Here is a 212705-nt window from a genome sequence, read left to right on the forward strand (position 1 = left end):
TACAGTGAGGTGAAGAGCATGAATATGAATTACAGATAGTTATGCTTAAACAGAAGCTAGAGATGTAAAAATGGTAGCATTGCTGAAAAACAAAAGAGAAAACATGAAGTGGAAATGAGGTTGCAAGATTTAGAAGTTACGTAGGTACAAGGTAAGGAGCATAGTACATAGTACAGATAATACTGTAAGTGTAGACAAGGGTCCTAACATTTTGCATTTTCAGGAAGGTGATGATATTAATGTTTATTTTAAAACATTTGAAAAGATTGCAATAGCACATCATTGGCTCATTTATCTGGTAAAGCACAAGCTGCATTTTTCAATATGAGTGATCTTGCAGTTGACAGCAGAGCAAATTAAAAAGTGTAAGGTGGGGTGTTTATTGAATGGGGTGCCAGAATGGAGAATCTGTTGGAGCATTGGTTTAAAGCAGCAGAATATGACAGTATGGAGACAATGATAGATCTGTTGTTAAGGGAGCAAATCATAGAGAATTCACCTTATGAATTGAAGATATGGATTCGTGAAAGGAAACCTCAACAAAAAGGTGAGGTCATTAAATTAGCTGAGCAGTATATTACTGTTCATGGTAAACCTAAAGTAGATAAGTCAATGGCATCAAATGGAAAATTTAGAAGTTGATAATTTAATTTTGTTCAACAATCTAATAAGAATAGTCAAGCTGGTCATAATACTACAACATGTCCTATAAATCTTAAGCCTAGACCAAATAGTAGACCAGGAAAGGGTAGTAAAGTATTTTATTGTGCAGGTGAATCAAAGGAAACAAGTGTTCATATGGTAATTGTATAGATGTACATAGATGCAAGGAACTGCTGAATGGACAATCAGTGATAGTTGTACTCAGACATTGATAAAGTCAAAGTTTGTATCGAAACGTGCATACTTGTTGGGACAGTATGTGTGTGTTAGACTTGCAGATAGTAGTACAAGGCAAGTACCTATGGCAAGAGTGCAATTGAATTGTAATTTTTATAGAGAAAAACTGGATGTAGGTGTTTTAGATACCTGAAAATGTAGTGAGGGTAATGAGGTAATACATAAGTAGTTTTATTCACTATATTGGTAATGATTTAAAAAAGGGTTCCCATCCAATGGACTACAAAATACTTCATTTGATTATCACAATGTAATAATTTAATTCCTATTCAAGAACAGATATCATTAAGCTACATTCAGTAGTATTGACATCATTTTTTTCAACAAGGATAAGAACCATGTCACTGCAACATTCAAAAACGATAAACAAGTTTGATGAAAGGTCATATGTATAACAATATATATGCACACTCACTCAGCTTGCATTCGTACATTTTATAAATTACCATTATTCTTAGAATCAGTAAAAATGACAAAGACATACAAATGATTGCTCTAGAATGATACAAATTTAGTGCAATTTTAGACACCAGTTGACCATCTCAATATTGAATCTGAACATCGATATTGTATGTGTAAAGCTTGTCAGAAATACCACTTGTTGAAAACAAAATTTCTGCCAGTTTGCCATTTGTAATCAGCTCCTAAAAGCAACATGCATCAAGGTGCCGTGATATTCAATGCACATTATACACACAAAGTTTGATCAACTAATCTTATAATGCAGGGCCAAAACACTGTTCTGGAGAAAGAAATCAGAAAATGAAAGTGATGCACGTCCAGGTACTATAATGTCAATGCATGTAACCAAGTTTGAATGTCTGTCCACATATAAACAAGACCTGCTCATACAAAGACATTCAATTGAACTTCATCTAATTGGGGACTAAAAATGGCCGAAAAATAGCCACAAACAGTACCTAATACTGTTACAACTTCATTTAAAATTACAGTTGTGGGAGTACAGGTAAACAGCGAGCACCATTTGGTGAGCAAAATGTTGCCTATAAATCAGATAAAGAATCTTTGTCAGAAAATGGTGAGCAAAAATCCCAGAAACATAATCCATCAGTCAGTAGGTACGGAAATAAATGTTCCAGTATGTTGGAAAAGAGGAAAAAAACAATCACTGCTGGATAAATGTGTAAGTGAAAATATTCCCCCTTATTTAAAAATTTTGAAAGGAAACGTTTGACAAAAATTCTTAATTATTATCTAATTTGGTCCTCAAAATTTTGCTCACCAAATCGTTTTTATCACTGATAAAATCTCTAGTCATGACATTCAAGTCTGATTGAGAGATCAGTACCCTGTAGTTTTACAAATCAACTTGATTTTGTCTTTATTCCATATGCTTGCATGTGATTACAAGGTCCTTGATTTGAGAGACCTCCAATAATGAGGAAACGATTTTTAAAGACAATAGAAGCACATGAACACTGTGCAACAGAAGTTGCTTCTACTTTCTCCCATTGATTGGTGGTTAAGTCAAATTCTTCAACTTCAGTCAACGCATTGCCCTGATTACCTGAAAGAATACATGAACAAGTTGTTGTCAATGGAATAGTCCCCATACCTGTGTTCGGTTAAATTTGAGGACTCAAAACAGACAAGAATGTGCAATAAATTTCATCAAAATAACTGCATGATGTGAACCAAGGAAACCTGGCTTTTAACTCGGACATGGTGCCACTCATGGTTAATTTGCTAAAAGGTGGACAGTCATAAAAATTATTCGATACAGCCAGTTCAAATGAGATAAAATCCCACACTCCGGAGATTGTATTTGTTTACACGAGCTGAGATCATTTGTATTACACAAGCTACAAGAAGTAGTTCCAGTATTCATTTAATTTTTTTTAAAACCTGATAATTTTCTAAATTGTTTTTGGCCTGTGTTTAAACAGTAAGCAGTTTGAAAGTCACTGGTTTCTGACTATGTCTGACAGAAACTAATTCAGCAGTCCACAGGTAAGTGGCAATCATTAGTAATATGGGACCACAAACTCTATCATATTAGTGGTCTAATGCCAAATAAAATGAGGTTATTAAGACGATACCTCAAAGTATGCACTCAGACAGTACGCCGCCACATAGGCTGACGCACAGCTGTACTGTCTTCGTAATAACATTATTATACATCTTTTCATTCCAAGGATACATCATGGGAAAGCCGAAATCCAAAAAGTTTAGAAGAGAATCATCAAACTTCTTTGCGTGGAGTCCGGTCAAACCCTGGTGGCAGCCATGTTTGTTTTTATTATTAGAAGACGCTTACGTGCGTAATCATTTCCTTATATGGTAGGATGAAAATACCCTGTAAAATACCGCAAATTACCCAATGACTAAAATATTAACTCACTCATTCCAACAGCTGCTATTACTTTTCCATTCATGTAAGCTGCAGAAAAGTCGCCTCGCTTCGTAATCATTGGGGTATTAACGGCCCATTCACCTAGGGGAAAAACAATGTAATGTTAGGGCCAATCATTATTATACTGTTTTTGCTCTTGTTTTTGAAAGCAGCTTTTTCAATTGCTTTCATTTTTGGTGTTCCATAGGCTAAACTAATTCAGTTTGTTCCTGTTCAGGGCATTTTTAAAAAACACTTGTCAGATTGATTTGGTGACCCGTACATTGAAATGCCCACACCAAATTTTTTTCAAATTTGATATACTTTTAGCTATTTGATATAACAAAGGTAAATATGTACATACATGTAGAACATTAATTATGTTTAAAATTAATAGTAATCATTGTTCACTTTTCACAATAAATTTTTCAAGAACAAAAAGAATTTTAAAATTATAGCTATTTGCATTGCTTTTATGTCTAGTGGTTTACTCACTCAGATTTATTTCTTCTCTTTTGTAATGGTTAATACAATAAATAGGTGATTTTATCTTCAACTGCGAGATCTCTTGTAATGTGTGAAAGACTGCCACAAAAATAACTATTTGATTTTTAATTTGAATTTCTTTTTTTCATAGCTCAAAGTCAAAAGGCTGATCTTTGAAAGGGAAATATTGATATAGATGCCCTTACTTCATCGAATGTGTACAGCAAATTATTAAGCGTGGAAATACCCTCCAAAATACTTTCATGTTTGACGCCACTACGATGGTATGGTCTTTGTCCTGTTTTTACATTCGATTTCATGCATAACGTGTGATCTCCCAATGAACGGAAATGGTCTATTACGATAATTTGAATTGAAGCAATAAATAAATGCATACCCTTTTCAATGTCATAAGATTCCATGACATCAGAAAAACGATCATTTACATCACGACTCTGGGGATTTTCGTGAAGTCCACCAAGGCTAAAGAAATGTGTATCCGAAGAGGCATAACAGGGAAATACTCGTTTACTAGGAATATCAGGAAGTTTGACCCACTTCCTGTCATCTACTGACAAGCCTAAATCAAGCATTTCAAAGGCAGGAGTTGCTTTTTTGCCATGTCTTCCACCTAAAATAAAAAGAAAATATTAATCACAAAAATCAACTGACCTGTACCACAGTCGTGTGTTTACTAAGTTTATAATACGTCAGTTTCAGTTTGTATGTTGGTAAAGGGGAAGCATTAAGTCCAGATCTGGCAGTTTTTAAACATAAGTTAATTCAAGTAAAAATTTCAATTGCATATTGTGTTTAAAAAATTTGAAAAGTAAACATCTTTATTGTTAGTTTATTGTTTATTTGGTTTATTAGTCTGTGTACATAAGTATATATTTAGAATGTTTTAAAATAAGACAGACATAGGCACATAGATGTACACACACCTCTACCTTAACGCACAGACATGTAACCACATATGCTCCCATAATTCAATTTTCACACAGGACTAACATTAGTATGATTTTTTAGAAGGTAAGTTATTCAGTGAGAAAACCCACTGAAAATATTGTCGTTTTTAATACTAGACACCAAAAAGTCCCTTGTACATGCATGATATCATTTCTCTTGTTTTCACCACATGTCACAAGCAATATTTTGAATTATTGAGATTTATCACTGTGTAATCAGATCAAAAACACATTATCTACATTACCATAGTGTTACATCACATACTGCTAAATGTTTTTTTATTGTACACAATGCCTGAGGGTTGTCCGGAGCTTCCAGTTCCATATTTTCTGATAACTACAGATTGTAATAACAATGGTTGGCACTTTGGCAAGATCATGGGTGTATTTTAAAAATTATTATTCACTCACTCCAAAAAACATGAGTGACGCTGTCCGCCCGACGGGAAAAATAAACAAAAACAGTTTCCCACATTTCTCCGGGCGGCCAAAAGTAATTGAAACGATATCGAAATAAACTAGTTCTAAATAGTATACTTGGCGAGTTAAATTCTGATCCAATAACTATAAGCAAACACTCAAAGCTCAATACACAAATTGTTTCTAATTTAAAAATATAACAAAGATAAAAACGATGCGAGATAATAATGTTCGCATAAATTCAAGATGCGATAGGATCATTGTGCGAGATCTTGAATTTGTAGTCTTGCGATAGTAGCAGCAGTTCTACGCGGACGTGATGTTATTAGCAACATGCTGTGGCGATGTTCCGACATCGGAGATATTACCTGTAAAACAGTACTCCATAATGCTCTTCGTCACATACCTGGCATCCTCTGGTCTGTCATACAACACCATCAAATTATATCTCACAGCCACAATGAAATTACTCATCGAAACAGCTCACAAAGACTTGTCCAACTGGACTAATTTACACCGGACACTCCATAAATAAAACGGCAACACAGTGGACCGATTCATAATCGTCTCCCTGTCACCATTAGCATTCTACGAACATTAAAAAATGCTCTCCGCTATTCGCATTCACTCCTACCAGTTGATCAACTCATGATATGGTCTGCGTTTACAATTGCATTCTTTGGTTTCCTCCATGTGAATTAATTCACTGCTCAATCACCGACCAACTTCAATGAAGCTACAACAATGGTTCGTTCCGATATCCACTTTGACCAATCACTCAACAGTCTCAACATCACCATAAAATCGTCGAAGACTGACCCATTCTGACGTGGGCAAAATATCATCATCGTAGCCTCAGGATCATTTGTCTGCGCCGTGCGAGCTTACCTACGTTACACCTCCGTTGCTTTGCACCCAACACAATCTCCAGCCTTTCAATTCACGGATGGGTCATTTTTAACAAGACAAAGGATTATACATGAACTGCAACGTCTCCTCGCACAAGCAGGTTTCCACAATACCAGTCAATACACCAGTCACAGCTTTTGGAGTGGGGCTGCTACCACCGCTGCTGCTGCAGGGATCCCAGACTGGCTAATTAAATGCCTAGGACGATGGCAAAGTGATGCATATCAAGTCTACATCAAGACTCCTATAGCAACACCACAGGAAGTACCACGGACTATAGCAAAACATTCCAGCAAGTAACATCCAGGCTTCCCGTTGACAATATTATACTTTTATTACAGACTATAGCATTGTTGAATCACATATGAACTCCCTTACGAAAATATCTCGTTGAACTATCATGTACAACACTTGATTTGATAACATTGTAATTTGCTATTTGTGTATTTCTACCCGTAACCAATCGCTGCATTATTAGTCCAGTTTGAATTTGTCAATTTCATTCATTGCCTCGTACTGACTGAAGCACGCCCATTCATCTGACAATAGTTTATCAATTTTGCCTTTGTACTTTTATTATCACTTAGTATTTAGCTGCCAGCAGGCTTTAGGCCAGGTATTTCATCTGCACCGATTCAACTTAGGACAATTAGATTAATAAGAATTTTGCATGACTCATTTGTCATTACACTGTGCCCAACTTATTTTTCACCCGTAATTTTGGGGCTGTCACTGCAGCATGCACAATTTTTCTTGGGTACCACGGTGTCCTTGCCACAGTGCTAGTGGATGTTGAGACTAGTACCCTGGCAACAGCACTTACGACGCCCACTGCCAGGGTTGCCATAGTGACCACTCACACTCAGATACCACGTTGTCCATATCATGATGTAACTCAAATGATCAAGGTGCATCAGGGGAGGGACCGCTATGACACCTGCACGTGCGGGGTGAGACCCCTCTTTCCTTTCATCGGCAATCAAGTCTCTTGTGTCATTACTTTATTTACCACTCCTCATTGTTCACAGCCCAGCAATGTTAAACCATGATATTTTCTCATAGGTTGACGTCTGCAGACATGAGTGATTACTGCCACCAGGAATCACAAGTGTATGCTGACACCAACTTAAGAGAAAAACCTTATTATTATACATCTTTTCCTTCCAAGGATACATCATGGGAATGCCGAAATCCAAAAGTTTAGAACAAAATCAGCGAAATTCTTTGTGGGGAGTCCGTTCAAACCCTGATGGCAGCCATGTTTGTTTTTATTATTAGAGGACGCTTATGCACGTAATCATTCCATATTTGGTATTCCCATTTCCTTATATGGTAGGGTGAAAATACCCCGTAAAATAGCGCAAAATTACGACACTCTGTAACTTATAGTGCTACGGTGACAGATGTATAATAGTAAGTACTGTAAAATCTGTATTAGAAACCGCGGCTTCTATTAAAATGGTACAACCCAATAGAGGGGGTGCGGCTTCTATTAGAGCATCTACACATATGAGAAATGATGATTTTTTGGTTCCCAATTGTTTAAAAAGAATGGGTGCGACTTCTATTAGGGATGCGGCTTCTAATACAGATTTTACGGTAATATTTTTATGATTCAGTGTACAATAAATATGATTTTAGTTTATATGCGCCTGGAACTGTGATTGAAATATGGTATGCTTGTGCTTTACTTACCTAAGACATACAACTTTTTATTAATCAGGTATGATGATGTGGCGTATCTGGGAGTCAGAAGGTCTGGTAGTTCATGCCATACATTTTCCTTGATGTCTAAAACTGTGACTTTGGATGATGGATCAGTGTTTTTTTTCATTCCTCCGATAACTATGATGTTATTCTCTGTTAACAGAATATATTCAATTTTAAATACTGCGCATTCCTATGCAGCATTTTATCATCAGGTGACGAAAACTGACCGAGGCTTTACAACGATGGTGACTTGTATACTCACCAAACACAACAGCTGATACTCCCATTACCTCTTCATAAAGAGGTTTCAGTAATGACCAAGTCTTTGATTTTACGTTATACATTTCAACTCTATTAACCGGTAACTGGTCATGCCCTACACCCCCGATAGCGACAATACAACCATCTACAGCAACAACTGCAGGTCCTGCCCTCGGTGTGGGCATATTTGCCAGTCGCCTCCATTTATTTTTCTTAGGATCATAAGATTCCAGAGAGTCAATAGGCTTGCCAAGGCTGTCACATCCTCCCACAACATACAGGATTCCATCAACCTCAACAGGGGCACTGTAAACACGTTTCGTTGGCATGGCAGCCAATTTCTCCCAATGTCCAGCACATCCTCCTTTATTGCTAGCCATATTACTAATGCTGTGTATTCAATGCGCACTACTGATTAAGTGTTCCCATCAATTGGTTACGGCTATGGTGCACCTGTAACAGATTAAAAAACAATTTTACATTTCACAGTTATATGCAACATGTGCAGAACATGGTATGTTTATTGTTTTGAATTTCCAGTGCAAAGTATATGAATGATCTAATGTTCTTTAATTTGTTTTTCTCAATATTCCACATTTCAAATAATGAGTGATTAGTAATTTTAAATTCCAAAAGTCAAAAGTTTTGAATGTAAATTTGAAAATGATTAAAGAACAGGGCATGGTTACCTGAACCTTTCTGATTTTACTCATTGAATAAAGTTAACAGAGAAATTCCACAAATTATTTTCAGGAATAAATTATTATAATACCATCATATAAGGTAGTACCCGGTCATCATAACATATTTGCAAATAGTGTTAGTGTTATGTCACTATTGTACAGTATGAGAAAAGTATTAATTATTGTGGCTCTAAGACATATAGATAAACTAGAAAAAATTCAAAGAACACTGACCGTAAAATCTAGGCAAAAATTCCAGAGTATTTTGAGAAGACCCATGAAAAAATAAGAAGATAACAATGCAGCTGTAGGAAATGCAGCATTGTTTGGTGACAATGTACAAGATTTAACCGTATATACTGGCTGGCATTTCACAGACAACCAGGAACGAATAAACAGAATTTGCAACCATCTTTCAGTACTAGCTACCCACATCTCATTTAAAGTGTAATGTTATAACTTTGTATCTACTTTCACTTAAACATATCATTAATTGCACAGGTGTATCCACACCGCATATCAATGAGATTACATGAGTTAATTAGTTTTAGACCAATTTTGTCAAATAGTTGACAGAATGTCATAAGTAGTCATGATCAACATATAAGCCATAAAGGTTTAAGCATAGATGATGCAACAATTAATAGTTTTGAGTATTTTATCTGTAATATTTATTTATATCTCAACATAATTATTACTATTACAGTGAAAAGCGTAACCTCATTTTGAATAAATGGGTGGTTACAATTGCTACGTCATGTGAAGTCATGTGAAGCTATTCTGAGCTTAGACAATGGTGAGCTTTATTGTCCAATCACTAATATCTGAATTTGAATAATAATAATAATAATAATAATAACTTTATTACACTGCTATGCCATCAGAGGGCGCAGTATGGTGAATAAAATACAAATCATAAAAAATACAGTAGCTAAACTATAAGATAAAATTAAAAGATAAAAAATTTGAATGAAAGGTGATGAACAGTATTTACATTTTTTTTATAAATGTTTATAAACTAAGGTACAGTCTTCTGCCTTTCACTGTAATGTATATTTCAATTGACATTATTTCAAACTACTTTTTACATTACGATTATTAAAACTCATGAACTCCTGAATAATTTTGTATATGACAATGAATTAATTACATAGTTGCATTTAACATACTAGTAACTCATCGCAGAAATCAATACACCTGTTTTATCTGTGAACAATCACGGCCATGCCGTAATCCTCTAGAATAAACAACATTATATATTACCGAGCACACCTTTTATTCCTTTGAGTGTGCTGCACCAATGAAAACTTGATTGAACCCACTGACACACGCTGTGTCTTTGTAAGGTATGCCTTATCGAAGATCGAATTACAAATAATTTCGTTGCATGGACACGTCCGAGCCAAACAGTGAAGGCGTGGCGTAGCAGCCAATACATGTAGTCCATATTGCGTATCATACGACACCATCTATGACTTTGAACATTTTCGATGTCCAACATCAGTTACACGACTCGTGGTGATATTGTAAACATGACAGGTGCAGGCACGTCTCTCAGACACACAAAATGGCACAGCCCTTGTTTGAACAGCGTTTTAAAAATCAACGCGTCCAAACGATTACCCAAAAGAAACAAAGTTGCTCTGATACAACGGGAAATAACGAGGATGAAAAAGGATAACCAAAATTAATGTTCATGGAGTGCTAACGTTTTTGTCAAACAAGTACACCGACTTTATTAGCATACATACCTCTTCTCATGAGTTGATGTAATTGGTAGTGTAAGTTTGTTATTAAAACTCGCCTGTTTGTTTGTGCGAGGTTTACATCTCCAATAATCATCCTTTGTCACCGCTAGAGGGCGGCTGAACCAGTTGCGTATACTACCGCAGTCTGATTAAAATAATATCCTAGTTTGCGCTTTATTATTTTTTGAATATTTGTATAAATATTTATTTTCATTATACATTTTCTCTTACTTTATTTTATTTTAATTTATTGTTTATTTGCCCATTCCTTGAACTCGCCTATTTGACAAATGTTGACCAAACTATCTAAATTAAGGTAGATATGCAGTTTATTTGTGAATTTCAATCAAAAACATTTTTTTTTTCGTTTGTTATATTGATTTTTATCTAAAGAACATTCTATGAAAATTTGTCCAATGAATTCTTATTGGAACACCGTTAAAATTGCTGGTTATTTTCTGGTTCTGGTGATGCCTACGGTATCAGTACTTACAAACACATTATTTGAAAAATGAAAAATATCACAAAATATGGAGCAAATATAACATGGAATCTTGTGATTGTTCATCTAAAGAAGGAACGTAGTGTTGACGGGCATTTATATTTCAGCCAAGGTTAAAATTACAAATGCTGGCGTTCTTCAATTATACGAGGACACCAAGGTCGACGTGGTTTGAGTATTTGGTTGGCGGAAATGTAGCAAAGTAACAGCGATACTCGTTTACTCACTAGTGGTATCTGAGTAGACTCAATAATGTATGTGCAATAACAAGAAAGCAATTGTGTTACTATATTACTATAAAACAGTTATGCCTATTTCTGAGAAAAATACCGTGACGAAACCCAGATTACAAGCTCTGTTATGCTGGACTGTGGTGATGCAATTTTCCGTAATGTTAGATGTGAGAAATGATCTCAAACTGATTCCAGCTAAAATAAAGTATTTCACAGTACTTTGATTGCTGATTGTTGTGTGGTTACCACACTGGTGAATAAAATTGAATACATGTTGCATACATTTATTAATACATTTTACACTTATAGTAGTACATGTTCCATATTAATCTCAAGGTCTTTTTTTAAAATAAGGCGCAAATTGCAAGAAATTTACAACTAATATAGCAATATACAGTGTGTATCTAAGCAAAAAATGCCAAGAAAAATTTATCATACAAGCCAAAACTAACTACATATCTAAGTAACAGACCTTGGAGAGTATAGTACTTACTAGTTCTCATAATCGGCAGTTCAAATATCGTCATTTTTGCATTTATTTTTATGTCTACATTTTATATTTATCTTACCCGAATTTTCACATGCAATTTGAAAATTATACATGACAAAAAGACAAAAATAAAAAGATAAAAATTAGGCTCAACAAATGTCACATAGAAGAACATTTAAAACTAATACCGGTAATATACACCTAAATCAGTTTTCATTACGCCTCGAAAAAAATAATTCATGTTGACCAGCAACTATTTTCTTATTTTTTCTGTGTCTGGATCTATGTGCTATTTTTATAAATTCCATTATACAATATATAACATTATTTTTTATATATTAAATATTTCAAGTAATATTGATGTTGATCACAATTATGTCTATAATATTATTGCCTAGTATTTGCTGATATCCTGCTGGGAAATTTTACACAGAGTATACTACATTTTGTCATGACTTAGTAATAAATGGTACGAGTTTTATGAATAGGTATGTCCTTCATTTGCTGGCGATGTGATTGTGCATAGTCCCATAGATAAAAATCAACTATGATAGCATTCAATATAGCGTCTTTCTGTAATGGATCCTTTTTTGCCAGTAGCTTTAATTTTTCCAGAATGAGCTGTGAAAAAAAAGTATGCTAATGAGATGTACTGGTATATCCCACATGTAAATCTTCAGTATTTTTTCTTTCACATACAGTCTAGTCTAGTCTAGTCTTGGTGACAAAAAGGAAAGTCTGGTATTTAATGACAGAAAGGAGAATATGGTACTTTGTTACAGAGAGGAGAGTCTGGTACCCAGTACTCGGTTACAAAAAGAAGAATCTGGTACTTCGTGATAGAGAGAGGAATCTGGTACTAGGTGACAGAAAAGGATGGGGGAAAAAGAGAAAAAAACATAGGGGTACTTGGTAAAAGAGAAGAGGATATAGTACTTGCAAGATGAAAGGATAAAAGGTAGAGTCTGATACTTTGGATCAGAGTGCTTTCAGTCTTCTATGCATCAAACATGACAGAATTATAAAATAATTCTTACCTCAACAGCCCAGATAGAACAACCTCTGATCTCTACTTCTTGTCTCTCACCAGAAGATATCAATGTATTGGATTTTAGTTTCTCCATGAGATGAGAGGAGTACTCAAATATTCCAAAATACACCATTGACTGTGGAACTCTGAAAAACAAAGCGCTAATATACAAATTACTGTAATACATACAATTCAAATAGGAGTTATATGTTTATGTCTCATTGTTAACTTGCCTATTTTTTTCTTAGGTTTACATGCATGTCTGGGGTGACGCCCCAGTTTTTGTAATAATTGATTATTCCCTTATGATCAGCAAGGAAATGAATTCATTTCCTGTACTTATTTCTATGTTAACAAATGCATATCACCTTTATAAACTGCAGAAACAAAAAAATTGTGCCCTCGAGTGCTGGCACCTCGACCACCTGAATTCCCTTGGGCAAGTAACAAATCTTAATAATGCCTCACCCTTTTTATCCTTTCCTAAGGATTTTATGCGTCTAATAAAATATATATGTGTTATTAAAAGCCATATCTCATTGTTAGATCTAACACTTGAAGTAATTAACATACACATATAACATGTATGTAAATGTGTCGAAATGGGCTTAGTGCGAGTGGCTAGTGCTAGTAGCACTAATCCAAAAAAGTACTAGATCTACCTTAGTAGAAATATCGAGAAATGGTAGTGTTATTTCTGATATCTCATGTGTGTATTGTATGGCGGGATTAAAGTTGTTAACAAAGTCAATGAACTGTAATAACTCATCCCGACTGCTAGACATGGCACCAAAGCCATCATCAATGTACCTGACATAAAATTCAGGTTTAGTGCCTTGAAAGGACGAAAAAATTAACTCCTCTTGATATGACATGAATAAACATGCATAGCTCGGACCAAAACAACTGCCCATAGCCACACCTCGTTTCTGTATATAATGTTTACCATTAAAAGAAAAGCAATTCCCGTTCAAAACTAATTCCGCTAAGCGCACCAACACAAACGTAGGAGGATCCTTAACTGTCCTTTTATTCAGAAAATGCTGTAAAGCCAACAGTCCATCAGTGTGCGGGATAGATGTATAAAGGGATTTTACATCCATAGAAAACAAAAATCTGGGTTTATCCGGTGTGAAACGAAATAACTCTAGTTTCCTAAGTGCATCATTAGTATCCTGAACATACGTAGGCTGTGACGCAACAATTGGTCTCAACATTGAATCCAAGTATCGAGCTATGTGCTCAGTCGGACAATTACATGCTGAGACAATGGGTCTACCAGGGTTGTTTACCTTGTGAATCTTAGGTAATAGATAAAAGACTGATGTCCGTGGTCTGCGCACTATAAGATTTTTGGTTTGTGTTGGTACGCTCTTTTGGCTTGGATTTTGATGGGAAAATGGCATGATTTTTTTTAAATAAAAAAATAGTTGTTTTCAAAGATGAACTTAGCATAAGAATAATAATTTAACATTGTTTACAGTGATAACAGCTCTTTGTCCAAACGGAGCTTACGCTAGTCACAATAAACACGCTCTTGAATAAAAACTTAAATAGACTTAAATAGGAACGATTGAAATGTTCGATAAATTACGACAAAATGTTTTTAAAAAAATAAATTTAAAAACTGCCGAAAAATCGCCCTGGACGATTTCTTGATCCCATTTTTTTTAACGCGACCATACACTGGGTTTGTTTAGCTGTGAAGGGTTAAAATACGTATTTCACAACCGGAAATTCAACAGACGAACTTGTTACTTGACATGTTTTAATTATTAACAACTGTAACAAGAACAAGATTTCGAGAGTCTACAACAAAAAATCCTAAGGGCTCCTAAAAAATATTTTTGCAGAGAAAGTGTCTGGACATATATAATATGGTCACGTTAAAAAATCAAAAAATCGGCGAGGTTGTATAATATTCCGTTAGTTCCTCCATGATACAATGTAACAACAGGATTGCGTGAAAATGTATATGCCCATTCACAGGTCGCAGTACACACAAAATCCACCAAGCTTTACAGGGACCCGGGACTTAGACTAAAATTATACCAATTTTTTATTTAGTTCACATATGGCATCATAATTTCATTTTCGAAGATCTATTTTCATTACGTGTGGCGCCGACCAGAAATAAAACGGCACATCAGCGTTTTAAAAAAAAATCAACGCTGAATTCCACCATTTACATAACGTTTCCATTCGCCAAAGTTGAAAACACAAACTTCCTTACAATACCATTTCATACAGTATATCTATTCACAATTTGTAAAAATTTCGAAGTTCGACCTGCAGTTTCACTGTTTCAGCTAGTTTCCCGGCCGATCGCGTTGTTCCAACGGTCTATTACGACAAACGTGGACAATGACATTCTCAATGTTCCCACTGTAGCACATTTCCAATGAATGAAAGATACAACAATTTTACGTAAATATTAATTTATTTTCAGAGAATTACGGGATGTCTTGACGTCGTTGACAACGCGATATCAATGCCACTCGCACTATGTACATTTTAGCACTAGATCTAGTGCCGTTTTAGCACTAGATCTAGTGCCATTTTAGCACTAGATCTAGTAGTTTTTCGGATTAGTGCTACTAGCACTAACCACTCGCACTATGTCCATTTCGACACATTTACATACCTCCATATAATGCAGATATTACATAGATGTTTATTTCACAATGCTTATATACAATAAGTGTAAAATCTATATAGAACCATTTAAAGGAGTACCTTACCTGTAATCAGCAAACATGGTTAAACAGTCAATATCATGAAAATGACCAAGACCTTGGCCTTCAAAACAGGACCAGATATCAGCAATAACAATTTGGGCACGTTTGTAGAGTGATACTGACAAAAGACAAATTATTTAATTAATAGTCTAAAAACACTTATTATAGTGATTCCCTACCACCATATTGAATGAGGAGTATGTTTTTTCCCAGCCACTGATGAGCACATGTGATCAAGTGTTAAACAAAAACTCTAAATTCAATATGGCACCATTTATTTTTATTATTATAATATACCACTAGTATGTCATAGGTATTTACTTCTAATCAGAGCTTCATTTAGATTCAAAAATCAAATGATATGTGGTGCAGAATGCAGTAGCCCTGGAACATGTATTACACTTCGGTAAGACATTGAGTGCAAGTCCAAACAAAATTTGTTTCTGGTCGGTGTGTGTCATTTTCAAGGGCCCAACTCGATAGCTATTTTTATTTGAAACAAAGAAAAAAACAGTGCCTAGTGCTGGTGGTACAATAACTTATTCAAGCACATACAAATTGACTTTCTTGATATTTCATATCGTTTTTTGAAGAAACAATCATTGGCCTAAACAGAAATTGATGTATGCATTGCTTCATGTGAAGTGCTTTATTGCTGTTTGTTTCCACTGTCCTGCATTTATTTTATGTCACAAACCTAGACACATCGGAAATGAAATGAAAGTTTTTTTTTCATTTTAAAATTTAAAATCAAAATGTTATTCAGATTCAGGGCCTATGGAACAAAGTAATCCTATTAAGACTAAATAATGGGCAATGGCATGTTGAAATATGAAAAGTATGGGACTTCATAAGTGTTAACAAAATGACATTAAAAAAAACAAGACTTACCAGTTTTACCTTCATAGGTTGCAATATCTTGGTAAGACCTAAATGTACTTGTTACCAATTGTAATAACTTCAATGCACTGTTTTGACATGCTGCGATACAGTTAGCAAATGAACCATCAAAATTCTGTGAGGGAAATACAGTGAAAATAATAGAATTTCACCTTTAATTTAATGTTCTTTTTTGACATTGGTGATAAATAACATGGGCCATTTTTCTTGCAGAATTATCCATTTACGGAGCTTTTAAGCAATTTCTGTGCTGAATATATTTTTTTAATTTGAATAATGAATCCTGAAACTGTAGATCTTATTCCAGACACTTTGACTCAAAAAGGGGACCACATTTTGCGCCACATATTTACAACTTTTCCAGTATACCTACAACATAGCCCTGACCCCATCCACTCTGAAGAATTCATAAGCATCCATGGAAAAGTATGCAGACCTTAAAGAAAAATACACTGTCACTATGTAAAATGTTATTTTGAACAATATATATTTGAGTCATACATGTATTCAGTCTAGCCAAGTCATTATATTCTATTCGGAAACTTGTTGTCCCTCTAATACAAAGTTCCAGGTTGATGCAGACATGTTCCAATAGAAGTGGTACGCCCACCTTACTACCAGCAGACAACAAGCCATTTACACAGTGGTCAACACCAGAACACACACTTACAATCACACAACAGCATGCATTCAATCACAGTCCTTGTAAATTTTTTGTCTACTCACTTCAACAAGTATTTTACCAGCTTCATGGAGGTTACTAAGTCTTTCCTCCAGTAATGGCATTGTACATTTGGTGTTGCTTCTCAATACTTTCTCCAGTTGTTCCATTGTTATTGTTTTATAGAATGATGGTGAGGTAATTGGAATGCCTTCCTGAAAGCAGAGAATACAATCCACTGTCATTATCTATACAGATACAATTCACCCAGAAAGAAATGTCTTTGCTTAAAGAAGATTTTTACACATATATTTTCCATTCTTGACTGTATACTCACATCTAATGCCCTATTGACTGCCGCACACAGTGACCAGTAACCAGTATACACTTGGTCTTTATAACTGACGTTAAAATAGTTTTCATCACTGTCAGTCCAAAATGAGAAGTTTAAAGTGTCCACAAAAAATATCCTGTTGAAGGAGACAGTCATAGACATTTTTTAATTCACAATATCATGCAGTTAATTTTTACCAGACTATGGCTATTTTTGTCCCAATTTTCTGAAGGAAAAACGCAGACTATAAACAGGACTATTTTGTGAATTTGTGATGAAAAGAGGGAACTGATGGTGAAAAAGTTAATAATAAGTGTTTTTAATTAAGTAATGCTCATATTGCATGAAAGTTATATTATGCAGAGTTTTAATACACGAAGAGACCAGAAACTATAATAAACTGTACGCCAGTACAGGCTAGGCATACAGTTTATTATACTTCCTGGGCTCCCTGTGGTTAATACAGTGAATTATACATTGTTTTTCAACTAAGTGTCTACCCATGAGCCTTTGCATGCATTGTCATCGTCACTTAGGACTCAATTCTTGCGTATGTGCATGTGATGACCCTTCTGCTTTAAAAAGGGTGAAAAAAGCAGTTGCCACGTCCTCTACCAATATACAAACAATAAACAATTATAAGAACATCGATACAAAACAACCCCACAACAGAAGCAAAGCAATCATACATATACTTACCAATCAATGGCTTTGTTGTCCATTGACTTTGGATGGAGCTCATGGCTTTTCCAATTTTTCCCTGTGAATTTGCCACTCTTCACACTTTCAAAAATCTAGAAAAGTTAAAATAAGTTTTGAATTTGAAAGACGTACTGAATTCTTGTTGATTACAGTAATTAATTAAAGTATCAAAAGCTATTGTTAAAACAAAACAGAACTCGTCTTTTACAAAGTGGTTTTATTTTATCATTGGTGGGTGGGCAGGTGGTGTGGTAGGGGGCTAGTGACTTATGATGGAATACTTGTACCCATGTTTGAGAACAACAATTTTGTAGAAGCATGTTAAGCAATTATTTTTCTTGCTAAAATTTGGTACCTTTTTTCAAATATGCAAATATATCAATGGCAATTCGTCAAAACAGTGTTCAGGAATTTCAAGTATGAAATTCACCTAGTGTTATTTTGGGTACCGGTGATAGAATTATGAAATACACGACTTTAAGACTTAACAGCACTTTAAAGGGCAGTAGTCGCACCACGCATGTGCCAGATATATGGGTCTCATATAAACAAAGATGGCAACTTTGACTGTTGCAGTACAAACTGAGACAAGCTTTAATCAGGTATTTTCTAGGTGTTTGGAAGGTATCAAAGGAGTCGCGGGCAATAATTAGTGAAGTCACACCCAGGTCAATCCTCATACTTGTGATTTACATTAGAAGAGCGCATTGGATTGTGGAAAAATTAATGTTTATAAACAAAAATGTTGCTCATGCACAGCACGACGACCACTGTCCCTTAAACTTTTAAACAAATCAGTCAGTTAAAAGAAGCTATTTTGGACTGTAAAAACACGTTGAAATAACAGTAGCTATGATTCTGAACATTTATTTGTTTAAATATAGCCACATACATAAACTCTTAATGAAATATTGTTTCAGACACAATTGTAATATCACATGACATGTGTCTAGTAGTCATCATTTCATTGAAATGGCTCTTGTGATGCGTAAACATGATGCATTATGGGAAATGACACATAAAATATATTATGAGGTCGTCAGAGAAAGACTTTATAAAATAGTAAGTTAATTGTTTTCAAATTGTTCATGTTTGTATTGATTGACATTAGTTAGTACAAGGTAAATGGTATTATAAATAATAGTAATGATGATTATGGTACATGTAAATTTAAATCACTAACTTGATAGAGGATAGTTATATTAGAAAGATGTTGTAAAAGAACTGATGTATAGTAGCCAGGATGGGTGAACTACCAGACTTTTCTGCCCAAATTTTTCTGCACTTTTTTCATATGAACCCTAATTTTGGGGCCAACAGACAAAATGTTGCTATTTTTTTCTGAAGGAAAATGCAGACTATAAACTATTTGGTGAATTTGTGATGAAAAGAGGGAACTGATGGTGAAATAGTTAATAATAAGTGTTTTTAACTTAATCAGTGATGCTTAAAATGCATGCAGAGTCTTAATACACAAAGAGACCAGAAACTATAATAAACTGTATGCAAATACAGTCACATTAAATACATTGTGAGGTCGTCAGAGAGAGACTTAGCCCTTCAAGATGGCAATATTTTTCACCTAGGACCCCTGGTAATATGTAAACTTGTACCGTAATTCCTGAGATTTGTGTGAGAAAACTGAATTTCAATCGATGGCTTCCTCCAGAGACCTGGATGTAACCCAGTGGCCATCTTTTTGACATATGACAATATAGCGTATATGCTAAGCCAACAGTGTCCATAATTTGGCTATGACCATTACCGGATTCTGTCGTAAATTCGCCCATCCAAAAAATCGCCCTGGGCGGTTTCAAGGCTGGTGGGCCTTTATTTGGGGTTCATATTTTCAAAAAATTATCATCAAATATTTTTAGGGGGCTTATATTTTCATTGAAAAATCCACCTATGTCAAATTTCAACACGGCAGTTGGACCACCCAAAACGAAAGAAACTAAAATTGTATACATTTTTTTCTAGCTGGATTAATAAGTAGACCGTGCATCATTTTACAAAAAAATCTCATTAACGAACCTTGTGCACCAAATACAATTATTTTGTTTCATTTTATTAGTAACAAAAGTATATTATAAAAGAACTTTGAAAAAACAACAAACACAACTGCATTGCGTAGTAGCGAATGATTGTGGTAGTGCAATCCGGTCATGCTGCGTTTTACAATTGTTGAATTACCTAGTAATGATTATAAAAACGTGCAAAAAATAAATTCGTTGAATTGTTATGAAATGCAAATAAATTACCTGACCTGACAGGTCAAATCGATAATTAACCAATGTAAACGATGGATGATGCCAACGTGTTCAAATTACCATAATACATCTGAATATGTTAATGTTATTGAACCCAGCATGGAAGAGATTTGCCAATGTTGTTGTACGATCTTTTGGCTTGGATTTTGATAGCAAAGCGGCATGATTTGTTTTTAAATAAAAAAAATAGTTGTTTTCAAAAGATAAACTGAGCATTTAAAGAATAATTTAACATTATTTACAGCGAAACGAAACGAAGCTAACCCATTCACGCAAGTTGCAATAAATAAGTCAATGACTACGGCAAAACTTTTAGGCATCAGAAAAGATTGAAATAACACCTTAAAAAACTGCCGAAAAATTGCCCTGGGCGGTTTCTTGGTCCCAATTTATATTTGTATATTTTACCATGTATTCCTCCAAATTGCCCCCGCCCCCTCAATCAAAATTGTGACTTCTGAGCAATTTACCATTGGCTCCTATGGTAAAATGGCACTTCATATGTCAAAATGTTGTTGAGTTAGTAAAACAGATCACAAATAAAATTTTATTTCAGCACTATTTAGATGGTATTAAAAATAGAAATCACAGATTGGCATGAAGTGAATTCAGAATTGCCTTCCATTTCCTACCAGTTAGAATGGGTCAGTATAGGAGTATAGAACAGTCTAAATGATGATAATCTCCTTGATTTCAATGTGGTACAAGTGTGAGGATGAAAAATTCTATGCTTTATTTTGTAAGAGTGTATTAATATAATTCCAGCAGTAATATATATATACATAAATTCCAGACTACCAGCTTATTTCCATGGAGGATTTATAGCATCTAGGCGAATTTTATTTTTCAAATGTTAGATTTATTTTAGTTTGTTGTTACATTTCTGTATTTTTGTGTCTTTTTTTACAAATGAATTATCAACTGTGTATTATGTAAGTTTCAAATAAAACGGCATATTCTATCCCTCTTTTATGTACATGTCTATCTAAGGCCAGACTTTTTTAGTCCCTGTTCGGACGAAGTCCGAAAACGGGGACTTATAATTCGGTCTCCGTACGTCCATCCGTCTGTGCGTCCATGCGTCCGTCCGGAGTCATATCTCAGAAACCCTTGGACTGATTCCGTTCATTCTTTGCATGTGCCTAGTACTTTATGTGGGACATATGCACATGCAGTGGTTTAGCGATTTGATTCAAAATGGCCGACTGGCAGCCATCTTGTTTTTTGGACATGCTTTGACAGTTTTCATTCAAACTTGGTACATAGATTAAACATGTTAGGATACATGTTCATGACGATTTATTTCACAATTGGATCAAAGATAGTCGACTGGTTGCCATCTTGTTTTTTGAAAATGCTGTATTTTGAACATGCTTTGTCAGTTTTCATTCAAATTTAGTACATAGATCATACATGTTAGGATACATGTCCCCGACTATATGTGAGTTCTTGAGTGTGTCCGTCCGTTCGTGTGTCCGTCCGTTCGTCTCTTAGTCTGTCCAGAGTCATATTTCAGAATCTTGTGGACCGATTCCGTTCATTCTTTGCATGTGCCTAGTACCTTATGTGGGACATATGTACATGCAGTGGTTTGGCAATTTGATTCAAAATGGCCGACTGGCAGCCATCTTGTTTTTTGAAAATGTTGTATTTTGGACATGCTTTGTCAGTTGTCATTCAAATTTAGTACATAGATCATACATGTTAGGATACATGTCCATGACAATTTATTTCGCAATTGGATCAGAGATGGTTGACTGGCAGGCATTTTTGTTTTTTTGTTTTTTATGCGGTATCTTGGACGTGCTCTGCCAGTTTTCATTCAAATTTGGCATATACATGTACTTTATACATGTTAGGATGCATGTCCATGACAACTTGTTTCAAAATCTGGTCAAGGATGGCCGATTGACAGCCTTTTCAGCGAAAATTAATTCCAGCGAAAATAAAGTATTCCACAGTATATTTCCACAATTTATGTACAATTTTCATTTGTATTTATTGGCACATACATTATAAATATCAGTGTGTTTCATAATCAGATCAAAGATGGCCGAATAACGGCTGTTTTTATTTTTGGCCATATTACTACTACACGGAACACGTGTTTTCATGTAAATAAACAATCTGTTGTATACGCCACTTGGAACTTAATTTTCAAGGACACGCTCGCGACAACCCCTTCACTTTAATATGACGAGCACAAAGAGAACTTAATTTAACAGGGACTGTGTCATTTCAATTTCAATGACTTGTTTATTCCTTGTTTCGCGAGTTTTTATAAGGCAATTTTTTTGAGAAGGGCGAAAAAAATTAATTCTTTTTTTCCCATTAGATTTGTGTGATTCTCAAAGAATTGTAAGTGAGATCAGTCATCGGAGAGAAGAAATGAAATAAAATTTTATTCCATGTATAACCTTGTTTCTCATCTGCACGAGACTTCGGTACTTTGATCATGACACTCTCACGAAAATGCAACTTGGATTTGTTATGCGGCGGGTGGTAAAAAAATGAAGATAAAAATAACATTTTTTTAGCATTTTTTTGCGCTTACAAGTCGGCGGGCGCGAGAAACTACGCTGAAATAAAATTATATTTTTATTTCATTTTCGGCTCCTGTTCATTCGGTGGGTTCGCGAAACAAGGAATAATAAAAGTCTGGCTTAAAAGATAGGAAATTCGGATGGTCAATAATATTTGCTTTTTATTATATAATCATTACATTTAAAAAATATAATGCACTTACGGAGTGAAAAAAACAAACTAAAAGATGATGAATTATGTCCAAATTAATAATTTATGTAGCGTTTTTTACCCCCCCAAAAAACGGTCTTTGTATGTATGTACTATTGTAGTGCTCTGAGAAAGACAACCATTTGTCATTTGTGTATCGTACTTGCACCATCGTCTCTCAGCATCACAAACAAACGGAAAACATTTCTTCTGTCTCACTTTCTGTGATTTATTTAGATCATTCCGACTAAATGACACTGCTAATCGCATTCATTCATTTCTTTCTTCAAAATACCTTATAAGTTTTTGTTTTTTAAACCATTGTATCGCATATATGAAAGGCATGTAATATACCAATTAAATTCAAGATTTTCAGATTAATTTCTTAAATTTCATTTTCGGAATAAAATTTTTTTCTTCTAATGATTGCCATACTCACAATAGCTGCAGTTTTCTCTATTCCATCTCTCTTAATCTTGACATCTATACTATTGTCAGCAATAAATTTCCCAGATTCCCTCGGTGTAAGTATTTCTGACATGGTTTCCAGGCTCTTCTTTGTATTTCTGCAGAAATGCATGTTCGCCAAAGTGGTCATAAAAAAATAGTATAAATATATTATTATTATTGAAAATGCTGCCACAGAACTTGTTTTTTTTTTTTTTTATTGTGCTAAAATTAGTACTGCGGTACATTTTTAAAAATTCCACTGTCCATTTTTAACGGCTGTGTGATGTAAAACAGTGCAATGGGAGGAATGGACGAACGACTGAAGTATGCTACGTTGTTATTAAAGGGTCAACCATTTAAACGTGAGTGTGACCGGAACATTTGTTTATGTGTATTATCTGTACATTGTTATCTTTCATTTTATTACAAGTGCGGTGTTCATTGCGCCGCGTCCTGTTCTATATGGAACTCATAGCGATGTACACAACGCGTGTAAAATACATTGTTTGTTTACATGAAATTCGAACAAATTTGCATATACGGTGGTTGGAGCAGCTGAGCCACGGATCATAACAATAAACCGGACATCGCACATGCCTGTGTTTACTTGGCAAGTTTTCGGAATCTAAGTTTAAGAAAGTGTGTATGATTTCCGGGGTCTCAGTTGATATGTTAATTAGCCTGTCTTCTGATTGAGGTAGCCACTATTGAATATATATCTGCTACTGTATGTTTGCACAACAAATAGGTGGCTAACAACAGCATAATAAACCAACGAATGTCAAGTTATAATAAAATATTTACCTTGACAATGGTTGCAGAGTTTCGTAAAACCACGCCGGTGCACGTGTGAAGCTGTCTTGAGAATGCTAATGTCCCTAGTCTGGGCAATTTTAAATTATTTGTGAAAAATGCGAAAACGTTAAATTATAAACGTACCCACAACATATATCTTAATATATGTATAGGAGTATATGAATATATTTGCGGTCTATTAGCTCACATATACGTTACGTTTTAGAGCATAGGAGTACTCAAACTGCTCACTTCTTACAAAACTAAGGGGTCACCAGCGATGGCGCCCTCTGTCGACAAAGAGAAGAAGAATTAGGCACCGAGATGGCTCGTTTAGTTCCTTCTTCTGTCCTGTCTTCAGTGCCTCCAACCAGTAAACATACGCTATTTATGCGAGGTTTCGGAGGAAATGTGACCAGTGAAGATATCAGGTATATATTTGTTTTAATGAAAATAAGTGAATGTGTGCTGTGTGATTGCGTTCGGCGTTCCACAGCTGCCGAATGACAGAACTAATAAGTCTTAGTAAATAGTCACATTCACGCATATGCCTTTCTGTGAAATCTGCAAAGAGCGCGTGGTGTGTCGCGTTTTTTTAGTGATCTTCATGGTGTATGACATGAAAGTTAAACTATGAGATTGTTTTCGGATCAAATAGAGTGTCCTCCGTCATTATATGTATATATATATAACACTTTGTTTTTTTGGCGTCTTGCATAATAGCTGCCAAAAATAAAAACTCCCTATCCAAATCTTTATAATTTAGCAATTTGAGTGTTATCGCCTGTTAGCTATTGTCACCTTTATTGAGATTTATCACTTTACAGCTCGATTTATACTAGGGCTTCAGTAGTTGTTTGATCATAGAATATACCTTGGACTTTGGTATATCGGCTATAGACGGACACTGTTGATTCATATCGTAAAACACACTCGGGGTCATGAGGTTATTTAAGCCTGCGGCAAGATACACTAAGTTTGCTGCTACCAGACTGTACATACATACATACATACATACATACATACATACATACATACATACATACATACATACATACAGAATAATAACTATATTGACATTAATCATTTTTGAATTGAACAAATTCTAATTAAACTACATAATGAAAGTAAAAGATCCTTTAAAACAATACTAGCAGGAATACTGGAACAAGACAAATTATTTTTTAAATTTATTCTCAATACTCAGGAAGGCATTCAAAAATTCAAGCTGTAAACAAGGTCACAGGGGTGAAATTATTTACAATGTGACTAAACATTAAATAATTTTCAAGCGTTATTGCGCTTGGTACATACGTACTACAAACCTGTTACTGGTTTTCAAGATGATTTTTTAGAAATTTATTTTCTTTCTCTGTAAGTATTATGCTGAAAGTCTTATATGATTTGTTTTTGTATTTTGTGATCTTGTGAATATATATGCTGCGACAACAACGTTATTATATTGCTAAGAATTAGAGTTTTTTCAAATCAAAAATGTTCTCACTTCTAGGAAAAAGTAGACTGGGGTATAACAAAACACAATGAATTTCTTTTTGCTATAAAACTAAATAAAATATCCTGTAATTTTACATGTACAGACTTTTATTTTTGGATCAATTTTATTTAATGATTTGTTTTATGTAAATAAGCCAAAAATTTGTTATTTATAAATACAATTGGCTTTACATCATACCACCATTGTTTAAATTTCAAATTTCATGTACTTTCTGCTGCGAAGTGAATAACTAGAACCTAGTTGGATAAAAAAATACATCATGAGAAGTAGCTTATTTTTTTTTTGCTATGTAGGTAAAGAAGGATTATGTAACAGCATTGACCTGCAACTAAAAAAGATATAAAGAATTGATTGAAGTGCATCTTGAGTAGAAGTGCCTGTAACCAATAATTGCATTTGTTGAATGCAAAATAATTGAAATTTAACTTATTTTCTCAATAGAAACACATCTGTAATTTCCATTAGCCTATGTGCTTCTAGTAGAACAAATTCAGTATTTTTGTCCCCTACATGTATAATCATTGTTTTCTTTCTATGTTTTTCTTATAGAAATTTTTTTGAGAGAGAAACAAAGAGTCGTGTCACGTTTGATTTCTGTAAAACTAATGTTGATAGAACAAAGCTGTATGTTGCTGTGCGCTTTAAATCGAGAGAAATAGCTCGTGAAGTATTGAGTCGGTGAGTAGAAACTTTTTTAATTGGATAAAAGTGGAAACTTTTTTTAGAGCGAAAATTTATGCAAGTTTATGTCATTAAAAAACATTGAGTCTAACAAGAATTTGTTCTCTGACTACACTATGTGACAGTCTGATGCGGTGGAAAACTGCAGCAGCCAGTATCAACATTTATGCTGTAAGGTTATTAACAAAACACCAGAATTTATGTGTAAGTGAATTCTATAGTGAAGGTATTGTCCGAGATGTGTAGCGTCAAAGATAATGCTGAAACATACGATGCACAAAGACATAGATTCTGGTGAATATTCAGCTTTTGCTTCCGGAGTTTGTCACCAGGTACTGTCAGGATTAGAATATGGCCACATTAACAGATCTCATTTACAACTGCTTTTTCATTCATGTTCAAGGTCATGTCATTTGTCAGTCAGCAAATTTTACAGTCTGAATCGTCCAACATAATGATTCCAAGATGAAAGAACTCCGCAAATGTAGGAGAATGTAATTTATATTTTTTTCATTTTCTAGATATTCAAATTTTCATCAGTATTATGTAGTCTGCCATCTTGATTCTCCTGCAAAGAATTGTGGGTAAAGTGTGACATCATATCCACTGTTGTTAAAAATTGAAATAAATACTTTTATGTGAAAAACACTGATACGAATTAGTTCAATGTGCATATAACTCATGTATGTAACTATAAACACAAAAATGAATAGTTCTGTTGCCATAACAACTATTTATAGCATGTTTGGTACCGGTACATGTATGCTACAATGTTCTGAACTTTCAACGAATTTGAAGTTTAATTTAGTTTAGTTTACAGTGTCATTTTCTCAATTTTTCACAACAGTGGTAATGATATCACTCTTTGCCCATAATCCTTTGCTTTAAGAATCAAGATGGCGGCCTACATAAACTGATAAAAAGTTGAATATCTAGTGAATGAAAAGTGATATAAAAAAACTGTAAATTGCATTTTCTTACATTTGCCAAGCTTTTTCATCTAGGAGAATTATGTTTCAGTCTTGTCTTTTCCTTTAATATTAAAGAGCATTAAAATTGATGTCACAATCCTATTTTGAGATTGTTCAATTTGAATTATAACATCCATTTTGATTTATAGAAATATATATTTATAAGACATTTATAAAGACCACAGCTTTATATTCTTTACTTATGGAGTTCACAATTAACCAAAATTGCTATGAATTTTATGATGCAGCAGTGATTTTAAGTAAAAATTTGCATATAAAGTAAACAAACAGGAGTGCATTGATGATTGTACATTACTTAATTTTGTACGCGGGATGTAAATACACAGCTGTTAGCCAATTCAGAAACCATCGACTGTAGTTATTTTTCAAATTTCACATTTAGTAATTGCTTATGCTTAAAATAAGAAATCATCACAAAAGTTGACACCACTAATGAACCAACCAGTACAACATGCAGTGAACGCTGTGATAACACGTTCAGATCGAAAATAAGGAAGCAGGTTGTATCATTCATTTTTGCATTAAATAGATGAATAACTTGTTGTAAAATTCCCAAAATTGGGGCCCTGGAGATGGGATTTCTAGAACTAGTTAGCGTAAAGTAGACATTTGCATTTAAAAGGCATACCTGCAACAAATTTATGTATAAAAACAAGATAAGCCTGACTATTTTGGTACCCTGTGTACTAGATTTAGACTACCATATTGCTTTATTAGTAGCGAATACGCTTGCATAAATGGCAGAGATGTGTGTTTGGGATAAATACATCTTATTTTAATGATCCAGCATACATTGAATGCAATTATAGGTTTATGTTTACAGCTATCAGGGATCCTCTTCTATCAGTGCACATAGTTTACTTTTTATCAGGAATGTACTTGTTTATGTTGAAAGAAAAAATTAAAAACCCTATATTTTATTAAAACATTTGTACATAAATTTTATGAACTTAAAAAAGTGTACATCTGTCACCGTAACGCCATAAGTTACAGCATGCGGTAATTTTGCGGTATTTCATGGGGTGTTTTCATCCCATCATATTAGGAAATACGAATTTCAAATAGCGTCCTCTAATAATAAAAACAAACATGGCTGCCACCAAGGTTTGACAGGACTCCACACAAAAGAGTTCGCTGATTCTGTTCTAAACATTATGGATTTCGGTATTCCCATGGTGTATTCTTAGAAGGAAAAGATGTATACATGTAATAATAAGGTTATTATGAGGATACCTCAAAGTATGCACTCAGACAGTACACCGTTGTATCGAACTCCACTGCACGTCAGCCGATACTCCCGTTGTACTGGCTTCGTGCATACTTTGAGGTATCCTCGTAATAACCTCACATTACCGGTAATATTGCATTTCATACTATATTTCATTTTTTAATAGCTTTGATTATACAACAGTGCTGGGTTCAACACTGAAGATGAGTTGGTTCCGAGATCTTCGTATTGTAAGAGTACCAAAAGGTAAATGCACAAGGATACCACTAAGTGATGTTTACTGACATATTGTGAAAGATATTACACATATTGTGCTGTCCTCATATAACCCTATTTTAATAGATAATTCTCATCCAATTCAGAATACAAAATTAACGCCTGTCCACATATCCCAGACAGGCAGATTTTAGCTGGAAAATTGTCTGTCTCTGTGAATAGATCACGAAAAATATTAAGTTTTCTAACTAAGTGAGGTAGTCCCATGTTGCTAATATCCCCCCAAAAATGTCCTTCATGGTTCATAAGACTTTTGAAATGAATATGCCAAGAATGATCGTTTTTTTCCAGATAATGTCGTAATGTACCGGTACCTTGCTAGAGACAGGTAAATCATCCATCAATTGGGGTCGGCACTTTTATTTTTCAAACTGTCCAATGGACAGGCAGCTTGAATTTTTAATTTCAATTCCTGCGATCACTATGTACAATGTACCTGTTAAGCCATCTTTGGAAAATCAACATTCCTTCTTAGTCCCCGTTCACGGGGACTTATAATTCGGTCTCCGCCCGTCCGTCTGTGCTGAGTCATATCTCAGAATTCCTTGGACCGATTTCGTTCATTCATTGCATGTGCCTAGTACTTTATGTGGGACATATGTACATGCAGTGGTTTAGCGATTCGATTCAAAATGGTTGTCTGGCAGCCATCTTGTTATTTAAAAATGTTGTATTTTGGACATGGTACATAGATTATACATGTTAGGATACAAGTCCATGACGATATATTTCGCAATTGGATCAAAGATGGTCGACTGGCAGGCATCTTGTTTTTTTTTTTATGCGGTATGTTGGACGTGCTCTGTCAGTTTTTATTCAAATTTGGCACATACATGTACATATACTTTATACATGTTAGGATGCATGTCCATGACAATTTGTTTCAAAATCTGGTCAAGGATGGCCGATTGACAGCCATCTGACTTTTTGGCCTTACTACTATATTTCCACAATTTATTTACCATTTTCATTTGTATTTGACACATACATCATACATATCAGTGTGTTTCATAATCTGATCAAAGATAGCCAAATAACGGCTGTTTTTATTTTTGGCCATATTACTACTACACGGAACACGTGTTTTGATGTAAATAAACAATCTGTTGTATACGCCACTTGGAACTCCAGTTTCAAGGACACGCTCGCGACAACCCCTCCGCTTTAATATGACGAGCACAAAGAGAACTTTCAGAAATTTAACAGGGACTATGTCATTTTCAATGACTTGTTTGTATTGTACTACATTGCATTAAGTGGCTCAAGAATAGTTGTCATGGTGATGTAGGAAATGTTTGAAGTAATATGAGGTTGATAATTGCTATAAAGTATTAGACCATTAATTAATTCACCAACCAAGGTCCTCAACCTCGTTTGATTCAACATTGCAGGTCGCACTCCGCCCCGGAAGCTCTATGACAGTCGAAGTATTCATCGTCTTCGAGCATCTGCAAATCCATTCTTGAGAAAAAGAGCGGTAAGTCACTAGATGCCTGTTTGAGGACAGGTTCTCCATAAAAACCATTATTCAGTGAGCCATTTTGCTACGTAATCTTAAATAATGATGCCATTTTTATTTCCTTTTGATGTGGAAAAAAGTGAACTAATTTGCCTCTCAAGGAGTATGCATAATATTTTTTTTTCAATCATGGTAATCTTGGAAATCAACAATTTTTATTTTCTCGGGGAACAAATTTTGAATTGTTACAACCATAGACCATTCTAATTGTTGTTCAAACTTGCCATGCAGTTTAGTTCAGCAAATGATTTTCCTGCCATGATCAAGCTGGCTTTCATATAGTCATGGTCATTTATGAACGATTGTTAGTTATTAAAAATACATTTAATAAAATACACAAAACTACCAGTACACTGAATTTGAAAAATGAAAATTTCTTGTTGGTAAAACAGCATGCAACGATTGCTGCAAATAATCACATGTCATGATGACATCATGAAGATTACTTGATAACTTCAATTCTCTAATTTTAGTCAATATTTTTGTCATTTTTGGTAAAAATTGTGATTGTGCGGCAACTCAGTGGATCTCTGTCAGATTTGTTGATTTTGTGACAATAAATTTAGTGAAACTGCTTTCATTTGCAATTTTTGATTACTTATTAAAAACAACTAGCTAGATTTCTTTGATATTGTATGTAGGTCTAATTGTGATTTCAATAATTTGGCTGACGGATAACCAGTTTACATGTAAAAACATTAAATCATAATTTTTTTGGTGGCCTGATCTGTTTCGCAGTAATGACATGCACACATGCACAGATTTTGATCATACGCATTGGGTTACAGGTATTTGTTACTTTTTGTTCTGTAATTTAAACAAATATAGCCATTTTGTATTTTATGGTGTCCATACAAGTTTCTTTTCATTTTTGATTTGATTCAAAATGGCCGACTGATAGTCAAGTTTGTTTCATATACATCATTTTGTGGACATACTTAGTAAAGTTGTCTTTACTCACTGGGTTATGGATAAGAATGACACCTGCTTGGCTTTTATAGGGTTCAGAAGGTAGACCATTCCTTGTTTGTCTACTTGCTAGTTAATTTACTGAAAAAAAATTAAAATATATATTTTTATTATTGAATAGATCTCTCCGAGAAGGGTATATTCCTTGAGGGATAGTCATCGATTTAGGAGTCCATCTGAGGACAGAGTAAGGAAAAAAAGTGATCGTCGCAGCAGCAGTAGACATTCCTTGAGTCCAAAACAAAAGGCAAGTTATAAATGCATTACTGAGATTTTAATGTGTTTTAATGATCAGTAATGCAAATTTTGTACTTCTTCAGATTAATTAAATAATCATGTGATATGTGCTGATATGTTGGATTCATAGACAACTATGCCTTTTTCTTCAAAATTAGTCGACCACTTTCTGAAAAATATACTTCATGAGGTATTGAGATTTAGTTTTTTATCCTAACCATATTTTTCTGACACTATGACTGATTTTTTAATGAACGCAAGATGCATATCGGTTCGCTAATCCGTGCCATTTCTTTTTAGTTTTAACAAATTTCTATTGCGTCTTCAAATTTCAAATGCTAGATATTGTGACTGTCAATGACAATGACTTGTAATATTTATTTTAGAGCTCTCAGGAACATCTACCATTGGAATCAAAACACAGATCAGTAAGTTGTATCTTTTATGTCTGATTGGCGAGTTTTGGGTTTGACTATGAAAAAACATTTTCAGGTTTAAACAGGGTTCAAACTCAATCCGGGAAATATGATTATGAAAAAATGCATAATTTTTATGGGCCTATTGTATACAGTCCCACAGCCAAATAAATACTGAGTCGTTTCAGAAAGACTAAAAATATTAGGTTTTTGATCGGCATGTGAACAACAAAAAAAGTGGGTCAATTTTTTTTCCCCTTTATATTGTATTGTCACTGCACATCATCCTATGTTGACAATTGATGAAATCACTGAATGCATGCAGAAATTTCCAGTCCATGATCTAAAGATGAGCTTTATTACAATATCAAAATTTGATGTGAAGTGTTTTCCATTGAAAAGCATGGCAGACATGCCATGTCAATAACGCTGTGTAACATTTATGATTGGTATGTGATGTCTGTGCATATGAGCAAACATTGAATATTGGATGAACAGTTAAAAATAAAGGTCATCAAAGAGCTGAAATATTACATATGCTCGACTAATCCTATCAATACAAGTAAATACATTTAATGAAGTAGGCCAGGTCTTTCGGAGAAACCCGGGCGAAAACAAATGTTATATTATAAATGAAACTAAAAATATGCTTCATGAATTATGTCTCAGCCGACCATATGTTATGTTACCAATATGACAGCAAAATATTATGGATTCTTTATACGTGTGAGGATTAATTACTTGCAGTCAGACAAAGACTTAACTCTGTGAATTCATAGTCATAGTCAACATTACCTGGTTTGTCATAATCAGGTCTGTTGATCAGTGAACCTGAAGTATTTTTCGACATTTATTTTTTAATTTTGATGAATATTGTGTGATATGATATTAAAGCGGGGGAGTCGTCACATGCGCATACGTCAGATGGTCATAGAGTGTCATTGTTTACAAACAAGCGTCTACCGATGAGCCTTTGCAATTTTAGCGTGTGTTGTTATCGTCGCTTGGGACTCAACTCCCGGTGACAACCCTTCTGTTTTAATGATTCATAAGACACATTTGCTAGTGCGTTTTCTTGTCTATTAAAACATCACCTGCTTAGAGCCTCTATGGAAATGATTGGGAAAATGTTGCAGTGAGAGATGTGTTAATTTAAATGCACTGCAAGTTGACAATATCCTTGTGGATGCTGTTGGAAGTGTTTTTGTTCATGGTTTTATATATGATAATTATCGGCAACGTGTTTGAAATATTTAATACAATAAAGGCATTCATACATTGGACTTCCACGTGTTTACCCTTGGCATGACAAACGAAAATTCAAAGCTGAGTGCTCCTGAGCCCCACCAAGTGGAAAAAGTATGCCACAATGCACACAGGACACTGGGTGTGTTGTTATGCCTGTGCCCCAACCATGAGCTGTGTTTATATTTTGAATTGCTCATATAAGATGTAAGTACAGGTAATGACCTTCCAGAAACATAAGCTACGTTCTCACACGTCTAATCTGCTGAATTGTCTGCTCGCGTTCTCACTTAGTAAAAACACAGGTGTTTAAGAATTAAATGCTGGCCTTCCACCTAATATTTTGTGTAGTCCATCCCAAAATGGCATAGTTTTCTCTACCGCTTCTGTTGTTGTGCTCAATCACTTCTCTGTACTTTATACATAAAGTTTTGTTCGTCCGTTGACATTGTGATGATGTCTTGTCCAACCCCTTTTCAGCCGCTTTCTCTGCAATCACAGCATATACTCTAGCATCCCTAGACGTTCCATCCATCATTCTTTGAATATTAGATTCTCTCCATACAGATATCTGTAGTCTTGTTTCTCGTCTGACCAGTTCGACATTCCACCTGTAAACTCTGATACCATCTTGTGAGATGACAAGCATAAATAATTTGGCAATAGAGGGCGTTTGGCCGTCATATTGTGTTCACACGGCACATTGCGTTGCGCAAGAGCCGGTGTGACAACAGCGTTTAGGATCTGGTCCACACCCCTTTTACGACGTTGTCAAAAACGCCAACGCCACAACAGTGTATTCTGTTCACACACGCATTTTAACAACGTTCTCAAATAAAAGGCGTTGTGACAACAGCTCATTTCGTCCAGTCAGAACACCACTATAGAATTCAAACAGCAATGTTTCTTGAAATAGCTCTCTAATCTGAAAGGCATATATATCACCATGGTTTTATTGTTTTCATTATTTGCAGTCTTCTTATTCTGAAGATCAACCTGGCACTGACAAATCACATTCTCCATCCCGACGAAGCCACAGTCATAGCCATAGCCACAGTCATAGTAGTCACAGTCGTAGTCGTAGTAGAACTCCTGAGCATAAGCGATCACACTCGCCATCTCCACGAATTGTAATTAGAACCCATCGAAGTGTCAGTGATAAAAAGATTCCTTACAGTTCCAGTATCTATGGAAAAGTTGCAACGTTCAAGGATCTCAAGTCTGAGCATTCCAATCATTATTATTCAGACGGATTGAACTACGGAAAAGATAATACTTCTTATAATAAAGATTACAGAAAAGACAGATCGTCAAGTCCTTATAAAAGTCATACATACAGACCAAGCAGTTCTAACGGTGCTACTGCTTCCTCACCCGAGGATTATGGCTCTACCACTTCCAGAAATAGATACGAGTCAAAGTTTGCGCAGCCTGCCCTTGACTTGTCTCATAAATATGTGAATGGGGATAGCAGAGGCAGTTTTCTTGGAAGCACAGACTGGTCAACGGAACAGTTAAATGCATTGAAACAAAGGAAAGATGAAATTGAACGGGTTAGTATGCACATATAAGAGAGTGGTTGTTATTACTTTCTCTTTTACCTATTTATTAGGGTCATTTTTCAGACCTTGATTTTAATTTAGCTGCTTCCCTCAAGATACAATGTCAGCAATTGGGCTGGCCAACTATAAAAGTTCTTTCCAAGTCAGCATGGTTTGTTCATCTCTGATGCAATCATTGTTATTAGCTATTATCATTGCCGCTACGGTTTAAGTCATTTCATCGTTCTATATGTGCATGGATGGAAGGACACCAAATGTTGTTTATTGGTCTCTACTTGTGCATACTGGTTGTTTCCTACTGGTAAACTCCATCCAATACTGGTCACACTGTAAGGTTGTATAACATTGATTGGTTTACATTCATTGAATAAAATGAAGATGGTACCAAGATAACCAAGAGCTGCATTCCTGTTTGACTTAATGGAAGTATATTATGGTATATTTGTAATCAATTTCTTTGTACATCCCAGGCTTATCGTCAAGACTGTGAAACTTTCGCAACTGTCGTCAAGATGTTAATAAGGTGAGTTTCTACCAAGTACTTTAGAAATGTTTCTGAATTGTATCTTCTCTGAAACGGCTGGTCCATGAGTTTTGTATTCCTTATTCATTATATAGAGATTCTGTTACCATTGAAATCCTCTTCTTAAATATCGTGGCGACAAAACAAGGTCGAACACCTTGAAAAGTGGTGGTAATTCTGACCTAGAAATGCCATGAATATTAAAACTCCTCTATGTATAATAGTACTGTCTGTTAATATGTTTGTGGTATGAGTTAATATGTGTGTGGAATGAGTTAATATGTGTGTGGAATGAGTTAATATGTATGTGGGATGAGTTTAAATTTTTGTGGGATGAGTTACAATGTGTGTGGGATGAGTTACAATGTGTGTGGGATGGGTTAATATGTGTGTGGGATGAGTTAATATGTGTGTGGAGTGGGTTAATATGTGTGTGGAATGAGTTAATATGTGTGTGGAATGAGTTAATGTGTGTGTGGGCTGAGTTAATATGTGTGTGGGATGAGTTTAAATTTGTGTGTGATGAGTTACAATGTGTGCGGGATGAGTTACAATGTGTGTGGACTGGGTTACAATGTGTGCGGGACAGGTTAAAATGTGTGTGGAATGAGTTACAATGTGTGTGGGAAGAGTTAATATGTGTGTGGAAAGAGTTAATGTGTGTGTGTGTGGAAAGAGTTAATATGTGTGTGGGATGAGTTAGAATGTGTGTGAGATGAGTTACAATGTGTGCGGAATGAGTTACAATGTGTGTGGGCTGGGTTACAATGTGTGTGGGATAGGTTAAAATGTGTGTGGAATGAGTTCTAATGTGTGTGGGATGGGTTAAGATGTGTGTGTGGGATGAGTTTAAATTTGTGTGGGGTGAGTTACAATGTGTGCGGAATGAGTTACAATGTGTGTGGGCTGGGTTACAATGTGTGTGGGATAGGTTAAAATGTGTGCGGAATGAGTTACAATGTGTGTGGGCTGGGTTACAATGTGTGTGGGATAGGTTAAAATGTGTGTGGAATGAGTTCTAATGTGTGTGGAATGAGTTACAATGTGTGTGGAATGAGTTACTATGTGTGTGGAATGAGTTACTATGTGTGTGGAATGAGTTACTATGTGTGCGGAATGAGTTACTATGTGTGCGGAATGAGTTACAATGTGCGGAATGAATTACAAAGTGTGTGGAATGAGTTACAAAGTGTGTGGAATGAGTTACAATGTGCGGAATGAGTTACAATGTGCGGGATGAATTACAAAGTGTGTGGAATGAGTTACAAAGTGTGTGGAATGAGTTACAATGTGCGCGGAATGAGTTACAATGTTTGCGGAATGAGTTACAAAGTGTGTGGAATGAGTTACAATGTGTGTGGAATGAGTTACAATGTGTGCAGAATGTGTTACAATGTGTGTAGGATGATTTACAATGTGTGTAGGATGAGTTACAATGTGTGTGTGGGATGAGTTACAATGTGTGTGTGGGATGAGTTAAAATGTGTGCGGAATGAGTTACAATGTTTGCGGAATGAGTTACAATGTGTGTGGGATGAGTTACAATGTGTGTGTGGGATGAGTTAAAATGTGTGCGGAATGAGTTACAATGTTTGCGGAATGAGTTACAATGTGTGCGGAATGAGTTACAATGTGTGCGGAATAAGTTACAATGTGTGTGGGATGAGTTACAATGTGTGTGTGGGATGAGTTACAGTGTGTGCGGAATGAGTTACAATGTGTGCGGAATGAGTTGCAATGTGTGCGGAATGAGTTACTATGTGTGCGGAATGAGTTACTATGTGTGCGGAATGAGTTACTATGTGTGCGGAATGAGTTACTATGTGTGTGGAATGAGTTACAATGTGTGCGGGATGAGTTACAATGTGTGCGGGATGAGTTACAATGTGTGTGGAATGAGTTACAATGTGTGTGGAATGAGTTACAATGTGTGCGGAATGAGTTACAATGTGTGTGGGATAGGTTAAAATGTGTGTGGGATAGGTTAAAATGTGTGTGGAATGAGTTACTATGTGTGTGGAATGAGTTACAATGTGTGTGGATTGAGTTACAATGTGTGCAGAATGAGTTACAATATGTGTGGAATGAGTTACAATATTTGCGGAATGAGTTACAATTATGTGTGTGGAATGAGTTACAATTATGTGTGTGGAATGAGTTACAATGTGTGCGGAATGAGTTACAATGTGTGTAGAATGAGTTACAATGTGTGCGGAATGAGTTACAAAGTGTGTGGAATGAGTTACAATGTGTGTGGAATGAGTTACAATGTGTGTGGAATGAGTTACAATGTGTGGGGAATGAGTTACAATATGTGTGGAATGAGTTACAATGTGTGCGGAATGAGTTACAATGTGTGCGGAAAGAGTTACAATGTGTGTGGAATGAGTTACAGTGTGTGTGGGATGAGTTAAAATGTGTGCGGAATGAGTTAAAATGTGTGCGGAATGAGTTACAATGTTTGCGGAATGAGTTACAATGTGTGCGGAATGAGTTACAATGTGTGTGGGATGAGTTACAATGTGTGTGTGGGATGAGTTAAAATGTGTGCAGAATGTGTTACAATGTGTGTAGGATGATTTACAATGTGTGTAGGATGAGTTACAATGTGTGTGTGGGATGAGTTACAATGTGTGTGTGGGATGAGTTAAAATGTGTGCGGAATGAGTTACAATGTTTGCGGAATGAGTTACAATGTGTGTGGGATGAGTTACAATGTGTGTGTGGGATGAGTTAAAATGTGTGCGGAATGAGTTACAATGTTTGCGGAATGAGTTACAATGTGTGCGGAATGAGTTACAATGTGTGCGGAATAAGTTACAATGTGTGTGGGATGAGTTACAATGTGTGTGTGGGATGAGTTACAGTGTGTGCGGAATGAGTTACAATGTGTGCGGAATGAGTTGCAATGTGTGCGGAATGAGTTACAATGTGTGCGGAATGAGTTACAATGTGTGTGGAATGAGTTACTATGTGTGCGGAATGAGTTACTATGTGTGCGGAATGAGTTACAATGTGCGGAATGAATTACAAAGTGTGTGGAATGAGTTACAAAGTGTGTGGAATGAGTTACAATGTGCGGAATGAGTTACAATGTGCGGAATGAATTACAAAGTGTGTGGAATGAGTTACAATGTGCGCGGAATGAGTTACAATGTTTGCGGAATGAGTTACAAAGTGTGTGGAATGAGTTACAATGTGTGTGGAATGAGTTACAATGTGTGCAGAATGTGTTACAATGTGTGTAGGATGATTTACAATGTGTGTAGGATGAGTTACAATGTGTGTGTGGGATGAGTTACAATGTGTGTGTGGGATGAGTTAAAATGTGTGCGGAATGAGTTACAATGTTTGCGGAATGAGTTACAATGTGTGTGGGATGAGTTACAATGTGTGTGTGGGATGAGTTAAAATGTGTGCGGAATGAGTTACAATGTTTGCGGAATGAGTTACAATGTGTGCGGAATGAGTTACAATGTGTGCGGAATAAGTTACAATGTGTGTGGGATGAGTTACAATGTGTGTGTGGGATGAGTTACAGTGTGTGCGGAATGAGTTACAATGTGTGCGGAATGAGTTGCAATGTGTGCGGAATGAGTTACAATGTGTGCGGAATGAGTTACAATGTGTGTGGAATGAGTTACAATGTGTGCGGAATGAGTTACTATGTGTGCGGAATGAGTTACTATGTGTGCGGAATGAGTTACTATGTGTGCGGAATGAGTTACTATGTGTGTGGAATGAGTTACAATGTGTGCGGGATGAGTTACAATGTGTGCGGGATGAGTTACAATGTGTGTGGAATGAGTTACAATGTGTGTGGAATGAGTTACAATGTGTGCGGAATGAGTTACAATGTGTGTGGGATAGGTTAAAATGTGTGTGGGATAGGTTAAAATGTGTGTGGAATGAGTTACTATGTGTGTGGAATGAGTTACAATGTGTGTGGATTGAGTTACAATGTGTGCAGAATGAGTTACAATATGTGTGGAATGAGTTACAATATTTGCGGAATGAGTTACAATTATGTGTGTGGAATGAGTTACAATTATGTGTGTGGAATGAGTTACAATGTGTGCGGAATGAGTTACAATGTGTGTAGAATGAGTTACAATGTGTGCGGAATGAGTTACAAAGTGTGTGGAATGAGTTACAATGTGTGTGGAATGAGTTACAATGTGTGTGGAATGAGTTACAATGTGTGGGGAATGAGTTACAATATGTGTGGAATGAGTTACAATGTGTGCGGAATGAGTTACAATGTGTGCGGAAAGAGTTACAATGTGTGTGGAATGAGTTACAGTGTGTGTGGGATGAGTTAAAATGTGTGCGGAATGAGTTAAAATGTGTGCGGAATGAGTTACAATGTTTGCGGAATGAGTTACAATGTGTGCGGAATGAGTTACAATGTGTGTGGGATGAGTTACAATGTGTGTGTGGGATGAGTTAAAATGTGTGCGGGATGAGTTACAATGTGTGCGGAATGAGTTACTATGTGTGCGGAATGAGTTACTATGTGTGCGGAATGAGTTACTATGTGTGCGGAATGAGTTACTATGTGTGCGGAATGAGTTACTATGTGTGCGGAATGAGTTACTATGTGTGCGGAATGAGTTACTATGTGTGCGGAATGAGTTACAGTGTGTGCGGAATGAGTTACAGTGTGTGCGGAATGAGTTACAATGTGTGGGGAATGAGTTACAATATGTGTGGAATGAGTTACAATGTGTGCGGAATGAGTTACAATGTGTGCGGAAAGAGTTACAGTGTGTGTGGAATGAGTTACAATATGTGTGGAATGAGTTACAATGTGTGCGGAATGAGTTACAATGTGTGCGGAAAGAGTTACAGTGTGTGTGGAATGAGTTACAGTGTGTGTGGAATGAGTTACAGTGTGTGTGGAATGAGTTACAGTGTGTGTGGGATGAGTTAAAATGTGTGCGGAATGAGTTACAATGTGTGCGGAATGAGTTACAATGTTTGCGGAATGAGTTACAATGTGTGCGGAATGAGTTACAATGTGTGTGGGATGAGTTACAATGTGTGTGTGGGATGAGTTACAATGTGTGGGGAATGAGTTACAATATGTGTGGAATGAGTTACAATGTGTGCGGAATGAGTTACAATGTGTGCGGAAAGAGTTACAATGTGTGTGGAATGAGTTACAGTGTGTGTGGGATGAGTTAAAATGTGTGCGGAATGAGTTAAAATGTGTGCGGAATGAGTTACAATGTTTGCGGAATGAGTTACAATGTGTGCGGAATGAGTTACAATGTGTGTGGGATGAGTTACAATGTGTGTGTGGGATGAGTTAAAATGTGTGCGGGATGAGTTACAATGTGTGCGGAATGAGTTACTATGTGTGCGGAATGAGTTACTATGTGTGCGGAATGAGTTACTATGTGTGCGGAATGAGTTACTATGTGTGCGGAATGAGTTACTATGTGTGCGGAATGAGTTACTATGTGTGCGGAATGAGTTACTATGTGTGCGGAATGAGTTACTATGTGTGCGGAATGAGTTACTATGTGTGCGGAATGAGTTACAATGTGTGTGGAATGAGTTACAATGTGTGGGGAATGAGTTACAATATGTGTGGAATGAGTTACAATGTGTGCGGAAAGAGTTACTATGTGTGCGGAATGAGTTACTATGTGTGCGGAATGAGTTACTATGTGTGCGGAATGAGTTACTATGTGTGCGGAATGAGTTACTATGTGTGCGGAATGAGTTACTATGTGTGCGGAATGAGTTACTATGTGTGCGGAATGAGTTACAATGTGTGCGGAATGAGTTACAATGTGTGCGGAATGAGTTACAATGTGTGCGGAATGAGTTACTATGTGTGCGGAATGAGTTACTATGTGTGCGGAATGAGTTACTATGTGTGCGGAATGAGTTACTATGTGTGCGGAATGAGTTACTATGTGTGCGGAATGAGTTACTATGTGTGCGGAATGAGTTACTATGTGTGCGGAATGAGTTACTATGTGTGCGGAATGAGTTACTATGTGTGCGGAATGAGTTACTATGTGTGCGGAATGAGTTACAATGTGTGCGGAATGAGTTACAATGTGTGGGGAATGAGTTACAATGTGTGTGGAATGAGTTACAATGTGTGCGGAATGAGTTACAATGTGTGCGGAATGAGTTACAATGTGTGCGGAATGAGTTACAATGTGTGCGGAATGAGTTACAATGTGTTTGGAATGAGTTACAATGTGTGTGGAATGAGTTACAATGTGTGTGGAATGAGTTACAATGTGTGCGGAATGAGTTACAATGTGTGCGGAATGAGTTACAATGTGTGCGGAATGAGTTACAATGTGTGCGGAATGAGTTACAATGTGTGCGGAATGAGTTACAATGTGTGCGGAATGAGTTACAATGTGTGCGGAATGAGTTACAATGTGTGCGGAATGAGTTACAATGTGTGTGGAATGAGTTACAATGTGTGTGGAATGAGTTACAATGTGTGCGGAATGAGTTACAATGTGTGCGGAATGAGTTACAATGTGTGCGAAATGAGTTACAATGTGTGCGAAATGAGTTACAATGTGTGTGGGATGAGTTACAATGTGTGTGTGGGATGAGTTACAATGTGTGTGTGGGATGAGTTAAAATGTGTGCGGAATGAGTTACAATGTGTTTGGAATGAGTTACAATGTGTTTGGAATGAGTTACAATGTGTTTGGAATGAGTTACAATGTGTGTGGAATGAGTTACAATGTGTGTGGAATGAGTTACAATGTGTGCGGAATGAGTTACAATGTGTGCGGGATGAGTTACAAGGTGTACTGGATAGGTTACAATGTGTGCGGAATGAGTTACAATGTGTGTGGAATGAGTTACAATGTGTGTGGAATGAGTTACAATGTGTGTGGAGTGAGTTGCAATGTGTGTGGAATGAGTTACAATGTGTGCGGAATGAGTTACAATGTGTGCGGAATGAGTTACAATGTGTGCGGAATGAGTTACAATGTGTGCGGAATGAGTTACTATGTGTGCGGAATGAGTTACTATGTGTGCGGAATGAGTTACTATGTGTGCGGAATGAGTTACTATGTGTGCGGAATGAGTTACTATGTGTGCGGAATGAGTTACTATGTGTGCGGAATGAGTTACTATGTGTGCGGAATGAGTTACTATGTGTGCGGAATGAGTTACTATGTGTGCGGAATGAGTTACTATGTGTGCGGAATGAGTTACTATGTGTGCGGAATGAGTTACTATGTGTGCGGAATGAGTTACTATGTGTGCGGAATGAGTTACTATGTGTGCGGAATGAGTTACTATGTGTGCGGAATGAGTTACAATGTGTGCGGAATGAGTTACAATGTGTGGGGAATGAGTTACAATGTGTGTGGAATGAGTTACAATGTGTGCGGAATGAGTTACAATGTGTGCGGAATGAGTTACAATGTGTGCGGAATGAGTTACAATGTGTTTGGAATGAGTTACAATGTGTGTGGAATGAGTTACAATGTGTGTGGAATGAGTTACAATGTGTGCGGAATGAGTTACAATGTGTGCGGAATGAGTTACAATGTGTGCGGAATGAGTTACAATGTGTGCGGAATGAGTTACAATGTGTGCGGAATGAGTTACAATGTGTGCGGAATGAGTTACAATGTGTGCGGAATGAGTTACAATGTGTGCGGAATGAGTTACAATGTGTGCGGAATGAGTTACAATGTGTGCGAAATGAGTTACAATGTGTGCGGAATGAGTTACAATGTGTGCGGAATGAGTTACAATGTGTGCGAAATGAGTTACAATGTGTGCGAAATGAGTTACAATGTGTGTGGGATGAGTTACAATGTGTGTGTGGGATGAGTTACAATGTGTGTGTGGGATGAGTTAAAATGTGTGCGGAATGAGTTACAATGTGTTTGGAATGAGTTACAATGTGTGTGGGATGAGTTACAATGTGTGTGTGGAATGAGTTAAAATGTGTGCGGAATGAGTTACAATGTGTTTGGAATGAGTTACAATGTGTTTGGAATGAGTTACAATGTGTTTGGAATGAGTTACAATGTGTTTGGAATGAGTTACAATGTGTGTGGAATGAGTTACAATGTGTGTGGAATGAGTTACAATGTGTGCGGAATGAGTTACAATGTGTGCGGGATGAGTTACAAGGTGTGCTGGATAGGTTACAATGTGTGCGGAATGAGTTACAATGTGTGTGGAATGAGTTACAATGTGTGTGGAATGAGTTACAATGTGTGTGGAGTGAGTTGCAATGTGTGTGGAATGAGTTACAATGTGTGTGGAATGAGTTACAATGTGTGTGGAATGAGTTACAATGTGTGTGGAATGAGTTACAATGTGTGCGGCATGAGTTACAATGTGTGCGGGATGAGTTACAATGTGTGTGCGGGATGAGTTACTATGTGTGCGGGATGAGTTACTATGTGTGCGGAATGAGTTACTATGTGTGCGGAATGAGTTACTATGTGTGCGGAATGAGTTACTATGTGTGCGGAATGAGTTACAATGTGTGCGGAATGAGTTACAATGTGTGCGGAATGAGTTACAATGTGTGCGGAATGAGTTACTATGTGTGCGGAATGAGTTACTATGTGTGCGGAATGAGTTACTATGTATGCGGAATGAGTTACTATGTGTGCGGAATGAGTTACTATGTGTGCGGAATGAGTTACTATGTGTGCGGAATGAGTTACAATGTGTGCGGAATGAGTTACAATGTGTGCGGAATGAGTTACAGTGTGTGCGGAATGAGTTACAGTGTGTGCGGGATGAGTTACAGTGTGTGCGGAATGAGTTACAGTGTGTGCGGAATGAGTTACAGTGTGTGCGGAATGAGTTACAGTGTGTGCGGAATGAGTTACAATGTGTGCGGAATGAGTTACAATGTGTGTGGGATAGGTTAAAATGTGTGTGGGATAGGTTAAAATGTGTGTGGGATAGGTTAAAATGTGTGTGGGATAGGTTAAAATGTGTGTGGGATAGGTTAAAATGTGTGTGGAATGAGTTACTATGTGTGCGGAATGAGTTACAATGTGTGCGGAATGAGTTACAATGTGTGCGGAATGAGTTACTATGTGTGCGGAATGAGTTACTATGTGTGCGGAATGAGTTACTATGTGTGCGGAATGAGTTACTATGTGTGCGGAATGAGTTACTATGTGTGCGGAATGAGTTACTATGTGTGCGGAATGAGTTACTATGTGTGCGGAATGAGTTACAATGTGTGCGGAATGAGTTACAATGTGTGCGGAATGAGTTACAATGTGTGCGGAATGAGTTACAGTGTGTGCGGGATGAGTTACAGTGTGTGCGGAATGAGTTACAGTGTGTGCGGAATGAGTTACAGTGTGTGCGGAATGAGTTACAGTGTGTGCGGAATGAGTTACAGTGTGTGCGGAATGAGTTACAGTGTGTGCGGAATGAGTTACAATGTGTGCGGAATGAGTTACAATGTGTGTGGGATAGGTTACAATGTGTGTGGGATAGGTTACAATGTGTGTGGGATAGGTTAAAATGTGTGTGGGATAGGTTAAAATGTGTGTGGGATAGGTTAAAATGTGTGTGGGATAGGTTAAAATGTGTGTGGGATAGGTTAAAATGTGTGTGGAATGAGTTACTATGTGTGCGGAATGAGTTACTATGTGTGCGGAATGAGTTACAATGTGTGTGGAATGAGTTACAATGTGTGTGGAATGAGTTAACGTGTGTGTGGATTGAGTTAACGTGTGTGTGGATTGAGTTAACATGTGTGTGGATTGAGTTAACATGTGTGTGGATTGAGTTAACATGTGTGTGGAGTGAGTTAACATGTGTGTGGAGTGAGTTAACATGTGTGTGGAGTGAGTTAACATGTGTGTGGAGTGAGTTAACATGTGTGTGGAGTGAGTTAACTTGTGTGTGGAATGAGTTAACTTGTGTGTGGAATGAGTTAACTTGTGTGTGGAATGAGTTACAATGTATGTGGAATGAGTTCAACATTCATTGAAAGTAACTTTGGGAGCCTATATGTTCTTTTAATACTCATCAAAATCAACATGTATACATTTTTGCAAATGATCAGAAAATAAATGCTCAAAACATTAGTTTCCTGCTTCCAGTGTCACTCATTGATCAAAGGACGCAATCGTTGAGGCTTACAGATGTCTCAAAGGGGTGGATTTGAGGGACCAGATGCTGTCATATTACATGTATAGTCTTGGAAGAGCATCACTACGTTGACGTTGACTCAGTAAAGCTGTTTTGAATCCGTATTTCAACTGGGCCTCTGTTAACCACATGCTCAATGACAGTAACTATAGTGTTCTCTTGCTGACTCTGAATATTGCAGTATTTGAGTCTTGCATTCACACAATTTTACAATATATCTAGGCTTTAACAATCACTGCACCATTTTGTAAGGTGGTATGGCTGCCCCATGGCCATTGATCACTGCTGTTCACAAGGCAGGAAAACAGGCTGGCTTTTTTCATTTGTGGCAGCCCTTGTTTACACACACTGGTATCAACAGAATTGTGGAAGTACAAATGATTGCATAATGCAGCACTTGTGTAATATGAATCCTTAATTGTATGATGTCCTCTCCCAAGGCTATAATTGACAATCAATAAAACAGCATGCTCCAAAACAGTGATTATCAATACCTTCATATTTGAGCTGAAAAGCAGCGATACTGTAATACTGTCTTGTTTTTTTAGTTGAAATCTGTTCATATTAATAACATGATTTCCATAGTAATTAGCAAATTCAAGATATATTTCAAGAAGCACTTGCATAATCTGAGTCTCTGGCAAGTGAAGTAGGCCATCATTTGGTTTTAAAATAGGCTTCACAAACAGTCAAATTTATAACACAAGAAAATAAAGTTATATGTGATTTACAGATTAACAATTTTTGCATAAAAGTCACAACCATTTCTTGGTTATGCCTGGGCCAATTGAAAACAGAATTGTCAAAATAAAATAAACCAAAACAACTTGTTTTATTTTTGGTATCAGCACTCACTTGTGCAAACAGTACCCCCTGTATAATCTGGTGAGTTTTATACATATAGGTAACAACACTACACAGAATTGTTGTGGAATTCAAAAAAAAATACTACCCGGTAGTTAGAGGCAAAATACACGAATAGAATTACTCTTGAAAAATAGCTTACATGAAAACAAAAATTAAAATGTGTATTAAATCACTTGCAGCCAACTAATCCCAGCAGCCATATGTGATGTTATTTATTACCCAGAATGCACTATTCCCCTATGCATCTTGAATGCTAAACTGTACAGCACCAACGGCGATAGATGGCGGTTGTCCCCTCATTGAGGTAGGGCAAAAGGTCATCATGCAGTTTGCCTTTTTTATGCTGTTTCTTGAAACAATAGTGAATATATAAATGGTTGACTACTCTTCTGTTATGTCCTGGAAAGAACACTGCAAACCTTTTCACGCAATTTCATAAACAATGACAACCATTTAGCTGCATGTTGGTGGGCAAGTGTTGACAGTCTTAGTAGAAACCTTTTGAAACCTTTTGTGGAGAATATACAAGAATGATCTTATTATTAGGAGGTGCCATTTTAAATTACACTTAACTTGCAGAACATGTTTCATTTTTTTTGTAAACACAATTAATTTTTGACCTTTTTAACTTAGTTTATTGCAATTAATAGTATCTCAACAACCATAGTTTTTGACTCCCGTGTGCGAAGCACAAAAGGGAGTCTTTGCAGTTACCCTGTATGTATGTATGTATGTATGTATGTATGTATGTATGTATGTATGTATGTATGTATGTCACTTTTTTTGTTCCACCGTTATCTCAAGAACCACTAATCAAATTTTCGTGAAACTTGGTACATAGATGCTCTGGGATGATGTGCAGAGTTGATTAGGTTTTGGTAAAAATCTATGAATATTAATTACCTAATTTAAATGATAATTAACTGATTTCAAGCTGCTCCATGACTGTTCCACTGATATTTGAAGAACCACTCATTGGATTTTGATGAAACTTGGCACATGGATGCTCTGAACTAATGCGCAGATTTGATTATTTTTGGGTAAAAATCTGTTAATATTATTAATTACCTAATTTACATAATGATTACTGTAGAATACTTTATTTTCGCTTGGAATTTATTTTCGCTATTTTCGCTGAAGGGATGATTCAGTGAAAATAAAATCCAGCGAATATACTTTTTTTCCTATGTTTCACATTAAATATATCAAAAATCAGTGAAAATAAATTCCATACAAAACGCCCTAAAAGCCTTTTCAGCGAAAATTAATTCCAGCGAAAATAAAGTATTCCACAGTAATCAATTTTTGGCTTTTCCACTGATATCTCAAGTACTAATCATAACATGTCAATAAAACTTGGGACATAGATGTCATATGACACTGCACAGACCTGATAGTTTTTAGGGTAATATCAGTACATATTAATTACCTAATTTGCATAATTAATTAATTTTCAGCTTTTGATATTTCAAGTAGTAATGATCATGTCAATGAAACTTGGTACATAGTTACTTGAGGACTGTGCAGAGACCTAATTAGTTTTTGGATAAATATTTGTGCATATTAATCACCTTATTAGCATAATTAGTTAATTTTCAGCTTTTCACCTGATATCTCAAGTACTAATCATCACATTTCATTGAGACTTGTTACATTGATATTCTAGGACTGCAGAGACCTGATTAATTTTGGGATAAATAATTGTGCCTATTAATTACCTAATTTGCATAATTAGTTAATTTTTTGCTGTTCTATGGCTGTTGCACTGATGTCTAAAAGCCACTCATTGGATTTCAATGAAACTTTTAAAGAGTACCCATCACATTTCAATGAACCTAGGACTATACACCATATTAGTTTTTGGTAAATATTTATGCTTCTTAATCACCTAATTAATATAATTAATTAATACTGATATCTCAAGTATTGATCATCACATTTGAATAAAACTTGGTACATAAGTGCTCTAGGACAATAGACAGCCTGATTAATTTTGGGTTAAAATCTGTTCATATTAATTCTCTAATTAGCATAATAATTAATATTATTTTGGTTCTAATCACATTTCAATGAAACTTTACATTGTGCAGACCTTATTAGTTTTACACTTAAATCTGTTCATATTAGTTACCTAATTTGCATAATTAGTTTTCTGCGTTTCCATCAACATCTCAAGTTCAAATAATTTTGAATTAATTTTGAATGTGTCTCCAATACTCTCAGCACACGGGAGTTCTTTCTAAGCTTTCTTTGATTTTTTTTTTTTTTAGCTCTGCTGTCGACTTTGTCGAACAGAGCTTATCATATGAGTGATTGTCTGTTGTTGTCGTGCAGTGTCCATCGTCATGCGTGTCAACTTTTTACTTTTTTGACTTCTTGTTGAAAACTGTTGAAGTCCAGTTGTTTTGAGCTACCTCAGCAGACAGGCTGCTAGTCTAATGATATCTTCAATTCTTTAATTGAATTGTGCATCAGCTGACAGGCTGCTAGTCTAATGATATCTTCAATTCTTTAATTGAATTGTGCATCAGCAGACAGGCTGCTACTCTAATGATATCTTCAATTCTTTAATTGAATTGTGCATCAGCAGACAGGCTGCTACTCTAATGATATCTTCAATTCTTTAATTGAATTGTGCATCAGCTGACAGGCTGCTAGTCTAATGATATCTTCAATTCTTTAATTGAATTGTGCATCAGCTGACAGGCTGCTAGTCTAATGATATCTTCAATTCTTTAATTGAATTGTGCATCAGCTGACAGGCTGCTAGTCTAATGATATCTTCAATTCTTTAATTGAATTGTGCATCAGCTGACAGGCTGCTAGTCTAATGATATCTTCAATTCTTTAATTGAATTGTGCATCAGCTGAGAGGCTGCATGTGTGTTGACAACTTTAATTAACTTGATGATCACACATTCACATTTGTGTCACCTTGTACACATTTTTCTAGGCACTTCTGGTTTCTCCTGCATGTAGTGAAACTTTCAGATATTGCAGCCCCAGTTTTACTGTACTTGCACCTGTGACCCAAAATTACACATTTTTATGCAAAGATCCAAACCCTTGTATACAAGAAGAAAAAAACGAATAATAATTATATATTCATCAAGAACAGAATTTTTCAAAAACAAAACAGTCTAAAAACAATTTTCTAGGGTGACCAGCATTTTCAAATTGTGATTGGTTGTGTTGCTTTTGGTTTCTAATTATTTCATACTATTTTGTTTATGCAGTAAAGATCCTGGTCTTGAAGAGAGGGTACAGTACTCATTGGAGAGAAATCTAAAGGAGATTGGCCAGAAATGTGTGGAAGAACTCAAAGACAGCATTGAGAGAGTCAGATCCAAGAAAAGAAAAGTCTAATTACAAACATGCTGTTTATACTCAAGATATATACTCAAGAATTTAATACTGAAGAATAAATATTAGTAAACAATGGATTTCCTGCAGCTAAATCACAGGGAACATGGTGACTCGCTGTCCTTCAATTAGCAAGTAATTGTTGATGGCTGCTTGCTTGCACAATGTTGATCCACTGTAATGTGAAGTAGAAATAGGATTCCAATCGAATCATGATAATGTTCAAGGATATAAAACAAGCTTCTCCAAAATGCGATGCTATACGATTCGATGCTATACGATGTGATGTGATGTGATGCTATACGATGTGATGCAATGCCATGCTCATTTATTGTATATTTATCAAAAGAAAATTGGAATTCAAAAATGCTAGAAAGGTCTGTGGTAAGATGTCCTCCTGAATTGAACATGTTAATTTTAATGAACAGATTCTTCAATCAGTTCTCCCGACGAATAAATTGGACTGAAAAAGATTAGAATAATGAAGATTCTGATGTTATTACAAGAATAACTGCCAAATCCATGATGTGCTTCAAATCACATGTCTGCGTTTTATGGCTCCTAGATTGTACCCCAGTCACAAATAAACACTACTTAATAATAACACCTACAAGCTTGTCACATAAATTATACTTTAAAAAATGCACCTGTCAAATTGATACTGGGTGTTGATTTTATGATTCAAGTACAAAGTACTCCACCAACACAGGAATGTGAATTGATTATCAACGTAGCGACCCTGTCACCCTGTCACCCTGCTATGCATGTTGCAATTCAGATAAGCAATGGGAGTACCATATTAGCATTATCTAGATTATTTTACCTACGTTTTATTTTTCCTGAAAATGTGTTTGTGTGTTTAAAATTCCAGACAAAAACAAAAGAATTTATATATATATACAATGACCCTCAAAATGCAGTTTAATGCATTCTGAATTAGGGTACTTATTTTTGAATACAGATACTTCAATATGTATACATTTGCTAATGGTTTTAATAAGTGCACTGATTAAATGCACGTCCCTGTCGAGCTTTTACAGGTAAGAACTGACAATCGTATGTACATTCCACATAATCCGGAGAAATTAGAGCAAAATGAGTGGTTTCAAATTGTTATGATTTTTTTTCAATTGATGGCCAAACGCAATTTATATGAGGCCGTAAAATGTAAATAGTTTTTTCTAATTACAACTGGCACCATGGGAAGTGCTGAAACTTGAATAATGCAACTAAAGTTGAACAAAATTTGAACTTGCTTTGACACCTGTTTTATTGGTAAACCCACACTTTCGAGTGAGAGTTTTATACTTTAACCGTAAAATAAATGATAAAATTGAAAGATCCGTTGCTTTTGCGGTGCACATTGCTGAACGTATGTTAATTTACATATATATAAATAATGTATGCTTATGAATAATTCAATGCATACCACTCAACATTGAAATAATAATCCCCCCCCCAGTCAGAATACTCGTCGTTATATGCTCTTCCTGCTGTGGTTAATGTTGTGGGTTCCAACCACTTTCTTGGCCAGATAGTTTAAGAATAGCAATCCCCTCGTCAACTCTAGACTTCGCACATTGACTAAAGCTCCTTTTAACAAAGGGGCAAGGTCTGATTAACAATAGCGGTTTATAAAATGCATGCCATAGTTAACTGTAGAAATTCAACTTAACATAGGAATACAACTGTAGAAATTACACTCTGTATATGATTACCAGTGAGATCAGTAGCATAAAGACGAGACAGTGGATTTACAGAACAATGGATCACATGACCAAGAGTGGTGTAAGTGACATTAAAGGGAAAGTCCAGGCTAACAACATAATACTCCCAGAGCTAGGCAAATGCAAGAACATGCAATTTACAGTTTTTTATATCACTTTTTATTCTCTAGATATTCAATGAAAATTTATGAATATCTAGAGAATGAAAAACGTTTTTCAAAAAAATGTAAATTGTATTCTCTTACATTTGTGGATCTTTCTCTTGAGGGGTCATTATGTTGTTTAGATTGATGTTTCCTTTAATATGATGCACAGATGGTGACGTTGTGCTTAGAGAGAATACTGGTTTTGACCATATTCCCAATTGTATGAGTAATCTTTACTTTCATGATCAGATCAAAACAATCTAAACTTGTCTAGAATTTCACAAATGAAAATAAACGTCACATAAAATATTATTTGTATTCAAACATAATGTTCAATGTTGTTAACTCCATTTTCCTATTCCATCCGTGATGGATATCTATGCAGTTTTATCTTATCATAGATGAAGGGAGAAATATACAAGGGGGACAATATCTGTTCATGTCATTGTTGACTATGTCATAAAACATTTTTCTTCTGGTTACAATAACTCAGTTTTTTATGAATATCTAGAGAATGAAAAACGTTTTTCAAAAAAATGTAAATTGTATTCTCTTACATTTGTGGATCTTTCTCTTGAGGGGTCATTATGTTGTTTAGATTGATGTTTCCTTTAATATGATGCACAGATGGTGACGTTGTGCTTAGAGAGAATACTGGTTTTGACCATATTCCCAATTGTATGAGTAATCTTTACTTTCATGATCAGATCAAAACAATCTAAACTTGTCTAGAATTTCACAAATGAAAATAAACGTCACATAAAATATTATTTGTATTCAAACATAATGTTCAATGTTGTTAACTCCATTTTCCTATTCCATCCGTGATGGATATCTATGCAGTTTTATCTTATCATAGATGAAGGGAGAAATATACAAGGGGGATAATATCTGTTCATGTCATTGTTGACTATGTCATAAAACATTTTTCTTCTGGTTACAATAACTCAGTTTTTTTGACTAGTAAGTATTCAAGATGAGGGTTAACATTTGGCTAGAATAAGACATTTATACTGCTGATATTGAAAAAGATATTCGCAAAGATAGTGTAGTAAACTGATATGTTTTCACTATGTTTAAATCATTTTTGCTTCCAAAAGTGACAAGTACACTTGTTTTTGTTCACTTTTAGTCAGAATTTTCTGAGCAAAATCGTGTTTAGATGTATTATTGCATTGTTTCATCCAATGAGAAGATTGTACCAGACAGCAAGTGCATCGATAGTTTGCATTTATTTATATCTGGATTCTTAATGGACAAGGTTGTGATAGTTTCACTATGTTCTTACTACACCCCATGTATTCATGAAGCTTACTGCACACTGTCATTTAGTGACTGAATTGCTTGTGTATTCAAAACACCAACACTAGATGAAAATCCTTAGATCAGGAAGCACACTTGCTCAATAAAGTCATCTTCTCATTGGACCATTAGTCTCTAGGGTTGATGGTCTGTGGACCAATAGAAAGAATAACCACTGGCTGTGAAGCTTCAGGCTGGCGTCGTGGTACGAATCGAGCCCTCTGATTGGGTGCCGTCATGGTACGAATCAAGCCCTCTGATTGGGTGCCGTCGTGGTACGAATCAAGCCCTCTGATTGGGTGCATGACAGAAAAATGAAACAGGAGTGTAATCCTCACTGCTCACCCCATTTCAACATTTTGTCTGATGTCGTGGCGTCACTCCTCATGTAGACTAATCCTATCATGAGAAATTGATTACAATAGCAGTCACCTCCTGTACAAAAAAGTGCTACACTATTTAAAATGGAAAAAGGTGTTGCTTGCACTTTATTCTTGGTTCTGCCATGGATTTACCAATCAAGTTGGCATTTGTTGAAGTGTAGGATTGAACATAATCAATATTGTTATTCAACTTACAGTTCCATCAGTAGGATGGTGTGTGGTGGTCTTGTGCCCACTTGTTGCTAGGCAGCCATCTTTGAAATTACCGGAGCTTGAGACCACTATAAATAGATCTCCGGGGTGTTATGGGAGTCAAAGCATATATGCATGTCACAGAATGTTCTATGTTGCCAAGATGTGCACCATTACCATATTTCAACCATTGTTTTTCACCGGTTTTAGTTGACAGGTGATGAAAATGTTGAATGTTTGCTCCCGAACATAAGGCAGAATTTAATATGTTGATGAGAACCTGTCAACAAACAAGGTGCGATCTGATTGGCCTTACTGTGCTGGTTGGGTAACCAAATCAGATACAACCTTGTAAGTTGCTTCAATTTGACTTTGTTGGTAATCTGAAAATACCACTATGCCTTTTCCATGTTGCTTAAAATTACAAACCAATCATACAGATTTTAGTATGTAGTTTATCACTAAACAGTTTAAATTTTTTTGAATTTTATAGAAATTTTAAAATGTTTGTAAAATATAACTTCAAATTGTATATTTTTTTGTTTAAATTTTTTGATATTAGCCATTTAATATCTAGTCAAGTGCATTTTCAATTTTTTTTATCCATATTCAAACTGGAAACATTTGATACAGCCACTTGGGTTTGTTATTGTCAGTTTGAAGAAAGTTGAAGATTCATATCTGGTGAATTTTGATTTTGTTTCCTACAAATGAGACAATGACGCCCACATCTTTGTGGGAATGTACTTCACAGAGGCTAGTACCAATTACATGCAATTATACGGTACTATTATAAGTACAGAAATATGTAAGAAAATATCAGTCATTGAATAAATAATCCACCTGAACTAGTTTACCGAGTTGATGTTTTTTTTTTCAACTTCATCACACTGAAGATGTTTCAGCACAATAGTAGTGGTTGGTTTCTGACCGTGTAAAAATTATCCATGATTTCAAGTCCAAAATCACAAAAATGAATGTACAGCATTTAATCAAGTTTCTAAAAGTATACACCAAACAAACTCCTTAAATGATAGATTTCAACACTGATAATACCTTTTCAGATAATGACAAGCAGTTGAATAATTAACACAAATGTGTCCACAATCCTAGAGCAAATATGTAAAGTGAGTAAAATAACAAACCTGTACTACCATAGATTACTTCACATTTTGCCTACAGGTATAATGGAAATTACTGTAAAATACTTAATCTTAGCTGGAATTAATTTTCGCTGAAAGTCTTTTTTGGGCGTTTTGTATGGAATTTATTTTCAGTTTTTTGACGAGCTGAATGTAAAATATAGGGAAAAAGGTATATTCGCTGGATTTTATTTTCACAGATTTTATATTTTACAGTAATGATGAATTAACAATAGATCAGATGTCTATATTCTTGTTTAAGCATCGTAGAGCTACTGTTTCTGCAATGACATTTTCTTTTGTCGAGCCATCAGTTGCAACATGCTAAGACAATCTAAAACTTCATCACATGTGGCAAATGATCAACATTTTTTAAACAAGACCACACATAGTTGGTCAATGAGGGCGCTCTTAACAGACATGATATTCTCGCTGGTTCAAATGAAAGTACAAGTAATGTTTGACACAGAGGGAGCTGTTTATAACAAGCAAATTTCAAATCGAGGATTTTCTTTTATTATCGTTCAGTTTCTGTAGCAGGAATTAAACTGTTTATATTTTTGTTTTGAGTGTGATACAGTTTCACTGGGACAGTCACTACCCATATTCTGATATTCAGCATCAGAAATTATAGACGGACACAAACATAATTTATAAAATTTTACTGATTCTTATTAAACATAACTTACAAATTGTCGGGTACTAGTTATGTAATTTTATACAGTATTTTTTCAGTATTCAAGACACTTACTACAGAAGTTTGCCTATCAATAAAAACTTGAACAAAAAAATCTCCACAGCCATACACTAGAGAAATCTCTCTTGTATATATGGGAATCAAAATATAATTTATATATTTGTTATACGTTATAGAAGTCCCAATCTTATTGGCTGAACATTTTTCTATTTTACCTTTACAACTCACATGTGCTAATTTCATACAAATATATTTCAAGGTAGTATGAGAAAGCTAGTTTATTCACATTGTATTAATTAGTAAATTATATTTGTACATTCTAGTCCATTTTGTACATGATAACAAAACACCCCCACCCCTCACCCTCCTGCAGGTGACCTAGTCACTTTTTTTGTCTGGCCATACAAATGCATTTGTACAGGTAGGAAGGTGAATGAATTTAAGATGTTAGACAGGCTACCAATTGTAGACTTAACACATGCTGATGGTGTATCATAATAATAATGAACTCTCAGTAGTAGCATATTCCCATCTGATATGGCATTGTTAGTACAGTACATTGTATTAGATACAGATGTATACATGCACAATTCACTACTTAATATATAAACAATTTTTTAAAATAGAATTGATTCACTTCTTCTTTTTATGTTTCTTCTTCCTGCTGAAGTGAGAGATTTCAGAATCTTCCGTTTTAACCACCTGTTAATTGAGCAAACAAATAATGACCTGAAATTAGATTTCATTGATAGACATAGTGAAGAGATAATGTAACTTATTGTTAAATCTGTAGATTCACTCCCATAAACCCTGTTTTGACCTGTATGCAGATTGAAAAGCATTAACAGTCTATCAAGGATTTGGGTGAATAAAACTATGACTACACAATTATGGGATATAATATGTAAATTAACTTATTCAATAGCTCCAGCCAATCACAGTTCTTTTATGTAATCAAGATAGGATTACACATGTAATTTCCTGTTCAGAAACAATATATGGTGGCCAATCAGCATCGTCATCATCAAAAACTGACAAAATTATTCTGCATGCAAGATTTCCACAGGGTAGCGATAAAAAAATTAAGTCTGTTTTGATGAGATCAAAAACAATGATCATATACATGTGTAGACAATAAATGCAATGATTTGTGGTATAAATTACCTCATCACATGATAATTTTATGTTAATGAAGAAATAACTGTTGTCTGCCATAATATCCTCTGATTAAATAAACAGCAGAATAAAGATGGAAATACCAGATAAATGTTTTCAAACCAATTATGGAGGGACTGTGGGCCAGTAATTATTTCCAAATTCCAGTTATCTTGTGATACTGAATACATTAACCATGTACGGTTACTGTGATGGTTCACATGTACTGAGTCTTCTCTGGCAGAACTCCATTGTCCCAACTATATGAGATTGAATGATAAGCAGATTACATAAGAGTGGGCTGCTTTTCTCTGATTTTAGATGGATTTAAATTTCCACATTACCTTGGCAGAAACATTACTGTCACTGTCATCTGTTTCTTTGTGTTTTCTCCTTTTCTTTCCATGCTCAGTTTTAACTTTAATGTTTGTATATTCAATTGATTTCTCAATTTCTGCATTTCCTGATTCAGCTGTCATCACTTCTTGTTTGTTTGAGACAATTTCTTTCATCTCTACTGATGGAGAAAAACTGTCTACATTTGATGATGGTACGTTACTTTCCAGCTGATATTTTTCACTTTTTCTTTTCTTTTTTTTCTTTTTCCTTTCTCTAGCAGTTTTATCCACTTCAGTTGTGTTTCCAGCTACTGGAATGGATTGACCTAGTCGTTTATTTCTGTCAGGGCCTGCAAATATGAAAGTAGACCACTATATTTATTTTCTATCGATGACAATGCTACCAGTGACAATGGAAAACTTTTTTTTCTAATTTGCCAATAATTTTTTTTTTTTGATGGCTATTTCAGATACATGTACATTGCCATAAAGCTGGAACCATTACAAAGTGAACTGAATGAACGATGTATATAGAAGACACTTAATTCTTTTACTAGTGTGTAACACTCAAAATAATCATTCCCCACTTCTGCAGTACTGTCAAATATCAAGTACTGAGACCATCTTTTGGCCATCGCCATCTCAATGGATTTCAATGTTGTGTACACCTAGTTAGTTTTGTTGTTGTTGAAATCTGTGCCATATTCATTATCTAATCTGCATGAACAGATTTTAAATTTGTTGTAGTTGATTTCATTTAAATTTCTTACATGTCTGCTTTTGGATTAGTTTCTTAATAATTTATCTGTTTCTATTAATTACGTACCAAATCTGCTTATAATTATGAACCAATAAGAATCATTTTTTGGATAATAATCTCTAAAATTTGCTGCATACATGAAATACACATGTACTCAAATGAATTCCTATTAATTGACAAAATAATAATCTCAGTTTAAGAATGTCTAGGTATTATTATTATTGTTTTTTATTGATTATTTTATTTTGCATACTTAATTGAATTTATGATTTAATTTGGTTAAACAATATTTGATAAAATAATTTCTCTAATACAAAGTTTGCATGCAAATGTGAATGAGAATAGTGTGTTTATGAACAAATAAGTCATATTTTAGTGATCCAGTATACAATACATGTTATAGTGCATGTTGCACTATATATTTATTATACATGATTAGTCTTCAAACTTTTCTTTTCATACCTTCAGCACAAAGGAGCACTTTCTAAGCTTTTTCTGATTAGCACTAAAATTTTGTCCATCTTGAATTGAATTGCTATATGTGTCGCATACGACTTATTTACCACTTCCGTGTCACTGAGAATGTTCTAGAACCGTACTGTGTCTGGGTGGAATATTCTAGATTTTTTTTAGAAACTGGTTGAATAGGTAATAGAACACTGTAGGAAACAGTAGAAGGTAACGGAACATTCTAGAAATTTGTAGTAAGTTCCAGACTCGTTATGTATGCTGATGTAATGGTCTATTTATAGACAGTGGGGGTATATATAGGGGAGTTGTTCAGCACTGAGTTCAGATCGGAGATCTCGTCGAATTGTATTGGAGTTTAAGTATCTAGTTATTGGAGTAGTGGAGTTTTAACGCGTTATTGTATTTGTATTGTATTTGCAGAGTATAATAATACCAGTACCAGTTGAAACCTCATCTGTTGGCTCCGTGTTCGTATTTTATCATCGCCGCCAGGGAAGTCTTTCTGTTACTGTTGCCATTTTGGTATTTGAACCATCACACCTGTACTATACCAATTATGGTAATATTACGTAGCGTGTGACAATGTGCATATGAGTGACATTAAGGTACATGTAATATGTAATCAAAACTTACCACAACCGAATGGTGTGTATCTAACTTTCAGTCCTTCTGGTAGTTGAGTATACATGGGTACTGCTGGTGATGGTATGTCTACTGGTGGCTGTTTCACAGATTGTAAAATAGACATTTGTCCTTTGATAGGAAGAGCTACCAGAAAAAAAAATGGAGAAAATCTATCAAAGATATGGATACAGAAGCATTAACATTCAGTAATCTTGTGAGATATTGCTCTGGAACAGCATTAATTAAATCAAAATGGCTGCCAGTCAGCCATTTCAGAATCGAACTGAAAAACAAAATGAAATGCATCACCAGCCTATAACGTCTATTGTATGTACCAAGTTTGAACAAAATCCATCCATAAGAGATTGAGATCTGGTTTAGCACAAAAATGACCACCATTCGGCCATTTGGAATCAGATTATCAAACCAGTACATCATGTATGACTAATGTATAATGAATATATAAATCATAATCATAATCAGTCAAAGCATGTCAGAACTGCATTCATTAAAACAAAATGGCCACTTGTCGGCCATTTTGAATCCTAACTGGCTGGCATCAAGGTCCAGAGTGACAGAAATGCTTGATTTTGATGATTTTTCAGCACAAAAATGGCCACCATTCGGCCAACTTGAATCAGATTGAAACAAATTGATGTGCATATGTTAATATTATGTATGATGTATGTGTGAAGTTTGAATGTAATCAGTTGAGGCATATCTAAAATACAGGTTCGGACACTGAGGCCAATCCATAAGTACCTGTTTTCGGACTGCGTCTGATCGGGGACTAATTATAGTATGTCTTAAACTCAGTAGAGAGGGGGTGTTACCTGGAACAAGTGTTGAGGTCTTCTTTGAAGGCAGAAGAAGGTTCAGATTCTTGCACTGTCAAGAAATAGAAATACAGCTAGGAAATAACTAATTGTTGTTATTGTTAATAAAAGTGTATTTAACATGATTTGTGTTCAAAGGTTGTACATGCACATTTGAGAACACAGCATGTTGTAATTGTATCATGATCAGAGATTATTAAGTGGTTTGGACTAAGTCTGAAAGAAGGCACACTTTGTCTGTAAAATCTGGTAAATCACGGGATGTTGTCATACACCTGGCTGTTAGTTAATAGTACAATACCTTGGATTGGTTGCCAGTTACTGCCTGTACTTCATAGTCTATAGCACTGTCTGGATCATTGGCAATCTTTTGTGTACCATTTAATACAACGGTTTGTCCACTCAACTGTGCTGGATTAAACTAAAAATAAATCAAAATTTTTTACATATTTTAGCGGCTAACATTTTTCATTCAATTGAATATTGTAATTTCTGAAAAAAATGAAACACTTATATGTTGATTGAGACATGATTCACCGAAATCAATGAAATGTACCTCTCTCATAATATCGGTAGTAGTTTTCAACTTTACACATTCACACACAAGTAACAAAGATGGCTGCCTGGCAAAATTTGACAGTGATAATAGGTCATAGATAACCGCATTTTAATCTTATCAAATATATAAATGCAACCACAGAATTTTGTCAGGAACAATGGCATTGTCAAATCTCATAAATAGAAATCTGGGCAGTATAAGTAAACATCAAGAAAAAACTGTCATACATGAAAATGTAGAAAATAAATACAGTGTTTGAAATTGGCCAAAAAAAAAACATGCCAGACACCAGGACTGGTAATTTGCCTGCACTTGTAAAAAGTTGTCAGTCCTATGTTTTTTTTCTTGGAACATGTTGAACATCAATAGAAGATGTTACATTCCTTTTCAATTTATTTCATTTATAATCGTATCAATTGCTGTATGAGAAATGCAAGAAAATTAAACAAAATGTATGTACTTGCATCCTCACACGTCAGAACATAGTCGCTGGTTTGCATCCAGTGGTGCATTTTGCCGATGCCAAACCCCCATAAAAATTCTAACCATTTTGAGACATGCATAGCAAACCACTCAACACTCAACACAAAGTTGCTGGTTCACTTTCTAAAACATCATGGTGGTGACAGTACATCATGTACATGCATAGTACTTACATTATAGGGTGCCTTTATCAACCAGACTTCGTTATTGTCATTATTGATGTCTTCAATGCATACTGACGGATTAACTTTATGTAAAACCTGCACAAAGTCTTCAGGACAGCCATATCTGAAAGCAGTACAAACCATTACAATTGTGAGTTAACTGAACTGAATTTCATAATTTCTATAGTTTCTTTGTTAATTAAGAATCCAAGGTTTTTTAATTGCACATATGTACCGCAGGTCTGGCCAAAAACATGCAGTGTCCTTGTCACATTGCTTATGAACCACAGAAGTCACATACATTCTGCATCCTGACTGTTTATGTTTCCCAATAGCCGATCAAAATAAATTTGTTTCTTGCAACAATGTAAATGAAAATAGGATAGGCAGGTATAATTTTGCATAACATTGTTCCAAATATAGCAGTATAATGTCAATGTACCAACTCCTTTTTTGTCTCTTGTTTGTAACAGGATGGTGTGTGATGAAACCGATCATACTCACCTATTTTAAGGAATGCTTTAAAAATAAATAATTACCTTAGCTTGTCTTCTGTTTGTTGTTCAATCATATGATCCATCTTGAGACACTAGTTAGCTAACTGAATTAGCAACAAATACATTAATCACGGAGGTGAACAAAATGACTAAGTCAAGTAAAATGTCATTGCAATGACTGTTAAAATGATTAAATAATAACACAAAAAGATTGAAAAATTCTATTCTATTTTATTCTATTCTATTCTATTCTATTCTATTCGTTTCGTTTCGTTTCGTATCGTATCGTAGTCCCTCTATATCTGATAGAGGGACTGTGTGTAAACAAAATGTTCTGGATACATACACCCCTCATTTCAAATAGTCGACTCTATAATCGGTTTCTTTGCTCACCGTTTACAAGTTTTCCTTATCAAATTTTAGCCTGAACTGTTTTGCTAACCACTTACATGTATTATTCAACATCGACCGTACTGTATAGTTCCGGTATTACAATGCCGTAATATTGGTAGTGAATGTGTTTTAAAAGCTGTTCTCCAAAGGACTGATAGAAAAAAAGATAAAAACGCCATCGCTGTACAGAAAACACTCACTTATACTTACATTACAATGAAACAAATCATTTGTCAGTGATGTACACTCTGGTTAGCACTATCGATGGCCGCGTGGGTTTTATATCAGGTGTTCAAATTCAACCTTTGAACTTTGACCTGACTGTAAAATGTTTGAAGATAGCACGCAATAGAAGCTAAAACACAAAAGTAGCCGACAGCAACTTGGGTGGTCGTATTATAATGCATACTACAGTTAAATATAATGCATATCTCGAGATAGGATTATTATTCCACGTGCCCTCTTAATATAGAGAGGGACAATGGAATTATAATAAAAAAACTAACCAGTCTAATCTAGAATCAAAAATCTGAAAAATAAATGAATAAAATATAATTGTTCTGTTTAGTAAAATAGCATACACCGACCCGAAGATCATACTATACTATATTTTTAGTATATTTAACAGAACAAAAATAGACGAAAACAAAATCCAGGCTGCAATAATTAGTATAGTATTAAACACGGAAAATAAATACTAAAGCGTTGACCAATAAAAAGTCAGAGGGGGAAAGGTGCAAATTATAAGTTTATTTCCGTTTTAGATGTTGCTGTGATTTTTTTTGCCTCTCTCTTTCAAGTATGTGCGGGAATTTTAAAAATAAATATTTGTTTTTGTTTTCAAAATACACTATGATCGCCCAGCCTTTCTAATGGTTAACTCATAAAACACATAATAACATTAACTACATACGTTCAGGAACATCCACGAACAAGAAATGTACATATATACATATGTCATTGTCCCAAATTAGTAAACAAATACAAACAAATGGTACATAAATTTTAGTTTTAAGACCAAACGTAAACAAAAAGAAGACATTCCAAAGCAATCACCTTTACTCTGTGTTGCGTTGCGTTGCGTTGTGTTGTGTTGTGTTGTGTTGTGAAACACAAGCGCCAGTCGATATAACAATTATATATTACTTTAAATTCGTTATTTTATGATTACAGTAAAATGAGATTCCAAAATGACGACATTACATGGTGATAACACAATCTTTCGAACCATTGACAACAAAGTTAGCTAGCTGTATCTTTAGCGACATGACGATTCCAAAAAAGTGTAAATGCAGAATCAAATCTGGGAATTTGAATTACTAATAGAATATTTATAATTTATTTTTTACGAAGAAAAAAACATGATATTATAATGAAACATTTCAACTATGATCTGGGAATAGTTTTAAGCGTGAACAGAAAGTATAAAGAAGCACCGAAAAGCCTTAAAAGAAAAAGACAACTGGAGTCAGAATACCATTACTTAATTCCGTTCGAGTAATCAGCACCTCAAAATAATAGAAAGAGGGATATATACTTGGCTAAAAACACAAATAGGTAATATGTGAGCGATGCATTGTGAATGAGAATGAAAACGAAATCAGCTTGTTAGCATCATGTCATTTTCCCCCTTTTTATTCCCAGTATTAGTGACTTGTCAACTGAACATAAATGTGTAATGATCAAAAACATCTCTTATTTAGACTTCTAAATAGAAAAAATGAAACCACCCCATCCCCACGATTATGGTTAATATTTTCGCCCGCCCATTTGTACCGGAAAAATATGTGAAAGGCGTCGCCAATTTACTAGTACAATGTATATTTAACAAAGCGTGATTAGAGGTACAATTTAAGACCTTTTTTCAACTTATCGAGTGCCTAAATTTTACCTGAGTGGTCCCGGTGACTGAGGTCACAACGGGGTCACAAACCGGGAAATACCGTATGTCTCTCAGGCACACGTCGTTGCGCGCCGTCATATATACTCGCCCACCTAGCCTGAAATTTGGAGTAGAAATTTTACATCTACTAGCGTGTAAGTTGAGGCATACATCGTTTAACGATTTTTTTTTAAATAATACAATATATAAGACCCAGAATTATAGCTAGGGGGTTGACCACTGGAAACTCAAGGGACGTGCCAGAATTAAAAATCAAAGAACGAACTCCCGTGTGCTGAGAGTATTGGAGACGTATTAAACATTAATTAGCCCTCCAAACAAGAAGCTTGGTAACTAATATTTGTCTGCTATTTGAGATCTACAACATGAAAACATGGTCTACATTTTTGAAGTTTATAATACTTTAAAAAAATACATTTTGATTTTACATCTGTGGTTTTCAGTCTAATTTATTTCAAAACACCTTTGCCACAAGTTTGAATTTAAATATTTTTTGTTGTAATACCAGAAATTGCTAATACTGATTAGATAATCAATATGCATGTTTTTCATTATTGATTTAACCAAATTACAATGCAATGTGCTGATTATGCAATTAGTATGCTCGAATTTCAATCAAAAACTAATGCATTGTCGGTTCCCAGGCACTTATATACCAAGTCTTAGTATTTAAATGGAATAATTGTTTTTTTGAATTATTATGCAAACTAAGCAATTATCGTAGATTTCAAGATAAACTGTGTCAGTTGTTTTGACAAATCTAATTTCATATTTATTGTTCTTATTGATCATTCCTCCTTATAAGGTTGGCAAGTGAGAACGTATTGACATCGGACACACCGTGCTAGCACGGTTATGTATGCAAGTCGATAAAAAGAGACAGCAGACTAGGAGGGATATGCCGAAACTACATGCATGGGAGACACCAAATAAATGAATAATTGCCCGTAAAATGTAAGGATTTCCATATTGAAATTAATCTTCATTTGTTTTTAACAATTGTTAATATTTAAATTAGTGGATATTTCTATAATTGTGAATTTGTTTGAGAGAATAATTTTGAATTATATTTATGTCTTTATTACGGACTTCTATAGTGCATAGATGTTTAACTTCCCATTTCCACATTAATTTGTTTAAAGCGGGGAACGAATATATTGTATGAAACAGGCCAAAATTTTCACTTTCAGGCCGTAAGTTTCAAGAGTTTAAATTTTATAGAAAGTATGTTAAATTCTTTAAAACTAAAAATTAGTATTTCAGCTGATTAAAAGCAACACGAGCCTTTATCTGTGAATCAAATTTTAATTAGAATGGAACTTCACTAGCATATATTCTATTATTTAAATAAATGGTTGGTACGTCATACGTCTATTTCGACAATAACATGTGTGCCATCTAATTCATAATATATCCGAGTCATTTTCTTCGTTTTGAAGGCCCCATCAAACCTTTCAAACAGAGAACGAAAGTAATATTTTAAGATTTTAGTTTCTAAGTAGCAATAAACGTGTCATTCATTTCCAGTTAACTCGCACGGATAACACCGATGTGGTTCCATGAGATCCGATCTATGCATACTACTAGTATTAGACGTTGCTTCCCTTGCTTTCTTACTCCTTCTGGTTATTAAAAACAGCGCTGTAAGTGCTTAAATAGTGTTCGCTAATTTTGTCTGTTCACTTGCTAGTGTTCGTTTACTTCACATAAGTAATCGGTGCCGTTTCCGGTCATGGTTTTACTCATGTATGAGTTTTTCGAAGTTATCACATTTCACTTTTAATGTATGTTATTCTTGAACAACATGCAGATACGGAGATATATCACAAGTTTTGGAAGTTCGATAGATCACCTCGCTGAAAATACCACACTCCAGTCAAGTTGCGTGACGCACTGACGGTCTACGTAAAAATATACGTCTGCTATCTATAGCTGTACATAATATTGATTTGCCAATATAGCTCGATATATTATATACGATAGTAGCTTCCATGATGTATATACAGTGAGTTAATTTTATTCAAACTTCATTGATAACATCTGGAATGTACGTATACAAATGTATATTTCAGGAATGTTTGGTGTCGTTCTGTGGCGTCCAGTTTTGGACTACATGCAAGTCGCAGTTGTCGGACGAAGTTGCAAAGAGTGACATCCCCGACTGCTTCTGTCAGTGCATATACCAGTGTTAACAGATTATTCTGTACAAATTTGAGATATAAGGTAAGTGAATATAAAAATTCATCGTAATAATATATGGTCTCATTCATTGACTTTCTTCTTTGATCACAAAACTAGATGTCCAGGATCGGGGAGGGGGGTGTTGGATGAAAAATGTGTCTTATTAACATAAATTAATAATTCATGAGAAATGATTTTTTTCTAAAACAGAACTAAAATACACTACGATACAGTGAATTCAGCAAAGGCACATACTTTTTAAATGATTTAAGATAATTTTTCCCTAAATATAAAGCAAGTAGTGATGGATTTTGTGCAACTTGTGTCATTTACTGCAGTTTTTAATATTTGTTTGTAAATAACTAAGTACTGTAAAATCATTTATTTTCACTATTTTGATGTTTAGAGCATATTCACTATCTTTTAATTTCACAAATTTGTCAAGGAAACAACAAGTTTTATTGTTATTTTACATGTTCACATAGATTTAATTTAGGGACGACGTCAAAAGATCGATGTCGGATAAGTTTTTTTTCAAACCCCCCCCTACCCCCCCACTGAAACTTAATTGATAAATATTGGTCATGGCGTCAGACTACATTCACCATTAAATACAAATTGATAATCGGACAGTAGTATTTCATAGCAGTTGGTTGTCGGGTGGGTGTAAAAAGATTTTACAAATGCACCTCATTTGACGCACAGATTTACACTCGAACCAAACCATTTTTCTGTTGTTTTTTTTCCTTTTTTGGTTATTTCTGTCCATGATTGGATAGAAAAAAAAACGAACTACAAATACTCCAAGATCTTTTTGACTTCATTAAAAAATAAAATCGTCTTGTAGGATGGAAACTTTTTGAGGTCAAAAACCCCCACCCCCAAACTAAAGGATATAAGTTTTTTATCCGACATCGATCTTTTGACGTCGTTCCTTAGCGGATTCTACTTATCAGCTTATCTACTTATTAATGCATTTACAGTAAATTTTTATAACATGATTTTTCATGAGAGCAAGCATGCAGGTTTTATCTTTAATATGATTCATCAAAGTTACCTAATTAAAATCATCCTGTGAGTTTTTAAACATAATAAAGAGTTCTTGCTACTTAAGCTTTCTTCAATAAATCAATAATGATAAGTACTTATTATTAGTTATTTTATACTTGCAGAGAGATAATAATGTCATACTAATAGGATGTCCTGGCTCAGGCAAGACAACTGTTGGCAAGATTCTATCAACACACTTGGCAATGTCAGTACTTGATTTTGATAATGATATTTTAGAACCATATTGGGAAATGGCCGTAGGAGACAAGGTATGACTAATTTTAATTATTTCAAACAACACTCGGGATAAATCTATCTATAAGATGAGGTATGTACGGGTGTCTCAGAAGCGTACACAGGGTACATAGAAGCCACAGCCCTGACGTGTGCATGATGATCTACATGTACGTTCTGAGGGCACACAAGACAATTTCTCAGTAAGATACACTAGTGACTTTTGGAACACCCATAAATAAATGTCAAATGACAACTTAAATTTTGAATGTGGTCTTTAAATATTAAAATCCATGAACCAAATTCACCACATACAGCCTAGAACCAATTTCATCACACACAGCCTAGAACAGAATTCAATACACACAGCCTAGAACAGAATTCAATACACACAGCCTAGAACCAAATTCATCAAATACAGCCTAGAACCGAATTGATCACATACAGCCTAGAACCGAATTCATCAGTCACAGCTGAGAACCGAATTCATCACATATAGCCTAGAACCGAATTCGTCAAACACAGCCTAGAACCAAATTCATCACACACAGCCTAAAATCAAATTCATCACATACAGCCTGGAACTGAATTCATCACATATAGCCTAGAACCGAATTCATCACACACAGCCTAGAACCTAATTTATCACATATAGCCTAAAACCGAATTCGTCAAACACAGCCTAGAACCAAATTCATCACATACAGCCTAAAACCAAATTCATCACACACAGCCTAAAATCGAATTCATCACATACAGCCTGGAACTGAATTCATCACATATAGCCTAGAACCGAATTCATCACACACAGCCTAGAACCTAATTCATCACACACAGCCTAGAACCGAATTCATCACACACAGCCTAGAACCTAATTCATCAAACACAGCCTAGAACCTAATTTATCACATATAGCCTAAAACCGAATTCGTCAAACACAGCCTAGAACCAAATTCATCACATACAGCCTAAAACCAAATTCATCACACACAGCCTAAAATCGAATTTATCACACACAGCCTAGAACCTAATTCATCACACACAGCCTAGAACCTAATTTATCACACACAGCCTAGAACCGAATTCATCACACACAGCCTAGAACCTAATTCATCACACACAGCCTAGAACCTAATTCATCACACACAGCCTAGAACCTAATTCATCACACACAGCCTAGAACCTAATTCATCACACACAGCCTTGAACCGAATTCATCACACACAGCCTAGAACCGAATTCATCACACACAGCCTAGAACCTAATTCATCACACACAGCCTAGAACCTAATTCATCACACACAGCCTTGAACCTAATTCATCACACACAGCCTAGAACCGAATTCATCACACACAGCCTAGAACCTAATTTATCACATGTAGCCTAGAACCGAATTCGTCAAACACAGCCTAGAACCAAATTCATCACATACAGCCTAAAACCAAATTCATCACACACAGCCTAAAATTGAATTCATCACATACAGCCTGGAACCGAATTCATCACATATAGCCTAGAACCTAATTCATCACACACAGCCTAGAACCTAATTCATCACACACAGCCTAGAACCGAATTCATCACACACAGCCTAGAACCTAATTCATCACACACAGCCTAGAACCGAATTTATCACACACAGCCTAGAACCGAATTTATCACACACAGCCTTGAACCTAATTTATCACACACAGCCTTGAACCTAATTCATCACACACAGCCTTGAACCGAATTCATCACACACAGCCTAGAACCGAATTCATCACACACAGCCTAGAACCGAATTCATCACACACAGCCTAGAACCTAATTTATCACACACAGCCTAGAACCTAATTCATCACACACAGCCTTGAACCGAATTCATCACACACAGCCTAGAACTGAATTCATCACACACAGCCTAGAACCGAATTCATCACACACAGCGTAGAACCTAATTCATCACACACAGCCTAGGCTTTCATTTGCCCACTAATATATATGCTTACCATTTTATTATTAGCTTTCACAAGTTGGCGCAGACAAGTTTCTTCAACTTGAAGGTGATGTCTTGCTACAATTTCAACAACAGAACCATATTATTTCATTAAGTGGATCCAACCCTCTGCACCACACCGCCATGAAACATATTTCAAATTCAGGAATTGTAGTTTTCCTTGATGTGCATATTAATGATATAATAGCGAGGATGGCAGAAATGAAAGTGGATCGGATCGTCGGACAGGGAAAAGGGGTCCACATGGAAGATATATTAAAGTATCGGTTGCAGTTTTATGAAAAGTGGTATGATCTACGTGTAATTTGTGCGAGAAAAGACAGCCCTGAAATTGTCGCTGAAAAAATCATGAAAGGATTGAAGCGTTATCACACTATGAGAAATCATATATCAACTCGGAGCAGTTCTAGTAAATCAGCGACTGTGAACACTGAAGAAGGTCATAAGAATTTTTTGCAGGTAGTCAGAGAAGGTTTAGCTAGCGATGGTGGACTTTACATTCCCCAGACCAACATCCCATATTTACATGCAGATCAGTGGAGTCGTTTGATTGGCTGCTCTTATCAGGAGAAAGCGTTGCGGATTTTAGAGCAGTGGATTCATCCGGAAGATGTTCATCCACAGAAACTGAGATCAATGATCGATAAGGGTTACAAAATGGATAATTTTAATTGTCAGAATGTCATTCCATTGGTTCATCTGCGGAATAATCAATATCTGTTAGAACTGTTTCATGGACCGACTGCATCTTTCAAAGATGCAGCCCTGCAACTCATGCCACAGTTTTTCACAGAAGCTGTTAAGCGGTGTGATAATAACGCAAGGTAGGAGCACTCATCAGTCTGTAATTTAGTTGAAAGATTGATAGAGGTGCGAGACTTGTTCCTTTTTTCACTGCAGTTTTTTGTTACTCATTATTTTCTTAGGTATTTAGTACTGGTGGCAACATCCGGTGATACTGGTAGCGCTGTCTTGGATGGTTTCAGCAAGTACTCCGGTAAATAAATGTTAAGTCTGGTACAGATTCCAGATGGAAGACTAATGAACTGACATTGTGACCTGCCTTTAAAATCAAATAATTTTTGCAGTTTGTGTTTCAATGTTGCAACTTTGTGGTTTGTAATTACTTCTTCAGTGGTTGTCTTCTATATGGCCTTCTGTTGTTGTACTTTGACCATGGAGGACACAGTTTTAATGCTATGAGGTTATTACGAGGATACCGAAAAGTACACACGATGACAGTACAGTGACAGTATCAATCGACATGCAGCGAAGGTTGATGCGACGACGTACACTCTGAGTGAATACTTTGCAATATCCTCGTAATAACATTATTATTATACATCTTTTCCTCCAATGATACATCATGGGAATGTCGAAATCCAAAAAGTTTAGAACAGAATCAGCAAACTTCTTTTGTGTGGAGTCCGGTCAAACCCTGGTGGCAGCCATGTTTGTTTTTATTATTAGAGGATGCTTACGCGAGTAATCATTCCAATTCGCATTTCCTAATATGGTAGGATGAAAATACCCTGTAAAATACCGCAAAATTACGGCACGCTGTAACTTATGGCGTTACGGTGACAGATGTATAATAATAGTATGTAATATAATGTAACAACTGTTAATGTAATTTTGACATTCATAGAATCATTCCAAATCAATCTTTGTCACTATTCACAAAATAAAACCCATCTAATTTTTTCCGCATTTTTATCAAAAATGGGAGGGGGCTTGATGAAATTATTATTACACTGCAAATAATTTCGTGAAAAATATAAATACAAAATAATAGTATGAAATAATTGTTTGGAGATAAACTCCCTAAAAAAGTTTTGATGTTAAAAGATTATTATCTTATAAAAAAAATGAGTAGTTATCAGAATTATAATAATTCTCGACAGTCGTAAGAACCCATCGTATAATTACATCCAAATTTCACCATATGAAATCAAATAGAAGTTTGAGATATTATAAGAACTTTGCACTATAATAATAATAATAATAATAATATGTTTTATTGCACAATAATGAAATAACGAATCAAAATTTTCATGTGTTTTGTGCAAATATTTTTATCTGAATTTTGTGGACAACAGCATCAAATCAAATCATATTATGATCTTTGAGGAAATCTGATCATTTAAAGGTTTAATATCTCAAACCCCCCAATTGCAACCATCTCCATAGAAGGGGTTTAATGATTAACTATATAAAACAATAATTTTATTGAGAGAATATAATTAACATAACATGCTAGCTAAAAATGGGAAAATGTTTTACAGTAACTACAAATCAAATATTTGATTTACAATTCAGGTGACTCTGGCACTTTAGTGATGGTGCTATTTCCTGAAAATGGCGTTAGTTTAGTACAGAAAACACAGATGAGAGCTACACTCGGTGATAATGTACATGTTGTTGGTAAGTTAATTCACTCATACAGCCAATCTGCATTGTCTTAAAGGGCCTTAACAAATCTAGTACACTAACCAACACTTCAGATTGATTGACAAGTCTGTTATGTGTAGATTTTTTAAAGTTTCATGATCATAGACAGGCATTTAGTCTACATTAAACAATAACGATTTTACAAAACTGAAAAGAATGATTTGTATAATTTTTAAAGCAAATAGTAAACAACATCATCACATGTAGTGTTGAAAATCTCCCAAAATGAAAGTGATTCAAATAAACTGACATTGGCAATATTGGAAAAAGTTGACCAGGCTGAGTACTGTAAAATTGGTATTAGAAGCTGCAGCTTCTATTAAAATAGTACAATACAACAGAAGGGATACGGCTTCTATTAGAGCACCTACACATATGAGAAATGGTGAATTTTTGGTTCTCAATTGTTCAAAAAGAATGGGTGCGGCTTCTTTCAGGGATGCGGCTTTTAATGCAGATTTTACGGTACTTACTCTAAATGTACAAGTCCACCATTTCAAATGATTTTGCTAAGCTAAGGCTTGCTTATTTTGGTACCATATTAAATAAAGTAGTTTGAAATTATTTACAATTATAACATTCCTTGTAAGTTGTCAAAATAAAAAGAATATTACATTCGTGTGTGACCCCTATGTGACTCCATGCCTTTATAAAAATCCTACGTGCAGTGTGCAACCAATGAACCAATAAAGAGAGATTGTTAGGACAAGTAGTTGTAGTCACTTCCATGTTTGTGAAAGCTTGTGATGTTACTGATGAATATTATTATCTGCAGTGTCATCCACTTAGAAAATTTACATATAAACATAAATGTAAAAAGTTTAATGTATTGCATAAAAACAAAGTTTATGATATTAAAATGAATGAACTAATGAACGTAAAAAAAAAAACTATTGACTCAAGAAATAGGAGAGGAGATGGATGCATTGAATTGATGGAAGAAATACAGAATATCTGCAGTACCGTTTTGTATTCATTGCTACATTGATTTATTTTTAATTTATGCATAATTTTGTTCACAGGAATTAAAGGTGATTTTGATTTCTGCCAGACATCTATTAAGAGTATTTTTAACAACATTGAATTGTGCAATCAACTGTTAGACCAGTACAACATAAAACTGAGTGCTGCTAACTCCATCAACTGGGGAAGGCTCCTTCCACAGGTAATGTCAAATGTAATAAGTTAACTGATAGACAAATAATGGTCAAGATAAAAGTGCATTGACCAAAACATCTGAAAAGCAAGTTTTTATGAAAATCATATTAAAATAAACCCCAAAAAATTAAATACATAGTCTGTAAATATAATATGTAATTAGTATGTGGTAGTAAGTTTAATCTTCCTTATATAATGGTGCAATTTTTTAGTTATGTGTGTTCTCACAATCTTATGTTCTGCTTATACTTTTACCAGTTTCATATGGTAGCAAAGAAGAGCCATTGAAACTATGTAGATATTTTGAATAGTTACCTAGGACAATGACTACCAAATATATCATATTTATCAGGCAACTATTAAAAATAGATTGACATTTTGGGCAATAGCCCTTTCTTCAGTAGCAAATGAAAAGAAGAAGGGCCATGAAGAGCCTAATATGTTCAGCTGTTTTGGATAGTTACATAGGACAACACTGAATGAAACCAAATAAAAATTTTAGATATGGTGGGAACTTTGCACTATAATAACCGAATTATATTACCGAATATAGTCTACTAAATATCATATTTATCAGGCTTAGCAGCTACTATATATTTTCTACTCTATTGTTTAGGTAGTATATCATGCTTCTGCTTATCTGAATCTTGTTAATGATGACATCATCAAAATGAGTGATCCCATAGATCTGTGTATTCCTACTGGTAACTTCGGTAACATGTTAGCTGCTGTTTATGCAAAGGTAAGAAAACAATTAAGTTAAAAGTGAGTTGAGATATGTACCTGATAAGTGTTTACAACTTTTCGAGTTGTGTCTCCATTAGTCATAGTCTGAAATGGGGACTTATGTTTTGGGTTTAGTGTGTCTGTTTGTGCGTCTGTCAGACATAATTTTTCTGCCAATTTTATTTAAACTAAATATGAACAACATGATGATGTTTTGTTGTGTAATTTGATTCAAAATTTGACCATTTTTGTTTTAATGAATGCTGTTTTAGATTCCTATCTCAAATATATATGCCTTGTTTATCATTATACATGTGTACACTCTGATATGAACTTGTACTGCAAGCATACAGGAACTGTGTAATGTCATAACTTGTACTGCAAGCATACAGGAACTGTGTAATGTCATAACTTGTACTGCAAGCATACAGGAACTGTGTAATGTCATAACTTGTACTGCAAGCATACAGGAACTGTGTAATGTCATAACTTGTACTGCAAGCATACAGGAACTGTGTAATGTCATAACTTGTACTGCAAGCATACAGGAACTGTGTAATGGCATAACTTGTACTGCAAGCATACAGGAACTGTGTTATGTCATAACTTGTACTGCAAGCATACAGGAACTGTGTAATGTCATAACTTGTACTGCAAGCATACAGGAACTGTGTAATGTCATAACTTGTACTGCAAGCATACAGGAACTGTGTAATGTTATAACTTGTACTGCAAGCATACAGGAACTGTGTAATGTCATAACTTGTACTGCAAGCATACAGGAACTGTGTAATGTCATAACTTGTACTGCAAGCATACAGGAACTGTGTAATGTCATAACTTGTACTGCAAGCATACAGGAACTGTGTAATGTCATAACTTGTACTGCAAGCATACAGGAACTGTGTAATGTTATAACTTGTACTGCAAGCATACAGGAACTGTGTAATGTCATAACTTGTACTGCAAGCATACAGGAACTGTGTAATGTCATAACTTGTACTGCAAGCATACAGGAACTGTGTAATGTCATAACTTGTACTGCAAGCATACAGGAACTGTGTAATGTCATAACTTGTACTGCAAGCATACAGGAACTGTGTAATGTCATAACTTGTACTGCAAGCATACAGGAACTGTGTAATGTCATAACTTGTACTGCAAGCATACAGGAACTGTGTAATGTTATAACTTGTACTGCAAGCATACAGGAACTGTGTAATGTCATAACTTGTACTGCAAGCATACAGGAACTGTGTAATGTCATAACTTGTACTGCAAGCATACAGGAACTGTGTAATGTCATAACTTGTACTGCAAGCATACAGGAACTGTGTAATGTCATAACTTGTACTGCAAGCATACAGGAACTGTGTAATGTCATAACTTGTACTGCAAGCATACAGGAACTGTGTAATGTCATAACTTGTACTGCAAGCATACAGGAACTGTGTAATGTCATAACTTGTACTGCAAGCATACAGGAACTGTGTAATGTCATAACTTGTTGAATCATAATTACTACATTCACCCATATACTTACTAAGGTACACCCAATTGATAATATGGTATTTCCTCTCATTATATCACCAACTAATTACTGTATTGTATTCTGTATTCATTAGAAACACCTGATTGAATAAATCCATGATCTATGTGCTAATGAATTTTTCATGAGGGTGGGGTTGCATGGGGATAAATGAATGTCTGCTTTAACTTATATGTTCAGTCCCTCAGTGATCAGTGACCATATATCAGATAAACCACTTTTATGTCCATAAATTATGTATTGTCATTAATTACTCAATGGCAGGCTATGGGAATACCAATTCGAAGACTGATATGTGCTTCAAATAGTAACAATGTCCTGACTGATTTCTTCAAAACTGGTGTGTATGATTTAAGATCAAGAAATTTACAAACTTCAATGTCTCCAGCCATTGATATACTGAAGTCTTCTAACTTAGAAAGGTTAGTGAAATATTTACAAACCTCAACGTCCCCGGCTATATATACACTTGAATAATTTTACCTGCAGGTATGCGAAAAATTTAATGGCTTTTAATTCAACAATGACCTTGTCAGTCGAATTGTTAGCTGTTTAATTTGTGGTTTCTGTTTTTCTCTGTAAGTAATTTATAAATAAGCTATTCAGCCATTTCTTTTACGATACATGTATGAAATGTATGAGACATATGATTTTCTAATTTTTCTTTTATTAGCAAATATTTAAACTTCTTACATGGTTATTTATTTAAATCCACAAAAAAAAGATCTTATAGAAAAAAACAATTTTTTTTTTAGTACAGCAATATAATGTACTGTAGAATACTTTATTTTTGTTTGGAATTCATTTTAGCTATTTTCGCTGAAGAAATAATTAAGTGAAAATAAAATCCAGCAAATATAACTTTTGTTTTTTTTACATTCAACTCGTGAAAAATCAGTGAAAATAAAATCCAAACAAAACAACCAAAAAGTCTTTACAGTATGAAAGTATGTTCAGTTTACATCTGTTTATGCAATGCATAAGTAACTCTGTTCACAGATTTCTCTATTTCATCACCGATGGCGATGGTGATACAGTGAGGAGTTATTATGCACAACTGGAAACAAAAAAATATTTTACAGTTTCAAAGGAGGTAAGAATGTCATCTTTCATTTGTGAAGACAGTTGTTGATACAGAATTGAACAAATTATTCACTATATTTGCTGTATTAGTAATGCATCCACTTACGTTAATAGAGCAGGCGCGGTACACGTAGTTAAAAAATAAAATGAATTCTATATCTAGCTTCAGGAAATAATCCAAAACTTATTTCTAAACTATTTTCCAGACATTTGCACTAGATTACTAGTCTGTAACAAAACCATTTGACCTAAGTATATTATTAGTCCCGGTTCGGACGAAGTCCGAAAACGAGGACTATTATCTCGGACACCCATTGACAGATTTCATTCAAACTTTACATGAAGACAATACATAATGTCTTACATATGCGCATCAAGTTACTTTATGATTGGAGAAAAATGGCTGACTGGCAGCCATTTTGGATGTAAAATTTGCTATTTCTGATACCTAAACATGTCCGCAGCAGTTTCTCGGAGATGACTGGGCCGATTTGGATCAAACTTGGTATGATGATCATACATATTTGGTTATAGGTGCACATCATACTTTTTCTGTGATTCAAACAAATATGGCCATTTTGTTTTTCATGGTACCCATGCTACTTTCTCTTGAATGCCATGAACGTTTCTGTTTAAATTTTATACAAAGATAGTATACAAGGAATAAATGTGCACCAATGTTATTTTTGCGATTCAATTCAATATGGCCGGCCAATGACCAATTTTCATGTAAAAGTGTGAAATCGTAGTTTTTACATGTCCGAAGCTGTTTCTCAGAGATGACTAGGCAGATTTGGTTCAAAGTTGGTATGGTGATCATACAATATTGGGTTATAGGTGCATGTCATATTTTTTTTGTGATTGGAACAAATATGGCCGACTGGTGGCCATTTTGTTTTTCATGGTACACATGCTACTTTCTTTTGAATGCAATGAACGTTTCTCTTTAAATTTTGTACAAAGATAGTATACCAATAGATTCATCAACATGAACATTATTTTTGTAATTTGATTCAATATGACTGCCCAATGTCCAATTCTCGTGTAAAAGCACTAAATCATAATTTTCCACAAATCCATCTCCTATTAATGGTTTCAATCAAATCTCAATGACTTCATCAGCATCAAATTGATATGTCAGATCACAAAATTTGAGACGGGGACTGTGTCATTAACAATGACTTGTTGAGATATTTATTCATTGGAATACTCTAACTCGTTATACAAAATGGCACTTTCATATGGATGCACTGTGGACTGTTATACTTATAGTTAGATCTACAATTTAGGCTCTATTAAATGACAGATTTCCTTCCATATTTTTGTTAGATTCTTAACAAAATTCAGTCTGAATTTATTGCTGATTGGTGTAATGAAGAAGAGTGTGCCACTACTATTAGTAGTGTCTTCAAGGAAGAAGGTAAGGGTCTTTACATGTATGGTTTTATGGGATGGTGTTATGTTTATGACGTACAGCATTTACAAATAAAGTGTCACAAAATTGAAAGTATGTTCCAAGTTTAACCAAGGTAAATGAAATCACTGGTTGCTGGAGAATTTCTCATAGTTGCTGTGCACTAAAATGTCTTCTGAATACTCTGTATACTCACTACCATGTTGTTAAATCCACTAAAAAGCTGTCATCTTATGAACCACAACAAGCAGTGGCTCTGGCCAATTGGTCAAGAAAGATGATAACTTGTCTTGCCTTGGCCTCAGGAACATACAACTTCAAATGATCGGTTTGCATGTGAAGGTAAACCTTACACAAATTTGTAGTAGTATTTCAGTTAAATGTTACAAACTATAAAATATCAGCTGTACTATTAAGAGGCATAATCTCTAAAATGGTCAAAAGAAACATGATGCCCTCTCTTGTCAGCAGAGGGAGCCATATATCTTCTGGTATAAGGTGTATACAAAAATTTATAGAGAGAGGGATTTTATCCATTGAATAAAACCCTGATTTGTGTAGTAAGGGAAAACCTTACACAATTTTTTTTCTGATAGTATTATGGTTGAATTATTAAACAATAAGACCAGTGACCTTTGGCATATCTGCATGATATTTACTTGTATTATTTTTTGACTAAGGTTATTTGATGGATCCACACACTGCAGTTGGTAAAACAGTTGCAGATAGGCACAATAATGAAGATTGTCCAATGGTTATTGCATCAACTGCCCATTATGCCAAGTTTGCTACCGAAGTGTTACAGTGCATAGGATTGGATACACCCTCCGATGACCCCATTAGATTATTCAAACAGCTAGCAGCTCTTAATCCTCGACCAGGAATGCATCAAGAACTGAATAATGCTTTGCACAAACCAGTTCACCACAGTGGTGTAATTGATGGCAACTTGAATGATGTTGTATCTGAAATTATCAGATTTATTAAAATAATTTCTTAAAATGATATTGTATATGTACAATGAACATACCAGTTGAATAAAATTATCTAACAATGTTAGATCTGTAATTTCTATATTGATAAATTCCACAAATATAATAAGCTGGTATATCAAATTGGTGACTTCCTTTATTGTTCCTGTGTTGTCATACCTGGCATTATTGCTTTGCCAGCGTCCTAGTGAGATGCATTGTCGTACATGGGGAAGATTACACAGGGGACCAATCAAACTCTACCAATGTCCTAGTGAGATGCATTGTTGTGCATGGGGAAGATTACACAGGGGACCAATGAAACTCTACCAATGTCGTAGTGAGATGCATTGTCGTACATTGGGAAGATTACACAATGGACCAATGAAACTCTACCAATGTCCTAGTGAGATACATTGTCGTACATGGGGAAGATTACACAGGGGACCAATCGAACTCTACCAATGTCCTTGTGAGATGCATTGTGGTACATGGGGAAGATTACACAGGGATCCAATCAAACTCTACCAATGTCCTAGTGAGATACATTGTTGTACATGAGGAAGATTACACAGGGATCCAATCAAACTCTACCAATGTTCTAGTGAGATGCATTGTCGTACATGAGGAAGATTACACAGGGGACCAATCAAACTCTACCAATGTCCTAGTGAGATACATTGTTGTACATGGGGAAGATTACACAGGGATCCAATCAAACTCAACCAATGTCCTAGTGAGATGCATTGTTGTACATGGGGAAGATTACACAGGGATCCAATCAAACTCTACCAATGTCCTTGTGAGATATATTGTCGTACATGGGGAAGATTACACAGGGATCCTATCAAACTCTACCAATGTCCTAGTGAGATACATTGTCATACATGGGGAAGATTACACAGGGATCCAATCAAACTCTACCAATGTCCTAGTGAGATGCATTGTGGTACATGGAGAAGATTACACAGGGATCCAATCAAACTCTACCAATATCCTTGTGAGATATATTGTCGTACATGGGGAAGATTACACAGGGATCCAATCAAACTCTACCAATGTCCTAGTGAGATACATTGTCGTACATGGGGAAGATTACACAGGGGACCAATCGAACTCTACCAATGTCCTTGTGAGATATATTGTCGTACATGGGGAAGATTACACAGGGATCCAATCAAACTCTACCAATGTCCTAGTGAGATACATTGTGGTACATGGGGAAGATTACACAGGGACCCAATCAAACTCTACCAATGTCCTAGTGAGATGCATTGTCGTACATGGGAAGATTACACAGGGATCCAATCAAACTCTACCAATGTCCTTGTGAGATATATTGTCGTACATGGGGAAGATTACACAGGGATCCAATCAAACTCTACCAATGTCCTAGTGAGATACATTGTTGTACATGGGGAAGATTACACAGGGATCCAATCAAACTCTACCAATGTCCGAGTAAGATGCATTGTCGTACATGGGCCAAGATTACATGTACACAGGGAACCGATCCAATTCCATAGATGTCAAACACAATTTGCCAATGCGTGACAAAAAAAAAAACAATCCAATTTTTAACCTACAGAATAAACAATAGTTACTTCTAATATAAATGAAACAGCCAGACAAACATATTAATCTGTTCAAAGGTTATATTGCTTTTATTTCTGATTATGCAACACTTTCACACATTTCAAAAAATATATATATATATATTTTGTGTTTTAGTTGGAATTTGGATATTAGTAGTCACAGGATTTCAATATGCTATTAAAATTAGAGATATTTTGCATTTGATACAACCAAGTAAACACAAATTTGGTCATAAATCTCGCATAATAATGTGCAAACCAAATTTAGAAATATGTAGTCAACAATGGAAGTTTACAAGTATTTGAAATATTTGCAAAGAAAGAAAGAAAAAACACACATTTGAAAAGAAATCACATAATACACTGTTAAAAGGTTCACACTTGTTACCTTCAATAATATATACATGTATTTAATATTCTTGAGTATGTATGTGTTAAAGCTTTGAAATTACTGATATAATACACCTGGTTACAACATCCAACCACAATTAAAATTCCTAAAGTTAATTAATATTTAATTAATTACATGGAACTCATGCTCATCAAGGATTGTTTTTGCATCTACTGCGTTAGTGACCACCTCAATATAATAACCACCTGCCTATAGTGACCACTAGAAGGCAGTCCCAAGGCATAACATGAGCAATCAGTACAATAACTGCCTATCCTAAGTGACCACACTTTCAGCAATACTTTTTGTGGAGACCAAAATAATAATTAGCATTTTGTGTATTGAACAATTTTCAATTATTCTAATCAAATTCTTATTTGATTTTGATTAACTCAAATAAATGTGTTTTTGTTGCAACAGTACCATCTCATTATTATCTGGATTGTATTATGTCAAATGTATGAGTTGGCAATCCATAAACAAATAATCCAACCTCTATATAAAGACCATATTAATGACGTTTTTTGGGTGGTTGTTATACACAGCTTTGACTCTAATTCAAAATAAATGTCTTTCCTGGATAAAGTAAAAGTAATTTTGTTGATGCAGAAACTTTATTTCAATTGATGCAAGTAGTATCTATATATCAAAATCATGGGTGTCAAAACGTAGTACTGGTACCACATAACATACATGTAGACTGGCGCAGTCGGGGCGATTAATTTGTTTTTGTAGTTTAAATAAAATAAAAAAATCGCGAAATGGAGGTGTTAGGGTGAAATCACCCTGACTGGTTTATTCTGCAGGAAATTCATTGCTATTAAATATTCATGAATTGCACGTATTATAATGAGGTGGGCGCGGAAATACGTGCATAATAAGGTCAACATGGTAAAGGTCACACTGCAGACCAAACAAGGCGGCACGTTGAAATTAGAGTTTGTCGTAGTTGTCGTAAATAGGCTTAGAATGTAGCATAGAAACTGTAAAACGTAGGTTTTAATGTAGTTTCTAGTCGTAGAATTAAAAAAAAATTCGGCTGACGTATTCTCGGTCAGAGGTCAGTTGAAGACGCTGAGATTGGCTTAGATGATTGTCAACTAGAACGCTCATTAACATATTTACCCGTTGAAAAATCGACAGGGCCATGCAGAATAAACCAGTCGGGGTGATTTCGCAGTTACAGGGGATCACACCTTCATTTCGCGAATTTTGTTTATTTTATTTAAATTACAAAAATTAATCGCCCCGACTGCGCCAGTCTACACATAACACTGCATTGGAGTAAAGTCAGTGTAGTACCTTAATAAAATTGGTTATATTCAATAGTAAGCTGGAGGAAATTTCCAACCTCGAGATAATACAAAAACAAAACATTTACATACTGTAAAGTTGTCTTAATATTTCAACCAAGGAGCATACAAAATAAGGATGTAGTTACAAATCCACAAAGATGGTGGTAAGTAATTTCCAATCATGGATCTGTATACTTTTACTGTTGAATTTCACAATCAATAATAACACCTAGCATAACATAAACATGCTAAAAAAAAAACTGTTTGCAATGATCTAAATAGCATTGCTGGATATTTATATGAACACACAAAAAAAGTTGAATACTGTTAAAGAAATAATATTTATCCGTGTGCATAGTTATAGTATCATACAAGTCTATATACAAATGTAGTATCATAGACTTGTTTTATTTTTTTTTAGAAAAGTTTTTATTTTTTGTTTTATTTTTTAGATTGTAGTTTTTTTTAAATTTCTTTCTGTAAGACCCTTTTTATCCTTTCCTAAGGATTTTATGCGTCTAATAAAAAAATATCAAATATCAATATGTAGCACCATATATATAATAATTTTCTCGTGGGTAGGAATGTGTTGTCTTTTTACATTGGGTTTCCTCCAGATTTAATCCAAAGCTTGTGTTCTTTCTTATGACGATCAGTCCAGTCTTTTACTGTTATATGAAGAAGATAGTGGGGGTCTCTGTTAATACATGTTTTATAGGGTACACATAAACTGCAACCAGTACAATAAAAACCAAAATGTCCACACATTTTAAATCACAGAATTAAAGAGGCCATGGATTATAAAAATATCAGCACAGTAAACAATATATTTGTTTAAGGGGGTGGGGTGGGAGTGTCCAAGGTGATATCAGTTACTGTGCACAGTGCAGTGACTTCTTTTTAACACTGTCCTATTTTTGTTTAGAGAAGTAGGGGGGAGGTTTAAATGTTAAACAAAGATTATGCTTGCTGTCACATCCACTAATGCTTCTAAACAGATCTTTTTTTCATAACAAATGGCTTTATATACACGTAATACACGTCCATTAAATGATTACAAGTCAAGCCTGCTTCAGAACCCAAAAATCCTAAACTGTTATTGAAATATATTAAAGGTACAATATCTTATCTGTAGAGTAAAACTTAAATACTCACCTTGGCAAATCCGACTACAATAGTATCTTGGTTGCTTCACATTTTGCTCTCTGCATCTATAATGTAATTCATATCATAGAGTCATGAAGATCTATAAACTAGATTTACGAATGATAGGAGTGTTGGAATTAGTTCCATAATCAAACTTGGTGACATTCCAATACAAAGTTACTGGTAATTTGTATTTTTCTTGACTCAAAATTACTGTACACAGTTGTTATGCAAAATGAGCCAATTGTCTTTATCAGCATTAAAATGAGAAGCTTTTTGGCTGATATAGCTCCGCTGTTTCAGATGCATAATGAGAAAGAAAAATCAATCAGTCTAGCCATCTTGAAAATAACAAGAATATCGGTATTCACTACAATGTGGAAGTTTTAGTTATCAACACTAAATGAATTAATTTGATAGACGAAGGAATCATATCAATCTGGAAATGATCCATTAAGGGCACCTAACATATAAAATATCAGAACAACCAGATTGGTGGTTTTCAAAAAGACATCAGAAATTATCAAAAAGAAAATCAACAAATCTGCAAGATGAACCCAAATCCAAGCCGTTTTTAATAGGAAAATAGCATTTTTACTAAAATTGACAGGAATATTAACTAGAATTAGAGAATATGGGTATCGTCAGATAAGGAACATATCTGACCCAAAGCGCAATCATATAAAATATCAAAGCAATTGGAATAGCCATTTTCAAAGATGTCCTAACAAAAGCGTTGAAGATATTGTCACAAAATGAATAAATTTAACTAAAGTGCTTACATATAAAATATCAAAGCACTTGGAATAAACATTTTTAAGAAGTTGAAAAGTTAGCAATTTGAAGATATTGACATGAAATGAACAAACTAGAGAACAATTAATGAAATGAATTATTAAAGAGAAGTTCACCAGAGGTACCGGTATATATTAAATATCAAAGCAATTGGAGACCACAATCACTTTTTTCAAAATAAGAGGAGAATATCACCATGAAATGACAAAATCTGAGCGAGGTTCACCTGAGGTAACTATATAATAAATATCAAAACAATCAGACTTTTCAAGAAAAAGTTGAAAATATCCCTTTCAGCAAAAATATTCATCACAATTAGAGAATGGATATCTGCATGAAATGAGTCAATCTGAGAGAGGGGCTACCCGAGGTAAATATATACATTTTTTCAAACAAATCGGATTTGTACTTTTCAGGAAGAAGTCGAAAATAGAAAAAGTTGATGTGGACACAGACAAAAAAATTAGTAATATGATAATATATTATCTACCGGTAATAATTATATTCTATTTGTTAATGAAACTACTATCTTCCTTACTTTTGGCACTTCTTGTAGTTTTTCAAGTAAGCTTCAACAGTACCACAACCAGAACACTTTTTCAATTTACTGTTGTTAACAGTAGTCGTGTCAGCACCAGTATCTTTTTTAGCACCACCTGCCCTTCTCCTTTCAATCTCTTCGTCCTCTCGTCTCATTTCTTCTTCAATCTTTCTAATTTCCGCACGTTTACTCATCATTGCATTCAACTCCTCGTCAGTTTCATCTGGTGGCACATTACCTTTCATTCTTGGCCCACAGATTTTTACTCCACTTTCTATGAGCTTGGACACACCGTCTGTGCTGAGGCCACCTAGTACGAAAAAATATGAACTGTAAAATAACTTTTCTTCTTTTTTCACACAAGTAAATGTATTACACAACACAACACAGCAAGTGAATAGGGCTTTACTCATTCAAGCTGCCAAACAAAAACAAGATATCTGGACCAGCCTATATAACAAGCAGACATAGCCAAACATATGATTGCTTTAATTGACATGCAAGAAATGACTGAAAGTGCCTAATCAGGTTAATTTGAATATTAAAACATGTATTTGAGTTTGCTGAACAATTAAAATCTTGAGTGTCACTTAAAAACATTATTAGATTATGACCTCACTTAGCTAGAGAACATTTATTTTGCTTTGTTTTCTATATTTTATTTGGATCTTTTTGAAAGAATTTTACTACTGATTGCATCCACACACTTCTCATAGTGAACATTCAATGAAAAGTGCCATACCTTCACAGGATTCTACTCAAAAGAGCCAATCTAATGTGGCAAAAAAACATAAAATCCCATGAATTTGGGAGTTACATGCCACACGTGGCAGACTGATTCAGAATGTCTCAAAGTACACCATCAATGGCAATAATCAGTCAAGGTTTGGACAATGAATTTTTCCGTTTCCTGACATTGCAATAAGACATGGAAACAATTACAATTAAGTATTGTTGAGCCAATGAGACAAAATAGTTATTGGATGAAAGTCATCACACAAAGACTGCCACTTGCGTTTGATGTGTTATTTTGTACTCGTATATCATGTACTTTAAGAGATCTTTAAGGTAGAATGCTGCGCATGCATTTTGGATGTACCGGTATACATTTTAGCATACCGGTATATTTTAGTGACAATATTTTTTGTCAAAATTTGTCAAATGTATGTGGTTTTCAATCAATCTGTGCATTTCAAGTGATCTGATATCTGGTGGACTGATGTGGATATCTAATGTTTACTTAGATTGCTAATCTGGTGGAATCAGTGGAAGGCTTGGTCTATCCCACAGTATTTTTAAGGCATAATTTAAATAACATGTAATAAACTATGAATAAAAACTGAAGCATGATAACGATAAATTGATGAAATGTCATTATGTACAAATACTGCACCCCCCTCACACACACACATTTTCTTCACTTGGCTAAAATTTAACAATGAGCATCACATAATCCTGAATGAACAATGATAACCCTACACCAATGACTTCATTATTTTAAATGAAATAAAATATATCTCTTGAACTTATTTACTAGGCCTCTACCCATTATACTCACTGTTCTACAGATTACAGATGGGTTCCAGCAAAGGAATCTATATATTGAGAAGTACATTCAATTTAAAACGAAATGTACAAACTGTAATAACATGCAACTAAAATCTTAGATTTGTTATATAACTGTGTCTTAAGATATGTGGTGTATAATCTTGAGTAACTTCAGTACATATATTTGCATAGAGGTTTAAAGCATGCCACTATACATTGTACACATATAATTAATGAATCTGGTTCGCAAATGCCATTTCTAGGTGCATTACAAGTGAGTGTGTTTTGGTTCTATATAACGTACATGTAGCAGAGGTGAGCAGGTGAATGATTATTGAAGTGAAGCAAGCCCAGTTATTATTATCCACCAACTAATAGAAAACTGCCACTACACACCAAAGCAGGAATAGGATAGGATGAGTAGCAATGCATTATGGGAGGATCAGCATTAGGCACAAACTGTTCAGTACCTGTCCTTTGTGCCTCCTCTTTTAGTTTGTGCAGTTGTTTCATAACGTCATTCATGGTGCCATTTTTCTCTTCATCTTCAGTGAACACACAGACCAGGTAAGGACGACTGTTTATTTCCTCTTCACTCCGTTGGACTTCCTTATCGAACCATTTGGCGAAATCGCGAGCCTCCACCCGAATTGGTTCGAATGAGCCATCATGCTTTAGATGTGAACCGGTAGCTTCCAATTTTTCCCTCCAGTTTGAGTCGGTAAATATACCCTCCCCTGATTTATCTGAAAGCACCCCGCTTGAACGTTGTACAACCAGATTTTTAATAGCTTTCCCTTTGAGGTTAGATGTTTTGCCCCGTGTGGCTACACTATCCACAATCTCTTTGACTCGTCCAGCTACAGGATCATCAGTCTCTACTTCATTGTTTTCATTTACTCCAGTCTCCTCTTTGTTGTTTTCATCAACTCCAGGTTCCACTTTTTTGTTTTCATTTACTTCTGGCTCTACACGTACTTTGCTTTTTTTAACTACTTCAGGCTCTACTTTGCTTTTTTCATCTACTCCAGGCTTCTTATTCGCTTGCATAGTTGAACCTTTACTAGTAAAATAGTTTTCTGGAATTTTTGTTTTTGATTGAAATATAAGAGTGGGAAGTTTTGTAGGATATGATGATGACGATAATGATGTCCTTTCCATTAGAAGTCTTCTTAGCATCTCCTTCTCTATTTCCTCATCATCTTTGTCTTTGCTGTTCTCTGATGTTTTCAAATTCTGACCTTTTGAAATATCCTTTCCATATTTATTCTTGAATTTATCACTCTGCTCTCTCTTCATTTTCAGATCCTTTTTCTTTTTATCCAATGCATCTTCGTCAACCTTTTCTCCATCTAGCCTCTTTGCATTTTGTGATAAAATTTCCTGTTCTAGATCTTCAATTTCCTTTTCAATTTGTTTTATCAACCTTTTTCTAAAAACTGATGCATCTTCTTGCTCTCGACAACAAGGACAAAGCTCTGGATCAGGATGCATGTGGTTGCGTTGCCCTTTTCCAATAGTATTTATCAAAGCATCTTCATATTCTGGATCTCCAGGACGGACAACTCTCACTGTTGCTGCACCAAATTTCTTGAATGTTTCACTAACGGCTCGCTCTAGTCTCGGCATGAAATCCTCTTCCTGCTGATCAATGGTAGTACCTCTACATAAACGCAGATCATCACTACAACCCCCATCCATGCGAATTGCAATTTCAGGTACATCTACATCAAGTCCATTCTCTCTGTCTTCTAAAGCTTTTTGAGCTGCGTCTACAGAAGAACAGCAAATAGTTAATATATCACCACCAATAATTAACTAATTTGATTGATTTATTTGAGAGAGCTACAATACAATAATCAAACAAGCCATGCATGGCACAGTCCCCGTTAGTTATCAAATTTGAGATATATAGTTATGTTTATAGTAATATAGCTGGAATATAACCATGTCAGGAATATGATTTTTTTAACATTAAAATGATTGACATTTGTATCTGATCCTCAAACAAGTACTTGTCCATATTGAGAGATATTGCTCTGGAACAGCATTCAAAATCAGCCATTTTGAATACATGTACCCCGGTATATATATATATAACATGATGTATAACGAATATATAAAATTTGAATATAATCAGTCAAAGTATTTAAAGTATGGCTCTAGAAGCCCAATCATTAAAACAAAATGGCCGCCAGTCAGCTATTTTGAATCCAATCTGAAAATAAAATGACATGCATCAGGAACCTGCAATGTCTAACGTGTGTTATAAGTTTGAACAAAATCCATCCATAAATGCAAGAAATGCTTGATATTCGAGGATTTTTTTAGCACAAAAATAGCACATTTTGAAAAAGATCATCAAACCAATATATCCGTATATCTGTGACATGATGTATAATGAATATTAAAACTTTGAACATAATCAGACAAAACAAGTCAGACATATGGGTCTGGAAACCCATTCATTAAAACAAAATGGCCACCAGACAGCCATTTTGAATCTGATCTGAAAAATAAAATGACATGCATCAGGAACCCGTAATGTCTAATGTATGTATCAAGTTTGAACGAAATCCATCCATAAATGCCAGAAATGCTTGATATTTGATGATTTTTTTAGTACAAAAATGACAACCATTCGACCATTTTGAATAGAATCGTCAAACTAATACATCTATGACATGATGTATAATGAATATTTAAAATTTGAACATAATCAGTCAAAACAATATATTGGAGATATGGCACAAGAACCACATTGATTAATACAAAATGGCCGCCAGTCGGCCATTTTGAATGTTATCTGAAAAACAAAATTATTTGCATCAAGGTCCCATAATGTCTAATGTATATACCAAGTTTGAGCAAAATCCATCTGTAAACAGCCGAGAAATGGTTGCTTTTTATGATTTTTTAGCACAAAAATGGCCGCCATTCAGCCATCTTGAATCAGATCGTAAAACAAAATGATGTGCATCAAGGTCCTATAATGTCCAACGTATATACAAGGTTTGAACAAAATCCATCTGTAAACAACCGGGAAATGCTCGATTTTGATGATTTTTAGCACAAAAATGGCCGCCATTCGGCCATCTTGAATCAGATCATGAAACAAATTGACGTGCATATGTATGATATCATGTATGATGTATGTGTGAAGTTTGATTGTGATTGGTCCAGGCATTTCTAAGATACAGGTCCGGACGCACGCACAGACGCACGCACGGAGGTCAAAACATAAGTCCCCGTTTTCGGACTGCGTCCGAACGGGGACTAATAAACAGAACACTGATACCAATACATCAACATGTATATTCTATTCTACTGTAAAACCATTTATTTTCACAATTTTGATGTTTTGAGCATATTCACTGTTTTTAATGTTCACAAATTTATCAGAAAAATATTGTTTTCTATTGTTATTTTTGCATGTTCACATGGTTTTTAATTTGGTGGCTTTCACTTATCAAATTTTTGACTTTTCACACTCAAAATATGATGTGAATCTTAACAAAATAAGCATCAAATTATGAAATAATATGTCCTACTTTAACTGAATCAGGCAATATATTCGTGAGAAATCAACAAGAACATGAATAAACAAGCAGCCTATCGGCTGAGATAGCTCCGCTGTTAGCAATGCACATTTCAATTAAAAAACTGAAGACATCATTAGAAAATGAACAATATGTATATTTTAAAAGCAATCGAAAATATCACTTTCTACCAAAAATGACAAAAATATTCACCAAAATTAGAGAATTGAAGATATCACGAAATGAACAAATCTCAGAAAGGTCTACATGTAGTATCTATATATGTAATATCAAAACAATTGAACTATTGGTTTTTAACAAGAAGTCGAAAATATCATCTTTTACCAAAAATTACAAAAATATTCACCAAAATTAGAGAATTGAAGATATCATCACAAAATGAACAAATCTGAGAGAGGTCCACATGTAGTACCTATATATGTAATATCAAAGCAATCGGACTTGCGGTTTTTAACAAGAAGTCGAAAATATCACTTTTTACCAAAAATGACAAAAATATTCACCAAAATTAGAGAATTGAAGATATCAACATGAAATGAACAAACCTAAGAGAGGTCTACCCAAGGTACATATACACCCTATCCAACAAATGGCCCTGGATACTTAATCAGAATTTAGCAATTTTGAGGACCAAAATGGCTACAAAATGATGATGAAAATTGATGTAAATATGCAAGTCATCAAACATGCTCTGTGAGTTGAGATTGAATGTGATCAGTCAAAACATGACAGGAAAATGGCTGCGGAACCCAGATAGTCCTCGATCAAAACAGGGATTAATTATAATCAGCTAATGTGGTTGACAATAACTGATGTCAAATCAACATTTACAAATATATAATACTATATAGCAATATTTTATAAAACTAAATACCAATCTGGGTTTTTAAGTTATCCTCTTCTTTCTTGGATCCTAACATTGTATACTCTTTCTTTTCAGATTTCATGCTTTCTCGCATCAAAGCGTTTATTTCTTTTTGTATTGCCTTTCTTTTTGCCTCTTTTTCCTCCTCTTCTCTACGCTTTATTTCTAATATATCCTCATCTTCTGATTTGGCCCACCATTTATAAAATTCCTCAACATGTCGTCGTTTCATGTATAAATCCTCTTCTGGTGTGTATACACCTTCTTTTAAATCTGAAATGAAATCAGTTTTTTACTGCCCATATGAATTATTGGTAAGAATTAACCTAAAACTAATATCTGAAACCGTATGGACCAAAATGGTTATAAAATTTAATGACAATTTCACAAAATGTAAAAATATTTTTTGAATGGCAAAAATATCTGGTAGTCAAAGGGTTAATACTAGGGAACTATGTAATGCTTTACTGTTTGTTGTTGTTTTTTGCGGGGCGGAGGTGGGTGGGTGGGTGTGGTATACTACTACTACTATATCATAGGTTGTGTTGTATAGACGTCCAGTTATACATCATGTATGAACAACACAAGCACCAAAAGAAGTAATAGTATAATGACAGGTCTTTTCAAAAGGAGAATGCTTTTACAGACATTTGATCCTAATGTAGTTTTCCTCAAAAAAGTAATAATTTATTTGCTATACATGTGTGTACCAATATGTACTAGCATGGAATTGTACACAACAAACCTTGTATTATATTTAGTAAGACCTACAAATATGCTACTTACGTAAGTTTTTTTTCTTCAATTTCCTCTGCTCTTCAACCTCCTTTTTAATTTTAACGTCCTGGACAGCTGCAGCCAATTCTATTTCTCGTTTTTTCTTGGCTTGTTTCAAGTACTCCTCTAATGTCATTTCAGATGACTCAACCTTTTCAGATTGCTCCTTTTGCTCCTTTTCATTACTACTATCTTCATTTTCTTCAGTAATTTTTCTTTTCATCTTTTGTTTGCTTTTCTTCTTATTGACATTTCCATTGCTGCTATTGCCATCACTGGGCGGTGTTGAATCGCCATTGCGCGTTGGTGAATTGTCTTTGTCTTTAGGTCTTGCGCCGAGCTTAGTATATTTCTGATCCTCCTCTGCATTCTCTCTACCCTCCCGCTTAGTCGTTCCGACACAAAGAGATATGCCACTGTCATTTGGTGACTCAAAATTAATCTTTTGTTGCTGAGTTACAACCACCTTATGTTTTTTCTTTTTTTTGACCCGCTTTGCACTTTTCCCCCCCTCAGGCTTTGTATCACGCCACCACGGCTCAGTAGCTCTACTGAGATCAATCAGCGTGCCATCCCCTTTGGGATCAACATACTGACTTATTTTCCCCTCAGAATCCATTCTCTTCTCATACAAATTACGCTTATACTCATCAAGATCTTTAAAAGTGTCAGCCCCCATTTCCCTTCGTTTATTTTGCTCATATAAAAATGTCAGAATTAATTTCTCCTCTTCTTTGTCTGAAATGACCCTATATGATTGGTTAGGACTAGCTAAATGCATTAACTCAGCAACGGTATTACTTTTTTGATCTTTTTTTGACCACTTGGGTCGAAGGTCCTCTTCTGTCGGTGGTGTGTAATAGTCTTCACCAGGAGACATGATATTCGCATCTAACCAAGCCCGTAAACAATTACATATAGAACCACCAAAACATAAATATAGAGGAAGTAATAAATAAACCTGAAAAAAAAAAAGATTTATTAATGATAATTTTCAAGGGGAATACAACAAGCAAGATGGAATCAGAGTGGTTTATAAACTGGAAACAAATATGATGACAAGAGAAATTGCATTACGGCACTTGAGACCATTAATTTTTTTTTCCGTTTACACTCGTTCGTTAAAGTCCAAGAAAGTGTTCAACATAAATATGATGTTGCTGGCATAAGATTTCAGGCAAAATGGACGTTAATTCAACACGTTTGATCAAATCACAAAATAACATAACATACAACATTACCTATGAGTATAATACTTCTGTACAGACTTTAAACTGAATCAGGGAAATGGACATGGAAATGAACATGAATAAAAATAAAATGGCCACTAGTCAGCCATTTTTGTTAAAATCTTTTTTTTGTGCACCTGTAACCAAAACTGCATGATTCTGATTATAGGTTGAATGAAATGGTCCTGTTCATCTATGAGAATTGGAAATAGAATTAACCCAATTTGATGACCTAAATGACCACCAGTCAAATGGTAAATAACCTAATTAATATGCACAAATTTATACCCAAATCAGATCTAGTGTTAGTAGCAGCGTATCTAGAAGCATACCAACTTGAATCCAGCAAGAGGCTTTTGAGATATCATTCAGATATCAGTGGAACAAAGTTTAAAATAGCTACACATACTGACAGACAGACATCAGTGCAATATTACCGTAACTCCTATTTTAAGGCGAGTCCACTCCAAGGCATACAATTACTTATATGAATGACTAGTCAGGGAAGAATGTATCTCAAGAGAAGCCATGAGACATGGAAATTGTGCATAACATGCCAAGCCCCCTGTATGCAGTGATGTACATAAAAGCTGATACACGTACTCGGTTACAAAAACCAGCTATACATTCAATATGACTGGCAACCGATATGTGCAATAGCATCTACAATAAATAAATTGTAAAACCAGCTATTTTCTGGTTCTTCGATCGGTATTCCACACAGTGTACAGTGGTGCGCGTCTTAGCAACGTACAATGCTCTGTAACATACATATGTAGCTCCGTCCGAGAATAAACAATTATATAGTACAGAACGTGCAGCAAAAAGAGCATACCTTTATATATGATGTCTTTTCTTTAGGATCACCGAAAAACCTACGAAAAACATCTCTTGTGTCTTTATGATAAAATGGATCTTTTGCTGAAAGAAAAGTACAAACATTTTAGAATTTAAAATCTATGAAAGTAGATGCATTCCTAGTATAGGGGATCACCATCTATTACTTGTTCATAGAGTTGGTTGACACAAGCGACATCATTGGTTAGTATTATCAATAAACTGCAGTTGAAGATGAGTAAATAATACATACTATGATGCTACGAGTATCAACCAACTCCAAGCATCAACACAACAGAAAAATCATTAATTCACTCACAAATCATATGCTAATTATGGTAATTAGGTGTGACAGACATGCAACATAGGCGGTGCACTTGCAGCTATGGTTGCCATCAGTCTTCAAAATGAGGCGAGAAATATTACCATTATTAGCAATATTTTTTTTCAAAATAAAATCATTATTACGAGTTAGTGCATCATGCGAGTAATTGTACTCATCCAGTTTGAAATTTGCATATTGCAGCAATAAATACAGTACTGATGCATGGTTTGGTTTTTCTCTCTTTTGCGTACTGTTCAAGCACACACAGACTGATGAAATTTATCATACATATCTCTCTGCATATCTAATAGTGATATTTCACACTAGACATCACCACCATGAACAGGTCAAAGTTGAACATCGTTTGGCATACCACACTGCACAGCGTGGTGCCAGGTGGTATTTGTGATTTGAAAAAATTATAAGTAATAAAACCCCAGAGGCATTGCCCCTGTCAAAATATATGTGTCAAGTTTGGCGACAATCAGTCTAGGCATGTCAGAGAACAGCATCATAAAAAACAAATCAAAGAAAGCTTAGAAAGAACTCTCGTGTGCTGAGAGTATTGAAGACACATTAAAAATTAATTCAAAATTACTTGTACATGAGATATTGATGGAAAAGCTGACAACTAATTATGTAATTCAGGTAACTAATATGAACAGAACAGAACAAAAAAATTATGAATTATCATGCTAATTAGAGAATTAATATTAATCAAAATTAATCAGGCCTGTCTATTGTCCTAGAGCATTTATGTACCAAATTTTATTCAAATGTGATGATCAGTAATTGAGATATTAGTGTTAATTAATTATGTTAATTAGGTGATTAATAAGCATAAATACTTACCAAAAACTAATTGGGTTTCTGCATAGTTCTCTTTAAAAGTTTCATTAAAATCCAATTTGTGGTTTTTTATATATCAGTGGAACATTATGCAAATTAGGTAATTAATATCCAATTAAAACTAATCAGGTGTCTGCATAATTCTAGAAGATCTATGTAGCAAGTCTCATTGAAATATGATGATTACTACTTGATATATCAAAAGCAGAAAATTAATTAATTATGCAAATTAGGTAATTAATATGTACTCATATTACCCTAAAAACTATCAGGTCTGTGCAGTGTCCAATGACATCTATGTACCAAATTTTATTGAAATGTGATGATTACTAGTTGAAATACCAAAAGCTGAAAATTAATTAATTATGTAAATTAGCTAATTAATATACATGTATACTGATATTACCCTAAAAACTATCAGGTCTGTGCAGTGTCCTATGACATCTATGTACCAAATTTCATTGAAATGTGATTACTACTTGAAATATCAAAAGCTGAATATTAATTAATTATGCAATATGCTAGTTAATATATACTGATATTACCTTAAAAACTATCTAGTCTGTGCAGTGTCCTATGACATCTATGTACCAAATTTCATTGAAATGTGATGATTACTACTTGAAATATCAAAAGCTGAAAATGAATTAATTATGCTAATTAGGTAATTAATATGTACTGATATTACCCGAAAAACTATCAGGTCTGTGCAGTGTCTTATGACATATATGTCCCAAGTGTCATTGAAATGTGATGATTACTACTTGAAATATTAAAAGCTGAAAATTAATTAATTATGCAAATTAGCTAATTAATATATACTGATATTACCCTAAAAACTATCTGGTTTGTGCAGTGTTCTATGACATCTATGTACCAAGTTTTATTGAAATGTGATGATTAGTACTTGAGATATCAGTGGAAAAGCCGAAAATTTATTAATCATTATGCAAATTAGGTAATTAATATTGCACAGATTTTTACCCAAAACTAATCAAATCTGCGCATTAGTTTGGAGCATCTGTGTGCCAAGTTTCATCAAAATCCAATGAGTGGTTCTTTAGATATCAGTGGAACAGTCATGGAACAGCTAAAAATCAGCTAATTATCATGCAAATTAGGTAATTAATATGCATGGATTTTTACCAAAACCTAATCAAATCTGCGCATTGGCCCAGAGCATCTATGCACCAAGTTTCATAAAAAATCAATGTATGGTTCTTGAGATATCAGTGGAACAGACGAACACACACACACATACACACACACACACACACAGACACACTAACTGCAAAGACTCCCTTTTTGTGCTTCGCACACGGGAGTCAAAAAGGCCACTATTCAGCTGTTTTGAATCTGATCTGAGAAACAAAATAACATGCATCAAGTTTTGATAAGTTTGAATTATGTACTAAATTGAATGAAATCTGTCCCTGCATGACCAAGATAAGACCCTGCATGATCGATCAGTTCTGAAATGGCAGAAATATTTTATTTGAATGCGTTTTTATGTACACATACCAGTAAACATAATCATTCACAACCGTTTGAAAATACTGTATTCAAATTAGCAAGACAATGTACTTACAATAAGAACTAGACTCCAGACCTCCAAGACTATGTTTATTTTGTGCTAATATAGCTGTATCTAAAACAAGACTTTTAGCTGTATTTACTTTTCCTGAAAAAAAATAAAAAATACATGTTTGCATGTCAACACTGGCATTTCCCATTGTATTTTATCACACTGTGTCAAACCCAGCAAATTATCGACTCTTACCTTTAACAAATTCATGTTTTAAAAATTCAAACGCATCATCAATAAACACTTCATACTGTTCACTCTAAAATACAAAATAGAAAACTCATTTAATTGAAATGTTAAAATAGTATGTATATGCATTATGATTAAATAATGGACCACATATGCAATCTCAATACTGACGATTCAACTGCAGTGTTAAAAATTTTAAAAAATGATATTAATAAATCATATGTATCAAACAGGCATTTGAGTGAGATTTAATGGAAAACAAAATCAATATTGATCATAAGCATTTCACAGGAACATTTTTATGTGTTAAATGAATTTGTTTCACTTTACCTAGTTAAGCAGAAAACCTACACATTAATCTAGGACAAGAAAACATGGTGTACTTATTTTAATACAGATCAATTCAAATCGGTTAACCTACCTTAACAGGGAATTCTTTGAGAACACCATAATTAATTGAAAACCCTCTAAGACACAAAATAAATCTTTCCCAAAATATTCGACCCTGTATAAATAAATCAAAAACAGAGATATATGAACATATACAAGTGGCAATATTACAATAATCAAAACGAATTTACTATAGTTGCTATCAGTATATGGGAAATCTGTTTTGAATACAAACAAGCAGCCTCTCGGCTGAGATAGCTCCGCTGTTAGCAATGCACATTTCAATTAAAGAACAGAAGATATCATTAGAAAATGAACAATATGTATAGTATCAAAACAATCAGACTTGCGGTTTTCAACAAGAAGTGGAAAATATCACTTTTTACCAAAAATTACAAAAATATTCACCAAAATTAGAGAATTAAAGATATCATTACAAAATAAACAAATCTGAGAGAGGTCCACATGTAGTACCTATATATGTAATATCAAAGCAATTGGACTTGCGGTTTTCAACAAGAAGTCGAAAATATCACTTTTTAGCAAAAATGACAAAAATATTCACCAAAATTAGAGAATTGAAGATATCATCATGAAATGAACAAATCTGAGAGAGGTCTACCCAAGGTACATATACACCAAGTATCAAAGCATTCAAGCTTGTAGTTTTCAAGAAGAAGTTGAAAGAGTAAAACATTGACACGGCAGCGTTCTCCCCAGGAATTCAAACCACCGTGACGACATAATTTGCATATCATTTGCATAATAATAGAAATTGACAAAAGCACATTTACACCCACACAATAAACAACATATATTTAAAAAACAAAGTGGCAGATATTTATTTGCTTCACACAGTGTTATAAACACTTTTATTTTGGGCACTTTTGTAATATTAATGAGCTCCGTCACAGTGCAAATATATTTTTTTTTGGAGTCAAAATATTACGTTTCACAATTTAGAAGAGTTTGAATTTAAAAATTTAACATTCTCGAAATGCAAATGCTGCAGACTAAAAAGAAACAAATAAATTGTAAAAAGTTAAATGAAACTAATTTGAAACCTTTGAGCCAGGATTATGTTCACGACTTTCATGATCTTATTTACTACAAAATTCTCCTTCAAAAAATCGACCACGTAATCATTTGGTGGATTGCTGGTTATTATTCCGACCAACAGCTTCTACAACGAACAAATAACACTTCCAAACGATCATCAAAATTACGACGTGACATAACTTACTTTGCGATGTTATACACCGGTTATACCAATAATTCCTCTTACTTGGTTATGATGCCATGAAAAAATTAAATACTTCTTTTTTTATATGAGAAAAACATAAAATTTGAACTAGTTTTATCGGGAGAAGTTATTTTTGATCACTCGATCACTTCGATGAAAAACACAGACCCGCCATGATAGTTATGACGCATTAGTTGACCGACATGTGTCCTTTGACCCGGTGGGTCAAAAACGCCATTTAACGAATCAGAATGCCGCATGGTAATGCCGGTAGAACCCGAAGTTTTCCGAATGATAGTGATCATAAAAATTACATTACGGAAGTAAAGCGATGTCGTAGCACGATGTGTTGGTATGAATTTCAGATGAAAACTGCATGATGGTTTTCGAAAGAGGTGATTAGAAATTTTTAAAAGGTAAAAGAAGTCTTGAAAGAAGGGTTTTTACATGATTCACGATGATAACAGTTCAAATGTATTTTACCCAATCACACAAGTAACACGTTGTTTTTTCTTGAGTAGCGTAAACTGATCGTGAACTCCGCTTTGCCCATGTTACATGAGGTGGAATTGATTTTGAAAGAATTTTAGCTTTCAATCAAAAGACTGCGTCTATCATCAGAAAGTAGTAACTTACAAACAAAGAGGTGCTAATTTTACAAAATTGACTTGTATTGTTCAATCGCGGTCTATTGTTTACAAATTATTGTCCACGACTGGCAGGATGCGTGTCAGTCGGTACGTAAGTATAATAACAATATGGCAATAGTCCTGGTCGGAAGCGTTTCCGTGGTGGTCGCTAATTTTGAGTGCCGGTCGGGCCGACCAGCGTGACGAGATCCCCAATGAAAAAAGCACTGTGACGGTCTTGCTAATCACCGTGGTGGTGTCAGACCGGTGTGGTGGCAAATCGAAGCACTGTGGCGGGACCGCCACGCTGTTTACATCCTGGGGAGAACACTGCACGGACGACGACGATGGACAATCACTCATATGATAAGCTCCGCTCGACAAAGTCGACAGTGGAGCTAAAAAAGAAACCAAGTTGATAATTTTCTGATTCTTTCAAAACAATGAAATAATTCTAAATGTTCTCAGTCAACTCACTGGGATTATCTTAAATCTAAGAAATTCAGTGTGGCATAAAAAATCTTGTGTATACAAACAGCTCTGTTGAGCTGGGAATTCCTATTCCTTAAAAATATTTGCTAAATGGAAATTGATTTTGTGAAGAACATGCCATTGTTGAAATACATATGTGTATTTACAGCAACTGGAAATCTAAGCTACATTACAATAGAGTACCCTCGGTACACAAATTGACTGACTTACTTGATCTTCCCACATTCGTTTGAATGTCTCTGTGTGTTTTTTGAAAAAATAATACTCAGAACCGCCTATCTCAGTAGCAAACAGACCAATGTCATGAGCGTTTAGTTTAATCTTCCTCATTTTGGACAGCCAGTAGGATGAAGCCAATACCTTACAGGATTAAAGAAAGAAAAGCTAGTTTAGTTTAATAGTTTAATGTACATAGCCAGGGAAGTACATGGTATATATATGTGCTACATTGTCATGTATCAAACACATTTTTTTAAGGACACATCATCAACTGATAATCTCCATAGATAGCTGAAATGAATGAAAAACAATATCAGATGGTTTTGTGTCATGGATGTTCAATACAGTTTGCATACAGGCTCTGCAAGTTCAAATATAGGCTTGATTGAGGGCAAATATGAAGCTAATTTATTTTAGTTTATATCTCAAATATATTTTTTTCTTCACGGATCTATTTTCTCATATGTATAAAGATTTATTTCAAAAAATGTTCAAATATTAGAAAAAATTAAATATGGCAGATAATAAAATGAGCAACTTCAAAGTTTTGAATTGTGGGTAGAAAAGAGCCGCAAATAACTGATAAATTGTAAAGTCTGTTTTAGCATTCCAGAAAGTTTTGTTGCTAGCTAGATTCGTTTAAGTGGCCAAATGGTGACCTACATATCTTTTTAAAATGCCATTCATTAAAGGTAATCACCATGGCTACCAAATTATAGTTTTCATCACAAGTTTGACACATGCATCAAATATTAAATTCCTTCAATTAAATGTATACATTTACCGGTATATTATTTCAACACAATTATAGTTACTGTAAAATAATTTATTTTCACTTGGAATTAATTTTCACTATTTTTGCTGAAGGAATGATTCAGTGAAAATAAAATCCAGTGAATATACCTTTTTTCCTATATTTTACATTCAACTCATCCAAATCGTCTTTTCAGCGAAAATTAATTCCAGCTAAAATAAAAAAATTTACAGCAACTAGCCTAATCAATATGTTATAAAACATGTACATAGCCAAAGTCCACCTTTATGCATGGGCAAAAAGTCTGGGACTGGATCAGATAAGTTCACTGAAAGTTCTGAGGCAGAAACTTTCTACATTCCTGATCCTGAGGCAATAATGAATTCACAATAGTTTTCATGCCATGCTACTACTAGTACTGTATATAGTCAAGTTAATTTGTTGTGAGACAGTCTACAACAAGCAGCCTATCGGCTGAGATAGCTCCGCTGTTAGCAATGCACATTTCAATTAAAGAACTGAAGACATCATTAGAAAATGAACAATATGAATAGTATCAAAGCAATCGGACTTACAGTTTTTAACAAGAAGTCGAAAATATCACTTTTTACCAAAAATGACAAAAATATTCACCAAAATTAGAGAATTAAAGATATCATTACAAAATGAACAAATCTGAGAGAGGTCCACATGTAGTACCTATATATGTAATATCAAAGCAACCGGACTTACAGTTTTCAACAAGAAGTATCACTTTTTACCAAAAATGACAAAAATATTCACCAAAATTAGAGAACTGAAGATATCATCACAAAATGAACAAATCTGCGAAAGGTCTACATGTAGTATCTATATATGTAATATCAAAGCAATTGATCTATTGGTTTTTAACAAGAAGTCGAAAATATCACTTTTTACCAAAAATTACAAAAATATTCACCAAAATTAGAGAATTGAAGATATCATTACAAAATGAACAAATCTGAGAGAGGTCCACATGTAGTACCTATATATGTAATATCAAAGCAATCGGACTTGCGGTTTTTAACAAGAAGTCGAAAATATCACTTTTTACCAAAAATGACAAAAATATTCACCAAAATTAGAGAATTAAAGATATCATTACAAAATGAACAAATCTGAGAGAGGTCCACATGTAGTACCTATATATGTAATATCAAAGCATTTGCACTTGCGGTTTTTAACAAGAAGTCGAAAATATCACTTTTTACCAAAAATGACAAAAATATTCACCAACATTAGAGAATTGAAGATATCAACATGAAATGAACAAACCTAAGAGAGGTCTACCCAAGGTACATATACACCAAGTATCAAAGCATTCAGGCTTGTAGTTTTCAAGAAGAAGTCGAAAAAGTAAAACATTGACACGGCAGCGTTCTCCCCAGGAATTCAAACCACCGTGACGACATAATTTGCATATCATTTGCATAATAATAGAAATTGACAAAAGCACATTTACACCCACACAATAAACAACATATATTTAAAAAACAAAGTGGCAGACGGACGACGACGACGGACGACGACGGACAATCACTCATATGATAAGCTCCGCTCGACAAAGTCGACAGCGGAGCTAAAAAATGAATGTACATGCACGAGAATTTCACACCTTTCAGAGATTCCAACAAGGAAGTAAATGTTAATGAAATGCTTGAATTAACTGGAGACTGGTTATGGATTAACTTTGAACACCACTTTGTTTTTCTTTTTGTTTATGGAATATAATTTTGCTCAAGATAACATGTTTGATATTCCATAATGTGGATATTCTTAGGGAAATGTTGTACTGCCTTTAGGGTTCAAAGGTTGTGATTTCTTTGGCAACGCAAAAATCCATAGAATGTTTTAATGTACGTGAGTAACTAACTATGGAATAATAAAATAAAATGAAAAGAAAGCTTCAAAATAACATGAAAATGTTTGGTAATCCAGAACCTCAAAGGATAATGTATCGAGGCAGGATGTAGGCAGGGCAATATAAGGCTTGATCCGGGAATGAGAAACGATTCCCTTTGGTAAGCTCCGAGAGACAACATTCAACATGATACAGACTGGCACGCAAGAGCACACATTTTTCCTTACTTTACCTAACATGCATGTAAGATTCGAAATCTACTGTATGGATGAATATACCGACTACAACCCACCTGGTGCTTAGAAGATTCAGTATGACAATAAACAAGAAGAAACTTGATTATTTACAAAAGTACAGAAGACAGCCCTGTTGATCACGTGACAATGACACACTTGTATATTCGTAAACTTGTGTTCGTGAAATATATAATTATATCAATCAACCAAAAATGTATTAGAAATTGTTTTGTTATCCAACACCAATTTTTTGGAGAGTAGATTTATCGACCTCATGAATTGAACGTCCGATTCGCGATTTTTTTAAAACCATCCAGCGTGTTGGAAAGCACTGTCTACAACTACTACAATGCGTCATCTGCTTTTCCCAAAAATGTGTCATGCTTGACGTTTTGCGTTTGCTGACATTTTCCATAGGATTCTTCTGTCTACTGTGGGCGTTCAATCTTTTTCTCATTGTTCACGTTTGGGACGAGATTTACATAATCACCAGAGTTTTTGACTATATAGGAAGAAATCGAGTCGAGGTCGTGCTTGAATAATTGATGCTCCGTAAGTTTGTATTGTCATTTTGGACTTTTGGTTTTACTGTGTCAGCTAGGTAGGCCTGAGCAGTGAAGTGTTTTTTTTTCACCTGCCTGACCAGAGTAATCTTGTGTTAATACCTCAACCACTGAGATTGAGATGATCCCGTAGAATAAAATGATGAACACATCTGAAAAATATTATTGTTGGGTAAATCCATTGTGATTATTGTAATTTTCGAATATACTATAAAATGACTAATTTTCACTGAGTTTAAATTTCGCTGATTTACCATTTCAGGCATATTCAGTGGGTTTTAAATTCACGGTTTCATCACTTAGATAATGTGTTCTATACTAAGTTTTATATATTCCCTGGGTTTAAATTTAGCGCATTTTGCAGTCAGCGAAATAAGCAAAATTAAAATCCAGTGAATAATTAATCTTTTTACAGTATATTATATCTAGCGTGATCTAGGTATACTACACCAAGGATCTTTATATCTAGATGGAATGGGGGGGGGTCTCAGTTTTGACCACAGTTGCATTAATTTATTCAGTACCTATTAATTATAATTTTGCCTGAAAAATCAGTGGTGTTAACTTAGTTTTACCGTGGATGTGTTCCCCATTCATGTAAATTAATTTAATGTATAGTGCAATGAATAATTTCACCCATTCCCAAAGGCGATACCAGCATTCCCCAGTCTTGGGGGGGGGGGGGGAAATGTTTTCATTTCAGCAATTAATTTTTAGCTTCACATTGAGAACTATAACGTGACAGATAACGACTGAATAGCGAGCATAGTGAAATCATGCGTAAGCATACAACATTGTTTATCTACATGAATAGTGGATATCAAGATGTATTATACTTTCATACCGGTAATATGAGGTTATTAGAAGGATACCTCAAAGTATGCACGAAGACAGTAGAGCGGAAGTATCTACTGATGCGCAGCGGAGATCCATGCTTCGGCGTACAGTCTGAGTGCATACTTTGAGGTATCCTCATAATAACCTAACCTTATTATTATTATACATCTTTTCCTTCCAAGAATACATCATGGGAATGCCGAAATCCAACAAGTTGCGAACAGAATTAGCGAACTTCATTGTGTGGAGTCTGGTTAAACCCTGGTGGCAGTCATGTTTGTTTTTACTATTCCTAGAGGGCGCTTACGCGCATAATCATTCCATATTTGGAATTCGCATTTTCTTATATGGTAGGATGAAAATACACCGTAAAATACCGCAAAATTACGACTTGCTGTAACTTATGGTGTTACAGTGAAAGATGTATAATAATAATAATTATATTAACACAAAGCAACCCCTAGAAAAGATGAAAATTTTAGTTACAGTTACAGTTGAATTAAGGTAGAGATGCAGTTTATTTGTGAATTTCAATCAAAAATAGTTTTTTTCGTTTTTTATATAGATTTTTATCTAAAGAACATTCTGTGAAAATTAGACCAATGAATTCTTATTGGAACACCGTTAAAATTGCTGTTTATTTTCTGGTTAAAAATAAAAAACACTCACACGTGGCAATGTTTATGTCCAATTGCCTAATTTGCATGAGTAACCAAATAACAGGACCTTTGATTGACAATATGCAAATCGAGATTGTACGGGTCATAGTTCATTCAATTCACGCATCATTCAGGAATGATTGAAATGTCCGAAAATGACGCCAAAATACACCTTAAAAGTCCTATTTTTTTTCTAAATCCCATCCCGAATTTACGGCAGAATCTGGTCCCTCAAATAAGGGACACGTGAGCTTTGATTCTAATCGCATATATTGCACTGGGTCGGGGAGATACAAACTTTCGTGTATCTTTTGTCTAATGGGTACCTGTACTTCGATCATTCGCAAGTTTTGCTAGGTAGTGCGAGACAGCTTTGTTTGCAACCGGACGAACTCAGTTTAATTCAATGAAGCAAGCAACTGACAATGCTAAAATAAATTGCAGAGGTACGCTAAAATTAATTGAAAACAAGCAAATAATTTCAATGAAAAATAAATCACAGAGAGGTAACTTGATACATTAACAACTCTTTTGACGCGCTGACCGCTTCTCCGCGTCTGATGTTTTGTTTTCCTTGTCATAATACTTACTGATTGATGATTTTGTTTTGATTTTTGAGTTTTTTAGCCTGCAACTCGGCCACGACCTTTGCTTTTTCCGTGAAAAATGGGGAAGTTTACGTCAATTTGACGGAGATTCCATTTTTTTAAAACTAACACACTGTTTAGCACTCTGATTTTTTTCATTTGCTGATTTCTATTCGGAAAAATTCAACCGCTCGAAAATGCACCTTAATTTTGCACTTTTAAAACATGTCAGATTTCCAACACTAATTATTTAATCCAACACAAATTATTTAAAACCGGTCGAAATTTTTGAACTTTTACGTTGCAGGCGACCGTCGCCGGTAGTACAACAGCATGTTTTGTACGTACGTCCGTGCGCTGATTGTCTGCGACTGTCTTAGAAAATCCCTGAATAAGGCGTTACCAAAATCGTAAAAAAATAAAAAAATGCCTTCTTAAAAAACGAACAGAATTCAAATATTTCTTTTAACAAATATGTTGCAGTGGGAAAAATGGGATTGGAAACGCTGAACAAAACTTCTGTGCCTCGCGTTTCGATTCTAGGATTACGCGATTTGTCATTATTGTGCGTTCGCTTCCTGGAGTTGGTTCTCAATACTACATAACAATTATCGAGGATAAATAATTTAATATCCCACTTTGTACTCTTCACGGTAAACCATAGGCTCTGAAATACTCGTAGATTTTTTATTGAAAATACATCGAAGAGAAGCCATGATGTTTTGATCGTGATAAAAGGTCACCTTCCTAGGACCGCCTCCTGTTTAATAATTCATGAGATGACGTCATATTTACTGGGCATTGACACGTGTTTTTACCGACCCCATCAAAACACTGGTATGAATGACGTGTTTCTGATTTATATATTCAAGAGCAGTTGTTCTGGTCCAACAATTTTACATAAAATGTCTATGTCTATACGTTAACTTTCAATTTCAATAGTCTAGAAAGTATGACAAAGTATGACAAAGCAGTAATTCCCGGTTTAACGCGCAAATATGCAAATTAGCCTTTTTCTCGTCTTCTATTTTTGGTGAATTCTTGGGTTTTAAATTAAAATAGCTGATAGACGCTTTGGCCATTTGCCTCGAAAATTTCACACATTATTGACAAGGTGTTCCCCCTTCAAAATGCGTCCAGACAGTTTATTACGGCGAGTGGAACAAAAATAACAAGTCCGCAATTAACATGGATATATAAATTATGCAAAAATGGAAAAGAGTGAACTTTGAGGTCATGCTGTGCGACTTTGAAAGCCGTTAGAGAGATGAGTGGACGCATTTGAATTAGTAGTATACCAAAGTATCCAGTGATGTAATTTTACCCACAAACGGACTTGAAGTTTTTAAGCTAATTTTTTTTAAACCACTTTTGTCCAAAAAAGCATATTTTTGACCCAAAATCAAAAACGCATTCTGGATATTTAAAATAAAGACAAGTTTTACAAAGTTTGTATAATAAGCTTTCAGAAAATATATAACATGTTGGATATATAATACCATCTTCATTGTCTAATTACTCAATTAAAAAGCAAGCCGAATAAACTGCATCTCTACCTTAACTTGAAAAAAATAAAAAAAGTAGAGGGCGAGTTTCATTCAAATTTATTCTACACAAACAGTGGAACTTAAATTGAAATTCAGCGACTGCGTCTTTGACCAAACATGTATGATGTAACACTGCGTATTCACTTGGGTGTTGTGTAGCTGTGAGACATTTTAATAAATAGTATGATCTAATTAATGAATTGATTATAAACATAGACCTTAGGGCAGATCATTGATACAAGGTGCTATGTACCAGTAGCCAATGTACATACAACAGCAACAGTGTAGGTGGGAGGTGTACCGGTAGTTGATTTGAGCTTTATAAACTGAAAATTGAAACCTGATGGTATTCTCTTGTTAAATTACCTTCAGTGACATGACTACATGTACTTTGTAAGCTACATTAATAGTATTTGGTTTATCACAGTTTTGACTGGATTAATTGATTGTCTAATTCTGGACACTTTTCTGGTATTCTAGTGTATATTCAGACCACTAAACCATGTACCTCCTGCTGTTAAACAAAGCATATCAGATGTTGATCGCATGATTTGGTGCTGCGCTGTCTGCCAGTTTTAGTTACAAATGCATTACATGATGCGTACTATTATTAGTTGACATTTCCCCTGCTGTGTTTTGGCGATAACTATGAGTTTACATTTACATATACATGTACTTCTTTTTGGCATACTTTTTAGGTGCTATAATACAAAAATATGATGAGAACAGGGAGTCCTATGCGGCTTGGCCATGCAGAAAGTCCAGTTGTTGAGAAGACCTTGGATAGAAGATTTTCCACTAAGAATGCAAGACTAGCTCTGTCTTGGGGTATTGTCAATTTCTTGGTTGCAGCAATTTGCTATATTGAGTTGTAAGTGTTTTTTAATGGTTATGTTTTATCCTAGATTTTAGAGTTGTTTGTTTTTAACTGTACATTACCCTGTACTTAACCTTGTCCTAATCCATTCTCTCTAGAACGTTTGGTTCGATTGCCAGATTTTTCGAGATAGATCATCCAGCTATTTGGTATATAGAATTGTTCTTGGCAACTTTGTTTACTTTAAATGCTGTAGTGGACTTTGCTAGATATCTTGGACCTACCACAGGACTCACTCAACAACCAATAGCACTATCCCCTCAACAGAGAAGATTACTTGGTGTTGGTCCCAATGGTGAGAGCTATTTTATGTATGCAATATTGTATATCCAAGAAAATTGAAATCATCAGTCTATGCACTGAGGTTGTATAAAAACTGCTGCTCATCCCTGTCACTGAACTTCTTACACTATTAGCTACAAAAACTGTCAAGTTCTTCTAACATTTGTGTTATGTGATTTGGTAGTGTGAATTATGTTGCAGATCTAGTGAAACTGTCGTTTATTTATTTATTTATTCATTTAAATTATAATCAACTTTGTCATTCAAACTTTAAGATTAGTTTACAAGTATTTAAAACATTCAGTGATTTGAAGTTACAAGTTTCTAAATGTTTGTTATTTCAGCTGTGGGATTCAGGACAAGTCCATCATCATCACATCCATGTACACCACCATCAACTAGTAAAGTAACATCATTACCAAGTTCTATGACAGTGACTACAACCAGTCCCATGGCATCTCCAGCTTACTCATCATTGTACAGTACGCCTAGTGTATCTTTTCTCAACCCATCAGGCTATTCTGGTTCTTATCCAAGTACACCGTACCTCACACATTCAGCATCTTATTCCACTACACCACAACATTCCTCATTCACTTCAGTATCAAGGGTGAGTTGTATTCTGGCTTTGATAACATTTTTGTTCTGTGCTTTTTTAAAAGTTGATTGCCATTTATGAACCCCCTATATCAACGACTCTTACACGAAAAGACCACACACACTCCCTGATCAGTATGTTTCACTAGATAGAGCTGCTTTTACTTTTCATTAAAATCTACTTGCTATTATTTATTCAGATTGACTAATTATTAGTCCCCGTTCGGACGCAGTCCGAAAACGGGGACTTATGTTTTGCCCTGTGTGCGTCCGTCCGTCCGTGATCACCTGTATCTCGAACATGCATGGACCGATTAAGTTCAAACTTCACTCATACATCACACATTATATGGGACATATGCACATGCATTTTTTTCATGATCTCATTAACGATAGCCAAATGGCGGCCGCTTTAAGGCCGAAAATGCATTGAAATCGCACATTTTCACCATTCCGGACCCGGATCTCAGTTATGCATGGACGGATTTCATTCAAATTTGGTACATACATTAAACATAATAGGACCTTGATGCACGTCATTTTTTTTTTCGGATCAAGTTCGAAATAGCCGACTGGCGGCCATTTTGTTTTAAAGAATTCAGTTCTGGATCCGTATCCGAGACATGTCTGGATTGATCAAGTTCAAACTTCACACACACAAGGTACATCATGTCACAAATACGTATGTGCATTTGTTTCATGATCTCATTAACGATAGCCAAATGGGGGCCGCTTTAAGGCCAAAAATGCATTGAAATCGCACATTTTCACCATTCCGGACCCGTATCTCAGTTATGCATGGACGGATTTTGTTCAAATTTGGTACATACATTAAACATAATAGGACCTTGATGCACGTCTTTTTTTTTCGGATCAAGTTCGAAATGGCCGACTGGCGGCCATTTTGTTAAAGAATTCAGTTCTGGATCCGTATCCAAGACATGTCTGGATTGATCAAGTTCAAACTTCACACACACATGGTACATCATGTCACAAATAGATATGTGCATTTGTTTCATGATCTGCTTAACAATAGCGGAATGATGGCCATTTTAAGGCCGAAAATGCATCAAAATCACGTATTTTCACAATTCCAGAACCGGATCTCAGTCATGCATGGATGGATTTTGTTCAGATTTAGCACAATGTGTTGTACATATGCAGGTGCATTTCGGTCATGATCTGCTTTGAATGTATATGTCACTGACTCAAATATGAACGGAACGGGGACGTGTCATTGACAATGACTTGTTTAATTTATTCTTGCCTCGCAGCCCACAAGTGGCAGCCCTCGTACATCTTCCACTGGTATCAATTTTTCACCTTTATTTCGAGACAGTCCAAGTACTTCATCACTAAGACCAAGACACCAGTCTTCTCCTGGTGTCAGCTCACCTGGTAAGTATCACTTTATTACTAGTTGTTGACCTACCAAGAGAATCACATTAACTATAAGAATCTATAATAAAAAGGTTTCAAACAGACAAAATGACCAACAATGACTGCATTTAGAAACCTATTCAGATGAACATTTTGTAGTTGCATTTTAGTTAGTTCTGTTTAAAATAACTTGTTTTGGACTACCATGTTTTATTTTACAGACGAGAGAATCACAGACATGACGTCTCTCAACTCCTACCTAAAGAACTATGATGAGAAAGAACAGTGGAACCACTTAGCAAGTGGCGATACCTCTCCAGGTAGCAGCCCATCATATTGGAGTTATAACAGATCAGCTTCTGACTACACTCCAGTCTTGAGAAAGTACCAGTATCAAATTGCAAGCCGCTCACCTAAGTCACAGTCTTCCAGGAATGACGATGATCCTGATTACCCAGCTACCTTTGCAGCAAATGAATCCTGGGCAAAGTTGGGAGTTGTTAGGGATGCGGTAGAAGAATGGATTGAAAATCTACGAAAGGTATATTTTTTATCTGTATTTTTGTTTGTATACATGTAGTTTTTGTATCAAAGAAAGCAGTTACGGATCTGTATAACTGACATGTATTGACTGATCAAGTTTAAGCGTTACACGTGTATCATATTGGACATATGTACGTGCATTTATTTCATGATGTGTATCAATATGCCTGAATTGACAATAAAGGCCAAAACCTGAATCTCAGTTATGTTCAATCCTGGTACATACGTAATGAGACAATGATGCACTTTATTTTTCGTATTGGGTTCCAAATGGTTGACTGGTGGCCATTTTGTTTCAATGAATACAGTTCATCGGAGCCATATCTTGTATATGCCTGGAACAAGCGAGTTTAATCTTCACACATACATTTCACACACCGGGTCATTAATGTACATTGGTACCTTGCATTTATAACACAAATTCAGACTATGTCATTGACAATGACATGTTTTTTATATACCATCCATATCGAACATTGTACAAGGATGTTGATTGACATAAAAAATAATCATTAATCTTTGTCTTTGTTGAATATGAAAGTTTGCTCAGCGAGCACGAGGTGAGGGATGGGATGGGATGAACAAATAAATGGCATCTCTCAGGTTATTCAGATTAATGTCTCAGTTGGCCAGGCCTTCGTATTTTCCATAGCCTGTGTGTCAGTTAGCTGTTTTGCAATTTAGGTAGCAAATTTGATTTCCCATCTTGGAAATCTGCAGTTCTATGTGCATGTGCCACACCGGTAATGTGATCTAAACCCCAACTACTGTACATAGAGCATGCACACTTGTTATTATACTGTTTTTTTTTTTAGTGGATTGCTCAGACAGTGCTGAAAAACCTGATGAAAGAAATTGAAGAAATCAATACTAAGCTACGACAAATGGGTTCTGCTGAATTACAGATTGGCGGTATAACATATAATAATTTATCCATACAAATAACATCAATCATTTCATATGACATTATACTGATTATAATTTATACTTTCTGTATTAATGCACCTGTTGTCATACTCTGGACTCTATACCCTGTTAATTGACTTAATTTCACTGACAATTGTGTATAGTATACATGTACATGTATGGATTAAATACTTGTGTCTTTGATATGCAGAAGTCGGCATCACATCATTACGTCAGATATCGCAAAGCAAGTGTCACTTAATACCATCGTTGCCAAAAGTGTTATCATACTTAGATGTCAGTGCAAATCAAGAATACTTAATACAGAGACTTGCAGGCAAGTATTGAAGTCAAATTCTGCTCCAGTTTACTTTAATGAGTGGCTGCATAGCTAGCCAATTGTGCCTCATGTAATCGCATGTGATTTTACTACACCACACCCATGAAGATCTGTTGGTTAGAATATAGTTTTACTCTTATGTGTTTTTGTAGAATTATCTCAGGGAGGTTGTATGAGTGATTTTCGATGGAATGGAGGTGGTGATTACCGTGGTAGAAAATGGGATCATGATCTACCAACAGATTGTGTGGTAAGTGTATGCACAAGAGCTATTGAAAGGTGCTCCCTCTGTGTGGGTGAACAAATTTAAAATGAAATAATGGTCATATAATGCATTGTTAGCTATAACAGTGGAAAATAACTTGTGAGCCCCAATCTTTTTAAAATATCAGTCATATTTGACGAGAGCCCTCTCGTGACCAAGTAGTAGATGAGTGTTGACTGTAGAGGGTGTCTTCAACTAGCGAGGTCATGTCTGTTTTTTAGCAAGTCAAAAACATTGTTTGCATTATTTTCTGCGTTAAAGCTTTTCGGTTACTGCTGCCGTTGGCATTACACATTCATGTTGGATCTGATGTGTGTATTGCTATTTATTTAGATTCTACAGCATCTACTATGTACTTATCTGGATTCACAGTTACCTCCACATCCAAAGTACCCAGATGGTAAAACCTTTACTAACCAGTATTTTATGAAGACTCCAGATAAACCAGGTTTGTTTTTACTCTAAAAGTGACGTGTAATTGCGTAGTAAATTCAGTATCACATCAAAGTATTCTACAAATAATATGAGGTTATTACGAGAATACCTCAAAGTATGTACGAAGACCGTACAGCTGGAGTATTAACCAATGCGCAGTGGAGGTCAATGCGTGGCGTACTGTCTGAGTGCATACTCTGAGTGTATTCTCCTAATAACCTTATTATTATACATCTTTTCCTTCCAAGGATACACCATAGGAATGCCAAAATCCAAAATGTTTAGAACAGAATCAGTGAACTTCTTTGTGTGGAGTCCGGTCAAACCCCTAGTGGCAGCAATGTTTGTTTTTAATATTAGAGGATGTTTATGTGCGTAATTATTCCATATTTGGAATTGCATTTCCTTGCATGGTAGGATGAAAATATCCTGCAAAATTACGCCACGCTGTAACTTGCGGTGTTATGATGACAGATGTATAATAATGTAAACTAAGCATGGCCCAGCTGCATTTGTACTAACATATAGTTAATCAAATCACATTTTTTTGCAATTTTATTCTGAAATTCAAGTATTACCCTTTAAGAAATCTAATAAAATTTAATAACAGTTAAAATTAAATGGTGTAAATTCACGGAGAATGACCACATCAGTTGAAGGACAAGCTCTTTACCATTGTGTTACCCACATTACATTGCTGACCATCATTTGTGTATGCAGAAAGCATTCCCAAAAAATATGAACATGGGAGTCACAAACTGGACTCTATAAATGATACTAGATAATTCAAAAACAGGTTCACATAGTGCTGACCACTAGTAAGATATTATCTATCTAACCTTGGAAATATTAATATGAAAGGAAAGTTTTAATAGTGGCACTGTATTTTTTATATCCTTAGATTTAAAGAAAAAAGACAACATTTTGATTTTTCAGTCCAAAATCAACCCACCCCATTACAAAGTCATTATAGGTGATGATACTTGGGATGTACCTAAGGTATGTAAACCATTCTCAACATTCTGCTGTGTCGTTCTGATTTACAACTTTCAAAGTCAACTTTCGTATTGACCTGTGGACTACTCTATAGAGATCGTTACTTGGTATGTAAAACATGGATGGACCTCTGTTAGATTTGTTCATTTCATGATGATATCTTCAATTATTTCTGGCGAATATTTTTGTCAACTTTGTATATTGACCTGTGGACCACTCTGGTCATCGACTTAACTTGTGATTTATATTTTTTCTCTTCACAGGGTCGTAGCAACATGTTTCAAGCTATTCTACTTTTCTTCCATCATATTAAAACAAAAGAACATGGAATGTTAGGGTAAGTTGCTAATTCTAGGCCCAATGTTGATAATTGAAAGTTGCCATTTTGAATATTCTGTTCCTGAGCTCCAGTCCAAATAGACCAATTTCCAGTCCAATTTCTCAAGATCCCATGTTATGCATGAAATGGAATGTAAAAACATGACAAATAAAGGTCATAGTATCGCAGTGGAGTCTGAATATTGCATGAAAATTCACAAACGCAGAAGTTTTCTTGTTTGATATTTGTCAATTTTGATGTAGGTATCCCAATGCCATGTCCCCCTCCGAAAGATCGTTATTTTAAGACTGAACTATAAAAAAAAAAATTAAACGTTAAAATCAAATTGAATACCTCAAAGTATGCACAAAAACAGAACAACGGAAGTATCGACCGACTGTGTACTGTCTGAGTGCATACTTAGATATATCCTTGTAATAACCTTATTATTATACATCTTTTCCTTCCAAGGATACATCATGGGGAATACCAAAATCAAAAGTGTTTAGAACAGAATCAGCGAACTTCTTTGTATGGAGTCCGGTCAAATCCTGGTGGCAGCAATGTTTGTTTTTATTATTAAAGGACGCTTACGCGCGCAATCATTCCATATTTGGAATTCGCATTGCCTAATATGGTAGGATGAAAATACCCCGTAAAATACCGCAAAATTACGAGCCACTGTAACTTATGGCGTTACGGTAACAGATGTATAATACTGAAAAATGACTATTTTTCACTGGGTTTAAATTTCACTGATTTACCATTTCAGGCATATTTAGTGATTTTTAAATTCACAGTTTTATCATTTAAATGACTATCTATGCTCAATTTTCCAGTCAGCGAAATAAGCAAAATTAAAACCCAGTGAATTTTTAACCCTTTTACAGTATTATAAGTTGTTTCACCCAGAAAATATATATTTGTGTGTAATTGATTTTTATGTTTTATTTTCAGGCGAGTAAATCTGTCCTCATCTGGGGTTAATATATTATGGATACTTGATAGTTAACTGTTACTTCATGAAATATGCTCTGAAATATACTTTCCGCGTAATATTTGAAAGAAAAGCAGTATCCTAGCTACATGTATGAGGAGGCGGCGGTTGTCATCACAAAGTTACATGCATGTGATTTGTCACTTCATATTTCCCCCCTAATTTCAGCTCCGAAGTTGATAATGGAATTTGATAATACATGTACCGGTAATACAAATAAGTTTCTGTGAAAGAGAGGTTACATGAATTTTTTCTCTCTGACCAGTGTTCACTCTGATCAGTCATTGACTGCAAAGATTCATATTTAGTCAACGCAGCTTTGTAACCAATATTCTTTATTATCAATAAAACACAAAATAAAAATATTTTGGAATATTTTTTCCATCGTAGTCATGTGTCAATCCTCCCGAAAAATCTGATGTACATATTTCAGCACCCTGTGGGCTTTTGCTATTACCAAAACTTTACATAAAATAATTAAAATGTTATATATATTCAAAATTGCTGATTTTGTTTTAATTAATGCTGTTCCAGAGCAATCTCTCTGAATATGGACAAGTACTCGTTTGACGATCAGGTACAAAGGTTAAACAATCATCATAATCATATTCCAAGACTATATCTTAAATTCGATAGCTAACGGGGACTGTGCCGCACATGTCTGTTTGGGCAAAGTTGCACACACACACACACACACACTTTGCTTCCAGCAACAATATATCCATAGTTCTGTCAAACACTAACTCATAATTTGATATGCAAAACTTTAATAGTTTCTTTACTGCAATATAGAAATTCTTTGAAAAATGGTATGCACAACAACTTTATGAGCAAATTATATAATACATAATATTTTATAGAAATCTGAATAAAGTAATATCTTTTGTCAAAAATGTAATCACCAAATCTTTAAGTTTATTTTCCATTTTTAAGTACTCATTTGCAGTTTCAGTATCATATGGTACTATTAGACCTGTTAATGGCAAGTTGAAATGTTCTTCAGGTTTGCATGAATACAAATCTGTTAAAGTTAAAACATGGCAAATCTTTAGTGTTAATAATGCAATTCTGATATTCCTGAAATGTGTAAGGAAATTATTCACAAAATTACTGTTTCAATAAATACAAGTACAGGCAGAAAAAAAGTAGTCAATAAAATGCAATCTCAGTTTTAATAGCTACACCATGTAGGAATGATTATTTTATTAGAATCCTTTGACATATGGTGTTGATCAAAAGGTTTTTGCTAATAATTTAAATTTACTGACAATATATCCCAAGATTCTATTGATTTTTCTTGTCACTGAGTAAATAGTGCTTGGGATATTTAGACCAAAATCACAAAATGCAATTTTTATGATCTATGATGCATATATATTACAGCCACTGGGTGCGGTAAAATTACACAATACCCAGGTTAATTGTGTGCAGTGACATTTAACTTTTTACGTTGACCACATAAAAAAAAAGAATTTCAATCACCTTAACTACGGAATTTGATGCAAGGTCCATTTAACTTTATATGGGAAAAGTTTTCAACAAAATGCAGAAGACAACAAAACTTTAATGTATGGAATGTTACTACTATTTGAATACTTTTGGGTGCTGGTTCAAATAAATAAAACAACTTGACAGTGTGTAGCATTGAAAAAAAAATAAATGCACTGCAGCACTCTATACAACACAAATTAATTTCTCATAATTACACAATGTCATTACCTACACACATTATTCTTCTGACTTTCTTTTTGCTATTTCTAGTACCTTGATCTCTCTGTTTTCTGCTTTACACATGACTACAGAATATTAAAGTCTGGACGGCAATATCACATCTACTAGTATATGATACAATTATAGTTTGTATTCTGATAATAAATCACTAAAATTTCTTCATCTCTAAATATGACAAAGACAAATATGATCAATATAAGTTTTGAATGTGCAAGGATTTTCTTGACATAAAAAAATAGAAACACACATGAACACATCTCTGCATTTTGGAGAGTTTCATCAAACTCAAAGCACCAGTACTTATATAGGCAGTATATAGTGTCCAAGAAAATTTTCATTACCGGTATTTTGAATATATCGTGCGACAATAACATGATTTAGAAACATTTGTAATGTGTGCTATCAGAGGTACATTACTTGGGGTTTGCAACTACGGTGACATGATACCAAAATCCCGTTTCAATCTCGCTCTCGCATAAGCGTTCCAACTCAGAAAAATGGGAATGCGCATACCCAAGGTAACTAGGATACTGGGATGTCCAGGTGGATCAAAATAGCTGCTTACGATAACTATATTTTCTGTAAATTTTCGATGTATTACATATTTTCACCATGAATGTGGTAATACATGTTTTATTGATTATTACAAACCGCCTATTTCATGTCAGAAGGTCGTAGCATCAGTCTCGCTATCTACGAGATGAGACTTGAATGGGATCTTGACATGATGTCACCATTCAGTACTATGCGCGTTGCAAACCCCAAGTAATGTACCTCTGGTGTTGTATAATACAAAATGTGTTTTAATTTTGCTTTGTTTTTCATGATTCTATGCTTGAAACAGTGAAAGATTGGCAAAAAAGCAGTATTCCCATGATGCAATGCTTGAAATAGAGAGCGTTACAAAATAGGTGATTTTCCGTACAATTGCGAGATCTCGCGAGATGTAAGATAAACGTGCGTCGAACATCTGCTGCAAAAGTCGAACGATTTGATTTTGAACTAGAATTTCTTTATTTCCTGACTCACATCGACCGGCCAATCTTCGACAGAGGAATATTGCTTCCGAATACCCTTACTTAATCGAAATTGCCTATCATCAAATGTATACAGCACATTATTAAGCATGGAAATGCTCCCAAAATATTTTCGCGTTTGTCGAATCCCACGCGATGTTTGACGACACTACGACGCTATGACCTTTGTTTGTTCTGTTTTTACGTTCGATTGCACGCATAACGTGTGATTCTCGCAGTGAACGGAAAATGGTCTATTGCAGATCCTTTCCATAATGCAATGCGTGAAAGCATTGTAAAGCTACTGAGAATGTACAACACTGCTGATAATGAATGGTATTAGGCCAGTGATATCACAGATGTAAATTCCTGCATTTGGGTTTGAAGTGTTTCTAGTCGCCTGATGAGATCTTGGCTTTCTATTGATCCATTTACTCTGGATATTGCACCATCTATCTGGTCATGCACTTTGCCTAACTCTTCGTAACATACGTCCAAATTATGTCTGTCATCCCGATGGAACGGACTTGGACAACCTAGAGACAAAAAGAAGATCACGTTTGTCAGGAGTTTATAGCTGTTACCGGTGCTCTGAAAAACAATAATCTAAAACTGGTTTTGGACCAAAAAATGCAATGCAATTGCTTGCCAGAGGATGTGTGTGGGAATCCCACCATCAACAGTAAGAAGGGTTTCCATTTGTTAAACTATGTTGCTGCCAGTAGCAGTAGCCATTAAACTGCCATACATCTTAAAAATCATACTGAGTTACTGAGATCATAGTTTCTGATTTCTTTATACGCACCATATTCAATAGCTTCATATTGTTTAAGTACATCTTGACCATATAAGGATAGTATCAATGTTATAACTTCTGCAGCAGGCCGCATTAACAGTCGATTTGCAAATAATATCTCAGTCAATGGAAGGACTTTAGCAGCTGCAGCTAAGGTCCACTTGGCTCTAAAAAAAGATCAAAGAAAACTTAGAAACAAATTTTGTATGATGAAGGTATTGAAGACATGTAAATTTAGAATGTAAAATTAATAAAAGAAAATAAATTTGCCTGTTGGCTAATAAGCTCTGCACTCTGAGATGTACAATGTGAAAGTAATTTGATCCATGAATAAATTTGATTTTTAAGCTAATTGTTATGCAACATGGGTAATTAATATGCATAGATTTAAACCCAAAACTAATGGAAATGTCACATGACATTACCTCATCTGTACAGGGAGATGTCATATGACATTACCTCACCTGTACAGGGAGATGTAACATGACATTACATTATGTGGATGCACAAAAGATGTTTGTTGTCACATGCATATGATTAGATACATCAGATATAGATTAATACATGAATATCACTTACTTGTGTGAGCAGAATACATTAAGCGCACTAGCACAAACTGTTGGGTCAGTATCAATTAGGCATTTATCAGCTGTCGATAATGGACAAGTAGATTTTTTCTTTGCTGTCATAGATTTGATTATCTCTTCAGTTGTTCTGGTTAAAGATTCAATGGCTTGTACTTGGTTTCCAGTAATCCAAAGTGTGCCCAGAAAGTTGATGACCTGTGAAATATTCAGGTAATAATAATATGCCTACTATATACTCACAAGCATGGTGGCCACATGCTATATAACAGATTTAGCCAGTATAATGTAAAATACTTTATTTTAGCTGGAATTAATTTTTCACTCAAAAGACATTTCGACTGTTTATTTTCACTGATCGTTGATGATTTGAATTTAAAATATAGAAATATTTTGCACTGGAATTTATTTTCACTGATATATCCCCTTTCAGCAAAATATTGTGAAAAATAAATTCCAACTACCTGATCATATATTGACACTTAGCTTTCAGGAAACATTTGTCCCTTAACACTCTTAAATAATTATAATGCTAAAATTGATGCAGCAAAAATATAAGGCTTTACAGTATATATATATTTATCTGTGAACAGCATTCATTTCAAAAGAGACAAAAAAAAGTCACATTTCAGTAAGGTTCAACATGATACAAAGTCACTTTCATCAAAATTTGATCCTGTGAACAGTCTTAAATCATAATGCAAAACTGATAGCAGCAAAATATAATTGTTTACCATGGATATTATCTGGGATTTATGAGATACAGGTAATGCAACAGGTGTGACCCAAATATGGTGTTAAAATCTGATTATTAAACACATCCTAGTAACCCCCCCCCCCCCCAAGTTGAGTGCAAACTACAAGTAAGCAGCGTTTAGGACAAAAATACAAAGCAGCAAATATCTTGATTACTGAACAAATTTGTTCATTACTGTTTTTTACAATGAAATTCATTTATACAAATTGTGTAAGTTCTGAAACAATGATAAAATCCTCCAATTATCCATCAAACTTAACCAATTTGTTTGCATTGTAATAAAATGCAAAACAGATTGTGAAATTTGTGTCAGCCATGTTGACTTTAAAAAGAGTGATCTAGGGGGGTCAAATGAGTGGAATATTACCAAAAGGACCTCCCCCTATATTGCAAAAAGAAGAATTGATTAGCAAATAGTTTTGTTTCCGAAACTGAATTTAATGTTTAATCCTTAAACTTGTATTTAGGTCATGAATGTTTTTTAGACTTATATTATTTTTTTTCTTGTGTGTAAACTTCTGTTTGAACGCACCATATTACAAAGTGCACCCCAACTTTGTGGTTTTGAACTAATTTTCAAAGTTGCACATTGTAATACAAATTGAAACTTCAATAGCAAAAAAAAAAGGTAAAAATTTCTCAGCTTCACATGAATTTAACATGAAATGGTGGTTCACTCACCTCTGAATGATTCTTTGTAAATTTCTTTGATGTATTACAAGATTTTGGCTGTATCTTTGGTGTATTTGTATCTTCAGTGATTAACCCGACAGGCAGTACCTGCATAGTGCTCCATTTCTTTCTCTCTCTTTTCATTTCAGGAGTGGAGTTTGGGGTACGTACGATATCAGACATCACCACAAGAAGGTCACATGATTGTGATTTCTCCCAAGTTTGACGCTGCGGTTTACTATAATTAACATTTGCATTATAATCACTTGAATTTGTTTCTCCATACATTGCCTCAATGCCATTGGTCCCTGTTAATACACTATCATTTTCATTCAACGTACCCTGTCCCACCATATTTAGCTCTAGTTTCATTTCCCTTTCTGATATCGGCAACATCAATGATGATGGTGATTTATCATTATGCTTTGTGGTAGCCTCCTTATGGTGGGTTTTGCTCACTTTGGTCACTTTCTTTTTCTGTTTTATGGCTTCCAAAGCAAGATTCTTAGCAGCCTCTTTTTGGATCTCATCCTTCTCCATCTGCTTTCTGAAATGATAGGTCAAAGGTCATGCATGTACAAACTTGATGAGATCACAGGATATGATTAGTTTCATAAAAAAAATGTTGTATCATAATAAAGTTACCTTACAGTTTAGATTGTGGTTAAATTGTTAGAGTAATTTTTTTTTTTTTTATTTTATGGCTCTGCTGAACACTGCAGCTATTCCTCAAAATTGTGGAGACAATGACACATGGAATGAGAATGAAAATTACAGTACTCACTTCTTTTTAAACTTTGATGGATTTTTGAAATATTCTTTGACCTGTGCACCATCAAAGTTGATACTGAAATCTTTAGGATACTCGTGCATTGCTGACTCTAAGACTGGTAGAGCCACATCACGGATATAGTCAATCATCTCAAGTGATGCCACCATCATCTTCTCAAAAACGTCAATATTAAATCCTACATAGAAACATATAACATATAATCTGGTGGGGCAGGACTAACTGTCTACAATAAAATGAAATAACTTAAATTAAACAAAGTTTATTTATATCATTCAGTAATCATACATTTAATACCTTCTTGTTGGGGTGTCATTGCAGTCACTTCTGATGTGGTCACAACAGTATTTGCAAGTACTTTGCAAGCAGGTCTTAAAACAGAAGGCTTGTCAAGATGTCTTTCCATACCAGTAACCACTAACTCTATAGCACACTGTTTAACTGCACCCTGCCAGGAATAAAAAATAAAGATACCAGTTACCACTAACGCTAAAGCACACTGTAAACCACACCCACACAGCCAATAACAATTTAATTTATCTCTTTATCTGAAGATTATATTTTAATATTCATTTTATATTTAGTTATTTCATCAGTATCATATGACTAACCTTTGCGTTGGGTGTGGGTTTATATTTTGCTAGCTGTGCCAATACATGACATGCATTCTCTTGGATCTCATCCGCTTGTAAGTGTGCTGCCATTGTCCCCAGCAATACGGCACCAGCTCTGCACGTCAACAGTGTGTGATGATTTTCTGTGAAGAAACTCAACTTGGCAAGGAGTTTTGTCCATAGAATATTATGCTCCACAGGGTCCTGAAAATAGGAGAACAAGGTTGAATTAATGAACATTTTTGGGCATGTGATCTTCTCAAAAGCCAAAATTTCAAATGAACATGGCAAAAACTATGATAATCGAATACTTCTATGACAGTTAATCTGTTGGTAAAAGCAGAATTCAGCTCAACCAATTTAGATGTGGAGTGAGTGGGCCAATGTCTTCTCACACATTAAAATACATCATAACATGGATGGCAATTTATCTCAGAGAATATAACTACTAGTATCAAACATTTATGAACCATAACTATTTCAATAATTCAATCACTTTTTGATAAAAGCAATTTCAAAACAGCCAAAACATACTGAGACACTGGAAATTCTTACAATATTTATTCTTACTCATTTAGTGTCTATTTGAAATTAACCACATATTTATATTATACAATTTTGTATGATCCTCATTTTAGGACTAAATAAAATCAGTCCTGACAAAGTAATTGGATTCGCAATAGAAGCAATGAAACTCCCCTATGTGATACTTAAGCGACCCAACCCCACTAATGGTATTTCCTCATAGAAAAAATTAAAATGAATTATTTTTTTGAATAAAGTTTACTCAACCCATATCAATGTAAATGTACAAGGATCCTGCAGGATAAGGGTTAACATGACGAAAACAAGATTTATGTTCAAGACATTGTAACATTTATTAAACAATGTTTTCGCTTTAAAGGTTTATTCACATCCACAAAACATCCTCTGAAACAGAAACTACATTTGGCTCATTTTACCAGTTCACAAAATTGCAAAAAAATGCGATGATATCGGGCTAGTGTTTTCGTTTTTAACATTTTCACCACCAGATTTTCTCGTCCAAATAGTTCTGCAATTTTTTCATATATTCTTCAACATTTCTGGAAATAAACCCTAATTTTGGAGCCAACAGACCAAATATGAGTCAATTTTCAGTTGTTACTAAAAAAAATTGGCTATTTTTGTCCCAATCTTCTGAAAGAAATTGCAGACTATAAACGGTACTATTTTGTGAATTTGTGATGAAAAAAAGGAACTGCTGGTGAAAAGGTTAATTAAGCATGGCAAATATATGTTAAGTGAAGCTATAACATATGTTAGAATATTCTATTGCCATGGATGGGAATTAATGAACACATATACACCATATTGGTAGGTATCTTACCAGTGAATATCTCAGTAAATCCAGGAGTAGTTTTATAAGTGGAATATGGCATGAAAATTTAGGTTTTCCGCTGGTTGATTCTGTCTCAATGTCTTCTTTTTCTTTTAATTTGTTGTTGTCCTCACAAAATGTTTTCAAGAAGTCTATCAGAATGTTCTCGTTTGTCTCGGCAACTTCCTGCAATTACAGAAACAAGATGTGATTGGTTGATTTATACATGTACATCCATACCAGCTTACAGAAAATTAAATTATAAGTGACAGTATCGTAGAGTGTGAATCTAGCAACCACATATTTTTGCACGACTGTAAAATACATTATTTTAGCTGGAAATATTTTTTGCTGAAGAGACTTTTTGAATGTTTTGTATGGAATTTATTTTCACTGATTTGTTATAAGTTGAATGCAAAATATATGGAAAGAGATATATTCGCTGGATTTTATTTCCACTGAATCATACTTTCAGCGAAAATGAATTCCAAGTGAAAATAAAGTATTCTACAGTAGTTTAAGGCAGTAAAAATGCAAATATCTGCAAGACATTGTGGGAGGGAATTTTTCATTGTATACAAATTAAATGTAAATTTTTTTTTATATTCATATCACTATTAATATACAACTTCTTCACCCGATGTCACAAAGACATTTTCAACATATGAAGAAATAATTTCACCCAAGAAACAAGTGCAAAAATGAAAATTTTGACAATTTTCCATGACATTTTAGATTTTTTGTTTGTTGAAAAATGTCCAGTGACCCAAATTTTTATTTTCATTTTCAGTGCCCTAATGATTAACCAATGACACTGAAAGCATCAAGAATGTGACATAAATCTTTATTTTGCCCTTCTTAATAATTAGCTGAGGACGAAGACAGTGAAAACATATGGCAGTTATGTGTTTGAAAGAAGCCTTCTTGGTTTAATGAGCCAGTTTTGTTTATGCACACAACAATTAATATTTTAATTATTGATGACTCAGCACATAATTTATTCAGAGAGAAAGAGATCACCATCAGCTGTTACACTGAGTGTAAGTACAAGGCTATTATTATAGGTCAATAGACCTGCTCAAAATCTTATTATTATCATATTGTGAGTAACACTTTTAAATTATGAATTATGTGTATTGCTACAAGAATTATATATTTTTTTAAAGAAAACAAATAACCAAATAACTTTAAATATATCAGATTCTTTTTCTTTTATTTCTATATAAGGTACTCTTTATTATCAGTTCAATGGAGTTAGAATAATTTATGATGACAATTTACATTGAAAAACACCCCCCACCCCACCCCTGCCGGAGACATTTTTTTTCCCATTCATTCAAGTGATGTGATAAAGCTGACAGCTATTCTGAATGTGATATCACACTATCAGGTCTTTGTAGACATAAATTCATCTAGTGTGTCTGCAAGTTCATGACCTTGTATATCAGGAATTCCAGCCTTATAACCTAAAAATACCTTTCCACTTTACCAATTCACTTTATGGCAAATTAACAGAGGTATATAGGATCTTTGCAGTCAAATACTGCAAGCATTGTTTTGTTGTTGTCCAGTTAAATAATTTTATTGTATAAAAAAGTAAATCAAAACAAGTCCAATGACCAGGTTTCATGATTATTCAGCACAATTCAGGGATTTCAGAATGGGTGGGTGCATCCACCCCAAATCAGACATGAACGCTAAGCTGGTCAGATATTATACAGTACAATCAAGATTTGATTTCTTACTTGCATAGCTTTAAATACTTCATCCACTAACTCAGGTGAGATTGATACATTGGTCAACATTAGCAGCTGTCTACTGATATACGATGAAGCAAGATGTGCTACCTGAATTAATGAAAAAGTGACACTGTTGTTCAACTGGAAATTTTGATCGGGATCTTGCTAGAAATTTATCAGGAACGCATAAACACTTCCACTGCATTACTTCACAGTTCTGTAAGAAGATTTTCTCAGTCAAGTCAAGTAATGCTGGCCCACTAGACAAAATACCCAGTTTGGTTCTGGTTGTTAAGGACATGCCCACGGAATTTCATTGTCAAACGTTGATGCAGACATGGAACGGACAATCACATATTTGAATAGCTCTGCATCCAGTCATCTTTGATAACAGTAAAGATAATAAAGAGGATAAAGAAATAAATTGACATGCACTTAATCTTTATTCTATATCCAATATATTAACCATTGGACAAATACACATCTACCAATACTAACAAAGGAAATGGTTAGTATTTGTCTCAGAAACTTCTTTTTTAGTGCAAACTGCAAATATCATTGAATAGAATCGCATGTCTGATAACCTGTTCCGTTTCTGTTTACCATTCTTAGAATTCTATGATCTTATCATAGATTGATTTTCCCACAGTCTAAGCCGCTGTTACTCTCATTACTCACCTGTTCAGGGGTCTGTAACTGTTGTATTAAATCAGAGTCTATATCTGGTTGAATTATAATACACCAGTCATCAGAGAAACTATTAGCACCAGACGTTGTGGATTCCATACCATCCTCACTACTTTTATCTATACTGGAACATGGAGAAGAATATAATCTTGGAGGTTTGGGAGGGGGACTAGCTCCATCTGTCAGGTCACTTTCATCTAATACACTATTTCGATTACTTTTAAACCTGAAAGAAAAATACAAAACAAATTAAAAAATCCAATATGATTTTAGGAACGATATCCCTGTAAAGTTCAGAATAAAAAGTTTGAGTGCACTGGAATGCCAAAGAAATAGGTAATTGTCATTAAAAAGTAATTAGCATATGGATACAATTATTTCTTGTCTTTTTACCAGTAAAATTTGTCAGCGTTTTCAAAAAGTGATGTTGGATAAATGTCTGTTTTGTTGTGAATTAAGTTGAGGCATATATGTGAGCAAAGATCATGTAGATTTTGTTGACAATTTGAAACCCACCCTCCGAAAGGGTGAAACCTACCTTGTTTCTTCAAATCGGAATAAACTTGATTTTCCAAGTTGCAGAGTGCACCCTGAAAGACAATATAAAATATTTAATGACACATGAAACAAAGAATAATTTGTCTAATCAAACATTACAGATATTACCTCATGTGGAAATATTCCATATTGTCTGTTACAAACAGACTGTTGTAAATTTAACTAACCGTGGGTTAATGTCGTCTGTTCTTCAATCTCCACATCATTTACTAGACAAGATGTGGTGATAGCAAATGGAAAAATGATGGCAGCATTGTTCTGATTCATAATTTCACAACATAATCCTTTACAATTTTCATCATTCAATTCAATATCATATTCACCCCATCCTAGAATATAAAAAAATTGACATATGGAATGTGGTTAACCATTGGTAAATTGAATGAATTAACAAAGACATTAATGTACCGGTATTAACATAACTGCCATTTTATTTAGTAAACCAAAACAACAATATTGCCAGCTACATTTATGAATGGTTTGCTATGCACAAGTGAGATTATGATTAGAAATTAAAATTAAATGTAATTAAAAATTAAAACAACATCCAGTCAGATGTTGTTTAATGTCATGATTTTTTTACATTGGAAATTTACAAAGTATATATAGGGAATTTGTCTGCGGTGAAACAGACGCAAAAAAGACTGACATGGGTGCCTTCTTATTGGTTAGCAGCTTGGCAATCACTCACTAGCATAACAATTTATGTTAACAGCATTGTTCAATATGTTTATAGTTCACTAAAGTTCAATATAAATTACCAGAGACTACAGGGACTGGCAACTGTAGCAACACATACAAAAACGATCTTTCACATATACAAATGTAGGTATAAACAGTAGAACATAAACTACCTAGTAGATTTTGAATAAATTTGTTACATTTTATTTCGAACACGGGTTAAAAAATGCTTGGAGTTAACAGTTGACAGGACATTTTCTTTGGGACTTGCTGCATAAGTAAAGGATAATACATTATGCTTATTCATTAAATTTCAAACAAAAACAAGTGTATGCCACAGTATATGAAAAATGTAGCTAAACTGAAACTGTTGCAAAACGTATTTGATCCTGGATGCTTTTAAATACTGGGTTACATAAACTACATTTTGTAGTGACAAAGTGGTCCCTAGCAGTTTTGGACTTGTTGCATGCACCCAATCACTTATCTTATAGAAAACTATACACCAAGAGAAGTACATTCTACCATCTTTGCAGCAGTTGCCTGTTTTTGTATTCTCAAATATCTTTGGTTCAATAGAATGTATGACCAGTCAGTAGTAATTTTTTTGTTTGTTAATTGATTAATATAGCAATTAAAGTGTCATGGCTGGACCAGCCGAGATCATAAGACAAAAAACTACAAGTTCTATAAAAACCAAAATGAAAATCAATTGGAAGGGCTTCCCTTGTCACTCAAATACTTGGTAAATGTAATTTATGCTTTTGTGCTATATTTGATTTAACACTAGTACCATAAATTGTCGTATGACTCTCAGAACCTTCATGACAATGAAGTAACTTGGAAACAAAACAATGCTACACACACACACCAAACATGTTACTCTGCACTATTTATTATTTAATTACATGGGTTGTGTTATTGGACCAATATCCTGGTTCCCAGACCCCCAATTAATAAGGAAGGTCACCCATTTAGTATGAAGATAAAGATAAATGGAAAATATTGTAAATTGCTCTTCATTTTGACACCGGGAATCAATCGCCACAGTCGATCGCTTATACCACAGTCCCTCTATCACACGATAGAGGGACTGTGCTTATACCTTACACATACGTTTCAGTCAAATCATACCTACATTCCTCCAAAATGTAGCTATTACATGTAATAGTACCAAAATCCTTTTCTTTTGTGTTTTTTTGGCAACTTGTGATGACAGGATTTTTCCTGTTGTTATTCAAATTTTATTGGAAAGCTTTCAATGTCTGAACAAATTTCATTCATTTTTTTTGAATTACTGTCTTTATTTAGATTACTATTTCCTACATTTTATGATCAGGTGGCCAATGAAAAGTAAATAAATTATTATCATTACACGAAAATGCTAACCTAGAATTTTCAGAATGGCATCATATGAGTAAACAACTGCATTCATTTAGAATTAATATAATTAAGCATAATAAGCTTCTGGGTTTAAATGCAACCCGATAACTACAGATTGTAGTAATACCGGTAATGATTGATTTTGGCAAGAACACATGTCTATTTTCACTATTATTATTAATCAGTCTTTCCAAAAAATAAAAGTTTGAAATAAAAAAGAAATCATGAACGTGCACACAGGAACACTGAGCCATTAACAAAATTAGCATATGCTTAATGATTTATTGGTATTCAGTGTTATTTCAGCATTGCGGAATGTGGAAATATGCATGTGATAAATGTATAATATTCCATGATATTTTCTCTCAGGTTGACAACAGAAAAATATTGTGAGATTATATATAATTAGATTAGAATATTGACAATATAAATGCAATAATATTTTGCTGTAATGAAAATCAACTAGAGGTTAATGAAATGTTCTCCTTAAAAGATTTCAGAACAATTTAACTCATCATCGTTGCAATTTTTACATAAAAAAAACGCAAAAAAAAAATGAAATTCAATGTCTTGAACTGTCAGACACAGAGACGAATAGAATTGCACAGCAGGCATTCAAGTCCTATTTTTTTATTTTCGTGCATTAATCTGGAATTCTATACTTGTCTAATACAGATGAAAAAATGACTTATCAAGCCATGTTTAAAAAATCTGTTAAAATTTATTTACCGGGGGGGGGGGGGGGGGGTGTACACACAAATGTTTAGTTTCTTATTAAATCATTTTACAATTGTTACGTAATTTTTTGGCAGAATATAATTTGTATTTAATTAATATTATAATTAATTCTTAGAGATATAAAAGATGTTAATTAGTTAGTGGTTAGATGTTTACTAGCTTCACATGAGCTGCATGTATCTATTGTAATCCCAGTCATGTATATACTCAGTATCATATAATTATTTAAATAATTATGATTTATTGTATCTAGAATGGTGAAAAATAAATAAATAAATAAATAAATAAATAAATAAATAAAAACATTATAATTAGACATGTTGTATCTGTCACACTGGATACTGCTTTAAATAAAATTCACTTTCTCATTTAACATTATGTAACAGATAGTATAGTTAATATGACACCAACAGTAGTTATCATTGGATGTAAAAACTACCGTACTACTGGGTATTTCAACTTCCTTATTTCCAAGTGATTATAATCCCTGTTGTTTCAAAATTAGTGAGACAAGTGGGAAGTTGGTTTTGAATTGAAATCAGTTCTTGCCCACACAAGAGTTCTGTGGTTCACAACAGCTGATACTACACCTTTCTCAAGCATATAACTTTATTAACAACTACTTGACAATAAATGGCAAGAAGGAAATAACTACCAGTATTATGTGTTATACCGTGACTCACGATAGGTGTGTCCCATAAATTTCTTACTACTTCTTGCTTTTCATAAAAGGGACTTTACAGTTATGGACACTCAGAATTCTGTCACAGCTAGCATTAATACTCTGTACATCGAAAAATCTCTCCCTGCTTTGTTTTACAACACTGAAGCTATACAGCCGAAGTATCTATACGAGCACACATTCCCTTTATAGAGTAGCACATCTCCAGTGTTTAGCCATGGGACTTTAATATACACACCAGCTGACATTAGTTTTATGCAAGCCACGTTTCATGAAGTTGGTGGCTAGAGATGGAAGTGGTCGGGGTAAATAAATAAATATTTTCGAACACATAAACGAAACCAAATCCGTAACTAAACCGGGCTAACTTTATAGCAATTAGCGTGGTAAATTACTAGTAACACGTAGTTTCGAAAGAACTATACACTTGCTTTCTGAGAACCACTGCCTTAGAACCAAATTTTGTAAAAGTACATATATGAGAACGACATTGATTGAAAAAATGTAAAAAAAATAGCCGAACAAAGTATTTCACAATATTCGCATCGTTTACAGCGATAACCAATTACTAGTATTTGCCATGAAAAATGTACGCGGATTAGGTAGGATCTCAATCAAACTGATAATTGTTTATCGTGAGCTCCACTATCATACCTATCACGTGTATTACTAGTATGCTAGCATGAATTAACTATAGAGCATATCTTTTCCACAGTTATACGAAACAAAAAGAACCCGCATTCGACTAACTGTCAAATGACAACAAAAAACGTAAACAACAGAGCAGCAAGTGACCATGGTTTTTGAACAAGCGCGATGACGCGATGATGGTTTTACCTATTTTCAGCGTCCTTTTTGTCAGTGGATAGGTTTTCTTGGTTTTCAAATCAAGTAGAACTGGATAGTCATCTCTTGGCGGTGAATCCATGTTATTTGGTGGTTATTTTCCCTGGCGACCACCTTGCGATACACTGACTGCACAATGACAGACGCTAACACACTCCACTCACTGACGATGCGCCATCTTGACTTAATCTGAAATCACGTGACGCCCGTCGTGCTTTGCGCAGTTGCAAACTTCAATAAACTTCACTGTTTCGATAACACGCTGCAAACATGCAGAAAAAGTTTCCGTAGAACATCATTAATTAATTTTTAATCTATTTAGAAAATCTATATTAAAAACAAATTCAAGACAGCGAACGTTAAAAATATAGCCACAACTCTCCGATGGAATCAAAAGACGACCCCGGGAAGACGACATGCTGAAGTTGCGGAACAATGTATTACCAGAGATACAGACGAATATGTATTATCTAGTGTTTTTTATTGTACTTATACTTGGGGTACATTGGGATGACTAATTTTACACTGTTATAGTTTGAATAAAATACTATTTTAAACAAAATAAAGTACGTAAGGGCGCACAGTTTTTTTGAATTATTGTATCATCATCTTGTCGACGAAAAACGCCACATGTTTAAATATATTAGTACCATGTAGCTTCACGCCTTGTACTAAGCAAAGAAAACGTTCGAATGTAAAAAATACACATGCTTCCGCGCGTACATTGCAAAATGGAACGCGACATTCCATGCACGAGTCGAACGTCTTTTCTAGTTCACTGCTGCCGACAGTTCGCTGGAAAGAAACAACAGCCGCGGCGACGTATATACCTGGCCCCTTTTAATTTTTTGTTTTTGTTTTGTATATCTTATTTTCCTATATATTTCATTTTCTTCAATATGGGGCGTCAGCAGCAGATAATCCATGAAGAAATAGGTGTACACTCTGCGCAGGGAGTCAGCTTTGCGGATGAGAAATATGGATCATCATCCACGTCACAAAGTTCGAAGACGACCTCGATAAAAACAGGATGTAAACCCCATCGTAAGTACTTGCATATATCAGAACTTCCGCTGCACCTTGGTTTAGTGATAAAAAAAATCAGATTGTACTTGCAGCGAAAGTTCTGAGATATGCATTACGGGATTGAGCTCGACAACTATGAGGTAGAAGTACGCCACCGTGCTATATTAATTTGCACCATTGCTGTGTACACCATCCATATATAATAATTTATGATAGACTAATATCTGCCAATATGATGTGTGGAGACTTGTCATCCATATAGACTGGTTTGTACATTCGTTTAGGATCCTTACGTATATGCGGTCGCTACTAAACGTTCTACCCCTGGGTCATTACAACAACATTCATGTATGACGATCTGTAATAGTTCCTAACTACAGTACTTAAATTTACTTGTTTGTGTGTGACTTTGTAATGCCCAATTGAATCCCGTGCCCCATTCAACTGTAAAATCTACAGCAGAAACTAAATTTAGCAAAAGACAGATCGAACGAACTTTCCATTTGATTGTGATCCAGCCTGGTTCTCTAAATGTCAAATATATTTTCAGTTTTGCCGGAAACCAGAATCAATGCTCAATCAATGTTTTTTTGAGTGTGACTAAAATACATTAAGAAAGTAAAACCCACGGTAGTAAACGCTGATGTAGTTAATGATGGGGACTTGCCTTGCTCTGTTTATTAATTTCTTGATATTATTACTACTCAAACATAGCGTAACAACTTAGTTATCCCATTCGCGATTAACTTACTAAAAAGTTGATTCGTTATCTTATTGTATTACAGAGAAACGAACAGCCATGGGTGAATACGTCGTTGCTCCAGGCGAAATGCCACTAACTCAACAAGGTAACACTAGTAGTCAGGATTTATACAATGTAAAATGATACCGTGACAATAGTTTTGTACACCACTTACTATATAGGGTATGTTCACTGAGTAGCACCCCTCCACGATGTAGTTAATATAAATTAAAGAATCGCAGTATGGTATGGACGGGACGGGAGCCTATGATGTATACGCATCCATGATATTTATTTGCCTTCAAGAATTTATCAATTTGTCGTCACAGTAATTCCACTCAGTCTTAGCAGCTACATGTCCATTATTTACAGCTATTTCACTGCCCGGTCCGTCAGATTATACACCGATGACCCATCTTACAACACCCACAGCTCCACGGTACTCTGTTGCCAGCAGACCGAAATGCATCAACGGTAAGTTTCTTGTTTTAAAACTGTCGGTTACGCCACAAATGTGGCTTTCACGTACATCCCATCATGTACTTCGATATCTAGTCTCGCTCACAGGGGTTTGACGATGTAAGCATGGCTGGCTAATAAGATCTAGTAGGAAAAATAAATATAGCTTAGAAATCCATTTAGTGTCGAAATGCACTGACCCAACCAACAACAATCATAGGAGTGGCAATTTGGAAAGATTTGTTTTAACATTTCTAAGCATAAGCACAAGCTCTGCATGCAATTATTTTATTTCCTGCTAGATTCATGTCACATGGCATCAACACAGACAGTGACGTAATTCAAAGGTGTATGATGTTGTTAACAGTATTATAGAGATCATTTACCCTCTGTGATGACGAATGACATGAGATGACTTATCCTATTTGAGCTTCCGAAATTCAAAATTACGAACTATACAAGAAAAGTTGTGGGCAACTAAGATTATAGCGTCGTATCCTATGTACCGTTTTCGTTTGACTTAATATTACTTTTATCCGAGTTAACAGGTGGCCATCGCCCAGCACCATCAGATTACGATACTAGTATCGATATGATATGGAATGACAAGTCAATGACACTGAAAAGTAAAGGCATCACGCATGCATATGATATAAAACGTAAGTATATGCGACTCAACTATGTGTGTGCGCCGCGGTTTTGACCCATATTTTAACGGTCGAGCCAGTCTTTTTGCCCCCAATTTTAAGATTTTCGGCCCTTTCAGCAAGATTTCAGCGCCAATTTTTTAGTCGGAAAACGCCCTCAACGTCGGTCTTTTTGGATCCTGTTTTCAACTGGCTGCGGATCTATGAGTATTGAGCCCAATAGTGTAAGATTTCGGGCGACATAAAGTAGCATCGACAACGTTGGTGCAGGGTAAATTCGTCGCAATCGGTGTAAATTCGTCCGGTAAGTTGAATACCCACAATTTGTCGCAATAAATCCGTGCTTGGTGGAAAATAATTAATATACATGTAATAGATTTACGGTTATACAAGTTTACCACATGCTATGTAATTAGCATCTTCTACTTAAAACTATAGTATTGTCTTAATTCTGTCTGGCGTTGTGGTCGATATGGGTCCCACAAGAGGTATTTTATGCCCACAACATGACGACGACCGCCGCCCTCTAAAGTAGCAACCAGGGAAATCCTAAAATGATTGATCGTTACTACATGTATTATTATATATAAAATGTTATTATTATTTACTAGTAACTAAATCAGTCTCTATCTGTCACTCGGCTGGCTCTGCATTCATGACTGTGAGTGAAGGGTAAAGATCACACGGTCAGGCGACGCCCCTTCCCACCACGGCTATAATTGACTACCGGGTATTAAGTAAACAATATTACTAAATGTATATGTACAATACTGTCTGCATGTTTTCGGCTGATCCAATACGTACATATTGCCATAGTTACAAAAAATGTAACTACGTTTAGTAACTGACACAGTGACTAAACTAAACAAACAATTTCTCATTCAATTTCTCTTGATTAATTCTCGGTAAATGATCCAGCCAACTTATCGTGTTATTGTTTTGATTTCAAGTCACGAATCTGTAACGTCTGTATTGATAAATCAACTCGAGAAGCTCCGTTTTGGATAGACGTATATTTATTGACAACTGATGGCGGCCATGCCGTTCAGGTATCCCATAATGCTACAGAGTCATCACTATAGTAACATATCGTGTGATGTCAAAGGTCATGCATCAATAATGATATAGGACATTACATCCCCTTCCTTGTGGATACTAAAAATCTCACAATACAAATTTGATCTGATAACATTTGTTATATACGAACTATCATTTTGTAAACGAATAAATCGAACATTGTATAGATCTTATCGAGTAACGAATAATAACAAACAACAAGAGTCATGATGAATTTCATGAGTTCAAAAGTCTGAGATATACTTTAAATGTTATGAATCGACTAAGCGAATGTCACTAGATTACAAATCAAGTATTTTGCGTGGAACTGGCTTTCTTGACGATCTGCGAAGTATAGGAGCGGGTTTTGTAGAATCATCGCTGTTAGTCAATTTGTGTTCTTGTCTTGGACTGTTCACTTTTACGTTTTCACCGTTGTTAAGATTACTCATCTTTGGCATATTTATTTGCAATGGTGGTGAATTTATGGAGCTAGACTTTGTAGATTGTTGAGGATATACCGGATCGGGTGTGGTGTCATAATCAGTGAGCGAGGGGTTATGATCATCAAAGCTAGAGTTGTTTTGAAGTAATGATCTATCTAACTTCTTATAGAATGATGAGTTTCTTGTGACCGTGTGTTCATCATTTTCAGCAGTAATCATAGAGCCTTTTTTCTGCACTACTGTCATTGGAGTAGGCTCATACACTGTGGAACCTTTGGTTTTGTTGTATGGTCGTTTTACCAATACCTTATCACCTGTCTCTATATTACATGGTTTCACATTTGATTTGTTGTCAGCACGAAGCTTGATTTTGTGCTTTTGCAGTGAATCATATTTACGTACGATTTCTGATACTGGATCAATATCATTTATTTGAGGGAGCTTGTTGCGTATGATACGTTTCAGAAACAAAGTTGCGGGTGATACACTGGTTGTAGCATGAGGGGTTGTGCGGTAGTTTTGTAGAAATATTTGCATTTCTTTTCTCCAATTCTTTCCTTCTGTTTTTGATGCTTTGATCGACTTCTTCAACGTTTTAACAAATCGTTCTACTTCTCCATTGGCTCTAGGCCAAAGTGGGGTTACCTTGCGATGTCTCAGTCCTAGTATCGAAGCAAATTTCTCAAATTCCTCACCATTGAATGGTGGGCCATTATCAGATTTGAGAATTCCGGGAGTGCCAAACATCGCGAATAAGTAGTTGAGCTTTGGTATGACACAACGTGCAGCAGTTGACGATATTGGTTCTACAAATGGATATCGTGAATAGTCGTCAATGAGTAGAAGTAGCGTTTCACCTTCTGCGTATGCAAAATCTATGCTAACTTCGTCAAATGGATTGTCTGGTAAGATAGACATTTGTAATGGTTCTCTGGTGTAAACTGGGGTTACTATCTGGCAGGGTAAGCATGATTTGATTTTGGTTTCTACCATTTTGTCCATATACGGGAACCATACTTTCTCACGCATGAGACCTTTTGTTTTCACCATGCCGAGATGAGCTTCGTGAGCTATGTCTACTGTTCGCTCTTGCAGTGCAGCGGGTATTATTATGCGATTTGATTTCAGTACTATGGTATCGGTACAGGTAAGCTCTTCCTTCACTTGTTCATAGCGAGATAATTCAGATAGTGATACTGTTGGTGGAGCTTGGTGCCATTTACCTGATCTAATTGCAGACATAACAGCTTGTAGTGTCGGGTCATTGGAAGTCGCGATCTCAACTTCCTGCAGTGTGATTGCCTTCGGCACAGCATTTTCTGTCACATACGAGATATACTCTTCTGATGTGTCGGTAAAATCAGAATCGACAGGATGTCTGGAAGCATAGTCTGCTGGGTTTGACGTGCCTGGTTGATATTCAACTATAAAGTTGTACTGTTGCAAGTCCATTAGCCATCGTTCTATTCGCGCGGTGGGTTTGGAAGTTGGGTTGTTGAATAGTGATACTAACGGTTTATGATCTGTAACGATTTTAAACTCTTTTCCATAGAGGTATAAATGGAATCGTTTAATAGACCAATATATCGACAAGGCTTCTCGATCAATTTGCGGATATCTGCTTTCAGTAGGAGTTAGTGGATAGCTAGCGAAGTATAGCGGTGTGACTTCTCCTGTGGTTTCATCTCTCTGGGTTAGAACAGCACCCAGTCCTATGGGACTGCCGTCAACAAATACTGTGGTAGGTTTCGTAGGATCAAAATATCCGAGAGTTGTCTTAGTTGTCAGAGCAGATTTAAGAGATTCAAAAGAAGACTGTTCTTTCTCAGCCCATTGCCATTTAACGTTGTCACAGGTGAGCAATCGGAGCGGTCTGGTGATTATTGCGAAGTCTTTGATGAATCGAGAACAGAATGCAGCGGAGCTAAGTAAACTACGTACTTCAGTTACATTGGTCGGAGGAGCGACTTTTTGTAGTGCTTCGACTTTCTTTGGGTCAGGTGAGATACCCTTTGCGGAGAACACATGTCCAAAGAATAACATGCTAGAAGCTCGAAATATACATTTCGGTAGGTTGATTGTGAAGTGATTGTTGTGTAGTTGTCTAAATACTTGCTCTAGATGCTTGTCATGTTCTGCTTGATCGATGCCACCGATGTAGATGTCATCACTTATATTTCTAGCGCGAGGTATACCACGGATTGCATCACCGACTATCTTTTGAAATATTTCCGCAGCACACGATAGCCCAAAGTTGAGGCGTTTATATCGATAAAGTCCTATGTGTGTTGAGAATGTGGTCAGGTGTCTCGAGTCTGGATGTAGTGGAACTTGGTGATAGCCCTGATTGAGGTCAATTTTACTGAAAACAGTGCAGCCATTTAAATCTGATATCACGTCATCAATGGTCGGGATTATATGGCGTTCGCGGATGATGGCTTTATTTACTGATCGCATATCAATGCATATTCTAATCTCGTTCGGCCTGTTGGGTTTCGGTACTACAACAATTGGGGAAACCCAGGGCGTTGGACCTTGTGCACGCTCGATGATGTCATCTCTCTCAAGCTGATTTAGTTTCTCTTCAACTTGTTTTCTTACATGAAAAGGAATACGACGGTGGGGTTGTGCCACTGGTTTTATGTTTTCATCAACATGTATGTGTACTGGTTCACACTTGCATTCACCCATACCTGTGGTTAGATTTGGAAAACTATCAAGGATATCGGGCGATGGGTTGACTTGCGGGTTTTCGACTGCGTGGACTGTTTTGATGAATTTCAATTTCTGTGATGTTTTCCAGCTTAGTATAGAAGTAGATGAACCCTTAGCTACGTGGAATGTTTCAATCGATGAACTATGATCACTGTTGACAGTTGCCTGGAATTTGCCACACAGATCTAGTGGTTTATCTGTCATATATGGATATACTTTCGTTGTACTGACTGAAAGTCGTGGTCTAGGTTTAATGCTCATATAGTCTCTGTGATTTAAAATACTAACTGTAGCACCTGAATCAGCCATTATTTGTATCGGTGTGCCAAGTATGGTGACATTGAATGTAGGTTTATCAAACTGTGACTCTCTCACATCACCTCCGAATGTATACTCAGTGTGGTCACTATTGCCGTTAACTTCACTGTCATGGGTTAGATGAGGATTGTCCGATGAACTTTGGTCATTGACTGCCCTAGTATAATGCTTACTTTTATCTCGGGAGCGGTTCTTTTGTTTACTGCGACAAACCTTGGAGAAATGGTTGAGCTTATCACAATTATGGCAGCGTTTTCCTTTCGCTGGACAGTCACCTCTGTGTGGGAATTTACCACCACATAAACCACACTGTCCACTTCGGTTGTTAGCTCTGAACTTAGGCTTCATATTCTGTCTGTCATCATGTGATTGTGTAGACTTGTAACTGACTACATTTGACTGTTGTCTCTCAATTTCACTAGTTTGTTCATCAGCTGTTTCCATTGCTCTCGCAGTTTTCAATAAATCCGTTAAATCAAGGCTTTGCTCAATGGCCTTACGTCTCAGTCGTACTGATGTAGTGCCTTGAATTATTTGTCGTTTTATTTCCAAATTGACGTCATCAAATTCGCATTTTCGTGCTTGTAGCTGTAGACGTGTAGAAAACTCAGAGACGTTTTCATCAGGTTTCTGTACTTCTTTTCTAAATACGTATACATGGTGGTCGACACATTTCTGTGGCTCAAAGTAATCAGACAAAGACTTTACTGCGGTTTGATATGCGTCACGGTCCTCCGTTGGCTCCGGTACGGCCAGCGTGTCAAACACATCACATGTTTCCTCACCAACATAGTGCAGTAACATTGCTTTCTTTTGAGCAGCAGCGGTTACATTCATTGCAGCAAACATGTTGTTTAATCGCTTGATATATTTTTCAAAGCGGGTGGGCGTTGTTTCTCGAGGTCGGAGATCAAATTCAGAGAAATTCGGTAGATTGATAGCCATATTTGTCAGCGTTGATACGATCGGTTGCGGTAAGGACAATGGCGTACAGTGACGTAGTGTCTATTGGCGGTAAATGTGAACTCAAACTGACAGCGTCCAACTTCATCAAATAATTGATGCGAATCGTTGCACAGGTACTCACTCAAGTTGCCAATGGTGGGTCGATTACTTCCTTATTCCGTCCATCCCATCCTCGTCGCCATTTGTAACGTCTGTATTGATAAATCAACTCGAGAAGCTCCGTTTTGGATAGACGTATATTTATTGACAACTGATGGCGGCCATGCCGTTCAGGTATCCCATAATGCTACAGAGTCATCACTATAGTAACATATCGTGTGATGTCAAAGGTCATGCATCAATAATGATATAGGACATTACAGAATCGAACACTGAATGTCTACTTAAAGTTCGTTCGATGAGTGGTTGACTTTTGTGACTAGTAATTATATTTTTTTGTTGCAGCTGACCGTCATCTTACATGTAGTCTTGGCCCTGCACGTTATGCAGTGAAATATACAAATACCGGTAAACACGCACCCGAGTGCAGCATTGCTTCCCGTGGAAAGGTCAACGCCGGTCACCCGAGCGCATTGGTGCAGCCCGTTGACACACATGGTAGGTCACGTGATACTTAACTCATTGTCATCCACTTTTTTTTCACGAGATCAGAGGATGTTGTTTTTATTACATGTAATGAAGGAAAGATTTGATCATTGCAATTTGATTATAAAATAGGGAGCCGTAGATATATCCCTGGTTATAAGTTTCCTGTTAGATAGATTCTGGGGCATTCAAGTATAAAAAGTAAACCATGATGAAACTAAATCAAAGTCAATTTAAAATCTGTCAAAATCATGTCAAAGGATATATTTTATATATAGTTTTCTCGCTTTAATACTAAACCACAAGGAGTTGACCATTCCAGAAAACGATTGTTGTGGGGGGGGGGGGGGTCTTCGGAAAAATTACAAAAGATAACTATATTTCTATAAAAAAAAAAAACATTTGATAGAAAAAAAATTACCATCATCCGAGAAAAGCGTGTTTTTTTTATTATTATTTAACTCGTATATTGATTGGATCCGTTATATGCCCACACGGTTCTAAACATCTTGTATATGATATTCGATTTTACACAGGTTTTCAAACACCAGGACCAAACTATAGACCCAACTCTGCATACTGGGGTCGGGGAGCAAAGAAATCTCTAGGTTTGAGCAATCCGTCGAAACACGAAACGCTTGGACCGGGACCAGCGGCGTATACTAGAAACGATGTAGTCAGCAACCCAGCCTACACGTTAGCAAAACGTTTACCGAGGGCACTTTGTCAAGTTGAAGGATGGCCTAGCAGAGGTGACTTTCTTGTCCTTTTCATTAATTCCAATGTTATTTTTAAACTTTCTAAAACCAAAAACAATTTTATCTGTCGAATGGTTCGTATAGTATAATCACTTATTATGTTTCTATACAGATGCCAGTGATACTCCCGGACCAAACGCATACAGTCTTGATACAACTGTGGGGAAAGGAGTTGCTATGTCCATACGAAGTAGACAACCAGTTAAAGAAAGTAAGTACATGTGCATCAACAAACTATCGTGATATATATATATATATATATATATATATATATACACACACAGCTGATCATATCAGTAGATATGAAATAACAGGATAATTTTTGTCATCAATTTGCAGAAAACAGTGGTCCTAGTCCAAATGTATATATATTACCTGATTGCCTTCATTGGAAGACAGCTGGTATTGTCACAAACAGACCATTTGAACACAAAGGTATGTATAACACTTGAATAAATAATACATCGACTGGATATCTTATAGCCTTATGAGACAAGCAGCCTTATTGGCTGAGATAGCTCCGCTGTTAGCAATGCACATTTCAATTAAAGAACTGAAGACATTATTAGAAAATGAACAATATGTATAGTATCAAAGCAATCGGACTTACAGTTTTTAACAAGAAGTCGAAAATATCACTTTTTACCAAAAATGACAAAAATATTCACCAAAATTAGAGAATTGAAGATATCATCACGAAATGAACAAATCTGAGAAAGGTCAACATGTAGTATCTATATATGTAATATCAAAGCAATTGAACTTTTGGTTTTTAACAAGAAGTCGAAAATATCACTTTTTACCAAAAATTACAAAAATATTCACCAAAATTAGAGAATTGAAGATATCAACATGAAATGAGCAAACCTAAGAGAGGTCTACCCAAGGTACATATACACCAAGTATCAAAGCATTCAGGCTTGTAGTTTTCAAGAAGAAGTCAAAAAAGTAAAACATTGACACGGACGACGGACGACGACGGACAATCACTCATATGATAAGCTCCGCTCGACAAAGTCGACAGCGGAGCTAATAAAGCGGGGGAGTCGTCACCTGCGCATGCGTCAGATGGGCATAGCGCGTTGTTGTTTACAAACAAGTGTCTACCCATGAGCCTTTGCGTTTTTAGCGTGTGTAGTGAGCGTGAGACTCAATTCCCGCGGGTGCGCAGGTGACGACCCTCCCGCTTTAACCATTACGTACCTGGAGTGATAGAAACAAATTCTTTTCAAGCCAAAGTGTCAGAAATAAGGTTCCTTTTCGGGAAAAAGTTCCTGGAAATAAGTCTACAGTTTCAGCATTCAATACTGAAATTAAAACGATTAAAAGCTGCTTAAAAGCTTCTTTCAGGCAGAAAAATGGGTACTGTAATTTATCACAGACGTCAAGAAAAACGATAGTCTGAGAAGGGGTATACAATTTTTAACTAAGTATGCTTTTTCGCATTTTGGGGTATAGGGCATTGCTGACATCTCACCTCTTTTCCTGGAATTATGTCGCAGGACAATAATCTACTACCACAAGCTATGCCAATAAGAAGTTTTAATGATATTAGGGCAAGGCATGCCTGAGAAAGAATTGAAGAGAATATGGCCACAAGTCGATCAAAGGTCAACTAAATGAAAAACAAACTTATGTGCATTTGTAGACCATTATGATGTTTCTTTGTACTTAACTTTGAAGGAAATTGATCTACGTAGGTCTACGAGAAGATGTCAGACTGACGCACACACAGAGCCAAAAACACATGCATCCCACCCCATATGACGAAGAACCACTTTTCCAACATTGTCAATTACTATAAACTTACGCAAGGAACTTACTCAACATGACATTGTCAATTTTGTTGTATATGTACTTAAATCAAGATGCTGAAGATCCTAATCAAGTTGTTACTTACGTATGATCCATAAAACGCAAGATAATTTGTCAACATTGTAAAAATAATGATTTGTGAAATAATTTTTTTCAGAGGAGACAAAACCAAGCCCAGTGACCTATGAAATAACAGACAAAAACCTTGTGAAAGCTCCTGCTTATACTTGCCGTAAAGGTTGCAAGCCATGCTTTCCAGATATACTTCACTATCCCAGACAGGGTAAGAACCTGTTCCAACTTTATTATTAGACCATTGAATACTGATCGATAATAGGATAATAAATCCAAATGTTTCATAGATTATTTAAATCTGTTCAATCGGTAGTTCAGTCATTCTATGACGCAATTTACAAAGTTTTGCCACTTCTTCGTTATTAGACCAGTCATTCAAGTTATGTGTTAATTTGTGTTGTTAAAAAAAAAAAATTTACAAGGAAAAAATTATTGTATTGTATGCTAGTTAATTATATACTGATTTATTGTTTCAGTGAAAGAGGTTACTCCAGGACCAGGTCATTATCATAAAGAAAAAAAGTTCACAGTCAATGATAAACCTGCATTTTCTATGGGTAAAAGAGCCAAAAAACCAAAAAGTAAGTCAAGATGATCATATCAAATGGATAAAAATTGCTTGAGGTATTGTAACCACTAGAAATGTTTAGACAACAAACAGGTTTCAAATCTGTACCTTTTTTATCATCTATGGCACAGAGAAGGTAAAAAAAATGCAGTTTATATCAAAGTTATACACTTTCATTGGAATACATTTTTAGCTTTTGGGATGTACAGTTCTTCAAATATGAGGAAATCATTCTATGAACGTTATTGTTTTCAGATGAAGTGCCAGGTCCTAACCATTACGCCATAGCTGCACCACATCGCCCGGATGCCAAGAAAGCACCTAGCTTCTCGATGTCAGGGATGTATAAGCCAGTAGAAAGCAAGTACATTACTATTCTTTCCCAATTTTAATTGTTTCTACTTTTTAATCTCAAACCATATTTGTAAAAATGTCAATCTCTCAATTAAACAATTTTCATTAGTTCTTGCCATTCAATAAACAATCCTAATTGTTTTCTGCAGAAAAAGACAGTCCTGGACCAGCAGCTTATTTTCCTAAACCTATAAATGACCAACCAAGATACAGCATGAGTAAGAGACATACCGTAGGAGCAGTCAGTGAGTATTACAGTCAAACTAGCTACACTTGAAGCTGGTTAGTAAAGCTGTCATTTTGCTTTTTTTGTGGCAACATGTTGACTATACAAACCAAGTCACAGAAGTTTTGGGACAAGTTAGCTAACTTTCTCGCTAATTCGCCAACCACTTTGAAAGCAGATGATCTACAATTTGAATATTACTAGTATCCTTCATTCAGTCATTTTCAAATGTTAGTAATGTCTACTTATATCTATATCTATTTGAAAAGTAGTTTTTAATAAGCTTACGAGTTTTCACAGGACTGAAATGTATGCAAAATTGTTTGCGATGGTCAAATCAGCTTTGTCAAATTAGTGAGCAAGTAAATTGGTGCCCCGATATTTATAAGACTTGTTGTAAAGTGACACTGTCTTTACAACATTCTATTGTTTTCTGATTGGTTTAGCAATGCAATAAACATCGCTCACGATCGCAACTAGCAGCAAAACAATGTTAACTCTGACCAAGTGCCACACAGTATATTGACAATTGATTGAATTTACTAATGTGCCTGTAAAATTCACTTGTCCAAAAACTGGTTGCTATCAATTTGCAAACTTTGTTGTTTAGTGAGCCTTCCTTACACACAAGTGCAGTTCAGACAGCAGTGCACTTTAAGGTAGAAGCTGACTCGGTTGAAAATACCCATAATTTATTGATTTTGCAATAAATTGTACTCCAAGGACATTGTCTTAAAAGTTTGGGGTTACTAGTTTTATTGTTGAGAAAAAGCTAGTTGTATTTCAGTGGATAGTTGCCATTTTGGTACTATTACATCGCTTTTACCATAGGTTTCTATGACAGGGATATTATGCTATATTTTTAGAAATTGGCAAAAAATGCAACCTTTCTTTAACTATGGAATTGTTTTTGAATTGATTTTTGAAAAAAACTCAAATGCAACACACAAAACAATGTCATTTCAATCTACCATAAACAAATAGCTCCATGGTTGTGCATAATAAATCAATGAATATTGTCGTGTGATTTACGACCAACTTCTTCAGAAATTATCAGTAGATTTCTACCTTAAAGTTGCATTCAGCCTTTGCAATGTTGAGAATGATTGAGATAAACCTGTCTAGTATAGACATTGAATTCTCAATTATTAATAAATTGATCCTTATTTTCACAGAGAATTGCACTCCAGCTGCAAATAACTACAAGATTGTGTCAGGTCAAACAGCTAAGGGGGTCTACACAGGAGCATGTCCTAAACTGAAAGCAAGAGCAAGTCCATTTGTCTACTCAGGGCTGACATCAATGATCAGACTAGAAAGTTAAGACAAGACAAACAATAACAATTTCCTACGCATTTTGGAAATCTGTGTATGTAAATAAATTTCTCTTCAACTCCAATATAAAGTTAATAAAAGAAATCACACCTTAATTTAAACATAGTAACTTGGATTTATTTTATACAAGCATACAAACAAGTCTTGTATCTGGGACGAAGATTATTTCATATAAAATCCCTTCTTACTGTATATTAGACATTTATCCAACATATTAATTTACCCTAAAAACACTCGTCAATATTATAATCCTTAAATGAACAACCTTCCCGTGCAGTGTAAAAGGCATCGTCACAACATATATATATATTGATCATCTGTATTGCATTCATTGTTATGGTTCCATTTAGTGGCCAAACTATGAATATTCTATGCTCCAGGGAGACTCTTGTAAGATAGCTGAAATTACATTCACAATTATTCAATTATTATTTTGTGTGAATTGCGAGAAATATATAATATATATTCACATTTCAAGTTTTGGCTCCCCATTTGCTTAATTTCTTTTGCTTGTTAACTCTTTTTAACAGTGTTTCAACGCATGGATTTAACAGATACTGCTAGCTACTGTAATTTCAGAATCAAAATCCTGGTGAATTTTTGTTTTTTCTTCAAGCAATGCATGCATTCAGACAATCAAATATTTTCACACAAACGTCTCAAGACCCTAATAAAAACTCTATGAATGTTAGCACTTCAATGTGGATCGCCTAAAACATTTGTCCTAAAAGGTGGACACATCCCAGAAATATAAAATTATAGTTATTTTGGACACAGTCTGCTTTTGAAATGCTAGTGTAAGCGAATACCGCAATATTTTTTCATGTTTGGGTATTAGCATATGTAAAATACATGTTGCAAATGAAGTAAAGTTGGTGAGCAACAGCGCACAAACCATACACTTTATAAATAGCCCCCAGAATAGGTACTTTTCAAAGAAGATTATATTTTTGAAAAAAAAAACAGTCTGTTCAACATATAAAATTGATCTTCACTGGTGTTTGTAGATGCCCATATATCACAAATACCTGTACTTTTCAAAAACCCAGTTTATCTTGCAAGAGATTTTCAGAGTGCAATGACATGAACTGGGGTTGGCACACAACAAATACTTCTGTGGTAAATAAACTGGAATTAGTGCAGATATATATATATATAAATACGGTAATAGAGGAATTAATACACAACTACATGAATATTGAAACTCGACAGCACTGTTTTGTAAGGTACAAGTACCTCACTCATCAGGAGCTTTAAACATAAAACAGTGCTGTTGAGTTTCAATATTCATGTAGTTGTGTATTAATTCCTCTATTATCGTATTTATCCGCCGCTCTACATATACTTTGTATTGAGCACTTTTGTTTTGGAATAATCAACTCCCACATCTGTTCACATATGTATAATTTAGACTTGTTTCTAGGCCACAAAGACTTTTTTAAATCACTCCGAACATTTTGTGGAGAAAATCAAATATCAAACTTGCACTTTGAGATCATTCATGAAGCTTTATTTGCGGTCTTGGAACTAGTATGCAAAAAATTACAGTGAGTAATTTGGAACAAAAATGAATCATTGTGAGTCCATGTTTTTTGGCACACGATTCAAAAACTTTAGGCAAAGCAAAGCAAATTTGAACACACAATCAAACAGTTATCAGTGTTCAAACACATTATTGGAATTTGCACATTTATGAAATCCATCTCACAAATCCATGCAAATTCAGACCATCAAATATTTCACATAATAATGCAAAGACCCGAATAAAGCTTTCAAAGTGCAACTGTAATACAAAATTAGAGTAGGCTTTAGGACAACTGTTACCAGAACTCCAATGAGAAATGCACATATGCAAAATGATAGAGTACCACAAAAGTTAGGATTACATAGCACATTCAACTATACCAGCAAGGCATAACTTGCATAAAACTGTTAAAGCTGTTAGTTTCTGTTGAAAGGGACCACACAAGATTAACTTGTACACTCATTACAGAAACATCATCATTCAAGTAAAAACTAGAATGACCTTTATTACTGTGGAATACTTTTATTTTCGCTGGAATTAATTTTCGCTGAAAAGGCTTTTTGGACGTTTTGCTTGGAATTTATTTTCACTGATTTTTCATGAATTTAATGTGAAATATAAGAAAAAAAGTATATTCGCTGGATTTTATTTTCACGGAATCATCCCTTCAGTGAAAATAGCGAAAATAAATTCCAAGCGAAAATAAAGTATTCTACAGTATCTGTATCATAATTAAAAAAAACAAATAACACACCGTTTGGGTGAATTTTGGGAAGATATAGAAAATGAAATTCAAAGCAAAGCTGCACACACATATTGATTTTAGTAATAATTTACCAATGGAATTAAAATTGGTGAAACACATACTTTATAAGTGAATGGCATGTTGGCAGTTTATTGATTTTGGTACATTCTCGTTATTTAACACTTCTAGTGCGGATGTAGATGTTTTGATGACATGGACCCCAGAATACTGTATTTTACTGTTATTTTCACTGAAAGAATGGGAATATTCGTTTCCCATTGCTATGACAATTCAGTGAATTAAAAAAAAATGTGCCAGCCCAAATGAAAATAAATCCAGGCTTAAATAAAGCAATTCACAGTACTATAATCTGCCAACTAGTAAAACGACAGATCTGTTCAATCACATTTTGTAGGCTTTCTATCAAACTAATATTTTGCAGGAAGCTATAGTACATCACTGTATTCCCCCATCACCGATACAAGCCTGGTCATCTGAGATTTAATTTACATGGATCACAGCAATGTCTTCTCAATGTGGAAGAAAATCTTTTAAGAGTGTTAGCCGTCTCGTTTCAGCTATATCCATTTGGTTGGCTAAATCCTGAAAGTGAAAAAAAAAAATGACAGTACTTTAGGGGATGATTAGAATACAACATACACTTGAATACAACTACACAAACCAAATACTGTGGGGTCTCTGCCAGGACTGAGTCTAAATAGGATCCCCCAAATCATGTTGAGTGAGCTTTTTGACTGCTAGGGAAAAAATATAATTGGATGCGACTATTTAGGTGTATACATGATTTCCATTTTTTGTTTGTTTATAAGGCTACACCGATTTAATTTTATGGATGACATCCGCGCGCGCATTATTTTTCGCCTGTTCTCAAAAAAAACAAAAAAAAATCTCCGATGACGAGTCTCCACAGATCGGTTTTCTGTTCGGAACTTGTCGACTCATATTGTCGCAAAGCGCCGACTTGTCGTAAAACTCGTTTTGGACTACCTCAAAACCAAACTCCGCGTTACGTAAAGTGCAAAGACCTATGGGAAAGAGATTGCCTCAAAACATGCAAATTTTGCCAAAAATGATCCAACATGGCGACCACACCACCAAAATACGTGAGCATAAAAGTTCAGAGGTGAAACGGAGGGATTGTTGTAGACTGGTACGCAATTGACGTTGGCCAGGGAGACGTTTACACAGCTATACGAGAGGTCGGTAGTGGCAAGCGAGTTTCGCCCAGACAACTTTGAGAACATATTGTCCAGAGTGGCTGTCCCGCGTTTCTTCTGCAATGATGAGAGAAATGGGAGAGGAGTGGAGGTGTATGGTGGCCTAAAAGTCGGTCAGGCGACAAATCAGTTTGGTTGCTTTGTCCGCATTGAAGTCGACAAAACTGCAACGAAAGCAGCAGAAGCTCCTTGGCCGAAGTCCCCTTATTATTTTTTTCATTTTCTGATTCAGATAATTTGCTTGCACACACATTCAGTAATATTTTGATCATATGACCCATTTTCATCAAGATACATGTACATAATTTTCTGTATCCAAATTTTTGTTGACTCTCTGTTGGTGTTTTTTTTCAATATCGAGCTTCTTATAATTTGTTACATAGTTGAAGTAGTTCTAGAGCATTTGTGTCTACACTTAGTCTATCTGAAGTGTCACTTTAAAAGCTAAAGTTAATTTCCAGGTTGCTGTTGACAAACTTATTGTTCATTTTTAATTATTTTTTTTTTCAATACAACACAGTAAGTTTTTCTTCATATGAAAATTGGTGCTTACAAGTCTTAGTAGGGGATTTGGATCATAACACGATCTAAATCCAACGTTAAGCCTATAAATGTTCCATTGTTTTTAGTGCCAAACCCCTTTGTTAAGTACAACAACAAATATTTCGTTGGTGTTTGTGAGCTCTTGTGTGATTGGTCAATGCATGGACAGCTCTTCCACTTCCGTGTTTTACTCCCTATCAATTTGGGCCCTGTTTAACCATAGACAGTATAGTAGTATAGTAACACCAATGTCAAACGCTGTATGCCCAACGTAAGCAGGGCTGGAATATTATGATGAGCAAGTAAACAATGACGTCATATTTACTTCCATGCGATGTCGCTACTTTCGTATCGAACTACAAGTATCTTTCCGCAATGCGCATCTTCCGAACACACAATAGTTATCAGATGTTCTCGTGAACGTGGTTGACTAGTAAAAAATATGACTTTTAATATATATGTTCCTGTTTAATTGAATAAAATTAAAAGTTAGTTTCAGACGGCAGTAATGTTTCCGTACATGTTATATTCAGTCTGTACCCCGTTTTCGACAAAATATTTGAATATTTTTGTTTTCATGGTGCATGAATCTTATTATGTTATTGTTTACCGACTATGCTCGTTTTTTATTATTCTCTGCCACGCATTTTTTTTTCAAACAGACTTTGAATCCGTATGTTCTCTCGTCTGTCACCATCTTGACAATAGCTCACACTCTTTCAACCGGAATTTATGTCTAAGGTTGTACCCCGTTTTCGACAAAATACTCGAATATTTTAGTTTTCATGATGCATGAATCTTCTTATTATGTTATTTTCCACCGACTGTGCTCGTTTTTTGTTGTTCTCTGTCTTGCACTTATTTTGAAATTAATTTTCAATCCATCCGTTTTCATATCTGTCGTCATCTTGACTACTTTATTCACACTCTTTCAAACGGAATGCATGTCTAAGTTTGTACCCCGTATTCGACAAAATACACAAATATTATTGTTTTCATGATGCATGAATCGTCAAATTTTGTTATTTTCACTGACTACACTTGTTTGTTGTCTGTCTCGCATTTTTTTAATAGACTTTCATTCCGTTTTCCGTTTTCACATCTGTCGCCATCTTGACTACACATCCAGTCTTTCAGCCTGAATGCACATCTACCTACGTTATACCCTGTTTTTATTAATAATTTCAACAAAATAACTCGAATACTTGTGAATAAATGAGGCACAATTGTCTTTATTATATTATTTTCACTATTTTCGGTTTTTTGCTAGCGTTTCAAAGGGTTTCTTTTACGTGAAGATCAAGAAAACGCAAATCTTCGCTATTTTCGATGTTGATGCCCGGGCTCTGAATCACACACACAGAGTTGTTAACATGAATTGCTGTGTCTACTGCGTTTGGATCTTCTTCACTATCATTTCCACCGTCATCAAAATCCGAAAAAAAAACATCGAGCAAATCATCTACTCACGGGAACTCGTGATCAGCAACGGCCATTTAGAATACCCATGGAATACCGTAGGCGACTCTCATCAACGAAATTACGCATTCCGCTTCATTGATTGTTTAGTTTGATAATTTATAAACATATATTCAGTGTGAGACTGTTGCTTTCTAGTTGTGTTAATACAAAGATGATTTAAACTTGTCCCTTCCGTTACCAACGTATTCAATATATGGAAATAGCATGTGTGTGCGTTTGCGTGAGTGAAAGATGCAGGCGAAATTTCTCGTCAGTTCTATTTATTTCGAACGCGCGTGGTCGGTGCCTTTGATTGAGTTTATTTTGTTCTTTCATTCGCAAAATCTATCACTGGCACCGTTTATTTTGTCATGTCTCACAACTGAATGTCCAAGCTGACTTTGTTTTGGCTGTATATAGTTTTGTGGACAAGGGAGGTCATCTTGGTTGCCTAATTAAAATACCTGTCAGGCATCTCTACCTTAACGAGAAATCGAAATAAATATTTAGTTTATGTTAACGGTTAGTTTAAATCAGCTTAACTTTTTTCCAGCCTACCCTGCTACAATAGAATCGCTGGAGTTGCTTGTCCTTCCTACTATATTGTCTATGGTTTAACTCCGGGGTTACGTCCAAACGCCACCCTCTTGACTGGAGATCTGTGTTAGAAAATAAACCTTTGTTGTTGCAGTGTACGCAAGAAGATGAACTACTTATGTTTTTAACATCACTTCACCTATTAACAATTCACCCCTAGACGTGATAATTTCATTTCAATAGTAAAAATCCGTTCTCAAAAATCCAAATAATCACAACCTCACCGAAATTCATTTTCTATTCTTACCCACAAGCCACACCCAGACCATTCATCAAAACGAGTGGTCTGGGGTATACTAGTACTCTGACCCATGCCGAGGACTTCCTGTTTGTAATGCTATATGATAAATCAGATTAACTATCACGTGAAGCCAAAGACAATTGTCTTTGGTGAAACCAAATGAAAATCATTCTAAAATAACGTACTTATACCATATTGATTCTGGAAAAAAATGACATTTGCAATAATAATCGACGAGCAGGTCTGGGTAGTAACGTTCGGTTGACGAAATAGACGATACAACAGTACTGATTGGACCTACATGAATGCTACTCTATTTCACATAACCAAATGTTGTTGTTTTTTGCTGTTGTACATTATCTTCGGTAATAACTCCGAAAGTGAAGTCTTATATCTTCAGCAGAACGTAGCCGTTAAAACTTGCAAAACGAGTCTGTTTCGATTCATCATCGCTTAAGCAGCATACAATTTATTTATTTTTTGACTCATTTAAAAAATACGAACGGTGTCAATATTTAAAATTGCATTTTGTCTGTCTCTAGCGTGCCTCAGAATGATATAGATCTTGACCGATCGTATTTACAAAGGACCTGAATGTACAACACTAATTTCACCCAACCTCCTGCTCGCTTCTGCTTTTCGATTATCATTTTTAATCGTTTTTGCAACCGCCTGTTGAATAATTTTCGCTTATTTTTTCGAGCGCGCGAACCCAGAAATTTCCCCCGTCTGCATGCTCGCATTTTAAATACTAGTACATGGCCGTGGCATCAATATGTTCCTGGTGTATCTGCTCTCTGCCCTAAGGAGTTAGCATTGCCTGTATCACGTAATGGTCTCGATAATCATGTTGTTGAAACGATATAGCAGCCCTGGATTCAAACGGAACACAGTCCCGCTGTACGTTCGCGAACGAAACAAAGTATGATGATTTGGAAGTGTCGTTCGAAATTAAATAATGGTTAAATACTCATTGAATCCTCAAACTTTAACACTAAAACAACCATTTCGACAACTCATGTGCCAGTGTTCAGTGTTTGAACAAGCGGTCAGTGTTTTTAATAAGCGAGTGAGAAAAAAAAGGGATAAAAACATGGTCGTGTTTCCGGTCGGAAATTAAGTGATATGTTATAAAATGTTATAAAAGCGAAATATTGGGTGAAATGAGTATTGATGCCCATTTATAGCTTGACAATGCGTCACCAAATGGGGACATGGTTAGAGTTGGTAGTACCATGGAAGGTACAAATCCATGATACCAGTACTAGTATACGCGGGGAGGGAGTCCAGAGAGGGAACAGCCAGCATCCCTTTTACGGGGAAACGTGAAATCTCGACGGATTTGTTTCGTTCTCACATGTAATATTAGGTTTTGTGGGCTTCTGAGTTCAAAAATGATGACTAAATCAGCTAAAAAGCAAGCGTTTAGAAACATACCTATGCAGAAGTTAGTTTGCCAGTACTTAATCCATTTTTAACACCTAGGCTACTCTATTGACATTGGTTGTTTATTTCATGGATTTGGCACTTGAGGTAGCTGATAAGCCGTGTCGAAAACGTGCACAAAACGACCATTCTGTGCACGTTTTCGACACGGATTAAAAACCAGTTGTAAGCACAAATTTTCATATGTTTATTATTGAGTTGATGTGTATGCCTTTGGCAAAGCTAACATCTGCCTTATCCTCTTGCCTTTTCAAAATCAAAGGTGATGATACCTGTGACAGTAATACAGTACGAAATGTGTACATCAGCATGTGCCTCCTACAAATTAAGACTTGTTGTTTTTTTGATACACTGTGGTTAAATTCGTAATAATAGCTCCGTAGTCCTGTTGTTTTAGCAGCATTTTTTTTTTGGCCGAATTTTTTTTCTCGCCCTCTCGCATTAGTTTTGGGGTCTTCAGAGGATGTCATCTATAAAATTAAATCAGTGTGGGCTAAAATGTGATTTTCATTTAACTGAAATTCTCTAGTAAGATGTTTTTCAATATCACTATATCAATGTACGATTTACTGTTCCATCAACGATGCACCAGAGAATTACGGTAGTACCATTAGTTGCATCATGGCAAATTTTTGAATGTCATTGATGTGCTTATCAGCTTAGAGGACACACTGGTCTCAGCTGCACTTCAGTAGATCTGCTTATCCAAATAATGAAAAGAAGAAATATGATTACACTCTTGTACATACCCCTCTATCAGTTGTCTCAGCTCTTTCTACTTTCCATGAGAGGTTCTCTATTTCAGCTTCTAGTTGAGCTTGTTGATATTCAAACAGTTTCTTTCTTGGTCCTGCTTCCATAAAATAAGCATATGGGTAGGTGTACTGCAATGTATATCGGCACTACAAAAAATATAATATTACGTGTAGGATTTCATGTCTGAACAGCCAGATTTATTGGTGATACAGTGTTCTCCCAAGAATTTTGACCAAACATAGTGGGATCATTGCTTTGATTTATTAAGTATATCATTTGCATAATATATATTAATTTGATAGTGTGAACAAAACCGTTCCACCGCAATCAATGTGGCGTCATTATCTGTATATCTGCACTGTAACACTCACAGCATTGTGTCATTTATGACCATAGGCAATAAATTGGATGTCCGCTCAAGACTTCAGTTTGATTGGGACTGAGATAGTTTTTTTTTAGTTTTTTAATTGTGTTGGAGGAAATTCCACTTGAGGTACAGTAATAAGGTCAAGCTTGACTGTGAAAATAAATCATCTGTTAATCAGAAAATCATGAACACGCTTTTGACCAATGGTAATCGCTGTGGCAGAACACTATTAAAGTAGTATGATACAAGTCATTGTCAATGACACGTCCCCGTTCCGTTCATATTTGCGTGACATATACATTCAAAGCAAATCATGACCGAAATCTCAGACCACTTTCAGTGGTCTAATCCGAAATGCACCTGCATATGTACAACACATTGTACTAAATCTGAACAAAATCCATCCATGCATGACTGAGATCTGGTTCCGGAATTGTGAAAATATGTGATTTTGATGCATTTTCGGCCTTAAAATGGCCATCATTCAGCTATCGTTAATGAGATCATGAAACAAATGCACATACATATTTGTGACAGGATGTACCTTGTGTGTGTGAAGTTTGAACTCGATCAATCCAGGCATGTCTCAGATACGGATCCAGAACTGAATTCTTTAAAACAAAATGGCCGCCAGTCGGCCATTTCAAACCCGATCCCCCCCCAAAAAATGACGTGCATCAAGGTCCTATTATGTTTAATGTATGTACCAAATTTGAACAAAATCCGTCCATGCATAACTGAGATCCGGGTCCGGAATGGTGAAAATGTGCGATTCGGTCCATGCATGTTTGAGATACAGGTGATCACGGATGCACACAGGGCAAACCATAAGTCCCCGACTACGTCCGAACGGGGACTAATAAAGACTATGAAAAAAAAAATTACTTTAGCTAATAATGCAGCAGCATCCAATAGATACTGCCAGTCAATCCAGGTACCAGCATTCTTCATCACTTTATCTTCTATTCTTTGATTAATCTTTTTAAATGTCTCCTCTTCTAATCTTAAACTCTTAGAATGGTTTTCCCACTAAGTGAGGTCAAGAGAAATAAATACAGTCAATGGACAAGTCTCTGAAAAAACGTTAATACATATATTAATTATTTAAAAAATGTTAAAATTCTTACCCTTTCAAAATAGAATAAATATTTTTTGAGTGCTTCTCTGGCTTGAACATGAACTGATTCATTAGCTATGTTGGGATTTTCTTTATAACGACTGCATTCATAGTATTCACTGCCGTGGTTCTTCCAGTCTGCATGGAGTAAAACAAGACATCAATGAGAATGACTGATATAGGAAGATACATACTGTTATAGACACATCAAATAACAGTAAATTTCAAGCCTAGTAATACCGGTATCTGTGAAATACGCTCTTTCTCAAGAGAACTCTGCAGGCTGCAGAAAACTACTAAGTGATATCAAACTCCTGAATATCACTAAGCCACAATATTTGTTGAACCAAATGATTACTGGCAATTGCAAGCCTACTAGCAATCCATACCATTTTCAGGTGGTCAATAACAATGAATTTTCATACATCAGCTTATGTGTTATGCAACACAGTGGTTTTTGGCATGAGACAAAGTATGAAAGTCTGCACAATAGTCTTCAAGAAATTCTTTTACACATTTCACTCTGAGAATAAATATGAGCAATGAGAAGTAGATATCCATTGGATCAGCTTTACCAGAAAACGCCTATTGCAAGAGTCACATTTAAACATCCGTAATTCACTTCAGCATTGTGTTGTAAAAATGGCCATAATTGGAAAATTCCAGATAATTCTGATTGATTCATAACAGACTTGACCTGTTAGGTCAGGTCAGAAGGCATTGTTGCAGGTCAAATCATGCAAAAGAAACATCATGGTGGAAACTGCTTGCGAGAAGAGTTTGCATAACAATTGAAAAGGTTCAACAATGAAAATGATGATGAAGCTCTCAACTATTTTTTTCACAGACCATAATTTTTACTCCATGAAGTCTGATGGTATGTAAATCATATTATAATAAAATGTGCATATTTCTGTTTCTTCATTGTAAAAGTGTTGTGGAAATCAATAATGATGACAGAACTCATTTCACAATGGCACATGATGGTTGAACATATTCATTTGCTCGAATAAGCACAAGGTTTTTTAAGCTGAGAACCCTGAACACCAAGTCAGACAAGTTCACTAACAGATTAACATTATAGGTCATTGTGAAGTGTGTATTTGTATTTGTGTAAGCAATGAATTTGTCATGTGTTACATATGTCGCATGTGAACCCCTCCATACTAAATACAATGCATCACTACAACCCCCCCACACACACACACACAATGTGTCACTACAACCACCTTTTGTAAAAATATAAAGCTGTGCTCCACAATGGGGAAACATATAATTAGAACATACCTCCTAAACACATCCAGCAGAAATCATGTTTACATTTATAGCATTGCTGAAAAGAAACAACAAAATTAGAAATATTTAAATTGCAAGTATGACAATGGTATTACATACATGTTGTCCAATCAAATGAAAGAAATTTAACATGCGCACATGCAGTGACATCCAATTATCTTACCATATGGTTACATCCTCCGTTCTTCTCTATACAAACACTGCACTTAGGGCACTGTAGAACAAAAAATACAATGAGTTGAGTTTGATACATGTTACCAAATTGTAACCAAATTGACAGCCACCATTGATTTTAAGTGTGGGAAACAAATGTACCAATGGTTGATGGAATTAAGGGAGTTTTTTTATTGTTTTATTCCAATATTCTGTTATCATGATTGTTAAAATATGGTGGATATGATGTAGCGTTCACAGTGTATATAGCACCATTAATATTCCAATTTGGGCATCCTTTTTGAAAGATGCAAATTACTGTAGAATCCTTTATTTTCGCTATGTTCGCTGAGGGAATGATTCAGTGAAAATAAAATCCAGTGAATATACCTTTTTTCCTATACTTTACATTCAACTAATTCCAAAAAGTCTTTTCAGTGAAAATTAATTCCAGCTAAAATAAAGTATTCTACAGTATTCAAAGTCATTGGCACATATTCAATATTCAAACCGCTTTTTGATCGAATTAACCGCATTGAACCACAATTCGAGTTCCTTTCGCCTATCTGTAAACTTACATATATTTTTTCTCAGGATAACCATGAAATCATCCAAATTATTGCAAGATTTGTTTACACAGCTTTTCAGATTAGATATAATTTGTTAGTGTGAGTTCTCCAATAGATGAGTTGTATATGTGTGTGATATATATATATATATATATATATATATATATATATAATACTTTATTTTATTGAGGCGATTAAAGTCACGCCTGTAACTTTCGCATTGTAACCTGTTCCCCCAAGTTAGTGGGGTATATTTCTTTAGAGAAATGGAAATAAAATAATAATAATAATAAAATAAAATACAGCATTCATTGTTAATAGTGTGCATGGATTACATAATTCATCCAAATAGCTATAGCAGTTCAAGATGCTCCTGCTGGAGTAAAGAAACAAAACCAGTAACATGCAAGAATAACCTATTCTTCAATTCTTAAAAAACATGAAAAAAAAGAAATATTAGTTACCAGGGTACTTACATCTTTCGTATGTGCACTAATATAGTTTGCAGTTTCAGAGTCATCTCGACATTTGGTTAACCATTTTTTGATAACTTCACATTCTGTTGGGGCATGGTAGTGTAGCTTGCACTTAAAACTGCAAGTAAAGGCAAAATGACTGAATTGCATGCATTCTGATGACAACTGTGTTGATTCCATAATTGACAGATTGCTATGCATTATCGCCTACACAGATATCCAAAACATTATTTGGTTTCAACAGTGATAATTTAAAGCTGCCACTGAGAAATTCACCAGGTATTACAGCTGGTCTCAAAAATATAAAACTTTAGACTCGCTGGTGCAGACACATCAGGTAAACACCTATTCTGGATCAATTCAAACTGCAGCAGGGATGGACAATACAGTGCTACTCAACCTTACTGGTCTTCAAAACTATATTATACAATTTTCGCCTGTGACACATGGGCTGTGGAAACCTTTTTTTATTGATTTTATTAATGTGTTAAGAACAAAACTGTCTAAGTTGTTCCATAGCCACTCAAGTGGTAACATCACTGTCAAGTAGAAACCACATTCATCTCATGTACATGCGAAGTTGAAGCTAGATTACCAGTAGTCATTTACTGGTATACCATATTTGACTGCCCTGTTACTGTCTAGCACAAGCATCCACTATGTTCTCGCAAGAAGATGTTTGATTTATGTTTTAATGGTAAGATCAAAGATCAGTCTTTTTTGTTATATGTACAATCACTTTAACTGACAAAAATTGAATGCTTGTTGGAAAGAAAAGTGGTATTATCTGACGTGGACAAGTACATCACGTAGTTTTTGTAGTTTTGTAAACTTTTCAAAGTTTTTTTTTTTTTATGTGATCAATGTTTATTTACCATGATGCTAAGATTTGATTTGAGCAGTTGAAGACATTTCTATGGAAGATCTACTTACCAGAATGAATTATTGCACTTTGTACAGATAGCCCTTTTAGCTGCTGGCTGTTCAGCTTTCAATACAATATCACATCCAGGACCAGGACAAAACGATAACTGAAAATGACTCTGTTGAGAAGAAAGTGACAATACAAGTCATTTACCATAATCCTGCTATAGAACTTGCTTTAGCTATTTTTAGAACAATTCCATAGAGCGCAATGTTAAACAAAAATTGCATTTTTCAACACTTTTTAAAACCCAGATTTTTGAAAAAATTCAGGAAAACAAAAAGTAGGCCATCATTAACAATATATTATTTTTTCAGCCTATGTCACCAGCCTACAATTTGAGATATGGCATAATATCTCTGCCATAGGAACCTATGGTAAAAGCACTATAATACTGCCAAAATGGCCGCTATCCACTAAAATACAACCACGATTTTCTCGAAAATTAACCTGGTGACCCCCACTTTTTTCAAAGTCAATATTCTTATGTTGCCTGGAAATACAATATATTAAAAAATTAAGAAATTCTGGGTTTTTGAAATCATGAGTAGGCATCTACCTTAAATCACCTTCGAAAAAAATTAAATAATAACAATCCTTCCATTCATGTGAACCTTTGAAAAAATCTGATCACACATCTAATTTTCTTGTTCTAATTGTGTAATTAGATTCCTCACCTGTACATGGTCTTTAAATGTGAAGTATTTATATTTTTTAATAATGTCTCGTCTGGATAACAACGGCAAGACAAAATCTTCTGGTGCAACTATGGAACAGTTATTAGCCATGCATTGGATATCTATGTAAGAATAAAACACAAATACATTATAAATTTCCTGATTTTGTGTACACTTATTATTTTATTATAAACTATTAGCAATAATAACAAATTGAGAAAAAATTGTATACTATATATCATGACACACATAACTTGCGTACGACTAGATTGTGACAAAAAAAACACAGGGAAGATCAAAAACCCATAAAGTCGCAATCAAATTCTTATAATTAAAAAAAAGAACAGCATACATGTACGTAAGGGGCTCATGTGAAATAGAACACATATATTATTTCAACAACAGTTCCACTGTCAACACACAATATGAAAAAATACGAAAAATGCGAAAAATACAAAAAGATACCAAGCAAAGATACAAATCAAGTCTTATCTCAGCTATAGATTAGCTTGCTGTGATTCCATTGAACATTTTTTTTTTCTGCAGCCCAGATTGATTTGCCATGCTTGTGCCTGCTGACATCAACCTGAGAGAAAATATTGTGGGATTACTTAAACCCCTGGTATATAATTATCTGTGATGTTGACATAGACCTACCTGTTGACACACCATCTTCAATAAGAACACAGAAATGCATAGTCCAACAATCTTTACAGAAATAATGCTTGCATGCCAAGGCATTTAATTTATCTACACTTGTCTTCTGAAGACATACAGGACACATACCATTACTTGGAGGGCCAGTCAACTGTACAGTAAAATGAGAGATGTAACGCAAACATTATTACTGTATTTGCTCAGTTATAAGCACATCTTTTATAGAAATGCACATAAACATAATTACATTCATATTTTCTTTTATGCTTGATCATTATGAAACATGTCCTACATTGTACTAGTCGGTGGTCAATAATAATTAACCATAATAATTCAGGAGATTAAACTCAATAACGAGCTTGGTTTTATCACATATACAAGTCCATTTTTTGACAAATATAAATATGCCCAATATCCTTATTACGTTTACATTTCCAGTGTCTTCCTAAAACTTATATGATTCGCTAAATCAGTGTATATATTCTGCATTCTGAAGTAGGTACAGTGATCTCACCAGACTGCGCCCTTGCGCCATTTGTGCAATATTTCAAAATTTGGCGCAAAATTTCAATTAAATCGAGCCACATTTGGCGCAGAAAAAAAAACTGCGTCCAAACGACTTTCCCATTTTGACCGTATGGTGGCGCTATCAACGTAGTAATTTATTCCCTAGAGGGGTCCCACAATTGAGTAACGTCTTGCAATATATGCAACTCATTTCAAGCCCCATGGAATGGGCGCCGTGAGCAAGCCAAAACGTCAGAGAACTTTATTGAATTTTGGAATTTGACGAAATCCTGATTCGGTACATGATGCTCAAAGTATTTAACTATTAGCGATGAACTGAAAACCCCGGCATGTGTTAAACTAATGTGTGTGATGACTTTATGATTATTTATAAATGTTAACTCAATAAGGGCTGCAATTTTACCTTGATTCAATTTTATTTACCCATTAATGGTTACACCATGGAAATTTTCATCCTTTGACAGGTAGGTGGACATTTCCCTAAACCAATTTACCCCCGGCCCTATTTTATAATTTATGGCCCTGCTTTTTTCAAACGATGTGCCTTTATGGCCCCACAAAAACAGAATGTGGTGAGAACACTGTAGGTACATGTATCACAAATAATAAGTTTAAATAGTAAGTTACAACTGCTAAGTTTTATTCACAAAAAGGCAAAAAAGGGTAAGGGAAGAGTAGGAAATCAAACGGGCGGTTCATCGCGGTAATTACCGCAGCTCTCCGCGGTACACTGGAGAGAGCCGCGGACTGCTTATAATTAGGGGTCTCTACCGCGGTGGCCACTAAGTACCGGTTGCAACCGCGGTCTTAGGAAAGGTGTGAAATACGTACTTAACAGTTTCCTTTGTGATTCCACGAGTCTTTGTTTTAAATAGCTGTTTTTAAATCGAGCAGGTTACGAGCATCGCTGGCATGGAAATACTAAGCATATGGTAATATTATCGGCCCACGTATTTTATATATACGAACTGTTGTTGCGTGAAACAATGGTATATGTTGTATTTTATGCATGTATTTATCACCAATTCCAGGAGTAAAAGTCGTAACTTTCGAAGTTACGAGTATTATGACTCGTCCATACATTTCACTTGAATAAAGTCTACCACTTGAAAAGAATGTTATTTACCAAGTTTTAAATAGCCGAGCCTTCCTGATTCGAGCCTTTTGTTGATTTTACAACGGTGGGTATCATTAATGTTTATTCTTTGCCTGTATCGCATTCCAGACAAAAAGTTCAAGATCAGTAAACAAGAAATGGATGAACTAAAATGTCTCCTGTGTTTCCTGTGCGACATGATTATTAAAAAAAAAACAGAGTTAAGTGGTCATGTTCGTTCTATAAATCTAACCTTGCACGCATATTGACGCGTTTTTTTTTGTCTAAAACGACGTTGCCTTTCAGTTAACTCTTCGCGTTCATGGTATTTGTGAGAGTTTACAGATTTTTTGAACAAATGTTAAGTAACTATATCGTTTTGCGTCAAACTGGGTGGCCCGAATTTAAATGTCAGTGCGTGAACTCATTGAGGTCATTGCCTATTGTCGCACGTAATTCAAACACGTGGTTATTAGAGTTCAATCGAAATGTACGCAAATAATGCGATCGAAGTGCGTTGCGAGTTTATTATAAAAAAATTTAACATTACACATGATATTGTATGTTATTGTATGGTTAATATTACATATTCACTTTATTTTGAATAAAATAATTCACCGATGAATCAGAAGTATTTAAAATATTTTCTCGACTTTCGTTAGACACCTGACTCCGGGACCTGACTATCTTTTTCAATGATTTAAATGCGGCCATGTTTTTATTTGCGTAATAATTACGAATGCAACGCATTATCAAGTCGGTAATATTGAAATATTCACAGACCCAATAGCCCGGGTTAGTGTCCCAAAAATAATAAAAATAACTTAGTTTGCGTAATTATTATAAAAGCAATACATTAAGTTTAAATATTTAGAGCCCGTGCAATACTGTAAACATATTTGCGTTATTAGAAAAGCAGCACACTAAGTAAACGATGTTGAAATATTCAAAGCCAATACAGAGTTGGATACAAGTTGTGTTAATACAGTACCGCCGGATATACTGTAAAATCTGTATTAGAAACCGCGGCTTCTATTAAAATGGTACAATGCAACAGGGGGGATGCGGCTTCTAATAGAGCATCTACACATATGAGAAATGATGAATTTTTGGTTCTCAATTATTCAAAAAAAATAGGTGCGACTTCTATTAGGAATGCGGCTTCTAATACAGATTTTACGGTAATAACAATTTTACTAGATCGACGCACGAACCAAGAAAGAAAAAGGTTGCTAAGGTAACGCGCCAGTTCAGTGTATGACTTGGGGTCAAACTTTGGTCAACACACACTTGATGTCAGCATCGCCATGTAGCAAGTTTCGCAAAGTACTTGAAGTTCAATTGTGCCCCAAAATGATGTTGACGATCACTGAATTGTCGCAGCGCATGTTGTCCATACTACACCTCGTTTCGACTTTGGCTTGCTTTTCCTTCTTTGTGCATGTTCTTGTTCACGTAAAATGCGACCTCTCACCAATGTATTAAACACTTTGAATTTATACTTATGCGTGATTATATTTGGTCTAGCAAAAAATTAATCTTTCTAAACATTTTCCGAGACCATGCATGATATATATTCACAAAAGAATGTGATTATATTTTATATTATGTTGATCTCTACGTCTTTCTGGATCGTTTTGTGATTTTATTCTAAGGCTCAGGCAAATAAAATAATGTCAACTATTATAGACTAGTTTCCAAACTTTTAATGGTCTTAACAATAAGTGTGAATTGCTGTGCGAGCCAATCGCAGACGACCGCGGCCAGTCGGCGTCATGGAATCTATGCATAAATTTGCATAAAATGCGGTTGACTGGCGAGCACCCACCACCACCTCGGTAATGACCGCGGTGCATCGCCCGTTTGATTTCTTACTCTCCCCTAAATTGTTATACTTTGCAAAGTAAAAATCAAAGTACAGGTGAACAATGCTTTGATTGGGTTACAATACTAAATGATGTCACATACCATGAAGGGATACAGTGAGAATTGGACACAGCTCTACTCACCTTAGCTTTCTTAGAACAAGGAGGAGGTATAATATGGGTTTCTACCAACAGATTAGTTTTATCTTCAGCATTTCTAAATAAAATATAAAACACAGTTGTTGACATACTGATCATACACTGCCAGTTGAATTTATTGTTTGTCAGAGCAAGGTCTAGCCAAAAAGAATGACATTTTGTATGGACATAAATGTACATTTCAAAACACTGCATACAATGTGGAAACAGCCACCAGGATATTTATTTATTTTTATTTTGCAGCTGTTTTAGAGAATATGTGCAGTCAACCATACCAACTTCCAATAAATGAATTACAAACAGCAAATACTGTAAATTGGTTAAATTTCGCAAAAGATTTTTACGAATTTGCAGAGTCAGTGAAAATCATAACATTTTGTTGCAGTGAAAAAGTCTCTGAGACCCGTGACATGGAGTGTCAGCAACTTGCACAACATTTTGTCTCCACAAATGCAAATAAAATCATCAAATTGGGAAAATTATTAGCAGCAAAATTAAAGCAGTTTAACAGTAGGAAAAGTGTATGCGAACATATTTTCACCGACTTTGTGTTTTTCTCATAGTGTTACCTCCTACTCTGATGGCAAATTCCTCAAATGAAATTTGTAACTAAAAAAAAATTCAGGTAGTTGTACCCTAATTTTTTTTCTTCTTCTTTTCATATACCCAAGTTTCAGGAAATTTCTGTATTAGCCATGCCCAACTGCAACTATTCGTATGTGTGTTTTGTTAACCTTATCATAATTAGCCATTAATGTAATACATTTCACATTATATATACCTTTGTAATAGCTCCGAAGGTACCCAGTTATGCACTTTTAAAAGCACCTTTGCAATGGTTGGAGACACCTGTACATGTAATTTAAGAACAATCAGTCATAGCAATATATAGAGCAAGTTAAAATAATCAACAATAATAGATCAGACGATCCCCAGTAGCTAGTATTGTAGGTAAGATAATATGCAAATAACACAAGGATTGTCACGACAATACACCTGGTCAGTTTTGTGATATTTATTCCAACGTTTCGCCCTAGAAATAGGGCTTCAAGAAAACTCTGATGTAAATTGGCATAACCCATACCAAGTTACATGTAAGTGATCTGACAATCTGACACAAGTCAATTAATCAGTTCTTTAATTAATCATGCCTGGAAAGTTGCATCTATTACAACCATGGCATTCATAAGTAAATTAGCCATAAGGTAATTTATATTACTCGCCATGCTAGAGAAAAAAAATATTCTGCACACAGCACTTTTATCTAGCCCTACTCCCATCAACAATAGACTTATTTTCACGTTCACGATATTATCTAAATCACATTGCTGGAATAAATGCTGAATCAAATCCAGGATTTATTACCCTCGGAGACCATGCAGAGTCAAATTTGTCTAAGTGAAGAATAATGACTCATTATGAGGCGATAGACAATAGTTTGAGTGTGACACTGCTTGACAATAGCTATACATGGAAATATGACCTTTGACATTGCCAGTGCCTGCCTCAACTGTTTCGTCAGTATGAGAGAACATTTTGTTATGTTATCTACCTTCAGAGTTTTGCTAGCTTTGTCAACTTCCTCATCAAGAAATGCATTAACTTGCTCAACAGAGAGAGACTCTTGCTCAAAGTACTCTGGATCATCGTATTTATTCTCTGGCTTGTCACCATCTTCATGATCATCATTGTCATAGTAATCATACATATCCCCTTCATTGTCATCGTCATCATCATAATCGCTGTCATCTGAGCTTTGGCTATTCATATCCACAGACATGATCGGTGCTTACTTGTACACAATCAAATTTACAATTGAACAAATCAAATGAAATCTGTTGTTACAAAAAAAACACGAGTAAGTAGCTGTGGGTCTATAGCTCTTCTTGTGTCGGTCTGCAGTTATTTCTGATACATTTTGTGTCATTAAATTGTATATCAACATAGAAGAGCTATGGTTTGTCCCATAAACTTTTGTAACACAAACATACAAAGCCAAATGGCATAGCAAATAGTTGATAAAAGTAAACAATTTACATATAGTACGTAACAGAAACTTATTTCCAGTCGAACATGTATGTTTATTAAATGCTCACTGGCTCAAGATTTTGGAAGTCTATCACAAAGACTAAAGACCAACAAGAAGAGCTAAGGACCCACAGCTAATGAGTAAGTTGTTATGGAGTTTCAAAGAAAAACTTAGGAATAGAAATTGTTATAAACCATTCAATGTTCAGCACAGAAGTCGCCAAAAAGTGACAGAAAACCCATGAATGAAATAAATTTAGTGAAAGAAAAATAATATGAAAGAATTTTCTCAATGAATGGGTCATGTTTTTCTTTTTGCGCATAGAGTCCTGTGTAATAAATAACTCCATCATCTATGTAATGAAGTTTGGCTTATGACCAAGTTTTTGTTTCACATATGACCTTGTATCCGAAATTTATTCACAAAGTGTCAGCAATTCCAAAGACTTTCATGAAAATGTATTGATAGAACATTGTATCGATGTATGTATTGTTGCATTCAGAGATGAATCCGAAGCACTATTTAAATGTGTATTTAAATATGGAAAATAATAACACCACTTATAGTCACGAGATGACTTGACCCGTGGTCAATTACACAAGCGCGTCTTATTCTGACGTCATAAAAGGTCGCAAATATCGCCACAGACAACGTAAAAAAGAATTTCCGCATTTCGATTTAAATAACGCACGTAACAATTGCTACGTTTATGATTCTACGTATTCAAGAACAAAGTTGTGTATTTTTAATGCAAGCTAAATCGACAGAAGAGCTCGCCTAATCATAATTTCTCGAAACGGTTGGAAATTAGCCAAAAATGTCCTGAATTCGAGTAAAGTTTTGAGTGCCCCGGTTTCAAAACAAAAAGGCCGTCGAACATCGAAAGTACAACAACAATGACGAACTTACTACAAAACACAGTTTCTTACCACTGTGAAGATCTTGGTCCAGTAATTGGAGAGCAAAGGCATGTACATGTACACATACGATAGGTCATTCAGAAAAACTACAAAATCTGGTCAACAACTTCAGGAAATTGCGATGTTTATGAATTAGAAATAACTCCTGAAACAGAGTCAGCCATTTTAGAAATGACGTCACGAGAAAGGGCCAGTCTCAGCCTCGTTCGCGAAAATAAAAACACATCAGGTTGGTATACTGATCCGGGTATAACCGGGCGTAATACGCCCGGGTTATAAGCACATAAATTTGGAAAACAATTGTTTCATTCGATGTGTTGTTATGTGTTTTCGCAATGTCAATTAAAAATGTTTAAAAAAATGATAAATCTGACTGCGAGGGCGCTGCACTGGCTATTAGACATTTTACAACACGAGTCAAGTGAGTGAGTGTCTGGTAGGTAGGTTTGGGAATTCTTACTATTGATATTGCTAAATATGCAAGTATTTGCCGATATTTGCCACTTCCATGTCATTTTATAATTAACCAACTGCAGCTTGACAAACTAGCTAATCTATTGTGTCGTGTTCATCAGTATCGAAAGTTGTCGCACACATGAGTTGCTTCAATTAACTTTTAGTTGACCTGGGCCTTGACCCTGGCGCTATATCACATGGTCTATAACAATGAGTTATATTTATCGGACACTAAACTGTCTTCGGAGAGATCAGTATTAAGGTCGCCAATTACGTAACAGTAACAAAATAAGGATAACAATTTTACAGTGTTTGAACTTAAAATAAAAGCCAATAATCGTTTTGGGGAATGATAGTCGCTGTATACAGTTTTTTAAGACCTAGAGAAATATACAGTCACTATGTAAAAAGTTTGTCTTTTTGAACAGTATTTATCATCATACAATCAACAGACTGATAAGGAGTCTATTCTAAAACTTGTTGCCCCTATTGCAAAGTTCTAAGCTTTGGTCCCTGTCTGGTATACTTTAGTTTTGAACAATGGTAGTATATCATGAGTTGAAATCTGCTGTCTTGTAGAAAAGTTTAATGAATTTATTATGTCCATTTTCATAATAAATTTTCAATCAAAATCAATTTAATTGTTCTCATACTTCAATAATTTCTAAGTTTAGTGAAATATTTTTCTAGTTCAATATCATATTTGAAATGTACCGGTATGTTTGTTCTTATCATTCTTGCTGGCTGAATATTTTGTATTTTTATTGTCATTAGTTATTTCTGTTTTCCAGTTTCTCCAAATTGTTATTTATCTTTCCTGTCTGTGCACTTGAAAAAGTTGTAATAGATTTTAGAATATAAACCTGTTTGGTGTCTGTTAGTCGTGATTATAATTCCACTATATTGTACTACATTTGGTGTTTATCTGTTCATTAGCATAATATCTCTTAAAGGGAGTTATGAATATGAGGTTATTATGGGGATACCTCAAAGTATACACAAAGACAGTACACTGATAGTATCGACCGGCGTGCAGCGGAGGTCGATGCAATGGCGAACTGTCTGAATGCATACTTTGAGGTATCCTCATAATATTTAACCTTATTATTATACATCTTTTCCTTCCAACGATACATCATGGGAATGCAGAAATCCAAATTGTTTAAAACAAAATCAGCGAACTACTTTGTCTGGAGTTCGGTCAAACCCTGGTGGCAGCCATGTTTGTTTTTATTATTAAAGGACGCTTATGGCACGCTGTAACTTATGACGTTACGGTGACAGATGTATAATAATATTAGTTGTTTTTCAATAAATATTTCTAGTGGAAATCAGGTTGGTTTACAGTATATGCAGAGCTATGTAATAATAATATTAATAATCTTTATAGCATAATCATATCTTTATTTAGATATTGAATCATAAAAAAGAAAATAACAATAAAGATGAAGAACTGGGGAAGAAGCAAAACTGGAAGTGCTAAAATAGAAAAATAGAAAAAAAAAATAGTTTATTTAGGGGCAGCTGGTAGTTTTTTATAATGATTTTCTCTGGCACTGAAACAGTTATAGATGTAGCTTGCTGGTTTTATTATTTTTTGGCTGTTATTGCTTGTATTAATGTATTAAATTTGTGTCTTGCAACATTACAGTCCTCTCATTTTCATAATACTTGCTTTCACGTAAGAACTGCATTTTGTCTTTATCTATGTATGTCTTCTTCTCTCGGCCACTCTAGGTCATAGGCTATTCCCAACCGTACTATTGTACTCAAGTGAAATTATTGTCAGATCATTATACAGTACCGGTACTGTGATAAATTCTTACTTAAATTGTTTTCATTCATCCTATAGGCTACCTAAGGTCAGTCAGTCAATATATGGTTAAGGCAGTCAAGTCTGATATCATGTTTAGTGCAGTGAACAAACTGGTTGGGTTTTTAACTAAAAACGAGTTTTGTCGAGAGCAAGATCAAGGTGACGTTGAAACAGAAGTCAGAAATGATTTTGAAACAGTTTGGCCAGTATATTATGCGGGAACTGGTAAGAAAGAAGAAAATATGTCTGTTGGTTCTTCCCCGTTGAAAAATGTGAAGATGGATGATCTGTCTAGTAGTGACGAGACTAAGACGTATTTTACCGGGAAAGTTACTCATCTACATAGTGGGTATGGCTTAGTTGATAATGCAGTTTACTTTGGCTATGATACAATTATTGGAGGCTGTCGACCGCAGGTAGGCACCAATGTACACGTCACTGCTATTCGTGATCATAGTGCAGGAGGCTGGAAAGCTTGCAGCATCATGCCGTCGTCTGATTGGGACTGCACTGAGCGGAAAACATCATTAGAGCCTGTTGCTTCTACAGTTATTGGATTGATCACCAAGACTTTTAAAAATACGGGTATCATCAACGACACAGTGACCTTCACGTTTGATGCCCTGATGCCAGGTTACCATGCATGCCCAATGGATTGGGTACAGTGTGAAACCAACACAGATGAAGCCACACTGAAAGTTTCTGCTGTATCAGTCAAACCTCTACGAGAGAAAAGCTTTGAAGGAGAGATTACAAGTCTATATCATAACTCTGGCATCATTGAAGGAGATATATACTTTTCTGTTAGTGCATGTCCACGACACTTTTATCCACGCAAAGGAGACATCGTTGAAGGACAAGCAATTGAAAGTAAACAGAATAATGCAAGTTGGAGAGCAGTGTATGTGAACCCAAAAAAGAAGTCAGAAAACAACAGGTAAAATTAGTCCAAGAATGCTCTTATTAATGCGGGAAATGAGTTGGGTAATTCAGAGCCATTCATTTATATCGTTGTATAAGGTAGATTGGCTTTATTTCTGTTGAGTTGCAGGGATGTTTACAAGAATCAATCACCTCATAAATTATATAAAAATGATTTATTTAGTAACAAATATGATGTGTCAGTCACTGAAAACCTATCACTAGGAAAGCTGATAGAGGGGCAAGAAAAGTGTGTAACTGTATGGATAAGGTAAGACATGTTATTTTAGCTTTCAAGCTGCAAGTGTATATTATTATGTAGTAACTTTTCACCTCTTTACATTCAAACTTAATTAATAAATATTTAGATGTTATTACATGACGATTCCTGCAATATCCTATTAAGTGATTTTGGTATAGTGACAAGTTGCAAAATTTATGACACAATATCATTTGGGGAGGGATGTAATTGTGATTCGAATTTGATATTTACTTGTACTCAACTGCAGATCCCCAGCTAGCACACCAAATAATAGTTGTCAACCAGTTGTTATAATCAGTTGTAAAAACAACATTGAAACATGCTGTGGTTGTTAACATGCATAGTGATAATTCAAGCTACACAGTTAGAAATATTTTACATATTTGATGAGTTGTTGAACACAAGATCAGATTTTACTGTAGGGTCAAATGACCGCATGTTCCATGATTCCGCTAGGTTAAGGTAGAGATGCAGTTTACCTGACAGGTGTTTTAATTAGTTAATTACGAAACCAAGATGACCTCCCTTGTCCACAAAACTATATATTTTCGGAAAGCTTATTGTATGAATTTTAAAATTTTGTTAGTATTTTTTTATGAACACTGTAGTTTGAAATATGCACAAAAATGTGCTTTTTTTGGTCAAAAGTGATTTAGCTGTTAAACCATGCTTCTGTTTCCTGTCAAAATTGGTTCATGGGTACATCTGTTTACTATGAAGAAAGTGCCGTCTTGAAAACTGTCTACCAGTTGTCAATTTTGCAGGGCAGCAGCTCAAATTTCACTACTTCACGTTTATGCATGAATTAACACCCAGGCTAGTTGTCTGTACGCTTGCTGTAACACTGTTCAACCAAAAACAATGTTCCGACGGCGTTTTGAAGATAAACACATTGTCAATCATTTGTGAAAATTTCAAAACAAAAGGTCAAAGCGTCTAGGAGCTATTTTTTGGGATGTGCACTAAAAAAGATAATTGCTAATTTGCGTAACAATTCACTCAGTAAGAAGTTTGCTAATGCTCGTAATTAAAATGGCTTTAACAGTTCCAAATTTAAATGTATTATCGTTTTGTTAAAAGTTAAATATAGTGCATAATATGGAGATCCCGTCATTTCTTTTTTTCACCATGTTTCTTTTTTTATTATTTATGTACAGCCTTGCTAAATCTTGCTAAGCATTCAAAAGAGAGAATATTTGCACCTGTTATCTATATTTTAAAATCGTCGTTTGAGTATGTTCCACTATTCACAATTCTACAAAATTTTAACAGTCTATAGCCAAGACTGTTTGGATAATAAAAAGCAAAAAAAAAAAAATTCACTCCAAAGTGCCCACGAACCTGCATCTCTACCTTAATATAAGTTGCATACATCAAACGCATCAGTCCCAAAAAAAATGCGTTTCAATGGACCATCAGTGCGTACACTTGAGTGACCATGTCCTTGTAACGTCAATTTCATTTGGTAAAAATTCAGCTAGCACATTTTATTAAAAATGTTCCAAAATGAAGCATTTCTGGAAGTATTTTAGGCTTATATTGATTGATTTGCTTCAAGATTGGCACGTATATACAATGTACCTATAGACAGATATTGTCCTGGTATATTCCACTATTGGTACCGGTATATTGTTACTCTCAAGCTTTCATGCCAAAGTCATTTTTTCCTCAAAATTATTCTGCTGATCTGCACTGGCTCGGAAGATGAATTCTGATTGGCTAAAAAAACAAAAAACTTGTGGCGTTGAATGCACGTTCATTCTCAGTAATGTTATGCAAATTAGAAATTCAAACTAGCTAATCATTTACAACCTTCCGAGCCAGTGCAGATTAGCCCAAATTATTAGACCTGTAGTCAATGTGTGGTTATGTACATTTGGTATAATTATAGTAATTAATGAAATCTTGGCCTGAGATAAATACATGTAGATTGATCTGCTTGGTCTGACCATGAGCAGTTCCACAACTTGTATTATAACTAATTTCTTTTGTGTAACTGCAATATTTGTTTTCATGTTGCAGAAATCATGGTCTGACCACACATATTTTAAGTGGATGTAGCGTGTGCAGTAAAGATAGACAGCTAGTTTTTGAAATTCCATCAAAGGAGAGTAGAAGCCAGCGATACAGGAACCTAAACACTAATATATACCCTCAGACACCGATCTATGTGAAGATCATCTGTAAAGCTAGGTAACTTTTATTTTGATTATCTAGACTCGCTTACAGACCCGGAAACAGGGACTTATGGATTGCTCTATGTGCATGCATCTGTTTGTGCATCTGTGTGTATGTTTCTATACCTGTATCCAAGACATGTCAAGACAGATCGCATTAAAACTTCACACATACATCATAATAATATATTTTAGGATACATAATGCCCGTCCATTTGGTTTTAACAATCAGATTCATGATAGTGGTCATTTAAATGATAACAATTTATAAAATCAAAAAACGTTTCCATTCTGCATGCAATCAGATCTTGGTTGAGTATGGATGAATTTTGTTCACACTTTGTACATACATTGGACATTGTGGGACCTTGATATCATATCGTTTTTTAGATGAGATGACCGACAGATGGCCATTTATTTTCAACAAATTCTGTTCCAAAGCTATATCTTCGACGTGTGTGACTGCATTTCTGAAACTTGATAATTACTTATATTTTTAGTCATGCAATAACTTACTATTCACTCAATATGTATGTCTTTTGACTTCAAGATTACTATCATCTATTTTGCTATTATTAATTTACACTCACATTTTGCGATGTGCTTGAATGATTGTATATAGATAGACTTGACATTGGAAAAGGAACATTCACAAACCTTGTAAGCTAGACTGACAGTTAAATTAGAATACTGTAATACACTCTATTTCAGCTGAAATTAATTTTTGCTGAAAAAACATGCTTGATGTTTTGTATGGAGTTTATATTTTCACTGATTTTTGATCAGTTGAAAGTAAATTACAGAAAAAAAAATATTTTCATTTCGAGACAATAGCAAAATTCCAAGGGAAAATAAAAGTGCTTTACACTCTGCAGTCACTCTACTAAGACGGTTAGGAAGCGCCACGTCGTTCTATTGTAACTACCCTTGTCTCCATAAACCTTGAAACAAAAGAGTTGTTAACGAGCTAAGAAGACATTAGCATAAAACTGGCGACGGAAAACACGCGATAAATCATGAGACATTGCGAGAGTTGCGTCATTTTTTCCCACAAAGCATTGCAATACCCTTTCACCGAAGAGCAGTCTCAAACGCGGAAATAAACATGCTTTGTATATACACGTTTTTCCCCGGGAAAATCTTGCTGTCTTGTATGGCATTCTGAAATTATTAATAGTTAATAGAATACTACATTAGTAAATCTCCCAAAAAATTCCCACACAAAAATTAACATCTGGTATTTTACCCTGTCTCGCCCCTGTCTCGACTGAATCAAAAAGCAGTGCAAACATGCTGAAATAAACCGTTCATAAAATTGTCACAAAGCAAAGTCATAACAAAAAAATATTCAAACGAAACTAAAATATGACTCGTAGCACCGAGACAGCTGAACGGGATTTGTATCAGTCGTCAAATAAAGCGAATGGAGGGATATGAAAACACAACAATCAAAAATCTCTTTCATACGATTACTTCCATTGAAAACCATGCAGTAAAGCAACATGGCGACCACCTCCATAGACGAAAACATGCAAAATTTCCCAATAAAGCGACTATAAAAACACACAAAAATAGCAAGAATGGACAAAAGAATATTGTACAGGTTTGCAGACATCAATGTTTTTAGCGTTAAAATTGTTTCTAAACTGAGCGAGGGGTTTATTTTATGGACCGAAAGACTGTTAGAGATCAAGACAGAGACTGTCAACAAAACACCGTTTTCTCGAGTAAAGCATCTTCAAGATTGCATAAGAACGCTCATCTGTAAAATACAATATCACTCCTAGTCATAGTTCAGTTGAGATTGTAGTTTGATGTAAAAATAAAGCACAATTTCAAAAATTCAGTCGTCTCGAGCAACATCGAACGCAATGAATAATGGAGAAAAATAGCGCCCTCCGATGACAATTACGTCATAGTTTTGAGACCAGCTTAGGTTCTCAAGCTGCTCGTTCACACCTTTTAACAATAGCGCTTCTTAACCGTCCTAGTAGTCACTGTGCACTATGCTAGCTCTCTACCACCTATTCACACCATGTTATGTAAATTTTCAGGTCATGCTTATTAATAGCAATGTGCATGAACTATAATAATATTGTAAGTTTCCAATCTTAATTTCACGTTTTATTCATTTGCATTTCATTTTTGTTTGCTTGCTTGTTTGTTTGTTTGTTTGTTTGTTAAATACATGTTAAATATTGCTAGTTAATGAAAATATTTGTCAAACCATGGACGTACTAGAGATGGACGCTGCACGGTGATTCACACCTCATAAGACGTATTGTCTTTCTATTGTACTCATCTTAAATTTATGAATAGGCAGACGTACTTTCATCTTGGCTGAGTTGCCGCCCGATCTTAGTTTTGATTTTTCACGACAAGATTCGAATCTTAAATTTTATATTATATTGGGTCAAAAAAATAAATACAGACCTTGCCCATGAGCTGGTGCAATGTTCAGTTGTAAATCGAAGGTTTAACGCAGATCCGTATATTCTAGGCAAGTTTACGAGCATGTTTGTACCGATCTTCTGCATTTGTTAACAATTTTAATTTAATATTGCCAGTAAACCCGGTGTGAGCGAATGACATTAGTTATTTATCCGATGTTCAATTCGAGTGAAATTTACAGATGGCACAAAGCTTGAAATGTTCAGAAAAGTTCGGCCGCCATAATTCTATGTTAAACATGGACTTCTTTAACATTAGCTATCACATTAATGGTGGGCTCTCGTGAGAAACAATACTGCTGTTCGTCCTTTTCGGGGACGGCTGAGTCGACAGTTTCAATGTCCTCAATATCAAAACCATTATCGTCTAGTTCTAAAATGTCGGGATCAACGAAATCCGAACCGAAACCAAACTTTCTCTGTTGCCTGTTCGTCGCCATTTTGTTTTCTCTTGACGATTGTAAGCAAATTGTTGGGGGTGTTCGGGACAAAACGAAGATGAACCGAGCTATAATGGGGCGTGTTTGTGGTCGTTTCCCGTGAACAGGAAATTATGCAGACACGATCTGGATTAACAGTAATCCAGTGGTGACAACGCACATGCATCAAAGCGAGTAAACACCTTGCAGCGTCCATCTCTAGTACGTCCATGGTCAAACCAGCTAGGCTATACAGTTTGCTATAAAAATTAAGATTAATAAAGTTTTGAATAAAATGAGTTGTTTAATCACCCTTTTATTCATTCATTTGTCTATCAGTAATCTTGGAGAAAACAGTCAACTGATTGTCTTTGACTTTGGTAAGTTTGTGATTGGAAGATATGTCAAGTTTGAAGTAGAAGATCCTGAGCAGAAAATATTAATGGTGAAAGCACCATATCAAAAGAGTAATAGATATGAGAGATTTAGACAATCACAGGGAATGGGAATGCAAAGTGAAAAATGGATTATACCAGGTGAAAAACCTATCAAGTAAGTATTGTTTCCCATATTGGTCTATTTTGATGTACTGTATCACATGGTAGCTTGAACACAACACATCTACATTGTATATCCATGTTGTAAAAATATGATACTATAACTAGTCTGTTTCTGCTTAATAAATAATTTACTAGTAGTAGAGTATACTAAGTTTTGGTAAAATTACCTGTAAACAAAAATTCTAATACTTAATGCTTAAATTATTAGTAGCACATGCATTTACATAAATTACAGAGATTTGGTCAAAATAATTAATATTTCAATAATTTAGTATATAGTCAAGGAGATTTTTGATTTACCAGTATATGCGCTTCCATTGAAAAATATTGTTCAGTGTTATATATATGTCTCTTGTAGCATTGCATCATACAAAACAGCATTACATCGTATAAAACAGCATTACATCATATAAAACAGCATTACATCATATAAAACAGCATTACATCATATAAAACAGCATTACATCGTATAAAACAGCATTACATCATATAAAACAGCATTACATCATATAAAACAGCATTACATCGTATAAAACAGCATTATAAAACCTACAATAGTATCATAATGTGGTAATCATCGGTAGGTCCCAGGCTTGCATGGGCGAATTTGTTGTTAATTGTAATTTTTCACAGTAGTATTTGTACTTGACAGCAATAGAACCATGATGCTGCCTTTGCGACTTCAACAATACTTTGTACCACTAGAGTTGAGAGATTGTCTGTTGCAGAGGAATGATATAACAACAATCAGACCTGAACTTGCAGAGGTATTGTTTATGTAATGTTTTTTGTAATTGTGCCTCACAGTTGTTGTTTTCTCAATATATTGTTCAATTTATTGAATTCATTTGTAGGAAGGCTGATGAGAGCAAGTCCCATTATAATTATTATTTTAGTTATACATTTATTCTGGTAAACCCAAATTTGTCTCTTTGTAAACTGTGGCCACTGCGATTGTATTCAATTGCAGATTGTATTAGTAACTGTATATAATCACACAACTGTATTAGCTCACATTTTATGTGAAATAGTATATAATTGTGAATCTCGCATATTTTGTCAACCTACACTGTTTTTTTTATGAACAAGTCTTTGCACCTTGGTTAAGACAGTTTAATTTTACCCAAGGTACAGTGCTTGGAGTTTGATCAATCATATCATGTAGAGCCTTTAACAGCTGAGCTAATAGGGTTTAATTTGCTTCGTTTATCAATGAAACTTCATAGTATAGAATTATGAAATGAAAATAGACTTTTTGTATTTATGTAAACTAACTGTGAAGAGACAGGAATGTGATACAAGCTTAGAGTAATGCTGCCCACTGATGTCAACATTTGTTTTGAACCTTCATCTTTGTATGACTTCGATTACACTTTTGACAATCTTTTGTGATTTTGAGAAGTGGGGATTGCACTGAAAATATTCTTTATCACAGATCTTGACTTGATTTTTTTTTTACGTGTTTCCTATTTTTTGATTTAACTTTTGACATTATCTTTCACTAGCCACTGTCTATGACAAACTACATTGGATATTTCACAACAATGCTTCATCTTGAAGAAATACAAATGGAGATTGATATCAGACAGTTTGATATAGAAATGGTGAATATCAAAACTTTTTTATGCGTGTATATATACATCTAATTATGTGTTCATGCCTATACACAGAGAATTGCGTATCAGAGAAATAGGTATCAAGCGTTAACAATAGATAAAACTCTTGGACAAAACAAGTGATTTGTAATAAATTTATTGCTTAAAAATATTTTCTATTGGTTGACAGCAATAAAATGTTAGTAATAAAGTACAATACATATAAAACTAAAGTAAAAGTATTGTTATTGTTATTTCTGAGTTCAAATATTTTTGTATATGTATTCACCAACTTGTCTTATTATTATGTCTTCTCTTGAACTCGTAATATATTTAAATATCTGGACTTTATTTTTTTTATTCTTCTGGAATATTGATATTATTAAATAACTTTTGTCTTTCTTTTTGTTACCTAAGACATTCCATGAAGAAATGTTCTTCATTTTGTGTTTTAAATGTGTTCTGGGTTGTGTATATTGGTAATTATTTTCTGAATTGTGCCCACTTGCGGCAAAATTTTTTCAAACTGTCTTACTGTGGGAGCTGTTAGATATGGTTGGGGGGGACTTAACTCTCTTGAAATCTTTGATTAATCACTTTGAAATCTGATTTTCTCATGAAAGGTTTCCATGATGCCACATGGTGAATATTTGGCCTTGACTGTGCCTGGGTTAGCTGAGGGTAGACCATCAGTGTTAATTGGTGACAAGGTTATTCTATCTGTACCAAATAATAATGACTATGCTACACCACAATATGAGGGATTTGTACATGATGTGAGTATTGTATTATGTAACACACACTCTACATCTGTATGTGCAATAAATCACAAAAGTCTGTCAAGTAGGCGTACACACTATTCAATATGTGCCATGTTTATTTTAACAAAATGTGTACTGAAATACAAAGGATCATACAGTTGTCAGATAAGATTAATTTCTTGACTTTTTTTTTAATAAAATCTTTTCAGTGGTTGCTTTTTATACCTGTGTGTTTATTTTATTTCTCTGTATTAGGTTTTCCAGGAAGAATTGCTTTTAAAATTCCATCCGGAATTTCATCAAACTTACAAAGGAGAGGAATATAATGTTATGTTCACGTTCAATAGGTTTGTCTTCTCAAAATATCATTCTGCTTTCATATTACTGATATACCGTGATAGCTGATTCTCTGAATGAAATGTACCACACATCATGTGACATATATAGAACATAAAGTGTGCTTGAGTTCATTATGGATTTGTAGAGTTCCTGTGCATACCCTGAAAACAAGGGATATTGGCTTAATTCATTCAAAATTGATATAGGACACTGTTATACATTGTTGCACATTTACAGTGTTCAATGACAATACATACAATTAGATGTGCATTGCTACATGGCGGCCATTTTGCCCTTTCTCTATTCTCAATGGTGGCTTTTGCACACAATGACCATATTAGCAGTGTTGTATGGCACATGCAATGACCATAAAGGCAGTGGTGAATATGGCATGCAATGACCATATTGGCAGTGGTGAATATGGCATGCAATGACCATAAAGGCAGTGGTATATTTGGCATGCAATGACCATATTGGCAGTGGTGAATATGGCATGCAATGACCATAAAGGCAGTGGTATATTTGGCATGCAATGACCATATTGGCAGTGGTGAATATGGCATGCAATGACCATAAAGGCAGTGGTATATTTGGCATGCAATGACCATATTGGCAGTGGTGAATATGGCATGTAATGACCATAAAGGCAGTGGTATATTTGGCAAGCAATGACCATAAAGGCAGTGGTATATTTGGCATGCAATGACCATATTGGCAGTGTTGTCTTTGGCATGTAATGACCCATATTGGCAGTGGTATATTTGGCATGTAATGACCATATTTGTAGTAGTGTCTTTGGCATGCAATGACCCATATTGGCAGTGGTATATTTGGCATGCAATGACCATATTGGCAGTGGTATATTTGGAATGTAATGACCATATTTGTAGTAGTGTCTTTGGCATGCAATGACCCATATTGGCAGTGGTATATTTGGCATGCAATGACCATATTGGCAATGGTATATTTGGCATGCAATGACCCATATTGGCAGTGGTATATTTGGCATGTAATGACCATATTTGTAGTAGTGTCTTTGGCATGCAATGACCCATATTGGCAGTGGTATATTTGGCATGCAATGACCATATTGGCAATGGTATATTTGGCATGCAATGACCATATTGGCAGTGGTATATTTGGCATGTAATGACCATAAAGGCAGTGGTGTATTTTGTATGCAATGACCATATTGGCAGTGGTATATTTGGCATGCAATGACCATATTGGCAGTGGTATATTTGGAATGTAATGACCATATTGGCAATGGTATATTTGGCATGCAATGACCATATTGGCAGTGGTATATTTGGCATGTAATGACCATATTGGCAGTGTTGTCTTTGGCATGCAATGACTATATTTGTAGTTGTGTCTTTGGCATTCAATGACCCATATTGGCAGTGGTGTATTTGGCATGTAATGACCATATTGGCAGTGGTATATTTGGCATGCAATGACCAATATCGGCAGTGGTATATTTGGCATGTAATGACCATATTGGCAGTGGTATATTTGGCATGCAATGACCATATTGGCAGTGGTATATTTGGCATGTAATGACCATATTGGCAGTGGTATATTTGGCATGCAATGACCATATTGGCAGTGGTATATTTGGCATGTAATGACCATATTGGCAGTGGTATATTTGGCATGCAATGACCATATTGGCAGTAGTATATTTGGCATGTAATGACCATATTGGCAGTGGTATATTTGGCATGCAATGACCATATTGGCAGTGGTATATTTGGCATGCAATGACCATATTGGCAGTGGTGTCTTTGGCATGTAATGACTGTATTGGCAGTGGTATATTTTGCATTAGACAGGCCCAGCTGTGGTGATTTTAAAAAAAAATGGAAAAAATAGTTTAGTGAGGGTGAACGCGAAACCACCACAGACTGGTCTTATTTGCAGCTAATCTGTTGCTATTATTTATTCATGATATGCAGTGACATCATTGAACAGATACAGTAAAGAAGTGGGGGCATGCGCGCTGCATAATGAGGTAAAAGGTCAACTTGTTGACAGTGCCAGTGTTGCTCGTATCGTTTTTGTGACAGGTACATGATATGCCTTGTCTCAACTGCGGCCGAAAGAAAGACTTTGCCTGCCGTCGCCTCAATGCAATGGTTGGTGTACACTCGGCACAAATCTGCAGCTTTCGAAATTACCTTCATCATATCCTGTAATTTATTTACCCATAGTGGGGAATTACAATACCATATATCGTTGTCGAATCCTGCATAGTCCTGTGTTCTTTGAAACAGATGGCAATTACCCGGGTGCAATTTCACTGCAATTTTGTCAGCTAGAATTCGAACGCCGCTACAGGACACCAGTTGTTATTGGTGGCATACATTTTTGCCTGTGACTCGTAGTTTTTTTCATTTTTTTGTCCTTCAATCCCTCAATCTTATCTAGTACTTAAAGATCATGTTTTCTTTGTTGGAGGTTCGCAATCCATCTCAAAGTCACAACACGGAGAACACAGTGTTCTGGCGTTTGTTTAGGCACCTCACGGTGTTGAGGGACGGTGGTTTAGGTTTGTGTGGCGAACGACAATCACCCAACGACCGATGCTCACAATTTGGATCCCACCATTAACAAAAAGCAATGTTATGGTTATATAACTTTTCCGATGTTTTTAATTCAGTATTTTTTTCAATATTCTTCCAAAATTCAACCACTATATTTCCCTAAAAATCAAATAATACCGGTTTTATGTATTCCCGTATTATACCTGTAGTCAATTCATGTTCCAGGGCCACTCGGCTTAGCCGTGCATTATCAGCCAATATACCATGGATTGCATATGCAAATTTTGTGTTTGGACCAATCAAATCAATGGATTAACTCCATCAATATACTGGTATAATATAATTGTTAATACTTTTTTGATTGTTTCAGAACATCTCTTCGTAGATGTCACCAAGCCTTAGAGGCTGTCAAGTATCTAGGTGAATCAGGTAGAGTTTAAATGTTTGTTTTCTTGATTGTTCATTGATCAATTCAGCTGCATTGTTTTAATCTATCTTATTCATACATGGACATTCTGTTTTGATACATATTTATATTCATTTGTTCATTGACATTCATTTTCATTAAATCCCATTAATTCAATTCACTGACATTCTTGCCATTCATTCATCGATATTCTTTGTCATTCATTTTTTCCGTCACTTTCATTCATTCATTCATTATTCATAGTCGTTGTCATTCATTCATTTACATTTATTTTTCACTCAGTTTCAATAATTCACTGATATTCTTTGTCATTCACTCATTGACAATAATTCATTATTAAATTCATTCATCTTATGTTGTTGCTGCCAATAATTCACTGATATTCTTTGTCATTCACTCATTGACAATAATTCATTATTAAATTCATTCAGCTTATGTTGTTGCTGCCAATAATTCACTGATATTCTTTGTCATTCACTCATTGACAATAATTCATTATTAAATTCATTCATCTTATGTTGTTGCTGCCAATAATTCACTGATATTCTTTGTCATTCACTCATTGACAATAATTCATTATTAAATTCATTCAGCTTATGTTGTTGCTGCCAATAATTCATTGATATTCTTTGTCATTCACTCATTGACAATAATTCATTATTACATTCATTCAGCTTATGTTGTTGCTGCCAATAATTCACTGATATTCTTTGTCATTCACTCATTGACAATAATTCATTATTAAATTCATTCATCTTATGTTGTTGCTGCCAATAATTCACTGATATTCTTTGTCATTCACTCATTGACAATAATTCATTATTAAATTCATTCAGCTTATGTTGTTGCTGCCAATAATTCATTGATATTCTTTGTCATTCACTCATTGACAATAATTCATTATTAAATTCATTCAGCTTATGTTGTTGCTGCCAATAATTCACTGATATTCTTTGTCATTCACTCATTGACAATAATTCATTATTAAATTCATTCAGCTTATGTTGTTGCTGCCAATAATTCACTGATATTCTTTGTCATTCACTCATTGACAATAATTCATTATTAAATTCATTCAGCTTATGTTGTTGCTGCCAATAATTCACTGATATTCTTTGTCATTCACTCATTGACAATAATTCATTATTAAATTCATTCAGCTTATGTTGTTGCTGCCAATAATTCATTGATATTCTTTGTCATTCACTCATTGACAATAATTCATTATTAAATTCATTCAGCTTATGTTGTTGCTGCCAATAATTCACTGATATTCTTTGTCATTCACTCATTGACAATAATTCATTATTAAATTCATTCAGCTTATGTTGTTGCTGCCAATAATTCATTGATATTCTTTGTCATTCACTCATTGACAATAATTCATTATTAAATTCATTCAGCTTATGTTGTTGCTGCCAATAATTCACTGATATTCTTTGTCATTCACTCATTGACAATAATTCATTATTAAATTCATTCAGCTTATGTTGTTGCTGCCAATAATTCACTGATATTCTTTGTCATTCACTCATTGACAATAATTCATTATTAAATTCATTCAGCTTATGTTGTTGCTGCCAATAATTCACTGATATTCTTTGTCATTCACTCATTGACAATAATTCATTATTAAATTCATTCAGCTTATGTTGTTGCTGCCAATAATTTACTGATATTCTTTGTCATTCACTCATTGACAATAATTCATTATTAAATTCATTCAGCTTATGTTGTTGCTGCCAATAATTTACTGATTTATATTGTTTAAATATTGTTCAACTCAAACAAATGAAAGTTTTCAAGCTGCTAATCTTATCTAAATGGTTTGCTGGAATTGGCGCCCTCTAGTGGCCAGAATTGTTGGGCACCGTGAGAGATCTCCCTTCCAAACTCAGTCTGTTCTTTTCCTGTGTTGAGCAAACATGTAGAAGAACAGCCATGTAAATGCTAGTATTCCTCCATCGGTAACATTTAATGCACTATAAGCTGTGCTGGTTATTTACCATGTGCATTGTTATAGATTATATTGGCTAATCATAGTTGAAACTAAGAAAAAAACAAAAGCACAAAGCTCCCAACCCATTCTAAATACCTTATTATTGCTTTATACTTCATTGTACACTGTACTATGTGGCTGTCTGTTCTGTCTATAGCTTTGCTTGCATGTATGGTTCACAATTTGGACTCCTATTTGTCTGGTTGGGCAATATCTACACACATTACAAATCAGTGCTAGCAATTTGCATTTTATCCATCCATCGATTCATTCATTCAGATCAATTGTAATTATATGTATTATCAATTGAATCTATACTGTGCCATTCTGACATGAACACTATACACATCAAAGTTGGTAACCATGACTATGTCATTGTCAGTAAATATTCAACCTAATTGTTCTCATTTAACAGTGTTATTTCCCACTCTACTGGAAACAAAGCTTCCTCAATGCTCTGTGTTTAAACGGCATAATGGAGATGCAGACACAAAGCCTATCAAGAAATCTCCAGAAGACATCCAATCATTTGGCCAAGATTTATGTAAATCAAAACAACAGTGCGGAGCTAGCAGCAAATTTAAATCTGGTACAAAGATGGAGTCTGATATTAAGCAAGCTATTGAGATTGCCAAAAGAAGACAGTTTATCACTCCTGTATTTAAGTGTAATCCAAGAAAGAAAGTGGGGCATGGATTTAGATCAAAAACGTCACTGTTCTTTAATCCCAGTTTGAATGATTGTCAGAAAGCAGCAGTTACCAGGATACTGCAAGGTCAGTCAAGACCAACACCATATGTGCTATATGGACCACCAGGTAAGTACAGGTTTTTATTCATACCATGAAGCAAGTGATTGATTCATTGATTGATTTGCTTATTTGTTTGTTTGTTTGTTCGTTCGTTCGTTTATTGAGATGTTCTTCAATATGAAGTAGTTTGGCCACATTCTATTTTTTTTTATTCAAGATATCATTTTTCTGAAGAACTTTTATGTGGGCATCTTGGATAAATGTAAGATTCTCAAGATACTTTTTAAAATCACTTTATATGATTTGCATTGCAGGTACTGGTAAAACGGTCACTGTTGTTGAAGCCATACTCCAAGTGTTTCACAATATGTCATCTAGTAGAATTCTTGCATGTACTCCGTCTAATAGTGCCGCTGACTTGCTGGTAAGAAAACTTTATTATTACGCCACTGATGTTTTTACTATGTCTATAGAATTGTTTTCTTATTAGTATTGTATAGTCCTCAATGCTGATTGGTCTGTGCTGTACGTGTCAAATACATTAATCCTCAATGCTGATTGGTCTATGCCATGTTAGATACATCATTCCTCAATGCTGAACAATTAATATAGCACAAAAGTTGATGCATTTAAGTTATTTAATATACAGTATAATAAGGACTGAAAGTGTAAGAGACTGCTATTGCAAAAATAAATGATTACACATATCCAACATATGAATCAATCATGGTAGATTCTTCCATAAATCATAACTTTGTCTCTGCATGGCATTTTGTCTGCACTGACACAACTCACTGTTGTCAATTGTATATGTCAGCTGTGAATTATCAATTTTAGTCCTTAAAGCTGTATGTGTGGTCTTTAATTTTCAGACTCAGAGATTACATCATAGCGGTGCTGTACTAATTTCAGATATGGTTAGACTGAATGCATTTCAAAGAGCTGAAGAAGTAAGTCATTTGTATATCATTGAACACGTCACAGATGATCTGGTGTTAACCTCTGAAACAAAAAACATCCTATAAAATGCACTAAATAGTTCAGAGGTTTAGTGTCAGAAATGAAAACTCCAGATAAATCTGACAAAAACAAATGTTGTTATTTTCAGACGAGGAACACTGAAAAAGACAGAAAAAATTCTATTATAATGTGTATATATATGGGTACAAATATAAAGTCAAATGTCTGCTACACTGAAGCCAAACCAAATTTAGCAGATAAAACAGCCCAAGCATTTCTTCCACCAGAAACAAATTGTAGAACGTTTATCCATCTCTTTAAAAGGTGTATTCAATCAATATTATTGTATGGATCTGAAAAAAACACAATTGAAATTTTGCATGCTGAGCCGAAGTAGGAGAATTCCCACTCTTAGTAGATGGTTTTCTTCAATACAAATAATTATGAACAAATTGAATTTTTCACTAGAACAACAGAATGATTTGTTAACAAAATAAAGCAAAGTGGCAAAGTTGTCAAAGAAAAATATATAAATTTCTGGAGAAAAAATATACGTGAAAAAACAAAACTGAGGACTGAGAAAAAATTCAAAGACTCCTGTAATTTTGAAAATCACCTGGATGTGTTGAATTTGAAAAAAAGAATTTCAATGAAAAAGTTTAGAATCACAATTTAGCAATAGAAAACATGAGACATACAGAACCAAAAATACATATTGAAAACAGAATTTGCAGACATTGTACACAGAATGAAATAGAAGATGAACTGCACTTTGTTATGATATGCACTCAATATAAATTAATACACCAACAAATCATACAAGAGATTACATTACCACAAGAAACACAGGATGATCTCCAGAAATTTAATATCTTAATGACTTCAAAAGATGATGTAATAATAAAAAAGATTGGCAACTATATTCATACACATTTCAATCAAGAAATGAAAATGCCATCTGATAAGCTTTATCCCATTAGCAACTTTTTTTTCCTTTTATAGTAGTAATTGTCACAACTGATCTTTATTGCTATTAACTGATAGAAACATTGTATTTCTAAGGATACAATAAAGTTATTATTATATCAGTTTGTGCTGAATGCTCCAGTACTTGGGCTGGTGCTGTAAAATACATGTCATGTCTCTCTTCTGTGTTGCCATGCTGTCTCCATGAAGTAAAGGATATCATATCCTTGACATTAATTTCCATCCAAAATGGTTAATTATTAATTAAATATAAAATGTTACCTGGGCACCCGGAGCATGTTTGTTTGTTTTCTGTTTTTCTTTCCTTTGCGAAAACCACACAAGGGAATCTTTGTGCATATTAATTTGACTAATTTACATATATAGTATCTCAAGAACAACTAAAAAACAAATTTAAATGAAGATTGGTACAAATAGGTGTTACAATAGATGCTGTAATTTGATTATTTGGAAATATAATAGGTGGTGTTGGATACTCCAAATACCTCAAATGATAAATGTACAATCATTATTTCTTTTGTTATAAACTATATCAACTTCAATTATGAAGCGTGTCATTGTTTACAAACAGGTGTCTACCCATGAGCCTTTGCGTTTTTAGCGTGTGTTGTAATTGTCGCTTACGACTCAATTCCTGTGCATGCGCAGGCGATGACCCTCCCACTTTAAGTTTGTTTTTCTCTACTTTTTCAGTCAATAGAAGATGTCATTAAACCTTACTGCACTAATGGAGATAAATTAGACCTAGTATGTCATCACAGGATAGTTGTATGTACCTGTATAATGGCGGGTATACTATATCAGCTTGGTTTGAAATCTGGACATTTTACACATGTATTTGTGGATGAAGCAGGACAAGCTACCGAACCAGAATGCATCATACCATTAGGCATGGCTGCGGGACAAAATGGACAGGTATATATGAATTTGATCTGACTTATTCATTCTCATGCCTGGGACTGGGGATTTCTGTGAACCAGTGTTGTCTGTACTTACATTCACTATTAGTAATCACAGGTAGACCATAGTTGATAGTTACAATAGATGCTGTAATTTGATTATTTTGAAAAATAATTTGATGTCAAATGACCAGGTTTTATATGACTTGACTGTTGGAGTGTTTTAGAATTAAGAAATAGCAACAAGGTTGAACTTGACCTCAAAAATAGAAATCCCCTAAGAGTGGGGGAGGAGGCGTTTAGTCAAGCATGGGTGCTAAGTTTGTCAAGTACGATAGTCCATAAATTTGATTATTTATATAGGATTTAGTTCACTAATGTATCCCGAAAAGCATATATACATCATCTAAATCTGTACCGTCCATGTATGTGTGTTTGAAAGCATATACAACATTAGTAAAATGTTTTTAATGGTTATTGATCAGTATCCAAAATGCCATTTAAACATTCTTGAAAATCACAATTGATATGAATGAAAATTTAACTTTGATTGACAATTATCAGATTAGTTGCTGATTACTTGATATGTAAATACTAATAAGTGCTCATTAGATTTACATGTTTTAATGATATTTGGTTGATGCTTGAAAATTAATTGATTAATTGATTGATTTATTTCAGATTGTTTTATCCGGTGATCCCCTACAGCTTGGACCAGTGCTTATGAATAAACTTTCCATAAAGTATGGATTTAATATATCCTTGTTAGAAAGACTAACACAGAGGTTACTCTACAATAGAGACGAGGACAAATTCAAAGATCATGGAAATTATGATCCTTTATTGGTAAGAAAATTACTAATTAGACCAATTACTGTCTGTTTACCCTTGTATACATTTGTCTTACAGCCATCATTTATATTTACAGTTTCGGGATAGATTGGCTATAACACTGAACTGCCATTATGTATGGGATAAATTACTGCGTGCCATCTAATTACCCATATTTATGCATGCATGGTTTTTAATGCAGGTGACCAAACTAGTTGAAAACTATCGATCTCATCCTGCATTGTTGAAACTATCGTCTAAGATTTTTTATCATGATGAATTGATAGCTCAAGCCGATGAGAAAAAAACTGACTGTCTATGTCAGTGGAATCTCTTACCAAATAAAAATTCATTTCCAATTCTATTCCATGGTCTTAAGGTAAATATATTACTTAGCCATATTGTGTGTCTGTTGTGTATTTGTATGTAATATATGTGTTTAATAACAGCAAGAAATGATACTCAGATTAATTTACATATATTAATTTAATTTAATTTACCTTTATCATGCCACTGCCATTCCTGATTGATTTGCATTCCAGGCCAACTGCAACAATATGATACTTATGAATCAGCGCCAATACATTCCGACAACACAAATAGCCAGTAATGGCCACAGCATGATAAAAGCGAATTACTAAAATGTAACTTCTAATTATTGAAAATAGAATGTTTTCTGCTATTATAATCAGTTGTGGGGATAAGCTGAGGTTATATTATATTGAATGATTTGTAGCTAACGGTAACTATAATATTATTCTGCAAATGCATCTGTATTTTGTATGTGTGGTGTCACTGTTTAATATACATGTAATGTTAAATATAGGGTGAAGATTTAAGGGAAGGTGACAGTCCATCATGGTTCAATCCAATAGAAGCAGTTCAAGTTGTGAAATATTTACAAGCTTTGAAGACAAATGATGTACATCCACTGGAGTTCAGTGATATTGGTGTTATTACACCATACAGAAAGCAGGTCTGTCTGTGGCGAATCTTTACATAGTGACTATGGTTATATTGATTTCAAGTTTATTCAATATCCCCTGTACTGCCAACTGTTGTTAGAGTTTGGTAAAATGTCATTAAAAAATTTTGCACACATTGCTTAAAACCTATTATCTTTGTATTGACTTAAAGTCAGAGTCTTACACATTTATAATGACTTGTTAATCGAATGATGATAGGTTGAAAAGATACGTTTGCTGAGTGATAGACTTGGTATGTCAGATATTAAAGTAGGATCAGTTGAAGAGTTTCAAGGACAGGAAAGGCTAGCTATCATCATATCAACTGTGAGTACCTCTTTATGTGTATATATATATATATATATATATATATATATATATATATATATATATATATCAATTAAGGGTGAAATGCACCATTTAGGCATTTTTTGATTACAACATGTCTCGACTATATACTCTAAGAGCACTTATTAAAAAAAATTATTTGTTAGGACTTTACTCAGCATAGCTGTATCTGTTTTACCTAAATATTAAGGGATGTAAACAGGTATTCAGCCATATGAGAAACGTCTCAACACAATTCACTATAAACAACTTTTGACTAGACATTGAAAAAATGAATTCACTAGGTTTTATGGTCGTTTGAAAAATAGTATATGACAAATTCTGGCACAAGTAAGATGAATATGCAAATTAACAAATATCAAAAACAAATATTATTTTTCGTTACTCAACAAGAAAGTGTCATGGCTCATTAAATTTATTCTTATAATGACATGGTGCTTTTCTATTATTTTACCTATAGGTGCGATCCAACCAGTCATTCATGAACTTTGATGCCCAGCATCATATAGGATTTCTCAGTAATCCAAAGCGATTCAATGTAGCTATAACTCGTGCACAGGCATTATTAATTATCATTGGTAATCCATATGTCCTAGTCAAGGTGAGGATTTACAATATTATTGATTTGTAAAAAGTTTTACCTCTCACAAATCATAATATTAATATGTCAACTCCAGAACTAGCCCTTCGAATATAAAGCATGTGATGATCGATCATGAAATGTAGGAGAAGTACCTATACGAATTTGGCTGTTTGTGCAACATAGGGCTTTAGTCACATGATTTTAGGTATATTTAACATGATTCTCTGTCATTCTCTATTTGAGTTTATAGTATAGTCCATCAACATAATCTGAATCTTTTTTGACTTTCTCAGGATCTTTTCTGGGTGCGCTTACTTCAGTATTGTGTTGATAACAATGCATACATTGGTTGTGATCTGCCTGGACTTGATGAAGTACTCAGTATGGAGATTCTTAGGAAAGATCATGCAGATGATATTGAACATTCAACGCACACTGAAAGGACTTGCATCGAGTTTGCTGAAGCTGCTGCAGCTGAGGAAAGTGAAGAGTCTAATCAAGAAAAGAAAAACAAGGATTTCATTAATCTCTCTGACATAAATGGAACATCTAGCGATTTCACGTGTTCTAGTGACAGCAGCTCTCTTACTGGTGATCTTTCATCAGAAATTAACAGTGAAGATTTTAACAGCTCGGAATTCGAGATTGAACCATTCAGCTCTGATGATGAGAGTGAAGATGATGGTGAAAGTGGTGAAGGAGAAAACAAAGATGCTGTGTATGGTTTTAACAAGAGCTATAGCACGTGCTCAAGTGTTAATGCATTTGATGAGAAAGATGTTTTAGCGAAAACAGAAACAGGGGATGCCCTCCAGTTGAAGCAAAACTGTGGGCTTAGAATGGAATTGAATCATGCATTTGTCCCTGATAGTATGACACCAATAGATAATAATGTAACAATAATACATGATGCCAAACGAGACCGCATAGGTAAATCAAAGGGTTCTCTTCCAAGAAATGTTGGAACAGAAGAATTAGTGATTTTTGCCACCAAGGAAGCAAAGAATTCCACAAGCTTAACCAAGACTTCAAACACATTTACAGTTTGTGATACTGCCAAATCAACTGAGACCAAGATCACTGTAGAAAATTATTGTGTGAAATCCCCTCTTGCATCAACAATGCCATTTCCACCAAGAGGTTTAGGAAGGGGTTTGTCATTGAAAGATATTCCACTAAGTAATGATAAATCATCTGATGTTGGATTGCAAACATATGCATCTGTCAGTAAGAACACTTACACACAACCACATTGCAGAACAGGTCATGGTAGGGGAACACTTTCAAACACTGTCCCTTCAAAACCTACTATGGCAGTAGCTGCACCGAATGTATTAAGTTCATTTTGTGACTCTACTTATGAAACAGACAGAAGGAAGACAGGTGGTTGTTCCCCAGAGAAAAAGTTCACACAGAGAGAGGAATATGAATGCTGTTCGGCAGATAGTTTCACACCAAACGCTGTGGACCCTCTTGCACATATAGATGTCATTATTGAGAGTAGCTATGAAGAGTCATCCAGTGATTCTGATGACTAACTGGATGTTTCATTCCTTGCAATGCTCCAATTTATTTCCTTCAGTTAATATACTTGAGCCATCAAACGTGCATGGTTTGAGGCTTTTGCTTCTTAAAACCTTGTATAATTTTACAGACCTTAACATTGAAGACATTTTTGTTTCCTTCGTTTTTGCATATTTGCATTGTTCATTTCAATCTTCTCACTGGGGATATGAAATTACTCGAGGAAGACACCCAACTTCTATGATCACACAATTACAGGTTCATATTATTGAAATAAATATTAAATCTACAATCGTCGTGGCACACAATTTTATCACTTGATTCACATGTGATAATAGAGCAACGTGAATGTCCACCGTCTTACTGTATGGTTAGATACAATATTCTTTATTACTACCATATAGAAACGGTACAGTTGCATGCAAAAGTCTCAGTTTATAATAGCCAGCGATGATGAAAAATACTTTAGATGTGAGTAAGATGGAATAAGGTAATTTGGTTATGATGATAATCAATTGTTTTGTTTACCAGCTTTAGTTGTAGCCAACACATGCATTTATAAACCATGGGATGTATCAGCACAGTGGCTGATTTAAATTTTACATCGTTTACTTCATGATCTATGAAGTCATTATATGATTAGGATGTTGTTATCTTTAGTTTTATGACTTTGCCTAATAGTTTCCCACAGCGGGAAACACATTGCTTTTCTGTGCACATAGTGCACTGTAACATAACACATAAACTGAGTTCATAAATATCTGACATACATCGCCACAGTTCTACAGTTAGAACAAGAGTATGTGTTAAATATAGTATTTGTTATGTGTGTTTTTTGCGTTATCGTATTACTTTGAGTTTTTTCTCGCAAATGCACCAATGGATGACCAAATGTTAAGTTTACAATGTGATTTGGTCATTGCACCGAGACATACACTTGTCAACAACCTTATTGTTTTACTTTTAGTAGTGTAATATATGCATAATTAAATTTAGAGCTTGTATACCTTAAATTTCTTACATATAGGTGTATGTATCTATGAGGATGTGTGCATGTTAATATTGTGTGTACGACTGTACGGTTTTTACCTTACCTTACTCTGGTGTAAACTTTTTCTTGTGGTTCAATCTTGACCAAACTTGGATATATTATTAAACAGTTTGATTCTCTGGGGTAATCAATGTAACCTAATATAGTTTTGATTGACATGGAAAAAACAATTTCGAAATTGACTTTTTATTGATAACACAAAGTGCAGACATACTTTCATGACATTTAGGGGAGGGTTGCTACCCTAAGGCTCAGACCCATTCGGTGACTTCTAAACCCATATTCGTCTAAATAAATTGTATCGTACATGTATCATATTCAAATCTATGTAATTATTTGATGGAAAATAATAACATGGCTAGTGGCAGGACTGCAGTCATTAACTTTCTCTTTTTTCCCCTGTTGTGTGTTGTTTCGAACAAACTGAAGTCGTTGCCACCACGTTGAAATCTCTCAGACATATTGCACCTTCACACTTATTTCACTTATATCACAGTCCCTCAACACTGTTGAGGGACTGTGATTATATTATACAATAAATAAAATTGGCTTTTATGACAAACATTTAGTCAGTCACAATATACGACCTAACACTCGTCTGGCGGTGTTTAGCTCACCATTGTATAGATTCAAACCTTTGAGCGCAAATGCCACCATTTAACAAATTAAACACACATATTTTTTTTCCATTTTATCAAAAAATCAAGATTTGTAAGCAGTTGTATATAATACATACAGAACAAAACAATTGCGTCGGGAAAAATTCTGGCGCTCAGAGGGTTAATAATTCACTGTTATTGTTTTATCAAAAAATCAAGATTTGTAAGCAGTTGTATATAATACATACAGAACAAAACAATTGCGTCGGGAAAAATTCTGGCGCTCAGAGGGTTAACAGTTCACTGTTGAGGGACTGTGCTTATATTATACAATAAATAAAATTGGCTTTTATGACAAACATTTAGTCAGTCACAATATACGACCTAACACTCGTCTGGCGGTGTTTAGCTCACCATTGTATAGATTCAAACCTTTGAGCGCAAATGCCACCATTTAACAAATTAAACACACATATTTTTTTTCCATTTTATCAAAAAATCAAGATTTGTAAGCAGTTGTATATAATACATACAGAACAAAACAATTGCGTCGGGAAAAATTCTGGCGCTCAGAGGGTTAATAATTCAGTCGCTATTAGTTGAATGTAATAGTACGAATCCCAGCATTTATTTAATTATTTTATAGCTGCAGGCATTCCTAATTGATTTTAACAAAAGGTCAGTGGTCGTCGTGTTGGATAGGAATACACTTTCTTTGTTTTACTGCTCAATGGAAAAAGCACAAGTTTCTCTCCCGATAGAATCATTGCCAGGTGTTCAGTCATACTCTATTCGCAAGACAATGAGCTGCAAAACGAAATGTCTAGATTTCTTAATTAGTATTGTCTTTGATTTGTGGTGACACGAACATAAACATGTCGATGTCTTCTCATTATCTGTGACATTTTGATTGCTGCGATTTACGATGGAGTGCGTCAGTAACAATGACCTGATTCGTCAACTCTGCTGCCCTCTATCAACAGAGGATGGATAAATGTATCGCCACAGAATTTCGTTAATGTTTCCTCACACGCGTTGTACATGTCGCAATGATAGTACAAATTGAATATATACCCCCCCGGTCGCAATATGATTAGAAGTATATCCGGGAAGAGTAATCTGTATATTTTCGGATTTAGAAATGTATGTTTATTGTTGATTGGTGAAAAATATCATATGGAACTATAGAGTTGATTCTAACAAGGTGATTAAATTCCAGCTGCCAGCAGTTGAAATGAAAATAACAAACTTCTTTTCGTTCTTACCTACACTATAGATTAAAACTCGAGTTGCACTGTAAGTTGATTTTTCTAAGAGAGTGAGCCACTGCTGTGCTTGTTAAGAATCGATCAATACGGCGGCAGCGTTTAACTGCTGGTTGCCTTGGAGACCATATAAAATGTAATAGATGACGTTTCGTCAAGATCTTTCCATAGCCCAAAGAATAATCATATGTAGTTTTACGTGATGACGTATGCCGCAATTTTTGAGACCTCCAAGAGGTTCTTCTGACCATTAAATTTCTGTTCATATTATTCATTATTTGTTCAAGTTCAATGTTGTTATTTCAAGGGCACGGTGCTGGCGTTCCGCTGGCTATGCTCCGCTATCGACAGACAGTTACCCCGATGTATCACCAAATGATTCATTGTTACTTTAAACTACATGTACCGTCTATATTAAATTTGTATTTTCATTATGTGTTTGTGTGGAGGAGGTGTTAGTTAGTATATTAGGTTGTTTGAATAAATGATCAACCCAGTACTACAACCGAGGTTTCCCAAAGACAAGGCGAAGTAATATACATTGCAACTTCGCGTTAGGCGAAATCCAAACACGATCAGGAGGAGCTCGAATTTCAGAAGGGATTTCCCATATATGTTGCATCGTTCATTAAGAGTACAGACTAGGCTATAAAAACGAAAGTTTCATAAATCTCATATTTCACTAGGTTAGCAGTACCCAGGGGGTATTGACGAAGATTTGTTAATATATTGACTATATAGTAGAATGTATTCTGAGCATTTTTGACTGACTTGTACATCATTTATTTGTACTCATTAGTTACATTTATTTTGCCATAAGTAATTATGTTCTGTGCATGGATATATCACTTTGGTGTTGAGTCGATATTAATGTTTGGTTTATTTATTAAAAACAAGGCGAAGAAGAAGAAAGCACTACATCTCATTTTCAGACGTGTCCAGTGAGTTGAATAATAATAATAATAATAAAAAAAACAATGTTTTAGACGCTCTTGTTAGTAGATGAATATAATAATGAGAAGATGCTAGTGGACTTGGGTCCAAGAGAGCCCAGAGAACCTCCAATGTACTCGTTATATATGCTATACGTCAATGCATGTACATTGTGTTCCCATCATCGGATGAGAAAAGTATTAGCCATTGTCTAAGTATACATTGTACACAATTGTGTCTTTAATGCATATATTAAGAAGAATAACAATGCCTTATGTTAATTTAGAAATTGTGTAATTTATTTATTTTTCTTAAATCAAAAATTATTGTTGTCCTTAACTTTTGAAGTGTAAGTTACATAAATGGCTTACAGTACTGTATGTAACATATTCATTAAGATAAACATCAATGAATTCCTGAATGGGCATGGTCCTTGTTTTCATGTCATACGTGTTCAGTAGAAAGCGAACTGTCATCTTAGATAAAATAGCACAGCGTGACAGAACGTGATACTTATCTGTACTTATCTATATAAAAACCGGTTCCACACAATGTCACGTACCTAAAATGATAATGAACATGATAATTGCAAACAAATTCAACAAACGGCACAGTTATATGTTCTCTGCGTTTAAGTTATTCTGTATTATTGAATCACAGACACACGCACGGCACAAGAGAAATATAAAATCTTACTTTTTGTAGACAAATTTGCCTTTAGTGCGTATAAAGCCCTGTAATGGAGCATTCCATTCACTGATTGGCTGAGAAGCTCGTGTTAGATTTGATTATTATTACTGGCAGTTTTCCAAAATCCTAGTTTGCGGCTGAATATCATTTGCTGTTGCTAATAGAGTCCAACTTACCATGCGGCATCCACTGAATAAATTATAAAGATATTGTCACGTGACAATACGTACAGTTAACAAGGCTAGCACCACCGTCTTTAATTATAGGCTACAAACTGTACGATCGGGTATTTGGCAAAGAATATAAGACCTCTCAGGGGAAATTAGCATATTTGTCGGCAAATTATCAAAGAGCATAACGAGGTGATTATTTGGATTGTGTATGATAATTGTTCCCAGAGAGACAGTACCTTTTTATATAACCGTTACCAAATGTATGGTGACAGAACTAATTCCTATCTCCAGCAATTCAAATAGAATCAAACGCCTGTACTCATCACGAGCTGATTTTGCTAACGTTTATGGATTGCATGCGACTTTTGTTATATTAGACCCGAGCCCGACGCTGCGGAGAACGTTAGAAGTGCGATCCACGGTTGTGGGAAAGCGTTGTTCTTGCAATCCAAGATTGTGTGTATCTTTAGCTGTACGATTCGATGTTACGGGGCGCGTTAACTGATCGCATATATCTCACAACAAGGGCGAAATGTGCTCTATATAGAAAATGAAATTCGAACAACTCTTTCAACTCCAAATGACCGCTAAATTCGGACTTTCTGAAAGTGGTTGAATCAGCACAACAACACAGTGTACAACTATGTTGCACAACAATATCATCTTTCTGCGTACATACCACACCACAGCAACCACACGATTACATCATTTCCAACATATATTACCAGCACGTGTTAAGATTTCTGTTTATATTTATAAAAATTATGTTATACATAATGGTAATAATGACCCCACTCGCGAGACCACCAATATAAATGTATACCACGCACGACTGTCAGATATTTAAATCTCGAGTTGTGTTTGGTCGATCTATGCCAATTCGGATTTTGTGATAGTTGTTCTATTGACCACTCTGATCTCAGCTCAATCGATTAAAATATATCTGTGTTGTGTTTACATTAATTAAATACAATATATCATGATATAAACATATTCAATTCTGATAATAAATATCCAACAAGGAAAAAAAGTATCCATTCCATTGCGTTGAATGCCCATTCCGATGTCGTTATACGCGTTTAATTGTTAATAACATGCCATTTAGGCTAGACATTTGTAGTTCACGTGATCAAATTATGTTTTTTTATTCGACAATACAGTTGTCATGGAAACTGGGCTTCTTGATGAGTGACTACATAGATGTCACATGGCGTTTTCTCGCGTATTTTGCTATGAGCTAAACGCACAGATTCCCACTCCTTTTGTATACACAATCATTCAACTGACGATCAATACAATGTGTGGATAACAGCTCGTCATCGATCGATATATAACCAACATTCTGTGATTCTGAAATACTTAGACTACATTAGTTTCTTCAATAATTCGGATGACAGGGCCGTTTGCAGAGACGTTCCGTTTATATTATTTGCTTAAGGGATTTCCATTCGAACCGACTGAAAAGTGAATGTGTACCTCTTAATTATTGCCATTTAACTAAGAGCTCCGCCAATAAAGTCATCGATTGGTATTTTTTTAAACAGAGGGACCAAAAGCGTTTTAGTTGCCCTGTGTAACTGTTAACAGACTGAATAATCATCGCAGAGTGTCATCAGCAGTGCATACTATGGATAAGCCGAAGTGAGACAGATAGTCGACAAATCTTTTCCATGGCATCTACAATGCATGCCCATATTAACAGAACGGCTGTTGCACGCAAGATGGAAATCAAATTGACTTTTGGAAAGAATGACACCGTGGAACAAATGCGGGTAAGTCACCCCCATGTCTAATATTTTGTGTAAAAACACGCAACATTCTCCAATGTGCGTTTAGGGTTATATTTCCCGTTTCGTTTTCCATTTCGAAAATAATTTTAACGTATATAATACGATATCGGTTATGGGATAAACACTGGATAATCTGAGTGGGCGATATATCAGCTGCGAGTATGACGTGCGTTAAAATACGATAATGTCATTGATTAGTACAAAATTGACTATTCGAATATTACGCACAACACTGGCAACAACCAATATAACTACATGTCTGTTTTTTCTCGCATATATCAACGCGATTATCATATACGCATGGTCGAATTCAAATGTTCATTGCATATAAACCAAAAATACATCCACATCCACTCTATTGGTGAACACATATTTCCACGTGCTAATGAATTCAAGGTTGTTCTCATTATTATCTATCGAGTCGCATTCCAATTTGGATTGGTACACGATGAGCACATTAATAATCACATTTTCTCCAGCCTCCCTAAACAAACCAATTACTGTCCAACTCTATGAAATCACACTTTTTTTATTGTATAAAATTGATATACTTTAATTTCAAATAATTGTACTCGCTAAAAAAAGATATCAAAGTTTTGAATAATTTCTTTGAATGCTTCCCTTTCTTATCGCCGCGATCATCGTAGTTAGACACGTGCTACCCTCTACGTCAGCTGGCGACTGTGATCTTATATTATCAGTGATAATCTGTAAAATAAGATATTTTGTGACAGTATTCATTATGTAACATTGTTGCCTTGAATTATATAATAAACCAAGTCTTGTTTTGACGTATATCCACGCATCCTGATTACATGTATGCTCCAATTTGTATGTAATTTTCAACCTTACATACAATTGTGACACAATTGTGCTGAAAAGGGTATATACATTCTAATTAATACGTACATAATCAATTGGTGCGTGTACTGTGACATATCAACCTTGCATACACTCGTTGACATAACGTTGTTGTTCGGGATCGTTTTCATTGAACCATGGAGGTAAATTACCTCCATGATTGAACCGTGCGGTTAAAGCCTTGTTCAGGGGCTCTGATTAAATTCAGTAAAATGTCACTTTTTATGAGTGAAATCGTTTCGAAATTAAGTGTGAATAAAGAGTACGACGAGACAAATTACGCCATGGAAATCCGATTTTTTGTGTAAATTTCAATATTCCAGGTATATGGAATATTTTCACTGATTTTTAGATAGCTCTGTCTTGTCGTCTGACCTTTCTAGTGAAGTTATGGTTAAGAATACAATAACAAGGATTGTGACATCGACAGAGAAATATAATTTACCAAACTTTGATTTTTGCTTCACTGGTGATGCCATTGTTTTACTCTTTTCAATACGAAAGAAAATCAAAACAATTTTGAAAAGAAAACTCAACCAAAAAGACGCTGTTAATAGTGTTCGTAATCAGGGAAGAAATGTTTAAATTTGAAGACTGATTTAAAATAATAATTGACTCATACCTCTTTACTTTGCAATCATTATGCATTTACTTTGAAGTCATTTGATGTCCTTACTCTGCATTCATTAGATGAATTAATTTATCATTCGATGTCTTTATTTTGTGGTCATTGGATGTCTTAATTTGCAGTCACTAGATGTATGTACTCTGCAGTCATTATATGTCTTTACTTTGTAGTCATTCAGTGTTTTTACTTTGCTGTCATTGGGTGTCTTTACTCTGCAGTCATTAGACGTTTTTTACTTTGCAGTCGTTAGATGTCTTTACTCTGCAGTCATTCAGTGTTTTTACTCTGCTGTAATTGGGTGTCTTTACTCTGCAGTCATTATATATCTTTACTTTGCTGTCGTTAGATTCTTTCTTTGCATTCATTAGATTCTTTTATTTTCCTTGATTAGATATCTTGTCTCTGTAGTCACTATATGTCTTTACCTGGCAGTCACCCGACTCCCTGACCTTGCAGTCATTACATACTCTACCTTGTAATCATTAGATGTATTTTTTTGCAGTCATTAAATGTTTACCCTGCAGTCATTGTATGTCCTTACCGTGTAGTCATTAGATTCTTTACCTTGCAGTCATTAGAAGACCTTGTCACGTAGTCATTAGATGTATTCACTTTGCTGTCATCATATGTCCTTCCCATGCAGTCATTAGATTCTTCACTTTGCAGTCATTAGATGTATTTTCTTTGCAGTCATTAAATGTTTTACCCTGTTGTCATTAGATGCTTCACCCTGCAGTCATTATATGTCCTTACCGTGTAGTCATTAGATTCTTTACTGTGCAGTCATTGGAAGACCTTGTCACGTAGTCATTAGATGTATTCACTTTGATGTCATTATATGTCCTTCCCATGCAGTCATTAGATGTCTTCACTTTGCATTCATTAGATGTTCTTACCGTGTAATCATTAAATGTCTTCACTTTGCAGTCATTAGTTGTCAGAACCATGTAGTCATTAGATGTCTTCACTTTGCTGTCATTATATGTTCTTACCGTGTAGTCATTATATGTCTTCACTTTGCATTCATTAGATGTTCTTACCGTGTAGTCATTAAATGTCTTCACTTTGCAGTCATTAGTTGTCAGTACCATGCAGTCATTATATGTCTTCACTTTGCAGTCATTATATGTTCTTACCGTGTAGTCATTAAATGTCTTAACCTTGTAGTCATTTGATGTATTTACCTTGCAATCATTAGATTATGTACCGTGCTGTCATTAGATGCAAGTACCTTGCTGTCATTAGATGTACTAACCTTGCTGTCATTAGATGTATGTACCGTGCTGTCATTAGATACATGTACCGTGCTGTCATTAGATGCATGTACCTTGCTGTCATTAGATGTATTAACCTTGCAATCATTGGATGTATGTACCTTGCTGTCATTAGATGTATTAACCTTGCTGTCATTAGATGTATTAACCTTGCAGTCATTGGATGTATGTACCTTGCTGTCATTAGATGTATTAACCTTGCTGTCATTAGATGTATTAACCCTGTAGTCATTAGATGTATTTACCTTGCTGTCATTGGATGTAGTCCTTATACATTGCAGATGTATGTTCCATGAATATTGTTTAATACTGTGGCTGTATGTGTATTGATGGGTCAAAGGCACTGATTATTTACAATTTCTTAAGTTCAAATTTACAATTATATATTTCTCTTCACGGGAGAATAGTACAAAATAGTCAATTATAACGTGGCGTGATAATTATCTATATGATTACAATGAGTGCAATTTTGATAAAAATAAAATTGTAATGTTTTGTAATGGCGGACTTCTGAAATGATACAAACAAATGAAATGAAACAGTACTAATGACGCGTGTACTGATTTGCAGAGGAGATAACGGGTAACGAGTATGTTGTTTTGTTTTGTATGTAGGGTAAATATATTTGAAACTGGTTAAAGCCTATTTATACGGCAATACACTACTGTTATGACACACATAATCAGCTGGACGGGTGGATAAACATGTGTTAGATTCGTTAATGAAATGTATATGGCTTCGTGCCACTTCGAATTGTTGTTAGATAATTCTCAAAAGTTTCTCAAAATACAATCTGCTGATCTTAAATTTGGTGTACGAAACATGTTAGCTCCTCTGACAAACTTCACACTGTTATTGAATTAATATTCATTCTAGAACTGGAAAAATAGATCTTACAAAAATACACACCCTTGACCCCATATACTCTATTGTTATTTATTACAAAACGCGTCGGTTTCAGATGACAAATACATGAAAACACGAGACGCCAGAAAAGTGATTGAACATAAACGTAGGTTTTCCTCTCAACTGAAAACCCACATATTTGAGCGAATTCGAATTCGATGTAAGTAATGTAAAACTATACTAATCTGCACTAAATACATCGTGTAAGCGTATTTGTTAGTCGGCGAACTTTCTGTTCCAAAAAAGACATGATACTGTAATTTCGTTTCTTATAATAGTCGAGGATAAATAGAGAATATACTCACACACCATATCTTATTTACCGCATATTACTCTACTATCTGACCCAAGTTAAGATATTTATGTCATGTGTGATTGATGTTATTCAATTGAGTAGTAACTCCGCTGCTCCAACCTCTTACTGTGGTCGACAACCTCAATGATTCACACAACGTTACCTATTATAATTCTGCCACTGTGTTAATTTCCGTCCGAAATGTCACTCAACGTCAAGCTAATCAATAGGACTAACAATGAGTGTCATCGCTACATTACACAATTAAGCGAATGTGTATTTTTGAAACAGTTTCCATTAGTGTATCTATTATGACAACTAAGTGGGAGTTTGATATTCAATTCAAAGAGAATTTCTAATGGTTTCTCAATTGTGGAATCAAGTCAATAGAAACAGTCACCACCATGACGGGTCGTTTATAGGTTCGGATCAACAGATGTGGCCGGGGTTGAGTAAACATTGCTGCAAGGCAGTGCCTTGATGACACGTTAGATGCGTTCGGTTCATCTACGAAGCCAGACGTAGATCGCCCCACAGATGAAGCCATGCTGCACATAACGGGGGGGGGGGGTGAGTCGGTTCATCAATGGCTGTACCATAATGGGATGGGATGTACATCGCTTCACTAATGTGCCTAGGCTACACCGCGGAGGCATACAGATGAGAAGAAGTAAAAAGATTTCCATTCTAAATTAGTTGCATGGATATTCTATCTGCTTTCTTTTTAACATAAATATTGATGATTGTTGCCCAGACCTATGGCTACACGTGATGCCAAATGTGTACAGAATAGATTCAAAATACATTCTTAATTGAAAGTTAAATAAACTCGAAAAAAGCTAGAGATAAAATGAGTCATCATTCCTTTGATAGTTTATAAAATATCGAGGTAATAAATCAGTTTTTTTCAAAAAAAACACTGTGATATTAGGAGGTTTTTTTTTCAGAAGAGTTTCTTATCTATGATGGAAAGTTTATAACATGGGGATCAGTCTCAGCATCTGATTTCCCAAGGTAGTCAGTACCTACCAGATTTCCCAAGGTAGTCAGTATCTCGTCTCGACGAGATTTTATATAGAAAAACAAAATAGTAAAATACGTGACTATACGTAGACTTTTGAATTTGTTTACGAAATGATCTCAAACTAATTTGTACACTGTTGCGTGTTTGAACTGTTGAACCACTCTGAGTGAAATACGACAACCATGTGAATCACAACTTAGTACGTTGATACATAGGAATCCACTTAACCGTTGAAGTTTGAACTTTCGCTTGAATATTCATTCTTCATAATTCTTATAATGATGATATTCATATTTCGCAATAGCCTTGATGGCCATTACTATTCGAGGAAGGGTGTAAAAAGATATATATAAGTCACTGATTCGACTAGGCCGTTTCTATAGGGCCGGTGAATAAACAATATAGCGGTGAAAATGCGATGGCTCTTTCTTAGCTACACTAAGTCGAATTGACAGTCCTAAAATGTACTCTTAATAGATGAGTGGACTAGCAGGAAATCGAATAAATTTAGATGTTTTGTAAAACATAAGCTGGACTTATATAAATCTTTGGTATACATCAATATTACATAATGGTTCCAACAAAAACAAGGCATTTATTTAGGCAGCGATTTTACGCGCTCGGTTATATCGCATTTTTAAACGACTTGCATGTTTCATTGTCAAAATTGGAAGCGTCGTGCTCGTATCCATGGTAACAGCGTTTTTACATACATCGTTCGCCAAGCATCTGCTAATGACAGCACACGTGGATTACATGGGGGAATAACACAAAGGATGTTCTAAATACAATGACAGTGAAGTCTGGTTAGAGAACTTAATCCAGCGATGTGTCTCTTTAGCCACTCAGTTATATATATATATATTTTCATAAAGCTGATTATTTCAGAATTTTTCAAAACTGTTTTTTCATTCAGAAATATGTTTTGTTTTATTTTGCCCTGAAACGTACATTTGATCAAAAATAATGAAATGATACTTATCATCAATGTTAGTGACAAAGTTATTCTGAGAGGAAACACTTGGTGATAATGATCTGAAAATGTTAACGCCGTCAGGCACAGAGTTTTTAAGCTATTTTGAATCGAGCCTCTTGTTGAGGAACTACTAAATAAAAAAAAAGATATATGCTAATTTATGTAATCACTATTTGTGGTTTTAACCTACTAAAATCAGTGAATTAATATATTGTCAAAAGTTGTGTATAGAAAACCGTTGTTATGGAAACATTTCTCAGAAGAATGCTTGTCAATGTGTTTCATCATTCACGGACAAAATATTCAATTATGCAACTCGATGCTTAAAATAGACATTAACATTATTCAGTGTGTGATTATCAAAATGTTGTCAAAATACTTACGTACCGATTCGTATAATTTAACATGTTAGCTAGCTAACATTACATAGCCTAAATAAATAATAAATTTTTCATTTGTTGATAAATATTGGGGAAGATCTCAGTGGTGTATTTTTTCGAGACGCAATGACTCAAGCGCCCTCCCAAGGAACGGATGAGGACGATTCGTTTTTCAAATAACGCCCAACTATATATAATGCCATTTCACAAATAATGAACGGGTCAATTATAGTTCCGACACTGCGCCAGAGAATGGGATTTTTCAGTAAAATTTGTTAACGAATTTTGATTTAATTGAGAGAAGATTGGCGAGCTCAGCTGCCTGACAGAAAATATAATTACAAAAACAGAAAAGACGCCAGCAACGAAGTCAACGAACACAATGGTCGTTTCATTACATTACGACCAGAGAAAATGTCAAGTTTATCGTTAAATCATCGAGTGGCATGGTTACGTGCTAATATGTGAAACAAATAAACATTAATGTTATGGAGCATTTCTCACTGGGGTAAATAATATTAACAAAAACCATAATGCATTGTTGAGCTGATACTACCACGTGTTTGTAATATTACGTATGACTCGCAATGTATTGAACTATCATTACCACAAATATTGCATTACAGATCATTGGGGGAGATTCTAATTCTAAATTCTAAATTCAGACTTATTATAATTGGAATTGTAACGATCATTCTAACATATGACGCAATTATAGTATCTGCACACAGATTTCTAATCTCTATTACCATAAATTAACATTTAACTGATCGAGTAACCAGGATAAACTAAACTAACACTATTTCAAAAAAACACACAGCAGATGAACACTATGCACAAAATGAAACACATAAAATCTGCCGATAGATAAAATAATATTTCTTTTTACAAATAAAAAGAATGATCTGATATAGGAATATTAGTATGTAAACTCAGATCAAGTTAATCCCGGCTGCGCATTTAAATTGAACGACACAAAAGGACAAATGGAGAAAGAAAGAGCAATGTCATTACATCGTGCAACTATACATGCACGAAGCTGATGACGTAATATTTTCAACAATATATTAAGAGGATTATTATTATTATTATTATTATTATTATTATTATTATTATTATTTAAAATTGCTTTTTACTGCATTTACTACGGGTTTCGTAAATCTGATTTTATTCCATGCATCATCATGTGCGATGAAGCAGTGTAATTATTTTCATATCCCCCTATTATGTAAATCCCTATTGGCTACTGTATGTGTGTTGAAGGATTGCTAGGAATGTTGGTAGTTTTAGATATCAGATAGTCTAAGAATGTATTTGTGTTATAAAGCCAAATAAAAGTGAAGCACCATTTATAGTTCCCCTGACCACAAACTGTCCATAAATTTGCTTCACTCTTTGTCACAAGGTACTGTCATATACTGTATTGTGATGTCCGACGGCATTTAATTTTAAAGTCCCACTTATTCCTGTTTGTTTTTGAAAAGGTTGGCAAGCATTACCTGATAATTAATTGTCTTGATGTTTTATTATTTTTATATTGATTGTGAGTTCTCCATTAACGATTTTATGAATATACTATATATCTGTACTCCTAGACCAATCTAAGTGAAGTACGACTACCACGTGACTCACGACCTAGCAACCGTTCCTTGGTGGGAACGATATTGTTCTTGGTCGTCGGTCGAATTCGTTGTTTGTTGCTTAGAGCATATATCTCTAGGCGTAGCCGTGAAGCTGTAACTTAGCAACCAACTTACTGTTAAAATGTTTTACTGTATCTACCGATTAAGATATTCTCCAAATATATAATTCTAACTATACCGAGTGAATTACCAAACTACAGCCGAGTCGAAAACCAAACAAACTCTTCCAATTTTGTTACACCATATGACGAAGTAAAACTTGTGAAAAATTACTCGACATGTTACCAATAAATCCGTAACACATATTTTTAATCACATGAGGGTAAAATAAAGGTATTTTTGATGCTCTGAGACAAACCGAACACTGGATGAAACTCTGACAAGCGCCTACAAACTACTATTACTTTTTCCGGCGTTTTTTGTTTTAAAAGCTACGAAACGGATATATGCTCGGCATGAACAGAATAATGAATTTGTAGTAAATAAACCTCCGCCTGCCAAAAACGTCTACAATCACAAAATCATTTGTTCAATTCAAATCTGATATTATGTCACGTGATAATGCTGTTTTTTTTGGGGGGGAAATGTCAACGAGAACGCGCAAATCTTGTGTAGTGTCTGTAATTAATATCCCGGCCAGAAGGCAGAATGTCCTTCAGTATACAAAAACAAAATTACAATTTACGTCATAAAAAATGGTCGGTCTTCCAACGAATCACAGTATACCACTGCGGATAATCTCTCCTATGATTGGTTCACTGCAACCTTCGTCCATCGTGTGCTGGTATTACAGCAATGCTAAATCAGTGAAATTACTGTTTTGACTGGATAATCACGCGACAATCTTCAGTCATTTCACTCAGAATTGCTTATACGACGTTTATGGCGTTATAGAAACTACTCACAGTCAATTAGGGTTGAAAATCATAATATTCGAACTGTACTATTTGGTATTATTTTTTCCCGATTTTTCATCACTACTTCTCTAAAAAAAAACACGAGTTATGAAAATTCTGTCGCCGTCAAATCTACGCAACGTCCATTCCCCATTTTTGAGTGTTAAAATAATAAAAAAATCTAAGTTTATTTCGTTCAAAACCGTACAATTCTGACAGGGTATCGTTTAATCATAACAATGTACTAATGGTACTGGTACACCGAGTGTCGGTATACCGTATATTTACATGCTTTTTCCATACTCCATTGTATCTGTCTTGTTCGCAGTGTCAAACTATTATATTTGTCTTCTTAAACTAGATTTCGGTCACTAATAATAATTACTAAAACATGGGGGGGGGGGGCCTCTTGAGAGGCAAATGTTTCGCAGTCACAGCCAACGGCCTGTATAATGTGTTATTCTGACATATGTACGTACGTATCGAAGAATCCCACCGGGTGACATTTATTCTAATGAGGATGATTGGTTTTCATCTACAGCGTTGAGAGTGTCCTGCATATGCGCAGACTCGGTTATCATTATATTTAGTCAATGGGTGTTCTGTTAGATATGTTGTCCTGGGGGACAATCACGTTGTCAATGATAGATTTGACTAATTATACAAGTCAGACTCGGTATACCGTCGAGAATCAGACACGTAAAGGCGCTTGTGTGAATTTAATCTTAGAAACATTATATAACTGTGATGTCAGATTTGTGGGTAGATCAGCAAAGTAGTCTGAATAGTGGCACAATTAACTATTTGTTAGCTATCTCATAATAATAACATGTCAAATCATCTCCATGTGAATACAATTAATGGCGATTACATATTATGTGTTAAATTTGCATGTTTCTTGAAAAAAAGTAGAATTAAACATCAAGAGAAACAAAACGAAACTGAACTTCTGGTCAGAGAGTGGTTATAGACGTACGTGTTTTTGTAAGAATATCAAGACAAGCTACAACACAAGAAAGACGATGCAGAGTACACATACGACAAGGTCCGACACCGCGGCGCGCGTGGACGTTGTCTGCTTGTATAAATACTACACAAGAAAGAACATAATAGGCATATGACACTGTGCAAATGCTCGGTGTGTGGTGACGTCATCTGCTGTCACGAATAATATCAAATCAAGCTACTACACGAATATGACCAGTCCAAACCAGTGAAAAAGTGCAGCTGCACATGGGTCTATACAGATAGCACATAATCAATATATCTGACGGTGACGTAATAAAAAGATATATCGATTACTTCAAAGTAGATCCCAAGATAATAGCTGTCATGGTAATGTTATCGACCAAAAAGATTTAGAGTAATAAACATATAAAGTGATTAGTTTGTGCCAATTCAATTAATATATATACTATATATTTTCAAAGTATTATTCAGTCATGGTAAGTTTCCATGATAATGTTGCTAAATGATAATCGCTTTTGTAACGGTCGCAAGCATGACAACTCAAATCTACATAGGCGAGTGTATAACATACTGAGTGACGAGGCTAAATCCACTAGCTAGTACGTGTCATTCACATGTGACTTTTGTCAGCGGAATGTGTGAAATATTGACTAATGCACATACTGTTGTCAATGACAAGTTGTAATGAATTGGAATTTCCAGAAAATGGTATTTACGTTGAGTTGATGTATATCATTTCCTATTTCTATGCAATGCAACATTCCACTTAAGAAATAAATTTTACTCTGATTTGATCAAAATAGTCACAAATATCGATGAAGGCCAAACACTAACGAATTGACTTCTCTCAGGGGGGTGAATTTCAATATGAATATGAATTATGAGTTGGGGACATTGTTTTTAAAGAGGTAGGACAATTTCTTAAACATCTTTGTAAACACAAAAATGAAAGTAGTATGAATTCAACACGAGATCTATTGTCAATTTTATTTTTATTTAGTTTCAGATATGTATCATTTTTTCTTTTCTTCTTTTATTATGTTGCCGTTCCGAGGGCTTAATACATATTATTATTATTATTGGGGAATTCTACGAGTCTGAATCACTGAGCTTGTCAGTGAGTGTGCATCTTTGAACAAACACGCTTATGGACTGGTATGATCATATATTATGTACATAAATAATAAATGTCATTTTTAAAACGGGAGGGTCGTCACCTGCGCACGCGCATGAATTGAGTCCTAAGCGACGATAACAACACACGCTGAAAACGCAAAGGCTCATGGGCAGACGCTTGTTTGTAAACAATGAAACGTTATGGCCATCTGACGCATGCGCAAGTGACGACTCCCCCGCTTTAAGGCTGTAATTTTCATGAAAAAATATAGATTCAAACAGATTTCAACAATACAGTATCCTGCCATTGGCAATTTCTAGTTGATTGCTGAGATCTATTAATTTGTTATCATATGATTGTAAGATTTATCATAATTATTTCTCACTTGAAATGCGAGGATCTTTCTGAATATTTTAAAATAAATATTTATAAATGTCCTTAAAACAAATTTACGCCTTTATGAATCTCAGCGTAGCATCATTTTTCATGTTTGTATTAATCGGTATTAAACAATTGCTAGATGCAAATATTGAGTATATTCTCCGAAAATTTGTATAATTTTGATAATAACATTGCGTTGGTATAGCGTGACTACATTGCTCGATGGTAGGCTATGTGCAAATGTACTGTAATATACTTAACTTTATCTTAGCTGGAATTAATTTTCGCTGAAAAGACTTTTTGGGTGTTTTGTATGGAATTTATTTTTACAAGTTGAATGTAAAATGTAGGGAAAAAAAAGGTATTTTCGCCGGATTTTAATTTCACTGAATCATTCATTCAGTGAAAATAGTGAAAAATAATTCCAAGCAAATAAGGTTTTTTACAGTAGGTTGTTGGGGGCGCTATCACCCGTGATCGTTATCGGTAAAATGGGGGACACCAGACATTTTATAAATGATCCACCCCGTTCGCAGAAGGTCGTGTTCAAAATGAATTTCCGTGAACTGTTAATATATTATGGGTCACATTTGGAATTTTGTCATTGGGATTGGTACTTTTTTCATAATGAGATGTTACAAATATTTAGAAATTTTATAATCAACCTACAATATTTTCTGAAGGTTTTACTTTAGTTGCGTACTAGTAATAAAATTTGATATAATTACCGTTTAACTGCAATTGGCCGATGGCGGTAAAGACCATTATAGCGCCCTCTTTAGCTATAATAATAATACTGTTCGTTAATTTGTGTTTGGTACTATCAGCTGTACTGAACTGATCGGTGACTCGGTGGTGTATAGATTTGACAACCTTTGGCGGGCAGGCGGGCCTGGTTAGGCAGGCGAAACTTCTGGGGCAACATGCAGTCCTTTGAACAGTACCGAATTGTTTGGAGCATCATAATCACAAACTTAGCGAGGTTAAGTGCATCTTTATATTCTAAATCTAAAAATCAGTTTTTCACTGCACGCACCAATCATAATCATGTTGTAATGTATGTATACCGCAATCTTGACGCATGTAGTTGTTCTGTTTGGACGGCCAAAATAAATTCTGTTCCCGAATTATTTGTCATTTCGCAAACTTCACTCCGGATCTCACTACATACTAGTAATACTTCTGTTAGTAAATGTTCGGCATAAGATTGAAGCTGGAAAAGCTCTGAATTAGACGTAAAATGGAGAAGTCAATAGGTACAAAAATGTCAATGATAGCATTTCAGAAATACGATTGAAAGAGAATTATGCATTGGTCGGTCTTTTCGTTGACGATCGGTACGTTATTTTTCACGAAAGTCAACGACATGGTGGTACTCCCATGGCGCATCTCAATTAATTCATGGAAGATGAGTTTTATTTCTTTTTGAATTTTCAAAAATATGAACCGGAAATATCTCCGCTGTCACATAAAATTAAAGTTCCGGCTGACAATAACATTTGTCGTTTCTTGTGTTTACTTTCGCATTAAGATAATTTAGTTCAATAAGAAATATGAAACTTTATTTCAGCTGTGACAAAAATTAGAAATTAGATCTTTAGTAATTTATTTACATTTTTTTTGTTCTGAATTTTAAGTACATTCAACCTAAATAGTTTTAAAAAAAATATCTTTATTGCTGCAAACACCCTATGTCACCTATTTTTTCACACACAACCAATGAGGTTCATTATAATTATACAATTATATTAATTGTTCTACCATATTAACACAAGTTGGGCATATATTGGTGATACTGGACACAGTGTGGAATATTTGATGCAGTCAATTCTGCAGCTCTACAGCACAGCATATTATTTGATGCAGTCGATTTGCAGCTCCACAGCGCAGCATATTTGATGTGGTCAGTTTTGCTGCTCCACAGTGTAGAATATTTGATGCAGTCAATCCTGCAGCTCCACACAGTGCAGCATATTTGATGCAGTCGATTTTGCAGCTCCACACAGTGCAGCATATTTGATGCAGTCGATTCTGCAGCTCCACACAGTGCAGCATATTTGATGCAGTCGATTCTGCAGCTCCACACAGTGCAGTATATTTGATGCAGTCGATTCTGCAGCTCCTTGATGCAGCATATTCGATGCAGTCGATTCTGCAGCTCCACACTGTGCAGCATATTTGATGCAGTTGATTCTGCAGCTCCACTGTGCAGCATATTTGATGCAGTCGATTCTTCAGCTCCACAGCGCAGCATATTTAATGCGGTCAGTTTTGCAGCTTCACAGTGTAGAATATTTGATGCAGTCAATTCTGCAGCTCCACACAGTGCAGTATATTTGATGCAGTCGATTCTGCAGCTCCATGATGCAGCATATTTGATGCAGTCAGTTTTGCAGCTTCACAGTGTAGAATATTTGATGCAGTCAATCCTGCAGCTCCACACAGTGCAGCATATTTGATGCAGTCGATTCTGCAGCTCCACACAGTGCAGCATATTTGATGCAGTCGATTCTGCAGCTCCACACAGTGCAGCATATTTGATGCAGTCGATTCTGCAGCTCCACACAGTGCAGCATATTTGATGCAGTCGATTCTGCAGCTCCACTCAGTGCAGTATATTTGATGCAGTCGATTCTGCAGCTCCTTGATGCAGCATGTTTGATGCAGTCAGTTTTGCAGCTTCACAGTGTAGAATATTTGATGCAGTCAATTCTGCAGCTCCACACAGTGCAGTATATTTGATGCAGTCGATTCTGCAGCTCCTTGATGCAGCATATTCGATGCAGTCGATTCTGCAGCTCCACACTGTGCAGCATATTTGATGCAGTTGATTCTGCAGCTCCACTGTGCAGCATATTTGATGCAGTCGATTCTGCAGCTCCACAGCGCAGCATATTTGATGCAGTCAGTTTTGCAGCTCCACAGTGTAGAATATTTGATGCAGTCAATTCTGCAGCTCCATGATGCAACATATTTGATGCAGTTGATTCTGCAGCTCCACTGTGCAGCATATTTGATGCAGTCGATTCTTCAGCTCCACAGCGCAGCATATTTAATGCGGTCAGTTTTGCAGCTTCACAGTGTAGAATATTTGATGCAGTCAATTCTGCAGCTCCACACAGTGCAGTATATTTGATGCAGTCGATTCTGCAGCTCCATGATGCAGCATATTTGATGCAGTCAGTTTTGCAGCTTCACAGTGTAGAATATTTGATGCAGTCAATCCTGCAGCTCCACACAGTGCAGCATATTTGATGCCGTCGATTCTGCAGCTCCACACAGTGCAGCATATTTGATGCAGTCGATTCTGCAGCTCCACACAGTGCAGCATATTTGATGCAGTCGATTCTGCAGCTCCACACAGTGCAGCATATTTGATGCAGTCGATTCTGCAGCTCCACTCAGTGCAGTATATTTGATGCAGTCGATTCTGCAGCTCCTTGATGCAGCATATTTGATGCAGTCAGTTTTGCAGCTTCACAGTGTAGAATATTTGATGCAGTCAATTCTGCAGCTCCACACAGTGCAGTATATTTGATGCAGTCGATTCTGCAGCTCCTTGATGCAGCATGTTTGATGCAGTCAGTTTTGCAGCTCCACAGCGCAGCATATTTGATGCGGTCAGTTTTGCAGCTCCATGATGCAGCATATTTGATGCAGTCAATTCTGCAGCTCCATGATACAGCATATTTGATGCAGTCAAATCTGCAGCTCCATGATGCAACATATTTGATGCAGTCGATTCTTCAGCTCCACAGCGCAGCATATTTAATGCGGTCGATTATGCAGCTCCACACAGTGCAGCATATTTGATGCAGTCAATTCTGCAGCTCCACACAGTGCAGTATATTTGAAGCAGTCAATTCTGCAGCTCCACACAGTGCAGTATATTTGATGTAGTAAATTTTACAGCTCCACACAGTGCAGTATATTTGATGTAGTAAATTTTACAGCTCCACACAGTGCAATATATTTGATGCAGTCGATTATGCAGCTCCACACAGTGCAGCATATTTAATGCAGTCAATGTTACAGCTCCACACAGTGCAGCATATTTGATGCAGTCAATGTTACAGCTCCACACAGTGCAGCATATTTAATGCAGTCGATTATGCAGCTCCACACAGTGCAGCATATTTAATGCAGTCAATGTTACAGCTCCACACAGTGCAGCATATTTAATGCAGTCGATTATGCAGCTCCACACAGTGCAGCATATTTAATGCAGTCAATGTTACAGCTCCACACAGTGCAGCATATTTAATGCAGTCGATTATGCAGCTCCACACAGTGCAATATATTTGTTGCAGTCGATTTTACAGCTTCATACAGTGCAGCATATTTCATGCAGTCGAATGTTATCGAATGACGCGTAGCCCAAAATGAAAACGTTTATTGAGATTCATGTCAGTATTATATTTCTGTCACATGTTGTATCTTTTCAACATCCGATGTAAACAAAAGAAAATGTTAGAATGTGACATCAATAATTTTGCTTATTACTTTACTAACACAATTTGTTATATACTCCATTTATTACTGTATTTTGTAATATTATGGACCAATAAAATACTTTTATATTTGTCTTTGCAGCCGATTAAACATTTCTGATAATATCATCCATTAAAAAAATGGATTTGAGTAATGGATTTTTTTTATGATCATATTTTCAAAATCGATATATTTTTAAGAGCACATGTGAGTTGGCAAAGTGCCAGGTACTAAAACTTACATTCATCATCATCAAACTGACGCGTACATGTAGCAAGTGCATATTTTATGATTTGTTAGGATCATATGAGAAAATAGAAAGGTCGTGAAATGTGTGGCCTAAACCTGTCAAGAACATTTCATTTATGAGTGAAGACAGATTGAATCTATTATTTGTATTCAATCAGTAAATCAAATAAAGAAGTTACAGGACTGCATGGGAATACAAAATGGAATGGACCATGAATGTATAAATGGACAGCCAATACCTACACTAATTACTGTGAATCACTGTGACTTAAGGAGCCTACAGGTTCTAGCCCAATGCTTCTAATACATAAAATACAGGTTCTAATACTTCAAATATTGAGAATACATAAAATACAGGTTCTAATACTTCAAATATTGAGAATACATAAAATACAGGTTCTAATACTTCAAATATTGAGAATACATAAAATACAGGTTCTAATACTTCAAATATTGAGAATACATAAAATACAGGTTCTAATACTTCAAATATTGAGAATACATAAAATACAGGTTCTAATACTTC

The 212705-nt window shown here is 35.1% G+C and overlaps 11 protein-coding genes and 1 long non-coding RNA gene across 15 annotated transcripts; 6 read left to right on the top strand and 6 right to left on the bottom strand.

The window, feature by feature from the left end:
* Positions 1–1135: 1135 nt before the first annotated feature.
* Positions 1136–10524, bottom strand: LOC100371159 (uncharacterized). 2 transcript variants are annotated; one of them, XM_085496972.1, is made up of 7 exons: positions 10442–10524; positions 8009–8460; positions 7732–7896; positions 4137–4370; positions 3749–3838; positions 3263–3355; positions 1136–2428 (listed from the first exon to the last, which is right to left on the bottom strand). In XM_085496972.1, exons 2-7 carry the CDS (start codon positions 8385–8387, stop codon positions 2226–2228), a joined length of 1164 nt encoding a protein of 387 aa, XP_085353098.1. In that variant the 5' UTR covers positions 8388–8460; positions 10442–10524; the 3' UTR covers positions 1136–2225. The 2 variants fall into 2 exon arrangements, with proteins under 2 accessions (XP_085353098.1, XP_002736055.1); XM_002736009.4 differs by lacking the exon at positions 3749–3838 and having other exon boundaries at positions 10442–10509.
* A 1557-nt stretch (positions 10525–12081) lies between these two features.
* Positions 12082–24514, bottom strand: LOC100371467 (queuosine 5'-phosphate N-glycosylase/hydrolase-like). Its single transcript, XM_006818070.3, has 9 exons — positions 24286–24514; positions 23471–23597; positions 18026–18120; positions 17330–17462; positions 17058–17207; positions 16323–16446; positions 15435–15549; positions 12701–12839; positions 12082–12284 (listed from the first exon to the last, which is right to left on the bottom strand). The coding sequence occupies exons 2-9, from the start codon at positions 23570–23572 to the stop codon at positions 12120–12122; spliced, it is 1023 nt and encodes a 340-aa protein (XP_006818133.1). The 5' UTR covers positions 23573–23597; positions 24286–24514; the 3' UTR covers positions 12082–12119.
* A 62-nt stretch (positions 24515–24576) lies between these two features.
* LOC102802510 (uncharacterized) lies at positions 24577–54411 on the top strand. The gene is made up of 9 exons (XM_085496973.1): positions 24577–24707; positions 26342–26470; positions 28860–28939; positions 30361–30446; positions 31579–31704; positions 32081–32122; positions 34330–34908; positions 35388–35440; positions 49684–54411. The coding sequence occupies exons 1-9, from the start codon at positions 24601–24603 to the stop codon at positions 49811–49813; spliced, it is 1332 nt and encodes a 443-aa protein (XP_085353099.1). The 5' UTR covers positions 24577–24600; the 3' UTR covers positions 49814–54411.
* A 1251-nt stretch (positions 54412–55662) lies between these two features.
* On the bottom strand, positions 55663–61979 carry LOC102806111 (DNA-directed RNA polymerase I subunit RPA34-like). Its single transcript, XM_006811552.2, has 8 exons — positions 61890–61979; positions 61329–61390; positions 60799–60913; positions 59885–60004; positions 59581–59635; positions 58757–58891; positions 56899–57242; positions 55663–56101 (listed from the first exon to the last, which is right to left on the bottom strand). The coding sequence occupies exons 2-8, from the start codon at positions 61367–61369 to the stop codon at positions 56033–56035; spliced, it is 879 nt and encodes a 292-aa protein (XP_006811615.1). The 5' UTR covers positions 61370–61390; positions 61890–61979; the 3' UTR covers positions 55663–56032.
* Positions 61980–65314: 3335 nt separating this feature from the next.
* LOC100377357 (threonine synthase-like 1) lies at positions 65315–78487 on the top strand. The gene is made up of 12 exons (XM_006811553.2): positions 65315–65328; positions 65655–65805; positions 66936–67082; positions 69054–69871; positions 69974–70044; positions 71367–71471; positions 72521–72663; positions 73273–73398; positions 75196–75353; positions 75931–76024; positions 77344–77434; positions 78109–78487. Exons 1-12 carry the CDS (start codon positions 65315–65317, stop codon positions 78426–78428), a joined length of 2238 nt encoding a protein of 745 aa, XP_006811616.2. The 3' UTR covers positions 78429–78487.
* Positions 78488–80717: 2230 nt separating this feature from the next.
* LOC100377505 (uncharacterized) lies at positions 80718–99010 on the bottom strand. Its single transcript, XM_006811554.3, has 11 exons — positions 98891–99010; positions 96348–96431; positions 95933–95996; positions 95741–95833; positions 92977–93062; positions 90922–91873; positions 90145–90408; positions 86181–87482; positions 84160–84472; positions 82836–82891; positions 80718–82348 (listed from the first exon to the last, which is right to left on the bottom strand). Exons 1-11 carry the CDS (start codon positions 99008–99010, stop codon positions 82278–82280), a joined length of 3405 nt encoding a protein of 1134 aa, XP_006811617.1. The 3' UTR covers positions 80718–82277.
* A 3117-nt stretch (positions 99011–102127) lies between these two features.
* Positions 102128–114266, top strand: LOC100377657 (transmembrane protein 209-like). The gene is made up of 13 exons (XM_002730766.3): positions 102128–102323; positions 106663–106835; positions 106940–107136; positions 107468–107733; positions 108995–109118; positions 109322–109641; positions 110459–110555; positions 110761–110886; positions 111042–111139; positions 111488–111602; positions 112491–112588; positions 112849–112922; positions 113862–114266. The coding sequence occupies exons 2-13, from the start codon at positions 106681–106683 to the stop codon at positions 113914–113916; spliced, it is 1725 nt and encodes a 574-aa protein (XP_002730812.1). The 5' UTR covers positions 102128–102323; positions 106663–106680; the 3' UTR covers positions 113917–114266.
* Positions 114267–114648: 382 nt separating this feature from the next.
* Positions 114649–129720, bottom strand: LOC100377809 (uncharacterized). The gene is made up of 13 exons (XM_006811555.3): positions 129527–129720; positions 125373–125534; positions 125186–125237; positions 124639–124873; positions 123967–124068; positions 122231–122407; positions 120859–121065; positions 120545–120695; positions 120242–120425; positions 119467–120004; positions 118024–118226; positions 117454–117611; positions 114649–117184 (listed from the first exon to the last, which is right to left on the bottom strand). The coding sequence occupies exons 1-13, from the start codon at positions 129615–129617 to the stop codon at positions 116988–116990; spliced, it is 2457 nt and encodes an 818-aa protein (XP_006811618.1). The 5' UTR covers positions 129618–129720; the 3' UTR covers positions 114649–116987.
* A 2020-nt stretch (positions 129721–131740) lies between these two features.
* Positions 131741–143615, top strand: LOC144350617 (uncharacterized). The gene is made up of 11 exons (XM_085497414.1): positions 131741–131777; positions 132311–132421; positions 138355–138507; positions 139032–139247; positions 139366–139464; positions 139593–139688; positions 141226–141351; positions 141620–141724; positions 141967–142071; positions 142215–142310; positions 143467–143615. The coding sequence occupies exons 2-11, from the start codon at positions 132355–132357 to the stop codon at positions 143613–143615; spliced, it is 1212 nt and encodes a 403-aa protein (XP_085353540.1). The 5' UTR covers positions 131741–131777; positions 132311–132354.
* A 106-nt stretch (positions 143616–143721) lies between these two features.
* Positions 143722–165190, bottom strand: LOC100377060 (putative E3 ubiquitin-protein ligase ariadne-2). Of its 3 annotated transcripts, XR_014928971.1 has the most exons (15): positions 165022–165190; positions 163616–163898; positions 162845–162912; positions 162049–162121; positions 158416–158566; positions 157759–157880; positions 157090–157199; positions 156157–156274; positions 155122–155172; positions 154950–154995; positions 153673–153800; positions 153431–153574; positions 152172–152324; positions 149697–149797; positions 143722–146499 (listed from the first exon to the last, which is right to left on the bottom strand). XR_014928971.1 is itself a non-coding variant. In XM_085496974.1 (14 exons), exons 2-14 carry the CDS (start codon positions 163841–163843, stop codon positions 146428–146430), a joined length of 1464 nt encoding a protein of 487 aa, XP_085353100.1. In that variant the 5' UTR covers positions 163844–163898; positions 165022–165190; the 3' UTR covers positions 143722–146427. The 3 variants fall into 3 exon arrangements, 2 of the variants coding, with proteins under 2 accessions (XP_085353100.1, XP_085353101.1); XM_085496974.1 differs by lacking the exon at positions 149697–149797; XM_085496975.1 differs by lacking the exon at positions 149697–149797 and having other exon boundaries at positions 165002–165190.
* A 204-nt stretch (positions 165191–165394) lies between these two features.
* Positions 165395–167525, top strand: LOC144350625 (uncharacterized). Its single transcript, XR_013420276.1, has 2 exons — positions 165395–165448; positions 167321–167525. It is a non-coding gene; the product is annotated as an uncharacterized LOC144350625 (long non-coding RNA).
* A 1-nt stretch (position 167526) lies between these two features.
* On the top strand, positions 167527–189602 carry LOC100377211 (RNA helicase Mov10l1-like). Its single transcript, XM_085497415.1, has 19 exons — positions 167527–168221; positions 168336–168476; positions 170490–170660; positions 173853–174065; positions 174726–174840; positions 175579–175677; positions 176292–176444; positions 176685–176776; positions 179685–179743; positions 182156–182557; positions 182806–182915; positions 183364–183441; positions 185132–185353; positions 186019–186183; positions 186371–186547; positions 186995–187144; positions 187353–187460; positions 187942–188082; positions 188358–189602. Exons 1-19 carry the CDS (start codon positions 167527–167529, stop codon positions 189600–189602), a joined length of 4536 nt encoding a protein of 1511 aa, XP_085353541.1.
* The last annotated feature ends 23103 nt before the right edge of the window (positions 189603–212705 follow it).

Source organism: Saccoglossus kowalevskii, chromosome 3 (assembly GCF_978046115.1).
Source record: "Saccoglossus kowalevskii chromosome 3, keSacKowa6.1, whole genome shotgun sequence".
NCBI lineage: Eukaryota > Metazoa > Hemichordata > Enteropneusta > Harrimaniidae > Saccoglossus > Saccoglossus kowalevskii.

Excerpts from the sequence above, each read along its gene's own strand:
- LOC100371159 (XM_085496972.1), bottom strand. The coding sequence starts at position 8,387 with ATGGCTAGCAATAAAGGAGGATGTGCTGGACATTGGGAGAAATTGGCT. Across the intron at positions 3,839-4,136 it reads ATCTTATGACATTGAAAAGG|TCTTTCACACATTACAAGAG; the intron begins GTATGCATTTAT and ends TTTTTGTGGCAG. Across the intron at positions 3,356-3,748 it reads AAGAGAAGAAATAAATCTGA|GTGAATGGGCCGTTAATACC; the intron begins GTGAGTAAACCA and ends TTTTTCCCCTAG.
- LOC100371467 (XM_006818070.3), bottom strand. The coding sequence starts at position 23,572 with ATGTCAGAAATACTTACACCGAGGGAATCTGGGAAATTTATTGCTGAC. Across the intron at positions 15,550-16,322 it reads AACCTATGAAGGTAAAACTG|TATCACTCTACAAACGTGCC; the intron begins GTAAGTCTTGTT and ends GTCTTTTGTCAG. Across the intron at positions 12,840-15,434 it reads ACCATGTTTGCTGATTACAG|AGTTCCACAGTCAATGGTGT; the intron begins GTAAGGTACTCC and ends TTTGTTTTTCAG.
- LOC102802510 (XM_085496973.1), top strand. The coding sequence starts at position 24,601 with ATGGCTCGTTTAGTTCCTTCTTCTGTCCTGTCTTCAGTGCCTCCAACC. Across the intron at positions 24,708-26,341 it reads GTGACCAGTGAAGATATCAG|AAATTTTTTTGAGAGAGAAA; the intron begins GTATATATTTGT and ends TTTTTCTTATAG. Across the intron at positions 30,447-31,578 it reads CATTCTTGAGAAAAAGAGCG|ATCTCTCCGAGAAGGGTATA; the intron begins GTAAGTCACTAG and ends ATTATTGAATAG.
- LOC102806111 (XM_006811552.2), bottom strand. The coding sequence starts at position 61,369 with ATGGATCATATGATTGAACAACAAACAGAAGACAAGCTAAG. Across the intron at positions 60,914-61,328 it reads CAAACAGAAGACAAGCTAAG|ATATGGCTGTCCTGAAGACT; the intron begins GTAATTATTTAT and ends TACTGCTTTCAG. Across the intron at positions 56,102-56,898 it reads ACAGTAATGTTTCTGCCAAG|GTGGTTAAAACGGAAGATTC; the intron begins GTAATGTGGAAA and ends CTCAATTAACAG.
- LOC100377357 (XM_006811553.2), top strand. Across the intron at positions 69,872-69,973 it reads CGGTGTGATAATAACGCAAG|GTATTTAGTACTGGTGGCAA; the intron begins GTAGGAGCACTC and ends TTATTTTCTTAG. Across the intron at positions 73,399-75,195 it reads TAGCTGCTGTTTATGCAAAG|GCTATGGGAATACCAATTCG; the intron begins GTAAGAAAACAA and ends ACTCAATGGCAG.
- LOC100377505 (XM_006811554.3), bottom strand. The coding sequence starts at position 99,010 with ATGAGGAAGATTAAACTAAACGCTCATGACATTGGTCTGTTTGCTACT. Across the intron at positions 90,409-90,921 it reads ATTGAAGAAAAAAAACTTAC|ATTTAAAAGAAGGTGTATAC; the intron begins GTAAGTAGCATA and ends ATTTCATTTCAG. Across the intron at positions 82,892-84,159 it reads AACTACAAGAAGTGCCAAAA|ATGCAGAGAGCAAAATGTGA; the intron begins GTAAGGAAGATA and ends ATTACATTATAG.
- LOC100377657 (XM_002730766.3), top strand. The coding sequence starts at position 106,681 with ATGATGAGAACAGGGAGTCCTATGCGGCTTGGCCATGCAGAAAGTCCA. Across the intron at positions 107,137-107,467 it reads ACTTGGTGTTGGTCCCAATG|CTGTGGGATTCAGGACAAGT; the intron begins GTGAGAGCTATT and ends TTGTTATTTCAG. Across the intron at positions 110,556-110,760 it reads TGCTGAATTACAGATTGGCG|AAGTCGGCATCACATCATTA; the intron begins GTATAACATATA and ends TTTGATATGCAG.
- LOC100377809 (XM_006811555.3), bottom strand. The coding sequence starts at position 129,617 with ATGGATTCACCGCCAAGAGATGACTATCCAGTTCTACTTGATTTGAAA. Across the intron at positions 125,238-125,372 it reads ACAGACGACATTAACCCACG|GGTGCACTCTGCAACTTGGA; the intron begins GTTAGTTAAATT and ends ATTGTCTTTCAG. Across the intron at positions 121,066-122,230 it reads ATTTACTGAGATATTCACTG|GACCCTGTGGAGCATAATAT; the intron begins GTAAGATACCTA and ends TCCTATTTTCAG.
- LOC144350617 (XM_085497414.1), top strand. The coding sequence starts at position 132,355 with ATGATATGGAATGACAAGTCAATGACACTGAAAAGTAAAGGCATCACG. Across the intron at positions 141,725-141,966 it reads AAGAGCCAAAAAACCAAAAA|ATGAAGTGCCAGGTCCTAAC; the intron begins GTAAGTCAAGAT and ends TATTGTTTTCAG. Across the intron at positions 142,072-142,214 it reads GATGTATAAGCCAGTAGAAA|AAAAAGACAGTCCTGGACCA; the intron begins GCAAGTACATTA and ends TGTTTTCTGCAG.
- LOC100377060 (XM_085496974.1), bottom strand. The coding sequence starts at position 163,843 with ATGTCTGTGGATATGAATAGCCAAAGCTCAGATGACAGCGATTATGAT. Across the intron at positions 158,567-162,048 it reads CTTGTTCTAAGAAAGCTAAG|TTGACTGGCCCTCCAAGTAA; the intron begins GTGAGTAGAGCT and ends TTTACTGTACAG. Across the intron at positions 153,801-154,949 it reads CTGCTGGATGTGTTTAGGAG|ACTGGAAGAACCACGGCAGT; the intron begins GTATGTTCTAAT and ends TACTCCATGCAG.
- LOC100377211 (XM_085497415.1), top strand. The coding sequence starts at position 167,527 with ATGTCTGTTGGTTCTTCCCCGTTGAAAAATGTGAAGATGGATGATCTG. Across the intron at positions 183,442-185,131 it reads CATTTCAAAGAGCTGAAGAA|TCAATAGAAGATGTCATTAA; the intron begins GTAAGTCATTTG and ends CTACTTTTTCAG. Across the intron at positions 185,354-186,018 it reads CTGCGGGACAAAATGGACAG|ATTGTTTTATCCGGTGATCC; the intron begins GTATATATGAAT and ends GATTTATTTCAG.